This window comes from Platalea leucorodia, assembly GCF_965183815.1.
Source record: "Platalea leucorodia genome assembly, chromosome: W".
In the NCBI taxonomy this organism is placed as follows: Eukaryota; Metazoa; Chordata; class Aves; order Pelecaniformes; family Threskiornithidae; genus Platalea; species Platalea leucorodia.
In genome coordinates, this window is record NC_138859.1 from 4,142,544 (window position 1) to 4,385,923 (window position 243,380).

Sequence of the window (243,380 nt, forward strand, 5' to 3'; positions counted from 1 at the left end):
GTCAATTGAGGGTAGTGATGCCCTTAGGAAGGCCTTTCCCCGTTTTTATGCCAGAAGTGCTTTAGAAGTACCAAATAAACCATATGAGCGAGCCCTAGTTACTACTGCCAGGTAAGATGTAGGAGTTCTGTGTGTTTGTATTCAGAACGTGGATATGTGGGACAGATATTCCCCACCAGTGAAGATCACACTTTAGTATATTATTACATCTACATGGTAATGTTCCCGACTTGGGCACGGAACTGCGTTAGCCCCCCTGTTTTTGACAGAGAGTTAAAAATTCTGCTTAGAGGTATGCCATGTATGGATACCAGCTTGGCTTGGCATTACTTGGCTAATCTCCTTGTTCTCCCTTGCGTGCACTCGAGAGCATACCCGTTGCAGCTGGGTTTCTGCGTGACTGACCCGAGGGGTCAAAAATGGCCTATGGCTTTGGTGGGTCCCTTCTTCGACTGCCTAAATATGAATGAATCTCTGTTGGATTTTTGTCGGTGTCTGACTTGTGGCATCTTCCTTATATCTTCCTCATTACTTATTTTTCTAATATGGATACTATCACTGATATTATCGTCTCCTTGACCTCATGTTGGCACAAAAGTTTAGAGGATCTTTACAAAAGATAACATGTTAATAATAGTTAACTCTTAGTAGGACTCTGCACTTGCAAAGTTCAAAGGGTTTAATAAATCAAGTATCAGTTGCAATTTCTTCTGTGGGGAAACTGAGGCAGGGAGACTTTTTCTGGATTATATGACAAATGATGTAACTATATTAGCTGTTTTTATTGGCAGACAGCTGAGCTGGTCTGATCCTGTGATCTAAGCCAATATGCATAAATCTCAAAGGGTGGGATTAGGAATAACAACTCCTACAAGCGGAGTTCCCGCTTCCCTCTCTTGCTGTTTTCTCTTGTGAACTCCTGACTTGAAAAGGGCTGCCAGGCATAAAAAGCTCCTATTTTACAGAATTAGTCAACATAGTCCCATGGCTTGGCATTGCATAAATTACGCTAAACACTTTCATCCCTGGGTAAACTAACAGGAGAGGAAGAGCCAGGAGGTAACTTGAATCACAACTGTTAATGACAAAAGAAAACTTTTAGCCAGCTTTCCAGCGTATGTACGTTTAGTGCCATTAAAATTTTTTCAGTTAGGGTTTTCACCCCTTGACCACTGCTTGATCCATGAAATTGCAAAGCAAACCCTTTGTTTGCCATTTGGCGCAAGAGTTTCATCTGCTTTCTCCTTCTTCTTCATCCCTCCCCCTTCTTCCTCTCAGCCTGTCTTTCAAACTAATTAAAGGAATTCTAGATTTGCTCCAAGCTGTTCTTTCACTGGATTTTTCAGTCAACAAGAAAAAATTCTCATTATCTTAAAAACAAACAACAAGCAGCTGATAACATAGCGGAATAGGAGTTCAGAGATAATCCAAAAGGAAAGATACTGCATTTTCTTGAGAAGGGGACTCTGGACCCTTACTTACCGCTCTCATTTTGGCATATATTTTTTGTCCACTAGATGGCAACAGACAGCTACCTACCGAGCCCTCTCTTATCACAACTGGCAGTCTCTAGTTTGGGTTTCTCCCCTTTATCTTGGTTACTTTATTTAAAGGTATGGTATACAGTGACCTTTGCTGCCTTGAACTCTATGGAGAAATGTCTGAGACATGTACAATGTGCTTCCTTTGTTTAAATAGACACTGTCAAGGTGGTGTACGCTCTGTCATTCAAACCCTCCAGGGAAGCTCACCAGTAGAACAAATTTTCTTATAGGTATTTTATCCCCTTTGCACATGTAAAATTGTTTGGAAAGGGCTGTCATTTCATGTGTTGAGGGAAAGGATGCATTGCCAACTCACCAGCAATTTAAGATATGACCTTGGGGGGGTGTCTCTTTGCTCACCTGTCTCTTTGCCCAGCCTCAGTTTCCCACCTGTAAAATGGGGATGCTCATGACTCATTTTTGTGAAAAATCTGTAGAAAACCTGGACCATAATGTTGCTGTATGAGTAAGATGACTGAGCATATGCTGGGATTTTTGTTTGTTTGTTTGCTTGCTTGGTTTTTTAGAAGGTCGTATGTGAAGGGAGCTTAAAAACACAGCTTGCCAAAAGATACTGTGGAGTGGCAAAATACCATAGTGTATATTTGAGAATCAAAAGCATGAACAGTGTGAGAAATAGCTTTCCTGCAACTGCCCTGGAAGGAATATCTCTACTGAGGCACGTACATCTTCCAAGCTGTTCTGTCACGAGAGCCAAGAGGGTATTCCCAATTTTGTCTTCAGGTGGACTTCAGCCCTGTCCGCTAGGGAGCAAAAGCTGTCTGTGCGATACATCCTCTGTGTAGGCCTGAGGCCATTATCTCTTCTCCCTGATCTGCAGAAGTGCAGGCTAGAAATGGAAAATTCTGCCTACTTCCACAACTATTTGCAACTAGGATCATCTTGTGATTTTTCTTTATTTAGATTGAGCTATATGCTATCACTTTAAAAACAATAGACTCTTGGGTGGGGAGGGGGGATGTATAGCCTTCAATAATTAGACTAGAAAGTGCCAAGGGACATGACAAATGAATCTTCACTGAAAGACTGGCTGAATATTTAAACCGAATGCACACAGCTGGTGATCTTGTTCTTCACCACGAGGCCAAAACCTGCTCACCTTATTCAGAAAAGTCCTACCGACCGGCAGACGAGCAAGCTGTAGAGGGTTTGGCCCACATAGTGGTCCTAGCTGTATATCTGCTTATGTATGAATCATCTTGATATCAGAATGTCGGTTACTTGATTAAGTCTGTCCAGTTTGGGGGACTATAGCAGTCAGATTTTGTGAGGGAGTCTCAAGTCTTTTAGTATCAGTAGTTATACTCTAGCCAGAGACCATAGGCCAAGATTTTCAACAGTAACCCTTGATTATAGGTGCTGAATCCAAGACCCTTAAAAAGGCTTAATATCCAAAACAAGGAAAGAAGGCAGCCTTAAAATCAGGCAGATCCGTTTATGTCAGGCAACTGATGTATGAGGCACTGAGAATCTTTAGCTGTGTTTTCAATCTCAAATATAGCGTGCAGAGGTTGCTGTGCTTGTGTAGGAGATGCTTTGTGTAGGAGGGCTCAGTCCAGACCTATGAGGATGGCACGTCTGCTTCAGTGTTAATCTCTACAGAGCTCTTGCTGGAGATGTGGGAATGGATGGCCGTGGTTTCCTTGGCTTTTCTGCCTCAGATACAATGCTTTCGGAAAAAAAGAGAGTTCTGTTCACAGGCTGAGTAAGGAAAGATACCTCCTCTGTGCCTAAAGAAAAATACTGTGCCTTCAGGGCTCTTAACAGATGGCTTCCACCATTACAATTACGCTGTCCACGCAGTGTTTGTACATATGCTGAAATGAGGGGAGGTTCATGGTAACTATACACTCTGAAACTGTATCGTGACATTAACTTTATGAGTAAGCATGATCCTAACATAAATATACATGTCCTTTTGTTGGGGTTCTAGTAATATGTGTATTAGATATGAGATCAAGGGTATAATAGTATCTTGTTTTCTAATGTAGTTTATCTTCCAGTTATATGAACTAGTGATAATTGTTGAATAAGAAACCTAGCTGCCATGTAATTCCACAGTTTTTCACTGTGATGCTATTCACTATTAACCACTGTACCCCAACGTGTTCTGTGAAATCAATAAAATAAGATTTCTACATTTGAAGCCAGTTAGATTTCTTTACTATGTAAGCATCGACAGCGTGCTCCTGGGCAAATAGCAGAGCTAGGCAAATTATTTGCCAGGATGAATTCTTCCGCTCTACTAGTCTCCAAACTCTGCAGTGTGTTTACTTGTCAAAGTTTGAGGGTTGCTTTCTGTTTGGGTTTTTTTTTTTTTAAGAACAAATTTTGGTTCTCAGGTTCTTCTTGCTGCATTCAGTGTGTGTGTAATCTGTGCCCTCCATAAGTACCACAGGCATTATGCTCCAAGGGAGGAGCAACTCCTTTTGTGGTTGATGAGTGCGGTGATAGTACCAGTGCAGTACAAATGATGCAATATTGACCTCACAATCGAAGTGTTCTATTTCACTATTATGATGAAACTGCCCCCAGTGCAAAGAACTGCCCTGAGAGCTCCTCGTTAATTAAATTCCATTTCAGACACTGGATTATATGTGAAAGTTTGTTGTTTTTTTTTTTCTGTAAGTTATATTTTGTATCTAATATCTAACAAGCTAACCATCAAGCACAAGAATTTCTAAAAAAAAAATGTGAATATCATAAAAATACACAAAAATTGTGATAAGCTTTAGTTACTTTTTTTTCTTTTCCTCCAAATGCATACAATTCCATTGAAAAAAAGAAAAAAGGACATTTCCTCAGTCGGGCTTGATTTTTCTGTCCTATGAGTATGAGAATAAATTCTTGGTATTTTTGCAGGTTTTGGCTTTTGAGTCTAACGTGCTTTGATTTTTCGTTTTGCTTGTATTCTGGTCTGTTGCCTTCTGCTGCAACTGCCGTTGCACTGACTCTGAGAGCAAGTCAGCACAAATGAGCACAACCACGCACTCTGCTTTAGGGTAGTTCCAGGTGTTGTTGGTATTTTAAACAATTGTTGGAGAGACCTCAAAACTGAAGACAGGGCTTGGCAGAGGGGATGCATGTTCAAATCGCTTTTAAATAATTAAAAAGTACAAAGCAAGTGAGCAAAGGTATCCAAAGCAAACCCTTTCAATGTGGTGAACTCTCTGTAGCACTTGGTGTGAACGTGAGAACCTTAACTTGGCCCCCTGCACTGCCACACATATGGTCTCACACGTAATAATGTGACACGCTGCACACTGAGAAAATATTTTGTTGAAAATATGAGTAAAGCAGCATCTTTGCTTTTCCTGGATAATTAGTGGTGGAATATGCAGATGATTTGCTTTTCTTGGAGAGGTTTTGCGTAAAAACTACCTCCGTTTAATATAGCAAATACAGATGTAATCTGGTCCCTTGCTTAAAGCTTTCATTTGCTTTATCTTGTCCATGGAATTACCACATGCTTTGGGACATGGATTGTCTCTTCTTCATATTTAAACAGCTTGGTTACCTGACTAGTAGCTTTCCTTTATATTCACCACTAGGCTCTGTATTACCACTAGGCAGCAGCAAGCTTGCCTAGTGGTAATGCCTATTTCTAGGAAAAGAAAAAGAATAATCTAATAAAAACTAAGAAACATACAGTTGAATTCTGCAGTCCTTTCTTATGTTTGACATCATATTTTTTTCCTTTGTGCCTCAGATTCTTGCCTTGAAAAACTGGGATTATTTTCTTTTCCCTCCCCTTTTCAAGTTCTCTGGGATTTGCAGGTGAAGCGTCATAAGTTTATCTCTGACGATCTCAGATCCGAATGTTCCTTTCGAGAAGGAGGAAGACATCGACATCTGGCCTGGATACCTACTGCACTGTAAAGATATTTGGATTCTGAATTAAAAAATGTCAGGCCCTTGGAAATGTGCGTTAGAATCTGGCTTTTGCAGCTGGAGTCTGTGGAGTTTTTTTGGAATCATGGGAAAGGTCTGGATTGAATATTTGGTCTTGGTCTTTAACTGGTAGAGGTTAAGGATGGTGTTTTAAGGTTCAGTAGTTCAGGGAATGATTTAGTTGCTCAGTAGTGTAGCAGTGCAGTGTTCTGACAGCGTTTTCATTTTAATATCTGCTGATGCTAAAACGTGGCCGTGACTTGAGGCCTGAAACAGCGTTTTGGGGTAGCGAGCAGGAGAGAAACTTACAGGGGATAAGGTGTCTTCACCTATGCAGAGCACCTTCAGATACGGAAAGTAAACTCTGTCGATTGGGTCCAGATTTATCACCCACATGCTGTATTGTCTACATGCACAGAAGGGGATTTGTTAGCATTATCGTTTACCTAAGTAGCGCTGAGAAGTGTGATATTGTGGAACATATGGGCTGCAATATCATGGCAGAGTAGCCTGTGTGAAGGATGCAGCAGCTCAGAAAATATTCTTGTTTTTGTCAGTTTAAATACAGGCTGTTTAAAACTGAATTGAAGCAAAACATTTGGATTACTATGGCTTGAAGAAAAAGCTTTACAGTGCCTGTCTTGAATAGATTCCTCCCTCCTTCCTAACTCTTGTTACATTTCAGTGACTACAATTAAGAACAAAAAACCCAAGACAAACCCAGAAAAGTTTGTTACTCTAAAAAATGTTGTTCTAGTGCAAGAAAGTAACAATGGCGATGAAGGTCTTAGCAAAGTGAAGTCGATGAGAGTCTTCATTGCCTGGCATGACTGAACTCCGAAGAACAAACAGAGGGTCTGGTTCTGAAAGATGATGAGCCCTTTCTTTACTGTCAGTAACACCGACACAGCTGCAAGCATACCTTGCATCTAAGGGTAAATGCACTTTGCGTATTCTGTAATACTCATGTACAGGTTCTGATTCAAAACCTGTTTATTTGGAGAATATTCCTTTTATGTCAGTATGGGCTAGATTGTTGCTTTCCGAATAACTAGGAAGAAATTTTCTGATTTTAAAAGAAGATGTGTTTTCAACCGTTTAAGGGTCTGATCCTGTGTCATTGAAATCAGTGGGAAGCCTGTAGTTCCAGCACTATTCTGCCACTTGTTCTCCGTGCATTAGCAAAGCCACGATGAGGCTGAACCAAACTCTAGCTATTGTCACTTCTTTGGAGAATTTGTCTTCACATGCCTTTTGCATTATTGTAATCGACAAGTCTAAGACACTGTCTAATGTTAATTCTGCTCATTGCTGCCAATTATAATCAGAGCTAGTCAAAATAAACAAATTAAACAAATAAACATGTCAAAACATCTCAGCCATAGAGAAAATAAGCCAAGTCTGAACTCTATCAGTGCTGCAGTATAACCGATGTGCTGCATATTGTGAAATGTTCTATCACATTTTTCACCTTTTGTTGAGGAAAGGAAAGAAAAGGTGGGTCAGTTTAGAATTACAGTTTAGTTCTACCCTGCTAAGGAGTCTGCAACTGAAACCAAATGAAACCCAAATGTTCCTTTAGCTCCTTCACTCACCCTAATGATCATCTGCTGTATGTTTTAAATGTTTTTTTAGGGTTTGGGGTTTTTTTTTTTTTTTTTTGAGTTGATTCTTTGCTGTCAGAGTGCCAAGATGCTAAATCATTGTAGGATTTGGACAAGATGCAGGTGCAAATATACCAAACGCAGATATACACTTCAGTATAAAACATGCTGCTGCTGTGACATAACACCATCCAAAATGGTAAAATACTATGCAATTTAAATTAGAAAGTACCCCAGGTTTAAAAGAGAAATACATAAAACATGCTTTTACTACATGGAGGGGACATCATAGCCTGGATTTGCTAAGAATCAGTGGTAATGGGAGGAGGGGGCAAATTTTTTTTTTTTTTTTAGTGGTATGTTAACCTTAAAAATATGTTCTGAGGTTAAAGGAAAAAGCTGTCGCTTTAGACAGGTGGTTCTTGTAAAGAGGTGATCTTTTAAAGTGCAGTCTTACAATGTCAAAAACAACGTCTCGGCAGAGATAAAGCTATAATGCAGGTGATTGCTGGGACTCTTCTGTTGTCTGTCACATAGCTTTAAAATCTGTTTCAAAACTTGCATTTGGAAGTGGACTTGCTTTTTTAATATAAGACACATGCACCAAATACCTGTTTCAAATATTTAGCGAGTTAGAAATGGATCCTTGAAACGCAATGCATAGAAACTACTTGCTTTTACAAATCTTAGGATGTCCCTTGGTATTGTGCGTAATCGGAAGACTAGCTCCACGCTGGTAACTGCTGGTGGGATTGTGCCTGAATTTCTTGGGAATAAACGACTGTCTTGTAAATTGGTGTGGTCCCATTGAGATGAGGTACGCCAAGCTCTCAAAGGGCATGGGAGGCAGGAGGTGGAGAGAGAGACATCCTTAAGACAAAAATTAAGGGGAATGCCTCAAGATGAGGCATTTATTTTTCTTTATTTAGATTGAGCTGTAGATTGATGATGACCACAGAGGTTGGCAGAGCTGTTTAGCAAATGCTTGCTCATCCTAAAATAATGTTGGAAGAATGTAGCAGTATTTTGCTCAGCCCTGAAGGCAAATGCAAGCAACTTCCTTGAGGTGCGTTGGATTTTGCAAGGCAGTTTGAAGAGAGTGTGAATTCCCCACAAAAAATATACAGGACTCTTAACTGCTGAGGTTCTTCCTTCTCTCCCTCCCTTCCTTTTCTTCCCCCCACAATGTTTTTAATGTACATAGGGTCTGGGGAGAAAAGGAACACTGTGCCTTTGAAATGTTGTTTGCTGAAGACAGTATATAGAATCTTGGTTATTAACAGCCTCTCACAAGACAGTTATTTTTGGAGTGGCCTCTGAGGAGGCAACCTCTTGGAATCGAACTCATTTATTCTGCGTTTCACTGTCCTGCCATTTCCTGCAGAGAGAGGGGAAAAGTGAAACCACATGTTTTGAGGAGCGAGCGTAGGAAACCCCACTGAAGACAAATGACTGCTCCTCTCCCCTGGCAATTAGTCAAACCCGGGCTGCGTGCCAGCCCAGGTGTTCCCGACTGTGTATAAATTTGCCAAAGAACAATGAAAATAGCAGCTGATTGTGCTGACAGATTCTTCTGGTAATTTCCTGTTGTTTGGCATCTTCAGGTTACTTTCCCACAATTACGGATCCTGATGAAGTCCGGGGCCTTCAAATCCACTTTTTAACTGCAAACAAAGTAATTGTGTGCGTGTGTGTGTATGCACATGCGTAGCCCTGTTCTCCTCTCAAGCCCCTAGCCTTTTCCCCTAGTTCCCAGATGTTTTAATTTAATTCGTTTTGCAAAATACATATTTTAATGAGTCTGAATTTAAAAAACTATTTGCACCTGCATCATATAGAATTTCTTGGCAGTCCCACCATGGCTTTTGCCAGGATTCATGCTTATTCTATCACTGAAACCTACCACTTGGAAGGCTTTCCTCTCATGCCTTCCATTATCTTCTAAATCAGGGCTGCTCAAGAAACACTCGCTAATGGAACAGAGCCTTGAGCTGGCCATGGGAGGGGAAGAGAGTGATTTGACAGCTCGAGACGCTGACAACAAGGTGGTGTTAAAAGTGAGGGTTGTCTTCAGATACCAGGCATTGATTCTGGATCTGGGGGAGAAATGGCTGTCCCTGAAGAGTTACAAGTTTTATCGTCTAGAAGGAGAGAGGGAGAGAAAGGAGGGAAGGCAGACTTTACAATGATCTTAAAGCTTCATGCAATCCAGTCTGTCAGGAAGTTATAAATACTCGTTTGGGTTTCTTGAGCAACTCAAATTCTTTTTTTTTTTGAGTTGGAACAGAGCTGGATGGGCACCGAGGGACATTAGCCCCAGGTCCGTTGTCTCGTTTCTTCTCAGTGTGCATTCCAAACGGAGGGAGAACAGAGCACATGGGAGCGTGTGTTGCTGCAGTATGTATAAAAGGGAGGGGGAGAATTCTGTCCAGTCTTTCCTCTGTGCATTTCCTGCTAGTTTAGTTATTCCTAGAAGATCGATTCTAAGAGTAACTCCGAGTTTTGAAATATTTTGCAAACCTTCAGTGATTTTTTTTTTTTATTTTATTTTCTTTTCCAGTTTAAATGTGCATTCCAGAGAGCTCTGACTTTTGTGATTTAAAATGAATAAATGTCCTGCCTTGGCTAGATAATTTTCTACCTTTTTGTTGTCCTTAAAGAGAGAACATTTCTCGTTATTTGTGGGGCAGGTGAATTAGAACTAAGGCTGATCAAATCCACCCTGCTTTTTAACTCTTTTTCTCAGAAAATTGCATTTTTGACTAAGTGAAAATTTCTGCCAAATACCTGCCTTCCATTAAAAAAAGTCAAACTAAACGAAACAAAACCCCAACTAGAAATCTCAGGTAGATTCTCTTAGTCTTGTGCCTCTGGAGCAGGGGAAGGACACAGATTTCAGCAGGTTGAGGACCTTTTCTTTTTGCCTAAGGTTAAGGCAACAGCAACTCCCAGCTGCGCTGTGCTGGGCTACTCACAAATACGAAGGGAATTGTTGAGGTGCTAAGGTTGTGTTCAGTATCCCAAAGAGTCCCCTTCTTCGAGGCCACCATGTCAATCCACTCATGTAAACAGCTCTCCAAGTGTCTTCTGTCTCACTGTACCGACTAGCCCGCTAGATTCCTTTTAAACTCCCGGGTAGAGATCTCTATTTGTTCCAGAAGGTCTTTGGTTCAGATTCTGCTGACAGCCTTTGCAGGGACCGTCACGGTTCCCTCAGTGATAATGGCTGTTACCAGTGAGTGTCCCACGTGTATTTCACTGAGCAGGTTAGGAAAAGGAGGGAAATAATGTTGTGAAACTCCCCCCTCACCCTCTGGTTTTCATCAAAAAATTCTTTTCGGTGGAAATCTTCTCCCAGCTGGAGTGTCGCCTTCTGTTCAAATCCCTAAAATTAGACTGAGAATCTTCTCTCACTTAAACAAATCCATGCTGTCTGCTTTACGGTAATTATCCTTCTGTAGCAGTGGCAAAGACATGCAGGTTTGCAAAATTCTTTGAAGATGAAAAGCCCTGTGCGGCTCGTCTTGGTCCTCACGCAGATCGGTAAATAGGTAGAACACATGGGAAATGCAGGAGGGTTTGAAATGCTTCTCCCCACGAGCAGAAATGTACTACCCATGCTGTGAATCCACCTTGCAGTGACTATTTCAGGTTTTTGGCTCTGGGGAACTGCCAGCTATCTACCCACTCAGCCTGATTCAAAGCCTACCGAAGGCAATTAGAACCTTGTCGCTAATTACCAATGAGATCTAAAGTGTCTTGTGTTACCCAAGTCCTCCTGCCTGTAGGTCCCACCTTGGTGCGCATCTCTTCCATGTCTCCCATCCCCCTGTTCAGGAGTTGTGGTGACTCCATTGCACGGGGGGCTTCTTGTCCCTGGGAAGGCTGATCCCAATTAATGGTCTCTCCGCGTGCTTGTGTGAGATCAGGCAATAAATACTGCATGAATATGACAACTCTCTAATAGGACCTCGCTGTCTCCTAATCGATTTACAGTGAGTGAGTGACATGGAATCATCCAGCCTCCATAAATCAAGGCTTGTGTTCTAATTTCATACCGTTAATGGCATGTCAGGGGGCTTACTCCTGTCGGGCTAAGCATTGCTGGCATCATGATTTGCAGTCTCTTGATAGCCTTGTGGAGCGTTTGTAAGCTCCGCAACACGGCGGGCGTGGGAGGTCTGCCCTGTCGCTGGGGCAGCTGCACTGTTCGCACCATCCCTGGCGAGGGCTCTGTCATGGCTCTTGTTTAGAGGGGTTTTTGGTGGGTTTTTTTGAACTGTCTGTTGTTTCAGAGAGTTTTGTGGTTTTTTCTTTTTTGCTTTGTTTTCTTTCTTTTTTGACTCACCTTTAGTGAATCAGATGGGCCTCAGATTGGATTGCTTCCATTTTGATGAAGCAGTGGATAGAGGAGGTTCATTTCTGTTCCATATCTCCTGTTGACCAATGCTCCCCACCCCTTTATCTGCCTCTGTTTTCCCCTTTCCTCTCTGTTTGTTTGGAGCCTTGTTTTTCAGGACATGGACACTCTCTTCCAGAGCTTGTTCCGTTCTTAATGCAATGAGACCACCATTTCATCTGTGTATTTATGATATTCCAAAGACTTTAAACACTGCTGGATTCTGCCTGAGCTGGTGGAGGGAACTGGAATGTGGATCTGTCAGAATCTACTTCTGCTTCTTTTACAAGCTTCCCGTCAGACTACGGACAGGTCGTTGTGCAGCTCGCTGCCTCCATTTCCCTATCTATGACATAGAGACAGGACCTCTGTCCTACACGCTGCTTTAAAAGCTACAGAAGAAAGAGATTTTTGCCAGAGCTGAGCATTGTTTTGTTCAAATTAAATGAAAACATAAATGTTTAGGACCTGATCCTAGTCTGTCTTGTGGTTCAATCCTTTGACTATTAGCTTTAACCTTAAAAGACGAAACCTGATGAACGGGGGTGCATAATGAAGGCCCTGGGTCATAAATTTGCCCCTAGACTAACAAAGCTAACAATCAGGGAGTTCTTGTGGAAAGAAACCGCTCTAGCAGGTGGTTGGCAGAAGTTGAACCATAGACTTCAGCACCAACACAGACTTCTGTGAATCGTGTGCTGAAGGTGTCGTTTTGTTAACTGGCTGCGGAAGCGAGCTTTTAAAGACCATTTCAACCAACCACTGCAGCTGAGGAGGTGACATGTTCTTTACAAGTATTTTACTTTCACCGACTGGGATTTTAAGTCTCGTTATAATTCAGTGAAATTGTTGCTTGCAGTATGTCCCATGTTGCCCAAGGAATTTGATTGCCCAGTTCCTAATAAAATGAATGCAACTGGAAGTCTAAATCCTGGTGGTTGCAGTAAAAATTAGTATTGGTGTTTTGTTCTTTTTAGATAACAGCCCTGCTTAACTGGGAGATAGAGCTAAAGGAGCTAAGCGGGGCCCTTTGTACAAATAAACTTGCTGTTTTCTGAGAAGTTTTCTGGTTTTAAATCATGCTTGCCATGTAATTCTGGAAAACACACAGGACTTCCCCAACAAACAGCAGGCTGTGTAGCTTAAAGAGACAGTTTCTCTTCAGAAAAATATCTTAAAATAACCTTCATATTAAAAAAAAAAAAAAAGAAAAAAACCCTTTTTATTAGACTTCGTATGAAATGCATCGTTCTGGCAGATAGTTAACTTGTGCTTCTAGAAAGAAAAGGGAAAAATGCACATACTTTCTGTTATCTACATAGGACAATACATGAGATTATAAAACATACATCCTGTTTACGACTATGAAAAAAAGAGAGGATGATCTCTACTCTTTCTTTTCCATATACTATTATCTTTGGATCAAGCAAAGAATGTTGGAATACCTGGGAAAGCATTATCCTGGCAAAAGCAGGGTTGGCATAGGCAGGGGAAGGAAGATCAGTGGGGCACTGTGTAATGCCAGACATAAAATGATACTCCATAGGTTTATCGCTTCATCTGGCTGTTCAAGACTGTGGAAAAGCTGTCCAGCTTTTTTGTACGGGTACATCAGGCTATCGCCAGCCGTTGACCTCGCTTAAGTATCTGTCTTCCCTTGAATTACTGCCTTTGCTCTGCGAATGCATTGATGGGATTTGATTTTTCTTGCTGATGCTGAGCATTCTCACCATGGATTTTGTGAGTGGGAAAAGTGGGGATGGGATAACTAACTGGGAGGTTACATTCCTGTATAGAAATGCTGACTGCGATAAAATGCAAAATCTTAAATGATGTCTGGATTCCACTTTTTTGTAGGCATTTCCAAATAAGCTGCTGGACTCCTTGTAGTCTAATCCACTTCTGTGGACATTCCAAGTTTACGTTACAATCTCCTTTAAATGAGGACGTGGCGGCATGTTATTGATGTACTTTTCTCATACTTATCCTCTCCACACAAGAGTGAATTGAGAGGATTTTACTTAATTAAACTTTTCTGGTAGAAAGTTTTTACCACTGCAACTAGACAGGTGCAATTTCTTTGCATGTACACTCCTAGAAGATCCATAAAAGAGTCATACTGGAAGAACAGATTCCACGGGGAGATTTATATTAGTGTAATTATTAAGAGTCATCCATTGGCTTATGCTAGCATAGTCTTTCCATGTAAAAAAGTTACTAATGATTAGGCTTGTAAAATAGGTAGGAACGCTGATAAAGATTTTTAAAGTAGTGCCGATTTTGGTGTCATTTTGAAAACTGTAGTCCACTGAAAATCAGTGATGTTTAGGTCCCTAAGTGACCGCAATTTTGAAGCACAGATTTTCAAAACAAATGAACTTTTTAAGAAAAAAGGGAAATTTGTAAGGGAAACCGAGTTATTTAGTAGAAGGTAACCTCTCACAGTACCGGGACATCATGTGTGTCTAATACGAGGGGGTGCCATATGCTGCTACTGCTGTAGCCTAAAAGGCTCGGAGGTGCAGACCACACTGCAAGTTGATTGTGCTTAGGTGATGTGGTCCATTTTTGGTGGAAGTCTTCTGTTTAGAAGAAGCAGTTTTATCAAAATCTAAACTTCAGTTGCAAACAGGTCAGGTACCAAAAACTTTTTAAAGGAAGACTTCAGTGCAAAAAAACGCAGGTTCATTTTGGATTTGGTACTAGTTTATTAATGTCTTGCAACCTTAATAAGATAGACTGTTTTCTCTACTAAAAATAATACTTCCTTCAAAAATAATGAAAACAGTCATATTCCTGTCTCAAACTAGTAGGAATTTCCAATCCAGGTCTGCTTCTTTCAGCTGGAGAATTGGATGCATAATTTTCACTGGTGTCTTGGGGAATAAAAAAAAATCCAGTGCCCTGTGAATGAGGCGTACTCAAGGTGTCGTTGTCAGAGATCCTAGCTGAGGCTACAACTTCTGAAATTTTTGAAACCACTTTCATAGAGATCCATGTACAATATATTACTTACTGCTAAATTATCAGAGGAATCATTCTAGCTTTATATTGCTGTAAGAAAGATCAGAATCTTTCCCTCCCTGTCTGTGTGTGTTAATGTTCTTCCACTACCTTTCAACCTCAGGTTTATGACCTCTGAACACAAGCTCAAAAATTAATGATTTTTTTTTTTTTTTTTGCCAGTGCCTGCATTTCTTCAAGTCAGTTATCATGTGTTGCATGACAAACGAGCTTCTAGAGCACTGAAACTTCTAAGAATATTATTTTTCTTTTTCACTCTATTCTGTCTGAAAAACAAGTTGCTGCCTCCTAGTCTTGGACAGAAACCTCATGTACAGAAAATCCTTCAGGCCATAGCTCAGTAAATTTCTTTAACTGCGCAGTAGCTTTTAGGTGTGTTCTCCAGATTTTGTTGTTTGCCACCTCTGATATACGTATTTAGCTCCTGATTGAGAAGGTGAGTATTCCTGTAAGCCTGAATGAAAAAAAAATTGTTTAGGTTTGGTTTGATCTTGTTGCACTGCCTGCACCGATTTCCTCAGATATAGCCGTAGTCAGCCTTTCATTAGTGGGGCCGCTGTTAGTAGTGTTATATGTTGAAGGGATCGGTACAGGGGTAAAAGATGGCAGCTAAGCAGCAGTCGGAGTGTATGAGGTTTGTTTCAGTGCTCGTGTCTTACTGACAGAAGCTCTTGCAGAACACCGAAGTGTTGGTGTCCCAGTAGGGTTTACATAGTGTACCGTGTCAATCCATCTCTAGAAAGAGTATCTGTTGAACTGGTGCTGGCTACGCAAGTGTGGTTATGGGTGGGAGGCTTAGAGAGGCGTTACTTCAATCGAGGAAAGCATGAGCCATGTGGATATTGAAGAACTTATAAACCTTTTCATGGGTGTGGATACTGGCCCTGTCATGCTGGTGAAACTTTATGCTAGTTAACGGTATTCTACGTTCTTCGTTTTTCCCTGCGCTTCCACTTGGCTGAAATACTCCGATCTGCTAAATGGGCTGAGCAGCTGCTGCGTGTCACCCAGGTGGCAGCTGGACCTCACTTGAGCATCGGGGTTCCCTTGTGCACTGGTTCTGAAACACTTTGTGACTCCATTAGGGATAAAAAAGATTGATGTTATTTTAATGGAAAATCTGGGAGCTAAGATTTTTTTCAAAGTGAAAAATTTCACTAGGTGAATCTGTTCCAGGCAGTCCGGTTTGACATACCTTAAAGGGAATCAGTTATCAGTAAGGCAGGTGTTTTTCAGTGTATTTCAGTCTGGGTCCCTGAAAATCATTACTCATGACTGGAAATCTTGTTCCTGTGTTTTAAATTTTCCTTTTTCCTTTTTTTTTTTTTTTTTCCCTGCTTCTCAATTTTTGAAGCTAAGCAGCCAAATGTTGGGAATTACTAGTCTCTTGGAGACACAGAAGATTTTCAAATGGTTTTCATGGTTTTTGGAACAGTTTAAATTTGGCTGATCTCTTTTAGTAGGAATTCCTGGATTCCCCCCCCCCCCCCCCTTTCTCTTTGCAGTTATGAAAAACAGGTTTGGTGCCTTGGGGGAAGGGAGCGGGATGAGGAAAGCAAGGCTGGGAAGCAGAAGATGAATTTATTCTGACTTTATCTTTATTTCATTCTCCCAAGTTAAATTCTACACTGTTTCACTGAGGCCAGCTGGTTTTAATCATTTCAAGAGAACACTATTTATTAAGTGTCTGTTTCAGGCAGTGTCAAATCCTTCAGCTCCTTCTCTATTCTCCATTGTAAGCAAGAACATCAGTAGCCCAGGTGGGCTTTGAATAGCTTCAGAAAGTAGGTAGGTGAGAATCTATTTATTACTTACTGTAGATCTCAGTAGACAGAGACTCCAATTAAGGCAGGAAACTGACATACTTAGCCAACTCTTTCCAAGCAGAGGATGCAAAATGAGTGAATAAAAAATTAAACAAAATAACCCAAACTTCTCTGGATTTTCTTACACAGTCTGGAACCATAATTCCTCTGTGCTTTTCTTTTCCTTCTTTCTTTTCTGCACGTGTGAATGCAGAAAGCAGTGAGGAAGCTTGTTTTGTTAAGCTTCACCAAAGCACAGGTGATACTAAGTAGTGTAGAAGTCCACGAACCAGCGAATAACCTTAAAATTCATTTGCTATAGGACTTTGTCCCCCTTTGTCCTTGTGCCTGAAGTAAATGAATTTATACTACTGAAACTGCTACAGTTGACACCATTGTAACTTAAGATCAAAACCAGATTTACAGTATCTCAATTTTAGAACCTCGAATAACATTTTGTATTCTTATTTGATCAATATCTGTATTCAAATCCACAAAAGAAGCCTAAAATATTGAAAGACAGATCATTTATTGTAGTAACAAATGTGCAGATCGTAAATATACTGTATAGCATGAAGAAATTAAAAAAAAAGAAATTGCTGGTTGATTTTACGTGCCTCTCCTGACGTCTAATCCAGAGACAACAGAATCTGCTGCAGCTCTGATAACTCCTGTTTTCATTCTGTAGAACTCTAATTCGGTAATAGGAGTATCAGCCCAAGGTAGTTACTGTAATCTCATTTAAAACAACTTGATTGGTAGAAGTAAGCTTTTGTTAAAATATATTATTGTTTTGTGTAACAGCCGATACAATTGGAATTTCAACGTTTAGCATATCTGCTTTCATGCTAAGACTGGTTAAATATAGGAGAATTTTTTTTTTCATGCCCATTTCTATTGAAACTTTGGTTTTTCTACAGCGTTTCAACTTCTATTAAATTGCTTTGAAAACAAAGCAGAAAAAAAATCAGAGGGAAAAAACCCACCCATCATCAAAATTTCAAACTCTGGATGCTTTCCAGCAAACTGTTCTTGAATGAAAACAGTATTCTGTCTTCAGTTTAACATTGGCTCTAACGTAGATAAATCAGTGCATTCAGTTACACTGCAAAAATCTTTAACTGTAAGGGAGGGGAGGGAAAACAGAGAAAAGAATGATCATAATCATTAGCATTTATATAGCAGCTCAGTAGGAATTTGTGGTTGTTAAAGCACAAAATGCAGCTGCTGGCACCTGAGGAGGGGGCAAACTCTAAAGGTACTTTTTGATTCTCTTTTTCTGGAAAACTTGCAGGACTCTAAATTACTTGCATTGCAGCCCCAATCTTGGCCAACAGTGTAATGCAAGATGGTATATGTGTCTTCTTCCTACCTCCCTCCTGCTCCTCCAAAAAGCTATTTTCTTCAATTAAAAATAAATTTAAAGGTATTAAAAGATTTCTTGAAGTGCTTTTCCAGACCTACATTTTGGTGGTTTCTTTCTGCATGTGTTGTTCAAACATAAATTCTCTGTTTTGAAGATAAGTCCTTGACTCAGGATTTGAATGCTTTCCCAAGCTTTGAAATGCTTAAAATTCTGCTCCAAATTTTCTGCCATTAGCACTCTGCTTCAATCTGTGAAATAAATACATAAAAACAGAGAAAGCTGTAGAAAGAGCAGCATAAAATAAAAGTATAATTTTCAACAAATTCACAGACTATTTCAAGGACTGAGGAAAACAAATGTTGATTTTTTTGGAGGCATTTAAGTAACTTTTGATACTTCAAATTGGTGTTGATAATATTGGGGATAATTATCTTTAAAAACACATTGGAGACAATTTTTTAATTGGTGTAGAGGTAACTGCATTGAAGTCATTTGAATTTATACTCCGGCCGCTTTGCTTTCCAGCATCAGGTGTAATCTGATTTTCAGGAATTTAAAGTACTCCTAACTCCCAGCAACTTCTGTAAGAGTTGAAAATGAGCCCAACAATTCTCCCTGGAAAGTCTCCCTCTGACAGATTCCCCAGCTGGTATCCATTTGAGCATCATCTACAAGCTGAGAATCTCCTGGAGCCCCTGTATGAGGGCCTAACATTTTTATGCAACCTACTTTTGTTTGTTTGCTTGCTTTTTGTTGTTGTTGTTAAGGGAGAGCTGGTGTGGTCCAGAAACATGACAATATATAAATTATTGAAACACATCAGCACGTTAAGAGGACTTCATTGTTCATACACATCTCCTCCGCTTGACATTTCTGCAACCTTGTGTCATTCTGTAGCATATCCTCTTCATATTAATAGCAATTTATCATTAATCCATTTGAATAATATTTTTTTTCCAATGGAAAGAGACAGAAAACATCTGCATATTGAGTAATATTAGCTACAGTTTGTGTCTCAAGTGAGACTAACTGACAACCCTCATTTATTATGACTGTGTAGGCTTAATTGGGTTGACGTAGGATCTGGACTTCGTGAACGCAGAAGCAGTTTGAAGATCTTTTTAGAAAAAAAAAAGCCCTTTTAGAAAGGGAAAGAGTAGGGAGAGGAGCGGGGGAGGAGGGAATAAAAGAATAAATATGTAAATAATGATGCTGAGATGTTCTGTTAAGGCCCAAACATTTAGGAGGTGTTTTAGTAACGATGCTTAAATGAGAGATTAGTTATTAAGCCATATGGTTTGTATTACAGCTCTCATCTTTTGTTTCCTGCTTATGCTGTCAAGCATTAATGTGATTGTTTTGATTCCTAATGTCTTAATGCATCATTCCTCCCGATGCATTAGGCTAATAACTTTGGTCCTCTTAAGGGCAGTGTCGCCATTCATTACTCTTCCTGTTTTGGCTGACCATAGAAGTTGAAATGAGGGACTTAAAAAATATCTACATGTTCCAACATTTATGAAGCCAGCACACCGACATCACTGAGGAAATCTGAAGTGCATTAAAGGCTGCTGACTTCCACTATGCTGATGACATGCATGTAATGCCTAAGTTAGCTTTCCCCCAAGGCAGTTTACAAGCTCTTCTGTTATAAGCAAATATGATTTGAGTTTGTTGTCTTAACTCTGGACTAGGTTTCAGGTAGTTCTTTGTAAACCTTCAGGAAAATAGCATGTTAAATTAATTGTAATTTCTTACTGTTTGGGCAAGTGACTGCATCTGTGTATATGCAGTGCATGGGTTTGTATTAAAAGATGTGTTTTATACATCGATACAGGTCACCGTTTGGGTGAAGCGTAGCAGTAACAACCCAGCATTAGAAGATGATTCTGGTCTGCTTTTCCAGTGCTGCCATTGTTGAGAAGCTCTGAAGTCAATGTGCTCGATTAAGCTTGATTTTAAAGAGCATTTACAAAGCTTTGCTTTCAAGCGTTTTCCCCAGATGAGAGCGGGGATTTCCAGCAGAATGGTCATCTCTGAGGCTGGTAATAGCCCATATTGGTTACCCTTCACAGCGTAAGAATTTCAGTGTATCCGAGCAGAGTAAATTGGGGGCTTTGGTGGAGCCTGTTTCTTGAGGAAGAGTTTATTTTTTTGATATTCTAATAAATTAGAACAGTAGTGAAACAGGTGGCTTTGTTTTGCAGGGTCTGCTGTGAAGTCTTGACCTTGAAATGATAAAGCTTTGATAAATGATAAAAGTTTTGATTAAATTATTGTTTGAATGCCTGTGAATATGTGTATAGAGGCAGAGCATACAGACAAAACAGACACACACAAAATATTTTGGCTGTTTGTATATACATTTCATTATCTGCCTCTACCTCTTGACAGCTTAAATGCTTTGTCCTCCTTGTCTGATGCCCAGAGCATGATTTGCTTGAGCATGAATTATAAATTGTCCTTAGCAGTTGGGATTTTAAAAAATCCAATGCATTTTCTTCAGGGGTGTTTTGACTGGCATATTTTTTAAGGGGGTTATTCACATTCTTTCTTTCTGAAACCTATCCTGCAATTTCAAATGGTGATAGCTTCACCTAATAGGAGCATTGGTTCAGCCTATGTTCTGTCACAGAAATGATGCAGTGAATCATATGTGAAATCTGTAAATCACTTAGGAATCCAGTGGGATGAAAAGTGGTGCATCAATGTGAGATTATTGTCGTTCTATGGTCACCCCAATTTATACAGTAGAAATAGCAAATGCAGCAAGGTGGAAGGAGGATGAAAGGTGTGACGAGCTGTTCGCAACATTAAAATGACCAGTGTCCGCTAGGGAGTCTGTTATATATTCAACATGTCACTGAAACACTTGTGTGATGGGATTGCATTTGAGAAAGTGTCAATATGAAAGACAAGTAAATGATTTAAGTACAGGATATACCCAGTAGTATTGTCACACAGACTGAAATTTAAATACACGACAATTCACACGATAGGAAGAGCCAGGATAGAAGCTTTAGGGAGACGTAGCAAGGATATGGGAGAAATGTTTTGCCAGGGAAATTATCCAGGTGGTTGGTTGTTGGGTTTGGGTTTTTTGGGGGTGGGGCGTAGTTTTTTTGTTTGTTTGTTTTGGGGTTGTTTTGTTTTGTTTTGTTTTTTCTTTTTTTTTTCCTCCCCACAGAAAGTTTCTGGTGTATCCATAAACAAATTAGGTGTGTTAGATGCTGGAATGCAACAGACTTACAGAGAGACTGTAAGGAACTGAAGCTGAAGTATTCAACCTGTTGAAGAGAAGACGAACCTCAGATAATACAACGTGTTGTTGGGCCTGACAGTTGTGTGTGCTCCATTCACAGGAAAGCGTGTTCCTGTACTTTGGTTTTGTTGTATCAGTGTCGATATTTCCTGTTGCTTGGTAGAGCAGTACAGGGGCAGTGGAGGTGAAAATGCTTGTAAGATGGAGAAATACAGAACTCGGTGAGTACAATCAGCACCGCATCTCTCCCCTTGAGCCTGACTTACAACCCAGCATTCCTTCCCCAATGAATGATGTTTCTGTTGATCAGGCCCTAGGTGTAGTTATTCAAAATCTGTGATGCGTGAGGGGGAAAAAAAAGTTTCACCATAAGTGAAACTCCTTTCTATTTTTTTTCCTAAAGGAAATAATTCTGCAAATTCTAATGCAATACAAAAGTGTCCCCCCTGTTACATCCAAAGCAGAGAAAGGTAGATAGGAAGGTATCTATCAGGCAGGATTCACTTGAAATCTCTTCAGGCTGCTCAGTATTGCAGGAGAAGAAGGGGACGACCAGATTCGAGAGAGGAGAGGGTTAAGACAGCCCCAGAAGCCCAAGCTGAAGTGATAGTTTTCCAGTTGGGGATAAGGGCTTGATCTTCTCACCAGCCATCTTCACACAGTTCATCAGTTCTGCAGAGCGTGTCATTTCCCTAAAGCTCTGCACTCCTTTTCACCCACAAAATTGAATCTTGCACAGGTGTGGGCAGCATGTATAGGATTAAAGGCTTGCTTCCCCTAAAATCTAGACCTGTCTGTTTAAATGAGTGCCTTCATCCTGTGAGTCCTTGCTGTGTGTGAGAGTTGGAGAGAGTTTGCTCGAGACAATAGCATTAAGTCATCTCCCACACTGACTCTACATGGCCGAGACCCTGGAGAGAAATGCTTCAGACTCTAGTGGCTGACGAATTAAACAAGGAGGAATATATGCCAGCTCTTTCCATTTGCTTATTAATAGGTTCTGCGTCTCATGCTCCAAGGGGATTGTCCTTTCTTTTGAATTGCTAGAGGGAAAGCATTCAAGCATTCAGTCACTGTAAATGGAGAAAAATGGAGAAGGAAAGAAGAATGTGTTGGGAAAGATTGGAGCATGTCTTCAAAAATGTAAGACTAGGGACCTGACTTTGCAGAAATTCTGATGCTCTTGTTTCCAGTAACTTGGTTCAAGTCTTTGAAAATCAAGCACTGATCATCTGTAAATTCTGTAATTTCCTGATACCCCAGTACTGTAGCAATTGCTTGAGCTAGAAGACGATTCCAAATCCGTGTATTCATGGGACGCTACACTGTGAAATCCCTGCGATGTAATAGTGCTTGCTGAGGTGAGCAAGTTCAGTAGGACATATTATATGAAGACAGGACTGTAGAGCTCCTAAGTATTTTATCCTCTTCCTGAATTTTCAGTCATTTGTGAATATGGTGAATATTCTTTTGGCTGATACTTGTGGATACGCACATGAGTTTTGAGCTCCTTATTCACTTTAAATCCTCGGTTTTCAGGAAATCCTTTAGGTAGTTTTGAAAATCTGAGCTGTGTGGTGATTGTTCCTCCAAAATTCCTAGTGATTTAACAAACAATGGTATGTTCATGTTGAAATCACTCCAATCTCAGTGTTTAAAAAGCTTATTTCTGTCTATCGTAACCCTTTTCTTATAGAGTTATAGGATAATTTAGGTTGGAAAGGATGTCTGAAGGTCATCTGCTCCAATCCCCCACTTGAAGAAGCACCACTTTAAAGTTAGATCATATTGTTCACAGCCTATAAACAGTTTTATACCAAATGAAAATAAAGCAGGCACAATCCTAAATAAAGCACAGGATGAAAATTCGAGAGTGCTTATGTGTTCCTTTTTCAATAGAGATTTCAGAGATTAAATTCTATTGGCTCTCAATGTCTTTTTTTTACCCTGATTTTTAAAGGTGTCTAGACATCTAAATAACATTGTTAATGTGACCATTTTGGAATCCAAATCTTCGTTTTCTTTGGGAAATGGAGCACACGCTCACAGCTTACGCACAGACTTTAGCTCTATGTTAATGAGTTCATTTCCTTAAGTTAAATTGTTGAAATTCTTCACACGAGCATGGCCACAAGTCTCTAGATGATTGTTCTAAATTACTAGATAAATAGATAAACTTGCAGGTGATGTTAGTTTTAGGTGTAAAACAGTGGGTTTAAATCTTGAATTGGTAAGAGATGACGTGGCAAGTCCAGAGCTAGCTTCGTAGTTTTCCAATATGTTCTTGCACAAAAGCCTCTTGACAAAATGTGTATAAGAAACCCTATGCAGATGTAGCAGTAATTTCATTTACTCTGGTCTTGTGTAAATGACAGCATGGAATTGAGCTCAGAATATCGGAAGCGAAGTTTTTATGAATGGGTTGTGTGATTTGCGCTGGGCACTCAGACATCGGTGTAGCTTTACTGTACTCGCCGGTGTCTTTGTACCATTTGGTACCAGGGGATTGTTCACATCTACTTTTATTTGCTGTGTTGGGCATCCATGGGCTAAGTGAATACAAACTGGACAAACCGTGCATATTGTTCTTGATATTCCATTGGTAAAATAGTGACATCTAACAAAACAGGAAATCCAATGAGTTAATTAAGGAAGAATTGTCTGTGATTTCATCTTACCTTTTATTTCCACCCCCACCTCGTGAAAGTCTATGCAGTGGAGCTGCCTCTTGCCCCTTGTGCCAGAATGATTAATGGTGGGACCACAATGAGGTCAATTAGCTGGGGTCGGCTTGAAGCTGAAAGGTGGAGTGTGTTTCTTTATTGAACGCTGCATTCACACTCCAAACCGTGACCTGGACTACAGTGATTTATTACAGGGGCAGTGTTTTGATCACTTACCTTCAGTACCTTACCTTGGCTTCAGAAATCGGGTTTTCACTGTCAATTAAAATCCAGAAAGAGAGATCCATTCAAAATCCGAAATGTGAACCCCAAGAAAAGGGTGGGGAGCCTGATTATAGTTTTCAAAACTGTCTTTTAAGTAACAAAGAAATTAGATTACCTTCTGTCTCTGAGAGCAAAAATTTCATCCATAGCTGAACTTTTACAGCTTTTTTCCTAACTGAGTTGAAACAGAGGAACCAAATCTGTCTGAACAAATTTTGAAGAGGTACTAGGGAAAAAACTCTGCACCTAATATCTGTATGGTTGTGTGGTGGAAGAGGCAGGAAAACAACCTCCTGTTAGTTTTGAAGGGTTACAAAATTCTCATGTGTATATATAAGGTATTTATTGATGAATAATGTTTAGCAGTTATGAGGCATCTTTCAACAGAGGATGTTGAACTGTGATACATACATTAATGAAGCCTCTTGATGATGTAGTGGTGAAACAAATCACTGCTTGTGCTCGTTGTGGTGGTCTAACTAAGGCATAGAAAGACTACGTGGTGGGGTGGGGTGGGGTTTCTTGATCCTGAAAGTTGCTGAGCCCCCAGGTTGCCTTGAATAGAGGCTGTTTATGACTTAATCCAAGGACTTGCAGGACTAGTCCAGAAGTATGAATTGTTTGGCATTTGTTCATTGTAATAATGAATCATATCTTCCACCTGGTACTTTTAATCTTGTTGGCTGCAAAGCACTTCACAAAGGAGGTCAGGAATATTGCTTATTTGGAGAAAGGAGGAATTGAGGCACCAGGCATAGTGTTAGGTTTTTTGTTCGGGTTTTTTGGGGGGTTGGTTTGGGTTTTGGGTTGTGGGGTTTGGTTTTTGGGGTGTTTTTTTTTGTAGCTTCAGTTTCCACTTCTGTTTGCTTATGATTCTCCAAACACTTGTTCTCTTAAAGCTCAAATATATTGTCTTTCAAAATGTCCTTAATGCAAACACCGTAGGAATCACTAAGTAGCGAATTGTCAGAGAGGACCAGCACAGTTAGCTGTATCTGGGGGGAGGGATGCGGGGAGAGGGCATTTTGTTTGCCTGACAATGCTGCCTTTTGCACTGTTTTTTCTCCCCCTCCTTTCCCTTCAGTTTGAAGAACACGTCAGTCACATTAATTTCATCCCATCTATTAAAAATAACTGTGAACAAAAATCTACTGGCAGATGTTTTGAAAGAGCTTATTTGACATCATGACTACGGCTTAAATTATTTCTAAAATCAAGATTCTGTTATGTTAGCCCCTGTATGCAAAAGAAGACCCAAATGTCTTTCAGTCAGAGGATGGAATTTTCTGGTGTGTAGAAAGGAAATATCCAGTTATTTTTGCCTTTGAAAGCCCAAGGTTATATTGGCAGAGGCTGTGAAGGTAAAACCATGCAGTGAGGAAAATGTGACTAGCCTAAAATTTCCAAGTGACTGATAGCAGGCATGGGGGTTCGGTCAGGGTCCCCTTTGCTGGACCACAGAACTTCTCGGAATCATGGGCAGGCGGAAAGCACAGAATTTACTGCTGGTCTAGACAGAAACCTGCTTTGTAAAGATCATGAAAAGTCTTGTGTAATAGTACAGGAAAATGCTTTGATAGTATCTTCCAAAATGGTTCTGGTTTGTTGCTGTGTTCCTCTCATCCCCTCCTATCCCCTGCCAGAGCCTAATGATTAGAGATAGAAAATACCTGTGAGCTAATCAGGTCCGTCCCTCCCTCTGATGCAGCATTACTCCCAGCAGATTACTTTTCCAGCGCATCATCCAGCAAGTTTTTAAATTACTTTAGTGATAGACAACTAGCTGTCATGGGGTGTGTATTCCATATAACACTGCTGGCCATTTGCGTGGCAGGGCAGCTTCCTCACAATACACCATAGTTGTTTTGGTTTTTTTTTTTTAAACTCTTAGTAGAAAAGGATGTGGGTATCTGTTGCAGTGCATTAGTTTTATTTTATTGTCAATATCTGTGTTACCCTTATGGGAACAGAATACCTTCAGTGAAAACAAAGCAGGAGTTATCAATAGGTAGTGTCGCACGGTACCCAGGCATATATTTGATCTACATCTGTTCTAATATTCGCTGTCCTTTTGGGCAATTGTCACACCTTGTCTGCTTTAGGTTACGAAGGGGGTTCATATGAGACAGGCTGCACGGCTTTGCAGCGCGTTAATCTGTCCCATCTCATGGTGATGGGCTGGGGGTGTTTGTTTACCTAAATCTCTTTGCTGTTTGAAAAATTGTGGTAAGCAGCTGATTTGCCGTAGCGGACAGGCTGTCCGGCTGATCCAGGAGGCCTGCTGCCTCTGGCAATGTTCAATACCAAATCTTCCAGAGGAAGGTGAAATACCCAAAGTTCACCTGGAGGGCTGCGTAATACTGTGTGCTGTTACACAAGGCTGGACTTGGCGTTTGGAGCTTTTCATGTATCAATATACAACAGGTAACATTATTGACAAAGCAGCATAACTGCACATAGTGCTGTACAGGATATAGAAGACAGCATAGCAGTGTTTCTGTCTTCAAATAGCTTGGGCCTTGTTTCAGTGGGACTGCGGATAGACGCAATACTGGTTTTCAGACCGAGTTCTAAATATCAACTGTCCAGTGGTAATCAGGTTACGCCCTGAAATCCAAGGTTTAACTTTATTTTAGCTTGAAGAGATATAAGTATTGCTTGTTTATGAATCAGTTTAATTTATTCAGCTGATTCTGTTTTCTTGCAGAATTTAATCTCTGTCTATGGTCATCTGTAAACCAAATGACTGAGTCTTTGCTGTGTTTACCTTCACAACACCTCTGTAATATAGTGATAGGAATCGTGGCAGGGTGTGGCGTTGAGCTAAGGCTTCCTATCATCTCAGTAAGCATCTTAGCCGTTTGCCTCACGGTCTCATCCCTGACTTATGAAGCATTAGCTTTTTCTTGGGTCTGAGGTACCTATTGTTAAATGTGTGCAGAACCTCTCCTGTATCACAGAACAAAATAAACAAGATAACGCTAATAAAGGTGCCATTTCAGTGAATTTCCTCTAGGATTTCTCAAGAACAGTAGAACACCATTCACATGCATCTGAAATGTAACTCAGGAGTAAAACTGTACTAGCTATGGGCAAGTAATTTTTTTTTTCAAGGCAAGGACAATAGCGGTTTTTCCCCTGTATCTTCATGACATTTAATAGTAAATTATTTCCTCTTCTGGACATCTCTTAGGCTTTTATTTCTGTTGCTGAATTTAAAATATGAGCATTTAAAAAAAGAAAACATATTTAAAACATCACCTTTCCTTGTAGATTTTGGAGGAATTTCTATGGCACCCTGTTTTATTCCTATAGACTGCTACTGACTCAGTGCCTATTAATTTTTATAAGACTTTCTCCATGAGGCTTTGTAAGGGAGAGACATATATTTAGTCCCTGGCCTGGTAAATTTTAATGACAATTTTGCATGCTTGACTTAATTCCTATTTTTCATGTCCCAGTCGTGCCTATCCCTCACCTTGTCCTTTTAGGGCTTGATTCTTGTCTTTTGAGTCTGATCCAATAACACACATAAGCATCTAACTGCTCCCACAGATGTTAACAGAGAGGATTTTTCCAAGGCAAGTTAGTCCCCAAATCTCGCTGACTTCCAGTGGGAGCTGATTCCAAGCTGCCCTCTTTGCCTTCCATGTCAGTAGTATTCTGACACAATGACTAAAAGAGCTATAAAACTGAGGACAAGAAAGAGATCTCTTAGTGCTAGTTGAAACCTTCTGGAGTCCTGTATTAAATCCTACAGGACGGATATGAAATAGTGTAAAAGGAAATAATTTTCCACTACTTTCGGTACAGAAAAAATATAATGAAAAGAGAATATTTTTTTCACCTGCTCACTGAAAACGGTCCTACCTCACTGAGGTTACTGATGCTTAAATGCAGGTTGCTGTTCTGGAATGGGGCCACCATGCTCGGCATCTTTCAAGACCTCACTGTCAAGTGCGGTCTGATTGCCAAAGGGGTTTCAACTGTTTTGAAGAGGTGCGCCAGCTCAGTCTATCTCCTATCTATCCATTAATCGTACATAACAAAACATTTGTAGTGTGAGTATGTCTGAATTTATGGGAAAACCTCCCATATAGAGATGGTATCACTTCCAGCGCTGAATTAGAATTAGGTGAGCACAGCCATATATTTTAGCAGCGGAATTATTTTTCCTTTTGTCTGTGAGATGTTGTCTTTGTCTTAAAAAATACTATAGCACATGCGAAGAATGATTTTTCATGAGTTGCAATCTGTCTTTGAAAGAAAAACTTTTAATAAGCTGGTTTATTAGGCAGAAACTTCCCTTCTGGGGAGAATAAGTTGTGAAGGAAGTTAGTTATGCCACAACTGGCATTCAGATCTTCCCTTGTACAAACCAGTAGGTATGTGACCTGCAATGTCTAGTTCTTGATATGCATTTTAGTAACAGTTGAATATGCCTCATCAATGCCTTACGGCAATATGATTCAGCTCTTCCCGTAGAGTATGGCTGGTAAGTTTTATATTGATAATATGCTTCATATGCTTAATTTAGAACTTGGAGAAGTAGGATCTAGTCACAAATTGATCCAAAAGACAATGAAGGGGCCACTTCTGTTAAACTCACTCTTCTTACCTCAGAGGTGACATGGAACAGCTATAAAAGCTACATATATCTTCTAACAACCAAATGCCTTTGGCTGTACTGGTTTCCAGGCAGGATTGCCCTCCCGTTGGGAGCTGGAAATCCTGAGATAGCTTAGTTAATCCAGTCAGTAGACCACTTGGCTGAGAGCTGGGAATCTTGAATTCCAGGTTTGGTTCTACAACCAATTTCCTCATGAGTCTGGGAAAGTTATTTTCCCCCTCTGTATTTCATTCATCTTTATTTCTTTATTACTTTATTTCACGTGGCCTGACATGATGCTACCTAATCAGAGCCTCAGAATACTACTACAGTGGAAGAATTCATTCCTAGTAGGACGTTAGGGATAGAGTTGAAGTAAAGCCCAAGTTGTTTTCATCCCTCTAGTGTTATTTACCGCTTGAGTAGTAAAACACAGACCTGGGGCTCCAGATAGTCTCCTGTAATTGTTTTGCAAAAAGAATACTACCAGTCTCCATTTCCAAAGAGTGTTCAGTAGCTTGCAAGCCAAAATTTCAAATTATTAACCCATTGTTTTCCATTGTAGCAAAGACTAGCTTGATAGAATGCTACTGAAGCACCTGTATGCTCTTAGGACCTGACCCTACGTGTTTTCCTCATGTGAATATTTACTCGGAAATGGTACCGTAAATAGCAACAGTTTGTGTGGTTACATGTCATTACATCTTGTGATACTGGGAATTAAAACAGCATCCTGCTGTTGGAAATAAACAGAAAGAAGCCCAAATAATAAATAATACCATAATGAATTTTCCATTTTGTGACATTCCTATAGAATTTCATTGAAGATTGTATCCAAATCATTGAATTCCATAGGATAGCCTCCAAGCCCCGTGCTTGAAATAACCCACGGAAATGATCTAATTCAAATCTTGCAGGTTTTAGAGGTGTGTTTATATAGGTCCCTTTTGGGTTTCTCCCCAGTAATCACTATAAAACTTTCCCTAAAGGGGACATGAATATATGTAAACCTTAGTAGGAGCAGAAAAATAAAAATAGAGTTATGAACCAAATTTTCAGCAAATATAAACTGTTTTAACTGTCTTGAAGACAAATAAACCAGCTGAAGATCTGCTTCTCAGTTCATGAAAAAGGGGTTCTCCCTCTTGCCCGGATAAATGTTGCTTTTGCATTGCTGCAAATGAATTTTGGTTTTATTCCTTGTTTTCTGAACAGGCTCGGTGTGCCAGTGAACGTGCTTCTGCCTTTGTGTGGGCACAGAAGCATACTTATGATAGCTTCTAGCAATCTCTGCACATATATAGTGGTCTTGTTTTAATATTTAATCGCTAATTGGTGTGATGATCAAGGGACAGATGAGGGAGCACTCTGACATCTGATCTCTTGAACTGATTACACGCACTTTGCACTACATGTTGTTTATCACGGTCAGGCTAATTTCCTTCACTGAGTGCTGATTTCGTTCTGTGGAGAAATCTCAATTTGGGGCTTGTGAAGAGAGATATTTTCCATTTTTGGGAAAGGATTCCAGTGTGCATTGGGCTCCTGTTATTGACCAGACTTCCCAATAAAAGCAGGGCAAATTCTGTTGGATGAATGGAATCAAATATTATTCCATGCCTGCGCTCGCTCTCTCTGTGTTAAGGCTTCTTCTGTATTCACTTTCTCTGTGCTTTTATTCATTCCCTTTCTCCCTCTATTAGCTTTCTTCTTCTATTTTTCCGCAGAAATTTTAGATTTCAAAGCTCCTTTCAGTCTTAAAGAAAAAAATAATTCCACAACCAAATGCAAACTGCTAATCCTAACATGAAAAGAAGGTTTTCCTTCTTTCATTATAATGTTGATGATGATGACTATTATTATTATTTGGAAGAAGGTGGTGAAAAACAGAGAGTATTTGTCATTACTGTATAATTTAAAATTGCACAGCCTACAGCCCACAAAACAGAGCATGTAATTACACACTTACTAGAGGTAACAGCAGTGCTGATAATTATTCTTTACACAGGAGAATCTCGCTGATATCCCAGAGTCGGAAAGTGGGAACTACAATATCTTTAATACCATCCTTAGAGACCCTCATAAGCAGAGGAGAAGTATGAGGAGGCACACAGGGTCCAGAGCAATATCTTCATCGCGCCAGAATGTCAGGGGCTTTAGTACAGCAGAAATCAATAGATTCAAGTACATTTTTTTTTAAGGTACAATATTTTTTTTATGACCCTACCTAGAGAAAGTACAGCAAAGCCAGAGGAACAGCAATGGTATGAAACAAACATTTTGAATGGAAGCCATGTCGGTTTAGAAGAATAGTGAGCTACGATTTATTCATTTATTTATTTATTTTTAAGATGTTCTGCTGCAAGAATGTGTTAACCATTTCTGGGCTGTAACCCTAAAATTTCTTTGGCATTAAATACCCAATTATTTCTCTGCCTATTTTTTTGTTTATATTGCTCTCTCTAGCTGTTCTCTGTCAGCCTTTTTTTAGCATTCTTGTCCCCTTGATATAAATAATTACAATAATTCAGAGTTCATCTTACCTTTGGCATTTCTCTTGGTGAGTCTTCCTCTGAGCTAGAAAACAATCTGATGGAGAATTTCCCCATCCCTGATTTTTTTAGTAGTTCATTTAAATCAGATTTATGGGCCAAACATCGTTCCTTTTATTGACGCTAAGTGGTATTTTATTTTGCATGTAACGAATTTGTTTTTTAAGGAATAAAATGCTATTTGCTATGGAAGCAAACAGAGCAAAACTTTCCCATGTTTTACCATTTTACTTTGCCCAGATGGCGCAAAGTGATGGGACTTTACCTGTCAATGGCAATTGTTCATGGAGGAAGGTTTGAAATGAATGTGTTCTTATACAGGTGTACATTAGAAGATAGACAGAAAATCTGGTGGCACCTAATTTTCATGTGCTGTTGGGTCCAATCAGACTGTCTTATTGTGCGTGTTAAGAGTATCCTCTGGGCTGCTCTAACTTAAGCCATCAAGTTAGGTCTGGTGTGGCTGCCTGATGTGAATCAGGGAGTCTTATCTTGCTTCTTGATGGTCTCAGTTCTGCCTGATCAAATCGCTGTGTTGGTGAGAATCTGGGTCACGGTCACGGGGAGTCAACGTGAATAATAATGTACAAGAAGCAGTTGGGGAGGAGTCAGGGGACATAAAGTTAATTAAAAAAAAATCTGTTCTTAATATCCCTAATAACAAACTTAAATTGACATAAAGATCTCAGAAGTTGGTTTAAAAAGGAAATCAAACTGTTCATTCTCCACCTTCAGCGTAGACTGCTAGCTCTTATCACCCGAGTGTGTGAGAGCAGGGCTGATTTTTTGTAAGGAACTTTCTATTATCCTAGGTATTTCTCTTATAGTGTCTCTGTATAGGGAGGGGACAGAATTCAGGTGAAAAACCATGCACGCCACCCCAGTACAGTGTTGTTTCTGTTCCAGCTGTGTCCTCTGCTTTGGGATTCTGAGTGAGCAGCAGGAGGAGGTAGTGGAAAGGTCTCAGTTGCTGGCATTCAGGCATTCTCAGCTGGAGGCCTAGTTCCAGCTCAGGATGCTCATGGGCCAATGCGAAGTCACTTAACTGCTCTGTGTCTCAGTTTCTCCTGTGTGAAGGTCAGTAGTTTACACACTGTTCAGCATGAAGGGTTAGGTTTTTTCTTTTAAGAAAAGCAAAATATATCCGATGCAAAGTGTCTTGGACCAGATCTGAATTAGTAAATGACTTAAAAGAGCAAAACAACAGAGGAAGCCCAGCCTTGTAGCAATCAAGACACAAGTGACACTGATTTTTATTTGCTCCAAATCCTTGATGTGGACAGAAAGTAGTTGAAAATTCGGTAAAGTAGTTGAAAATTTTGAGTCTTTATGCTTAACAAAGTAGGATAAGTGGTCCTCTGGTAACTGTAAAAGAGCAACTAATGTCTTGCAAGTTTTTAGGACTCTTCTTGAGGTTTATTAATAGTGATAGATCTGAAATGAATCAAAGGTTCGGAAGTTGGAGCAATATATATATTTTATATATGAGTTAAAAACCCACTGGAGTCACTCAGAAATCTTATGTTTACTTGGTAGTTGCTTCTGTTCCTTCTTTTTGTGATTTGCAGGATAGGTCATAGATGAAAAGGTATTCAATATGAGTGGTCTGGATTCAGCCTGTGGTTTTGCTAGAGATTCCCAGAGTGACCTTGAGTAAATCACAAAACCTCTTTGTGCCTCAATTCTCCATTTTCAGAACTTAGTAATTATATTTGCTCTCATTTTTTCATTTATTTAAAATATTCTCTGGGCTGTGTACATGTTTAATTTAACCTATGTGTGTGTAGTGCCTAGCACAAAGGGAGAATAACTAGTAGCAGCTCACAGGTGATAATAATGGATTATTTCTCCCTCATCCTTCTATAGTCTTCTAAAAGCACCAGCTAAATCTTCATGCTTCTATTTGTTAGGCAGAGGCCGAATTATTATTAGGGAAATGAAGTATCATGGAATAACATGGGATTGGGTTATGCAGTGTGTAGGTCTGTGCAAGTGCCTTCTTTGCCATTTGCTTAAAATACAAATGCAACTTCTAGTAACTCTTGAATTGTTGTGGTTCGGTTTTGATTGGCAAAATACTTGAGAACCTTCTCGGGAGGAGGTTTGCATGGGAAAGAGTAGCAAGTATTTTTCTTTAAAATGTTCCTCAGAAGTCATCTTGGGAGTTTTGCAAAAAATTCAAGAGACGCTTGGATCAGGTTTCTGTTATGAAGATTAGAGCCACAGTCCTGCTCTCAACTTTCTGTTCAGCTGATAATACGGCGTCTGGTGGCATACGAGAAGGCTGACGTCCAGTTGTTTGACGGTATGCTCAGGATCAGGTTGTGGGCCCGTGCCTGTGAACAGGTTACGTGAAATGTATGTTCAGTCATGTGATGGGAAGCACCATTCTCATTACGACGGTGTGGAACTGCTACCTTGCGCCTAGTTTGCATCTCCTGGTGCTGGAGCAAGAGATAAAGGCCAAAAGGGTAAGTATCGTGCTGAGGGCGGGAGCTGTGACAGGTCTTTTGTCTTCACTGACTTCTTTGCATTTCAGAGTCAGATAAGCAGTTCCACTTTTGGTCTGTCCCTTGATATTTATACCCTCGTCATCTTGGACTATGTGAAACCCCCTGCAGTTCCATGGCTAAAGCTGATCCTTTTTTCTGAGACTTCCATTGAAGTCTGGTGCCAAAAGTAAGGTGCTATTAACATATTAATGCATGCATACATCAATTGTGATAGTTGATCTGATATCTCTCTTTGCTTTTTCAGCTGGATTATATCTTTGTGTTTTGTGATTCCCATGTTATATTCCTAATTATTATTATTTCACACTTCATAACATTTTGGTAACTAAAATGCTCTAGGGTTCAAAACTTGTCTATTACATTTTAGCCCAGAGGAAACTTTGCATCCAGTTGCAACTTCTATCCCCAAATATGAATTTATATTGGAAATTCTGATGGATCCTGCCTGGGATTGGTGCAGCTCTGATAGAATATTGTAAAACATTGACTTTGTTACACATTGAGATGGGGTATTTTCTCCTCCCCCCCTTCCTTTCTTTTGTGTAAATCTGTTTTCACCACAGGAACACATGCTGTCTCTTCTGGCTACAACACTACTTACTAATTCATCGATTCATCTTTAATGAGGCCCCCTGCCAATGTTTAAATAGCATTCGGAACAAAGAAAAAGGCAACATTTCCAAAACAGCTGCTTCTCTCCGATCTTGACATATCAACCTTCCAGAATTTTAAGTAAATTTTTTTCCCCCTAAAGTTGGTAATTTATAATTTAGGTGTAGCTTTATAATTAATTGTTTGCAGGATGGAGGAAAAATAGGAAGAGGTAGGAATGAAATAAAAAAAGAGTAAAGTTTCCCTCAGGCTGGTATGATACGTGAAACCAACACGGTTTCTGTGGCTCGCGCTAGCATTGCAGATATAACAGTGGGAGAATTCTCCTTTGCAGCCAAAATCATTTGTTGTACATTGCAAGTTGGTACAAGGACATGACAGAGCAAAGTTTCTCTGCCTCTGTTACATACAGCTTTACTATGTCGAATAGCTTAATCCTTGTCGTATTTGAGTTGGCTTCTTATCAGGAACGTGTGTTACCTTGGTCACTACTATTGTTATGCTGGTTTTATTTTCTCTGAGGACTGGCTGAAAACGCTGCGTAATTGTTTAAGATCAGGGGTCTGCTATCATGAGCACTTGTATCACGCTGAATTTTGAAATTCTGCTAAATTCATGTGCAAAGGCCCGTTTTTAGAATTAACTTGGAATTTCTGGGTGATACCCATAATAGGAGCACTTCTTACATTCAGGTGCCACACGTTCTTGGAAAATTACGTTGAGTGTGTACCCCACAGAGTTAACTTTAAATAGGTGGAAAGGTGAGGAGTAGAAGACAGGAGAGGTTTATTACTCATGTCGTACATGAGGTATATGGAGGATGAGTGTCCCAACCTTCACTAAGAGTCTCTTGCAGAGTTATCCCAATGCCTTGAGCCAGTTTGGTGTAATTACCACCAGAATACTGCCTTTCGCTACAACGGTCCCTGTTAAATATCACCTTTTTAAAGGCTTCTTATGGTTGTCATTTACTAGAGACTGAAGTACTGGCAAAAGAAGCCTGCGTAGTGGGTTCGGTCCCCTGAATCGATACGTGAACTCTCTGAAAATCACCACTGTGGCTATCGAGTGTACGTTGTGTTTTCTGTGCACCCAGTGGGATAAAAGCACCCTGGCCTGCCTGAAGCGACCCTGTAAGCAGTCATCACCTGGTGGCAGCTTCTTCTTTTACCTACTGGGCTGCATTCAGCTCTGTGACCTAGAGGTTAAGGGCTCTGTGTCTCCAACTTTAATTCTGCAGCCCCTTCAAACCAGTTTATTTTCCTGCACCTCAGTGGTAAATGAAAAGCTTTTATTCTTGTTTTCTCTCTCATGTTGAATAGCAGAGGAAAATTGAGCCAAAGCACTTGAATTATAGTTGTTTGTTATGACCTGGTCCTGGATGAAAGTTTTTGAATAAATAATCTTTTAGGGAGAAAGCGAAGGATGCCAATGGACTGGCTAAAATGCAAAACTAAAGAAAAAAAACCTCTTGACTTTGAGTGGAGGCTTCATTTTCTGAAAAGGCAAAAAAAGTGGCAATTTCTATTTTAAGCTATTTGGCTAAAATGAAATAGTTTTTGTTTTGCATTTTACATGTTTTAGAATTTAAACTGAAGTAAATATGGTAACAAAATATAATTTCAATATGAAAACTGAAAATGTATCCACTTCTAAGAAATATCTTAAAATATTTTGTCTGAAACAAAATTTTAAGAAATTTATGACAAGTTTTAGTCGAACCTGCCTTTTTCACATACAAAAAATTGTCAGTTATAGTAATAACTCTGGGTATGCAGTACAATATGCATATATTTCTCCCTCGTACAGAGTAAATCATGAGAGAACCAGCAGAGAATAGATGAGGCAGAATTTAAGGTGACCATACACAAGCAGTAGTGCTATGTGGTCTTCTGCTTATTCTGCAATGAACTCCTGCGGAGCAGAGTTGAAGATTTCCGTAGTCCCGTACTCTATTTTAGCTTGCTGTCCTGTAAACCCGGTATGTAAATCATGGCTCAGAGCTGGCAGCTTTGCATAGTGGTATTGATGGAGAGAAACCTGTATTGGATGGGTAAAGCTGATCGTTATCTCTGCAACAGTGTGACTTGATATGCTCTGCAGTCTTTTCTATGGACTTCTTTCCTCTTAAATTTCTCCTCAGGTGTAAGAGGACCTGCCTGGCTGTAAATCACTGTCAGTGTGCGTTATATTGCCTCTTCTGGGCTTGATTCAGTATGTGATGCTGATCTTTCCCAACTTCAAGCAGTAGGATCTGGCTTGGCAGCCCAGGCTGTAGACTGTCAAGTCTTCTGTTCCAGTCCAATCGCCAGCATTGACCAAGGCGGTGGAAAGCACATGCCATGTTAATGCGAGAGTTGAGAGTGAACTGCATAGCTGTAGCTTGACCTGCTGTGGTAGAGATTCCCCTTCTCCTTCATTGCAACAGAACTGTCTTCCCTTGACCACGACAGATGCAGATAAATCGGTGAATATTTTAATACCCACATGCCATCCCACTGCAAGACCAACGTTGGCAAAGAAGTCCCAGGCAGAAGAGGGGAAATCCTTTGAAAAAAGAGAAAATTTTACACTCGTACTAATGTTGCACCTAATTTAGTTTCCAAAAGGTTGTTTCTACATTAAATAGCAGCAAAAGTCCTACAGCCTCAGCATGCACATGCGCGCACAGACTTGCCTAGAAACAACAACAAAACAAAATGAAGGCAGTTTGGAGGCATTTCCTGGGAAAAAGATTCATGATTCTGTTTCCATGGAAGCGACAGCACATCCCAAGTGGCAGTGAGAGCTGACAGAGCGCAGCTAGGAGAGTTAAAGTGCCATCTACTTCTTCCTAGCAGAGTAGGGGGGCAGAGGTGGGGGGGAATTGCTTTTAAAAAGAATACAGAAAAATTTAAAAGGACAGATGGACATATGGTTAAATGGAAAGTCTGGAGATCTGGGTTGGTTCTCAGCTCTGCCGTAAACTTCCTGTGTCCCTTTGGGCAACTCACATAAGACATCTTCCAGCTCCTGCTGAAATCAATAATTGATTTCATTGGGCAGTAAATCAGAGCCTTAAGCATTCTGGACAGTGTTCAGACTGTCTCCTTTGGCACCCAAGCAATCTATGATGTTTCAAGTTCAAGTCCAGCTTAGTTTGCCTGTTGATCTTTTACTCTCTCCTTAGAAAAAAAAATACTCTCTTCATTTTGTATGGTTTCTGAGCTCCTCAAGACCAGGGTTTTTAATATACGCCTGGTGAGATCTTTATACAAAAAATGTTTGTTAAATCCAGTACTAGCAACTTCACAGAACTAAAGATATGGCGCCTTCAGGGAAGTCTTTCATTGTCTTTGGATCAGATACTTAAATTTGTCACTGCGTATTTTTTTAAGTTTAGATACGACATGATGAGTAGAAGTGTTAAAGAATGAGAGGGGGTGAGAAGGGATAAGGATTTGGGGAAGAAAATCACTCTGGAGTGTGTGCAAATACTAGTGATGGCATTGAAAATTCCTTCTCGGTACCTGTGACAAGGCACATCCAGGGACAGGAGAACAAACTGAATGGAGGGCTGTTCTCATGTGATAGGATCCAAGATTAATTGACTTTAGAAATGAAAGCACAGTGTAAAAGGACAGGAGAATATCAAACTGCAGCTTATTACAAATATCATATATGTTTTTGTTGTGATCTCCCATGTTCTGCTTTCTAATTCTGCACTTTGTTCAACCTGAAGAAGTATAGTTGGCTCAGAAAAGCTTTTCTGTGTAATGTTTTAGGGGCATAGAGAGCAGATTGCAACAAAATTCTTGCTTTTACAAAATTATTTTGTTATCATTTTGGCTGAAGCTTACTTTGTCTGCTGTTTACACTTAGCCTTTGACCACTGGGACAAACTGTATGATGGAATCTCCATCTTTCCTCTTCTCCATAGTTTGACTGAGTGCCTTTTTGGAAGATGTACTTTAACGAAGCAAGAGTAGGTGAGCTCAGCGCAAGGGCAGTTGGTGAAATCCTCTAGCCTGTGCTATGCAGGAGATCGGGCTAAATGATCTGATGGTGCTTGCTGACCTTAAAATCCAAGAAATAATTCTACAGGCTCCTGGGCCCATGCAAGGACTTTCGCCGGTCCCTACTAATAACAGTGGGCTTGCACGATGTCTGGCTACAAGGACTTGAGTAATAAGACTCAAACCCAGTCTGTTGGCAGTGCACGTACTCACTATTCAATCCATTAATTAATATGACTGTTGAATTTCAATCCTCTTTCAAAGAGCTTTAACTACTGCTACATAGATATAACTGGAGTGCAGGGCCATATGCAGCAGGCAGGGCAAATATTTGTAGTGCTCTGGGTTCCTGGTTGTTTCGTTGTTTTTTGGGGTTTTTTTTTGTTTTTTTGTTTTTTATTTTTAAATGGTTTCTGGCAATGCAGTACACTGAGGTAAGCGCTTTGTTTCTCCCTCAAGTGGCACTCAGCTCCCTAGGGTTTCCTTGTGAATGCTTGAGGAGAACGTCCACTCGGGTTTATTTTTGTTATGTATGTACTATACAAGCTTTCGGCTGTCTTTGCCAAAGGAAAAGACAGGTTACTGCTACTTAAAAGAAATATTTTTAATTGCATAGTATTGATTTTCTTTTTTCTTGGTGGAGTGTATGTTCTGTTGTTGACGGATGTAGTAGAATACGGGGCTGGTTTATGTGGATAGATTAGCACTGCAATAACAATACAATTGAATGGGTTTTAAACCCATTCAGTTATTTTGGTGCGAGTCTGTCTGTCTGTCAGCCACCTAGAATTTGGCTTTCCTTTTGATTGATTCAATGAAATACACAAAACTGAGCATTTTGCTCTTTCTCTACCATACTTTCTGCATTAATATAACACCACAGCAATATAACAAAGCCATCGGTATCTGTGAACTGATACGGTGTCTACGTTTGCGGCTACTGTAGTTTACGTGTTAGATTCCTCCTCCTGTTGTGCTCTGTGACTTTGGAAGGAGGGCAAGGCTAGGGAAGACGGTCCTGGATTTTTACATTGCTACGCCTTGCAAAATAAAACAAGCTGTAGAGCCCTCAGCATCCCCATATACACCTCAAGGGGAAAAAAAGTAATTTTGCAAATGCTTGGATATAAACAGGTTAACATAGAACTGTGGAGTATAACCCTTTCCTTTATCATTGCTCTTATGTGTTAGGATAACGTTTAGTTCAGAGCTGCTAAAAGACATATGCATGTTGATACAGGACCAGGGAGTTCTAAAATTGTTTTCACATTTATATGTAAAGCAATTACTGATTATTTTTTTTTCTCTGCCTCATAACCTGAGAAGTGGAGCAGACATACAGGAAGTCTTACTTTTTATTTCACTCTGGTAGACTTGTAAAGCATGCAGCTCTGGTGTACGGTGCAACAAGAGTCAAATGAAACTTGAAATTTTTTTTTTATTGCGTTACTTGTAGCCCAATAATGCAGGCAGATACCTTTAGAGTAGGGAAGGGGGTAAGCGAAAGAACAGCACATTCTGACAGCTGACTGTACAATCATTTCAAATAGATGTGCATTCATGATGATCAGTGTATCAGTCCTAAAACACGTATGTTTCTCTCTACGCTGGGTTCTAATCTGTCATATTTAGGGCACGGGGGAATGCAATTTATTTTTTTTTTACCAATTGTTACTTTGGAAACTGCTCAGTAAGACACTCCTCCAAGCCTACATGTTCTTTCATGGAGTCTAATTAATTCATTTGCAGAGTGTGTGTTTCTCTCCATGCTCATTCTGCAAAGGTGCTAAGTCTTGTAATCAGGGGGAAAGAACAGATTTGTTTTCACATTCTACATTTCAAAGCTGATTGAATGAGACCCAGCAGCTCTGCGCTGGAAAAAGAAAGAGATGTTCTTGTAGACTCACAACAGTGCTTAGGTCAGAACTATACAGAGCCAAGCCCTCCTCGTGCCTCGCTTTTCTACCCAGCCCCTGCAACGTGCTCTATACTGTCAGCGTAGGTAGGCAGTACTTGACAAGCAAAATCTGGATCCGTTTGTGCTCAGCTTTGTCTGCAGCAAAAGGCAGGCCGTGCCACAGCCACTTGGTTTGCTCAAGGAAAGCGTGCAGTTTTCCACCCAGAAGTGGAAACCGAGGGAAAGCCACTGAGTACCTCTATCTGATCTGAATCTGAATTCTCTCAGTGCCAGGAGGCACACAAGGCGCGAACATCGTTCTTCTACTTCGATCGGTCCGCGGCTGCGTGCTCTGGAGTCAAGGGCCACAGCGCAGTCTTCCGTCGGTTTCTCCCTCAGGACATGACCGATCCAGCTCTATCTCCTCCTCCTCACTTCGTTACCGATTTTCTCCATCCCCGCCATTTCTGATGCTCGTCGTTTCTGCAACTTTTTATTTTTTTTCCGGGAGGAGGTAGTTGGCCTCCTGCCCAACCCCCATGACTTGGAGGGCCAGTGGTTTTTCTGTCAGGGTGGCCTTCCCTTAGGCTGCGTTGGTTCGTGGCACCTTCTTCAGTTTTATCCGGTGCTCCCTCCGGAGAGGGATCCCCTATCCACCACCCAGGGGACGCGCCTTCTAGCCGTGCAGCCCCAGCCGAAGGGAGTACCTCTATCACCAGTAATTAATAATCCACTACCCGATGCTGGTGTGGCTCATATTTGTGCACAGGCATTTGGCAAATGAATGTGATAGTTTATAGCCTCCATAAAGGGAGGGGACAGAGGTGAAGGTGAGCAGTGAGGTCTGACTGCATCTCCCATCTATCTTTGGGCTTTATACTTAGGGTTCTACAGCCTGTCATCGCAATTTTGCATGAAAAAAACAGGAGGAATGAGAATCCTAGATGGCTGTATGGAGTCTCTGGAGCATCTGCTTTTATTGGATCTGAACTCTGTTTCTGTAAGGGTGGCTGCCCAAAGATGTTCAGGGCTTGGATGGGACTGAGGATGGGTTGCTGTTGTTTGACCATCATTTTTAAGGGCTAGGAGGACTCTATGAAGAGTTCATCTTCTGGAAGATAATGGTTTGACATGGTATCTATGAGACGTAGTTTCATAGCTGGATCCACATCCTTTAGCATTCTTTCATTTGGGGACAGCAGTTATTTTTGAGATTTTAAAGTCATAAATGCTGCTATACTGAAGGCATAAAGCTACTGGTGAGGAGCTTATTGTAGGGTCAAGGCCTAAGGTATTTGTTTATTTTGTGCAGAAGCTGAATGTGCTGTACCAAAAGCACTTTGTTAGTCTCTGTAAGCTGTATGGTACCCTAAATAAATGTATTTAAATGTGCTGAAAGACACCTAACCAAACAAATTAGATGAGTATTTCAACTTTTCAGGCACCTTCTGATACATGGATGTGACTAGTTCAAATTTGACTGTATATGCTTATTTTACTCTAATACATATAAAGGCATTGTTACAAAAGTACATAACCTAGGGTGCCTTCCTGGGGGAAGAGGAAGCAGGGGGAGGAAATGGCGGGGAAGCGTGAGGCTGTACAGCAGCTCTCGAAAGAGAGTCCGCATTTCCAGCGTTACGGTTTTTAGAGATCTTCTTGACCAAGCAATTTTTAATTTTTACAGCTAAAAGCTTTAAAAAAAATAAGGGAACAGGCTGTTATTAACAATAATTTCTTGTGGAAAAATATTTACATAGATAAAGACATTTCACTCTGCATGTTAGGACCAGGAATAAAACCCATCTCTTGTCCTGTAGCTCTCATATATTATTCATGCTTGCTGTTTGGCTCTTTTCATGTAGAGATCTCAAAGCATTTTGCAAATGAAGATGTAAATTGTTATCCTTATTTTATACGGCAATGGCTTAGAAAGAGAACTGACTGCACTGTAGGACCACTAGAGACCTGGAACTAAAGCCTGGGTCCCTACTGTCCCAGTCCAGTGCTTTATCGACGGGATTCTGTAGATGCCATTTTTGTTAAGGGTGAAAAACATGATAGGATTAATTAGCTCAGAGGAAAAAGCAAGGTGGAGAGGTTACTGGCAGGGAAAGAAAAGAGAAACGCAATACCAAACTTGGAGGGGATTTAGAAGCGATGCAGAAAGCAGATTGTGGGTAAGGAGTAAGTGAGGAGATTTTTCTCTGTGGTTAGAGTGGACTAAAATGATAGAAGCTGACAGTAACAGGAATATGAGATACATGTGCTCTGACTCTCAAAACTGTCAGGTAGCGTTCAGGGAGCTAGGCAGAACTTCCAGAAGCAACTGTGTCCATTGCTTTTTCAAAAACGTTGTAGGCATTTAACCTGCAGCCCTTTAATATGCCGAGGAGCGGAGGCACCTAACCTGCTTTTGTACTTTTGTAATTAACAACAAATACCTAACTAACTTTGCAAATGGGAGAAATCACACTTCAATGCCTTATGAGTCTGCTGTTAAACTATGACCCCTTGTCCTTGTGCTCATTTGCAAATCCCCTGACATACACCCCGTGTACAAATGATGCTAATGGTTCTGCTTCTGAGTGTTCATAATATACCCATCCAGGTGACAACATATCTTAAGTTTCTGAGAGTAAAAATGTCACTCCGGGCCTGGAAGAATGTTTGATTTCATTCCAGGCATAAAGTAACAAATTGCCTTTAATGGCAGCATCACCAGAAATAGGCCTCCATCGCTTTTTCATGTCACTTTCAAGTGCCTCGTTGATATTTTTATGGATTTTTATTATACAGCTTGTTATGCAGCAAGAGCAACCATGCCAGGTTCTTGGGGATCAGCATGCAGGGGGGGCTAAGCTATAATAAGAACTCGTACGCTTGTGGTTTTAATATCTTTTACTTCAAAGCAAGGAGTTGATGTGATCTTTCATCGTCTCAGCTGTTGTTTACCAGCTTCCTACAGATGCTGTTTGAACTAACAAACCCCACATTTCCTGGTTGGAGTGAGTAATTCCCTCGGTAGTTGCAATCCGTTCACTTGGAGGCTTAGTAGTCCTGATTGAATGATGCCACTAACAAGAAGGGGATAAACCATTTAAACGTTCAGTATCACCTTTCAGTCAAATAATAACTGGCCAAATTAGTTTGGCTTAGCTTCTCAGCCCTGCTCCTTATTTACTGCTTCGAGGGAAAACGACCAACAAGTCCAGGGCTGTATTTGGGGTCAATTTACTCCACGTATCAGAAACAGACAGACGTGTTCCTGATACAAGGGCTTCTCTTTGGCACTGATCTATGAACAGTGTTTTGTTTCCTAGACGTCTTTTAAGTCAGCTGAAATCCAGAAATTACAGATGAGGAAAGAGCTGCGAGGTCATCTGTTCTGAGAAGATCAGAGCAAGTTCTTTAGCGCCTGTGATTATAGTGTGTGAGTATCTGTAATGACAAACAAGCAGCAGTCGCAGACAGGTCCCCTTTTTTTCCCTCTGCCTCTTTCTTCTCTTTTTTTTTTCCCCTTTTCCTCAGCCCATCAGCAGAGTGGTCCTGCTACTGAAGTTGATGAAACTTTCAAATACACTGAAATAAGTATATTGTAATAAAAATGGGCTGAGGCATTCGTGTGCCAGATTGGCTCTTCAAACAGACGCTGCTTTTCCTTTCAGTGAACAGGATTAGTAGCCAGCCAGGACTTCTTTCCCTGTTATTTATGTCTGAAAGCCCATTCCAATCTCTTTGTGTGCTTGTATGTATGTTTACAGTAACGATATATTATTGAGCTGCGGAGACACCAGAATGTGCAGCCTGTGTACCTCTCACGTACAGTGTCCCTGTCCCAAGTAGCTGATGGTCTGAGCAAGGAAGTGTTGGGAAGAAAAGCGGACTTGGGAAGTGACTTGCTCAAGGTTATTTAGCAAGTCAGTGGCAGCGATGGGAAACAGAACGTGATTCCACGGGCCACTTTTTCTTCTACTGTTCTCTAACACGTGCTGTTTGAGGGAGTTTTATTGGTGAAGAACTGCTCTTTAAAGTTGAGATTTGTGATAGACCTAGAGAGTATGCTGCAGGAATCAGTGCTGCATTGAAAATTGTCTGCTTCTATAAAGGATGATCTCGTCGTAATGAGTTTCACAGTGCTAAAGAGTAGTGGCAGACAGTAATCATCATCTTAGAATTACAGGCAATTTTTTAAATATATATATGTGTGTCTGTGTATATATCTGAGTTTAGATAATACGAATCCCATGAAGATGTGAGCCAAGAACTATGTGATAGTCTATGGAGCATAACTGTGCTGAAGGGCCGTAATTCCCTTTGTTCTGAGCATACTTCTGGAGCCTCTGCAGGCTCCCCTCCTCCCTGTCCAAGCATTTATGTGGAAAATTGTAGGCTCAGAAACCACTTAGGCACAGCCAGCTGAAAATGCCCCTTTTTGGGTGCTAGCAGGTTACAATCAATACCTCATGTTCTTAGACTCTTGTCTCCAGTGCAATTTTGCTGAACAAAAGTTTAATTGACCTGAAAGAGAAACTTAACTGGTTTTCAAAGTCATCAGTGCACCTAGCAAAAGAAACATTCTGTAGGGCAACTTCCATGTTATTTCTATGTTGACTATCTCTTTTTTTTTCCCTGCCCGACAGCCACCTCTTAGAGCAAAAGGCAAAACCACCGTGTTGGAGTCTACACTGCTTTTAATATTTCCTCATAAAACAGCATTCTAAAATGAAAAGGAATTTTTCTAAGAAGTGTGTGTGGGAAAATGATGGAGAGTCTTGTTTCATACAGATCCAAGAATAATTTTTCCACTGTTCAAGATGCTTGGCTATTTAGTCTGCACCAGAGGCATGGGACCTTTATCAATCAAAGAGCCACTTTGTCATTAAATGGAATCTGTGAGTCGCAGTGAGATTAAACTCCATGTAGAATCTGTGAAATAAGGGTCTGATTCTCAGTTACACTAAGGCTCCTTTGTGCACCTACGGTGGCATAAGGCCCCCAAGACTTTATTTTGTATCAGATCTTTCATAAAATCTATTCACCCGAAGTGCTTTAGGGTTAAAATTAATTCAGTTAATGAGTTAAATAACTGCCAAGGGAGAGAGAAATTAAGAGTCATGGGCAAGGGGGAAAAGAGATGCTTCCAGCTGAGTTTAGAAGGGAGTGTGAATGAGTTGAAGGGGAAAAGAGATGCAAAGAAGATGCACTGATGGGCAAGAGCTGCAGAGGAGAAAGCTCTTATGCCCTGGGGGTCAAATTATATGAAGGAAGGAGGAAGGGCCCTCTTTCTGCACGAGAATTGCTACCAATGGCAGTCGATTTAACACACATTACAGAAGGAGCAATATAAGCTAAGGTTTTCACTTACTGTAGCTAGTTGCTATAAAGTCTGCACAGGCTGTACAAACATTCAGCTTTTATTGTTTGTTTATAATGCAATGGAATTTACTCATGGAGTAGATTCCTATTGCATCAGGCATTTTACGGGAAAAAAAAAGACAGTCTCTAACTAGGTCTTTTGACTCCCGGGATCGTTTGGGCCAGATAGAACTGTAGCTGTCCCAGCTCCAGCAAAGAGAGTATCCTATCGTTAAGTTCTCCCCTGATCTCATCAAAGCAAGGCCTGTTGTAGGGCTGCGTGGATAATCTGCCTCCGGCATGCTCTTGCAAACAGCTAAGGAGAGGCTCTTTCCTGAACCCCCCGATTACTCGCCTCCCACCTTGAGGATGGGATAGAGCTGTAGTCTCTCTCCAGCTATGATCTGCAAGTATTCTTCCCTGTTCAGCTGGATCTACAGACAGGGGTGAGGACCATTGTGCTAAAAGGTGCTTCCCTTTATCGGTAGCAATGTACAGCTTGAGACTATGCTTATAAAACAGATTCTGTAGCCAATCTAAACCAACTGGTAACCAGAGTTTGTGTTCTCTCCACATCCACAGACTGGCTCACACCTGTAAAATCTGGAAGAGCATAGGGTAGTGCACTTTCAGAGCTTCATATCTTGTATTACTTTACGTAAGTGCAGATGTTTATTTTCTTCCATTTAAATGTTCTTTTTCTCCTCTTTTTTATCTTCTGACAGTGGTTTCTGTAGATAAAATACTTCCTGCAAACTAAAAAGAATCAAATTGAGCATGTGTAAATTTTCCATTCCTTAATTTTTTCAGAAAGAATATTTCACAATCCCCACTGTAGCAATACCTTTATTTATAGTTCCTATTAACCAGAACCAGAAGAAGAAAGCTTAGTTGGGCACAGAAATATGCGGACAGGCACCTAGAAGAAGCTACAAAATATTTTAGTCATGCTGAGCACCACATCTTGAAACTCTACTGGCGACGGTGGAGTTTATGTATCTCTTTCATCTTACTGCTTCATTGAAATCTTGGAAGTAACTGCTAGGGAGTGTGGCACTGGAAGCACTGTACCAATGGCAACCCAGAACTTGGAATCGACTTATTTAGCTTTTTTCAGAAAGGTGGGTAAATGAACTTCTCCTGCATCTCCATTCCTCTCTGTCTTTAGCAAGCCTTTAATTAATATTTGTTGGACTCCTCTGGATCTGAATCTATCAATGGTCTAGACGACAAAGAATATTTGAACAGATGTTTTTCAAGTGAGCCATTCTTTCCCGATTTTAATAGAATGTCTAACTTCACGCGAGGCAGGACTTTATCTTAAGTGGCTCTGAACCTAAAAGAAACTGTGCTAAATCAAGCTTTAAACAACTCACAGTTCCTAGCATGCTTAGACTGATGACGTTCCTTACACTTTAAGAAGCCTCTGAGGCTCACAAACAGAAGTTTTACATTTAATAGTTTGGATACTAACAGCCTTGATTCATTTCCCTCAGTTTTATATCATTGCTCTATCACGGTGTGATTATAGTGCAAGAAGGTGCCTTGGAAGCTTGGAGAATAGTAAATGCAGACCTGGCTTTGCTCAGCAGAACTTGTTCAGGGCTTTATAAGAAATTTTCAGACAAACTCATCTGACAAAAGTTGGTTTAAAAAAAACCCCACAAAAACCCAAAAGCCCAAGTGCCTTATTTGAGGAATGTAAATAAAACACGTCCTGGATATTCTCTTAACTGGGATATAGTCAGCCTTTGGGTGATGTAAGAGGGAATTTGCCCTCACTTAATGTTCACTCTGTGTGAAGTTTGCTGTTATGTCCCAAGTTATTGGGAGCTCTTTAAATCCAGGCAGCGAGAATGGATAGTGAGAGAGTGAACTGTGAGCTTTAGTGATTGTATCTACACAGCATGGGGCTGAAAAATACCTCCCTTTACATGTGGGTGGGTTCAGCGTAAAACACAAGGAGGATTCTCCTGAGACACATTTCTTCCAGAGTCCCACTTAGAAATGTGGGGGAAGGATTCCCAGGACATTGTGTCTTGCAGGTTCTGCTTGAGAAGGTCCTATAAAACAGCTCCGGGTAAGACAGACATCCACAAGGGTTTTCCTGCAGGCCCTAGAGCTTGAAAAGGCTCATATTTCCATAAATCCTTTTGTGAACCCAGAGGCAAGATTTGGATTTAACATGTTGAGTTCGTGCCAATTTGCCAGGTCTAAAAGTAGAACTGGGTGCCCGTTTTGAGGGAAAAGAACAATTAAGATAATTTTTCTGGACTTTATATATTCAGTGCTGATGCACTCGTCTGTCCCATGTGCTCTTGTTTCTTCTCATGTATGCAAGTCTGGTCTCTGTAGCATGGGGATGAAAATATAAAAGTCTTTAAAACAGGGTCTGCCTCCGGTCTGTTGTTTTTGGATTCTTGTGCATCCCTCTGTTTGATTTGGACATACCTAGAATCACAAAATATAAGTCTAAGTGAGTTTCTCTGCAAGCCTCATTTTCTTCTCATCTGTGAAACAGGATAGATAATTTCTGCCTTACAGGCATGTAAATTTTAATAGTTTAGCCCCCAGTTCAGCAAAGCGCTTGAGCACCTTCTGTGGGAGTAAATGGGATTTTAATTCTGTGATTACATTGTTTGGTGAACTAGGGCCACAATAAAATACTTCGAGGTCATTGGAATTAGAGGTGTTACAGCACTGTTAAGATGTCATTATCAGTATTTTACAGTAAAATAAACCATGGTGGTATTTTTTCCTTACTTCCAACAAGTAGTAGATGGAGTTTGAGTCATCTTAAACATATATTTTAGATTTGACAAATAGCCTGAGATGCTAGGGAATAATGGTTTGGCTGCCCATTTTTGGTTTGTTTGGTTTTTTTAAATGCAATAACTTGATGGCCTAATGTGCTTTTCTGGATTTTGGGAATGCAGTTTCAGTTCCTTTCTCTAAGTGGTGGAATCCACAGTTCTTAGATATGCGTGTCTGTCAGAGAATGGTTGTTAGTTTAGGATTAGGAGTTCTCAATCTAGCCTGGTACTGATTCCGTATTTTGTATAAATAATGTTATAATATCAATAATGTCTGTAAATGGCCAAGCCCTAAGCTTGGAGAATTACACTAGTCTACCTCTTTGTCTCAGTGGCTGAAGTATTTTCTCTGTTCTGCAACTGTAACGGCCACAGCTGGCTTGTTTCTAACACCGGAGCCACCAGACGCAGAGAAGGCGAGTTGCAGAGAAGAGCGCCCGCAGAGGAAGAATACAAGAGATCCCCCGAAAAGGAAGGAGGAGGCTGAAAAGGAAAACGCGGTGGCAAGGCAGCTTGTTCCTATCGCCTCAGAGAGCTGATTGCATGCTTATCGCACACAGCACAAAGCTCAGTTGTCTGGACAATTGTCTAATTGTCTTCACTCAGTAAGTAGCAGCCCTGGTGACATTCCAGACCTTGACCTCTGCCCTGTCCAGCGCCAAAAAAGTGCCGTTAGGAATCATGTAACACTGGGTATTAAAGATTGCTGGAAAAGGCCATGGGGTCAACCTACTGCGGAGTTTTAGCAACAATGCTGAATATAGCCGGCTCTCTCTCCTTCCTCCCTGCCTCTTGAGACCTGGGCTTATTGTATGAGAGTGTGAGTATGATTCCTGTGCTTAAACTAAGAGATGAGGCTGTGCTAGAACCGCTGGGGGCTGTGCTGGGAAGGAAGAATGTACAAAGTCTAAGACTGCTGAGGCATACCATCCTGCTTTTTATAAAGAGCTTGGGCAACCCTTGGTCAAGAAACGTGCTTCTGAATATTCTAGTTGGACACTGTGGCTCGGGATGTCAGAGAATAAGTCTGCAAAGAGACCGCTAGCTAGAGCAACGGGGTTGTATGTGTTACAGCACTATAAACAACAACAATGGCTGCGGTTCAGGGATTTAGGAGACGGGAATCCGAGTGCCAGCCGCTGCTGAAAATCTGTACAAAGCTGCTGAGGGGATGGTGAGGGAAAAGGCGAAAAAAGTTTGCGATTGCACTAGGAAATATCTGAGCTTTCCGAAAATTTTCTGTATTCAAATCCCCTGTCTCCAAAAGGGACCCTGTGTGTAACCTATCCTATATGAGAATCCTCGTGGCTATTGCTGTTCTGCACACCCTCGTCCACGTAGCTTCCATTGGAAATGCCGTTTCTTGGCACGTTGGAATATGAGGCCCTGAGCTTATAAACTGAGGGCCCAGTTCAGGGAGATAATTAAGCATATTGATAATTTCAACTAGACCTCACATCAGAGATGTCCTGAAATACCTTCTCAAGCTAGACTGAAAATCTGTTGTTTAATAACAGCTATTCTTATCTCAGGAGCTTGATTTTGCTATGAAGTACTCAAGTCTTTTCTTTTAAATAACGAGAAGTGAGTTTGGGCTTTTGAACGAAGTAAATGTATAGAAATTCTTAGTGACCTCTCCAACTAGTGTAAACAGAGGTAACTACTAAAATCAGTGGAGCTATGCCAGTTTACATCAGTTAAAGACCTGACTTTCTATTCCCAGGCATGTTAAAGGTGTTACTGCGCAAATGACTGCAAAAATTATTGCTGCAAGGTTTTAGGCTCAAAGGCAGATCAGGTATCTGGTCCGGGGAGGGCACAGCCATTGCTGCAGAAGGAAATAAAGGAGAGAAAATGGTGAAGTGGTAACTGATATTTTTAGAAGCTTTATAATGACAGGTCACATTCCCAAGGACTATAAAGTGGCAAATCTAACACCAATTATTCAAGAGGGGCAAAAAGATACAGCAAGCAATTACGCTTTAACACCAGTTGTGGGAAAAATATTAGAAAGCATTTTATGGGGTTTGGGGAGTGAACAGCTTGAAAAGTGTAATTTGATTAGAGATGGCCAACGTGGGTTTTTGATGTGGGTTTTAACTAACTTAGGATTCTTCAAAGGTATTGCTGCCATGGGAGGTAATGGATCTTGATTGGATGGCGTGTACTTGCGTTACGTTTTTGAAGTGGCAAACTGGGATGCAACTGCCGAGCTCCTCTTAGTTTCATTGAGCTGTGCTGCTGAACCTATTTGAAATGTGTTTAAATGAGGGGAATGATGAATCCTCTTAGCCAGGCAGGGGGGTGAAAGCCAGATTTTGTTTGGAGAAGCGAAATGCAGTGCATTACTTTTTGCCTTCTGCTTCCTGAAAGTCTGAAAGACCATCACACGGGGGGAAAAAATGGAAATTGGACCAGCGGGATTCCCACGCCAAGCCCTGTCACCTCGGGGAAGCTGCTCCGGGGAAGGTGCTCTCAGATGGGCTTTTCTAGGTCTGACTGCAATTCGGATGCTTTCTTGAGGTCATACATAGATCAGAGCAGTATAACTGTATCAGTGGGGCTTTGCCTAGGCACACAAATCCTCTGCTTGTGTGAATCCGTCTGAGAATAAAATGCTGATGTTCTTTGTGTTGCCTTTTTAAATTGCAGGCTGCAGTTCTGGGAATGTCTCTTGTGGATTCCGCTCTTGCCTTGGCCACTGAGCCTGTGAATCTGGCCAGGTCTCCTTCCTCTGCGCTCTTGTTCCCTCTCAAACCTTCTCCGCAATAACGCGGGGGTTGGAGCAGCCTCCTGCCGCGCGACGTACGGGAGCTAGCACAAGGTGTCCCTGGTCTCAAAGTCCCCAAGGCTTGATGCTACTGGATAAAACCCTTAATATTAATAATAGTAAAATAGCTTTAAACAAAGAAACAGCGATAGGATTATACTCCTGAACTACCAAAAAGCAAATTAGGATCTGGTACAAGATTTATTTGCCCTTTTTTTCTTTTTTTTTTTTAAATATATTTTGGAAGAGATTTGCTGATAATTTCAGGGACAAGGGCAGGAGTTAGGTTACTAAACTGTGTTTTAGGCTAAATAATTAACTGGGATTTTTTTTTTTTTCCTAAAGTATCAAGCATCACGACTACTATTTGTTTAGCACTTCTGAATTCAGGCTTTTTGGGCATGATGCTTCAAAAGTATTTGCGTGCTTTAGGACTTTTAGTTATGTAGATGCTCTTGAGAATTTCTCTTTCCAGTATTGTATTGTGTATGTATGGGAACTGTATATATTTTAGCTTATTCTTTCTGAAAGCAGAGGATGTACTGAGCAAGGAGGTAGCAGTGCCACCCCCTTTAGAAGGGCTTGAGTCTCTTTGAGGCCAGTAAATGGAAAATATACTTTTAATGCCGACAAATACAAAATGATAAGTCTTGAGGGCAATGCACCAAATGTGAGAGTACACATTAAATGGAAGAGCCATGCAGCATACTGATCAGGGAGGGGATTTAGGGGCCGCGGCAGAACAGTCCTTCAAGCCATCATGCCATCATATCGCTGCAGATGAAAAAGAAGTAGCATAGGGTAAAGCATCAGTAGAAAGGGGAAAAAACAAATTAAATGGATGATCATTTCATTGTTCCATTTCTTTGGTGAGGCTTCAAAAACACACTTGCTTCCTCCTAGGGAGCAAAGCATTTGCTTGATTTGGGGGACTCAGACACAGAGCAGAGTGCTGATTCCTTGGCTTTTCCTGGTGTTTGTAACCGAGGACAGTCTGGTGCAGGTGAAATGAGTTCCCCTCAGGAAACAGAGGCCAGAGGCCTTCTGTAGACAAATGGAAGTGTTCAGAATGACTAAAGGGCCTGAAATGGTGGAAGTAATAAGAAAAGTGGAATTGGACGCTTGAGGGTCGGGCCTCAGCTGGAGTCGGCTGGCACGGTGCCACTGACCGAGAGCCGGGACCCGAACCCGACAGGCAGAAATGGCCCTTGGTCCTTTGCTCTCAGCCCCCGTACCGCAGCGACACCTTGGTGTGCGGAGACTTGCAACGGCTGTGGGATGGGTTATGGACAAAGCAACACGGCTCCTGTGTCTACTAGGCAGTAATTAACATACTGTTAATATCTCTTAACATGCAATTCTGCAATTTCAGATTTCCCACTGAAATGTAATGAACGTATTGCCTGCAACGCCAGGCAGCGCCCTGCCTGTTGTGTGTGGCACACACCTGATCGGCGTCCTAGGAAAGGGGTGGCACCGGGGTGTAATGAGAGTCTGTAGGACTTGTCCCACTTAATGAGGTTATTCCAAGATAAAGGTCTTTAAATTTCAAGTGATGAAAGATGAATCCTAATTCCTGAAAACAAAAGAGCTAACACAAAATGGAGGGAAAGCTGGAGAAGGCAATGGGGAATCAATACAACTGCTATGGACTTGATCGCTTCTGTGGGTCAAGTCAGTTAACCTCATTTTTTTTCTTTATGCTGCTATCTGTTCACAAGGAATAATAAGTAGTCATCTTTTTACAAAAATGCCTTGTGGTGCTTCAGCAATAGATGCCACGTTAGGTGTAGGACTATTAATGAGGTTCAGCACAAATAGGGAAACTGAATTAAGCCTTGGCTCTCCGCTCTGTGCCTGTGCGTGCAAACTGATTTTTGCCTCCACAGTTAATCAGCCTGCCCTTAAGTACCTCCAATGATAGGCGGTGCTTTTGATTTCAAAACTTGAATTCTGATATTTGCAATGTATTTATTATTTTAAACATATGTTAACGTTGCCATGGTAGATTCCAATGTAAGATTTGTTGCTTGCGTATATATATTCCACTCTCCTTAAGGTAAGGTCTTTGCCTGGACACGATTTGGCCAATCTCTACACCAAGGAATGTGTAATATAACAGAGGGGACAAAGGGAAACGGAGGTACCTAGAGCAGGGAGCGTTATTAACCTATCACATGGAACAGGTCTCTTGGCGGGGGCCTGCAAACAGCCTTTGGATCAAAAATGTAATTCTCTGTTATGCAGAGCTACCCATTTGGGGAGGGAATAATTGGAACGTTGGAACCGGAATCCACAGATTGCGTCTTCTAACTCAAGGTGCTTCTTCAGCTCAGTTGTAAACTCTTTGGGGCCGGTGATTGCCTTCTGGTTTTTGTGATTATAAACACCTTAACGCAATGGAGTCACGGTCCATGACTGGCTTCCCTAGGTGCTGCTTCAGTACAAATAATAATAACTACACTAAATTGCCGTGTCCTGCAAGGAAATGGTTGGGAAATGTTGAGTGACCATGTGCTTATGTTATTGTAAAACCAGAAATGTTTACTCATTATATTTAAACAGGTTTGGATCATTGCGGATGAAAGTGAAACAAGATATAAGCCTGCAATGACATGCATAAATACATAATTAAGTATATTTCCTTCCCATATGGAGTGGATTAGCTTCCTTGCCTCAGCAGGGAGTTGCTTTATTTGGTGTCTGCTTTGGTGTCCCTTTCTTTTTGACAGCCTACAGAGGTACACTGAAAGGGAATTGCACTCACTGGCTAATGAATGTTGGAATAAGGACTTTGAGGGCATGTGGAAAAGAATAAGTGATTCCCTCAGAAAACAGAAGTTTAGGGACCTTAAGGGCTGTCCTATTATCCTGACTTCTCTTTTTGACCTTAAGTGGGCCCTATGGGATGATATTGCCCACCTTACCAAGACTTATTGCTTAGTCATAAATCGAGACAGAGGGAGAGAGATGTGTCGAGTAAATGCTGAAGTGTCAGCAAAAGCTCCTTAACTCAGGTTTCATAACTTGAGAAATATTTTATCACCCTTGTGAGCCAAACCTCTGAAAAATCAATAGGACTTGAGAGTTGCCTGTATTGATCTGAAAGGCTGAGTTGTATTGAAATATTCATGGCAGTATGTGTGTGTGGTTGTAGATGTGTGGTTCAGGGACTAAGATGTAGGTAGCTTTCAGAGAGTGCAACATTCTCATTTTTCATTTAAACTAGATTAAGACCATTAGGTGACTTGCAAAGCATATACTTAAAAGAGAACAAATTTGTTTGTCTTACAACAAGGCTTCTGACAGTTAGAGAGAAATGCATTCTCGTTATTATTATTTTTCTTAAATGACAAACTGTTGGGAGGAAGAAGTCAAGGAGATCTGATAAAATTAGCACCACGTTCTCTTGGGGCTCTCCGGGCTTGCTTTGTTTGCAAAGCCAATTTGGACACTGCGTCTTTGATCTTCACTTTCAGTATTTGAGCAGGCATGTTTAGTATCACTCATTTCACAGGAGATTTGGGATTCAAGTTTCTTCAACAATCTAAAAAGCAGTACATTAGAAGGGGAATTGTCTGCCAGTCGTCTTAGAATCTCAATACCCTTGATACTAATTTGATGTGATGCATTTCACCAGATGTGTCTACCTGAACGATGTTTTATGCCCAAGAGGTTTGTGCTACTGTAGAGTATTAAACTTGGCTCTTCCCCCCCTTCCTCCCCTCCCTTTTTCTTCCAAGAGTGATTGAATGAAAAGCATCCATAATTTTAATCTGCATATAGGTGTGACACGTTACAAGTATTTGGAAGGCAGAGAGCGTGTCAGGCAGGATTCATGCAAAGAGTAGAAGGGAACCATGAAGAACAGCACTGCCAATAATGCTTCAAAAATATTTTAAGAAACTGATACTTATATATAGGCTAATAGATTAATATATTCGCTCGAACTCTAAGAACTGCCGTTTTACGCTTTTCCTACGGTACCTTTGTCACTTCTAGGGCGTACATTCAAGGCTCTGCTGATCCCACAGACTTCTACTGGGCTTTGGGCAAGTCACTCAGGGGCACGGTACTTCCAGGCATTCAGGCGGTCAAGTGTCATCGATTTTCGTGTGTATCTTAGTGCATCAGAGCCATTTCTGTAAAACCACAGCAAGCAAATACCACAGCGCTGCCCTGCCTTGCTGAACCTGGACGCTTGTGGGGGTTCAACAGCTGTGAGAGATTCGGTGGCTCTGGTCGTGTAAGGTCTTCAGACAGATCCGTGATTATGGATGTAAAGGGAAAGGCTGAGTGGAGGAAGGAGAAATGGAGAAAAGAAAAGGTAACAGTCATTCTTTAAGAAAAAAATATTGGCCATATCAGCTGCCAGTGGGCTGAAAATATTATTGTGGGAATAGGCACCTCCATAATCTTTACGACAAAAGCCACGTAATGCGGGCTATCAAGGGTTTGTGCTGTGTGGTTATGGAGTCCGGATCTTAAACGAGAGGGAAAATAAGGGCAATTAGAACTGATTTCACTCTCAACTCTCCATCATGTGTAAATTTACCCATGGTTAAACATAGTTATATGAAATAAAAACAACCGCCCTTGAGAGGCATTACTTCAGCCAGTGGCTCAAACTAAGCAGAAAACCAGGCTTTGTGCATCTGAGCTTTGCTAGTATTGCTAAAGAGAAAGGGAGCAGCTCATTCCCTCAGTCCATGCAAGCTGCATGTCCCTGGGGAATGAGCTGTGAAGCTACCTGGTGTTGGTTTAAGATCTATATTATCAGCATTTGCTTTCCTCACCCCCTTTAAAAAATACTAATAATTAAAAAAATAATCAGAAATATTGCTGCTGAATGGAGCTTACTAGAAAAGGGAACCTCTAAACTCTGCGGTTCAAATATCTTGGAGGCAACGACTGCAAAACGTGGCGTATGGTCACAAATTGTGCGGCGCCTTGTGCGCTAGGTGCACGTAAATACCACCTGCTGTCCGAACCATGCTCAGCGAGGCTGCGCGCAGGCGGGCAGGCTGCCGCCCCCGAGATGCCCGAGAGCTGGCACGCGTGACACAAGCTTTCGTTTAGTTGGTCTGGGAGGGCATCGTTTTGTTGCACGACCCTCATTTTTACCCATGTTACTTTTATAAAGCTTTCCTGTAGTAAGTGAAATGAAAGGAGGGAAAATAACCCATACATGTTATTCTTTATTTATTTGCATTCCTCAATGGCAAAGTAAACTGAATGTTTAAGCAACTGACATCAAAGATTTGATTTCTCTGAAGCTAAAAAGCCTATTAATCACGATTTTAAAGTGTTCTTTAATTACCCTGTAATAAAATGACACGCGCAGAGCGGGAGGAAAAATTGCATACTTTTAGAGTTCCTCATGCTTGTTTGTGTTTCAAGTCTCCCCGGAAATCCTCGTCGATCCCGCTCGCTTCTGCTGCTTAATTCTGTTCTACCACAGCTATTGCTGAGCATTTTGCTATGTTCACCATACACGGTGCAATTCTGAGGCAGGGCAAAAGCGTGTAGGGAGAACAGGCCTGGTGGGTGAGCCGGTTTCTGGAGGCTATAACAGCAATGGCAACCTCATCTTCCGAGAGGATGAGGAGGCTATGGAGCGCAGAGCTTATTTGGGGGTTGAAGGCAGTGGTGGTGCTGAACCCTCGGCGCAGCCAGCGTGGTATTTAGGCTACGGGGACCATTCCCGTTCTGTAAGTTTGATGTGCGCCTTGGTGCATCAGAACGTTGAGTCCGTGCTGTGTCCTGGGAGAAGAGGACCTTGAATCCCTCTCTAAAGAGCAAACTGGGAGAGAGAGAACCAGTAGATGGTGCTCAAGATTGCACAGCACCGGCCGGAGGCAGGTAGGACCAACACAGCTCCTTCCAGTCTTCACATGTCTGGGTCTCACCCTTGAAAATGGCCTCTTGATGTAAGCATTGAAACGAGGAGATAAGCACGAGACACAAAAGTGGGTTTGGTTAACACTTTAAGGGATGTGAGCTGTCAAAACAAACTAGCCATCAGGAAAAAGACAAGGTAAATCTTTGTTAAAAACCTCTTTGTAAAACTATAAATTTTGTAAAGGAAGGAGAATGAAAAATAAAGTCAGGGTGGACACCCAGCTCCTCCTTTGACGTTATGAGATAGGTGTTTGGGGTCATGGTGGTAGAGAAAAGCTTGGAATTATGAAGCAAATCCAAAGGACAACAAAATCATAGGCCTGACCAAAAATAAAATTCCCACAATGTTTAATAAAACTTTCCAGGTCCTCGAAACCCTCTGCAACTGTTTAATCCTTGAGATTATTCATCAAACTGGGAACATCAATCGCCGGCACGGAAGCAGGCTACGCAGATGTGAACCCGGTCTCTTTGAGCGGTGTGAATGACGCCGCCTCGTACGGGAAGGGGCAGCGCCTGGTCGCTGTGGGCGGAGGACGCCACAAGCCCAGCGCCTGCGCGCAGCCGACCTAGGCCGCGGCGTCTGGGGTTTGAATTCGCTGCTCTCGCGGAACTCAGCCAAGTGGGTAACGTTCCGAGTTGATCTGTTTTCAGACCCAGACAGTTGTTAATGAAACAGTTGCTGTTTTGTTGACAGAACATTAATTACTTGATCTTAGGACTTGGTAATTGCACGGGCCCCCTCTGTATACATCACTAATTACATTAGCAATTATATGGCATTTTAAAGACAAAGAAATGACTACAGCAATTGCAGTGTCATAGGGACCCCGCTGGCAAATTTCAATCAAGTTCCTGCAGCCTCGGTGAGGTGTTGAGATGAGTCCTTCTCCACCCGAATCCTCCCGAAGTACCAGCCTGCTACGGTGCCTTGCTGCGGCCGCTCAAACCAAGCAGTCTGGAGAAAAGTCGAGCTGCTTGAATTTCTCATCGAGGTTAGTTACAGTCTCAAAATTGATTTGAAGTGTTCTCAAAAGCCTACTTGCTATTGGAAAGATTTCTTTTTACTGTCAGCTCTATTAATCCTAGAGATAATTGAGAGTCGTATCTTAGAAAATCATGACTTCGATTAAAAAATAATCACAATTGTGAACGTACTCGTCAACGCCTTTCTGAAAAGCTGCACTGTATTTTTAAGGATCTTCTTTTGCAAAGTAATAGGCCACAAAGTTACTTAAGAAGCTAAAATTCCTGTGCCTCCAGAAGTTGGAGATTTGCAAAAGACCTTCAAAATCAGAGTAACCGTAAGCATGAGAACTGGTGGTACAGCGTATTTGTAAAGTCACCCTTGTTTTGAAATATGACAGAATGTATAGAGGCTCCTTTATTCTGACCAAGAGCTGTAAAACCCCTTCATTTAAATCAGAAGCACCCTTACGGTATGCAAAGAACGTACAGAAAGACATACTTCAGTTACTGCTGCCGTTGCCTTTTTCTTCCCCACCTCCCCGTGCTTACGGTCTTCTGATACAACTAGAGCAACAACGGAAATACAGCTAATACTTGTAACACAACTTGGCAAATGATTGTAACTTGTTTGGGTCAGGAGGCGTTTCCATTACTTGGCTGTACGTTGCCCTCCACGGTGGGCACGGATTTTGAAGCCCTCACAGGCCATTGCGGTGGAAGTAAGTAAAGCGATCTGCGCACGCTCGGGTGCTGTGCTAGGATGAACGTGAACACAAAAGAAACCCAATGCTTTTATTTATAAGCTGTGCTTCTGGTTTGCAGGCCAGAGGGGAAAGTAATTATATGGCCAGATCTATAGATGGCATAAATTGGTCCAGCTCCACTGACTCAGGTGTACGATAGCTGAGGATCCGGCCCATGTCTTGTCAAGTTTAGAGCTTGTAAACAGGGAGAGATGGTATTATTACCAACAGACAATCTCTCTGGCTTGTGCTAGCTATTTATTCCCCCGTTCCACTCTCCCCTCCCTTCTCACTCTTCCTCAAGTGCTATTGCTATATGCAATTTCTGACCAGTTCTACCCAGAATCACGTTCATTAAAACCTTGACCCAGTATTAAGGGAGGTTTGAAGCTGATTTTAATGGTGGCAAGATTGCAGCTAACACCTTCTCACTGCAGAGAGTTACTAACTTGTATTCAAAAGCGGGTAGCGACGGCCTCTATGTCCACACTGGGTTGAGCTTGAGAATACAGACAAAAATGAACCAGGATGAGTTCCCCAAGCACACAGGCTGTAAACCTTGCAGAAGACCAACAAGCAAATAGCGTGCTCCCCCCCCCCCCAAAAAGGAACTGGCAACGGACAGGCTTGTGTTTTGTCATTCCCGTGTCTTTTTCTGTTATCGTTGCAACCGCACAAACAAGCACAGAGCAGGCAGGACAGCAGATCCGATATCCCCCGCCCCGCTCCCCGTTGCGGTGCTTCCCCCAGCCGTCCCGTACTGCCTCCACGGGACGCTGGTTTGGTGCCTTCCACTTCGGGAGGGGGAAGCGTTGGGTTCCCTCCTTCCCCTTATCTACACCGACGTTTGCTCCACGCTGTCTCTGTCACGGCTGCTCCGTCTGCACCCTCTGCTATGGCCACCAGCTGTCTGTTTAATCCAGTCCTGCAAGCGGAGTTAATGAGACATTCCTACTTAAATAACCTGGTGCGATTAAAGCTTCAGATCTTTGCACCTCAACAGCTGTGTGTTGTCACTGAGATAAATATTTTAACTGGTCTGGCAATTCCCTAGCTGCCCTGTGTAAGTGGTTGAATGAGTGGCTATTGTTTCACCGTTTATTAAAGTGAAATTCAAGTTCTTGCAAAACAGCCATCTAGAAAAGACCTGTCCAGGAAAAAAGGAGGGTGGGAGAGAATCTGCTTTTCTAGGCGGCCTTTCCGAACCAGGGCAGCGTGCGGATGGCAACGGGGCCGTGCCCGACTGTAATCGTCCGCTCCCCAGGCGAAGACAACTGGGCTTTCGCTGACCGCTTACCGGGGAGGTTCCCTTTGTGACTACTGTTAAGAGAAATGTTCCTTCGGCGTTCCTGATGCTGTACAAGTGAACGGCTGTCCAAATACCTTGCCTTTGGAAAAGGACCTCTTTCTATGTTTGACGTGGCAAATGCCATTTAATTCTTTGCAGAGCGTGGCAGCCATCTTACAAAGGAAGGCTGAACGATTTCGTCTTCGTGTAAAACTTGGCAAATTAAGGATTTAAGAAGGTTGCAGATCTCTAGCCTTTATTGGTCTTAACACGGGCCAAGAAAAATCTTTTCAGGCTGGTTTTTAAGAATTGGGCAAGACTGGTAATGAAATCGGTTCAGCGTGACAATGGAACAGATCCTAGAGATTTTTTTGTCTTTTAATAGAGATTCCCTTTCGGTACAGATAGTCGTTGACTGCTTGGGGCTGGAGGGAGTTGTTTGTATGCTTTTTTGAATCTAGGAGCTAATATTTTTTCTGAAACTCTCTTGCTGGGGTACTTCATGCATCTCCTTCCCTCACTCAGCATTTTCTTTGGGATTTGCTCAGCCTGCAGGACAGCTCTGAAGGGGAGGGCAGTGAGGTATCACAGGCACACGCCGTGTTCGTACATCATCAAGTCCTTAAAAGAGGTAACAAATGAGTAGCGGAGCACGGTAGTTCTCCAGGCTTTCATCTGCATAATAAAATCCCTCACCCGAATATAACAGTAGGTCGCTGTTAAAGACTAAGGATCTCTTTCAAAGTAACGGTTAGTTTTATCACTAAAATCATCACTTAATACGCTGCTGGGATTTCTTGGGGAGGGAGGGGGGGAGCTGAATCGGATTTTAAGTAGAACGGGCCTCTGTTCAAGATGAGACGAAGGATATTTCACTAGGACGGTGGACAACTTAGGTTTCACTGTTGGGAAGAAGGTCATCTACTAATTGCACGTTATCCCTGAATGAGTAATTGAAGCAGATTACCAAAACCCCCTGTTTTCTTCCCAGCTTTTGGTTGATAGTGCCTAATGTTTTCGGATGCTTTCACTGACATCTGGCAGTAGTTTAAACACTGACTCATATTCGGTCTTCTGTTTGTCAAAAAACGTCAGTCGAAGTGGCTTGCGTCATCAAAGAAAATTTTCATTTGTTTGAACGTTTCCGGTGATTTTCACACAAGAAAATGGAATATTCCTGGTTTAGATAGTCAATTACCATTTTCCAAGACACGTCTCAGCATGCTGGGTTTTTTTTTTTTTGATAAAATAAAGCTAATTTACCTTTTTGGTCAACGCTCTTACAGGGAGAACAGGAATTCCCCATGTTACAAGTGCCTGACCCGGGCCCTGGCAGCCAGTGTCGCTTACTCCTTCTGAAGAACAGCTAGAATGGAGTGCGAGTGGAGCAAGGCCTCTCCCGCTTGGACTCCTTTACTGGTCAGAGCACTGGAGCCACGAAGCAGCATATTTATGCATCCCAGTGAGTAAAACGTGCGCTCTGCTGCAAGAGGGAGTCGATATACTTCAGAGTTTTTTCCTTAGGAGCCAAGGGGACTCAGCTCTGCAGCCTAGGCTTCGGCGTTGGCTCAGGGTTGTGCTCAAAGGCAGTGCCCAAGCCAGGACTAAGGAACGACCCCAAATTTAGTTCAGCAGTCAGAGTCCAAGGAAAGGCCAGTATCCCACCTTTTTTCCTCCCCCAAAAGGACAAAATTCTCACAAAGGTGTTGTCCACTTTGTTAATCAGCTGTGATAAAGGCATGGCCAGAAGAGACCGTTACTATCTTCCGTGACCGGCACAATCTCAGTCTCGCTCTACCAAATTGTGGATGGGTGTCCTACAAACAAGCACGAAGGCTTGATTTGAAAAACTCTCACGTAGCATAGAATTACCCTTTTTTTAAAGTGCTGTTGCTGGAACAGTACCTTGAGTGACCCATAAAGATGATAAAGAATAAAGCATATTGAATACTCTGAAATTAAGATAATTCCCCCCCTTGTTTACAGTACAAAAATTTTATTTTTTTGTTAGGATAATTTAAAGTTTAAAACTGAAGTAGACATATTCATTTTACAAACAAGATATTCTTCCATAAGTAGGACCATTAAAAACAGTAAACAAAAAAAGCTATCTTTACAAAAGCTCTGTGCATAGCAACTTCATACTGTATATAACTGACAAAGCAAAAAACCAAAAAAACGACCAGCCAACCCCAAACAAACCCCAAAACTATACAGTAGGGAGAAATGAGGCCTTAATTTACAGAAGGGAAAAAACGGTCTTTAAAAACCATGCATATTGGAAGTGTGCAAAGAAATAGGGAGAGTAAGATGCTATACCAAGATAAATAATGAAATAAAACATACTCTTTCAAAGTTATGATAAAATTTGTAGTTACCTATCGCAACACTTTCATCTTTCTAGTGGCAAAAAGGAAAGCTGTTAGGGAATATTAAACAGCGATAACTAAAAGAGGACAGATTTGCTTATTACATTGAAAAAATCCTTACACATAAATTTTTACATGACTTTTCCTTTTTGCTGGGTGCTTTGCCACTGCCAAAGTCCTTCTTTCATGTTCAAGGATTTCTGATTGTATTTATTTACACACATTTTTCTTTGTAAAGCTACCAGTAAGTTCTACGCTCCTCTTGAGTACGATGTTTTCCATGCATGAGCAAAATCCATGTTCTAAATCATTCCTATGTGTAATTTGTTTCATCTGTTTGGCTCAAAGCAAACCAGAAAGAATAATTTTCCGTGTTTACATCAACATAGGCAGCTACGTTTGTTTCTCTTCCTACAAGTACTTGGAGTAGCTTGCTAGGGAGGTTTTCTTTTTCGTTTGGACTCATGGCTCTCCCACTTCAGCAACTGGACGGAGCTAATAAAAATACCTGAAGTGTGAAAGGAAGGCCGAGCATTTCAGAACCTTTTCTTTTTGTAGCCAGTCATTTTTTTTTTCCTCAATCTTCCTGAGACTTCAGTGATCTTTTTTTATGTGCCTGTGCTGACTAAGCAATAATAAAAAAAGGGCGGACAATGAACAGAATAGCTTTTTTTTTTCCACAAAATGTCTCACTTTTTTGAACTGGAAACCTTTCTGACTGAGATTTTGTAATGAAAATCTTACTTGTTGAAAAATGTGAGAGGCATGAAGGTAGCAAGCTGCTGCTCTTCAGCACGCGGTCTAGAAGCTCCTATCTATCTGGAATATTTGCTGGGCATAGAATTTTGAGGCTAAGCAGAGATGATAAAATGTAAAAAGTGGCCTGTACAGAGAAGGGCAGGGGGGAAAATCCACCATCTTTATGCGTTGGAGCTGTTTGGCTATTTTTTAGTAGTTCAAAATGGGGGGAGGGAGATAATATATCAGAAATGAGCCTGGTCCATCGAGATTTTTTTTTTTAAATCTAGGACTCAATGTAGTATTCACTGAAATTTATGGAAGTCTTAATCCCAACTCTAATAACCCTGAATCTGTTTTTTTTTTCCTGTATGCATGCAGAATTCCAAACGTGAATTTGTACCTCGCACTCGTACCCTTGCTGGGAGATCGGCACCTATGAACGTAGGAAATACTTTTTTGTTGGTTTTTTGTTCTGAATAACAATGATCAGGTTAGACAGTGCGCCCCGTAGCGTTATCAAAGGTGAACGTCCAGCAGCGCACAGTTACAACTCCGGACTCGGTAACACCTGTGATCCTTTCCTATTTCAGGGATCACTTGGCTTCAAGGTTGGCTGCCTCGCCGACCTCCAGTGATTGCTCCTTCCTTGATGGCACGAAGGGCATGCAAAGCACCTGCAGTGTCAATGAACTTGCAACCATAATTAATGGTGAGTTATTTTATTTCGTCTTTTCTGGAATGTAGACACTTGCAGTAGCCTGACCGTAAGACCCTGACTAACTACATTCAAGCTTCTTAAAAACACATTATTCCCGCAAAATCTCTCTTTAAAGTTGCTTCTAATTGCCATTGTTTGCTGATAGGATAAATTGGGCCTTGAGTTTTAGAAGACAGTAAACCCCCTCCACCTTTTAAAAACTGAATTCGCTACCATTGCAAAGGCGCCTAATGAAGCCCCTACCGAAACCTCACAGCATAGTCAGGAGCAGTACAAAGCTGCTTCCCACCAAGTGTATCACCTGTAGGATTGATACGAGTAGCCCAGGTTTTTGTCTTTCCACTCCCTTGGTTTCTCTGCTGTGCTGCGTTCTGGTTAACAAACACATCCTGTAAATCTTCATGTATATTAAATACATTTCTCTCATAAGCTGAACTGTACACTACGCTATGAAAACGGAGCTTCAAGGAGGACCTACTCTCATGCAGTCCGCACCAGAAGTGGACTCACAGGCAGTCGGCTTCCCTGCACTGGGTTATTTAAAGGAACGATTTTCCATGTTGGCAAAATGCAGTCCTGTGCCAAAAGCCTGTCCGTTAGGCGAGGGTCTATCAAGTCATATACCACACACAACCACCGCGCCTCTTGGTCACTCATCATTGCAGCTGGATTTGAACCACGGATCTAGATAGAGGCTTTCTAGGCTATTACTCATCCAAATCAGCTCCAAATGAGCTCCAAATGACCACAGCCATGCAAGTTGCCACAGTTGTTCACCATCCCGAGTCCAGTACTGAACATCTTCTACCATATATAAGGATCACCAAGAACACTATTTTACTTACCCATCGATAAAACTACTGGGCAAATGGACAAGTACAGTTTCAGGGGCCATATATTAAGGGTTTATTTATTAACATAAAGATGTTACCATAGGAACAACTATTCATGCAGGTATGAATCGTGTGTATTGTACTGGGGTGTAAGTTGTGCAGCTGATTTTTTTTCCCCTCCCCTCTAAAAATGGCTTTCCAACAGTCCCATTCTTTTGAGTGATCTCTGGTTTAGTCAGATAACTAGTGATTTTTTTTTTATCAGACTTGTTCTCACCATCCAATTTCAGGAGAGGAGATGCAAAGGCGAACTAAACTTTTTTATGCTAAAATGCAGAAAAATTCAAAGCAATTGATTACTTCTATGGACTTCAATATATAAATGGAAAATACTTACCATTTTTAATGACTCAGGATAAAAGTGCATAAATTATTCCAATACATATTTACCCTTTATAAATGCACCCTTAATATGAAGTATAACTGAACTTAAGGTGTTCTAACTACATGGAAAAACAGTATGTTAGAGAAGCCTTTCCCTCCTAATTCATACATTGAATCTATAAAATAAACTCAGTACCTCAGGAAAAATCTGATTCGTTCAAATCCCTAAGTGCCACTCATTCGCGAGTAGGGTCTTTGAAACTTAGCAGTTAATCTTAGTACCTGAATATTTTAATTGAAACAAAAAATGGAAGGGGGAAAGATGAGGAGGATGAAAATCCGTACGTGAATTAGTGACCTGTATACCACAATGCATGTAGAAGTTTCTGATGATTTTGTTAATCAGAAAGAATCCTATACATCCTTGCACATGAATTCAGTAAGAGGGAAGAAGTGAGGAGCAATTGCAGCAGTAATAATATATCTCAAACTTATCACTACATTTTTGCATCATTTTTCTTCATTGTACAACTGGAGGAAAAAATCCAAAAAAGGGTTTAATTTCTACCTCTACATACAATAAGTTACAAGTTTATTTATTTAAATAATTGTAAAACATCTTACATTTTTTAAAGAGGTTAAACTATAAGCAAATACACACATACACCAAAGTTCCATCATTCATGTCAGTTTGTCCTAGAAATTCTTTCATGCTGGTACCCTGTTTTGTTGAATTTTTTTCTGCATAAACTAAATCGATATCTGAAAGGCTCCATAGAAAATAGAAACTTCAACTTTTTTCCCCTACAAAGTAAAACAAATTGTATCCAAAATATCAAGCTTGAATCATTTTGCCAATTTCTTTCTCCTTTTAATATTTTACAAATCTTAGGAAGGTTTCACGTCTTTCAAGAAAGACTTTGCATTTCTGATTCCGTTCTGCCAACTGTTGTTCATCCTGGCTCCTGGCTGATTCTTCATTCACAATGTTTTAGGAGTTGACGTGGTTGTGTCAGAAATATGAAACAGGTAAAAGATGCAGACTTCTCTCTTGTCCAATCCATAAAAAATGTTCGCTTTTTTTCCTGGGCCTGGCTTTCCCCCAAAAAAGAGCTTGTAGTGCTATTTTTTTCTTTTTAGTGGTCCATCACAATAAGTAGTTTTGTGCTGTAAAAGAAAAATGAAAAAAAAGAGGAAAAAAGGGAAGAGGGAGAGGAGCAAAGCTGCCTCTTCCTTACATCGGGGGAACGACAAGACCAGTCATGGCTGAAAAAGAAAATTGACAAAGATGAAATTCTGGCAGATTTTTATGGAACAAAATATTTTTGAGCCCTTCACCCTTCTGTGTGTAGTCATCTATTGCAGCAATGGCCTTACTGGCAGGTTAACCTACACCTTCCGTTTCTTTGAATGTTTTTATGCTTTAGTGAGAACTAACACTGTGCCGCTGACAATGACCACAGCCAAGGGACAATCTGCCATTTCACAGTAAATTCACCAAAAGCCAAGGCCCATCGTGGTTCTTAAACGGGTAAAAGAGACAGACGATTACTTCTAGTCTTAGTACCTGAATTTTCAGAAACGCCTAATGATTTTTGGGTGCTTATCTCCCGAGAGATGTCCTGGGAGATGGAGACTGCTCAGAACTGTCCCCAGAAATTCAGACTTCTCACGCTTTCTCAAGTTGAACACTCAAAATCATTCCTGAAAACCAGAATCGAGCAGGGTCTTCCGCTTCCCGCTCCGCCTGCTTGCAGAAGGGTTATGTTGTGAGGGAGGAAAGATGGGAAAGCAAATGGGAATTTGCCCTGGGAATTTGCCCGTGCACTGCTTACGGGACCTAGCCAGAGAATTACCAGTCCCGCCTCACTGGACAATGACCAGAGCTAGGGTTTGCTAATTTAGTTTCAGTGGAAATAATGGACCAGCCTCTCTTTCTCGCTTGGTTTACCCCATATGTCTGAATCACTGTAGTCTTACCTGGCACATTCCCAGAACACTGGGCTTATGTAAATTATTTATTAGTCACTCTCACTGCCTTTAATTGCAGCTATATTCTTCATAACTGACAACAGCAACATTTGAAGCTGCCTGGAACCGGTGCTGTTCCCAAAGGTTTTGAGGGGTAAGTTAAGTTTATACGTATTTATATAACAAATGAGTGAGTCATATTTTCAAAGGGGCCTCAGTGCAGCGCAAGGTCCTAATCCTGCAAAGATTTATGTTCACTGAAATTTGTGGGATTATTCATGTGTTTAAAGCCCTGTCCTCTGAGAATTAATTTCACCCTTATGTTCATAGTGTTTAAAAAAATGCTTAGGGCAAGATCCTCAGCTAACATGACTCTTTTATTGGAGCTGTGTTGATTTTAAAGAACTGTGGATATGGCCTATGATTTAATACAATTGGAAAATAAATATTTTTGTATTTTGTAACTGACTAGGGCTAGAAGTCCCTGCCAATTTTGGCAGATAGCTGAAAGAGAAAGCGAAACCGGACAGTCTTAAGTCAAATATCTACTTTTTTTTTTAATTGCTTAGGAATCTGCTATTATTTTCCAATCAGATTTTCAAACACGCAGTGTACATAACCCTAAATAAAGTAGGTAAATATTTGCATGCCTGTTTTGGGGAGGGGGCAGGGTACATTAGAAGAGGAGGGATTTTCTGTTAACACTACTGAGGCTGCTCCTTTCCTTCTCCTCACCCCCAAAACCGAAAAAATGATCCTAACGAACGGTAGTGTCCCAGCCTGACACTGGAGAGCCTTCTCCCTGTGTATTAACCACATGCCTACCTTTCTGTCCTCTAGAGAAGAAAACTTAAGTCTTGGATTGATGCCCTCCTCTAGATTCTGCTGGGCTGGCAGAAGAGGTGAGCGTGTGCCCTCAGCTGCTCACCGCCGCCCCGCAGGTATCCCAACGGAGCAGGCTGTGCCAGCACTTCCTAACCTGCTTCAGGCAAAATCATCCAGGTTAGCTCAAAGAATTTAAAACTGTTTGTCTAAGGTGACCTGGCCTGAAGCAAGTAAGGGAGCACTTACGCAGACGGGGCCCAGCCACTCCGTATCGGTGGTAATCTTTTCTCCTGGCATAGCCAGAGTCAGACTCTCGCTGTGGCTGTTTAGCTTGCCTGTGCGGAGGCAGCAGACCCTGGTATAGCTAGAGTGGTTTAATTTGAGACATGCAGGGTCTGTCACCAGTGTAGTTTAAACTCTGCTCCCAAGGGGGACAGGCCATGTTGCCATAAATGCTTTTTTCTGATACTATTGCTATCAATCAACGTTATTTTCATTTTTTTAATCAAGGAAAACTTCTTCCAGCAGATCAAAGCAAAGACCAAGCCTGAGTTTCTGCCATGTCTCTTCAAAAATATTTTACGAATACTTGTAGATGCAGCATTTTGGAAAGTTCCTTAAATTGAAGGGAAAGTAAGTTTTTACTATATAATTAAAGATCTCATGTTATCCAGCAGTCCTGGACTCAAACTAGCGGTAGGAACAGCAAAGCTGCCATCTGCAACAAGGAGTATGTCGGTACCCCTGGGGCTCTGGTGATCCCTCTTTTGCCTCCTTTCCTTTCCTTCTGAGCAAGGAGCAAGTCCCTGCTTTCCTCTCCTTACTTTTGCCCTCCCCAGCCCACATCTGTTTTGTCATTCCAGGTTGTAAGCACGTTCTCCGGAGCAGAGATACTCCTCAGAAGTTGTGAGGGTGGAACCCGCCAGTGGACAAATTCAGGTCAGAGTATAATATAACATGGAGAGGAGAAGCAAAGCCTAATTGTTTCACTGGCATTTCATCCTAATGTTGCAACTTCACCTCCTTCTGCAACAAAGAACAAGTAGGTTGAGGAATATTGGCTGGCATTCTCACCTGTTTTTCCACAGCTCATCTAAATGGCTTTGCTCTGTGGTTCTCTCTCTTTTTACATACCCTCATCTGTCCATTTCCACCCCACCTCCACTCCCCTTTGGGGCTGCACTGTCAAAAGCCTATTCCCAGCCTGTATCGCTTTTTATTGAATGTTTGTGAGGTTTGGATTAAGGTCTTACACTGCTAGCAAAGCTGTAATTATTTTTGCCTGTATTACTATATATTGAATCGATGTAACTTTTCAATAAAGGTGGTTCAATGCAGGACACTCCCTGATGAGTTGGGAATATAGAAACCACAGTCATTATCCCAGAGGGTCTTTTTTTTTTCTTGGAGGGAAATGGAAAAAGAATTAGAGATGAGCCTTATTGTATTAACCTTGACAGCTTGCAATTATCAACTGAAACACTTGATTAAAATTGTCACAAGGTTGGAGAATTTTTTTATAAATAAATAATCAAACATGGATAGTACCCAGATGCTATGGTGATAGGCACCTTTAATGGGTGTAATTAATAATGATCATAAGCCTAGTATATACAAGTGGCCCCTGAAAACGCTGTCTTGCTTTGCAGTGGAAAAGGACTCTCGGCAGTTCAAACAGCCATTTGGTAAGAACTGGAAAGGGGCTTAGTGCTGTATAAATGTACACACGCGGGCTCACGCACTGATCTAGTTCTTCAGATCTCACAGGTGCTTTGTTGGTGTCTAAATGATGACCTGCTTTAAAAACTATGCTTTCTAGAGAAGATGGGTGTTGAGCAATTTCAATCATTGTACTGTAAAATGTCTTGCTCTCTCATTTCGTTTTCTTCTTTTGCCACTAAGTTTCCAGCAGACTCCAATCTTATGGTTCTACAGCTCTTGGAAGAGGCAGACGAAGTGCTCCAGTGGTGCTACTCTGAGCATCTTCAATGAAGGTTCCTACCCGGCAATGCCAGAAACATCTCTAGGCATGAGCTGTCCTGTACATAAAGGTAGGTCTGCACATTGCAAGCCACCCAGCTGTTGGTAGCAGAGCCAGCTTCTGTGTCATTTGGCCTAATAAAATGTGTAACTTCTACCTGCAGGCTTCACCTTATTGACATCTCTGACTCCCATCATGGCTACCACTAGAAAATGTGCAGGTTTACCTTCAATATTAAGACCACAGAGACATTTGTAAAACAACGCGCCCATTTATTATCTATCTTTTATTATTATGTAACTAATCAACTGAAAATGATAGAGAAAAGAAAAGATTTTTGAAAGGAAAACACAGCTGGCTTTCATTTAGCAGGAACCATCAGTGGCTTGGATGAAGGGCACCATCATCCTTTATACTAGAATGTAGGTAAGTGAACTAAATTACAGCTTCGATGAAGGATCGTTCCAACTAAGACACTAAAAAGCAGCCAAAAGCTTCATGTTTTTCCTAAAGAATTTCTTTTTATTTTTTCCTCCATAGGAAATTAACACTTTTTGTTTGCAGGTATCCTTCTGTATTTGGATGGAAGATTTTAATTAATTAATCCATTCATGATCGTCTCACCACAGACAGGTGAGATCTTTGTAAATAAGCAGTGGTTTTGTCTCTTTTAGATGATAAGCAGGTTAAACCTTATTTTATGTAACATATTTTTAAAAAATCTAGACAAAACCATTGATAGCTAAGAGACGAAGTTAATTTGACCTCATCTATTGAGTTGTGTTGACGTAGTTACTATCTCGCCATGGCACTAAGCTGTATAGGCACAAAAGGCTGCCAGAACAGTTATTTTGATTTAGTTCAAGTTAATTAGGAACACCCTTAAAGTCAAAATATGTGTTTTCAGAGTCATATATGCATTAGTTTAATTATTAAAGAGCACAGGAATGTATAGCCACTCTGCAGTTACATATTTCTCCAGTTCTACTAGAAAGTGGCTAAGTTTTCACCTGCAAAGGAGAAGTCAATATCGAATCTTGCCAAATATCTTTTTGTGTGTGTGTGACACCTAACAGTCTTGAATATTTTCTTCCATTAGAAAAGGCAGATTTTTGTCTTCTCCCATTAAAAATGGAGCTCTTGTCGAGCCTGAATAAGTCTGCGACATATGATGAGCTACTAAAATTAACATCCCATCAAATGAAAGATAAGTAATTAATAGTAACAGGAGATATTTTTGTTTAGTTAAGTGTTAGCAAGAAGTTTTAAATCTCTCTTAAGGTTTTCGTTACTTTGAAGCGGTCTGTGCCACTTACATCTCTGCCAATAAACTGGGCAGAAAAATGTACTTGATCCTTCCAAGGTATCAAATTTAATCAGATGACAGATACATATTTTTCATATGTATTGACATCATGTATGTATCATTTGCAGCCTTTGCCATACTTAAATCACTGTCTAGACTCTGGAATCATTCTGATTCAGGCAGAAGCATATTGCTGAACATTCCTAGCATGGAAATGGCCCAGTTATTTTTACCTGGTTAGAATCTATGTTAAGAGTTATTGTAAAATGCTGTGTCTTAAGTGTTGACTGGAGTTAGGCTTCGACATGGAACAGCAGGTCAGGCACTGGACCGGTAACAATCAGGAACCATGGCTTTGTAACTGGAGCCAGCCATTTCATCTGAATCCCACCCCTTACAAACTTTCCAGAGCAACTGTTTCTCTCATTACCTGTTTGCAGAGCCTTTTAATGCAAGGGGACTGGAATCCCCAGTGCTGTTGACATCCCTAACTTTGTCAAGACAAGATACTAATAATTAGGGTCTTCAACTCAAGTACCTGTATTTCTTTAGGGAATAGTGCAGATGTCCCCTTTGCTAAATTGAGGCTGTTCCTAAGGGTATCAGACTTCAATACCTTTTAGATTGGCTAGGATCCTGATGGTTAATGGAACATCTGACCTTCTGGGGCTTGCCTGCTATTCCTTGTAACTGAGCTTGCATTTTTACGTTGAGATGTGCTGAGCTGGCCAAAGGTAATCTGGGCAGTCAGCGGTCCATGCTGTTCCAGCAGTTTCCAATTTGCTTGCTTTTCCCATTAGCTGCCTTCCATCTGAGATGAGTTGATTAGGCATTTGTGTACTTATCATGCCGTGTTGCGTCACGTCACATTATATCTTTCCAGTGCCTTTTTTAAACTGCCTTGACATATGACATGAATGGAGCACACAATTGTTCTGATCAGGATCACCTGCTCTCAATTTGGAGAGCATATAGAAGTGAGTGGTGTCCAGTATGGATTGCTGCTCGTTCTCTACCTATCATGTCCTGTTACAATGTAAGAATGTATAGCAGATGGCAGGTGAAAGAGGTAAGCAAGAACACATGGCACAGGGGGTTATCTGAGGGTATTCCACGTCTTGGCTGCGTTGTGCAGCCCAAAGCTGAAAGCCAGTAGAGATGCAAGTTTCATGCTTAGCTCATACTTTTGAGTTACAATATATTTTCTACCAGCTGTCTCCAGCAGCTTTTAAGCATCACCAAGACTTTCCTCCCAAAATAAATTTTTGCAAAAAAATTTCCAGCGGTACTGTAAACTGCCCGGAACAATGGGAATGCTAATCTGATGACGAAGCTTGTACAGCTCCTTCTGTTTAGACTAGTTTTAATCCAGGCTTAAACACTGCTGTGGTTAACATACGTGGAAGCTATGTTTCTAAGTAGAGTGGCATGCCCTGAGCTGCCGGTAGTATTTCTAATATTCTCATTGCAACAGGATGCAGTAAGTAGGATGGAGACTGTATCGCCAGGAAACTTTTGCCTTTGAACAAAAGATGTAGCCATAATACATTGCAAACATTATATTAAAGCTCAAAAAATCCCCACGGGGGAGATGTTTTCCCCATATTATGGGTGGGGAAATTGCGAGGTAATGTCGAAACACTTGCCTGATGTGCTTTGGGAAGGAGCCTGCATATACTTACTGCTTGCTCTGTGCTTTTGCTATTCAATCGTCTCCATCGGTATTTACTGATGCCCAAGTTTGATAAATAAGTAAATAAATAAAAAACTGCACTACCAGCACGTCTATTCTTAGTTTATAGTACAGGGCGATGGCATAGCAGAGGAGATTAACAATCTCCCATTGCTGCAGCACGGTAAGTCCATTCAAGCAGCCTCTTTGGGACCCTCCTGTTGCCTTTCTGGCCACATCTGTCTGTCAGCACTGTGGGAACGTTAATTTGGATATCAGGCTGTGTGGATCTGGATCCTTTCCAAAGCATGTGCTCCCCAGCTTGCATCAATTTAAATATTTCAGTTGGAAAGAAGAATTTGCATCTATGGCTGAAATAGTTAAATAGTTACAAAGACCTGGCGTAACAAACCTTGGGCAGACGTGTTCGACTCTGCGAAGCAACTACTGCCTTTGCTGTGAGTCACATCTGTTGTTGCTTGTTGTTGCAGTCTGACTGACAAGTCCCATTGTACTAGTACCGTATCTGCTGAAAATTTATTTAAATAACAGTTGTAGCGTATTACTAAATTTAGGTATCAGGGTGTTGATGTACAAGGAGCTATCCCACAAAGAAAGGGATATGGTTAATAATTTCTGTATCGGTTTATCCATGCGCAAGTGTCTGCATCTCTATACGCATAAGCTATTTCAGTAAGTAATGATAACCTTAATGGATAGATTAATCCTGAACACCTCAGGAGTGGATTTTTGTCAGTAGAAATGCATGGATGTGAGGACTGGGGGGTTTTTTAGCTTTGAGATTTTATGTTATACTTAATATTAAAGTTCCATTTTTAGAATCTCTTATTGATTACTAACTTACAGATTGGATAAAATATGTTGTAAACACTAAATGGCATGAATGGCAGCAAATGGTCTCTAGCACTTTACGTGTTTACAAAAGGGTTAGAAACTCTTGCTAAGCAGAGTCTTGAACAGACGGGGCAGACACGGTAGGTTAAGGAAAATTATTAACTTAAATAAAAAGTCAGTGTTTTTTACGCTGTCCTTTTTCTGTCTCCCAGAAAAAATCTGAGTGATTTTCTCGCTGAACTGATTTGTGGTTAGCACTACCTTAGGTAACTTATTAGGCCTTCTCAACATAGCAGTTAGACAAGTTTAACTTTAAAGCAGACTAAAATCTATTCTGAACGCACTGATTTGTCTTTAGGTTACAGCACTGTCCAACTGGCTTAAGCTAAACAAGCAAACTGTTCTGAAGTAAGTTGATAGGCCTTCCTAGTTAAATGTTTAACTGAATCAGTTTAAAATTACATTACCTTGGAACAGCTCCTTAGAACAGCTAAACCCTCTCATTTTTTATAAAAATGCAGTGAAATCAATACATCCCTTCATTAGCTGATACAAAGAACACACCCTCCCCCCCGCCAAAAAAAAAAAAAAAAAAAAAAAATAGAAGGGAAAAAGTTAACTGCAGACCAGGTAGTGAGGATAACTCTTCAGGCACCATGACCACACAAAACATTAACGAAGATAAACCCATTTCTAAACAGTTTAGATAAATGGCTACAACTTTTGGGCCAACAGAACTTCCTCTACCTGTAGTTTAAAAAATTGCTTCAAATCCTTCTTTTCATCGTCTTTAAAGAGAGAGAAAAGAAATATTCCCTGTCAACATGATACCTGTGCAGTGACATGGGTAGATCAATGTCTGTCGTTAATGGGGAGAAGACGATCTTAGAGAAGCACGGAGTTTCATGTAATTGGGGCAGGGGAAGAAGCTGTTTCAGATATATAGCAGAATTCTGCAAGTTAGCTTTTAAAAATATAATTGTTTTTGTTCAACACACTTAGAATTTCCTTATTATATAAAATAATCGCAGTGTATGTAAGTCCCTGTGGCCTAGCTAAGGATTTACAGTGCACCCAAATCAACAGGTGCAGTTTGTAGGGCTCATTTTAGAATTACCACTGGCTCTTGGCATGGCTGAATTCCCAGAGTTGTGTTTTCTATGGTATCTCTAAGTGAAGTCTGAAGGAGCCAGATGACTTCTCAGGCCCTATAAAGGCTTTTTTTATGGAGACTTGGAGCGTATTTATGTGCCGCATGCCCCCCCACAGCCTATTAAAAGAAAGAATTTAGTACAGGTTTCCATTCTTATCTTAATACTCACATTTGTTTTGCAGATCACCTTTAAAAAGGCTGTAAATGTACTATAGGGCTCAATTCCCGGTATGAGCCTAAACCCTGCAGCAGGTTTCAAGACATTGGCTGTTACGTACAGAGCTGTGTATTAACTCTGCAGGGCAGACGTTTGTTTTACAAGTCCCTGAAGCCTAAGGAGAAGTCATTCCTCACAAAAGAGCTGGTATTGAAATGCAGTGTGGGTCAAATCCTTCTCGGTATAAATGAGTGTCTGTCCCCTGTTGTTTTAAAACCAAATAGACAAAGCTTGGAGCACTGCTTTAATCCGGTTGGATTGGGCCAGATTTTCACTGCTGAGTCCTGTCATATCAGCGTAACGGTATTCAGATGATTACTGTATTTACCTAGACTAACACAGCATGCTTTACATGTGCAGGCTGAATATTAATTGTACATTTCTTACCTCTAAACCCATTTCCATTGCCACTAGAGCAGGCAGGAGAAGGAGACCCTTGGGGTCTGATGACAGGAGCAAAGGCACTCTTCTGTTTGACAGCAGGAAAGACGGAAGAGGAGAATGGAAGGATGGAAGAAGTGCTGGAGGAGCCAACTGTTGGACTTGAAGACATTACTGCAAAAGAAAAAAGTGAATCCTCATCAGAAATGCAATTATAGAAGTTTGGTAAAACTGTTTAAAATGTCTGCCTCCTGATTACTCACCATCTTAAAAAAGATCTCATTCTCACATTGACTTGGCTGTTTACAGTAAGTCTAAAGTAGAGAGGTAGTTATATTGAAGAGTTCAGAAAAGAGAGTGCTTAATTCTTTTAAAATGAAGGGTGAGGATATCAGAAAATGGTAAGTCATCAAGGGGGAGGAGAGAGTCAATATGAACAAACAGTAGACAGTAATGGCCTGTCCACTTACAGTCTGTGCTTTGGAAAGTGGGAAGGCCGGTAACTCCTGTGCCCCTCCCAGCTTTTTAAAAATGAAGATTTCCTTGGTTGGAGTTGAGAGGGGATGTTTTAAGCTGTTCCTTAGATTTGAATCTAAACTGGCTTCTTTTTTAAAGAAGTCTCTTGCAAGAAAAAGTCCCGTTATATGTCCAATAGCTTGTTAAGCAACTGTTTGCTTTCTTTGCAGAAAAATATCAGCTATTTCTCAGCAAAACAAGGAACAAATAACCATATTTCATGGGGGTTCAAGGGAACCCCCAAGTCTCATGGAAGTATTAGTTTGAAATCAGAATAGCAATATGCTGCAGACCCGGTCCTTTCCTTATTGAAGTCAATGGCAAAGCTCCAGAATAGGGGAAGTATCAAAAGTACCCAAACATCCTTTGAGTTGCACCTTAGCCTTAAATTACAGCTCAAACTGTGAGGATATTGTTTAGCAGGTTTCAGACCAGCAAGGAGCCTTCATCATCACTGCAAAGTGGGTCAGTCCTTATGCAGATGACGTGAATGTAAATAAAATCAAATAATATTTTGCAGGATACCAGGTGTTTTCTGGAAAGGCATGATTCTGACATTATTGGGAGCTATACGCTCCGTAAACTACCGTGTAGGTAAATAATCAAATAATTAGTCAATAAGTAAATAGCTGTTTAACTCTTCATCCTCTCAGATATATATTACACACACACTCTTGCCAGAGGGAAATCTAGGCATGAAAGGAAGAGTGACTTGCTCATAGTAATTATTAATGCAGGTCATACACATAAAAATTATTTTACAGTGCCTTTTAGGTAGGATTCGGAGTAGTCTCTATGCTAAAAGTGATGGCTACTTGCTTAATCATCTAAAGTTGTAAATTGTACCTAATTTCTCATTGTGGCCTTTGCCACTTAGGAATCTGTACAAGGATAAAAAATGAAGGAAGCACAAGTAGGATTCAATATTCCTCTGTTCTTCCTGAAAAATGGGAACATTTTCTAGTTCATACTAAAAAATACCAGAACACGAATCAGAACCTTTTACAAAAATCTCTACTAAATCTTGAGAACTTCTCTTGAAAGACATCACTGGTTGCATTTTTTTGATGTGGTAAATTAAATTAAGCAGGAGCAAGAATCAAATATAAAAGAAGCAAAGCACATACATCCATAGGGGGATCCTGTTGGAGAGCCGTTGATGAATCCAGGTGAGCCTGGAACGCCCAGGTTTGACATGGGGACGTTGCTGTAGCCATTCATACTATTGCTGGAAGTGCTGTAATTGGACTGTTGAGGGGTGGAACTGGATGAGTAACCTCGGGGTGAGATGCTGCTTGTATTACGAATGTAACCTAAAAAAAACACATTTCAAAGCATGTCAATGGTTTTGGCTTAAAACTTTCTCCTGTATATTCCCTGCTTAAATAAATTACTTATTTAAATCCAGATTAATTAAAACATTTAAACAAGTACCATTAAATTCAGTGGGGTTTATGCACGTGCTTTCAAGTTAAGGAATATTAAGTTTTAAAACAATGTGGGAAAATAACTGTTTGAAGTGAACTGATGTATATTTTTCTAATCAGATTTGATTTGATAAAAGTTGAAATTTGTTCTAAGACCTGGAAAAAAGGTATGTGCTCATCTTTTTCTGAGGTAGAATTTATAATACATGTGGGATTTTCTACATTTTTAGGGGGGAGGTTATACTTTTCAAATTATTGATGAATTACAAGTAAAGCAAGTGTATTACTAAGGGGAAATTATAACCCATATACAGTTTGCAGCTTGACTTTGAAGATACTCTACTTGGGGCGAAGAATAAACTGGATAAGTAAAAATCATATTTTGTCTTAAAAAAAAAATCACAAATGTTTGAGAACCAAAATTTAGCCTCTTTTTTCTCCAAAAAGAGACCTGAAGAACACTATAGCTATCAACATTAAAGTACAAGGCTATTATTACAGCTGCAAAAGGATTTTCCACGGAAAAGCTTTCATTAGAAAGATGTGATCCAATAGCTACTTTAAAAGTGGTTACCATTTAGCTATCAAGTCAGGTTATTTCTGCCCATTTATATTATGAAGTGCTAATTCAGGGCTGGTAAGACCTTATTAAAAAAAACTAGGAAAAATTACCTACATGATGACTTTTGACATGGCATATGTAATATTAACTTCATATGACACGGTTTTACTGCCTTAGAGTGTTAAACACAGCTATTCATGCAGTCAACCACAGACTGTACGTTACTGGAATCGAGTGCTAAAAATCAAAATATTCAAGAGTCAGAAAATGCCCAAAGTTGATGTTGCTCCCATGATGTATTACCGTTAATAAGTCATTTTATGGCATGTTTTTGTGAGAATCAATAATATATCTAGAGTAAATGTAATACATACAACATGTGCAAGTTGGTAAAATTAACACTGAAGAAGAAGCCTTAAAAAAAAAAAAAAAAAGAAGAAGAAAATGCCCCACCTCTTTAACTGTGAGAGGTTTTTTTCAGTTGCTATCCTTGTCTTTTATGAAAACAGAAATATAACCAGAAAAAAAAAAAAAAAAAGAGATTGAGGGGAGCAGGGAGAGAATTCAGGGTTAAGTTGGTATCAAAAAATACTCAAAAATTATTTCAGCCATAGCTAATCTGGTGACTGGAACCTGGTGCAGACATAGTATCACCCAAAATGGCAGCACACATCCATTTCTAATGCTGACAGTTTCAAGCCATTTTTCTATTCATAAGCTGAGCAGGTAGAGAAGTTGAGAAACTACTATGGGAGCAACCGTGATTCAATTTTTCATTGTTTAAATTAACACTAGACTACTTGCACTGCTTACCTTGGTTGTTTCCCTGTGTTGACTCTGAAATGCTGACTCCTAACTGGCTACCATAGGAGTTAATTCCCATCATACTGCTGTGAGCAGGAGAGCTAGACAGTGCAGGGATCTGTGCGGGATTCCTTGGTACACTGTAGAGAGCTTCTGCGATGTCTGCAGCTCGTTTCAGAATGATGTCCTGCAGAATGAAAGGGACAAGTTCAGAAATGTGCGTGAAGACGTTTTCTAGTGTTTATTACTAAACCTGAATGTATACCACTCCCCTGTTGAGAGTAGTCATTCTGACCTGGTTGTTATGTGGCGTTCCATACAGTGCTTCAACTAGGTCAGCAGCTCGTTTCAACAGCATTTCCTGGAGGATGAGCACATGCATAAAATTGACTTTTTAACAGAAAAGGATTTGGGTGCAAATAAAACCATGGGCTAGCATTTTCTGAAGTGACTAGTGTTTGTGTGTGGTCATTCTGAAAACGGGGTCCCTTAAAGAGCTGTTATTTGCCACTTATCTGAAAAAATGCACCACTTACAGAAGCTCAAAATAGACGTGCAAAATCATCAGTCACTTTGGAAAGCGTTGGCGTGCGTGCGATAGAAACGTCAGCCGGCACGGGCTGCGTTGGGTGCCCAGTGCTCCATCTTTATCTTGGAGCTCTCCATAGTCCTGAAGCTGCTTCAGGCACACCGGCTTCCCAAATCCAGGCCATTTTCAGACATACCCAGTTTACCCAGGAACTCCGTTCCCTACTGCATTTCAATATATTCTTTTGCATAGACACATAAAAATCTGATTAATCTCCGTGTCCATTTATTTTTTCTCAATAACAGTAACCAAACCAATAAAACACTTTAGCTATCTTATGTTACCTCTGGTTACAGAAAAAAAATGACACGGTATACTGTCTGAATACAATAGTCTCTCACCATGCAAACGTGCGAATAGGTCCTTTTGGTACTGCACTAAAATCTAGGAACACAGTCATTAATGCCACTCTCATTGTGCCAGGTGCCACGTCAACATAGTATGCAGTATTACAGACACATAAAATCCTGAGTTGTTTCAACACATGCATACTGCAGTTGTTGCTACAGAAAAAGTTGAGCTTTAAGTGTTTTTTACTAAAAGACTCCCTTAAGATTGGACCTCTGCAATAAACCTTTTATGTCTATCATGTATCATTTAGGCTCAGAGATTTGCCAACATGGATAAATGCAAAGGACCATGAATATGAACTGGGAAGATATCTGCACTGGACTCTCATTTTAGCAGCAAAAGAAAGACATTCACAGTGTTTGAGCTCTAACAGATAAAAATTAGTGGTATCTGTGGGTTCTACATGATCAAATTCTTATTTGGACCTACAACTAATCAGTGAACTTACGTTCAGATGTAATTGTTATTTAAGATACAACTTTTGTCTCTTTTGTGAGTTAGAATTGAAAGAACATATTTAGCAGGCTCAGTGAATGCTTAAAAATATTTTACCTTAGCTAGTCTTTCAGGGTCACCAGGATGTCTTGGGATGACCTTTTGCAGTCTTTGGAAACCATAATCTATGGTAGGTTCATTTAAAGCTGAAAAGAAAACAGAAAAAAAACCCCACGTTATATGAGTATGTATCTTTGTATGACTCTTTCTTTTTTTAAGTTCATTATCTAAAAAAGATGGATTTCACAGCTTTGCCATAGAAAACCTCTCTTTGCCTGGGTTCCTAGAAGGTGCACATTGCCTTCTGCTCAGGCGAGCCCTGATCACTGTGCGTAAGACAGGCGGAGTAGTAAGCTAAGCTTTACAAGATCTTCTGCATGAGGATCCCTAATCTCTTTTCAAAGGTAACACTTACTCTACTGCTAAGAAAGCTGGGACACACAAGCTGTTAATGTTGGACCGTGTTATACAGACCAGGTCCCCAGACTCCCGGTACCCCAGCTCCACCCATTTAATTGTACAGATGTTTCTGCCATTATCTGTATAATGAACTGCGTGGTGCTCCTGGACAATCCCTCAGTGTGTCTGTAATTTGTTAAATAAAGAATTAGTGATATCTTTCTGCTTACAGCTAAGCCTTGAAAGAATCCTGTGCATTCACGCGTGCGCACACACCCTACACCTGCTCATTCTGGTGGGCACAGCTGAACTGAATGGACATCCTCGTTTTATGCCAGTACTCCACAAAATGCATTCAGAGGCAGATATGTTGAAGCGAATGACAAAATTTATGTGAATGCTGCATGCTATTTGCAAAACTTCTGACTTAAAGAAGTATTCCAAAGGGTTACACTAGTGAGTTTGGCTTGCTCAATAAGGGAACAAAAATCCCATGACTTCTGCACTTAAAACTGCTCTGGTTTCCAAGGCTGACTTCTCACCATCTATCAAAGGCTGAGTGAATAATTTGAAAGATACAGCGGGGAAGCACTGTCACAAAATACTCCTTTAAGGATGAATGTATTTACTCTGGACAAAACTGACAATGGCGGCAATATAGCAAGTTATGGTACGATCGCGAATTAGAACAGGTCTGCTACTATGTTCATTACACAGTCAGAAATCAAGAGTACCGTATTTGCTCATCTAATAAACACATTACATGCGCCCCCCAACACTTTGCCATCACAAACTAGGGCACAGCTATTCATTAGACACGTTAACTTCTTCAGTTGTGTATGGCTATTATGCATACATAGCCACTTCACTGTAATGATGTTAATCTCTAGTGGATAAACTAAGATATTTTGACCCAGATCCTCATTTAGTAATAGCTGGTAGAGCCCTACTGGCAACGCTGATGAATTCATAAAACTTCAGACACTTTAATACTCTCTACTATGAAATCGTGGCAATAATAATCTGATTTCTGATTATTCAAAATTAAACTCCAAATTAATACAGAAACCAAAAGTCAGTTCTGTAGCATTCTGCATACTCGTAGGCTTTGACTGCCTCTAATACATTAGGATTACTGGTGTTTACTAACACAGTTACAGGTATGGTTTTTTAGAAGTTCCTTGTACTTCAGAATGTGCATTATCATTCAAACGACACATTCACGCTGAGAACCTTGCTAAGAATTCCATGATGCATTTAATAAGTAACATATGTAAGGCCTTTAGCACTATCCTCATTCAGTGCTAGCTTCTTCTATCCTCTTGTACCATTTGTGGTTCTTTTTAAAACAAAAATTTTTTTTAAATAACTGGTGACATCAGCACAGCTGAAACCCCCTGATTGCAAGAGACGCTGATGGCACGCACTGAATCTTCCAAAATATACTCAGCACCTTACAGGATAACCGTCTCAGACACCAGAAGAATGAAACTATCAAGTGAGACAGACTATTATACTGATCCAGATTCTCTGTTTATCTGTGTCCATCTTTGGTATAACAACATGAAGGTAAAAGGTCATATTCCCCACTGAGATACATTTTATATTTACTTTTTATTAAATAATTATGGCATGGCATGAAGTTTAAATATTGCAGGAGATAATCAAGTGGGAATTGAGTAGAGGAAACCCAGACCTGAGAATTTAGTCTTGGCTATACTTAGAATGTCTTTGCTCTCCACTGGGAGCCATTCTGGTTTGCTTAAGGAGTTTAATAATACACATTTCAACTGCCACAGAATCTACATCCCATTTGGGAAGAGGTTTTTTTTGGGGGGGTGGGGTTTTTTGCCAATAATCCTGAGAATTATAGGCCAGTTCTCTCAAGAGCCTGTACATCATTATGTGCCATTTCTCTTCTTGATTACAAGTCTAATCAGTTACGTTATATATATTAAGCTAAGCAAAAGCAATGTAAAATATATAGGAATTTAAACATGTATGTATACATAGTTCACTAAAAATAGCTAATGGGAATATAGAAAATGCTAATTCAGGAAGAAGAAACTGGCTATTATTCAACAAACATTTTTCCAATGGATTGACATGGACATTTTCATTCTGATAGATAAATAGCAGCAAATAATTTCTCAACAATGTTGAATTGTTCTAAGAACTCAGCCATTTTGAATCAATGTATACATTATGTCTTTCAGCACAAAAGGTTTTCTGTACAGCTGGCAACAAAATTGCCTACTACTAGTTTTACTCATTAGTGAAACAAAAATATCTCTGTCACGAAATCCTGTTAAAAACCAACATCCAACATTCGTAGAAGTAAATGGTACCTTTCCCACTGAAGGGCAAGATGTAGAACCCACCAGCAAGTTTAAACAGCTTCACCCCAACACCACTTCCACTGAGAAAAGAGCTACTGGATCAGTAGTGATTTATCTATGTGTTACATAGAAATATGTCAAAATTCTATCCAAATGCTTTTGGGTTCACGGGTTCAGAGACCAAAAAGGGGTCTGACACAGAAGCAGGCTGCTCATTATTCCCTACAAATCAGATCTCTGAAATGAAACCCCCAAGAAAACTGATTCAGGTACAGCAAAATCCCTTTGGTAACTCTCAAATCCAGTGTTTGAGGCACAAGGTGCCTCTCGAATTTCCCAGAGCATAGTTTAAAAAAATCATGCATGGCATAACATATACAAAAAAAGAGCAACCATCTAGTGAATAAACTGAATTGTCGGTTAGTCTATAAACTTCACTCTAGCGTAACTGTTTTAACAACAGAATTGTTACAGTCAGCAGTAGGGAGAGGTCTAAATGCCCCACAGCCTACCTGACTTTATTTATGACAAGGCTCAAATAGAGTACGGTGCAGTGCTGTTTCTTTTATATATTGTTCCTTACCCTCCAAAATCCATGCTTTCATTTTAAATACAAGTCTCCAGCTATTATAACTCACTGGAACAGAAGAAAAAAAAAATGCTCACCCTTGAGCAACTGATGCCACGACATCTGTCTGCATTTGCAAAACCTGAAACAACAGCTCAGTCCAATTCACCTCAATGGGGACTAACTCAGATACCGAATGATAACAGTGCTGACATTTAAAGTATTAATTATTTCACCGCACATCAAAGCACATAAGACTGTTGAAGGAAGATGATGTTATGAAGATCTGCACAATTTACCATGAGTGACAGCTCATTCTGATATTGCCAGCGTACGCCCTGGGAGATGCGCACTCTTCCTCTCCGACAATCACAAAAGGGATTCAAGGACCTTAGCAAAGTTTTGCCGCTCATCTTTGCTTTACTCCATGAAGCAGACCGAAGGGCAGCAAGTCCTCTGTTTGCAAAGTATGGATGAGAAGAAACGAAGTATGCATACCTCTGGAAATATCCTGAACCCAGAAAACAGCCAGAGGTACTGTAGTATTTGCAGTGTGGTGCCTCACCTTCTTGAAGATGTTAACATAGAGAAAAAGGCACCAGGGGCCTTGAAGGCTTGAGTTCCAACTCTGCATAGTGTCTACCTTCACTCAAGCCGACAGTAAAGAGAGGCTTGGTATTCACCCTACAGAACAAAACATTTCCATGTTGCTGGCCACAGAAGCTCACTTGCTGTAATCATGCTAATCCTGGGCTTGGGAGGTACATACGTACTGGTCAGCATACTCTGAGGGGTACACCGTGGTCTGGAGTTGGGAGGATGCTGCTAGAAGTGTACTGCCAGCGCTCCTGTCTTGTATTTGCTGTGTTGGTAACAGCTGTTCCAAACACCCTGCTCCCAACACAGCGTTGCCTCCTATTGCATGTGTCTTTCATAGGCTAAAGCAGGGGTAGGAGCTGTTCTCTGCAAACGCTTTCTGTCACATCAGTTGTGTTCGGGCCAAGTGAACTCGCTCTTCCAATTTGTAGAGCTCACTGCATCCTTGTAAGTGTTGTTTCCCAGAAGCAGATAACAAGCCGTTCTCAAATCTACTTACAAGCTTTAGCAAACCAGTACCCTCCTATCCTTGGTACCTGGCATAGAGACTGATACAGTACAACCTGGGAGTCCAACATATCCTACAGATTATTTTATATTGCATTGCTCTGACAAGTTAACCCCTGGAGGATTTCTTCTCAGCAAGGAAAATTATGTTCAAAATCTCCCTGATATACACATTTCCAGGTTAGCATCTCTATGACAAAGTAAATGCAGAGCTGTGATCAAACTTAAGATATGAAAGCCTACAAGACATATCCTCAGCTGGCGTAAACTGATGTAAGCGTGATTAAAGTCAAGGGAACTATAATGGAACTACTTACAGAGGCAGAGAATTTGAATTTGTGTTGTATTAAAAGCAGAATATGAGGCTACTGCTAGATTAGCAGCAGAGAACAAATGTCGTCTTATTCTAGGAACAGCTGACGAAAGAAAGGTAATTCAGAACATGGAGATGTATGTGTAACCTGTATTCTCACCAGATTAAGGTTCACACAGAGACTCAATGTTTAGTTGCGGTGATTTAAAAACAGACTTTTTATCTCTCGCTTTAAGTATATACTTAACTACTGAAGTATGTAAGTTGGTTCAGCAACTGCCATTAACATATAACAAGCCATTTCTCTAGACTTTTGCTACACTCTGCAGTGCACCGTTAGATGTCCATAGAATCCTGTTGGCTTCGCTCTTATAAAAGTTTTCCATCTGGGAACCTTATGGAAAAGTCCACACATCACATTTCGGCGATGAGAGGAATTTGAGGGCTGAGTTGCAGCACCCTGAATGATAGCACTTAAGACTGGAAATGCTGACAGAACCATAACTACAGCAATGCTAGCACAGCACACTTTGCAAGGAGCCTATTATAAATACACATTACAGGACGCATATGAGCTCCCGTAACAGCTCCACTGTGGCATTTAGATTTACCCTTGAAATTTATATCTAATTTTTATATTCATCTTTTCAACAGTTTATCATTTTCTTCTTCAAACAACCTGTCTTATTGTGACTCTTTAAAAAAAAAAGAAAAAATCTCAAGTATAATCAGGTCAAACATTAATATTTGATTGTATATTAAATATTGAGGGCATAGGCAGATAGAGGCAATACTAACTAAGATCATTGTTTTTCTGTTTCCGTGTTTTAGAAGAGTATTGGTGTTCTGGTGACTCAAGGATATGACCAGAACCCGAGAGATCTATTTCCCTGCCTATCTTCAGCTTTCCTGTATAACCAGAGGCAAGTGGTTAATGTTTCTTCATCCTTCCGTGGCAATGTCTCGTGTATAAAACGGAAGCACGTGTCTCTCTGTAACTGGTTGCCCATGTCTGATGCAGTGAGGCCCTGATGAACCCTCTGAGGTCTGGTTTTATATGAATAATTATTCTTGTTATACCTGTGAAGTACCTATAGCCAGCTACTCAGTATTTTTCAGATGACTTGACCCTTCGTGCTTTTCATCTGAGGTTATATCTCAGCACTTAATAATTATGAAGGACTTAATACAACATGACCTTGATAGTACCGGGGCTGCTAGTTGTTGCTGCTGTTACTAGTTCTGACAGAACTACATCTTCCCATGCCTTTAGTTTGCAGGATTTCACACTTTTCAGTCTCCTGGGCTTGATGTTAATGTCTCTGCATTTCTTAGGATTTTGCCAAGCGCAAGCTGAATGTAGAGGGAAGGTATTTAGAGGAGAAATTCTCATTTATAGAGGCAACTACAATTCAGGAGGGAAGTGGTCTTATTTGTGTCTCCAAGCCTACTGCATTCTCTGATATGTTATCTACAAACTGTGACATTTCGGAGGAATATATTGCAATATAAAGTACTAAAAGTATCAAGAAAATAATAAACGTCAATAATCATGAAAAAAACCCCAGATTTTCGTTATGATGCAGAGGACTACCTTAGCAAGAATTATAAAATCTATTGAACTTCCCTTTTCAGTATTTTATATGGTGTTTGTCTTCTACACTCTACCCAACAAATAGCTACACTTCTGTGCGTCTACTGAATCTATTTTAGAGTCCTATGGATACAGACACGCATTCTGTGGGCAGTGGCACTTAAACAACCTGGTTTCCTGAGGCTGTTTTCTGGTAGCTTCTCTGCTGTCTAATAACGTGGTTGAGCTCTTCACCCTTTCTTTCAGTGGAGGATTAATTCAGATCTCTTTTACCATTTTCCATTTTCACAAAAACGTGCTGGAGCTGTGCATCTTTGATGCTCCTATCTAAATCTGATAGAAATTGGCCAAGAGGTTCAAAAGTCGTCGTGGAAGTTCTGAAGACGACTTTCAGTCTGAAGAAGGACCTTGACTGCCTGAAAATGGCTTGCCTAGGTTAAAAATCAATGCATTTGTTCACAGCAGGATCACAGCAGTTTTCTGATATCACAGCCGTGGAAAGAAAAAAAAATGCCACCATGTTATTTTCATAGCTTAGAAGTTGTTTTTACTGCTATTAGCAGCAACAACCTGGGGGAATTGATTACACAGGTGAGCCTCTACCTAATAGCTGTGTTTATCATTTTGCCTGCCATGGTGGGAGAACTGCGGGTTCTTGAATAGACAGATTGAAAAGTTGTCTGTTCTACCCTCGCTCTAACAGCTCCGCATCTTCTGTGAAATGCTGTTTTGTAACATATGGCAGTAAGCACCCACTCCTCAGAGAATGCTAACAGATATCCCTATGCCAATAACAGCAGTAAACCAGGGATAGTATATTTAACTTTCCTCTCTTCTGCTGGCTCCTACATACATCTTCATGTCCTTTTTTGTGGAAGTACTCTAATTAACATGTCAAAGAACTGCACTGCAGTCTGACTCAAGTCCCCTCTAGATGGTACAAGTAAGTCTTGCACTTAAAACAGCTTTACAATAACAGTAATACTTTTTTTTTTCATAGAGGAATGCACATTTCTATTACACATCTCTGTATCACTGCATTCCCAAACCTCTTTCAGCACAGGTACCAAGAGCACACAGATGGTGGCCCTCAGTAATGCTTGTGTTGAAGACGCTATGAGAGCAAGGCCGCAAGACGCACAAAATGGCATAGAAGAACTCACATTTAAATCTGTAATAATAACTAAAGAAGTAACAGTCTCTCTTTCTCTGAAGATAAACGCATCAGGCCTAATGCAGCCCCTACAAGCCCTGTACCGCACAGGAATCAATGACACTGTTCCTTTGCTTAAGGAGTGCCAGACTCCGGTAAGTTAACCTGTCCCATCTCTTTAGAAACATGATTGTATTTGCATGCAGATTTGAATCGTTAACCTGTTTGATGGCTCTGCCAGTTCTCTCTCAGCAAAAGGAGATCGGTTTAACCTGCTCAGACATCAGATTCGTCCTTTCCCAGAGACCAGTGAATCAATGCACTGCCTTAGAAGAAAACGTATTCCAAAAGCTTTTGGCCAGATCCTGATCTCACAAGCCCAGGAATAATTCCAGAATGACTTTGCACTGCACTGGGGTTATGTTGGTGCAAAATTAGAAGAAAGTCCTAATCTCTTTGAGCTTGATTCAAAGTCAGTTTCAGTCAATGGATATCATTTCAGTATCTCCAATTAACTGTGGATCAGACCTCTATCATAACAAAAATAATCCTTTGTCAGTTAAGCTTATATTTCATTAGAGTACCTAGTATAATTGAAGACTTAATTCTTGCTGCAGGTTTCTAGGTTTGGCAGTTGTATGAATAAGTATCTTTCCACATACATAACTAAACACTAATTTAGCATGTGTACTAATAAAGGGTATATAAAACAGCATAAGACAGTAACAGGATCTTCACAAATCACTGGTTCTTTCTAAAGTTCTGAAGTGTCAGATTTTCATTCTAATTTTTCCACTTTTGGAAAAACTAATTCACTCAACAGGTGGTTAAGTTTTTACCTTAAAATTTTTAATAAAAAATTTCCTGGACCTTCATTATTACTTTTGAGTTAAATTATAATTTAAAATTTGACAATTATAATACACAAAGATTATTTCCAGAGGATTGTTGGTAGTAAGAGGCTTTAAAAATTAATTAAATCCTTCCATTTTGAGAAATCTGAGTGTGATTTGGTGGGAGCAAGTCATTCAACTTAAATAGAAATCTACCCGTTAGAACTCTGCACACCATTATTCTCCAGCCGTGCTTAATAGGTTTCAGAAACTTTAGCGTATACATCGTATGCCGTCATTGTTACTACCGGTACTGACAGTTCAATGAGGTGGTCATCTGGTCCCATCTGATTTTTTTTCTTTCAGATCTGTAATGTTCTCCTGCTAGCAGAGGTGAATATAGAACACTAAATAAGTTGATAATCCATTTAAGAATGAAAAAACCCCAACAGATTTATTTTCCACTCAGCTCATTGGCTTCTCTCGATACAGGATTCTCTCCTTGTCCTCTGGGATTATCTTGAAAATGAAAGGTTACCCCCAGCAAGAGGGAAATGTAAAATAAATACTGTTATAAATAAAACATCTTCCACTATGTAGAACAATGCTATCATGTTCCTGTACACTCAATATATCTATAGGCAGACCCATATAACAACAGCATGAGCTCTAATCTGGAAAAAATATTAACACGTGTAGTAACAGTGCCTTAACATCTCTGCACAACAATGAAGCTATCTCCTTACATGTCCAAATGTCACAACTAGCAGAGTGGCCTTCAAACAGCAAGAGGCTAAATAAATAAAGCAAGCACGCAAGCAGAGAGTTGTCAATACTGATTACCAAAACAAAGAGGCTCTGAGCTCGAGCTCTTCTAGCGTAAATCGCAATCACCTACCTGTGTAAATAAACCTGCCTGGCGCGCCTTTGCAAAACTGTTTGGATTTGTATGATAATGTCACTTCAACCACTCCAGGAATGTGACGTGGAGGTGTCTGAACTCGAATGGCATGAGGCGTGATAAGCTAGGAAATAACAAAAGGAGAAGCATGATTATGACGCGGCTGTGTTATTCCCCCACGCTTTCACTTTTCACCCTCCAAACATGCGTTATGAGTAAATGCATTGCTTATTCCTATATAGGAGGCACTATAGATCAGGCGAGTGGTATGTCCGGTCTAGTTTCTTGGCTCCAGGAGAGGAAGACACATTTTAGGATAAACTGTCATCAGGAAAATTGTACTGCTTATGCCCATTGGTTAATTCCTGGCTTACTTCTGGACCCAGAGGGAATTCCTTCTCTTTCCCAAATGCCGACCCTTTCTTTCTTTCTTTACCTTCACCTGTCTCCAGACACCTAGACTTGTTCCATTCCATTCTGGATATTACTGAGCAGTTGGCCTCAATAATATCACATAGCAAGGAGTTCCACAGAGAAAACATGCTCCATGAATTTCCTTCACACAGGTTTATATGGCCCGCCTCACACACCACCATTTTTATACCATTAATGGAACAGGAATTAACACTTCCCCTTCTACTTTCCTCAGGACTGTTTCTTCCATTTAGCAATAGGGAGGCACCTCTACCTACCTCACTCCATACAAGCATGGTGCCAAATACAACTTGCAGCCCATCAAAGAAGTTGTCTCCAATAATGATCACCATTGCTCCTCCTGTAGTCCAGCCTTCACTTGGGCTGATTGCTTTGATGCATGGTGTGGCTAAACAGAGCAAAAAGGACATCAGAGCATCAGGTTATGTTCCCCCCCCCCCCAGCTTTGAGACTATTTGCAATACGGGGTGTAAACCCTTGCAGCAGATGGGTGCGAGCAACTTCTGTGCACATTAAGCAGTACTAAGTCATATCGATGCAAACTGTCGCTTAGAGCAGCTTCACCTGTCCACTCCTGGGAGTTTCTGCAGCTTCACGACTGGCATGAATTCCCTAGCGCTGACAAAGGCCTAGGACAAGTCCCCTCCAGCCATTCACCCATGAAGGCTGCTTTACCATTCCACAAAGCCCAGTAAATAAATAAATAAATAAATAAATAAATAAATAAATAAATAAAAGCATGTTTTCTGCCTTGCTAGTGTTAATTACTTGCCTATTCATTACTGGCACTTAACATCGTGTCATTAAAGCCTAATAGGCCAACTGTAGTGGGTGTAAAAATGAAACGCTTAAATGATTGTGCAGAGGCTGTTTAAAAAAAACAAAAACCCTGCTCATTAACATATGATCACACAAAAGCTGAACCCTGTGGAAAGAGAGGTACATCAAGATTTATTAAGTTTATCAATGGGCAAAAAAGATATGGGAATATCAAATGTTTCCTCCAATTCCTATCAGGAGACAATTTCTAATAATTTTCTTGATTTTATAGAGTAAATTTTTTTTCTCCTCTCTTCCATATGTTCAAGGCCTCTGGACTATACATCCCATCAGGAACCCAATATGGTTTCCAGGCCATAACCAAAGTCAATCCATCACTCCATTCCCAATGTTGACAGGGTCAGAGGTGGAGGGGAACTTTGGCAGTGCTCCAAAAACATGAGACTCCTTTGAACAGCCAGTCAATCACATCCAATCAGTCAAGGAAAAACTGGATGGCTTCCTAGGCTAGGAATCCTGGGATTTTCCTTCTACCATTTCACTGCCCGCTGGGGGAGAATTAACACCACTCTGAATTCTTTACTGATTCAATCATTTTCTTCCAGTTCATTAATTCTTCTTTTAGGTTGATATAGGGCACAGTTAAGAAGTGGGGCAGCAAAACATTATAATGAAATAATATCCTTGCTTGTCTTTTCTACTAACATCACCAGCTCTTCTCACTTTCACTAGCTGCAGGGAAGGGAAAAGTAGACACAGATAGCATTTTCTAGTAATTTTGAGTACTGTCTGCGTGAGAGAGGCAGAATGCATTGGTAATGAATGTATGGGAAGAGGGAGAGGAGGGGCCAACATTTTGAGGCTTAACAGATACAAGTATTTGTAATTGCTTTAATATAGTCCAAAACCCATCCTGTAGACGGCCATGAGTCTTGCTTAGCCAAACAAACTAAAATCAATTAGTGTCAGGTTCCTTCTGTGCATTGTTATGCTTTGCGCACAGTTTGTTTAAGGGAACTAGTGACACTTTTTCATACACATCTTGTGCTGTAACAGTTCTGTTTAACTAAGATGTCATTCTGCCTAATTTGCCTGAAATCAAATCTATCCCAGCTGAATGAGAAGGCTGAAATTTAGATAATACTTAGTTTTTCTATGTTTTCATCTTTGCAGTACAAACTAATTAATAAATTGGCGGGGGGGGGGGGGGGGGGGGGCGAGCCAGTCTCTTAGATGTAAAGAGGATCATATTTTGCATGCAGTAGACACTGTTTTCCTGCCTCTTCCTTCTCTAAACCCCCTGAGGTTCTGTAGTTCCCCCTTAGCTCTCCTTCCCTCCTGAAAACAAACAGAAATTGAAGAATGGGTAATATGCTTTTGCATTCATTTGCATACTGTTCTTCATACAAATACCCTACCTTCTGAGGGGTCAAGTCTCCTTGCTCTCCGTCCATGCTTGGAGTTGTTGTGAACAAACATGTTGTCAGACACTGCCAGCACGTGCCCATCAACATTCACTGTTGTTGATAGCACAACCTAGATATTTAGAAAGGGAAGAAAAAGGAGGCAGGTAAACAATTTACTTTGAAATTCAACTTGTTAAGTATTAATTATTCAGTTTAGTTAAAACCCTGTTCTGTTTGCAAAATGGCATCATGTCCTGCAGGGTTTACTCCCCAACAAGAAGGGAAGAAAATATTTTCAGCCTTCATTCTATGCATTAATTCCATTTAACATAGCATCCTAAGGGCCGTATAAAGTCCTTACTGTATAATGAACCAGATACTGCAGATGGCCCTAAATCTAGTTTCCTATGATGCACTGTAGCATAGCTGATGGCAAAGAGGTCTATATATACCAACCAGGAGGGCAAACTGCAGAGCACCACAGCAATTTGCCCTCCGATACACACATGCAGATTCAGAGCCATCTGCTGTACTGCGCACACATGCAAATGTATCTGCATCTGCTCCGAAAATACAGGTCTCCATTGACTGAGCAAAATGGAAACTCCTACTACGTGAAAGCAGTACCTAATGTCACGTCTGCTTTTTGACCTACGCTTGCTTAGTGCTTCTTGAAAAACATCTGAGCCTGAGGACCTTGAATCAAGCAGCAGTTTTTAAACCTTAGCCTCCACGACTTATGTTGCTGCGCTCCAACAGCATATGAATTCTTCGAGGAAGTAACTGTAGATGTTAATTAATCCCACTTAGTTTTCCCTTTGCTATACAATATCCAAAGCTTTAAGTCCTATAAATCCAGAAATATATGTGCCTTTAAACCACAAACTTTTAGGAAAAAAAGAACAAACTGTGTTTTAACTACTGAAAGAAGATGCATCTTATTGAAACTTTCAGGTTTCGAGCATCAGTTGGTGTAAATCAGCTTAACTCCATTCAGCTGCCACACAGCTATATTAATTCACAGCTATTGAGAATCTGCCCCTGGATGTGTTCACGAATTTTCACAGATACAGCTCCCATAGTCTACGTAAGAGAACGTCAAGCTCTAACTGTTGATAAAATTATATTCAGCATATAGCAGGAGTAACCTTGCCCTCTTACAGGATTATGCTAGCTTAAAGAATACTTTCTTTCTTGAGACAAGTTTAATTCATTCCAAAAGGCTCTTGTCATACTGTACTCTTATATTCCTCAAGAATTCTTGTCACAAAATGTGTTGCTTTTGTGTGCCAACTGATTTCATCATTGCACATTTGGGTGGAGTGAGACTCCTATCCAAAGTGAACGTTTCCCGCATGACATAGCTGAACCCACTCAGATGCACTTCATTATTTTCCGTTAAACAATGGAAATAAATTTTAATCTCTCACTGGCCAGCACAGAGCACACTATGGTAACAGGGGAATAGACCTGAATTATTCCAGTGTCTGAAATATTTACGACAAGTGTTTAAATTGTAACCAAATGTAAATAAAAAGTATATCATATATATACAGTTACACTATATAATATATACATATCTGACCTCACATACACAAGGTACCTATGTGATAAACACACACCCACATGCTCTCAGTATGAGATCTTTATAATATACGCAGACTTCAAGTATACACACATTCCCCGTTTGAATAACGATTTGGGTGTAAATGTTGTGCGCGACACAAGAGCCACATTTCAGTAAGAGCTGTAGAGATCCCTGTAGCATGAGTAACCGCAAGAAACAGTCCTCTGTTTAGAAGATAAGTGCTGAGCATCTTCTCTCCCCTGAGCCAGCAGGAAGGGAAGATGCACTTTTAGACCTCTCTCCACGAGTGGTTCCATTTTTAGTCACCTCTCCCATTCATCACAGGAGGGTCAGAGCCACTTGGCATTTCACAGGCTGGGACCTAGGGTAAATAAATACAGCATTCTCAGGGACAGGACAAAATGCAAAGTTCAGATCTGGACCAGTACCTTCTCAAAGTTTTGGACCTTATTTGCAGTAATCTCTAGGGTACTGTTGAAATTCAGCAGAGACCTTTGTTGTCTTTGCTAGAACACTGCTAGCCAGCTCATGATCAATGATGTGGAGTAAGAACACGTGAGATTATGGACATAAAAATTACTGAACTTCTTCACTTTTCTCCAGTCATTCCCTCTTGCCTGATGAAGATGCCAATCCAATTGTTTTATACCGAAGATTAAAAACCAATGTTTTATGGATAAAAGGAAGAGGAATGTGCATTCCACTATGGTCTCTAACTCCCAGGGCCTTCCCTTTCACAAGCCAACTGCTTTCCCCCAGTGAGTATTTCCTGGGTCATGAAGGGTGACCCTTTCCATCTGGAATCAATCAGTCAACTCCTGACAACTTCCTGAAACACCTCACTCCATTTCCTGTTCTCTCCCCCTTCTCTCTTTCCCCCTGGTTTGCTTCACTCTTCAAAACTGCAGGCCACAGCAGCTTAATGTTAGAGGGTCAGACACAGTTAGACTCCAAAACACTACACAAGAACACCTTTGACCTTCAAAAATCTTTACATCTTAGCTAAACAAATCAAGGTCAACGTTTCTTACCATTACCTTGTTAACCATTTCTATGCATTTTGGCCCTTCTGAACACATATTTATCAATAACACTTGTTCTCCTAACATCGTAAAACATTCCAGGCCTTTTTTTTTTTTTAAACCTGTACTTAGTGCCGATGAAAGGTGATGTGCAAACTTCCCTGGAGATTTAAATTCTCAGATTTGTCCATAGCACTGGCAAATTACTGGCAAATGGTTTTGGTGTGTTTTTCTTTTCCTGGTCTGATGGCACTACTGGTGTATGATAATTTGGCTTCTATGCCTATTCAGTTGATGGTCTTTTACCTAAAATCAGTAGTTAACGCAAAATGTAATCCTAAGGGAATGATCTGAGAACATCAAAACATGTCAGGTAGGCCGTGGATTCTCGTAATTGTAGCTGAGGACCAAATTTGACACAGACAGCATAAAGACTAAAGATTTTGTGCCGCCCAACAGCTGGATCAACCCGTCACATCTGCTGGGAGTTTCAGAGGACAACCGATCAAGCAAGAAATAGACACAGCAATGTGTTACTCCTTCATCCATCCAAACGTAGGTTCCATCTCTAGGAACAGCAAGGGAGTTACAGGCTTCTAAGCAGTGTTTTTGGCAATCTTTAAGATTCTCTCTGCAAATCTGCAAGGGTCTTGTTATTACCTATGAAGCCACAGACATAAAACAATGATTCCCCAGCAGTACTGAAGAAATGCATGTGCTGTATCTTCACATTATTTTTGTTTCCCAGGTGAATTTCTGTAATGTAATCCCTGCTCAAAAATCACAAAGAGGGTTCACCTACCATGACATTCAGTCAAACTGTCTTTAGCACGTTAAACTCGGGCTCTCTGAGCTGCAGTACCCCTCTTTCTCTTCTGTGCACAGTTCAAAGTGGTGTATTTCTTTACAAACCTTTACCTGGGTACTACAATCTTTCCTCCTCCGTCTATACGTTATATTAGTATTTCTATATTCTAAAGTATGCTCCTCTTCAAATCACATATATGCAAGTAAATACACATCATCTTATACATAAAAGCTGTATCACTCACAGACACCTATTTAGACATATGGTACAAACATTCCAGGCATACAGGCATTTACTTACATGTAACATATCTCATCACTGTGTAAATGATCTCTCAAAAAATTCCTGTTACCATTCCAAGTGTGGAAAAAATTCTTTATGACATTGTACATCTGGAAACAATATTACATTCCTGATGCACTTTCCCTTATAACTCTCTAGTCACCGCACCATGTTATTTTAACTTTTCAAAAGAATAACTACTATGAGGATTTAAAAAATTATCATCATTATTACTATTTTCCAGCTGGGTGGAAGAAAAGATGTCAGGCCTCATCCTGCTGTCTTCACTTGGACAGGGCTTCCATTGATGTCAATAGGCGTTTTGGTTGAGCGAGTAATACAGGAGTAGATGCTAGAATATAATGTGTTTGCTTCACAGTTGGATTAGGAATAAGACAAACAATGTGAAAAATGCCAGCAGCCTCTCTCTGCTCAAAACTTCCATTCAGTTCTTTGGGAAATCCTCCCTGAGACCCTGAGCCTGCTGCAAACTCTAGGCTAACAGAAAAAAACTAAGCACATGGCCTTCATTTCAGGAATGGGGCCTCCTAAGATTATAGGGGCACAGGGGTAGGAGATAACGCCTGGGTCACTGACATCTAGTCTCCTGCTATTACAGACAACCAAACCATGTAGTTACTTTTGGAAAATTGTCTTCAACCTTTTCAAGCTTTTGCCTTTGGTACTCCTCTTGTTTCAAAGCCTACCTGTCCTGGTGGTTAGGGAATTTATGGTTTACAGCCCAAATTTATGCCTAATCAGTTTATACTTAACACTAGCTTTAGAATTGTTATTTCCCATTCTGATCTACCTTAGGATATTTTTAGACAGCAGTTATGTCCCTTCTCAGTGCATGTCACTGAAGTCTTCAAGCCAAGCTCTTGTCTGCTCCCCAGTCACCTTAATGACCCATTCCTGCACCTGCTCCAATTTCATTTTCATTCTCTTTTGAAGATGGTTAAACCAGTATATTGTATTCCAAACAAGAAATCAGTAGGGTACAATTGTACAAATGCATCCTTCTTTCTACCGGCAAAGCTTACCTGAGACAGAGTAGAATCTCATCTGTGGTTTGTTTTTAATAGACGATACACAACTCTGGCAACTCAACTGTCACAATGGCTATTTGGTTTTCAGATCTGAGCACATTAAGCTCCTTGAGTGTTTTTTGCTTTTGCAGTTGCAGTCAGTCCCTCCCTTACTCACACAGAATCTAAAATAACATCACTTTTTGTTGGGTCAGTCACTATCTGATGAAGAAATCTGCCACCCAATAATAGCTCTGGACTCTGCTGATACCAGTTGCATTTGTTGCGCAATTTATACCTGGGAAATTAGTCTCCCATAATGACATTAGTCCATGTAGTATTCATCTCTCTAACAACAGTTCAGAGATCTCTATCCATATCCAAATCTGACCGTGGGGATCTCTGGCACATTCTTTCACCATCAGTCTGAAAAGGATTTTGATTTAGCCCTGTTTTTTTTTTTCTTGCTATCCCTTTTTCTTTCTTTACAGTCTACAACATTCCGAACTCACAATATTATCCCACCACTCTTACCCATTTTTCTTTTTCCTGAATGACACAGATCCTTCAGTGCTTCGTATTAAGAAGCTAGCTGGGTGAATTCTCAAACACAGCCAGCTTTGCTCACGTGCCTGATGATTAACTGATCCAACCACTCCGAGGTCAGGAAGGAAATCTCCCCAGGGATACACCTTGTTATTTTTCCTTTCTCTTTCTCCCTAGAGCACCTAGAGGGGGATACCTGCCAGGAAACATTCCATGTCATGATTTCTGCTGAAAACAGAGGGCAATTGCTGACCTTTCTTTTTTTGTTTCTAAAAAAGCATGTTGGTTCAAAGATGACCATTGTTAGTACTGATGTTCTGTTGCCTTGTACCATTTTCTCGACCGTGGCACTGTAGGATCTGTTTAATCAGTATTAGTGGATGAAGCAGAATTCCCAATCAACAGGAGTCTAATGCGTTAGCGCCAGGTCTCAGCTGAAGCATTTTAGCTGAAGTGCCTCATCTTAATTCCACAGAATTATTGTCCCCCATTACACACTGGTCGTTACCATTAAGTATCATTGGGCTTCAATCAAGTTCTCTAGGAGAAGTCCTCGTTAAATGGAGGGCATCAGATTTTCTTTTTTAATTCTCTTCCTGGGAGAATCACTCACTGAGAATACAGCAATGACAATACCTATGTAAACTCAGATTTGCAGATAAGCTGAACTCAAACAGCCGGCGCTGTGGTTTGAATAGGTGATTTTAGCATGCCTTTTGTTTCAGTTTTCCACTGAAAATCTTTATTCAGAAATATTTTAATTGATAAATAATCAATATTTGCTTCAGTTAAATTCACAAGGATGTATTACTCGATCTGCATACGTATTTGGGCAGCCACCAAGTAACCATGAAAATATCCATTAGTTCTAGAAAGATTCCCTTTCCCTGCTTTAGCCACTGACAGACATTGTAGTAGTGAGTGATTCACAATAAAACTATGTTACTACTGGGGGGGGGGGGGGGGAACACTAAAATAAGGATCACACATCCTTTAACTTCTGAGGTATAAACAGTAGAAAACCTTTGTATTTGATTAAAAAAAAAAGGAAGTTAAGAGATTTTCATTGTATCTTTGAAGCTTTACTTAATATCAAAGCAAATTTCAAATAGTTAATGTGATCACAAAGCAGCTGGTGTTGCTCTCCAAACTAAAGAATTATACTAAAAAAAAAAAACCCTCTTCAGGCATCTGGAGCTGTATTGAATTTACAATGCAGTGTTAATGTAACCTTTCCACCCCTTTTTCTCCCCACCCCCTTTTTTTAAAATGAGAGTGATATAACTGAAATCTAACATTTAATTTAGTTTAATATATCGCAACTATACTATAAAATATCTACATCTTATATCTAGAAGTGAGGCTGAGGCCAGGCTCAGAGACTGGATCCCAACGCCCTGAACTTTGGTTATCAGCCAAACCAAGCCCAAACTGTGTAGCTTCACACCCATCTCTAATCAGAAGCATTAACTTGACACTTTTCCAGACATGAGTAACCATTCTTCCCTGCTGGAAGAACTCAATAAGATGCATTGTACAGCACTATTTCCATGTCTCTTATTTATATTTGTGTCTCGACAACAAAGCCTGAGTTTTGGGCTTGCATTCAATTTCCATTAAAAAGCAAAAATGTTTTTTGATGAGACCCTTTCAGTGCCAGGTTTCAGTAGCAATTTAAATGAGAACTTTGATATAGGCATTCTCTCTTCTGTTTGGTTTCTTTTTATAACCATAAAAAAAGAGTATCTTAAATGTCTCCTGGAAATCTGACAAGCACTACTCTGCTGAAAATGAGTATATTTGGTTCTGCAGAAAAACATAAGTACAAATTAAAAGATAGTCAACGAAGCACCGCTGCAGAAGTTTGTTTGCATAAGGAAAGTTAAACGCATGGAAAAGTTTGAAAGAGGAGGACCTTAATAACAACAGCTGTACCAATAATTTATTAGGAAAAACCAATAAAGGTTTTAGATGTGGCCCAAGAATAAAACATAATGAATTAAATCATAAAATGAATAAAGTATCCTACTGCACTGTGCTTTTTGACCCTGCTTTTACTCTGCTCACATGTTCCTGTACTGGTAGGACAAACAACTGCCCCTTCAAACCTAAAAAACAATTCCGCACATTAATTAATTTGCCTGATGTAAATCTTAATAATTAAAATGAAAATGAAGATGTTCACAGTGTGCAACCACACCACTAATATTTGAAGTTATCTTTTTTCCCCACTTCTGACTTGAAGGGTAGCTGACAGATTATGCTCAACAAGCAGCAGGCAAAGAAGTGTTTGCCCAAATTTAAAAACAAAAACCATAACAAAACACAACAAACCCCAAAAAATCAACCAAAAAAAAGGAGGATCCGGAAGACGGAGAGAGAGGAGCATTCAAGAACACTCTTAACTTTCGTTACATTCAGGGAAGTCATGCTTCTATCCTTAGAAACAACGAGGCAGACAGAAAACAAGCTGTCTTTGCTTATTGTCTTTACAGTTCATCATGGCTAATTTCCTTTGGAACACAGAGCTTTTTTACCTCCGGTGTGTAAAATTTTAGCAATTGAACTACTTTTTGTACCCTTTTTTAATACATACTGACCTCTGTTGCCCAGAACAAAGCTCATCAACTGATGCGTCCAGTTTTGAACAAGCCTGAATGAAGCTCCTGCTTTCACTCAAAACCTCGAGCATTTTGCAATTTGTCTCAAAGGGTTCATTTTTGTAACTCTGAAACAAAGTCTTGTCAACATCTTTGGTTTTCACATAAAGTAAGCTAAACCTAGTGATCTTGAACTTAAATCTCACAATGAAACTCAAAGGGTACGAACTCACATGGACCGAAAGTGCACAAGGAGTTTAAGTAAGCCCTGCAAAACAAAACCAGAGAGTTTCACTTGGCTCTATTATTCCAGCTTGGCATGTTGTAAGGCAGAAAACCCAGATGAAGAGTCTATCCTAGCTCATTTTCTTCTCCAATAAACTGCTGATTTTGGTACAGAGATCAATAGCAAGGCCATACTTTCTCATGTCCAAGAGGCATGCCAGGTGGATGGGCTGACGGAACGAAGGCATTCCATCAGTGACCATGCGGGTGCTGTAAGACTCATTTCAGTGTCCCTGGTCAATGTTTCACTGGGAATTTGAAGCTGTTTAGGCTCTGTAACTTCACCATTTTGGGTGTGGAGATACAGAGGTGAAACAAAGAGTAAGGCTGGTAGTAGAGAGAGATTTCTGCCGAAAAAAATTAATCCAAAATCCTCCTGCAGTTCAGCACCTGATTGAAATCTAGGATTTTAGTTTCACTCGCCATAGCAAGGGGGCAGCTAGCAAGAGACTGAAATCAGATCTGAATTTCTTCAGTGTTCAGGTGTGTTTGGATCCAGAGTTTATATTTTGGCTGTTACAACCGATGTTATTTGTAATATGGCAGTGCCTAGAATCCCTGGGTGCTAATCAGGATACCCTCGTGCAAGATTTTTTACAAACTCATAACAAAACACAAAAAAGAGAGTCTGTATTTATGTTTTATTACATTCCACAATCAGCTATTCTAGCTGGCTCTAAGAGCTAACAAGATCTGTTTACATGCTATAAATTGAGTTTTCCTTTACTCAGATTTTTTTTGCATTCTTGGCAGATGATATATAATTGGTGTTTCTTCTTTATGGAAATTGCCACTTGAAAAAAAAATATCAGTATAAACTTCCTAACAATGAGCCCCTCTTTTTTCCTCATGTCTTATCATCTCTAAAAACACAGAATGAAGAAGCCACTGCAGTCTCTTTAAACCACTAGTGAAAAAAAAATCAAGTTGGTCCTGAATTTTTCTTTAAATTTATTTCTGCTCAAAACAAAAAATTAATAACTTGTAATTTTGCCTACATTTCTTTAAAATTTTCAAGCTTTCAGAAGCTTTTGTTTTGCAGTATTTCTCTTAAAAGTTGAACTTTTTGGTTTTTAATAAAAATATACCTCCTGTGAATTTTTCATTGCTAGTAAAAGTTAAAAAAAAAAAAAAAAATCACTTGTCTGTGAAAACACGTTTTGGTGGAAAGTTTTAAACAACTCTGTAAACTCCTGTGGAGTTTTAACTTCATTTATAAATGAGGAAACTGATGCAAGTGCCCAAGCAATGGAACATGAATTGCCCAACCTAAGGCTGTCACCTTCCCACTACAAGTCTTGCGGGTCTACAAGGAAATCACACATCCCCCAGTAAGCTAAAATCCTCTTTGTATCACGGACGTGACACAGTGAAGGTACAATAATAAGGGCAACAAGCAGTAACAGCATTTGCAAGTACAGCCCTTTTCATCAGTGAATTTCAGAGGCTCTGGCTAGCAAAGCATGCATGCACTTTCTCAAAGGCTCTCCTGAGTCAAGACCACAAAGTTTTACCAAGGTGAGCAACCCCATTTGGAGAGGTAGAAATACATACTAAGAGAAACGAAAAAAGGCTCACCAGAGGTCACCCAGCAAATTAGTGGGACAGTCCAACCATCCGACTTGTCATCTCGTATCCCTTCCGCTAGGCCATGCTGCCTCACTCTCAATTGCACCAGAGTTAGTTCTAGCACCACTTTTCTACAGCGTTCTCTGCCGTGCCACTTTTCACACCGCACAGAGACGTGACAGTGCAGCCAGGATGTAAAAGGCCTGAGCACGCCGTTTACGCTTTTGTGAGGGCTAAGTTACAGGTAAAATACTTATTTATTAAACATAGTTCCTTGAAAGGTTAAGGTACGAAAGATGGGGGACTGCGTCTGCCTTCCTCTTCACCAGTGACACACTTCACCTCCTTCTGTGTTTTTATTAGCTGGTATTCACAATACATCAGCGACAGCTATGATGAAACCAGTGGCAGATTTCACTGCAAAGCAGCTGGGTCATCCTCCCATGGGTCTTGTTGCTTTGCTGCGTGAGATCTTAAAGTGACCATCACTATTTTGGCTGCTTTTTTAAAGAGCTGAAAGGGAGGGCATGAGAGAGTTAAAAGGCAAAAGAGATGGAAAGAGATAGAGAGTGGAGGGAAATGAGGAGACTGCTTGTGTACCATGTACAGAGCTACTTTGAAAAATTCTGAGGCATCTAAGTATCACAAACATGATCCCTGCTGTGGGCAGCTGTATGTGTGAGTGCTTTGCCCGAGGGTGTCAAATCAAATATCCACTGCTGGTTGGTACAGTACATCACTTCCCCTTGGGGATTCAGAGTGGAAAAAGAGGAAAAAAGGGGAAAAAAAGGTTTAAACATAGCAAATGGAGAAAAACTTTAACAAGATCTGATATGGCTTATCATATACGGTTATCATATTTATTATGAACAATGTAGGAGAGAGAAGAGAGGAGAGAGAAAAGGAAAAGAAGAAAAAAAGCAGACAGGTTAATGCTGAGCCTTGCAAGACTTACCTGGAACCGTCTCATATCTCTTGGGTTTCCTGCTGTTTTCAAACAATTCTGATTGCACTTGAGAAAAAATTTTAAGAAGAATCTGGAAAGATAAAGAACCACGTCACTTCTATTAACCATTACAAAACACATGTTGTTACATTCTGTTTTAAAGTATACATCGTGGTGATTTACATGATGGTGTATCAGTAGACCAGGACTGTAAGAACTTACCAAAACAGAAACAAAACAAACATAACCAAACCGTAACAAACAGAAGTTAAAAAAAAAAAAAAATCAGGTAAAGTACCACCAATGTGACTGTAATCCACCCAGAGCTGGGCTGCTAGCTGGTATAAGTCAATGGATCTACTCTGATTTATGCCAGTTTCCTCAGAGCATGTTTGACCACACGATTTTAGTCTCTTTCTTTATCTCCCCCTTGCATATGAGGTCTTTCTTTCACTGTCTGAAGGGATTTTCCGTGAAACAATACAGAAGGATGATGTTACTGTAAAAACTACAAAAACCAACAGGGCAACTCTGAGGCAGATAAGCCTTGAAACTACTTAGAATGTATGCAAAAACATAGAAACAAATACAGCTCCCAGAAGAAGCTGATGAGATTTCATCATAACGATGGTTTTAGTTATTAAGATTTCAGTAACTAAGGCAGAGAAGCAGAACTGCCAAGAGTCCAGATTATAATCTTACATAGATTTTGAGAGAGGATAACAAAAACACAACCTGAAGTAATACACGGCAGCTCGTGCTGTCCAAGCAGATAAACCTATTAACATTGTACAAAGTTCTTGTGCCAATTATTTTTGCCCTGTCACATATGCCTATCTTTATGTGTTATTATTCTGTAGAGTTTAGCTTGTCATGTACACAAGTTGAATCTTCAGCATGCTCGATTGGCTTACCCAACACTATGCACTGGAGCATATAGATTTTACAGTTTAGAAATACTAAGCAGGCGTTTTTCCATAAGCTTTTCCACAAAATTTTGTGTCAAATCCAGGGAGGAGAGGAGTCATCCCTTTTTTATTTGATTCATCTGTTTCAGTTTGTGATTTTCAGAGGTAAAGAAACTATATGAAAAATTATAGTTGTTGGAATAAAAAGAAAACAAGCATGTATTCAAAATTCAGACCTAAAAGGCAAGAAATTTTTTTGGCATCCCCTATCACAAGTGAAAATATTTTCTGTGATTCTTTTCATTTTTGTTTGTCGGACAAAATGGGTTTAACTGCAATAATGAAAATAAAAAAATAATCAGAGACTTTAAGATAGATTTAGAAGGAAAAAGCCTTGCCTATAAGAAAAAATAAATAGTTGAAGAATTGATTTAGAATACAAAGAACAATTTATTTATTTATTTCTCTTGCTGAGTGCTTTCCTTAAAAAAAAAAAATCCGCTTTTGCAGTAAGTTAAAGTCCCAGGTGAGCCAGGCCTATTTCCCTTTCTGTTACTATGACAACGATTTTTTACCGCAGTCCCTAAGTCCCTTCAGAACTCACACATTCATGCCTTGAATTAGAACTTTAAAGGAGAAAGATGTGTATTTCCTAGGGTTTACCAACAACAACAACCAAAATAGTCCTAACACAAGACAATAAAGCAGAAATCCACTCTCCCTTGTTATTGCTACTTTCTTTGCACCACTTACATCGCGGTATTTCTCTTCCATCTGCCCCAAACATACAAAGAAATATCGAAGGATCTGATCCATTTATGTGTTGCTTGAACAAACAAAACCCTTCGAAAACCTCACGACAATTGAACCCACAAAAAAGACCCAGCTAATGTCACATAAAATGACTGGCACAAAATACATCCTTCCAGTGAGCTTTTTAAATGAAAATACTCCTTTTTTCCTTAAGTCTCTCACAAATGTTTTAAAAAATATCTAAAATATTTATTTTCTGTGTGTGTGCATTTTGCAGACTCTTATTTCTATCTCCATCGTTCCTTCTCATTTACGACTTAAAGAACCCGCCGGTCCTTCCTGCGGCACAGATTAGGGTGAAAGTACGGCGTCCTGCTGCCGTCTCTCTTCACGTTGGCATTCAGGTCCAGCGGGAGAGATGGGTCGGTGCTGGCTGTCAGAGGGCAACTTCTGTGAACAGAGCCCTGGTCACCACCTCCTATTCTCAACTAAAAATCCTGCAGAACTTCACAACTCAGGAGCAGCACTGAGTGAATATATTCTATCAAATAAGTCTTATTGACTCCTCGTGCTAAAAGCTGTGACCTCTTTTATTTGAATGATTCGGTAAGCAAGATTTTTATCTGTAAGAATGTTTTCAGAAGGAAAAATGCTACGCATGCCGGCACACTCAAAGATTCACAGGAGAATTTGAGTCAGAAATGTTACTCACAAACACTCGTTTTTATCCTGCCCTCTTCTTATAGATATAAAAAAATATTTGCAGATACATAAACTGCTGATGTTACTGAGATCCATCTATGGAAGGAAAAACTGCAGAACGTAACCAAACTATACAATGAAACCAAGGCAAGTAACTTTTACATGAAAATCAATGAGCCGGTGGCTAACTGATTGTTTTGGAAGATAACTGCAAACAAAAATCCACAAGAAGTTGTTACTTTTAAGGAAAAATAAAAGATCATATTTATCAGGAAAACGTCCAGTTTCCTTTTTGATTTTTTTAAATGCTTGCATCCCTGTTCATCTGGATGAGAAAAAGGCTCAACACGAACTACAGAACGAGGAAAATCAGAGCAAAGAAAGGTGTCTGTAAGAGAACTCGCTGTGTCAGCTGAGCTGACTTTGGGAAGAGCTAAGGCACTACGGTAAGGCACGTTACACAAACCCCAAAAAGGCAGATACAAAAAGGTAAAAATTCTAAATGTATGTTTAAGGGTATCCGTGACTGAACTCGGCAACGTTGCATGGCAATGAACTAAATTTATATTTTCTGCTAAACGTCTCCAGAAAATTAGGGTTCCGATCCTCCGCAAACATAAATCAGCAGCATATGTGAAAATTAACTTGGATTTCAATTAGATCTGTGCTGATTCATACCAACAGATGTATTGTCCATTAAAAATACACAGAAAACAAAACTCTCCTTTCTCTCCGAGCCGTCTGCCTCCTACAAGACGCAGAGCATTCTCATCCCTCACCGATTGCTTTGCAATAAACAGCATTCAGCATGCAAACGCACTGAGCTTTAGGGTATTAAGCCAGCATATTTAACTAACAGCAATTTTGGGAGTCCCACTTGAGACAACTTAAAGGTGCCTGACTTTCTGGAACTGCTGAGCACCAGAGCTGCTGAAAATAGTGCACCTTTAAGATATCACAGATTGGGCATCAGTAATGCCTCATCCCACTTTTGAAAGTGCTGGCCTTGGGTTTTAGTACTTAAGCATTGTGGCAGTATTCATATGTATTGCCTGTGCTAAGATGTTTGTAGTTTCTTTGGAGCTCAGTGGATATGCTGCACTAAGACAGTTTTCCTTCCCGTCACCCCAGATTTACATTTAGTTTTATTTAGATGCATGTACAAGAATTTTTATCTTTCCTCTAGTTGAACCACATCTCTCTCTTTCTCTTTTCAGAGTTTCTCCAGTCAAATTTTAGCTGCAACTGGGCATCTGCATGAAGTATTTGGTAGGTCATTACATATACACACATATATATAGTGGTTGCATCTGGGAAAGGCATTAATATTTATTGCAGTATTAGAATAAAAATGACTTGGGGGGAGCAAAGAGGAGGGAAGGTTTAGCACTAAATGAAGCTGATTTAGGGGTAACAGGAGAATTGCAGAAGAGCTTTATTCATTTTTTTAAATGAGAACCTTTATCCAGTTTTTGGTCTTAACCTATACATACATCAAAAAATAAAAAACAGAATTTTTAAAAATTTTGATGTTCCTTAGCTGGCCTTTGTTCCTTCCTAAGGATGGCATTAGCTATGAGTTTAGCAGATAACTCTGATTCCAGCCAAGCAGAGAGAGCATGGCCCAGTCATCTCATAGATCAACATCTAAGGGCGCTGGGGGAAAACCTAAATACTTTTGAAGGACTGCCACTAAAAATTCTGGCGTTGCTATAGAAAACCTGACTAACTTAATGCAGAGACATAAAATTAATTAAGATATAACTATAGACTTATCCTTTTTTTTTCCTATTGTCTCTCTCATATAGTTGAGCTTTCCATCTACAGACTGATATGCTTGCAGAGGTCTCTAACATGCCACCTTAAACAGAACTCGCTCTTTCAGGATTTAGAGGGAGCTATTTTCAAAGTTACTGCTCCTCCTACTGGGAATTACCATCATGCCGAGGAGTTAGGCTGATGAATCATTTAAGTACCCCTTTTTCACTTCAGTACAAAGACAGCTGTGTTATCTCAACTATTTTTCAGCAATACTACGAGCAATCCTATCCGACTTTGTGGGAAAGCAGACTGGGAGCACTCACACAATCCATAATACAGTTGAGAGATGGCAGAACAAATTCCCCTGCAGAGGGCTGTCAATGGACAGTGAGAAAGGGTAAGGGCAAAGCAGGTAAGGTCTTGCATCTCTCAAGCTCTTTCTAAAGCAATTGCTGATCCACACTCCCACCTTGTCTATGTATGCCTATATTATCGGGTTCCATACCTACCTGAGGCAACTTAAAAACATGGCTAGAACTAGAAAGCATGTTCCACACCTTTGAGAATGTTTATCCTCCATCTCAGATGATTGAGAAAAACCTTAATCAAATCCTGCTGGAGTCAGAAAAAAAAAAAAAACAACCTTTCTCGTGACTTCAACAGGACTAGACAGAAGCCCTAAAGAGCAGTCCCACATGCAACAGAAGGTGTAGTTTAAAAAAAAAAAAAGAAAAAAAAAAAAATCCATTAATGTTTTTTTAAAACCCTGCCACAAGACCTGGGACTGATTAGTCTCACTACATGGAACCACAGAAATAGATAATATGCTTTGCGCTTTTATAGCGCCATTCTGTGGGACTTAAACTTCAATTAATTCTGCCTCACAAAACCCCTCTGCAGCAGGTGGTGTAACTCACCACTTTACAGGCAAAGATGCCAGGGCCTAGAAACTGGGAGGGAATTGCTCCCCATCACATCGCACGTCTGCCGCAGAGCTGGGACTAGGACTCGGATCTCCTGACTCCTGGTTCTACATCTTAACTAACCTTCCTATCCACTTTTTGTGCTTTCTTAAAATACAGATATAGAATCAAGAGATCTAACTTTTTTTTTTTTTTTTTTAATCTTGTGAGCAGCCTCTGGATGCACTTCAAAACTACCCCTTGTAAAGCAAATACTGAGATAATCCTGTCTTGTTTGGGTTACTGTAGAATTTGGATTCATAGCCTCAGTCAATTTTTGGCATGAGAACATGCCTACCATCTAGTATGATTATGTTTATCAGCAAATCCTATGATGCTACAACCTAATGAGAATATAAAGATATGGTGGCATTCTGCTTAAATAAAGCGCTTCCAAAAAGTCACAAAGTGAACAAAAAAAACCCTAGAAGCTGTCATTATGAATATCTTTGCTCCAGTTAAACAATATTAAGATTAAATATACTATGAACTGGAAAACTATCATTACAGTGAAGGCCTGACTCTAGCTCCATCAAAGCTAGGAAATTCTGAGATCAGGGTCTCCCATCCTCCCCTCGGCTCACCCATGTGTGTCTTGGCATTGCAAACTCTGAGATAAGTGTGACAAGTAACCCTACCCAACGCCACAACACGACAAAGTAGAAGGCTTTACTTGATATTTCTTCCTTTCAAAGGGACGAGGTCAGATTTTGCAGATATATTTGAAGGTCAGTATTAAAATCAATTAATTGCATTTATTTGATATCATCATCTTGATTTTAATGAGTATCACAGTAGAAGACTTCTTTATAATCTGAGTATTTATCTCTGGAGTAATTTTGTTCTATTATGTCAGTGTGTATTATTAGGGAGCTGATGAGAAAAATTCCTACTCTTTTCCAGCAGTTATAGTCAATGTGGGATCAGGCATTGCACAAAGGCATTCTAAATGAACATACACTTTATACTGTGTGAGAAATGAGTGAGGTTATTACAATAATCCAGAGTATTTATATGATACTCCACAAACAGCAGCTAATTAATCTTCACAAAACTCCTGTGCATAAAGTGTGAACCCAGTTTAACAAATGTGAAAACCAACATATGTAGGTCAAAAGATTTTTCTGAGTTTGTCAGAGATTTACTGTGAGAGAAGGGAGCAGGAGTCAGATGAAACGAGGTCCCAAGCCTAGGCCAGGAGGAGTTGGCTGTTCATTTTTCACTTGTTTTTTAATAGAAAGACTCCAGTTGCACCAAAAACCACACATGAACATTATACCTGCTACTCCCATCCCTAGCGACGCCCTCCTTTCCTGATGGGAAAAATGAGAAACACTTCTCTACCCTCTTGCCTTAATTCAAAGTAATGTCTTCAGTTATGGGGCCACCAATCTGGTTAGACTGTTCTCCAGCTCCACACTTCTGCGTGCAGAGGACAACCAGACTATGCAAGACAATTCCTCAGCCTTGCGTGAGAGATGAGATAGGTGTCCGCAGACCTAAGGGAGATGGATTACGTGATCCTTTGGGGTCCCTTCCTCATAAATTTCTGTGAGTCTTATTTTTACGCTTCCATCTATACTTTCTGCCACATACAGCCCCTTACATTGCCATTACGTCTTTCTCCTCACCTCACCTCTCTGATTGTCTCTCAGCTTCTAGGCACTGATCCCGATCCCTTTCTACAAAAACTTTTTCCTGCGCTCTACATTTCTTTTCCACCTTTGAAATAAATGCCTGCCAAGGTAAAGTCCGCTTCTGCAGAGGTCTAAAGAGTACGGTTCAGGAGTAGCTGCACTGATGTGAGCAGAATTGTAATGGCAAAAGTGAAGCTGGCTTCAAGATGTGAGGCTTTTGTGTATTTGTACTTGTATTATTAAATCAAGGTGGTTTGGACCAAAATCTACAGGACACAAAGATCCTTTGCACGGAGGAAAGTCTAGATCAGAAGTTTTCTGTTTAGGCCCATCTTTATTATTAAATTAATATTTAATCAATCAATAACAGCATGCTTATTCCAAGATGCTCGCAATGCAAAGCATATGAAGACATGCAGATCAGATAAGTGTAATAGAGAACAGGTGGAATTAGTGCTTTTATTTTAAAAAAGGAGAAAAGCTCAAAAAGGACTTTAAAATGCCACAAGGCATTGTATCCCTCAAATAAATTGGAAACATCAGATAATTTCAAGTAACAAAACAATTCAGTTTTCCAAGGCTAACAGTCCAAAGTAATTGACCAACGTCTACTGTTTAACATCCTGCTTGCTTTCTCCCACGCTTAGTCAATCACTCCAATTTAGATTTTAAATTTAAAGTTTAGGTTTTCATGTTTTTGACCATTATTTAGGGTCTCTTTTTCTGTGCCTAGTATTCAGACCTGAAAAGCCACCTGGAAACACCATGAGAAGGCAGAAGACCAGCAAGTATCTGATTTGTACAGTCTCTGGCCCCTTGCAACACTGAGCTCAGAAAAGCTAACACTAGAGATGGACGCAAAAATGGGACAAAACCAAGTTAGCGATTCAGCTACGGCAGGCCAACAGATCAGACTACCGTAAAAGTCAACCTTAAAATTACGGGATGGCCGTACCCATCTTAAAACTGCTTCTAATTATGACTTGTTTGTCATGCCAAGAGGTCCTAATCACACTTGGGTAAGTAACACTCTACGCAATGTATTAAAGAAGATGCAGGATGAAAGTGCTGGTGTCCTGTACTTCAGATGGATCAAGAAAGAACATTGCACCTTGAGTCCACAGCAACGGCTGGACTTGAATTCATGTCCGACTCCCGGCCTCATGCCTTAACCAAAGAACAACTCCTCCTCAAATATCCTGTCTCTCTGCAACCTAGAACATCGTATTTCTCTCTGCCCTATACCTAGGAGCTTTTTTTTTTTTAAGAGCTTAGTTTCTAAACTAATAGTAACTGAATGTAAACCTGCAACATGTCATCCAAACCCAAACCATGTCAGTAAACTTGATACTTATATACTGTAAATCTTCTACCTTCTGCACAACTTTCATCTCTAAAGTAGATTGTGTTCCACTCTTTCTGAGTGGCAGCAGGCACACACATCCACAACTGCAATTCACACTCATTTGGTAAATGCTTATTCTGTCTTGCAAAGTGATCCCATTTTCAAGAAACAAGGGCTGGGGGAGAGTGCGCTGCCGGTTATACAGACAGTCATTTCTCGGTGCTGAATGTAGTTATTTGGCATGGCCACATTTGCTAGGAAAAAAAATCTCCAAGGAAAACCTCCTTGTTTGTGCACTCTGATGAAAACCTGACACCATTAATGAAAATAATAATTGAACTCTATGGGTTTGAATTGAAAATGAAACACAACACTAACAGCGTGTTTGTAATTGCAATTGTTCTCCAAAAAGTCTTTGGAGGACTCTTTGCAATCTGAGCAGTTTCCCTTTTCCTTTGGGTTTTCCTCCTTCCTCCCACACCAAAACTTTCCAGTAACTTACAAGACAATGGCTAAAAGCTTATTTATACTGTAAGATCCATATTATTCATGCCATTTGGCACACGACCAAATGCCATAGCATAATCAAAAGTGAATAGGCAGGGAGGTAATAGAGTAGAGGATTGGGCTGATGGGCTGTTGAAAGGGACGTTCAGATAATATTCCCTGGTTTATTACAGTATCTATGGGCTCCAACTGTGCAAAGCACTGCACAGTCACGTTGTGAAATTGTTATTGGAGAAAAGATACACAAAGGAGAGGAGGAAAGAAAGGCTTTTATACTCATTTCACTGATGGGGAAGTCAAGGCACCTAGAAATTAAGTGACTTTCCCCATAGCATAGATCAAGTTGCTCTTCAAGCCAAGAACCACATACCATTCCTGCAAGTCCATGTTTCTGATTTTACTGGTTGTTTTTAACAGTGACCAAAATTTCATAAAGCTCATTGCCTCAGAACAGACACCCGTCAGGATTTTGAAAACACGGCCAAATTCTTCATTGCACTTATGTCAGCCTCAGCAGTACACACATGGTTTGGTGCTGGAGTGTATCACACAAACAGAGGCCTGATGATGCTCTGCAATACTGGTTATATCTATTCGTTCTTTGGCCTCACTTTGTCCTTACAGCTCTACACAGGTGCAAATTTAACTCAAGTTGTACTTTGCAAACCCTGCGGACCCCAGAAAAGGCTTACACAAGTGGTAGATGAGCACAGAATCTGATCCCCGCTCATTTTTTTCCATAGCCAGAGAAACCTATGATTCCTTTATCTTTTGACTCTTCTATCCTCTTACCCCATTGCTCTCAACAAACGTCTGTCTATTGAGCCATGCTAGGCTGAACAGTGATCACCAATTACACCGATAGCCTTTTTGCTGCTGCTGGGTCTGCTGGTTTTTACTATTTCTGCCAGATGGCAGAGGCCAGCACATAAAAACTCTCTACCCTGCAGTTAATCCAGAACTTGGTAATAACTTTCCGGTGACTCCAAGAGATCAGAAAGTTGCGTTGATGCAAATGTCAGAGACGGAACCAAGGTTAGGCACCTATTTTACACCTGCCAGAGTGGATATCACTCAGCTGAAAGCTCTCACTCCTTTATGAAGGCAAGAGTATTGCCTGTTCCTAAACTGTTTTTGTATAGAATAAACACGCCTTAATTTGCTAAAGAGGCAAATTTACATCCCAGCGACTTGGGTCCATACACATTTCGCCTCCTCCCTTTTCTGAGGTCTATTCAGTTGGTAGATTTGCACCTATTGTACGTCTGGGTCTAGTCAGAGATGACCTTGAATCTGAACATTGGTGTAACGTGATATTCCTATGACAGATTTATAGATTGGCAGATAGGGGTGCATTCAGTGCATTCCTTCCCTAAGACAGGACAGCATCCAATGTTTGTTAGCATCATTAAACTAAAACTGACTTTTCACCTGCTCCCATACCATATGCAGCTGCAAATTTTTAAATTAAACTATGAAGCCATGCATAAATTTACATATATTACAGACTAGCCTCTCCATTTAACATGCAAATGTACTCCAATGTTTCAGAACACCTTCTGTCGCTAATTAATTTGCTGAATTATAATTAGACTAATCCTGCATAATTAATAAGCACAGATTTTTTTTTTAATTTCTAAGCAGCTTGATGAGATCATTCACTTCCTTCTATAAACTGCTAAGTAACTGTTAAAAAAAATCTGGAAAGAACATATGTGAAAAGGTATGTTTGATGTCGCATACAAATTTAAACTAGCGGGCAAGCTTCAAGAAAGTCAAGATTAATATAGGTATACGGTTGAAGCAAAGAGACCGTCGCCGCCTTATTTTCAGGGGCAAGGACCAAGATTTTCTGTGTCTATTTTATTCCTTTTGCTTTTACCCATCGGACCTTCCAAGATCATAGACCGAGACAGAAAAGGATTACAGAACCGTATGTAGTATTAGGAGATGTTATGATATTAACACACCGTTGTATATCAAAACACTCTCCCTGTACATGCTGAGTGTGGATAAGCTCCTTTGATGGTATTTGGAATTGTTTTCATTTCAGCTGCCAAAATCAACGGAGATCATTCTAGTGAAACAATTAAGTGCTATTAGCACTGGATTCATTCTCCAATGATTAAAATGAAGGGTCTTGCTTTAATGTTGAAGAGCTTGGAATCGGAGAAATATGCATGCCAATACGTTTTTTAAATTGTGCAGTGTTACAGGCCATAGACTAGGGAGTCTACTCCTGATGCACAAAGCAACCCTTGTGCATAAAAACAGCCATGTCCTAAGATCTTATCCAGCAATTTAATCGTGCAGAGAAAGAAGGAAAGAGCATCCAAAACATCATAGGATATTTTGCAAACAAGAATCCAAACAATAATATGAGTGTATTATGTTTATAAACATATACACATATTGTCTGTCATCTCATTTGCTAATTACTGTACTTATATACTTTTTGATGTGTATTTCAGCTCTATTGCTAACATCCTTGTTTAGTCTTCACTTCAATCTTTCTCAAACGCAGCACTCGCCAAGATCACCGGGCGTTTGCTTCAATTGTGAGCAAGCAAAATCTGAAACGAGACCTCAGGATTCAACCCAAACAAAGGAAGCAAGAAGAATGAAATGAATTCCTATACTAGGAGATTGCAGAACCACTTAAAGCCTTCAAGTGTGGCTTGTCTACTACAAACGATATACATAAAATACTTATCAGACACTTATGCCTGAAATCTCTGTTGGTTTTCTATTAATTTGCACAAGTGCCCTTCTTCAGATAAATATATCTTTTAAATTGACTTGGGTTCTACATATCCATGCATAAATAGAAAATGTAAAAGGAATTGAGCTCACACAGGACGAGTTCTTAGCACTGTCTACCAACCAAGCTACTTTCTGCTATCTCCTACTGGACAGTCAATGGGAAATATTTTTTTTTAAAAGCAAAACCAACAACTTTTTTGCCCAAGGAAGATTAGAAATTATCCTGCTGTGCTTTAACTCATTGTAGACCTCCTCAGAAAAGATAGGTGCTTGTGAATGGCATGCGTTTAACAAAGACCTCTCTTCAGGAGAAGAAAAACCATCCTGAAATTAAAAATACAGAAGAATTGCACATGTGGAATCCCAACCACTCACGAAGCATAGCAATACCATGAGACCTATTCATTGTGGCAGACAACCATGGGACTAAAGGACTCCAAACATGGAATAGTGTCTCTAACAATTCTGTGTTACATATTTACAGACAGCCCCAATATACCTCGTTTCCCTAATAGTCACTGAACACATCACCAGATGACAAGGGAAGCTAAAGAGGAATGAAATAAGTAACATAAACAGGAAACATCTTTCTGTCTTGTACATCTCCATTTCTTATCTTCCCATACCCCAGCTCAGCAGACAGAGAAGATGTAATGAGTTTAAAAAAAAAAAAAACCAACAGGATTGGGGCTGTATTTTTCACTCCTCATTTCTGCCTGCACCTCATTTTAAACCATGGATGAATTGGCCCAAAGATATATAGGTCACATGGCTGAGGCAGAAATAGAATCCGTATCTCCAGAGCCACAGCGCCGGGTACACGAGCAAGTCACTGAAATTCTTTGAAGCTATTCTTGTTTTGTCAGAATAAGATATTTTGCAGCCACAGCATATGGCAAACCCAAATGTCAGCATCCACATCTTTCAGAAGATTTCTGATGTCCAGGGCTTCCTACCATTTCCCAATTCTTTGACCATGGAATTTGCCACAGCCTATATGCTTTTGCAGTTTGTTATTTTTTCAACTCCTGAAAAAAGATTGTGTGTGTGTGTGCACATATGCCTATATAGAAAGAGATAATTTTGCTTTAAAGAGAAAAATTCTGAACTCTGAAACCCACCTTTTTCTATGTTTTAGCACATATCCTCAGAAATCAACTCTTTTTCCAGAGGAAAAGAGTTAATATTTTAGGCATATATGCACCGTATTGTACTTATGAGAATATGAAAATTTTTACTGTGCAGTAAATAAATTAATACATTTAAAGTGATTCCACCTTTCACTGCAAACATTTCATTCATCTCTGCTTACTAGCCTCCAAATTTAATTAACCTTTTCAGTACCCTTTGATGTAGCACATATGTGCCACAGGCCAAAAAAGCAGCAGCATTTTGGGGTAGGAACTCATCAGATGAGAGAGTATCAGTGGGAACTCTGTTAACTGGCAATGGGCGAGCATCGAACAAGACAGCAGTTTAATCTGAAGAAACACCCCACAGTTGATATGCCTTTTCAAGACCTTAATATGAGGCTGCAGTGAAAGGGCAGGGGTGGGCAGTGGGCAGAACAAGGGCAAATCTCCTTCCCTTCACGTGAGTATCTGTGCTGGGGTTGACACTCAAGGGGACTTGACTTTGCCTGTTTTGACTCCTCAGTTATTTCAGGGCAACTATCTTACCCGAAGAAGTTCTGAAGATACACAGCAAGATAAGGTATGTTTTCAGTGGGCTCAGTATGAGGCCCTTTGGAAATAACACTGTACTAAGTCACATTCCCAGAAGATGCCCATCTCCAGAATTCAATGGGTCCAAACACCGGCATGCAATTTCTCCGGCCTCACGAGTCAAAACCGTGACTAGACATCCACACCCCACAAGCTCAAAGCACAGGCTTCGTGCAAGAGGAGCCACTTAGCGCAACTACACACAGCACCAAACCTCAGAGTTCAAAAGCAGCCTAGATTTTCATGAAATACATCAAGAAAGCCATGCTCCTTTAAAGTGTCTTAGATTGGGCACCCAGAAATCAAGACGAGGTAAAATTCAAACACTTGGGCAATCAGTTTGCTATAAACTCATGGCTGCAGCAAGTTATTTTGCCTCTGGCAAATACTTTATGCTACAGGAGAAATTGCTTCTCTTCACTCCATCCCTCCCTCTCTCACACGCGCACACACACACGCACCCCAAGTTGACTGTGCAGTGATGTTAACAGGAGAGGAAAATTGCTTCCTGACCTTTCCAGTGATCAATTTACACCCTGAAGCATGAGATTGGTTTCATTTTAGTGTGTATACGTAATACCTATTCCCACATCGCTTTAGACAATGCAAAATTTGCCATTCACTTGAATGGGTGCACATGTTCAGATCTGTTTTTAACAGTGGCCTCCTTCAAGACAGCTATCTGGTAAGCGAGCTACTCCTTTAGCACAGCGATCGGTGCCCATGCTTTTGTGGCGAAGGCCTTATTTTTTATTTCCCCCTTGATCACTACAGCATATCTACGTGTATATTCATAAAGTTGTTATAAAGCTTTGTGTTCAGCTACAGAGCCTTACCCTCTGGCTAGAGCAAAACACATCCCTGGGGCTTCTGTGAGAGATCCTAAGTTAACACCTTGCAATTTCAGCTCCTGACCTTCCACCTACGGAAAGCAAACAAGGCCTGCACAATGTACCAAATGCTAAAAGCAAATATCCGATTACTGGACCTCTTTACATGGCAGATAGAGACCTGGCTTTGGACTACATGCCCTCGAGGGGAATTGCAGAGGGCTGCAGAATGTGGACAGTCTGGGAACAGGTCTTGATTGACCAAACTTTCTATCCCCCGCACCCCAGCTTCTGATCACACAACTGAAGCCAATGATTAATACCCTGTGCGACCAATAGCTTCCTATGCCCGACTGGAGTGGTCATTCACACACGGGGTTGTTTGTACTTGTTTTTAATCTCATTAAGGTAAGACTTCTGCAATGCTCTGCTTTACGACTAGACTAATGAGCCTCTGTGAGGGCTCCAGATGTTTCAAAATGCAGCAACTATGATCTCTATTCTTCATTCACTTCAAATTCTAATATTCTTCCCTGATTTGTGGAGATCGTAGGGACAGATTCAACTTGATGCTTAAGTAGATATTGCAAAAGACAGAGATGAGGCTCCTTCCAGAGTCTGGCAGTCTTAAAGCTGGATACAAACCCCATACTTAACTGACTTCGAAAGACTTCTCAGGGAGAAAAACCAATCCACTTTATCTCTTGGAGATGTACGACATATTTTTATGCATACATATTACATGTTTTATATACTCCAACTGCAGCCAAACACACATTCAATGCAGAGCACAGATTTTAAGCCGACAGTTGGCTTATTGATTGGAAAATATTCATGTTTTGATGCTTTAAATAACAAGGTATCGTTCCAGATGCATCATCATCATGTGCTCTCTACTGAAAAAGGTCTCTTGGCAGTTCCCAACTTCAGGACTTCCTGCCCATGTCCCTGGTGCGCCGAGGCTGAGGCGTGCAGCGAATTTTGAATTTTTTCCTTCTCAAGTTCTACTGCAGTCATAATTTTTGGAGAAAAGTTTTAGAGTGTATGCAGCATTTGCTGAATATTTTCTTCATTTATTTAATCCAGATGTTTGCATTTTAAATAATTGAAAAGCTGCTATGGTAAATAGACATCAAGGAAGGCTAATGGGAGTAGCGCTGTCATTAGAAAGAACGTGTATGATGAGACATTAGACTAAGGAGTCGGTCCCTACAATGTCAGGACAGGTTATAGGAATGAAGGCACGTAGCTTGTTGAAAAACATTACACATCGATGCAAAACCATCCATGACACTTAAAAGACACTTAAAAGAGACTGCTGAGCAAGTTTTAACACAAATTGCACAGACCTCATAATGAAAAGTATATTGTGAGCTTTTCCATTATAAAAGCTTGTATTTCTTCATATGCTTTGATTTAGTTGCAGACAAAAATAAAAAAAAAATTAAAAAAGAGATTATTTCAATTTCTCTACTTTGTAGGCCCATTCATTAAGCTCATTTAACAGCAAGGGTGGTTTCTCAAAGTTAAGTTAGGGCTGTTTTGATCTAAGATTTTGAGACTGACAGTGCAATTTTCGGTCTGAGGGTACCTGGGCTCTACTCAAAGCACTGTGAATTTGCAGCTTGACTCTTCATTTTTATCTCCATTGTTAAACTCTTGTTCCATTTTAATTTGAACCTCCTAAAAATCAACCTTAACCTCACTGAAGTCGTCAGCTTAAGTAGAAGTAAGATTATATGCAGGTTTGCAGTAGCTTGTTAACTTGGTTTTTAAAAATCAGTTCTTAAGTTACACTGCTGTAACTAAGGATGGTGACCAGCCTTGTGATAGCTAAACTTTCTAGGATTTCTTACAGTTATTTTCCCTGACATTTTTTAAATACTTGCAGCCATATCTTAGCTATGTAAACTTACCCAGAAGTTGTTACAGTTATAATGATTTGAACCAGGTAAAGACTTGCTCCATGGAAGTCAGCTGCTGTATATTCCTTCCCCCTCTCCATGGCACAACTGTTTTCCCCCCAATATGCAAAAAGATCTTAATGGCTCCACATCATGATGTAATCCCTTGTAAAGGCTCCTTTGGAGTTGTTAAGAACTATCTACTGAAATATCTATGGAACAGCTATTTTACAGGAGTTATGGTCCACTGGGCCCAAAATCCATCTTTTATAAGAACCCAGCAGGAGAGAAGAAAGTGCTCCATAAAAGACAAGAAGATTTCCAAAGATATTTTTCTCTACCAAGAAAATTAACTCTGCAAAGTTTCTTCATGCATAAATGTATAGTTACATCTCTGATGAATACTGTGAAGTTGAATAGCACCAGCATGGTTTATCGGACTTGGGTTTCCACTGTGACTGCCAGCGTATGCTTTTTAAAGGGCCTCTATATGAAACTGCACATCGTGTCAATAAGACAATTACAGTAACATTTGCTGTGTGAATTCTTACAGCCAAAAATTAAGTTTCATACAGAAGTTTGAGGTTAAGTGGCCTTACATAGTTCACAGACACTAATTTCAGCAAAATGTGTTTTCCTGGTGACGCAGAAGAAAAATGTTGCATCTCTTTCTAGAAGATCAGCAGTTACTACAGAGATCAGCTAGAAGACTTGCACATCTTAATATACATGCTAAAAAGATGTGCCATAGCTTTGAAGCTCTTGGGGTTTAAATCTACTAATCACACTCATAAGGAATCATCAAACCAATGAATATCAAGGCAGAAACTCTGATCTCTGCCAGGACACTTAGAGATTTTCAGAAGAGTAATCAGTTGCTCTAATAACAGATCCCTCCCTTCTCTATTCCCCCTTTCCCTCTCCACCTTCCAAAAAAAAAAAAAAAAGAAAAAAAAATATTAGTCAACAGTTTCAGTCTAAATTCTGGGTTTGCAATATTTCAGTGAATGCCAAATGAATTTTTTGTTGCTTAATTAGACTACCAATTTGGAGGACAGCTTAGGAAAACATTTGCTATAATTCTCGAAGTGAGGCATTAGAAACCATTTAATCTGCCCCATGTAATTACTTTGTACTTATCTATTAGCAAGTAAAATATTAGGGGGAAAGTGTCGTTTACACACAACAGAGGGTTTCTTTAAGGAAAAAAGCCTGCTCATTTTTTTTACTTGTTGAGTAAGCTCATATTCCTGAGCACCTGAGCAAAAATAATAGTGCAGCTATTATGTTTGGCAATGTTTTTACTTTAGCTTAGAAAATGACAAAACTTTGAAAAAAGTGAAATTGTTTTTCTAAAGGGCTTTTCCTCTACCATTCACTGCCACGGTTTGGTTTGGCTCACCGTGACTATGAATACCATTGTGAGAGGCTAGACTGGCAAGCTGAGCTGGCTAACAGTTGGGGACTTGTGAACATCTTTCCCTCATAATGACAGAAATTATTTTCACTAAGAGACTATCCAAAACCTTTAAAGAGAGATCAGGGCCTCACTGTCCCAGCAGTTATAAAAGAGCAGGAGACAGAACAGTCCCTTTCCTGAGCCTCTAAGGATCTAACAATGTGGGGAAACTGGTTCCAATACCTTGCTTAGATCCAACAAAAGTTTTTGTTTTACAAATAAATGTTTCCATCTCGGAGTGTTTGCAGCTCAGTCATTACAGCCTTCAGCTGAAATCAGAAGTAGAAAGTGAAGCTGACTATAAGTCGTTATTCAAAAACATAACTCTCCTGTTTAATAAATTCTCGTGGTTTCGTAGAACCAATCCTCTCACCGTAAGCATTTTGTTCCTTTTTGGGGTGGGAGGGTGGTTTTCGTTTTCCTACAGCATCCTGTAGGGAACTCCCTGTTTCGTCTAAACTTTGGGCTAAACGTTGCAAACTCTGTCTGTCGCAGCCTTAATGTGAATCTACCCATTTAATTAGCATCCCCAGTGGCAGTTAATATTGTTTTCGTAATAGCTGTTTACAAGAACAAATCCAACTCTGACAAACACTACCACTCTGGCTTAATTTCAAGCAGACTTACTTAAAGTTGGTAGGAATTCTTTGATGATTAAAGACTTAATATTCTACCGTAGCTAGGGTTGCGTGAGTTCTTACACCTGCGAGCTCCAGTCCATACGCCCTGCAAACATAACAACCACCCCAAACTTTGCTCTGCATTAAGTTATCCCCTATTAATCACAGGAAAATAACAGATCTGACCATAACACAGTAGCACTCAGAAGAAAACAGAACGGCGTTTACAATTCAGAGATTTTGTAAGAGGAATTTTTTTGATAATGCTGGAGATGAAGGATTTGTAAACATCCTAAAAATCATCACAGCACGGTTCAACACCATGTGCGCTCCCCAGACTTAGACGGTCCGGCAATCCTCAGTACTTCCTTGGGGACAGTCACGAGTACGTCCAGTCATTTATCCTTTCATATGCATTCTTATGGTCAAACAGCTACTACCCACTAATATGCACCAAGCCTTGCCCTCTTTGGCCTCGTTAAACTTCTCGACAGACAGAAAATGATCATACAATGGGGGAAGGCTGAGACAAAACTCAGGCAAAAGGTACCTGAAAAGAGACAAGTAACAACAATCGCATTCACTAGAGACCGGGAATTGCTACCTAAAGGGTGAAATGTTCCAGTCTGCAGAATACTCTGGATTATATAAACACCAATACATGCATGTGAGGGTGTATTTTTTTTAGGTCGTATGACAGAAGACTATATACGTATGTGAGCGAGAAAGTGGTGATTGCTCATTCAAGCACTGAACGATGCTCCACTTGTAACTGTTTATCATGAGTGTAATGAGCTCATGACTTCCCTTTAACTTACAGTTCAAGCTCAAGACCTGAGGAAGTTAGGCTTCCAGGAGAGCTCAGCATACCTGAAATCTCAAAACTAAGTAATGGTAAGAACTTCTTCCAAAAAGTACTCCCACTGCCATTAACACACACACACACACACCAGGAAAAAAAAAAAAGAAAAAAAAAGCTGCTGTAGTACTTGACATCCATCAACATTTCACGTGTACCTCAGAGCTAAGCTCTGGCTAGCCAAGGTCTGCAGAAGTGCCCAGTTATTCTGTATCGAGTGCCCAGTGTGAGACATCTTCAGATGCGCCTAATTTTTTCCAAGCGCTCATCACCAGCCTCTTCAGTCTCTTAAATTTAAGATCCAACATTTCCAGACGCTTTTACCCCATATTTTTGTGGCTGTTACCAGAAGAGTTCATTTTATCATTCAAAGACACTGAATTTGTGTGTGTGTGTGCCTGCACGTGTGCGTGTATGCAAAGAGATAGGCTTAGAGGGGTAAGAGGCATAAATCACTTCAAATTGCTACTGTAATAAATGTGGACAAAAGAATAAAATTTGTCACCAACCTAATATTACCATCAATGTTTTGTCTAGCTACATTCCTTCCAATTTAAAAACAGTTCAATACCCCTTTTACCTTCAAGTAGCAGCACTTAATAAACAGTGATGGATGCTTTTTATTCCCTTTCCCCTCTTCCTCCTATTCCAGGCTTTCCTATGTCTGTTACAAGGGGATTGTTTAGCTTGGGGGAAATGTAGATCCTCCATCTTTCTTGCATTGACATGCATCCCTCAAGGAATGACGACCATATTTAATTCATAACCCCCGTTGGCTACACAAACATACAACTTCCCATCAATTAAGCAACACAGAGACGCTGTTAAAAATCAATGAGCTTATTATTAAATATATTTTCTTTTCATGTAACAATAATAGTTATTGCTGCTCCATTGTTATAGCTGTAATATCAGCTGGTTAAGCAGCTCTAAAAAAAGGGGGCTGATTGCTTTTTGATCAGCCGGTGTAATATCAGAGAGTATCAGTACAACATTGTCCTTGCTGTACTGCTTGACACAGATGCTGAAGGATAAAGGTGATAAAAAGTGACCAAATGGATGCTTCTTGAATAAAATCATCTAGTGTGACTGGAACACAGCAGTTACTGAGTATTTACCTGATTTTCACAGCCATACACAGAGATTCATAGAAGTACAAGGCACTGAACATCCATCACACACCAGACCCATCAAAACACAGATAGGCTCGTATTTGTGTTTTCACTGTGGTGTGTTTATTAGAAATTATTTGGATATTTTGACACATGCCACTACTGAGGGAGCTCCCTGCCTACAACAGAGATGTAAAGCCTGTGCCAGCTCATGCAAAGGTTAAAAAAAATTCCACACACACACACACAAACCCACAGTGCACAGATTTTGGCAAGTACATCATATGCTGTCTGGCCACAGCTGATCTGAAGCGAGTCCCCTGTAATTATGGGAGAAGGTGGAACAGGTTTCCTGCTAATTGGAAAATTCTGCAAATGGCACCACTGAAGTAAATTGACAGTCTTTAGAATATTAGCAAAATGAGGGAACTGATTAGGAAAAAGCTCAGATGTGGACTTTTTTTTTTTTTTTTTTAAATAGTGCCTGAATCTACCAACAAATTGATAATAAAAGCTGAACTTAATAATAACAGCTGTTATTTGACCTGGATGCAAATATATTTGTGCACATATGCATACATACACACACAGATACTATATACATGTTCCCACACACATGCGTATAAATGTATTAAGTGCATAAACACATCCATACGCATATTATTCCTGTCACTCTTCTCACATTAAGACAAATACACAGAATGTTTGCTAGCTTTTTAGAAAATATATATTTTCCCAAAACATACACACACTAGGGGAGAAGAGCTGCATTTAAGAACACCGTCAAGAGGCATGTTCTAATGAAATTGTACTTACTTTATGCTTCAAACAAATCTTGCAAGATATTCGTTTACCTCCTTAAATCTTTAAGTGATTTGTTCCTAGGGGAAGCTAGATTTCTATTGTAAATTTGTTCTTGATTGACTGCTGTTGAGAATTCTAGTAGCAACTTCTCTTTATGTTTTAGTTTAAAGTGTACAGGAAGCACAAAGTGGGATTTGGCCGCGACTTTGGCCATCCATCAACACTTCGGTATTTGTATTCGTTGTTTTTCAGCTACTAGGAGCAAGGGAAAAGCAGACGTGAGGGGAAAAATAAGATATTCTAATTAGAGACACTCCTACAAATACCATCAAATCCACCTCTCCGTAACTTCATTAGGAGTCTCTCATTTTTTTTCCTACTATTCTCTGTTTAGTCTCAAAATAATCTCTGAGGGCCTGATCCTACCGCATCGACTTTATTGGGGGCTCTACCTCTTATAACGCTAACAACTTGTTTTGACACAGAATGATCCCGCGCTGGTCGCTGAGGCCTCTCGTTTCCTATCAGCTTCACTGGTACAAAAAGATGCTCAGTTGGCCAAGGGGCCGGGGAATGTTGCTTGATTATTTTTTTTTTGCTTTTAAACAAGCTTGGATATTTACTCCCTTTCTCAGAGAGAAGTCCTGAAGACGCTAATATAATTTAGCCACAGATTCCTAAAAGAAATTCCTCCAAAATCCTGTAAAATTTATTAAAAAATGAGATGCTATCAGTAGATTAGTGATATTTTTTTAAACAATCCAATGGAATTACAGAATAAATATACAATTGACTATGAAATCCCATAGACAGTCCAATAAAACTTCAAGTTATCGCTTCAATAAGACCTTTCCTCTTAACAGCTACCACAGAAATTTTTATTACGTCTAAACCAATGCAGACTACGCATACTTGCTATGAATTTGAGATTACTTTATTCATCCTAGTGATACCATAAACCTAATAAAAACTCTAGCTTGGATGCTTATATCACACTAAGAACCAAAATAACTACACAGTATTCTCCATGCCTAACACAGGCTAACTCCGAATTGATTTTAAGTATAACGTTTTCAGACTTAAGAGATTTCTCTGTAACGTGGCACTTGTTCCTCTTACTTATACATTCATAACATTTTATTTCCTTCTCTATAATTTTTATTGTAGGTTTGGTGTCTCTTTTATTGTACTTCACTATTTGGGGGCTGTTCTTAGACCTATATCTTATCCAATAACCGAAATATTTATACTTAACATATAATTTTACTTAAAAGAATAAAGAACACAGACAGAACTTTAATAAAGAATGAGGGCTTATAGGCCAGATCCTTAGTTAATTTAAATAAGCACGTGTTTGTGGGCATGGAATAACCTCAGCTGTACTTCCAGCCTCAGATACGATGGCTTTATAGAGCAATTTCAACAGAATAATATTAGCTTATATCCTGTTAAAATTCTACAGGACTTTTGTAGCATGATTTTTTTGTGTATATTTTGGTTGATCTGATTAGCAGACAGCCGACTGTTTGCATTTCAAGTATCCACGTTTATTTTCACATATTTATTTAAACAAATCAGAGAGTCAAAATAATGCCAGATCTAGTCTCTTCATAGTGGTCCCTAGATGACAAGAATACACAGCAATTCCCAGTCCTCATGCTATTTTGGCCACTTCAGCATCTAATATCCTGCCCCAAAGCCAATTCAAATCAATGGACTGATTCTCATCAGCTGCTATGGATTTTGGATCAGGTCTTTTGGTGCCAAAATTCAGCTAAATATTTTCTACAGGAGCAGATCTGGGTGCTCACGGAGGTAGCTTGAAAACCCACACTGAGCAGCATGCAGAATGGAAGCAGATAGCATTCCTTTTTAAAAAATACTAAGAGAGAAAGGACATGAATAAAAAGGCATTATGGTTCCGTATGTTATTTTCCTTCCTATTGCTGTAGATGCTGAATGTGCTGTCCCCGTTTTCAGCCCCCTCAGAAGGAATTATCCCCTAGGTTCAAGAGATACAAAGATCTTCAAGACATTTGCTATCAGTCCTAAGAGTAAGCAGGCTTTAACAGCTTTTATAGGAGTAACTAGACTCCACTACACGCAAACCAGGTTTTTCTCTCCCACCTTTTCCGTGTTGTTTCAAGTTTTTGCTTCATTTTCCATTTTTGGTGTGCTCCATTTCCTAGTTTTCATTCATCCTGACAATTCCTCATCATGAAAACAAAAGAAGGGAGGAGGGGGAGAAAGGAAGGGGAGGAGGAGAAATCCTACCCAAAATATTAAAAAAAAAAAAAAGTCCAACCCAGACAGTTTGTGCCAAATACAGTTAAGGGTGGTTGGGGAGAGGGGGAGGGAGGGGAAAAAAAAAAATATCAAGTCACTTTCAATCAAGTGTCACACCTTTAAATAGTGGTTAAATCTTTGCATTATGCAGCTCATCCCTTTTACAACATGGGGTTCCCGTAGAGAATTCCCTGTTTACACTGGGAATTCCTCCAGGAGAGCATCAATAAAGCTGAACAGATGTCAGGGTGGAATGCCAGCGGCAGTGGCTGTTGTCAGGGGTGGTGGGGAGAGAGTCAGGAAACAATAAGAGGCGGCATCTGCTGCACAAAGCCCTTGCGTGTGGGTCAGGTTTTGCCAGTGTGTTGAGATTCCACCCTCTCCTTTGTCTGGGCACATTGCCTCTCTTGTTCCTGGATGACAGGGGTTGACACATGTCACCCAACCCTATCAGAAAGGCTATTTGTTTGGCTCTTGCATATGCACCAGTGTTTTTAACCTCCTCTGCTTGGAATACATTGAACAACCTTGGAAGGGGGAGGCAGGGGAACGGGGGGGGGGGGGGGGGCAGAAAACACAACAAAAAACCCAACCTCACAGGTCCTCCCTGCTACACCATTTCATTACGCACTTTGTGTCCAAAGGGTGGATGGAGATACCCTTCTTTTAATTAAAAGCGTGATTGATGAAACTTAACTAACAGGAAAATCCAGGACTTGAAATACTTCTTAAAGAGAAGTCCACACAGATACTTGAAACAAATTTTGTTTTATAATGAATGTATAAAAAAATGAAAGTTATCAGCCTGTAAAGGAAAAAAAAAAAAATCAAGCTAAGCTTCAGGAGCAAGTGACAATATTCAGCTGAAGGACTTGAGCTCCAGTTTGACTGCAAATTTCATCACACCCTTCACTAAAGGCTTGCAATAATACAGACTTTTGGAAGTCCATGCCAAAGCTTATACAGGATTTGAACCTCAGCATGACTTTGTATTCAGACCTTCTGATGGCTTAGATGATAAAAAAAATTAGAGAATTAAACAATAGTGTAAAAGCAAAAAATGTTAGGTAAATAAGGAGAGCTCATACTAGTGCTAAAGAAGAAAAGAGGAGATTGTTGTACGGTAGACAAGCCGTTTGCATACTGGGGTCCCTTCCCCCAAAACTGGTTAATTGTGTCTATTTGAAGATCCATAATGGAATTCTGACAAAGTCTATGTACTTACTCTTCAGAAATAATAACAAGAAAATAAGGACGATTTGGTGAACTTTTTCCCATTATGAAGAACTTCTTGTTATTGTACTGTCCTCCCCCCCAATTAATATTTAAAAGACTTATTTTAAAATAACCTCTACTAAAAATTAAAAGCTGCCCAAGCCCACGTTTACTGCTTTGATTGCCTTTAAAACTCCAATTTTCCTCAAAATAATAAAATCTAATTCATAAGTAAAAAATGACTAGTTTTAAAAAGTGCAGTAAGTCTTCACTGAAAAGTAACCCCTAAGTAGTAATACTCGGTTTTAATTTTAAATTGTCAGGTTAAGAGCTGCAAACAAAGCCCGAAGGCCAGCTTCTCAGCTGTCAGAATCCGCTCCATTACTGCTATGAAGATCTGCCACTTCTGGTCCAAACGGGAACGCTGCAGGCCGCCAAACCAGTGGCAGTAAGGTACAGCACAATAGTGAACGTCGGAGAGTCAAAGTTTTTCGCTAAAATGAAACGGGTTTGAGCTGAGATTTTCACATCACCTTTTGTCTCCTACTAATAGCCTAGCTGTGAAAGAAAGACTTTTTTTTTTTAGAAAACAGAATCTCGAGTTACAGGGAAGGAAAGCCTGATCTTTCATCCGAAGGGATTTAGAGATACGTTACAGGCTGGCACTCTGCAACTGTGCAGAGGCAAATGTTTGAACTTTCTTCTCTCCAAATTTCTTCATTACTTTCAGAAGTCCGAAAAAGAAATGCACACGTGCAGAGTTTAGAATTTCTCGCTGATTAAATGCTTGCAAAACGAAAAAGAAATCCCACTTTTTTATCTTTATATGTTTCAGAGGTTCAGTGTTTGGGGTGGGTTTTTTTTCCTCATTTGACAATTAGAAATTATTTTTGGCTGCTATGTAGCTAGCAAAGGTTAATTGGTCTTGCTGCTGTAAAATACTCAATTCTGATCACTTGATTAATGAGGTGTCAGAAGCCACAAGTAACCAACACTTTTTTGAAGGAAAAACACTGAAAGAAAATGTACTTTTACAGATTTAATGTTTCTCCCACTCCTCTTCCCACCATAGAAAAGGCAGCTGTTTCAAAGGCAGTTTTAGTTTTCAGCATGGTCAGAAAAAAATAAAATAAAAAAATCACGACTCCAAATCAATTAAGCTTAGAGAGAGAACCCACATAAAATTTTTGTTGGGTGTAACCCCTTTAATCTCTGAGAACGTGAAATTAGAAATTCTTGGGGCGAGGTCTCTGGCTGGCACAAAAGAGTAAAGCAATGCAGGCTTACATGAGCTGGGGGTCGGGCCAATCAAGTCGGCAGTGCACCCTTCCTAAATTCCCTACCTGCCTCCTTCACTTCTACTTCTATCATCAATAACAACATAGAATACATACATTGGGATGAATCCTCAGCTTAAAAAAAAAAAAAAAAAAAAAAAAATAATCTTTCTTTGGGGAATTTAAATAGACTCCATGCAATTTTAAGGAACATAAGTTTCATGTATATTTGTCTTACGTCTGCAATGAAAAAAAAAATGCGGTAAATAGTATTACACTCCCATTTGACTCCACTCAAGAGCAAACTGATCTTTCTCTATTTGTGGTAGAGATGCACTTTGTCACAATAAACCACTGTATATTATGTTTATATATGTCCTTCAGGCATGTCACAACAGTTTGGCATTCTGAGTTGCTCTACCACTGTGTACATTAAATAGTCATGTAGTTACATTAAACAGTGGGGAGTTCACACTTCACAACCACTCAGTGTTTTAAAACAGATGTGGGCTGTCTGCTGTCAGACTGTAATAGAAAGACTTAGGAGGATCTTGGTGGGAATTTAATCTCCAGATGATTGAACGCTCCCCAGTCTCTTTCCACTAGAGCTCCCCTCCTCCTGGAACCCCAATTTTGAAGGAGGCAGCTGTAAAGAAATAAATAGCTGGGACCTGCAACTTTGGTACCACCGAGAGCAGAGCCGGGAAGGGAGGGGGGAGAGGGGGCGATTCAGAATTCGGAGTACTTTGTGGCTCAGAATATTTTTGAGTGGGGTGGGCTAGAAAGAGTACCCAGGGATTTACTGACAGGAGAATTTTTGACAGTTGATGGACAGATGAATTCCGTCATGGAAGCGTTAGTCGAAAGCGGCAAGGCCAGATGGAAACTCACAGCTTGTCTTTAATATTAATTTTCTCCCCCCCTCCTCTTTTTTTTTTTCTTTTGCAGGAGATCAGAATTCCCTAATTCCCTAAAATGTTTCAATGCATCTTGAGGTATTATTTTTCCAATGCCTTTACCCACCTACTCTTAATAAGAAGTGCTCCTTTGTGTTAATGTTATTTTTTTCTCTTTCCTCTCTGCTTATTCCCCTGCCCCTCCAAGAGTCAAAAGAAATCAAGGAGAAAGAAAAAAAAAAATAAATCAGTATAGCTACACAGCTGTTAAAAAGTCTGCCTGGGTTAAAATACACATAGAAGAGTAATATCTTAACCTTGTACGATATTTTAACGATACAGATGAATCTGGTATACTTAGTGAGTTTTACCTGAAAAGAAAGAGAACCAAACAAATACCTGAAAGAAAGCAACAATCAGGAAGGAAGTCCTAATGACATCATCTATTTTTTAAGAGAGGAAAAAGCCACAGAAGTGGGAGTGCAACTGTACGTCGCCTTCCAGAGAAGATTTTTCAGCAGTCGCGCCGAGAGGTCTCTTTTGATTAAAACAATTTGATACGACAGAGAATCAAATATCAGCCAACAAAAAAAGTCGCACATATCTAGATTTTTCTTCCATATTTGTTCACAAGCTTGACTGTCAGAACATCTCTCAAAATCAAAATCGACTCCCAACATCCCACAGTGGCCCTTCAAAAAAAAAAGAAAAAAGAAAAAAGAAAAAAGAAAAAAGAATCTTGTAACAGCTTCATTTCCCTAATAAATACTTGTGAAACTGATTTAAATAGACAATGATGGTTATACTGAAAAAATTTATGCCACCATCCTCCTTTTCAAAAGTCCTATATTCAGTTGGGAATAAACCATATGGTTCTATCATAATTTAGCATGTAGGATCCTATGGATATTTACTCAGTAGAATTCCAAGAGGGAAGCAATAAATATTTTTTCCAGCTACTCCAGTGAATTAAATCACATAGATACAAAATTAAAAGATATGTATACAGAAGTGTCAAAATACTTGTAGAAAGGCTCTCCTTCTCCAGAAAACTCACTGGAGTAATCTTAAATGTTCCTAACAAAAGGACGCTCGTTCTAGCTTTGCAATCTCAGTGAGCAATTTCAGAGATATTCTCTGGTAACAGTGTTGCTCCAATCTAGCTGCATATTAACAAGCTTGAAGATTATTATTTCACATTGAAATTAGAACATATGCACATCTTGTGTATTTGTTTTCTTCTCAATCTTGGTTATGTGCAAACATTTGCAATGTAAGATGATTGATGTGCAGTATGATGCCCTTTTGTAATTGCAGTAAACAAACATTTGGCCAAACTGCTAAAATCAGGGGTATGTGATGGAACTGTAGTTTGGGAGAAGAACAAAATACCACTTCAGGGCTGCAGGCACACTCATTTCCAGAGATCTGTTTGAAGCACTATTTGAACAGAAGTAATTGTTTGCACAGAACTTCAGCTTCAGCAGAGGTTCCCTGTACCCGGAATTGCAATTTGCACATTACAATCCAAAATTTGGGAAATGTGCAAGGATCACGCATAGATGATGCAAGAAACAATTATTCAAATTCAATGTAAGCACCATGCCTACTTAAAGCATTCTTGCACATATGACCTATGGTTGTTTCATCATGGATGCAATATCTCCGTATTTTTTGCTAGAGTGAGACCCCTCCTCGTCAGACCAGTAACATTTACTTGCTGTTTCACTCCAATATGATTCTGCCCTCACTGAAAACAGATTCCAAATCCAAGAGTTTTGCAAACCTTCATGAACTTACACTGCGAATTGGAGTTTAAGGGAACAAAACAAGCTGGAGAAGAAAACACAACAATCTAAACTGGATCTGAACCAAGGAGCAGCTCAGACTGTAATATCACATCCCAACGCCCATGACTGTGAATCTGGAAACGAATCCAAACCTTGTGGCTCAGACACATCCTTATTCACAGCTGCAATTTTCACATAGTTTCGACACAAAAACAGCAACATTAGCCACCCACGCAGGTCAGGAAGTCCTCTCAACCTTATTAGCAAATCTGGTCCTATTTTTGAGTCTGGAAATGTACCATCTTCCTCCTCCACTCATCACCCTATCAATCTCCCCGATTTATATAAACTTAAAGATTAAGATTTAAAGATATTTGCATGTACCTTAATGCAAAGGTGGTGAATTATGACCTTCCTCCATTGTTAATAGAATACGATTACCAAGAACCTTAACTAGAGAAGAGTCCCACTGTGTTACAACACTTACCCTGCGGGCAACAATCTCACAGATATATTTAAATCAGTAAACTGGGATATCCCCAGAAACAAGATACCCACCAAACCAATGAATGATCCATAGTTAAATGGGAATCAATCACATACTGCCTTTCAACAAGAGACATCTCAGATTGATAACTGCCCAAAATACTTGTAGGAAATGTCAAAATCAGTTCATTTTAAGCATGCATGCAAAGATCTGCAATTTTAAAACTGAGACCAATTTTGTCACAGGCAGAATTGCACGTCTTGGAAAACGGAGCAAGGATCTCAGCTGTGGAAACATTTCTGAATCCGGTCAATGATATAACCTTTCAGTCGCTGATCTAGATACCATTCGGCATTAACAGATCATCCTAAATTAAGAGACTGCTTCTTGACAAAGCACTGCTTCTTTGTCAGCAAAGGATTTTTTAATCATAAAATGGGTGATTAAGAAAAGGTGCCTGACCCATCTTCGGCAAGGGATACAGTCTGCGAAAAAGAGAATGAATCAAGAATTATTCCCCTAGAGCATGGCTATTAGACAGGTAACATAACCAAACCTTCACCACCCCTGGTGCAGTGGGCATAATGAGGCAGAACAGAATCGTCAAGCACTGGGAGGTGGCCGAGGAGCGGATTCCCAGAAGAGGCACAGCAAAGAATCTTCCCCTAAATAGGCCATCTGATCACATAAGGATCAGCAACCAAGTCAGCACTTTGTTCAGATTTCAGCTTAAACAGCTGGGTAAGTCACACAGACATAGACAGTTTCATGGAGTCTGTATGTAGCTAAACCTCTCATCTTGTGAATCACAGCGATAACTCTGCACAGCAAAGGCAAATTAAGCAGAGCACAATCAGTGTCCGCAGGGCTCCGAGGCAAAACCCTCACAGTTGCACAAGTTTTCATGGACAGTAGGCACATATCATCTCTTATTTTAGGGGAAGGGACTCAGCCCTGTTATGCTGCCATTTTGAGTTCTTTCTGTGGGTGCAAAGGACAGCGTATCAAATCGCTGTGCTTCATCACAGAGATGGCTGCTGTTCAGTACTGCTATACGTACAGGAATTGAAAGATGACTTTGCAATTAAGAGGCGTTATATGCAGCAACATACATCATTAGTGTACATCTCTTCCCTTTAAGGATCCCAAATTGTTTTTAAACTTCAGTGATTTGAAGTTTAAATCAACCCTCTGCAGGAAAAGGTACCAAAATAATTTATTTGCATGGAAGAAAAAGAAAAATCGCTATGATCTTTTTCAGCGACAACACCTACGCTGAACTTTCAGGTCTTAGGCTTTAAGGACCAGTGAAAGAATCTGGACAGAGCTAGTAACAGACAGAAGGAGAACAGACAAAAAAAACAAACCGTTAATTCTCATCCTCGCATTATGTAAATTCCAAAGCAACACGTCCAAACAAGTACAACTCTTCTGCATTCAAGCCCTCAAGAGCACAAGGTGTGCAGCTGCACAGACCTGGGCCCTGATTCCATCACTGGTCATAGCCAGAGGGCAGTGGCTACACCCTTGCTGAGCCTCTCTCCCTCCCAGGCATGTACCTGAGCTTAGCCCCAGGCTAGTCATTGCCTTCCTACTCCCAAGAGCTTCCCGTGGGCAACTGCAAGACAGTCAGAACCATCCAAACAGCAAAACACAGCCAGCACCAACAAGGACCAAGGAACAGCCCAGTCCTACTCTCGCACCAGTGGCTCCTCTCACCTTTCTCCATCATCACAGCTCAGTTCCCACAGCTTCCTCAACTGCTGCCCACCCTCTGAAGTTATCCCTTCGCACGCTGCAGCGTGAATCAGAAGGTAAATTTTTTCCAAGCCTATTCCATTTCCAAAGACTATTTCTATTTCCTTTGAATTTTATTTTTAAATAAATTGCTGCTTCTCTTTATTCTCAGTCCCCTTTCTTTGACCTCTATTCATGCACTCTATACAGGGTGTGGACGTTGCAAGCAGAGATTGAAAGGCAGTTTTCTGTCTGCCCAGCATTAACATTGGTATTCATCAGGTGATTTTTTGGTGGAGGTGGGAAGGGTTTGGTGCTCTCCTGAGGACTTATTTTTGCCCTCACATTAACACCATGTGACAGCTCTTGCCTGCCTGATTGCTGTCCTCCACCCTAGAGCTGGCTGCATTTCAACAGGCTTGTGTCTCTCTTGCAAAACACTTTTGGGATGACATGTGCCAAATACTATAAGCTATACATTATTATTAGATGTGGTTACATATTATTAGGAACAGGAATGTATCTTCAGATGCAGACTTTCAAAGCATTTGATAAACAGCCACTAAATATCAACCCTCTACACCTCTGCAAGGTAAACTGTTGTGGTTGTTAGTGGAAGGTAGAATTGAGGCACCGATTTTCTTCTCCGTTTTGTTGGTTACCTTAGAGAAAACCAGGTCTCTCAAGTCCTTCTCTCTGACTGTCACCACCTCTGTAGTAAGGAAGAGGTCCTGTGAAGCAGTAAGAGCTCAAAGCTCCTTCAGGAGCTCCTTGACTTCTGAAGTCAAGGTCACTGTTCACTGCTGCACTGAGCAAGCAGAAAAAAAGAAAAACAAAATATCAGTGTAGTAAGTTCAGGCACAAGCTGAAGCAAGCAAACACAAGGTGATTGACCGTCACCAAATTACTGACAGAAGCATCATTAGAAACAGATATTTACTTGGGGAAGGAGGGAGTAAGAACAATGAGAAAGCAATTGACTTTGGGTCACAAAAAACTCTCTGAATTGTGCTGTAACATACTCTGCTTTTGGTTTCAGGCCCTGTAGCATTATTTTACTTTTCTTTTTTCCCCAATAACCATGAAGTGGTATTTGAATGTATCTACCTGCAAAACCTTGATGAGAATGTGCTCTTTATAATGGTAGTATTTACAGTGCTCTCGCTGGCGATGCAGTCAGTCAGCTATTCTATTCAAAGCTTCAGTTTGCCCACTAAATCCTGCCCTAGTCAAGAGCAGATCGGCAACCATTGTTTACAGACTTCTCATCAGCTAACTTGTCTTTTTTTTTAACTCTGCAAATCAAAAAATCTAGTCCTATTTTCCACCTGTTTATGTTCTGCTTTGTTGGGCTTTTTTTTTTTTAAATGATGTTTTCTATACTGCAAGACCATCTCATCAACCCCAGCCTCAGGGTTTGAGGGGGTTTAAGCGTTTATTTTACGTCTTCTGACGTCTCTGCCTTGCATTTACACAGGGTTTGTAATTCAGAATCCTCTACGACTGCTTTCTCCTATGTTACTTTTGTCTGGTCCAAAGCTTTAATCCAGGACATCGGACCAGACCCGTTCTCTAGCAACACCTTAAACCCTCAGGCCTGGGTCGTTGATAAATACTAGTCGGCCACAATGGCATTTCCAACTCCTGAGACAGGACCATTTTGGACACCCAAAGACTGAACATAAGGTAGCGGGAGAAGATCCTGATTCCCATGTTACTAGTGCAGAAAACGATGTTTAGAAAGGCACTGACCAAGTTAGTCTTGTTGAAGTGCTGTAACAAGAACTTCTCCCTTTTTGATCTCACTTCCAACTTCACACAAGCCAGCAATCAATCTCTTTGATGTCAATGCCCCCAGATATTTAGGAGAGTGCAGATCAAAATCTCAATGTTTCTTTTTTATTTTTTTTTTTTTTAAACTGAAGTAAATAAACAATGTCAAATAATTGTATAAACATTCCTTAGCTATACTAAGGAGGTTGTGGGGAAGGGGGGGGAGGGAGGTGTAAAGAAGAGAAACTTGAGAGTTCAAATGAGAAAGGAGCAATAAGAGGCTAGCTTCAAAATTAGAAGTCCTATGCCAAATGCATTACAAAGAATCCACAGATGCAGGCATTACAGAAAGCTGAAATCCAGAGCACGATAAGCCAGACGTCTGGGCATGCAGTAAGTGGTAAGGAACTAACATTACCCACAGTTACGGCCAGCCATCTGCAATTCCTAAGTACATAAAAGATGCTTACTGTTAAATATCAACAGGTTGTACTTCCCAGCCTGTGACAGAAGATTTCACATACAAACCTCTGATCTAACTGTCAGAAATTCCCCACTCCCACCTCCTGCTGCAATACTCTCTGCTCCCAGTGCGGACAGGGCAGCAAAGTTTCACAAAACCCCTTTGCTAGAGAAGCACATCTTATTTGTCTCCACGTAAACAGCTCATGGATAAGACACAATAGGATGATCTTCAAAAATATCTAGCATACTGCTTGCTTTTTGCAATATTTGTTGCTGCGCATCCCATAGGTTTCATAAAGCCACTGTGCTGCCATGAGGCATTCCCAGTCCTGCCATGCAGGCTGACAACCTCCAAGATGCACGATGCCAGCAGAACTCCCACTGTAACGGGCTGCTCATTGAGGACCCCTGGCTCGAGATGTATGTTACACCTTTTTAAAGAAGGGAGACGAGATTTACACCACTGCCACTTCCCCCAGTGGTGATAGGACACCTGTGTAAGGCAACAAATAATGGAGAAAGGCAAGTTAAAGGATTTGGTGAAAGGACTGTGAAAGCCCCGTGTTTGTGAAACCAAGTCTGCATCCTCAGTGTGATGAAGGATGAGTTGGAAGGAATGTCAGAATGTGACCCAGTTTGCCATCTTGTACCACCACAGTACTTTTAAGTTTCCCTGTTATTCTCTTTAAAGAAAAGAAAACAAATCCAAACTCAAAATAAAGAAGACTATACTCCCTTCCCAGACTACCTAGTCAAAGGCTTCAGCATTACCTTTCCTGCTGTAGCAAAAGGAGCTAAACATTGGTGCAGAGGTCTCCTGTATACTGCCATCTCGGTAAGGGAAGAAGATGAAGAGTCCAGGCCTCCAATGTGGTGATAGCACTGTCCATATGCATATCTCACCACTGTGCATCTGTTCGGCATTTACAGGGGGTTTGCACTGGTAGTTTTACAGCTGTTTAGGCATGTAAGTAGCATCTATACTTAAAAGACTCCATAAAGGGAAGGGTGGGGGGAGAGGGGAAGAGATATGAAGCAGAAATGGAGAAACAGAAAAAGGAAGGTGGCCAGATGCTGCTTTAAAAGCAGGGATAACAAGCCTTTTAATGACCAGGATTTGTGTCCCTTAAAAATGCATTTGATTTTGCAGGTTTATTTCCTTATAATCTAGGAACTGACATAGGAAAAAGGCAAGCATTCTCAGCTAATATTTAGGCCACTTAACAATGATTTCACAAAGGAGTTTAACAGAGTTCAGCTGTGAAATCCTTAGCACTGACATCCACTTTTGCTTGTCTTTGTGCAGCACCTTTCTCAGTTGGCCAGGTTTGCTGACTAGCTCTTCAAAGCTGCTCAAGTCCCAGTGATGGGTGTTCAGCTCCCACAAGAATCAGGCATGACCTGTGCATCTCAGCCTTTTAGGAAATCCTTTAAAATCTGAGAGTAAGGGCAGAGAATACACAGTATTTCACAGGACTGGCTGTATGCAAATGAATCTAATTAATATAATTTCTTATTCTAAATTCAGGGAATTTAGAGTGTAATATTTTGCAGGATACAGCCTTTAGTTAAAATTATTACATACAAGAACCTGTAGAAGAGATCTTTGAATCTGCTAGCACTAAGAAGTTTGTTTTAGATGATCAGAGACTGATCCTACAAACTTAACTTAGGCAGCGCTTCCAAGGAGGGCAGTCGGAATAACGGCTGAAGTATTGGATCTGTCCATCTAGATCCTGGAGATGTGCCAAGGGCCTTCAAATTTGCACAGGAGTTAGGCATACAACAGTTGCTGGGTACCCCCGTGGTGAATTCCATAGCAGCCATTAACTGAATATCAAGGCGATCTATCTAAATGTTAAGGGTTGAGAAGGGGTGGTTACTGCAGGATGGAGAAGCCTTCCCCACCTGCCAGTTCTTAGTTTGAGAGCTCTCTAGGGTTTGAGAAGGATGGTTCTGGCAGAGCAGAGTGGCAAAATTCATAATAGATAATAATGTAAGACAAATATTTTGATTAATTTTTTTAATACCATGAAATATAAAGGAAATGTTGTGCAACAACCACTCATAGTTAAGAGCAAAACAACAGCTGTAGAAAAGCACTACAAATTCCTTCTACAGCTCAAAGGACAATAAAGACTTTCTGGAGTCAAGACGTTTTATACTTGAGCAAAATATTAAATGATGCTTAGACACCAAAATATCCCTTTTTTCTGTCTTAATGGAAAAAAATCCAGAGTCAGATAGCCAAGTCCTAAACCGCAGCAATTAGAAATAAAATAGCAAACAAACCTACAATGATTTAGTTAACAGCTAATATTTCATTTCTTGTAAGTAGTACAAAGGTTTGATTTATTATTGTTGCTTTAGATCACTTAAGGTCTTACTTCCTTTAAAAACAGCCTGCTTAATTGCCATGATTACATGAGATCTAAGCTCTCTTGAAGTCTCAGCTAAAAATATCTATTAGAATAGTTTGCACAAACTGGTATCACGAAGCATAAAGGTCTAGTAAAGAGCTCAGAGACAATCAAATTGTCCATACTTTGGCTTCAGTTCGCCTGATCCAAGCTTTTGAGGCTAACAGCAGCTGCCACAGTTTTCATTAGTATCATTGGTACAGTCTAGCCACAGATATTTAGCTGTCCAAAAAACTCTAGGAAGGCTGGATTGATTTCGCTGAATACCAACAAAATACCAGATATACCCATTTTTTTTTTTTAATCAGAAAATTGTCTAGTGGTTACGTAAAAACACAGATAACCAGAAAGTACAAGGATTGGCACACCAAATCAAATCTTACGTTGGTCCATATTCTAAAACGGTCGGTTCCAAGTGCCTCCAGAAGAAAGTATAAAGACAGACAACTATTGCAAAATCTGCTCAAAGAGAATTTCTGCCTATTCTGAAGACTATTAGCAGTCAGTCTAGAATCATAGAATCGTTAAGGTTGGGAAAGACCCTTAAGATCATCGAGTCCAACCGTTAACCCAGCACTGCCAAGCCCACCGCTAAACCATGTCCTCGAGCACCACGTCTACCCTTCTTTTAAATACCTCCAGGGATGGAGACTCAACCACTTCCCTGGGCAGCCTGTGCCAGGGCCTGACAGCCCTTTTGGTGAAGAGGTATTTCCTAATATCCAACCTAAACTTCCCCTGGTGCAGCTTGGGCACTAAAGCACATGGATTTCTTTCTCTTTAAAAACTGTATGTCTAACATTGCACTGACTAGCCCCACCATCCACATCAGTGACGCAGTGCCATAGTAGAAAGTTGCCAGCTTTTATGGTAGCATTGGCCCATTTAACCTAGTACCTGGTCTCTGACCTGAGTCAGCATCAGCCACCATTACAGCCAGATGCAAGAAAGTTAGCAGCAGTTAGGCACAAGATAGCACATTGTAAAGCCATAGAGAAGTTGGCTTTAGCCCTGAAATGGGAGCTTTAATGTCTCTTCATAGCTTTTCTTTTAATAATCAGCATAGCTTTGATGAATTGCATCTTGAAGGTTGTTGGTGGAAGAGCTGGGGGGAGGGAATAGATTTAAATCCATATAAGTGGCGCTCTTAGTAAATCCCTGTTTTATCACTAAACTGACTGTCACCTCTGCCAAGACGGTTGTTCAACCTCTCCGTGTCTTGTTTTCCTCATCTGTGTTGCAAGTGTCACAATAATACATGAAGTTCTGTTTGTGAGCTTTAAACTGAACTTAAAAGTCAAATAACAAGTCCTTTGTAGGCAAAAAGGGTTACCTACCATTACAGGCGTGAAAACCTAATCTATCAGTGAGTATGGTTTCTTTGCAACTGCCTTGGGTAAGGTCCCAGTTTAGCAAAACAATTTTCCTGGACAGGCTCTTAAAAATGTCAACAGAGCACAGTACAGATTAAGTTACAAGATGAGAGCCTAACACCATGAATCCATAGACCACGGTATAATTTGGTCAAGCACAACTCAAAGACTGCCATTCAATTTTGCTGCTGTTTTCAGAGCGCTGCGGGTCTTGCGCAGCACTGCACTTCATTTATTAATATCAACTGAAAAGTAGACACAAAATGCTTACTTTCCTACTTAGTAAATGACACACAGGACAGAGGTCAATAGAAAACTGGGCCCTTCAGAAACCTACCATGACGTCTCTAACATACGTATTTAAATACGTAACTTGATGACACAAGATGTCAATTAAAAAATACTTAAGTCTGTAGGACCTCTAGGGTGAATGCAGTTACACTGCTAGGATGACACTACTTAATCCCTGGCCTGTTTATTCCCTAAGCTACAGCTCTATAAGCACAATATTGAAGGAGCATGGTTCAATAGTTGAAGTCCTAGCCTAGATTCAGAAGGCCCAGATACTACTCTGAGCTCTGCTACAGGCTACGTGATTATTTGGCAAGTCACTGAGACCATATTTCTTATTTTATGTGCTCAAATCAATAGGAGACAAATGGCTAAATGCCTTGAAAGCTCACAGTGTTTGCGTTTACCAAGTGTCCAGCAGTATAACAGGAGTGACAGGACTTCCCTCTGTCACTGGGGCAATCTGAAGCCAGATATATGAAGAAGTACTCGGAAGCAACTGTAACGTGGGCCATAAAAGGACTTTAGGGAAAGAATACAACACCATTACTCATCAGATGAACTGCAGAAACGGAAACAAAACTGTAATTAGCCTGCCCAACTGCAGGGAAAAATGGGTTCATATTCACAACAGTTTAAACAAATAAGCCTACTTTGTAATTAGGAAGAACATACCCACTGTCAGTTGCCACAATGTGGGCTTATTTAAATAATACATGATAAATTTTGATTGTGCAACCATATGCCTAGACTTAGGCATAAATACTCCACTGTAGAGAGGTAGAAAGGAACAAAAACAATTGAGAAAATGATAATAACAAGAAAAACCTGTAAACAAGACTTTTACGTCCTAGTCTGTTTATAAGGAGTCCAGAAGCATAAACCCTGTAGTCCCTGAAATGACATCACCTCCTCTTCCTGAAGAGATACCGTCAGATGATAAATGAGCAAATCCCTAACCCCACCTCACACCTAGATGTTGAATACTGCATGATCCAAAAGTACGTCGGGCCGAAACACATGAGGGGCAGGAACAAGTTATATGTAAAAAATATGTTCCCTGTAGAATGCAACAATCTGAACTAAGCCTAGACCTGTCATTCTCTACAGACTCACAGAGAAAAATTGTTTGAAAAAAAAACATTAAACATGAATGCACCTACTTTCAGCATTATTTCCCCTCAATTTTTTTTCTTTTCTTTATTCCTCTCTCCCCCTGTCAGCCCCCCCCTTCCACTTTCTACATCTGTACTTTATTCAATGAACACATCTGCATTCTTTCTTTCTGTTTTTGGCCAGAAACTCTATCCAACCTTTATCACTGACACCTCTCTGCAGTTTCAAATTCCAACCTTGTGCCAAATCCCCATTTCCTGCTGCTTAATTTCCATTCATTTACTCTTGTTTTTGCTTCTTCTGCCATTCCCAGCATGGACCAGCTCCAACCCAGCTTCTTCTAATTTTTTAAGGAAGGCTCCCTATTGAGTGCTATTGGAACTTGATCCTCTGCTCCAAGCCAATGGCTGGCTATTGTTTATACTACCTAACAACAGTTGCCAATATTACTGCTTTTTTCCTTTTCTTTATTTCACTCTTTAAGTGTATATCCTAAGACCCAAGAGAACTCCTCTCCACATATGGTGACCCATTAGGTCTGGTTTTATTATTACTTCTGCAGAATCTGAAGTAGCCTCTTTATATATATAAAAAAAGTTTAAAAAAAAAAAATCAAGAAGAAAGTCTGTGGTGTCTTGTTTACACAGGTCTGTTTATCTGGCTCTGTTCCTACCTGTGGAATAAACTGGTATTAGGATTGTGGTCTTTAAAGAAAAATCATCCTCTTAGTGGTTCAATAAAAGATATGTTTCATGCAGGTGAAACCCAAAAGCTGAGCTGCAGTAGAACTTAAGTCCTCACTATAACTGTCAAAAGTGCAGGAACTTTCCAAGTTTTAAATTACACAGAACTATTCTGGTGGGTTTGCAAAATGTCTCTCCCCTTTTCACACATAAAGGAAATACTTTTAATAAACGGGAACCAGAGTCTCAGTGCTCTCATTCACCCTAAGCAGATGTCATCTACCAATAGATAATCAGAGGATCAAGTAAAGGACTAAGATACTAAGGCAAAAGTAGCCCTAAACAAACCCTAGGGTTACATGTGAAATGGTGTTTCCCTCAAGTTGCAAACTGAAAGGGCTGCATCTCTCCTTCATGACTGCTGGGTTTGGTGCCTTTCTTCCCTGCCCATTGGCTCTTCTTCTCGATCAACTTCTCCTTAAGACTTCCTTCCTCTAGGTCAGCTTATTCCAGTAATCCCTACACATTTTCTTGGACTCCCACTTCAAAGTAGCCTGTCTCATCTGCTGGAAAAAGCTCACAAACTTCTCCAGCTCTCCCTAAGCATTCTTTTCCACTCCTGTAGGAGCTGACCACTCCATTTTTATTCAAGGACTTTTTAAACTTAAATAAATATTCCCGGCATCACTGTTTGTAGCACCCATGCCCTCTTCCCTTCTCCAAAGTAAGTCCTGCAAACAATAAGTAATAGTAGCACTAAGGCCTTCCTCTCTTTCCCCTCTGGTGTAATTCACAGCTTCAACTTCTCTCTTCTTACAGCTTTCAGCACCTTCACCCTTCTTAGATTTGGGCCTTTATCCTTTAACTTAAGGACTGTAGATCTGAAATTTGGAGTCAGCTAACCCTTATTACTCAAATACTTCTGCTTCATTTCAGACGCTAGAGGACCTAATTCTGAGGACGCTCAGGGGGAATACCATGTATTGCACTTTGGTGGGAGCTGACTGTGTTTTGCAGCTGGCAAAACTAGGTCCCACTGTCTCCCTCAAGCTTCTCACTTGACCTCACTGTGAGAGAATAAGACAGAACTCAAGCAAATCTTATGTTAGAAACACGTCCACACACAGATGAAAATTGCAGGCCCACAGAGTGCAAGAGGAGCTGAAATGTGCTCCAACACATTCTCCTGTCCCTGGCTGGTGTAGCTCTGGTGTTGTATCTCAGACTTTCAAAGGGAGTTTGCCTCCTTGTAAGGTTTTACGACACAGATGTGTTGCACACTTTGCTGAGCTACATGCTCTTTTTATTTATTTGTTCTATTCAAAGTAACAATAGTAAGTTTTAAAAGCAACATGCTTCTTCACAGTTTTGGTCCTGTTTCCACATTTGCTAGCAGCGTGGTGGGCTACCATACTGCATCTCACAGCTCTTTCACATGCTCTACCCAAAGGCAATAATCGTCTGTCCAAGCCCACCTGCCAGAGTCAAGATCTAATTATGAGGAAAACAAAGTGAAGTTTCAACTTCTAGACAGGGAGTAACACAGCCTAGCAGGTAAGGGGTAAGGTTAAAATTTGGGAAAACTGTTTTCTAGATGTAGCTCTGAACAAGACAGTCAAATAAGACATCAAGGGCAACGTGTGATGAACTCAGAGTAACGCTACAGGACTGTTTTCAGTTCTTCTGTTGATCTATCCTGTAATCCTGCCACTTTCTCTTCCAGGTCAATAGGTGTTTGTCTCTATTTGGACTAGGAGCTCATCACAGGGAGTACTGTCTTCTCCTAAGTTCCTAAAAAATGGGATTATTTATCCTTATTAGTGTGTCAAAGACACTACAACTTTGTGCTTCAAACTCTACATTCCAGACAAACTCAGCCCAGATCAGTGAAAGGCTTCCGCTGACATCAGTGGCCTTTGGACTGCATCTTTCAAAACAGATGTGAAGTGGCATACTTAGGAATCAAATACTACAGGGTCACAATAAACCAATGCTAAGCGGTCAACAAAGTGGAAATGATACCTCAAGATTTCATCGTCTTTCAGCCCTGACCATCTGAAGAATGTCACATTAGAAAAAGAAAAATTGCCCACTCAAAATGCCAAGGCACTAATGGAGCATGCTCTGATGTCCCAGCTTTTGATGGGCTCAGATTAAACCATTCCTTCTCCTGAACACAATGGGAGTTTAGCTTTCTTTTTGGGAGAAGTAACAAAACCAGCTAAGTGCATTCTTACCCCATGTTAATTAAGACATGGATAGCTATCAAAAGTAAAGATCCTAGCAAAGACAATGCCGTTTTGCTATGAATGAGTTTTAGCAAGTCTAAATAGAGCTCTGTCTTCTCTAATGTTATCCTGACCTGCTAACACGTGTGAACATTAAAAACAAGCTTTCTCTTCACTCAGAATTTATCCTGCCACTTGAAATTCATGCATCTGTCTCCCATTTATTTTTATGAAGATATTCTTCTCAGTTTAGAACATTCCACTAACATGAGGGATTTTCTCTAAATCCATGCTTAATATTTCTTTACGCATGCTTCATTTGTTACACAGTATGCCCTGATTCTGACCGAACCCCACCCCAGAAGCAGGTTCATTTCCCTGGTGCGGAGCACGCACGCTCTTTGGAGATGCAGGGTGCAAACACAAACAGTCTTTTATTGCCTTCTTTCACTGACTGCCAACATGTTAATAGCACAGAAAGCAGGTAGAGCTAATGACTGCCGTCAAACTACAACAGCAGCAAGACAGTGATAACAGAAGTGTGTACACACATCCACATAACTGAAGCTAAAACAATCTACTGGTGATCAAGATCATATGTAAATTGGTGTCTACTACAAAAAACAGCAACCTTAAAAAAAAAAAAAGTTATTAGCCATCTTCCTCATCAGCGAATTCTACCTGACCCAGAAGTAGGGATCACAGAGGTGATACATATTTATTCTCAAATATTTTGTAGTTCTAACCTTCGTTATGGTCCAAATGGCTTAGGAAAAAAAAATGCCATCATAATGATTAATAGCATTTTAACAAATACGGAAACATATATGAAGCTTTAACGTGAAAAACAAAAGAAAAAGCAAAAATGTAGGTAGGCTACAGATATTTACAATTTGTTACATTTTTCTTAGTGGGCAGAGGTATCAAAAGTACAAAAATATTTTATTATAACTTCTTTTTAAAAGAAGGGCTTAGACTTTAAAACAAATTTCAGTTTTGAAACTCAAAACTAGTCTAAATCAACTTGAAATTTCCTATTTTTAGTATTCCATTCTGTTGAATATTTTTCATTATGGATCTCTCAAATATTTTCACCAATAAACTGAAAAGTCAATTAAACAACATAGCTCTATTCAAAACACTTAAGTTCTGCTTAATGTAGCACCCGTACACCAAAATCAGAAGACTTTGCTGTCAGATAGGAAACAGACTGAGAAGGACGAGACTTGCACAAGAGAATCTGTAGCAGATTTAACAAATGACTCAGATCTTCCACACCCTTTAGTTGAGAACCTTTACCCACAAAACCAGCCATTCCCTGTAAACCTTGTACAGGGTGACATATGAAGACCAAAACAGCAGGTATCAAGATTCTGGCAAAGATTCTGCAAGTTTAATGCTAGCCAGTTCTAGAAACCGTCATTGTTGGCTATGAAGCTTTGCAATTACAAATGTAAGATTATTCACTTGGAGACAGATAGCTGATACATCCTGAAGTTAACACTGAACCCAAATACAAGCTGAGGGACTGGTTTTTGTCCTCAACACAGAGCTGCTTCGAAAAAGCCAGCTGACTACTTCATACCTCAGTTTCCTCACTTAAAAAAAAAAAAAAAAAAAAAGAAAAAAAAATTAAAAAATCCATGGAGTAATGCTATCATAACCGAGACTGGGATTTAGGGAATATGGTCTAATCCTAGCTCTGCCACTACCCCGCTGTGAAATCCTAAGGAAGTTGTTTCACATGCCTATGTGGTTTCTGTGCTCAACACCCTGTGTTTATACAATCTGTTTTGAATGCAAGTTCTCTTTGGCAGGAACTGTCTTCTGATGCTGGGGAACAGTACCTAACACAGACAGACCTGATCCCAGCTTAGCCTCTCAGCACAATTGTAACAGAAACAACAGAAGTTTTGTAAATGGTGATGGAAAATTTGTAAATTACTGTGGATCATAAGCGGGGGGAGGAGAAGGTACCATCCAAATACTAAGGGTAAAAACAGTAATAAACCCAGACAAATAGATGTCACATATTTTGTTGATGACTTGTGTGTCAGTACAAATTCCATTTTGTAAGAACCCTCTAACTTATGACATCATTTAAAAAGTATTTTTGTGTTTCTTTCCCCTCCCAGATCCTACGGCAGGCCTGCTACTCTCTTGGTAGCTTTGCACCCCTGGTGGCCCGTAAATCTTGCTAAGGATAAAAAATAGGGGTATCAGTACGAGGCACGTATTCCCCCCTGTGCCTTTAAGCCCTTCTTAAACCTCCGAAAGGAAACAGCTTTCAGCTCACTACAGCACACAACTGCAACACAGGATATTTTTCCAGCTCACTGATATTTCATAAATACCATTTGTTGTCATGTGGTTAAATTAAAAACTCAGGATATCAAACATCAAACAGTATGTTAATGTCAAGTATGCTTGAATAAATACTAAAGAGTTCAACTGACTGAAATATGTGGACTACTAGCTAATTAAGAAAGAAGCAGGTGTGAAAAAAACCTAATTTAAGCAATTTTTTTTTTATAATTAATAATGTTTACTTGTAGTTCCCCTTATAATAAGGCTCCAGTTTAACCTCTAGAGAATTCATAGCTGTAATCCAGCATTTTAAAAATAATAATTGAACACGGCACTTTTAAAAGGAGATCAGTTTTCGAACCTGGATAATCTGCCTGGCATATATTCAGAGAGAATTTTTATTTTAAATAATGTTGAAGTTTTGTATCAATTGGATCAGTTACCAAATTATTCCAGCAAATGTAAAAAACAACCCAGTCCAGTGCCCATCATGCTAATACCTGTAGGGATTACAGAAGTAACAAGGAGAAAAATGTTTGGTCTGATTGCTGCAAAAGCCATCCACTTAACAAAACAAACAAAAGAAGGCAGGTAATTGGGAGACTGAGTTTTCTGGTGGGTCTGAAACTTCTCAGAGGAACAGTGTCTCTATGACATTATAGTCTAGTTTTACATAGGCAAAAAGATAAAAAACAACATTAAGATTTTTATTTGAACTGTTTTGGCAGCATACACACAGCCAATCAACTAATCCAAGACTGTATTTAATGTAGAATTTCTTTCCAAGAAGGCAAATGGAAGTAAAGGAGGAGAAAATGGCTACAGATGTAAAAACAGACCTGGAATATTTCATTGACATGACATATCTACTGTATTTAATTAAAAGAAGAATGTATGGGAACAATGCATCCTACTCAATCCGGGTCGGGGGAACAAAATAGGACTGGATTAGATAGGACAACTCTAATCCCCAGAGAGATTCCCATATTTAATGGGAGCGCCACATGTTTGATATGTAGGGAAGCAAGTGGGTGTTCCTGGACTTGATCCACTATTCATCATAATACCACAGCCTTGTTCATTCCCAGTGAGGAGGCTTAAAACCATGAAACCATATGCAGAATATTAAAAATCATTTAAAGTTAAAACGAACATTATGAAACCATGCACTCCGGTTGAGGCTTCAGTCCAACAGCCCTCCGAGCGCTCACTGTTCCTGTTGATATTGGTTAAGGGAGCAAACGATATCACACACGCACACACATACGCGCGTGCACACACACACCCACCCCTTCGTAGCTGCAATGTTTCACTGCCGATGAAGGTTCCTTACTAATACTGTAGCGAGCTCATTATCAATAATTGATGCGACTTTAATACCTACAGCACCAATGCTTTAATTTATAATTAAAGATCAGAAACTCCAGTTCTATTTTTCCACTCCTGCTATCTGGTGTTTAAACTTTTTTTCTTTTTTTCTGACATTAAATTGTTTCTCAGACACAGTCAATAACTTTGCTATATTCTCATTGCCATTGAATTAATCATAGCTCTGCCCTAACCACATGGAATTTAATTTCCCATAAGAGAAATGTTTACTTTGGTTTACTTTGTTGGAACTCAACGTACTTATACAGTCTATAAAGATTTACTGTAACATATTTTGTTAAGCAACATTAAAGCCTGTGCTGACAGATCTTGTCTTACATTACTTCACTTACGTTCAGATCCTTTTGCTATACACCATTGCACCAATAAGGCATCAGGACTAGCTTCGATATGCATGTTTCAAAAGTACATGAAATGCAAGAATCTTGGGGCCGTATTCTGTCTCAGGTTTATTCATAGCCAACTGCTCCTTACTTTGCATGAATTTTTATTACAGTCATTATAGCCATCGGGATGAATGAACAGAAGACAAGAACTTTGCTATTTAATTCCTTGTTACATGTTAATTTGATCTAAATTGATTGCATCTGAGAAGCTAAAGGAAGTTTAAACTAAAGACAAGACAACGCCAGACAAAATAGTCCAAGGACAGCACTTGGAAGGGTTGAGGATTGTAGCCTAATGGTGTGGCGAGTCGGTTCACTCCTCCAAGCATCTCTTTCCCTGTTCTCCCCTTTTATCGATTTGGCCCGTTTATACTAAAGCATCTCCGTGTGCAGCTCTTGCACTGTGCATGTGTGGATGGCCTCAGCACGAGTTTTACCACGGAGCTGACAGCGCTACCACCAGCACCAAGAAGAGCCAGCATTGTGGCTAATAGCACACGAGCGTGGCCTAATGCAGAGCATAAATCCCTGCCCTCTAATGCCCAAGTTAAGCAGTCAGAGGTTCTGTGTTATCAGTGCCACTGAAGTCCATGGGAATCGTGATAGATCAGTGCCAATGAAAATTGAATTTGAGATCTCGGAAGCAGAAAATTCCCATAAATATCCAAGCAGTGGAAAGCAGAGCTACACATACACATTAGGCAATCCCATTACACAGACTGCATTCAAACATGATGCTTTTGAATGTTAAGCAACAAGAACTAAAATATTTACTGTAGTACTGAGCAAATGTGGTTAGGGAATTCTATTTGGGACCGACGGGCTTTGTCAAAAGCTTCAGCACACTATCTGGTGGTAACTGTGACCTGGGCATTCTGATCTTGCCTTTCTCAGCTGATGGACTGTCTCTACAGTATATATTTAGTTCACATTCTCACTGCGAGATGGACTTTTACCCCAGGATCAAAAAGGACATAGGCAGTGGGAGAAGGAAAAAAAAAAAGGAACTAGTTAAAAAAAAAAACTCATGATTGTATTAAGTTCTGGTGAAATCAGACCTATCATTGACTGCGGATGTGAATTCAGTTCACATGCATGCATGTGCACACGCACATTATGGGGGCGGGAGTTGGCAGCTGGGCGGAGGAGAAAGGAAAAAGTGATTTTTAAATATATTTATTAAATCACTGCTGAGAACAGAGGGGAAAAGAGGAGCCTGGGAATCTGCAGCTGAGGCTCAGCTGGTGAGAAGACAAAAGAGAGACCACAGTGTATGCGCTACAGGAAAGTCATTTAAAAAAAAGAAAAAGAAAGAAATCCCCCCAAATTTTCACCCACCCCCAAGAAATAGCAACATTTGCCTTAAAGAGACAGTATAGGAATCAGTTATACAATTTAATATTAGGACACTGTCTCGCAAATATTTTGCACAAAGCCAGCATTTGGTATGTCCCCACCAGTTTTAAATGGAACTACTCATGTTAATAAGCTTTTATAGTAATTAAATGTTTATTGTAGGGCATGCTAATGCAACCACTTGCTACAGATAAGGGGACTTCATCAAAGTCAGTGCAGCTGCTCCCTGGGCACTGCTATGGCAGATGACCAACCCCCTTGCTTAAGGGTCTGTGCCCAGCGTGCTTGAACCATGCCTCCAAGTAGGTCCCAAACGAGTTTCTCCTCACCTGCAGGTCCTCTGGGAAACCAGGCGGCTCTAATCCTTTTCCTGACACAACCTTTTTCCTTCCTGGTGTCAACCAAGACCCTGGGGAGTGAAACCAAAACTTTATTCCTCATCCCACCCAACTACCTACACAAACGAGGAATGGGAAGAGCAGACCAACAGCAGCCCTTTCCTCGAGCCCTCACATAGCACTTCAGCTGAAAAAGCACGTTTTCCTGATGGTCACCTGGATGCCAACGATTAGGATCACATCAGTGCAATACCTCAGCATCGCACCAGGTGGCTTCAATAATCTGCTCCACATACTCACTAGACCCGATCAAACGCTGTTTCGTGCCTTCTTTCAGTTTTCGCTTCTATCTGAAGAGTGTGCAAATGCTCATAAACCAGGAGAGGAGTGGTTCTCGCTACCTGGAGCGCTTGCAAGACACGTACAGCGAGGGGAAGCAGAGTGTCAAACCCTCTGCCTCTTCGGCTGGCTTGTACGTAAAGTTGAACAGGAACAAGAATTCTACAGAAAACCCTGTTTAATCAAAACTGCAGTGTTTCACAGACAACGATTAATTTTAAGGGCACTATTTCAACATTCCAGTTTTCTCATTTAATTTCATTCATTGGTCATTATATTAATTTTATTACAGATGTAATGTAAACATAACATATAATCATACGTAGTATACAATTTACTTGTTATTCAGTGCTTAGTATGTTGCAACACGACAGTGAAATTCGGCCAGAAGATTGGGCTGTAAAAGGAATAACTTCTTGTAAAATCAGAGCTGATGAAATTTTTTTTTAAACTACTTGCTTAGATAAAGAATACCTGTGATGAAACTTTTCATTAAGAGTGCTTTCTCTCCCAAATTTTTCCCATGTTTGGGCAAGAGTGAGAAAGACAGTATTTTGTTCTTTTTTTTATTCCTTGTCCCCTCTTCTTCCCTAACCTCAATTTTCTAAATAAAAATTCCAGAATAGGAAAAATAGGAAGCAAAAAGAATTAAGGACTATTTTAAAAAGCTGTAAATAACCAAATTATAAACACTATCATTTTGAAAATCTCTAAAGTTTTTTTGAAGAAAAAATTATTTTTTTAAGCATATGCAGAACTTGCTGCTATTTGGGAATTTTCCCCCATTGAAAGTCACCTAAATTCCATTTTTCTTTCCACCATGCATACATTTGAGTCCAAACATACAAGCCCAAGACTCACGAGCCTGGATGAAAAAAAAAAAGAAAGAAAAAAAAAAAAAAAAAACCTAACAAATTGCCATTTGACTCTCCTCTCATTTCCCCCCCATCTGCCCCAGCCTTCTGGGAACAGGAGCCTCTCAAAGCACCACAGAAGCAGGTGTAGGCGTATTTTAAGTAACAGAAAATCAGTTTAATTAAGCTCTCCTCAGGCTTGCAAACTGGGAGAGTTGCTTTTCTTTCCTTAATAAAATAGCCCACAACAAACAGAACTGCTCATGGGTCAGTTCTCCCACAGTTTCACACCTCTGGTAGAAAGGACGCAGTGCTTAAATAAGGAGTGCTTTTGAAGCACTTCTATTCTTGGTAAAGGTTGTGGGGGGAATGTTTTTGGCCCATCAGAGTTTGTGGCATGAAAATTCCCAAGACCCCTCATCACAGGCCAGGATCCCAATGTGCCATGCATCCTGCAAACTCAGGAGAAAACGGTCCCCACTGACACAACCCTTCCAACCAGAATGGAGCATTGTTAGTGCTGCAGTGGAAAGAATACCATTAATCCTTTCAAAAACAAAAATAATTTGCCAATGGACAAATTCAGTACTTACTCTTATTATTATACTTATATAATTATACTCTTCAGTATTTAACTGCAGCAAACTTTTGAGTTTCTCCACTGTAAGTAGAGAAGTGCTATTACTCTTACCCATATGTGGGAAACTGAGGTGCAGAAAGGCAAAGGCTTGGCTTTTCTAACCCAGCTTATTTAGTTGTTTTTAAAAAACTTTCGAGACTCTACATGCATTCTTAGATATCGCAGATATCCACGGTTACAAAAATAGCCTATGACAAAACGCAGTTGAACCCCGAACTGTTTCCTTATCTCACGTTGTCCTAATGGCTGGCCTTCCCTTTCTTAATTCAGAGAGCTGCTAACGGTTGCACTAGCCATATAATTAGGCATTCTGCTTCACCAGCACATACTGGCCCTCAGCAGCAAGACCAAGCTCTAGTGGTATAAAAAAAAGCTGCTCCATGCCCCAAACTGATTCAACTTAGAGCACCTCTGAGGGCTAAGGATCTCTGCAGCTTGAACAATATTTGTTGAAAGCTGATAGGAAGCTCTCCTCAAATACTTCAGCTAAACAGTACTTGTAATGTTGATCTATAAAGGTTTAGAACCAGTGACTTATCGGTTGCATCCACTTGGGGTGTTTGTAAGGCAGGAAGGGAATGGGCAAAAAAAAAAAATCTCACTCACGTACACAAAATGAATGGGTTCCCAACAGAAAAGGTCTAGGAACATCCAGGGGTAAGATGCAAGCAACACACTAGCGGTTCTGGGTATTGATTTATGAACCCTGAATGATATTGTAGGAAAGTCCAGAAGGAGTAGTTTACAAGAAAAATTATTGCAGGCAAATGGTACTTGGCATTTTAAATCACTCACTAAAATTGATAAGTTAATGTATGTCACACTTGCTGAAGGTTCATGAACCAAAAAACCCCTCATCTTCTATTTGTTACTACCTCTAAGCCAACAGATACACACGCTTCATGCTGGTGAAGTCTGCTGTAATATTTACAGTTTTCTGAGTCACTGACTTTAATTATACACCTGGATTTTAGAATTATATTTGCAAAGTCATAAACGGAGACAAGTAATTTTCCTTCCCCAACCTCCCCTTTTTCTCTTGGGGAGTAGTGGTAAAAATTCAGCATTTTTCAACTTCCCTTTGTTTCAAGAAACTGAAAAATAACTTCGGTCTTCAATATTGTTTGAGCCAAGTCTTTTTTTTTCGATTTTTCATAACATTTATGCCTCAACAAAACCTCAAAAAAAGTTAAATAAAGAAAAACGTTTTTGAATAAGGTTAAGCGTCTGGCTTAAGCTGACAAAACCCAGGAAATTGAAAGTTAAGGCTGATACTAACAAATTCTGGCTCTTATGAAAAATAAAAGGCAAAGACAAAACGGTATGAGCTATAAATAATGCCTGCCAGAACTTTTCATCTTTAGGATCAAGCCCACTTGTACACAGATGGAAGTGCAAGTACACACACATAACCCTACTTACATTATTTAAATGTTGGTTTGTGTACTTAATTCTTACCAGCTTCATAAAACACATAATTTACGCCAGGGACCAACGCTGTATCTAGGGTAAGCATGTTAACTAAGCAGTTCTGTAAAGGGTTCATTATTTACCTAGAAGGCCAGAAAACCACCGATGGAGATGTTTGGTCTCTCAGGTAAATAAGGATTTAGTCTGCAGGAATGAAGAATTCACATACCTTTTTTAAGACTCCTTTGATAAAATACTGAATATATATGATGTTATTTTTATAATGGAGCATGGTAAGCCCGATTTTTCTTTATGTTAGGGCCTCATTACACTGTTTTGACGATACTGAAGTGGCTGAAAAATGGAAGGACTTGTAATTTAAACTTTCAGAATGGTCTAAAGTGACTACAGCAGAGAGAGAAGCCTCTCGCCTTTCCCATGTACCTTAAAGGTGTTACTCCTTTGGCATCCTTCTAGTACTTTTCTTTTCAAGTAGCAGACTTCACATAGCAAGAATTGTTCCTGTTTCAAGAGTAAAAGAACAGGATCTTGTGTATACAGTACATATATATTTTTTTTACTATATTAATTATGTCTGTCAGTTTCTTCAGTTAATTAAGATTTTTTTTGTCATGTCTCAATGATTACACCTCATTAAGAATAGCAGCTTAGAAAAAACAAAACAAGCTATCATCCACTTCAAAATCATTCCAACTAAAAAACTACTGTACCTCCTCTATAAGATGCTCTGAGATCCACTAATGAAATCACATCAAGAACTAGGGAATGTTAATAATAGTCCAGCAAATAACAGTACAATGAGTAGACTGTGCTGCTATCTCAGCATCTATGCTAAGATAAAGTCGTTCTTTGCAACAGCAAATCAGTTGGGCTCCTTAAAAATCCAGCCTCAGTTCCTCTTAAAAGTCTGGATTTTTTCCTTCAAGATACAGCAACCAAAGCATATGCAACAAAAAAAATAATTTATTCAAGCCAGCCTAAGATGAACTTTTATTCTCCTAAGTCCGTACACAGAATTACACATCACGTTTGAAAACAGGAGAGGATACATGTGCAGTGCACTACGAGAAAGTGCAGGTGTGTTGAGAGTATGAATGGCTATTAGAGAGGAGGGAAAAAAAAACCAAACAAAACCAAAACCCCTGAAGAGGCACACTGCATAAACTTTAAATCGAATACACCCTTCTGTCCTCAAAAGAGGAGGAAAAAAAAATAAATCTTGGCTCACTAACTGAAATCTTAAACTGTTGACTAAACTTTCTGCAAGTTGTATGCTCACCATACACATTTCTGGATATTGGCAAAAAATCTGGAAATGCTTATAAATCCTAAATTGCAACATCAGTCACAAACAGCTAGTCTGCAATCAGATTTGTTATTATACAGTCTCAGGCTGTGCTCTACTACACTGAACAATACTTGGGAATTCAGAGAAGCAAGTGTATGATCCATAACCTTATATGTGTCCAAATGAAAAAACTGTTGCCAAGGAAACACCCAAGTATCAAAATTGAAATATAGCTTGGCCCTTAATGAGTCCAAAAGGAGCTGTAGGAAGTTTACTCAAGTTCAGCAGAGATTTTGGCTAAATGTGGGGAAGACATTATTAAAAGAGATCCCAGCTCCATGGTGGAGGCAGAAGAAGAAACAGAATACAATTTTGCAATGTAACTGTGTTTAAAATTCTCTATTACATTTTTCTTCTCTTGGGACAATTGCAAACACCCTAAACACAATAAGAATGTGAACATTACTGAAGGGGGGGGGGAGGGAAAGGAAAACATGCATTTGGGGACAAAACAAAACAAAAAGAAGGAAAACTTGTAATGTTAGCACAACGATGCAACCTTAAAAAAAAAAAGGTACAGTTTTCCAAGAACTGCATTTTTCTGACATCTTGCACATATTGAGGTCCATGGAGACTTCACATTTTCCACACTCAGCACTTTGAGGGTCAGAGAGGTCAAGGTACCAGTATTCCCAATGGATCGCTGATAGTTCATCCAGAACAATCAAGCTACTGGCTGTGCCTCCCCCCTCGTTACCAAGCTGACACTGGGGTAGAGAAATAGCCACTGCCACTAGGAACGAGGAATCCAGAGGCAAAAGATTAATTTGAGATAGTCTGTTTCTTTTAGATTTTAGTGGTTTAATTCTTTTAAGTCGTAGCCCACATCTACCCAAAAAAATACAAATAAAAGTTTCTACCAGTCTCCAGCTGCAAGTAACTCCATCCCAAACCTCTCCTTGGCACCTATGAAAGCTGAGTATGGGAAGAATTTCTAAATTTCTTATAGCCTTATATCATGTCAAATTAGAAACTCTTGTAAGTACTTTGGGACAGGAACTGCCCTTTTTTCTGGACCATTCAGAAAGCACCTAGAACAAAGAAGCTAATGTTTTGAAAAGTCAGCAATAGCTAAATTAGTCTATGATTCTATGAAAAATACATACCACCAAAACCAACATTATTATTCGTGTTGAGTCTCTTATTTCCAGCTAAAAACTAACAGTGTTTGCTTGATAAATTAGGCAGGAAAATTATTTGCTCCAAAGAAATAAAGATTTAAGCAAATAGGTAGAAGAGCAATCTTTCCTCCTTTTTTTCACAAGGAATTGTTTGCATACCTTAACTAAGAATCCATATTAGAATCACTGTTTCCATTCTCTAACACATGTATTTGTGTGTTCCTTCAATATGTTCTGACTAATTAAATAGTACATTTTAAATATGCCATCCAACCCATCTCTGTCTGAAAGAACTTTAAACCTTTTATGCAAAATAACTGAGAAGAGGCACCCAACGCACGTGCATGTTTTTATATTTACCTAATAGTAATTTTCAGAATATGTTGCTAGTTTTGTTCCAAAATAATTTCCAAAAGAATTAAAAAGAACCCCAAGCATTTGCCAACTACCTTACATCAATGTTATTTTTCAAAATAAAAAATTAGGCACAATACAAAAAGATACGTATATTTTAATAATACCAGCAAGCCATGGATTTGTATTTAAATAATAATGGTTTCGCATAAATTTTTTTTCAGAGTTTACATAGCTACCAATGAAAAGTAAAAATTTAAATCCAAAAAATGAATTGATGCTGCTGGCTTAAATCTTTACAAGATTCTTAAATAATATTTAAACCAATATCCAATTAAAAAACAGACAACCATGCACACATATATAAATAATAAGTATTATGAGTCAGTTCTGACTTGTTCTTTCTGATTCTAATGAATAAACTCCTCAAGATAAATGACATTGCAGCATGTGTTTCATAAAAATAAATTAATTTTTTTAAATAGGATGTGGTTAAAAATTGTTAAATCATTATTGAATATAGTTCTTAAAAACCACATGCAGTTTTTTCCATGTTATTTCCCCACTTCAGAATCAAAATCAGAATAATTTAGCCAATTTGGCAATCTCCCATCATAGACTGCTATTAAACACTATTCAAGTGCTAAGCTTTCTGATTTCCATAAAGGTTTGTAGGCCCCAATAGATGCTGAATGGCTATTTGACATCTTTAGAAGCACTCATAATATTCTGGGCAAGAGACTTAGGAAAATGACATAAAGTGGGAGTTAGCTGCAAAAATATGCAGTCTGCTTCAGATGAACATGGCTATTATTTGGGTATGATTCCCCACATTTTCTTGCATGTATTAGTTATTGTTATATAGTTTCCAGTGCTTGAAATTTCCAGGCTTTGTATATTTAAAAAAAAAAGAGGGGAAAAAAAAATGAAAAAAAAGAGACAAGTTTACGGGAGGTGGGGGGGGGGAATTCACCTTCGAGGTGTCTTTGCTAAAAATGTAAAGCCTGATTTTATTCGTATAATTCTACAGTAATAAGAATCATGGCTCTAAGAAGAGAGAATAAAAAGGAACAAAAAAACCAAAAATGGTTGTTGCATTCTCTGCAGCTACTGTAAATATTTTATGAATGGATACCTCAGAGCAAAGTATCAAGATAAAAATTCTCTATAATTATTTGTCTAACATACTGAGTAAGGATTTGGACTTTGCCATAAGTCCTTAATGCAAAGAACTTGTCAGCATCAGCTTGTTGAAACATTAAGAGGATTTCTTTGGGTGCCACCTTTTAAACTCCAGTATTAAGCCACAGCTTCTAGTAAATTTACCCTGTGGTAAGCAATTCCAGATGAGTTCTAGTGACAGGCTTCAGTCTCAAGGTACTTATTCATTGCACATTAAAATCTCATGTTCCCAGGACTGGGTTGTTTTCTGACTGATATCCAATTAGGGAATAGAGAAAAGAGGCATTTCCAAAGCTGGAGTTGAACAAAATAACCCAGAGCAGTAACTCACTGATAACCACCATCAGCAGTTGGTACTTTCCGTTTACTAACAGTAAGGTAAGCTGGGAAGAGATTAGATCGAAACCAGTAATAGCTCCTCAGAAATACTTGCCCAATAGAGCAGGATCAGCATTTCAGCCATATAACCATCTTCAAAACAAACTACAGAAAATATTTGTACATACTAAACAATCCACTTTCAGTCCATTTAAGATCTTTCTTGCCAATCCATACATGAAACACTATCAGCACTGAATCTCAGCAACCCAGACATTTACTAGTTGTAAGAAAAGTACCGTAATAACCATTTCATAGACAGGAAAACTAAGGCTTGTGGAAGTGCACTGAGTAACCCCAAGTCACTGAGGAAGCTTATGACAAAGTACAAAATTGAAAGCAGGCCACTTAAGCATTACATTTTAACTTCAGATGATCACTCTTGTTTTCCATACCAAATAAAATTGTCGGTCCCACTAGAACAAGCATTGGCCTCTGACAAACGCTAGATTCCAACGCCTTTCTACCATGAATTAATACAATACATAGATACTGGTATAACAGTATGCAGGAGGTGCTTTCCTGTCTTCCCACCAGCAGTTTTAACAACAAAGAGCTTATCAACTTAAGCAGATAGAGTAGGTTGTTATTCATATAGAACAAAAGGCTGTAGATGCTACACAAATCCTGTGTCAATGGCTAGGGAATCAGGGGCAGGTGTCTGGCTTTGCTGCGGTAACACACACATCGTGCCTCCTTGCCACTAAATCAAATGGCAGCTATAGCTGGGTAGCAAGGAGCAGAGCTTGGCATCAAAACCGTGAAGATTAGCTGTCTTGCTGCTGAATTTGATGAGTACTTTGCTATCAGCTTTGTTAAGAATACGAAGGGTCTCCTAAGTGCCAGGATAGGAGTGGGAAATTTTAGTTCACATCTTGCTTTGGAAACGGAATGTCATATCCATTTGGGAGCTGTCAAGGACCTAGCCTCTGTGAGCATCTCTGCCTGAGCAACACTTGCGGCACTTTACCCCCATGAGCTCATGAATCGGTTAAGGAGAAAGCAATACTGATATAATGACCAGAAGAGAAGAACTAGGAGTTAATCTGCCTCTCTCCTCTCATCCCCATTTACATGTTCTTTTCCTAGTCACTTCGGAAAAATGACTTTGACCCATCGTCACTTTGAAGTAGCAGGTAAAGCACCACAAACCCCATCCAGCAGAAGAGTCCGTCGTCACAGGCTAGCGGGCAGGTCAGCCTCAGCCCCAGAGTCATCCGAAGTGTCTGTCACTGAACTCTTGTCACACCGTGGAAACCAGAGTGAATGGTTACACGTGCACAAATCCTATCTCTCTCTCTATGAAGGGAACATTCGACAGAGAGACAGACAGACACGCCAGAAAAAAACTGAGACACGTTTGCCTGAAGCTAAACAAGAGTCAGGTCTGCAGGCCTGCTGCAGGAGCATTGAAATAAAACGTACAAAGCAGCAATCCTTTCAAGCAGCAGCAGCAGGCAGCCTTTCCTTTTACGACTGCTAAATGCCTGACTTTTTCCCTAAGCAATTTACAGTGCGGCCGCATGTCAAGATGGCTGGTGGGAACCAAGATGCTCCAAGTTACTCAAAATAGATCAGGGATTCTACTGACAGATGCCTGTGGTATTTGCCTGGCTAATTTGCTTTTATTATGGTGAACAAGGCTTCTGTTAAATGTTTGCTGTCTACTTCATGTTTATTATGATGGGGAGGTTTATATAGGTGTTTGTGGAACCGTGTCTACTTTTGTAATGGTGTGGCTTTTATCAATGTTTATATTAGCTACTTTCATCATGACGGGAATGTATGTTTTTAATAGCCTACTTTAATTATATTGGGTGCTTTATTTAAGAGGTCCTAACAGCCTCCTTTTAACACATTTGTGTGAAGGCTTTTATATTCAGCTGTTTTTATTAGGTAGGAAAGTTGTTGTCCCTATCTTTGCTAATACTAAAAGCTTTCTACATCCATAGACTGTTCCCAACAAGATTTCAATGTAAAGCAACCCTTTGCAAATATTTGCAAAGCACTGGTAGAAATTTAAGCATGCTTGGCAATAAACTGCACAAACACCGGTTGTCCGTAGGGTTTACTATGCAAACTTATAAGCTGACATACTAAAGAAGAAAGAAGGAAGACGAAGTCAACCAATACAGTATCAAGATCGCAAGGTGGCGCATAGCAAAAGTTACCGTGTTAAAGGTTATTTTGATAGAAAAGACTGGGAAATCTTTTCTAAGTTCCCAAAGGTGTTTAACAAGCTGGGAATGGGAAACAAGGAAAAAAACTCATGAAGACTGCTGGAATGGACAACAGTGAAGAGGGAAGAAATAGGTCTTGGTGCAGCAAAAGGGCATGATGAAATGGAAAAGGAACTGCCCAAGGGTCATACAAAACCAGGAACAGTTTTCAAACCCAGAGGGATGCAGAGTACAGTTCTAATGATGGGAATGGTTTTTACTTGATTGGGGAGGGCAGGAAGTTGTAGTAACCCATGTACGAAATGACCAAGTCTCAAACTGGAGAAGGAGGTCTGCTTTAAAGAGGGATCTACAAAGACAGTGAGACAGTAGCAGGAAAAGGCCGAACAAAAATAAAGAGAAACAAAAGGAGGAAAGCTGAAGCTGCTATCAAGGGCATGGACACAAATTACCAGGTGAAGGATGCTGCCCAGAGTTACCAAGAAACAAGAAATTAAGATTGAACTTGAGCCTGTGATTCTTTAAGGTAATGGAGCACTAAAACTTCTTGGAAAAGAATCTGACATCGGCATCAGAATAAAAGTCAGACGGGCAAATTTACCTTGCAAGGCTATTGCTCTAGGCGTACAAAGCTACGGCAGTAAGTGTTGACCATGCAGGGAAACCATGAGCATATGTAAGAGAGAGGACAAAGGAGGAGTATTTGAGGACTGGGTAAGAGAAGGCAAATGTTGGAACAAAGTCAAATTCTGGAAAACCAGTCTGAGAAAGCAAACTAAAAAAAAAGTTTGATTGACTTTGCAAAAAGCAATGAGGATAAAGATTATACAGAAAGGAGCTGCTGGAGAACATAGCATCTAACAAGCTTGATAATATAGCACCTAACAGGTGGAATCCAAAAGCATCTAATCTAATCCATTAGGTTTTACACCCTGACAGGAGGCAGAGAAAGTATCTTAATCCACTGAACACATGGGAAAATGTAAGACAAAGATCCAGACCTCTTCCCACCGCCCCCTCCCCAAGTCACAAACAGAGCATACCTCATCTATTCCCTGATGTCCTTTTCTTCTTCTCACTACTAGACAACACACATCCCTCAGAGCAATGCAGAATACCAAGAGTCCTGGTTTCCAGTGTCCTGGTCTACCAGTTCAGCAGTAAGACGTCAAAACTACAGGCACTGGCTTACTTCCCAGGACTACTCATGAAAGCAAAGTTAAGCATGTGTTTTAAGCATCTCCACGATCAAGGCTAAGTTAGTAATTGCCTCTGTTTTCACAAATATTGTTTTACAAGTCAATCAATAGGAAAAGCACAACGCAATACAGATGTTAGATTTATTACTTCTTCCATCCAAAGTAAAAAGCCCTTAAAAGTCTCAAAATCCCAATCCCCTACTGGCATTTGGAGTTATCTGACTCATCATAGCAATGGCTGCATCACCTTGCTCTGAAAAGGAGGCTCAACTCATACTACGCAAAGCTTTTGACAGAGGGCTTTGCAACATCATTTTACATCATCTTAGAGGCTTCACGGCTCAGAGAGAGCAAGTCTTATTCTCATTAAAGGAGGAAGCAAGTGGATAAGGTTTCTGGGGACAGATCCAGATGAGAACATTCAAACAGGACTTTAAAGCAAGCACAAAACCCTACCTAAAGGTAGGAAGAGGCAGAACATGAGCGAAAGCAGAACACTAAATCCAAATGACCAGCCAACTATATCAGTAGCCCTGTCCAAGGAGGTAGGTGAGGGTTTATTTTTTCTTTTTATTTGATCTAACATTTGAATTCTGCCATGAAGAGAAGAATTTTGTTCTGTGTAATACAAAGTGCTTAGCCCCAGTAAAACCACATAGCAATGAGCTTCACAGGTTAACTCTGTTGTTCAGCTAAGTGAACAGGTCTACCTACCAACGTGCTGCATCCAAAAAGCATCACACAAACTACCCTGACACCCTCCCCTCAGAACATGCAGGGAGCAGGGGAAAACATTACTTACAGAGCACAAACTGCCCTCAGAGCTGAAAAAAACTGACTTCTGAATGCAGAGCAAACCCAGGCCTTATAGCCCAAGCTCAAATGACTGAAGGAGGATGTGACAGAGGCATAGCATGTCTGGTGTTCATGCAGCCTGACACGGAGAGCAAAGGAGATGCTGGTGTGTCTGCAGGAGGTTAGTAAAACTTGGGCCTGGCCCTGTATCTTGCATTGCCATATATCATGGGTACTTATTTTCACAGTAGTAAAAGGAGTGCATCAATATTTGGCCTGAAGGTTATAGTCCAAAGCCCACTGACTTCACCTAACCACAGGACACCCTGTGGCTATATTATTACTGTTTGTAATGCATAAGCAGCAGGAGGTCCCAGTCAAAGCCAGGAAGCTTACTGGACTGGGCACTTAACCACAGACACTCTGAAAATCTGAATAGGTGAGAGAGAGATGAAAGGGTGAAAGGTGCCCTGGCCAGTCAGTCTAGCAGGCTGGTCACAGAGTCGGGAATACAACATTTATTTCATCAGCTCCCTGCCTCAACAAGAATATGCCACCTATGAAAAATCATATCAAACCATCTCTCCGATACACATGCTTTTCATCATGTCTTCTCTTCTAAAAATCAAAGCTATTCTTCCCCCCAAAAATCACCATCTGAGCACCTGTATTACCATTTCCCTTCTTGCACCAGATCTAACCCTGGCTTTTCTTACTGATGAAAGCTTGGGTACATTTGCCCTGTTTGACCCTTGACTGATGTTCTCTTACAAAAATTAAATATCACTGGTTCCTCTTTATTACAAGATGGACCATATATCACCCAAAGCAAAGGAAAACTATAATTAAATCCAAAACCAAAACCACCAGAAAAGGGCACACAATCAGATTTACTTATGCAAAGCTTTGTTTAAATTATGTTTAAAAAAAAAGAAACACACCAAAAAGAACCACAAAAAAAAAACCTCAGAACACCCTCTGTGATGAAAACTGTGGTTGAAGTCACACTGGTGAACATTTCACCTGCAAAAGGAAGGCAGGGGTGTACAGTTGTTTGTGTGTACAATGAGAAGAAGAAAAATTACAACTATGAGTAATGTGCGCTCATACACGCTAAGTAAAAGCAACCCCCTCCTTTCCTCCTCTGCACTGAAATACAGTCAGACACTCCCAGTCCCAGGAGTGCCACCCCCATGGACCACCAAAATAACGCAGAACAAAGGAGCCTCATTCAGACCATATTCAAGGAAAATATCTTGTTTACTGATCATCTTGATTTTTGGAGGACAGCAGCTGAAAAATCTGTGCATTACTGAGAAGTTGTGGAGTGGGAGATGTTTGTTTCTGTTTTCTTGCTTTGCAGGCAAGAATGGGGCAAGGGAGGAGAAGGAAAATTCAGACAACTTTATCCTAGCAAATGCAATCAGCGCGGCTGTTCATAACATTACTAAAAAGAAAAAAATATTAACATTTCACAAGTTCCCCTTGTGGCATCCTTTGCTCCTCCTCCCCCATCAAAAATTCATAAAGGGAATCAGCATTCTTTACCGAATGGGTCCCTGAGGTGCCATAGACCTTGTTGGAGAGAAAGGCTATAAATATCGAATTATACACCTCATGGGAAGAAAGGGTTGAAGATTCAGCTTCAAACCCACTGCACCATCCCCAGGGGAACTCACTCCAGACTCAAGGTCCAGCGTGGCAAGGAAATGGGTCAAGTGTGTCAATTTTGAGATCGCCGACCTTTGACACCTGTAATGATGCCCGGAGTCCACCTCCTTGACGGCCTGCTGCCCCCTGCGCACCACAAACTTTCCAAAGTCTCTTCAAGTAAGAAATAAATAACTGAGCCAAGCAGCATTGAGCAGCTGTGCTAAGGGCTACTTCACAGGCATTTCTGGCCCATTAAGGTAAGTATAGTGCTCAGATTTTCAGGCCGCCTTCGCTTAACTCTATACCATTGCAATACAGTGGAATTAAGAGCAACCATGCTTTTATTGTCAAGTCCTCTGTGTAGGTTTTGTTCTAGGTAAAATGTAAACTCCACATTATCAGACTGTACAAGACTCAAAAACAAGCAGCTCATCTTTCTTTCTTTCTTTTAAAACTATTTCCAATTTGAGTTGCAATAAAAGATAACAGGTGTTAAACAGTTAAGAAGCTAAACAAGCACCTTAAAAAAAAAAAAAAAAAAAAAAAATGCTGTCTGTAGGCACAAGCCAGCAAATGTTTACTGTTGAGATGCAGGAGGTCAGAAGAGCTGCCTACAGCTCAGCAATATGCATCTCCAGGATCTGGCCTCTCCCCACATTTTTCTAATCTTTGGCTTTGGCTGGTGGTAGCAGAAGCCACCCATGTCCAACAGCAGAAAACAGAAAGAAAAAAAACATACTCCTCTACAGAAGCCAACCTCCATGCATAATAGCTTGCAGTATATTTCATCTTCAAAGAAAATATGAGTGAAGAAGTATCTTCAAGTAGGTGCAAGCAGAAGTAGGAGTTACTTGCCTCCCATAGAAATGCATATGGGGTGGAACGTATTCAAACCCAGTTAGGTCATAGCACAGAGGACAGCTGTTATTCAGTAACCTCATAAGGAATCATAGGTAGGAAAATGCAATGACCCACTTCCTAAACTGGGATCTGGCTAGGACATCAGGGCCAACAATTCCTCTTCCAAAACAAACCATCACGATATTGTAATACCGCAATAAATTTTCAGCATAAAATAAAAATAAAATAGGGCTTAACACACTGTGGTTCCCTGGAAACATATGAAAAAAAACCAATCTACTTGAAACCTGTCTTCCACCAAGCCAGACACCACCACCCCATTAGACACTGGGGTGCGAGCTGGTGGTTTGGTTTTTTCCTTTTGCAGTACAAATTCACCAGGCAAGTGATGCATGCAAACCCTGGAAATGTCTCAGGCATAATTGTTTCTGATCTCTGATCCTAGAATTTACTGAAGAAAAGATGCAAGATTCAGCTTCTAGGGCTGTGTACAGACACTGCTAATAATTTAGCTCACAGTTCACCAGAAACACAGTTCTACTGTAGGAAATAGGCTTAGACAACATCATTTTAATTTACAGCTGCTATCATTAGGATGAATTACAAGGGAAAAGATGCTACAGTGAGATGGTTAAGACAAAATATTACAACTCAGAAATGCTGGGTTCCGTTCTCAGCTCTGCTACAGAGTCCTAGCATGGCCAAGCGAATCAAACCCATAACTCTGCTTCAGATCCTCAGAAGCCTAATCCTAATCACAGCTGGCTTTCTCAATGCTAATGTAACACAAGTAATCAAGACCAACAAGCAACAACATGTTGTTGTTGTAATATATAAATATATGCGTATGTATTTTTTAAAAATGAATGGAACTCTGTGCTTGCTTTTCTTTAACATCTTCGGCAGTCCAGATCTCCTCATGTGAATCGGTTTGTTCCTTACCAAGAAAATTTCTAAGCCCCCAACCAAAGTACTTCTGTACTGCAGGAAGGAAACTCGTCTTTAGATTGGGGTTATGCTGCATTCCAGGAGGACTGACTTGACTCCCCAGGAAAGACAAATTACAATTGTAAAGGTAAAAATAATTTTATTTAAGAAATATACTGAGCTAGAAAGGGTTTCTTCCTCGCATGGCCCTCCATCCCCAACTTGGACAGACTCTCTCATTATATTCCATTGAAAACTCCCTGCCAGGCCAGCTCATATAAAAGTATGAATCCCACTTATCCACCATCTCAGGGGAAACCAGGTTCCTTTGGATAATCAGGGTTAGAGATGATGGGAACTGTGAGCCTCCCAGCACAGAAAAGGCCATGGTCCAGGTCCCCACCCCTGAGGCACAACGAAGAGAAGACCAAAAGACTTTGCTGACTGGCCAGATATTTAAGGGATCATGCTCCAAACAAGCAAAAAATTTAGTGTGCGTACATATACACACACTCACTCTGCAATCCCATGGATACAGAGCTAAATGTCTGTTAACCCTCTTGCTCCCAACCTTAGTGAAGCGAACGTAATGCTGAAGAAAATTGGATGATCATTGGTTCTTGTTTATTCCCAAGTCGGGTACAAGAGAGGCCGCAGCCAGACAAATACACTGTCTCACATCAAGGCTACCTCTGTTGACCTCTTGTCATACTGAGACTACCAGCAATATGTTACTTAGTTCTAATGCAACCGTTACTGCATTTATGCATACCAATTAATGCTTTAGATGTAGTTTCTGTGGTCTCTTGCAGTTCTTCTTCGCAGGGTAGCAGGGGAGAGAAGAAGGGGAATGTGTGCAGTTGCAAGCATCAAATTATTAGCACATCTGAGAAGGAATTGTTCTCTCAACACCAGAGGGGAAATGCCCTCCAAACTCATCACCATCATTTCTCCTGCCATCTTGCAGTCTAAAAGTACTGAAATTTTTAGCCCACATCCAACATTGACATCCAAGTCCCATGTAACACTACACCTTTGCACACAACCTTCCACCCAAACAGAGAAGAGCACTTTATCGCAGCTGTCAATGTTCACAGGCCAAAAGCAGCCCCCTTGCGTTCACCTGCATTGGAGCGGCTACGCATGCAGATGTAATCCAAACCAGATGTGTCCCACATGCATCAGCCTGCACATCGCATACACAGGGAGGAAGGTGCATTTTGGATGCCTTGACTCACTCTGCTTGCAACATGAAACCACGCACCCCATGCCTGCTTATTCCAAACTGCTAGACATCTTTGCAGAAACGCAGAAAACTGGTATAGTTACTGCCAGATGCAGGGGAGTAGACAGCCATGCTTTAAAATGTATAAAGATTTCGCTGTCACCTAAAAAGGAGATAATTTTCTGCCCGTAGGTTGGTGAAAGAACACAAACAGAGAAAGGGAAGTAGACTCACCAGTTGTCAACAATGCAGAGTAGTTGTGGATACAGCAAGGTCTCCTGCCTCTACACCTTCTAATCCTTACAAGATTACGATGTGATGCATGCCATATGGAGGAGAAAATTTATCTGCAGATAAGTTCTTTTCAATGTTTATCTAGGTAACATTTGTCTAAAGATTATATTTAAAGAAATGTTTTAACATCCCAGATCAGAACTCTAATGAGATACTTTGGCACAAAGCCCCAGCTTCCTCCCTTCTCCTCTGTGACTTCCAGCCACCACAAATCCATAGCCCCTGTGTCCGGTCAGAACCGCAGTTCTTGGTTCTTGGCTATATCCCCGTCTGCTTCAAACCTTCTTCTCTCTCACAGGTAACGTGCACTTAGGTCACACATTGCTAGGTTAAGGATACACAACCACATCACATTTTTATTAAAAACAACAAGAAACACACAATGTGAGTTTTGTCTAAGAAATTCAAGGCCCGTGGCAAATTATTTGACTGCATGCTGGTTTGGTTATACATGTACAGTGAGCTGGAAAACAAAGAATACAATATATAATTAACAAAGATTTATCAGTTCTCAGAAGAAAAAGGAAAGCAGGTTGACAGGACACAAGCTATTTATGAAAAGTATCAGGAATAAATCTAGTCAGCCATTCTCAGTAAAAATTTAGCAAATCTTGCTTTACAGAACTGAGCTAAACAAAATCAGTCCCCCAAATAAGTGTTTCCTATCTTTATATCTTCTAATTGTGACAAGATGTGATTTGGGCCTCTAAACAGTCTTCTCAGCTTCTGAGTTCTTCCCATACGTAATGGAAAGGTGCCACCTAAATTAGCACTTCTCACAAGACATCTACCATAGAGAGAAGCAGAAATGGAGCAATGAGACAGGTATCAACCAGAATTCTGAGTCTATCTAGAACAAAAAAGAACATTATAGCCCTACCTGAGGCCTTAAGCCCTCCTTTTAATTATAGCCCCAAACGGTTCACGCCTGGATAGAAATGAAGTACACAGAAAGGATCCTTTACAAATCAGTTGATTAATCATAAATATTTGCAGTTGCCTGCATTCACCAATAAATCAGCTCACAGATAATTCATTTAACATTCTCAACAACAGAACAGGTTTACCAAATATAGGCCTCATTATACACATGAGCAAATGGAGGTACACAAAGTTAGATATGAAACTCTGCACATCTATAGTTGGAGAACTTAAGAAGCTTGTCTGCTAGTTAGGATTAGTATGGGAGACCACATTCAAGACCCCAAAGTCCTCCCTTTCATTTGTTTGAAGGCCATACATGAGAATTCGCTAGGGTGACCCAGTGGGGAAATTAGAAGCAATTAACAACAATTCCCCACTCGCTTTCTCTGGGTCATTCATAATTTCATATACCTCTACTCAATCCTTCAACAGCTTTGTAATTTCCAAGTTAGAGTCTTTATTTAGTCTCTCCTCATATGAATGCTGTATCATACTCTGATCAAGTAAGCAAAGGCTGTATAATAAATACCTCAAACTGTGTGGGATATTTCTACTTGCAATAGAAATATTTTTTCTGATATTCTTTCATCTATAATTCTTAATCCCCCCGCCCCCCCCCCCCCCCCAATGCTAAAAGCAGGGGTTGCCAAAATGCTGTGTGTAACAGGCAGCTTCGGAACCAAAGCATCACCCTTGGAAAACAGAAGCTGGCTGTATCGAACCAAAGGTGCAGGTAGCAGAGAGAAATAAATATTCTTAATAGAAAACAGACCAAAATTTCAAGTCTCTCATGTCAATGCTGTTTCCCTCATGCCAATGTTATTTGCAGAACACCGAGTGATTTTGTTGAAAATTTTACTACATGCTTTGACTTGGCAAAATTGAAGGCAATTTAGAGCATTGGAAGCATGTTATTTGCCCACAATTTAACAAGAAAAGCTCTCCACTTTGATCAGAGATGCATTTTAAGAACACTATCATTTATGTAAACTCATCTTTCCATGGACAATTCGTAACTGCCCTGTTTTCTTCTCTTTTGCTTATAACACTTCCCACGTTGCGTTTCAGAGTGTCATTAAATGCCCTTTTATTGCTCCCTCGTTCTAAGTACCTGAGTATTAACCAGGGCTTCAAGATTTACAGCCTATTTTAAACTCAGATAATGACGTTTAATTTGTTATTGGCTGTGTAAAGGTTAACAAAGAAATAACTCAAACTATTAGCAAAGGAATAACGCATTACAACAGGGCAATTAAGAGCTATATCTGGCACTGCACGAAAAGATTGATCTCATTTCAAAAGGAGCTCGATGATCCGCATTCACAACCCACGAAGCGCAGGGGTAGCTCGCAAGTTCATCCTTTACATACTTTGTTGAGCTGGTTTTCATCAAGAAACTTGCACGAGTAACATGCTGACAGACAACCTCTCACAAATCTACCTGTGAGGTTTGAAAGAAGTTTCTGCCCTTAGCAGTTCATACTGCTCCTTTTCTGGGGGTTACCTCTCTCAGAGCAGAGTTGGCAGAATGCAATCAGCAGCATTTACCTGGGGCTGCCTGCCTGTAAAAGCCAGCTAAACTTAGCTTAAACACACCTTCAGTGGCACGTTGAGCTACATCTTTGTCCATAACTTGAATAAGATGCAGGCACACTTCACTCCACCAGCTCTGCAGTGAAAAAGAGGCACCATCTGAAACTAATGTACTGTAAATAAACACAAATCAAAGCCCTAAGTGAGAAGATTTCAAACTAATTTTATAGTACTGCTGCAACCGTACCCCAAGGCCTTGCTTTTAAACTTCATTGCTGTGGACTCCACTAATCACAGGTTTTGCTGGGGGTGGGGGATTGGGGGCAGGCAGGGGAGCTTATTTTATTCAAATTCGTTGCACTGTTACAATTGTTCTCATGCAGATAAGTCCCTTTTTTCTCATCCTTATTCAGGCTGTTGGGCAATTGCCGGAAACACTTTTTGGAAGAGTTGGGGAGAGGTTATTGGACGTAGGCCCAATGGCTTTTGGAAAAACAGAGTAGAAAATATGCAGAATTCATGGAAGAAAGACAAGCAGATGCTGCTTGAAAAGATGGTTATATTCTTATGTCAACAAATTAGTACATGAGCAGCCAAAAAGCCCACACAGAGGTAACACAAGCAAATGTGTCCTTAAGACATTCAAGGGAAAACACAAACTCTCCCTGTAGGATCTACACTAGCAAGCATACCACTAAGACCCTACTTAGCAACACACTCGAGACCAATTCACAGAGACTTTGGATCAAGGCAGTGGAAAGGCTGGGTACAAAGTAAACCCAGGCCTGAAACTTCTGCAGCTGAGCTATATTTTTGAACAAATCCTTGTATTTAGAAACAATTCCAAACATCTTCCATGGGGCTGAAAAATATGGATGGGATTGAAAAAGCATGGATTCTGCAACTTTGGCTCAAACAACATCCATTTTATTTCCTTAAACACTTACCCTACCTTGCAGCCAAGTGCTAGTTCAATCAGTCACCCCAGCCGCTGTTTGGGAGAGACCTCCAGCTGGTATAAAACGCAATGTGACTTCAACAACTTTAAGACTATTTCCATCAAGCCCAGGGTCTAACTCTGTATGCTTTTTAACACTCCTTTCTTCATTTTTTTTCTACCTGCAAGCCCTACCTCCATATCTTTCCTGACACCTCCACCCAAATTTTACATTTCTTGGCTCTAAACTTGCAAAAACATCAGGGGCGGGGAGTGGAGGGGAGTATACTTTCCCTGTAGGATTTTAGCATAAATTCTAAGCAGTCTTATTAAATTCTGTGGAACCTTCCCATCCTACCCATCCCCCACCCTTTCTTGCTTTTTTTCCCTCCTCCTAACTCTTACCACATGTTGTAAAGGCCAGACATGAGTCAGACCAAGCTCCTTAAGCAGTAGGGAGGGGGAGGGAGGAGGTAAGCAGAGCGGAGGGTTCCTTTATCAGCTAAGAGAGGGGCTATTTCCCAGACCGCCCATTCCACACTCCAGTGCTACCTCGCACAGCACCAGAGGCTGGCAGAAACACAGATACACCCGTGAAAAACAGTCCTGCCAAGAGGCTGAAAATTGAAGACTAACAAGAAATTCATAAAAGCAGTATGAAAATTGTGGAATTCATTCTTTTATTGGCCAGTAAATTTCCAGTGGGCCAGCATGTCCCAGATGACAATCAGCTGACAGGGTTAGGTGCATAGGTTCCTGGCTGCTCTCAGATCAGTGCCATAAATGGAGACTGAGGATGAAATAAACCTTACGAACTACATCACACTTCCATATTGAAACAAGGTGAAATCTATGGCTCACAGCTATGTATTGGCTTATCTATTCTCTCCCATTGCATTTGTGTTTTATTTGCTCAACTTGGTCTTGCAATCTGTTGCTAAGAGGACTTTTTCAGCAGCTCCGCCAAACACACAGGCTTTGATCATGGATGTTGCCACATCGGACACAACATGTGGCCCTTCAAATCATATGATGAGCCCCTCTACAAAATCCTGCAATTCATGATTACAGAGTTATTGATTAGTATCAGAACTCGCCAAACAGTTAGCTACATCCTTCCTAAAATAAAATTCTCTATTCTCAATATCACATCCATACAGAATATTTATAAGCCTTGATAATAATGAATTCTGTAATATTGACTGGGAACAAATGCCAGAGGCCAACTATACCTGAAAATAATACTATTTCTTTCTTTGTCTGTGGTCTTTCCATTTCATTCAATAGTCTCTTTGCTTAATGTGCAATAAACTATGTCCCTGTTCTATGCCATGTACTATTTTATATTCCTTCATGTTACCTTTTTATCCCTTTCCACTTTCACAGCGTTCCTCTAGGATGAAACGCGCAGCTCATTGTGCCGTAGGAGTCTCATCAGAAGTTTCGGGCTAGACACAATTTTTATCCCACACTCTTCTATTTCGCCCTATCTCAAACTGTTCCAGCTTCCAAAAACATTTTTCAGTTACATTTGATTTTTGTTGTTGTTGCTTCTAAGTCATCAGTCTTCAATTTAAACAAATTTCTAACCCATTCCCATCAGTCCGACTGAGGCAAATGGGCAGCTTAAAGGTCCATGGATAAGTGCAAGTGATGATTTTTGGATTATAAAGTGCAATTCAGTTGGCATTAGGTATTGCAGTGGTAGGAAAATCCACAGGAAACAGAACCATCCAGATGGATTTCCTGCAGAGCCAGCTCAAATATCTCTGCATCATATTTGCAAGTGCTTCTGGATCTGGGAGGACTTACTAACCTAGGCGCTTACTGCACAGAAGACACAGAACAGGCTTAGGCCTGAAAGCTGGACTGTCATGTCCACGCAGCCCTGCGTCCAAGGCAGTGTGTCCTTCCAAATCTAGAAGTGCTGGAAAGTATGATGCACAAGTACAAGTGGCTCTGCCTGGAACCCGTGTAGACATATATGCAATGTATTTAATACTGCTTCCAGATCAGCACAGTCCTTGGCCCAGCAGGATTTCCGAGCTCTGTGCTAATGGAATAGCTTACCAACAATCCAGATAATCTCACTCACAGATATAAGAACGAACTACAGACAGTGCTATGTTAAAAGACAAACTGCCAATTTCTTGATTAAAGGAGAACAGGGTTTCAGTACCCAGCAGCAGAAGCTCTGTTACCGGCTGCCTTTCTCCCTAAGGCTACAGGAGAGATCTCGAGTGCATAGGAATAGCGCACAAGATTTTTGCTGCTTCTAGGATATTGGTGTTAAAAAAAAAAAAAAAAAAATATTGATGAACTACTTTGTCATTGTTAACAGCATTGCTGACAAACTCACAGCAGGCCCACTGAGAGGAAGACAGCAGCGTGTCTACTGAATGCCTGTTGTAGCTGAGACATGTGCTCTGAATTAGGCAAGGTGTGTAAATTATGACAGCCAGAGCTCTTTAGAGAATGCCCAGGTCTGAAAGATTCTGGTGCACTTTTGTTGTTGCTGCTGCATTTCCCTGTAGTTCTTCTCTCAAAAGAAACCTTACTCCTTGGAGAGAGCATTAACAGGCTCCAGCTCCTGAAGTGTCATTTGACAGAAATAAAATTGAAATGCTAAAAAGAAACTCCAGTTTCCTTTCCTTATTGCATTCATTATTTTATTCTCTCTAACTGTAGCTTAACCTCAGAGGAGAAACCACCACCACACCAGGCTGGGGGAGATGGGGGAGGAGAAAGGATGAGACAGACAACCAAAAAACATGGTTTCCTTTAAAGAAAATCATGCATGAAACGAGCACCCTGGTAGCATCTGGGAAGACCTTGCCTGTAACAGAAACTGCCAGATGGATCCCAGAAAGCTGAATTTCCAGGAATGCCCCTACTAGGGCAGTAACACTCAACGCTGCATCGCCACTGTTGTTATTTGAAGGAAATTAGGCTACACTGCACTTGGTCATTAAAAAAATAACACTGAAAGAGACCTGGAAATGTCATCAGTTCATTCTCCCGCCTTCAGGCCTATGCTCAGAGAATGATAACATTTGAGAAGATGTACTAGTCCATGCAGAACAGAAGCAACAGCAAAGGGAGCAAGATACCAAACTCATAGGCTGGCTAACATCTGTGTAAAACAAAATCTAGAGCAAGAACTACAGCTTTCTGCTGACAATGCAGAACAGACAAATGGAGCGAGCAAATAAGCAGTCTAATTGTTATACGAAATGTAGATTTTTCTCTGAGTGAACCTGCAGGCATTTGCTTTGTTGACCTGTTTCAGTCCCTTGGCTACACACATTTTCTGTCAAGATGAAGAGATGAGCAGTCTAGAAAAGCAACACAAACTGTAACACAGCCGTGAAGAACCAGGGTTAAACCCAAACTTCCTATCATAAAGAATTGTGTAAGCCTTTCAAGATTAGATTAGTGACCTTTCCTTGAATGTCAGCTTTAGCATATGGTCTCGTATTCTACAGACATACATTCCAAACACACAGATCAAAGTCCTAATCACAGATTAATTTTGACACTGTGAAGCTGGCCATTTTACACTTTCAAAAGCAAAATCCATTAACCCAATTCAAAAGTTGTAAAAAAAAAGTGGTTCTTAATTAAGAAAGATGTCCTGAAATTAGCACACAACCATCAAAATCGTAAGCTGGTAATGAAAAAATTAACTGAAAAGTATTTTTAATACTACAAAAGATACTAATTAAATTCATTGGAGAAATACTGCTAATCAATCCTACTTCTTCATGTTCTGCAAATTTATCTTTGTTTTTGTCTCCGGATCCCCAAACCCTTTTCAAATTTTTTACCCAAAAAAAAAAAAAAATCTGAAACAATCATAATACAGTTATCTCCATTACTAGTTATGCTCCTTCCAGGGAGGATTTTGACCTCAAGAAGTATTGCAATGCAATTGCTCATCTTCTTCTAGGCATTTATTGGCAGGAAAAAACGTTGGTTTTTTTCCTTCCAATAATTGAAAATACACTTCCAAATTTCAAGAGCTTCTTGCTAAGAGAGGAAAACTGCATAAAAAGTCTGAAAATTAATAGTTACAAACGCAAAGTACCAGCCAGCTTCCAACCATTTCCAATTACCCCCATTACCATGCATTTGAGTGGAAGTCTCCTTATCTCAGCCTAAGTATAGAGATGCTAAGCTGTTTACTGAAAACAAAAAGATTCAATGAAAGATTTAACCATCAAGAAACACCCCTTCCTCTTTCTGTTGAACTGGCCTTCATACTTCGGCTCTGAAAACATCGTGCCTCTGTTCTGTTCGGTGTGGCAGCATGTGGCAGGACTGGGGGGTTTTGCACTAAGTGCAATCACGGTCATTTCAATCCCATTCTGCTGCAATGCTCAGAAATGTTCTCATTTTGATATAATTAGTGTTTTATTGCAGGGAAAATTAACCAAATGAAACTTTATCAGCTGTTTAATTAATACTCAGTTTGCCAGTGCTTTTTGCCAGATATCACTGTGTTGGACTTGTTCATTCAACTGCTGCTACAGGGAATGAGCTCAAAATGCCAACTCGCCACTGGTGCCTCCACTGAAGTACACACTAACTCACATTTTTGCCAGTTAGCCAAGATGCCCCTCATGGAAGAGCAAAGGAGGACACAAAACTGAGGAGCTATCGCGATAGGTGAATGACGTGAATGAGTTCTGGTGTCAGTTCTACAGTGTTCCAGGAGTCACAGCTACAGCATCGGATACAAACCCACTTCCCTTTAGGACCTAAGCAAGAGCAAGTAAGGAGACACAGGGACAGCAAGGGAAGCCGTATCTTCTGTTTGGTAAGGAATAGCCACCACTACCTTATTCTCCTGACCGACTTGACATTGCATTAAAAATTTTTTTTAAACTTATTTACAGTTATGTTACTCTCGTAAAAGAAATTTAGACATCAGTTGTCCTTAAGTCCTATTTGGAATATTTCCTGTATAGAGGAAATACAAGTTTTACGCTGAGATCCAAAGCTGGGAGAGTACTCTGATCAAGAAAAATTAAAACTCATATTAGCTCAGTTCAGGGGTTTTCTCCATGCAGGATTTTCCTCCATGCTCAAAAGGGACAAAGGCACCACAGAATTTCCAACACTATAGCCTTCTATCTAAACAGATATTTACCTCTAGTTCCCTCCCCCAGATCTCTTTAATACTTCTGTATCTAAACATCTTCCAGTCAAGAATATGTATAGTTAGTAAGCTAGGTGAGTATAACTGTCCTCCATTTCACCAGTGAGACACAAACCACCTAAAACAGAAAGAAAGGGGACAGGCATCCTGTGCTGCAGGCAGCAGAGACGGACAGGCTTCTGGGAGAGGTGATGCAGCAGCCCGGAGCTAACTAAAATAGCTGCATTGACTCACCCGCTGAAAGATTCTTACCTACCACCGGTCAGCCTGTTTGAACACCACCGTAGTGACAGGGACCTGAATGAGGTCTCCCCAAGCTCCAGACTTGTGACTCACCCACAGGACACTCCTTCCTACGGGACCCTGTTATTTCCAACTTTCCTCTCTCTATTCCAGGCCTACACACATGAGGTGTCACGATCTGGGAACAATGGGCAGATTGAGTCATTTCTCCTTTGGAATGGAACTACAGAGCACCAAGGTCTGACAGCAGACACCGCTGAAGTACGTGGTCTGAACCAGCCCTGATGTACATCCCCTGCTTCCCAGCCACAGCCTAGTATTGGGTGATGACATTTTACAGTGGGAGGTCACAGTGCATTCACATCCTTCCTTCTAAAATCATATCCTGCCTTCTCTGTCACAACAGATGGGCTACAGCAATCCTACCTGCTCACCACAGTAGCTTGCAAGTCCAAAATACCATCAAACAACACATTTCCACAGACTTTCTTTACTGCTTGCTCCAACTTTAAGCCCTGATATTACTGTTCTAGTTTAACAATCTGAAAAATCATATGATAACAAGACAGGCTAAGAAGGGTCTATTTATTAGTACCTAAATCAGGCTGAAAATCTGCAAGTCAAATTTTCCATAAATTAAAGTTGTAATTGAAAAAGATGAACTTCTGCATTATTTTTCTTTCACGGTTTTCTTCCACAATTTTCTTCCTCTTAGTTAGTTATGGAATCTAACTGAAGGCTTCCAACTGAAAATAGTCAAAACTGACTACTGAAATTGAAGCAAAGACGTTAAATGACTTGGTTGTGGCCAGAAAGGGAAATTGTATCGGATATTAAGATTACAACTCCAGAATTCCTGGCTTATGCTCCTCCGGTTATTCTGTCTTCTGCGCTGGAGTTAGCAGGACTGTCTCATCTCTTCAGAAAACATGGCCACATCCTACAGAATGGATTTTACTAATGGCCAGAGTGATAGTTTAGTGTTTCTGCATAATGATTCCTATAAAATACCTCTGTGCTTGCAGCCACCTTAGCGCTAAGAGCAAAAGACAGAAGCTGACACTCGAAGCATTTTAAAGCAGAACAACTGGTCAAGTAAACTTGTGCAAAAAGAGGCCAAACAGCAGCTTCACAGGGGGAACTAAAAAAGAGCTCAGCTCAGCAGTTCTTACTGGCACTGTTTCATGAATCACAAGAAGGCTGCTGGGAACCAACACGGTATGTTACTGGCACTACACAACTAGGTGGGAGTGGGGTGTAGAGAAAGGTTCAGAAGGAGAAATGCAAATGAGACAACCCGTTCAACGTAGTCAGTTATCGGTGCAAAGGGGAAGAAGAAAAAAAGTCAGACAGGACTTCCTTATGAGCGAGCGTTCAAAATAGAAGGCCAAGCCCAGACTCTGAGAAGACACAAAGAATCTGGCAATACTACGCAAACTCCCTATAAGATAAGAGAGAGCACCATGGGGAAAAGGGGGGGCACAGCATGCAGGAATAATAACCAAATGGGAAAGCTAGTCTCTGTGAAAAAAAACCATGTACCATCCAACTCACCAGGCCATTACAACAGGTAAAGGGAGATGTAATATTATTATTGTCTAGCCATAGCTCTATAAATACAGTCCGACTTGACAAATTCTTAAAGGAAAAAAAAGTGAGTGTCTGCTGTTATTGGTCTAATGAGCTAACTCTGAAATATGAGCTAAAGACAGCTCCCTAGCGGCTGCTGACTACTCCACGAACGGAGAGGAAACCTCTTTCAGAGTCCATCAGTGCAAACCGTTGCTGACAGCTTGGGACTACACAACACACAGATTTATTTCACAGACAGCCACAGACAGGAATTTAGCACCCCAAGCTGGCCTCCTGCTTAGCAGAGAAGGTGTTAAAATGCAACCACGCAGAGCCTGGCCCCCCTCCCCACGCACATTTTCTTCCCTGACCCCTCCTTGAACAGAACACAGTAGCAACTAATCAATTTGGTCACCTGCTCCAGGCAGCAAAACACTCACCAGGTTCCTCCTTTTCCATCCCAGTCCCCCCCACCCCAAAAAATTATACAGCAGCCACCGAGTGGAGGAAATCCAACGAGCCAAACAGCTGCTCCCAGTGCCAACCAAGTTCAGCTTCAGTGCCTCCAAAATTCCCAAATATTTTGCATGACCTTTCATCTTACAAATTAATTTATTTCCAAACAGCAGCCAACTCCTTTTTACGTGACAGCTTGCAATCACTGAACGCATCCAAAAAGATTTAAAGGAGGAGAAATTGAGAACTCTGCTGAGAACCCTTGATTGAGAACCCTGATAAATTGAGAACCCTGCTGATATTACCTAACCTGAAGGATTTCTGTCTTGTTTTTTTTAAACTTTGGTTTCAGCTTTTAAAATGTAAGCCTTTATTTTTTCTCCCCCAAATTTGCTTTTAAAGATTAAAAAAAGATTTGCAGAGTTTCACATGATTTCAATTTAATGTGTTGATAAATTGGGGGTTGAAAAAACAGGTCAAACTGATCACTGCAGGTTCTCACACACACAAATATTTATACATATATACAGAGAAACTTCCTATTAGCACAACTGCAAAAGCTCGGAGAGACCCCTCAAAACTAGAAGAAATTTGATACAGTTGGCAGTGTTGCTAGTACTGATTAGATATACAAATCTTGCCTGCTCACACATCATGCTCCTATTTTTAGATTTTTAGGAAACAAAGAGCCCTTATTAATGGCTATCTTCTTGTTTGGGAAAAAGGGAGGGGAATAATTTTGTTTATATTTCTCAATCAGCCTGCTGGCTTTCACACAAAGCACTAAAGCAATTACACTGGCTAGTGCACTAGATGAGAGATTTAGCAAACATCATTAATATTATTATTCATTTACTTAATTCATTTCTTTCTTCTTCTTCCATTCCTACAGACAGCACACCAAGGATCTAATACGTCCCTCTGCTAGTGAATGTAACTCCCATTAATGTTGGACACCTGCCTTCGGGGAAGCAACGCACCAAGTTACAGCAGGGGAATATATTAATAAAATACAGCAAGAGCTTCCTTAGCAGGGCCACACTAGGGAGAGGACTGGATGACCTAATCGAGATGGAAAAGACCTAACTTTTGTAAGTCTGATTCCATTGACAAAGCAGCCCCAAAACTAAGGATTCAAAGAGAAATACACCGTAAGCACATTCTAAACGCTATAGGTTAAATTTTCTCTTTGGACACTGACAAAAGATTCTTCAGACTGACTTCATTCTCTCTCCTGAAAAGAGGTCACTAGTATTATGTACCGTTAGATAAAGGATGACGATTTAGAGCAGATTTCTCTAAATTCAAAAGCAACAGGCTAGAAATGGCTTCATTTTCAAAAGTTCTTAAGAGTCAGCAATTTCCGTAAGATCAACTGCTGTCCTTAGGCAAATTTTTCCAAGACCACTATTAGATTTGGATTATAATTTCCATTATAAACTCTTAGGCAACACAGAAGATCTCAGTCTCAGTAGTGACAGGGAGCTAAAGCTTAACTTTTTAACATTCAAGACCTTGATCCATAAGCAGAGAAAGTTTTCATGTGCTGGTTAAGAAACAGTGTGCAACCCGCAACAGTAAGATTCAGCCCTTCGCAACGCTGTCACACACATACAGATCAAAACCTTTCCTGATGTCACTATAAACAGCTTGAGATGATCTCCTTGCCATTCAATTAGAAGCTGCTAGCCTTTTAGCACTCTAAGTGATTTCTGATGCATGTTAAGAAACTCTCTTCCCGGCCCGGAGTAACCAGGCACTATATTAACCAGATTGACAAAGTGTATTTGCATTCCAAGGTGAAATCTGTTAAGCGGAAAAGATGAAGTGTGATATTTCAGTGCAGACAAGGTGATCAGATAATGACATTATCCTACACAATACAGGATATGGTTACCATTTTGAACTGAACTATTTGTTTACTCTCTCCCCCACCCACCTACCAAGTACATGAGACTCCAGATTTTAACACGAGATACAGGGGTGAACATCAGGGGTAAAGCTTCACACTGCTCAGGGTTTAGCTTAGATAAGCATCCAGCTGAAGCCTGTGAGTTTGAAAAATCGGACAGGAAATCTCCTTGATATAGACTCTTCCCCCTTTTTAATCGGGCTTATACAAATTGTCCTTTCACGTTTCTCTAAGCACATTAACAGCCATTAGGTATAGCACTTAATTTAGGAAGAGGCTTATTCTCATTGAGGGAGCTCAGCTGAAGAACCAGGTTACTGGCCAAGACAAAAGCTTGAAAATAAGACACACCATAGTTCCTGCCACCACAGGTGAGCATTTGCTTTGCCTGCTCACGGCAGAAGGCAGCCAAGTCTGCTGGGCAGAGCACTTCACCAAGGCAGCCTCTGTGGATTCTGTTCTTCTCCCCAAGTTGAGTTTTGACCCTCACAAAACTCTGTTCCTTCTCTTTTCTACTCTCCTCCTTTGTAGCTCTAGTATTTTTAGGAGGTAAATTCTACGAGTACAGCCTCATACCATGTTCAGAGCAATAAAAGGGAATGCTTTGCGACCTTGATTTTTAGATCAGGTTCTGCTCTCAGATATGGACTGAGAAGAGCAATGAACTGAGGCAATTAGCAGGGGCTGGTTCCGTTGCAGCGGGAGTGAATTACAGTATCTCGGTGTTCTGCTTTGCCTTCTTTAAACCTAACCCTTTCCTCCCACTCCATCACACAACCTCCAGAGATTTCCCCCCTTCCCTCCACCCCGCAGCAAATCCTAACACAGACAAACCTGGAAATGTAACTGAAGCCCCACACAGGCTTCGGAAAAGGGGAAAGGTTCACAAGCCAGCGGTTCAGCTTTCCCCTTTCCTGTTGTCTCGTGTCACCGAAATGACAAAAAGCACCACTGCTTTTTGAGTCCTGCACGGTTTAGATCTCTACCCAGTCCTTTCCCCAGAGTCAGGATACTCCAGTCTGAGAGCCTTTATTTGATTGGTATATTTACTCGTTCCACCTGTACTTCAGGCCTTTCCTTCTTATCTATGGTTTAAGACAGAATTTCGAAAGGGAATTCCTTAGTGCAATTATTCCAACTCCTTATTGACTCCTTCAGCCTCATTTTCCCACCTTCTGTTTCAGAAACACCAGGAAGCCACCACAGTAAAAACTAAAGGCTGAAAGTCTTGGTTTTTCAGCCCAAATCAAATATTACCAGATTTTAAAATTTCTAGTACGGGGGTTTGATTTAATTGTGTATTTTGCACATGCACATGTGCACAACATCCAAAGAAAGCAGACACTCTTAATTCTTTGGGGATGAGAGGGATTAAAAAAAAATGGCACTTCCACAGAATTTTGGGGGTTTTTTGCAGCCCTATGGAAACCCTCTTAGAGACTTCGGAATTTAATTTCTTACTGATCGGTCATGGAAACTCATTCCTAAGCATGTGATATCATGAAAAGCCGCAAGAGATATAACTTTAAAGATTAGTTGGAGAAAACAGCTAAGACTGAGATCCCACACACAAAAATGAGATTTTACATTCAAAACTCTTGCTTGTCTGATCACTGGTCTTGTTTTCTTATTCTGGATCTGATCATTCCTATTAATCAACCTTATGTCCCCAGGTTTCTTTTCCATCCCCAGCCTCCTTTCCCATGCCTTGTTGCCTCAATTTCCCAAGACATTTCCACCCTATATTTTTCTAAGCCTGTTCAGGTACCCCCACATAAAGCAATTGGAGACTAAAAAAAAACAAAAAAAACAAAACCAAACACAATGGGGAGAGATGAAGCTCATTACAATATATAATACTAAACTGAGCAAGGGTAAATCTATTGTATACTTGAAAACATTAGAACTGCTTGTAGCTCTGCCTGAACCAATACAGCACATGAGATCTGTGCTTCTCTCCAGCTTTTCCAGGCTGGGGAATTCGAGTGGGCTGATTCCTCCTTTGGGCTCCCAGTATCCGTCCCCACCAAGGTCTAGAGAGCATCATTAAGATATATTGCAGAAAGGCTCAGAATAACAACCAGATTCAGGAGCAATACACCAGACATGAAGTGTAGGGGTTTGTTTTTTGGTTTTTGTTTTTTTCATCCACCTCTTCACTTTACCCAGCAAGATGTGATCGTCCTACAATCGTGTACTTTTCCTTACTGCAGTCTCGCCAAGGGCAATATTGCCTCTTGATAATACAGTCTTTGTATGCACCTACAGAATTAGGAGAGATGCAGGGGAACTGGGGGGTTGGAGGGAGATAATTTCAAACCAAAGGCAAGAAAGAGGTACCATGCAGAGCCAAGTGGTGCGAGATCAGAAAAAACTTCTCCCCTCCAATCCATACTATGGATCTCACCTCCTAGTGTCCCACTTCCCCTACATACACATAAGCCTCCCTTATGTCAGCGCTGTATATTGATGGGGGAAAAAAAATATATCTATTAAAAAAAATAAAAATCAACAGTATCAGCAAGAGGCCATCTCTTTTACTATTGGCAGTACAGTAGGATTAGGAAGGTCCACTGTGCTAGACGCTCTGTATACATTGGCTGCAAGACAACTTTTGACTCGGAGACCCTACAATCCAAACCAATCACAGCTGAACAGCAAGACCTTCCTTCTGTGAAATTTAAATTAAAAGGTGTTAAGAATAGTCATTTCACTCCCATAGTCTTTACCAATTAAGCTAAGTGTTCAATATGGTCAGGTTGCCCTCTAATTTTGATTTGTCCCCCACCCACATGTTAACTCCAAAAATTTATTTTACAAATTAAAATCATTGTTGCAATTTGCTCAGCTTAATATAAAGCAAGAGCATAATGTCCCCTCATGAATGCTACTGCAAGTGGCTACATAGCCTGACCCTTACTTATAATCCCCTGTAAATTCACCCCAAAAGTCATGAACTACATAATATTAGTTCTTACAGACTGACATATTTTCCTGATCTTTCATGAGCCACATGGGGAAACAGTTTTCGCCTGATCTGAATGAAGAAGAAAAACAGTGATCCTAATCAACCGTTTACCCTTAGTGGCTTCCCTAAACAAATCTGGGAAAGAGCTTAAAGGCTTGGGAATATCCTCGACCCTGCTTGATGCACTGTAATAACCCTACCTAATTATACTGATATAAAAACTAATTGGAAAGATAGCAAATGTCAGGGTAAGATGCAAATTGTAGGGTGTTAATTGCTGAACAGGTGCTGGAATAGAATTAAATGAGCATCTTGATTAGGAGAGTGGAAAAAACAAATGTGGACCCCGAAATCAAGTTGGCCACGTGAATTATTTAGCAGCCTCCTTGTACCAGCAAAAGGTCATGTTGAGGTGACCTCTGCTTTGTGATGGGTGGGCTGACAAAACAATAGTAAACTCCAGGAGAAAACACGGCTTAGGAGAGAGATGAGACTATACAACATACAAAATTTTCAACGGGATAAGGGAGGAGCTTTTTTAATTGCTGGACTTCTAGGTGGACAATATGCTAGTAGAAAGTTTTCCATGCGGATCGTTGCAGTAATACAGAGCCACTAGTCCTAAAGCGAGGGGAGTCCCTGACTGCAGGAGACCATACAGGTATACCACCTGGTCCTCTTCTGACCTTGAGAGCACGGAAACAAGTTTACTGCCATTTACAGCAAATATTGTGGGATACGAACCTTGGTCCAAACAAAAATGGACTAAAAGCCAGTTTTTGTATTTGCACAGAACTTAACAGGATTTTCATCCACAACCAGTAGTTCTTCAGTGACGCTGTGACGGTAGTAAATTATTTTTCACCCAGGCCCTCAGAAAGCCGTCTCATGTTTCATTTGCCACTGAATGACCAGCAAACAGATTAGATCAAATAACATCAATTAGAACCTGCAGTCTAGAAATAAGAGACCCTATCACTAGCAGTTATTATTTGGGGCATACGAGTAGAATAATTTTCCTGAAGGATTTAATGCAGCTTCAGTTATCCCTAATTTTGAATCTGAGACTACTTTTTCTTGGTGAAAAATCAGAATTTTGCACGAGCATGCTGGGGGTAGAACTAGGTTTTATAAAGAAAACCTTTTCATTTTTAAAGACAGTTTCAGCAAGTGAAAGAACATACCGAAATGTTTTGCCAATTAGGAGAAAAGTTATGAAGAATTCTGGAAACCCACGTTTAAAAGAATTACTGAAAAGATTTAAATGGTTATTCAGTTAGTTCTATGAATTACTTTATCATATATCACATTGGTTCAAACAACTGTGGCATGGGGAGAAAGGAGACCTTTTCCATTAAGTTCACTTAATAAACAAACACATCTCAATGGATGGTAGCAATCTCTATTAGGTGCTAGCTGAAATGATCGCATTAGTTTTAGGAGCGGCTAGAGACTCGGTCTAGAGCAGGACTCCAATCATTAGGCACTGTACAAAGTCATAGTACAAAAACCCCTGCATTGCAGAGCTTCCAATCTAAACAGAAAGGATAGAGAAGGAATGACTGAAACACAAGAAAACAGGTCAGTTGTCCTGGACAGGCTTAACATATCAGGAGCCTAAAAGAGATCTTAAAATTAACATAAGCAAGAGCCCAATTTAAGGCTTTTAATACTGCCAATGAACTGCAAAGGACTCGCAACATAAGAGCTGGATCTTAATTTTTTGCCACATACTAACTACGCTCTCTCTCCTTTTAAGTAGTGCATTCCCAAATGTTCCTGCAACGCAGCACACTGCAGTTGTCTCTAGACTAATTCTCCATTAAATAAGTTTCTACACATTGGGCCCTTTTTGCAGAAGGCAGAATTAAGCGCAGAGTTCACACAGACAAGATGACATTGTTTCCAGTATCATTCTGGCACCAGGTAATGGATGGTGTCAAGGCAGCGGTGAGAATATGACCACCTGTGCTTTTGAAAATTCCTCAAGAGGAAAACTAACTTGCACAAGACGACAGCCTAAGTCAGTGACAAAAAGAGACACTGAGCATAAGAGAGCCAGCTCCCTTTTCCCCACCGAAATGCTAGAAAATTCAATAAAGATATCTGCAACAGTGCCAAGTCATAAGAAAGGCATGTTTCTGCTCTAAGAAATGCAAGAAAGGGACAATGCTCACAGTGCTCTACGGTGGGTCTGCACACAGATGAAGGACGTGCTGCTAACACACTGCAGTCGGAAAGGAACCAATACCACCATTTCAGAGGAAGATAAAACATTTTACACCGATCTTTGGGGGCAAGGGGAGAAGCATGCTTAAGACTGAAAACTTAAGATTTATGACACTAAGACCTGAAGTTCCCTTTGTATCTAGGGGATATGATACACCACGGGTGACAGGAGAATAGAGTGGGTACTGCATTGCAATGCTCAGTCTCCTGGGATAAAGACACCAATTCATTATCTGCACACCATCCTTCTTGGGGCCTCCACTGCTAGAAGAGGTAGCTGCCAATCATGTTCCATTCTGCAGACTTATATTTAGTGCTTGCAGTGTGGGCTAGAAGCAGCTGCAGGGAGAAACAGACTGAGTTAATTTTTCAAGTTCAGATCTATGTCTTAGAGGGGAAGGGCTGCAACTCAAATCAAGTTGTCTCTCCAATGACTTCAGCTTTAACTTTGCTGTTCAGGGCCGCTACAGATATGCAGGGTGTACCTGAGATGATGTATCGGGGGGGGAGGAGAAGACGACAACAGAGAGCCTCAATTCGTGTAGGGTTAAGCTGAGCAAAGTCTTGGTAGTCTGTTAAAATCCTGTAGGTATTGTACATGGGTATGATCACGGCTGTGCTGCAGGCTATTTTATACAGCTGTGTAGAACTAGTATGTTAACAACTATCCTGTACTGCTCTTCGCCACTACTGACGCTGTCCCAGAACAGCTCATGAAACACCTCTAGATTTCTTATACATACAAAAATAATGTACATGAAAGATACAGGGGATTTTTTTTTTTTATTAAACACTCATATTAAAGCTTGCAGAAAAAACTTCACCCACACCTGCAGCTTACAGTAATGTTAATGGGAAGTCTTTCACATGCCAAAGATCTGAAGTACAGGAATATTACTGAGCTCAGAAAAACTCATTCAGAAGCTAGAAAACGCTAGAATTAAGATTAAAGAAATAACTCTACTTTAAATCCTTTTTGACATATATAGTACAATCCTTAATTATAATTCCTCCCCAACGTGGCAGCATGTACCTTGCCCCATCCCCATTTTTACCTGCTCATTCAAGCTGCTTCTTGCCTTTTCCCCAGCCTCCAGCTGAGCCTGACCTATTATCAGGTCCTAATCTTCCCATCAAGACTCCTAGTCCAGTACAGAATTCCTCACCAAACCTTAAAGCCTAGTTCTCTTGACCAGAAGTACCATTTCCCCACATTGCAGGTAAACCATCAAGAGGATGCTCCCAATCTATGCCCAATATATATCCACAAGTGTTACAGGCAAGCCTTAGCTGACGTAAACTCTCTTAGCTGCACGACAATTCACGTTAGGCCAAGGAATCAGAATCCATGCTGCTCTAAAATCAGCTTTGATCTGTGCAAATAGAGAGCATTTATATGTTGTCTGCTTTTCTCTTGCTAAAGCAGTGGTCTCAAGCGGAGCGAAACAGCCATCCAATGTACGAGTGCACAAAAAGACAGAACTTCACGTATCTTCATATATAACACAATGATAAATTTTGCCTGTAAAAAAACCCCGAAGCTACAGAAGAAAATAAAGGGGAACACAGTCACGTTACCCATCACAGAAACGGTTAAGGTCACTACATCTGAAGGGCAACTATATTTCAGGCAAGTTATCAGGCAGGGCTACTATCCGGCTTGTGTTGTTTGGCTAAATATAAAGAAACTGACAGTGATACTTTTTGAAGGCACCGAAGTAAAGCTAGAAAATGAGAGAACCAGATGTCCCTGAAGGAATGCTGGGAAATGCTTGAGATAAAGGGGAAGGAAAAGAAAAAAAAAACAAAAACAAAAACCAGAAAACCAACCCCTTTAACCAAAACGTCCCAGAGGATATTTTTTTGAGGTTCTATGTCAACAAGTGACACTGACACAACACTGTATACTTTTTCTCCCCTCTTTAGCAGAGGAATTTTGACTGACCAGATATTTTGTCAACATCAAGTAGATGATTTATACTGGCATGGATTCAACCTTAAAAGTCATCATTATTTTTCTTCAAGGTACTGAGCACTCATGTTCCTAATGAGAGTAGAGATTTGGAAAAACATCACTATTCAAGTATTCACTCATACTCCAAATTAGTACCTAGCACAATCTGGGTTGAAGACCCAGTGAAATTTCTAGTAGCTCTAAATTCAAGAATCATCTAAAGCTGTCCAGAATAAAAACTTAAGATAGATCTATAAGATAAACAGTATGTATGAAGGAGGCAGACCTCTTCAGCTTTACTGCTCGTCCAAACCAGCACTTTTTGTTTTAGATTCATGTGAATGTGAGAATCCTAAGTTTCACCTTTTCAAAAAAGGAAATTTCAAGAACTGTAGTTTCTTACGGAAAGTTTGCAGATGTGAAACAAACCAGAAGCCCACGTGGGAATCTTAGCCGTTTCATTTTTCTTTTTAGGACTTAGTTTCAACAAGGTATTTATGTACATGCTTCTTGATGTTGATGCTAAATAATATCAAGTGCTAATTGCTTTGCTGAATCGGGACCCATTTGCTGAAATAGCTTTTTATCAATGTTGCATAAGAAAACCTAACCGCATCTCTTCAAAAATAATTAAATCCAATTTGTATTGGCATCAACACTCTCAGCTTCAAGTCTAATTTCTTTATGCCATCAGCTAATTTCATCTGTTCGCTGCGTACTGGCTTTCAACTGCTTTAAACGCCTCTGTAATTACCCTCCCTATGCCACCTCTTTTCAAACACTCAATGATCTCCCTCTAAGGTTTGGCATTTTGAAAAAGAACGCGTGTGTATCTGGCTAATGCAAACGTACCTTGTGCGGTCGTGCTTTTGCAACATAGCTCTTGGGTACAGAGCCATAAGAGCAAGGCAATTATTTCTTTCCTTTCTGATACAAGCCTCCTGCACAGAGCTGCAAAGATCAAGACAAGGACCCAGCGGGAAAATATGGTAGTGGAAAACTTTTCCCCTGGAGCAAAGGAACAGACCTAACTAGAGCAACTGAACACCTACAATAATCAGGCAAAAAAAAAAAAAAACAACCAGCTTGGTGGTGCAGTCAGCAGCAACAATGGAAAGCCCAAGAAGCATGCAGAACTGATGGCACATCCTGTGGAGAAAGTTGACTAGTTCTTTGAGGGAAGCACCGGGAATAAAACGGAAAGACTACCAGAGGAGCAAATTCCTATCAGGCTACAGAGCCTGGATCCTGAAAGGATTTGTGGTAATTGATGATATCATTTTAGTTTGCTTGGGATTCACATTTCCAATGAGAAGTTACTCTACTCTTTTTTTCTTTAGAGGGATGAAAAATCCATGGAGCAGAATTTTCTGCCTTCATGCCAAAAACTGAGCAGAGGCAAACTGAGGACACTACACAGGCTGCAGAGCTGGAGTCACTTTGCTCACTTAATCGCCCCAGGGCACGTGGGTATGAAGTTACGACACTTTGAGCTGCAAAGCTTCTATAACCCAGACTCTTCCAGCTCAATCACCGGGCTACTTCTTCAAAAATAAATTAATTTAAAACAATAAAAAATAAATTAATTTTCATTAATAAATTAACTGTGTGTATTAAACTGACATCACAGCGTCTAAACATGTGAGCAAGAATGTTCTTTTCAGAAAGAGGTCAGCCTGTGTGGACTGACTCTGCTCCGCCTCAACTAGCTGTCAGCATACTCAAAACATCTTCCATTGCTGACAGACACCATCAATATTACTTAAATTGCCATCACGATTAGTACTACAGAATCACCTAGCGCTCCTAGCCAAGATGAAACTCTCCTCCTCCCGTATCCCATATTGCTTGCCAAACAGTCCCCATTTCAAAGGTCTTGCAATTTAACGAGGAACATCAAGGTAGGTTAAGGCAGAAGTGACTTGTCCAAGTTCCTCTGCAGGCCACAGGAAGGGGAAGGCTGGAAATGGACTTCAAACATCCTAATTTCCATCCCTTCCACTAGAGTATACTTTGTTAATACAAAGTGCTGGGTTTATAACAGCTGTATGCCTCTGAGGTAGGACCACAGAAGGCCAGCTCCCCAATCTGATCCGTGAACACTGAATTTATAAAGCTGTAGCCTTCAGCTGTTGCCCCAAATTTACTCTTTCCTCTACATGACCTCTTTTTGAATTGATGCAGGCTTAGGGGAAGAGATGAAATGGAGGAGTTGTATGTGCTGATTTCACTAATCTTCTGACTTCACTGGACTTCCTCTAACTCAGTCTTTTCGTTTCCTCTTGCTTCAGTGGGAAATCTAGGATAGGCATGGGTTAGGACAATTCCTAGAGTTTGCTAAAGGATCTTCAATAAACAGAGCAAAAAAAAAAGGCTTAAAAAACACAGGCCAAAAAGAGGACATTGGACTACTGATTTTCTAAAGTCAGTTAAAATTTCTCATCCTATTCTATTTCTCTTCTCCTTGGAGAAATATTCATCTTACCAAAAACCTTACCTTGGAGTTCTGCTTACTGATTGGTAAGACGCTATGCCCTATATAAAACTCTCTCCAAACTGCCTTAATTTCCCTGAGAACAACTGCTCATGGACAGTGGAACGACTTTCATACATGATTGCAACAGAGCCTAAGCTGATGGGCACATTTGTATGGTCACCAACAGCTTTACTCCTCTTCCCAGCTGCAGGCTACCCTGTGTTGGTACCTTGGGTGCAGTGCAACAGTGGAAGGAGAATCTGTGTAAACTACTGCACTGCTATTTCCTACAGCCCACAGAAAGCTTCCCGCTGGAACAAATAAGAAAAACAGGGTGTCTGTCAGGCTGATGCTGGACTGACAGTCTTAGATGGTGTTTCTACCCCACACATCTGAACGGTACTAAGAAAAAACACAACACTGTTGGACAACACTTGGTTCAAAAACAGTACACTGGTTAAATGTGGGACAAAGCTCAGTTTTAAATACTCAAGGAATAAAAGTGCATGTGTACTTGGAGAATTATCAAGTTGCCTTAGACTCCCAATTTAATATAATAATATATCTTGATCTTCTGAGAGCAAGGGTAAGGGCTGCAAAAAAAAAAAAACCTGGTAGAAAAATGTAAAGTTTTCTTTCCTAAATTGCAAGTCTTTTCTGGAAAAGTAGACTGTTTTACAGTCCTTGTTTTCTGGTTTGTTGGTCGTGCCCCCCCCCCCCCCATACATTTTAACTGCAGATTAAAAATCTGATTTTCATTTTTTTAATTATCCCAATGAAAATGTTTTTACTACATGTAGTGCCATCTGGAAATGGAACCTTTTGAAAATAGCTCATAGTTGGACCTCAGAAAAAATTTGGAGGCACTCAAAATTGTTAGTTGCTTTTAAGTTTTTTTCTGCTGAAATATATATAACCACTTCCAGAATACTTGAGTACAACCTTGCTCCTGCTTCCACTGAAATTAAAGGAAGTTTTGATGTGGATTTGCACAAGACAAATCCCCAAACCCGTAACATACCATACAAATAGGAGGCCTGGTGGTTGTTCGCTGCTGGAATAAATAAAAAAATCCCTTCAGCATGAGAAATGCCATCATCTGGTGAAATCAGCTTTATGCCATCTCCTGTCAGGTGTGACAGCGCTTGGGAGTTCATGAGAGGGGCAAGTGATTAAAAGCCACCACAGGGCAATCGGTTGCCACTTCATTTTATTTTATTTTCTTGAAATAGCCTTTGTAGGAAAGATACAAACCGACGTAGGAAAGAGCAACTCGTTTTGCCTAATGGGCTCACAGTCACCGAGACTCAAATAAGCTGACTGCTTAAAAACAACTCGGGAGCCACAGTAAAAGATAGAAAATTATTGCTTCCTGTCATGACCAAATATTAAACACAGCACACACCTAATGGCTCTATCACTCCCCAGGGAAGAAGCTTTATGAACAATAAAATCCCAGCAGACTTGCACTGTTTGGACTTAGAGGCCTCATTATAGGCTCACTGATCCAATACAATTTACAAGCTCAATGGACTCCACTTGAAGGAAAAGCCACCAAACATGGAGTTATAAATGGAATGCCCATGGAGAAATAAGCATTTATTTGTGAAGGAAATTAGCAGAGAAGAGGAGATGGAGAGGAAAGGAAAAAAAAGGAAGGGGAAAAAAAAAAAGATAGGTTGGATGACAGCAGCGCATGAGTGATCCAAATCAGAGAGAAAGATGGGAATATGAATTACGCTTGCAGAAAGGAAATGCTGTTCCAGGACACGCTTACATGATCCAGCCTGGGACACGTAAGACTTGGATACCACTCCTCACTGTGTCACAAGCCATGTCTCCTATGTGATCCTGAGCGAGTCATGTAAGCTCTTAATATCTTTAAAATTATGAGCCCATCTTCATCTGACTTAAGCAAGTTTCAGATATACATTATATACTTCCGATCTCAACCTTGTCTTCCTTTTACAAGGACTTTGGGTGATGTTCTGAGTGGGACAAATTATTTCATACCCTATCTGAAAGCAGGAAACGCTACACGTGAATTGGGAGGCCTTCTTCAGATGTGAAGCACTCGTTTCAGAGAGGCTGAAATCCTGGGATGTTTACGGGGTAGAAAATATATGAGATCCCACCAGAAACACATGGTGAAAGAAACACACAAGGAAGGGACGGACAGAAATAAAAGGTTCAAAAGGAAAGCAAGAGGCCATAACAGAAAAGGTTAGGGCAGATGAAGTGACAAGTCCATAAAACCAGGTCTAGACAGAGGCCGAGAGGAGTGCAAAAGTGGTAAGGAAGAGTATTTTAGGTCATAAATACACAGGGGATGCTTTCATTAGGATGCAAATACTCTGAAATATTGGCATTTTCAATGATGAGTGCAGATAGATCCAGGAAAATGCAGACCCATTTTCAAAAAGTTGAGTTGTGGAGATCCCATGTCACACACTATTGCTCTACATGCCTGCAATTTCTTTTGTGCTGTTTGCATAGTGAATTTATCCTCAGCTTCTATTCCCAGAGGTGCTTTAGTTCATGGGAAACTTTTATTCCATTCCCCTGTCCACTACTACCAAACTCATTGATTCTAATGGCTCCTTACACTGCTATCTCATCTGTCCTTCTGAGACCCCTTGTTATCAGCTGGCTGTGCAGCCATTTAACCTCCTCACTTGCCGTTTACGAGAACATAACACAAACTGGATCAAATTCTCCTTATTGCAGGGACAAAGCTTCAATTTAAAAGGGGACACGGATTTTTCCACACTATGCTTGAACTTTGCTCAAAACTTTGCATTGCTCAGTCAGGATTCAGCCAGCCAGCACCATCAATGTTTTTTATCTCAGCTAAAGCACAACTAATCTAACAAGATCGGAATTCATCCATGCTTGCTGTCCAAACTGCACTAAAGCATCATGGAAGCTTATCTGATTTATGCAGAATTGCTAAAATCCTTTGGGTCTTGTCTTCATTGGACTTAGTTTCTTAAGGCTTCCAGGCAGTAGTAGCAATACTCCGATTTTATTTCTTTAGATTATATAATATGTCCTTGCTCAGACTTAACCATGCTCCCCTTGCAGTTCTGAAATGAGAACATGTGCTACCTATTCCAGGTACAGGCTTAGTGGAACTAAAGTAATCAATACTGGTTAACACTCCCACCCATTACATTTTCCCCCTCTAACATATCCAAAAAGGCAAGCGCTCCATTCAGAGGGCTCAGGTGAGGTGCTCAGGACAAAATGGCTGCAGTTGCACAGTGACAGCACGTGGCTAGGAGCACACATGTACAAAAAGCTAGTGGAAATGAGGTTCCAGTTCTGTTAGCTTCCTAATAAATCTGTGCTTGAAATCAGCAGCGATTTACACTCATTTATTTTTTTTTGCTTAGTTTCAGAAGCAGTAACACCTTCAGCCCAGGCAACAGCAACTAACAGTCTGGGGGGAGAATAACTTTTTAAAATCACTCCAAAACAATCTCCACCTTAATGGCAACAGTTTTCCACATCACCATAGTATTTCCACACATCAATTTTCAGCATATGTATCTTTGTGTTATCAGTGAAAGCTAGAAAAGCACACACTTCTCCTTGGTTTACTGTTAAACAGAGACTATATGAATGGCTAGAGAAATACAGGGAGTCTGCAATGGAGAGAAAGGAGCAGAACCCAGGACTTCAACAATTCAAACTAGCTCCTTAACCACAAGTCCATTCTTCATTTTTCTAGCACACTCAAAAAGATCTTTAAGCTTCGTTTGACTCAGTAGCTTGCTGGAAAATCTGGTGTCTGTCAACATTAAAAAAAAAAAAAAAATTAAGTGACACAAATTAGTCTCTAGTTTACTCCATTTACAAGCTTTAAGTGATTGTACGAATCAAAGATTTCAAGATGCTTTGGACAGCAAACTAGTAAAGAAATTTTCTTTTTACCTAAAAGAGGGGGCAAAAAAAGAAACAAACAAACAAATTACACATGAAGAGAACCACTTGTCAAATGGCTAGGATAGTGCACTTTAAGTTACTGACTCCCCACAAACATCCAGTCTACTAAAAAATTCATAAAGAGACAGATGGCACAACAGCAGCTCTTTGCAGGAGAGCAGGGTTTAGCAGTGAACAAAGGACTTTGACTCCCTAGGACAAGAGAAGAGATCATTGTGGGTTTTGGAGGCTTGGAAGGGGGGATTGGAGCATGAGGGGAGCAGAGGAGGGCTGCGTCTATCTGTGGCTCCTAGTTTCACCCCACAGACGCAATAGATTTGAGATATTTATTCTACCTTGGCAGGCTTACAAGGAGCATGGAGAATAGAGTAGAAGAAGAACAATCCAACTCTGCCATGTAGATGAAATCCTCCTTGCAGTAGAAATATGAAAAATAAAACCAAAAACTCTTCAAGGATCTGAAACCTCTTTCCACAGCTAGGTAATTGCTAACACTTTGTGTTAAGGGAGAAACTGAGGCATGGAGTTATGTGACTTGTTTAAAGTGACAGGGTAACTCAGTGTCAGTAGGAATTTGATCCAGGCCTCTGCATTCATTCTGTTCTGCCTCTAAGCATTAGGAAATATCCTTGTGTTACCCAATGGTTTTGGGGATCACCCTGAAAGGGAGATGGGAGGGATAAAGTCATTTTTAGATGGCTGAGATTAAAAGAAGGGAGAAAAAACAAAACAAAACAAAAAACCACAGGATACCCAGAAGTCTGCACTTATTTCAAGCCAGATGCTTCAAAATGAAAGATAATCTATATGCCCTTTTGCCTTTTTTAGGGAGAGGGAATTGGGGGGGGGGGGGGGGGGGGGGGCGACACACAAGAAGACATAAAGCCCAGTCCTATTAATGTGGACATCTCACACAGAGCACTTTAAGACACAGCATGGACACTATAGGGGCATAGTCAGAATGTTTAAGCTTGGCAACAGCTCTTTCCTAAAGCAAGTTTTAGTGCTTGCAAAATGTGCCAGCCAGCCAGCCTGGGAGAGTTCAGTCCTGTTTATCTATACAGCAGGTAGGGCATGAGTATCAGCAGGGAAGAAAATCTCTATCCGTGCCGCCCCATTTCCACATTGAAGGGATGGACCCCTATGGCACAAGAATGTAATCCAGTCTCTTCTGCTTCTTTATAGAGATGCTAACAAGTGTGCCAGCTGTGTCCATGCTTTGGGGTTTTTCTCTAAAAATAATAATAATAAAAGCCTAAATGTTTTCAGCTAACCAATACCGTAGTTCACCATCTACTGAAACCACTGTGCCAAGTGCTCAGCTGGTGCAAGTCAATGTAGCACTGCTGACCCAGCTGCAGATCTGGCCCCATGCCTCCACCCACTGGTTAGTGCATGTCTCGACCCAAGGTAATACTCCACACAACCCAGCAGTTCACTCAAATCCCATTCATCACTACAGCCGCTGCCCCAGTAACAATCGCAATAAATAAAAGGTGGTAACAAAACACATTAGATTCTTTACAGGACAATTAGGAAGAGTTTAGGTTAACAGTAGGAGGACTTGAACCCAGGATCTCAGATTCTCAAAGCATCTGAGCTAAATGACCTCATTCCATCAGCTCAAAGACAGCCGAGGACTCAAGAGCCTCCACACAGTAAAACCATAAGGACAGCCAGCTACACACAACGCAGAGCTTATGCTCACATTTTGCAGTGGCGTTCCAAGAAATTTCCCCTGTAGTAATGAAAAAGTCTGTCCCATCCCAGTTGCATCACATTCTTTAATTGAATTAAGATGTTTCATTTGAATTACACAGAAATTTCTTTTGACTATTTATCTCTTATTAGAAGAAGAAAAAAAAAATAATAAGCAAATAAACTGTTCAACCAAAAAAGTCACCCGGTTCTCTGCAGTACCCTGAAGACTTCAATTAGATCACAGCTTTAGTAAACTAGGTAAAGCACTAAGAGTAACACATGCACAAAATAACCTGCTCTAAAGAGCTTAAATCTTCAAGAAACACAAATTAAAAATATCATTCACACTTGATGAATGAGGAATTTATATCCACAACTATACAACTCACCTAAAATGAGAGAGAAAATCTGCAGTAAAATGAGGAATTAAATTCATCTGCGGTATCCACGACCTCTTAACCATAAGACCAAGTTTCTTTTTATTTGCGTAACTGGGGTGGGAAAGGTAGCAAACTAAGTAATTATAATATAGCTTTCACTTCATTAAAATACAGCTTTCATTTGGGAAGTATCATCTTCAAAAGAGTAAAGCTTCCACCCTTCTTCCTGAAAGCCACCCCAACCCATCCACTTCATATCCCTGCCTTCAACGAAGAAGGAAACGTTAGTATGCAAAGTTCACCCTCTGATTTCCAGGAACTACAAGGAACATTAAGAACCACCACTTCAGCCATGAGAAAAAGAAACAAAAACATTTACATGTACATTTCTGAAGCCTCATAAACCTACCAATTCCACAGGTACTAACTTCAAAACCTAAGCAGAAAGACAGGATAAATAGAAATGAAGACCACTGGGAATCCACCAGTGCTGTGATCCACCACAGGAACACACTAGAACCAATTTAGCTCTGATGAATTTTGATCCTGTAGGCAAAGTTAAAGCTTGCTCTAACATTTTGAGAAGTGACCATGGCCTGTGTTGTCTAAAAAACTTGGAGTGCATATTTTGCAAATGCTTCTGGACTAAACATTTACCATGTAATCTCCCATATGTTCAGGTGGTCCTTTCAGTCCTGGGCTCCAGTGGAGTTATGTCTGTTTCTGCTTTTTGACGCCTGGAATAGCAGCATTGCAGGATTTGAGCTGTATCATTGCTGTTAAAACAGAGGCAGCATTCTGAAGTCAGATTCTGATCCAAGTTACACTGGAATTCTGACTCAGAACGTTGCAGGAACCTAAATATTCTAATGTATCCTACAGATCTTTATCAGTGGGAGAGGGCACACAGTAAATTTCAGTGAAGCAGCTCCCTTTCGTATAAAAAAGTGCTGGTTTCCAAGAGTGAACGGAAAAATATCTGCAAGGTCCTTAGGATCTAAATCTAGTCCCCAGAGCAAAGGTCACAGCAGAAATGTTTTATTCAGCGTAAGAACTTTTGGAATTCATTCAAGGAGAAGAAAAAAAAAAAACCAACAACAACAACATGGCTGGCATTTTTTTCCCACTGAACTATTTCTTCCTTTTTAAACAGGGATACAAGTTTCCATGATTTGGCAAACACCAGTGAATTGTGCCTCCCTACAGCAATAAACAGGTAAACCAACACAACAGTCTAAGCATCAGTCTCTGGAAGTGTAAAGAGCAAGGAAGCGTGGAGAGAAACAAATAAAGGGGAAAACACTGTACTGCTAATGGAGTTATGTTCTTTTGCAGCAACTTATAACATAGTCCCTAAACTCAGCTAAATTTGGTGTACACTTAGTTCAGTGCAACACTGGATGGCAGGTTATGACCTCAACAGATTTGAATGCTTCATTAGTCTCGTGAGGTTTGTAGGATGCATCTATAGCGTGGTCAGAAGTGTGCAATCATAGCACAGACAGGCACACCAGATGCAGCCACTTAGCTGGCTCAGGCAAAAAAGAAAAACAATAGAGTTGCAGTAGCACAGACATCGGTGTATATCTCTACCCAGTAGAAATGCCTCTCCTTGCTTCTTCACCACCCTCAGAGGTACCCAAAGTAGCTATTTTAACTTGTGCCCACTCATGACAGGAGTATACCTCTGAGTACCATACAGAGCTTGCTTCATCTGGGACTCTGAACCCCTCTACCTTGCAGCTCCTTTGCTGTTGAGGGAACCTGCTTGCCACTCACGGGCTGCTTGTACAGTAAGGCAGCTTAGAGATTAGTAATGTGGTGCCCTCCCAAATCCTTTATATTTGAGTAGGCCACTGCCTTTGCGGGAGTTGCAAATCAAACACAGAACTTGCTAGACCTAAGCTACACACAGCTCAACCTAAAACTGGTTCCATCTCTGCTCTCACACCTTGCGATAGTCACCTACTACAGCTTTGAAGATGCTGGTCTTTTCTATCCTGTACAATCAAACCACGTTTTCACCATGTAGGTCCCCACTCACAGCTGGAATTGCAATGCAGATGGCGACTCCCGAGTGCCAGCCCCAATTTTCTCACACACTCTTGCAGCAGGAGCAATGCATATGAATTAACCTAGGCTCAAAGGGAGAACCTAGCACCTTCAGACAAAGTTCTTCTCTGGCCTCCCTTTTCCTTCTATTCTAAATGGAAAGCTCTAGTCCTGTTTCACTTTGCACGCACTGTTTAGACATGACTCTGCGTAACACAAACGTATTTTTGTAATCCCTTCTCTCTCAGTTTTACTTTTTTTTCCCCCTACTTCTCTAGAGACATGCTAGAATGTAACAGCTGCATTGTTACATGCAAATTTTTACATTTACTTTTCATTTCAAACAATGACAAAACAGCTTCATTCCAATTATTTTCTATTTTTAAAGAAACCCTGTAGTTCATTTTAAACTAAGAAAAAACCCACCATGAAGCCAACACTGAACTGAATATCTTACCATATTTATTAGCCTGCATGATTGCAGACGGTTGCAAGCTGCATTTCAGAAATTACATTCCACTTGCTACCAAGTTCTTAAGCATAGATGTTTTCTTCTAAAGAAGCCGTATAAAGACCCCCTAAATAAATAAGAACACCGCCGCCCAGGTTCTCAAGCTAGTTCAGAACACACATGACTCTCCAGGAGAGTTTTCTCCTTGTTTGAAAGACAGGGAGATTAGCCCCATTGAATGTAGCTTGGGAGAGCAGACTGTTTAGTTAAACTCCTAAGCAGTTGTACTTACTGCTGTGGAAATGTCTGAGGATGACAGACTAGACGATGAATTCCTCTGTGCACAGATACATACAGCATAACTCTGTTATTATATTTGCATTACATGTGTTGATTAAGATGTACTACACAAGATTATCCCTCCCTCCTCAAACCTTGTTTAACTGGGTAAAATGGTGGAATAGAAATAACTGTACAGAAGAGGGAGTCATCTGCTAGATGCTGCGCTACTGATTGGCGGTAGAACAAGAAAAAAGATCTAGCTTCAAGTTTAGCTTCTATTCACCACACTGCTCACTAAACCATGCCACCTCCAGACAGCAGTGCAGATTTGTAATTGTTTCTTTCCTCTGTGGCCTAAACCTGATTTAGTGACTGCCTTTAAAACCAAGTGAAAACAGCTTTATCGGGCTGTACCCCTTATTTCTCTCACGTACCTTATTATTATCCCTACCGAACTCCAGATTTCACTTGCAATTTTGAGACACGCACACGCAGAGATGAAAGGGAAGAACTGACACTCAACAAAAAACTGCCAGACTGAACCTAGAGGATGCTTCCACGCGAACAGAATGCCTATAGGCAGAAAGCCTATTGCTGTTAGCAGGGGAGTTATGAATAGAAGTTCTAGGCTTAGAGCAAGTTAGGAAAGCTTAGGACTCATCGACCACACACATGACTTGTGACGCACATTTTACACAAAGTTGTTAAAAAGAATAGTCCTTTTCTTTCTAATAGTTTCACCTCCATTGCATTTTACATCAACAGATCTGAAATCCCCACAGAAAGCATCAGAATCTTCATTTTGCATGAAAATGGACAGCTTGCTCAAGATGGCAAATACAGTTAGTGGTAAGAACTACCCCCTTCACGGTCTTAACTCATAGCCTTACATCATGCTGCCTCTCCAGCAGTCAGACAAGTTTCAGAAAATTCAGATTTCAGACTGGAAAGTCCCCAAATGCAGATTCATACCAAACATCAACACAGCAAAAAATAAGCTAGAAATTTCATAGAAAAGGTCAAGATGGCATATCTAGGACTTCTGCTTCTAGTCAGGAAACTGTCCCTCACACCCACACAAACAGCCCAGTTTGCTGGAATTTCCAACTTTGCTCCCAACCACAACTTGTCAGTACAAAGTTAAAAGGAAAAATCATGGGGTAAAGGGAGTGGAAGAACCCCATCACATCATCAAAGTTCCAAAATTATTTACATTGACTCTGTGATGAAAAAAAGGAAGGAAATAATTGTAGATTGTTATTCAAACCAGCTTGACCATTCTGAATGCCAAAACAAAATTCACAAGAAATACAATGTCAAATAACGCTTATTAGAATGTAGATGGAATGTGCCAGACACATACAGACATAAAAACTGAACCCACAATCAATCCACTTCGGCATCAGCTCTCCACCAGCCCCTTGTACCAGCTGCTTCAGGGAAAGAAACTCTTTTAAAGAGTTACAGTAGAGCAATCTGGGGGGCAAAGGTTTCTTCCTGACTTTTCCTTATTTGCTGTTCTCCTTCTGGAGATCTTGGTTGCGTACTTCTTTTTGAGACAGCTCTGTCTTCTTATTTTTCCTTTTTGAATCTTGCTGAACTCCAGACCTCAAACAACACTTTGAGTCAGTGAGTTCCACAGGCTAGTTTTCTAAGCCTCCAAAAATACTCACAATTTTAAACGTGCCACTTCATGATTTAACAAACTGCTGCTCTCCCCATTTATGTTATTTACCCAGAAACTGGCAAGCAGAACCTAGACCTGGATCTGGAACTGACTCATATATGAAGCTGCTGCCCTACATAAAATTGCTCACAATCCCCAAACCATCAGTTTTAATCCTGCCTAATCCTGCCAATTTTAATCCAACACCTAATATGTTGCACTTCAGCCTTTACCTCTTCCTTCCCCCCCACATTTCTACAAAAATATTGTTATTTTGTTCAAGAATATTATTGAAGCTGCCAGGTTGCTCAAAGCTTTATCCGTCCCAGTAATCCAGCTGGATCACATCCCTGGTGAACAGAAAATATTCCAGATACATACATGGAATATTTGCTCACAATGAAAATGATACACAGAGAACTTAATTTAAAAAATAAACATCAACAATTTTGTCAAGGTAAGCCCAGATGGACTAAAGCTAACCAACTCTTAGGCTGGCATTTTTCTAAACAATCACAAAGCACAGACATCATCGAATGCAGACACTGACAGATAACCATCAAGAAACATCCTCAGCCACCTCAAAGCACACACAATTTAGCGTTGCTTTTGTGAGAAAATGAGGATTTGTTTCCTACCTGTCAATGATCACGGGGTCAGACGGAGTCTCATTTCTGTTGCCGCAACTTTTCTTCTCACAGCACCGACTAGAGAAAGAAAACCAAAATTAAAGAATTACTGGGACAGTTGATAGCAAAGCAACCAGCTAAAAACCTTGTCTGCAAACCTTCAGGACTCAATATATGCCTGGAAGAGTGACTGAGAAAATTCTGGCTACGGTTTCCAGAAGGGAGAAGAACTAAGGGAATTGGGTGCCCAAATCCTGGTTAATTCCAGCTGGAGTTTGGCACTTGGCTCCCCATAGTCTTTTTTTTTAAATTCCCAGCCAAAAATGAACAGCAATATGGTCACACTTTAGACTAAGGCACTATTTGTAAGGGCTTAAGAAGTGATGAACATATGTCATAACGACATTACAGGCATGAGTATCATGTGTTATGTATGGTTAAAAGTCCATCAAAAGAAGGTGTTAGAACTGACTATAAGCAACCTACTGATTTGTTATATTCTAATAACTGATTGTTGATTATTAAATATCTAGTGACCCCTAAGTTTCATACACCCACAGAAAACTTCAACACTATAGTAGCACCAATGAAAAAAACAGAAATTGAACACACTTAGATCCTACTAAGGATCTGAAGAGATATTTTTTCAGGCTGGCATTTCATCTGTAAGTCCCTTTGCAATTGTTTCAGTGATGATAAGCCCTTAAGATTAAGCATGTATTTATACACATTTTATACTGTGTAGCCACCAACATGATTGTACAGAAATTAGAACTCTCTCTGATGAGCTCACAACATAAAATACATATATTTATCTGACTTGGTAAGAAAATGCAAGATAATGCTGTTGCCCTCAGGAGCCTGCTGTAAGGTTCATATTGCAGAATGATAGCCGTGTTATGCCCACACCTATGCGTGTGTGCATGCACACATAGGCAAAGAGAACTCTGTGTGTGTGTGTATATATATGTGTGTGTGTGTGTGCGTGCAAATGCACGGATATGTACATACATACACAGATATATCAGGAGATGGTACGGAAGAATACAACCTCCGCTTAGGAGCTATTTGATGTTCTTCACTCCCAGTGAATTAAACTTTCTTCAGGAAAGAACAGAACCACTGCATTTCCTTTTCCCATTTTTAATAATAATAAAAAATTTTTAAAAAGGGAAAAAAAAAAAAAAAAAGAAGAGGCGGGTCGTTATCTGATTTTCACTGATATACTCATTGACATGGTTGATGCTCCTTGCATATACAACACCTGAGTACTAAAAGTTTAATAGACTTTAAAACCAGTCCTTGCTCTGAAATTCTCAATTTTAAAAATTTGTAGCAACACAGAAGTCTGTTAGAAGATTTAAGCTGTCTTAATGCTCAGATAGCTTGTTCCAACCAAAGCTAACGGGAGAGGGAGGATGGAGGCATCCAAAACTTTAAGTAGACTATATCAGAAGTCCCATGTGCCTCAGAAGTCACCAGATCAGATTCTGCCTTGAGTTACACAAATACCTTTCCAAATTACGTTTTTCACATTCTGATGAGGTTGTTCAAATTTACACGCATGGAATCAAAAAATTGTTTAGGTTTTTGTACGGTGGTATAATAGGTGCTGAACACATTTGCAAATTCTCAAGTCGGTCTGAATCCCACAGTTTTCCAACTGAGGAGCAATTCCAAGCAGAGGAATTAAAAATAAATAAATAAATAAATAAATTAAATGCTTGAATTCACTGAAGGCTGTACAAAACATGAGAGTCGTTTTTTTCTTGAAATGCCTAATATTCAATTATAAATACCTAAAAAAAGCATTTACACAAAAAAACTCTTTCAGATATGAAAAATTTCAAATGCATACACTTTCTCCTGAAGTTACAGTGTCTGCCAGGAACTTCCCGTTTGCAAGTTGAAATTGCCCTGCAAGATGAGATACAACTAGAAGATCTATTTGAATAGCAGCTCTAACTGTTTCAACATTTCTACATTCCCTTTGCCTCAAACCTGCACTTATTCATCGATGCTAGTCCTTTTAAAATAAAAGGATACACTAAATATTTAAAAATCCCTGGGGCAGACCCTCTAGCTGCTGTAAATTGTCATAGCTCCATCGACTTCAGTGAAGCTATGGTAATTCACACTAGCTAAGAATATCCCCACTCCCTCCTTCTCCCAACTTTGTTTTAAGTGCATCTTTTATGCATTTCACTGCCTAATGATTGTTTATAAAGAATTGCATATTTTTGTACTAAAAGCCAAGATGTGAGATATTTTCTGAAGAAAAAAAAAAATTAACCCCAAAAAGGCAGAAAACCCTCGCTCAGAAGAATATAAATTTGGCATGTACTTCTGACATGTCCAATACAATGACGTATTGGAAATAACACCAGGAATAAATGCCTTGCTGGTTTACATGCCGCTATAATAAAACAACAAAAGGAACCCAATTCTTAAAATAGTTTTGTAGTGTTTTGTCGTTGAGGTTTTTTTACATCTAGCTGAAACAGCAGTCATTTCCTCGCTTTGCAATAATACTAAATGAGATCTCCTTTAGTCATGTAACTTATGCAGATGGTCATAAAAAAATATTTCTGCTTGCACTACATCACAGTAAGGTTCAAGCAGAATACACTAGCAGTACCTCCACCACATCACATCAGCTCATACACTCTTCCCAGAGAGGTTGCCATTTCTTGGCACAGTAAGCGTTTTAGAATGAATTATGCGAGACTGGAGTACAACATGGCTGGGTTCCGAAATAAGTGCGTCTTGTTTTATTTTAGTTTTCACAATTGCCACAGTTAGGAACTTTATGTTTGTAATACTTAAAAATTTTCCTTCTAAAACTGTGGCTTACAGCTAGAGTTCTCCAAATGTTTTACAAATGTCTACATTCTTATCACACTCGGCCAACAGATTTTTTTGTTAGAGTGCTAGAGTTTCCCCTTGACTGTAATACTTTTTGAGCCCGAACATATGAAAAAATATCTTGATCAGGGAAAACAGTCACTTCCAGTGAATGACTAGTTCACACATAAATCAGAGTGCTTTTAAAGACTGAGGATGTTTCAGCCCAGCATTTTAGCGCAAGTACCTCTCAAATCTTTAAATCCCTGTTTCCAAGTATTTCCAAGTATCCAAGCAGTAACATTTCCAATGAGCTTGTTTTACAAATGCTGTCTGTAACAGAATTGACTTGTTCCAATTTAAGTCAATGGCAAAAATCCCCAAATCTGGTCGTCCAGGATCAAGCCTACAATATTCTCTTTAAGCAAATTACTGGCATGACTTCACCAATATTTACACTTCTGCTACAATGTCTTGCTAGGAACATCCCTTTAGAGATGCTCATTTACTGAAAACAAGAATATCAAGGCCCCTAAGTCTTGATATTCCTTTCATATGACTTTCCCTACATGGGAAAAATAATGGTTTAAATTATGAACAGTCCTGAAAAAAACCTCATAACAAACACAGAAACCAAAAAGCTACCACAGACAACACCAGATCTACAAACTGAATACTCCAGAAGGCTCACGTCAAAGGCAAACTTGCATCCTTTCCCTCCTCACACTTGACTAAAATGGTTTTAAAATTCAGCCCTCAACTTCCCTCCCCTCACCCCCCCTCAAAAAAAAAAAAAAAAAAAAAAAAAATCTGTCTCTAATTTCAAACTCAAATAAGCTCACAGCATGGTGGCCTTTGTTTTGTTTTCTTCTCCCCAACTCCTCCCTGCAATTGCATAACAAAAGTGTCTAAATTCACACCATCTGGCCGATAAAGACACAGGCCCCAGTGGCCGCCTGGCCCAGCTGATTAGAGCTCCTGTCTAGTCTGAGCCTTGTGGCGAAAGTCACAGCTGTGGGGCTTGCTTGCACTCAATACAACTCTGTTATTAGCCAGCTGTAGGCCCTGAGACTACTTCTGTTCAAATTATACCACCTTTTAACCCTCTGAGCATTGAGGGCATAGGGGGTTGCTGGCAGCAGCATAACAACTAGTTTCCTCTTAGTCGATAATTGGAAGAAAAAGAAGAAGAGAAAAAAGTTATGCCAGGAGAGGAGACTGTTTACCTTGATTTCCAGCCGTTGGGGGGAAAAGACTGTGTATTTATGACAGACCCACCTAACAGGAACAGTTCCCATTAGGCCGTAATAACCCAAATGAAAAATTTCAAATCTGCAAATAAATAAATAGAGCCTCTCACTGAAAGCACTAATTATTGAGAGTTGAGAGTTTAACTTTCAATTGGTATGACAGATTGTTGTAGCCGTATCAATATTTAGACAACTTTCCTGCTAAGCATGCATCTGTCACTGTCTGAGTGGAAGATGGGGAGTTTCGGATGCACTTGTCTCTATACAGCAAGAATATCTGCGAGTGTGATTACATACAAAAAAAGTACAAAAAAAAAAAAGCCTACATTCAACTAGCGGGGATTGGAAGAAGAGGAGCAGAAAGACAGGCAGACCCTTCTTTTTAAAAACAGTAGGCATCAATTTGGACAGCAGAGTGGGTACAGTGCATTAAATTTTTATATACTGTTACTAATGCAAACTAAACTAGCGGCTTTAAAAATTGATGCTGCCACTTAAGCAGCACACAATGAGGAAGATTTGATTATTGTACTTAAAAGAAATAAAATAAAATGTCAAGTTTAACTAGAGTTGGATCCATTCCCTTGGCATTATTCAAAGTGATATGTGTAATGCCTCTTCAGAATACACAGCATCCTGTTCAGAGATACTTTAGAAAAACACGACATTTAAAAATCAAATGTCTTGATTAGGTTACAGAGCGCTTTTGACTTCATTCACTAATCTGTGTTTTACATGGAAAGGACGTCCCCGAGTTTTAATTCTTCCTTGGCTAATCTGTCAAGCAGGAGAGTTCAGTATAATCAGAATAATGGTTTACATTTGTAGAACACTACCTTAAATCAAGCACGGAATATGTTTATAGGCATCAGTGGAGGCGAGGTATATAAAAGCTGAGCAGAGCGTTTGATACTATAAAGGCACGGAGAGGAAGCAGGGGAAAAAGCCAAATTAATTTTATTTTAAAGAAGTACATTTGGATGGGAAGGTGCTGGTGTTTGCTGCTGAAATATTTTAACTTCTAAAATAGAACTGCACTCTATACAGGAAGAGTGGAGGAAGATGAAGTATGCTAACTGTCGTTTTGTTACCACAAACCAGAACCCAACTGCACAGCAATTCAAAGATTTCCCTTCTCTAACATTCACCTAGTTATAGTGAAGACTTTCAACAACGCGGATAGCGTATATATTTAAATATGTATACAAGTTCTAGATGTGCCAGAAAGTAACATATATACCTTTCATCTTTGCTACTACATCTACAGGTCCTCATAAAGCACACCGTATGCATCTCTCATACATGATATACGCTGTGTTTGTGCATACATACGTGAATGCTGGTCAAAAGTAACAACGCTCATTTTCTTAATTAATGAGAGAAAAGCACAACAGATAAACGCTATACATTTGATTCTTATTATATTTAAAAAGTAATGGAACAGTTGACATAATTGTTAAGCACCGAAACTGAGACCTCCCCTTGACAAGAAGTCTGTCCAAATAAGCTGCTCTTACTACTATATTAACTTAAAAGGCTACTTTAAAAACAAAAAATCGAGTAGCAAACTGCAACATTAAAAGAAGCAATGTTCAGTCCAACAGCTTAACCCCCTCCCACTAATACAATAAATCACAAACTGTGTTTAATAAAGGTCAAGATTGGTTGTGCCTTTCATTTTATGAAAGGACATTCTATGCACAATTTAACACATTTTAATATAAGAACATTGACTGTTTGCATTGTTATATGTATTGAAAAAAATTTAATTACATGAGAACAGGAAAAGTAATAAGTTACCATGGAAGCACCATGTACATACGTAAGGTACATGTAACTTCAGACTTATACAAATGTTATTAAAAGCATTCTCAACTCATTTTACCCTCTAATTTATAACTTTGCATGCTAAAAATAGTGTCTTTCTTAATTAAAAGGTGGAAGTCCCCTAAATATTGCTTACATGGTATAGAAAAGGATTTGTGTTTTGGTTTGAGGGGTTTCTTTTTTGGTTGGGGTAGAACTAACCAAAATTAAAGAACATAAATGATGATTATTTAATTAAGAAAATGAAAATATTTCACCAGAGAAAATTACATGGAGAATGGTATTTAGTTTCCAGGTAAAAATCTATAAGTTAAACTGCTCATTCTCAAAAGGTGAGCAGGAATTTTGTAAGAAATAAGCATATGAAACGCCTCGATTTAAACAACACATACAAAGGCCTAGTTTAAACAAAAATAGTGCAGCTCAGACTGTGGACCTGGAGTTGCTAAATCTCTTGCAGTAAAAAAACCAACCAAACAAAAAAACAACCCCAAAAAAACCCACACCCAAATATCTGTATTGAACCCAAATCAAATATTATCCACATGTAAAAAGAAAGTCTTCCTACACAAAGAATCTTTCTGACTCAAAAACAAACAAACAAACAAAACAAATCAAACTCTTCCTACCTACAACTTCATCGGAAAGGCCATTTTGGCATCTATGGAAACAAACTTAACAAATGATATGCCATTAATAAAGTCATCTTACCTGCACATGACTTCATGGGTAAGCAAAACTCTGCACATTTCAGGATTCTTGTTCTGGCCTTCATAAGTTATGGGCTGCAAAAATTAAGAAAAGGGGTAAGCCAGTAATGTCAGGGGGTTACTTATTTGTCATAATATTCAGATCTGAGGTGAAGGCTTTTTACCATTGCTCACCATCACTTGCAAATAAATACCTTCCCCCAAAGCCTTTATGAGCAGGGAAAGCAGCTTATACATAAATACTGATAAAAAGTGGACAAGAACCTACAATCCGTAGAGGAAAAAAAAAAAAGAGACTTAAGAGCATTACTTTTCAATTGCCCTCAAAAATAAGGTCTGCAATACAGATGAACAAGAGACAAAAATGAACCAGAGAAGAAGAAACATGCAGGGCAACGTTAAGAAAAAAGGAAGGTTGAGGTGGGACAGGATAGCACGGCACATATTAGCTACGCTCACCTGCTTAGTGACTGAATCGATGAGTCTAACATACAGATCCTGTTCAGTCCTGACACCTAGAGCGAGAGAGAAGAGTAATAAATAATGCTGTTACAGGCATCTTTCCCTAAACATCAGAACAAAACCATTTCGTTTCATCTAGTGCCTTATTAAACATACTCAGAAAGACCATTCAGTTTTGTTTCCTCTAGTGTGTTTTCCCAAGCCCATCCACACCAGGTAAACTTCAGAGCTCATCCCTACACCGAAGAGGCATCACGCAAGGGAATTTCTGTGTATTTTAGAAATCATAGTGACAGCACCTACAAACCTTGCCTCACTGTACAACCTACAGAAGGTGACTGGAAAGGGGACTCACCATTGCTATAAAGGAGTTGGAGTTTGTAATGCGTGCCATTGTTCGTCTTTTCATTGCCTTGCTCCTGAAAGAGAGAATTAAAAAAAATTTCTTCCAGAACTTACACTTGGCACATTTAAAATGCAAAAGCTGATAATCATGATGGAAGTGACAACAAAGTTCATTAAAATTCTGAGAGGTGAATCCACTGATTGGGATATATTAACCTTCCGAATGACCCAGGACCAACTACAAAATACTGCTGACATCTTTTCCTGGAGGAGTTCAAGAACTTCTTTTCCTCTCTTATTTGCTATTATGCTCTCAACTTTTTCAAGTTCGTCACTGAGACGAATTTGCACATTTCAAATCAGTTAATATAAAGCAGATTGATAGTGGGAAAGCTCAGTGGGTTTTGGTTTTAATGTGTTCGTTACTTTGCACTAGTGTTATTTTGAGTCATCATTGATATTTATTTCCTGAAGGTCGTGTTACAGGGATCTTTCTTGCGTGTTTTTTTACTGTAATTTCCTAGAAGATAATTATTTATGAGCATCCTTCATAATTAAAAAAATCTTGCTCATGACTAAGAAAATAATTGTAAAAACAAAGTCAAGTGGTCAACACATGGATTTAAAATCGAAAAGCAAATGCTTTTCAGGTCCTGCCATTGACTTTGGAAAGAAATACGTATAATCAAGCTCAACAGATAATATGACAGATTACTGGTTGGATTCCACTTCTGCTAGGGTACTAATAAAACTTGGCAGATCTGGTAGGTAGCCCCCCCCCCAAAAAAACCACACAAAAAAACCCCGCATTTGTCCCCCATGAAATTTTTTATTCTTAGTGGGTGTATGAAATTCCCATTATATTCCCGATACGATACAGCAGAGGCTTGCAAGCCTTTTTAACTACAGCAGCACACAGAGGGCAACAGCTCTACCAAAGCACCTGAACCCTTAACCAAGAGCTGGTTGTATTTTGTTAGGGACAACAGGTATTAAAAGTTAGCAGCTCAACGGGGGAGAAGAAAAGATCAAATTTGGAGGGGAAAAGAAGAAGAAGAAAGATAACAAGCCTTACTTTATCATTTTCTACAAAGTCCACAAAAGCTGTCCTTTCTATTTCCACGGGCTGCCCCTGTCTGTCGTAGAGAGCCAGAACAAAGTGAAAGAAATTGGATTTCCTCAAGTTGGAGGGTGGCTGCTTTTCAAAGTGAGCTCTGGACAAAGCTACTCCGCTGTGGAGGAAACATACGGGATAGGGTGTGGGGGGGAGAGACAAAGACATTACCAGGTTGTGCGGCAGTAACACAGCAAAACAACAACAGAAAAGGCAGAACACGTTCAGAGAAAAGCCGGGGAGTCGTCCACCTCGTGCGAGTGCCACCCGAGGTTAGGAGCAGCCGCTTGCCACCCCCGCCGCCGAGCCTGGCGCTTCCCCGCCGCCCGGGCGCGCTCGGCGGCTCCGCTCCGGCGGCGGGACGGCCGGGAGGGCCGGCGGCGGCCGAAGGGGCGATGCCCAAGTTTGAAGCTGTCATCGTAACGCTGCTTTCAGCTTGGCCCCGGCATCTTTATAGTTGTGCTCTGAGGACAAGAGTCACTTACAGACCCCGAATGTGAAGAGGTGGGTTACTGCTAAATGCAGCAAGCGTTTTACCTCCTCCTCTACCTAGTTCCTTCGCGCCTGTCGGGCTCGTTTCTGGAATGCAACACGCAGGGTGGGAAGTAGATGTTAACGTATGGAAGTGCTATCTGTACATCCCAGCACCGCTCGCTTTTCCGGTAGGAGAAGACAAGCGACCTAAAAGCATTTCCTACAAGCGGGCTGTCAACTTGAGGGCACCTACGTTTTAGGTAAAAGACGACTAGTTTCAAGCAGAGCATCCACCTTCCTCAGCTGCGAAGTTTGTCATGTAGTCTTTAGTCACTGACCTATTTGAACCGATGCCTGCATCTTCAATTTCTCATTTAAATTGAAAGAATTTAGACTCGGGTTAATTAGCCCTTGCCCAAATCTTGTCTCTGGCTGCAGAAAATGCAGTGACGTTTCCCACACGTTTCCCGGCTTGGAATCATTCAAACGCTTTTGCGTATCCACAAAACGGCAGCTACATTTCTTAGGGAAATCAGTGGTAGCTCCCTCTCCCTAATGCCGATTTCTACCTACTGCAGAGAAAATAGGTGCACATGAGCACCTCCATATTACTTAGTAGGCAGATTAAGACTATCTGCCAGACAAGTTAGGAGTCAGAACTGCTTCGGTTTTCAGTCCCCAAAATAGCTCCACTGCGTTGGCCAAAGTATTTGACTCTTTCGGAGAACTACAGATGTTTCCCTGCGTTTTCCATTGCCAAATAGGTACAGCGTGAACTCACCGCATCCGCCACAACTGCACCTAGTCTGGGGCTTCCTCTCACTCTGCCTGCAAGAACTCGGGTTTCTCGGTTTGTTACGGATCTCTGAAAAAACCCTGGCGATGCCAGCCTCTAGCACAATGCGACTGCATCTCCACCGCTCCCGCGAATTAAAGGCTTCTTAGGAGCAGTTTCCTTTTACTTTCAGTTTCCCCAGGAATAAATTTCTTCTCTCCCCCCCCATCGTATTTATTAAACGGTCTATCGACATTCATAAAACTCTGATAACTCCTCCCATAGTGCTTGGAAAACCTTGCTCACGGATCAGGCCGTGGGTGGGGGCACGGATGTACTTATACAACGTCCCTGTTTCATTTGAAGTCCCATCTGCTGGTACATGCCCTTCACCTTGTCGCTATATTAAATAAAACCCAACTTATTCCAGGGACCGATCTAGCATTCCCCTTCCCTGACGGTACTACTTTTTTGTTGTTGGCTTTTTTTAAAAGGTATCCAGAGAGCGAGGAGGAAAAAAAAGTAATTTACTTAAAAGGGGTTTTCATCGTCTTACCCCTAACGGGAAGAGACTGGAATAACGGTCCTGTGCCGACTTGGCTGGGATGAGAAATAGAAGGGGGGTGTGGGGGGAGCTAACCCGCCCAAACAAGTACAAACCAAAGAGCCAAGCCCCCGGCTCGGTGTGTTTGCTGGCCTTTCAGAGCAGCAGAGACCCCCCGCCCCGGCGGGCAGGTGCCAGCCGCCAGGCAGGGCCGGGCGGGGGGGCCGCGCCGGGAGGCTGCGGGCTGCGGCCGCCCCGCCGCCGGCCCTGGCCGCAGCCTCCCCCGCCGCCTCGAAACCGTGCTTTGCTCTCCGCTTCCCTGCTCGCAGCCTTGAATCCACGGGTTAAGATTTCGCCAATGCCTACGGTAGCTACAGAGCCACTTGAATTAAGTAAAACAAGATGGGCCGGGGGGGGGGAGCGGGAGATCTACATTGAAGTTAATTCTAACTTGGTCCACTCCTGTTCGGCTGCCTGGCCCAGAGAGCGGGAAGGAGTAGGCTGTATCGCTAGGTACAACCGATCCACCCCCACACCCCTCCCGTGTGCAGGAAAAGAATGATCCGCGCTCGCTGTCATCTGATCCCCGCACTGGATTTTAGGACTCTTGATGCTCTCCGATTTTGGAGTGCTTCTGCCTTGCCCTAGCTGTACTACCTTGAATTTTCACTGACTAGAGGAGACCGGGAGGTGGGAGGGGGACAGAAAGGGAGAAAATAAATTTAATATCAAATGCAAAAAACAACAGGGAGTAAAGAAAAGGCTTGCCTAAAAAAAAAAAGAAAAAAAGAAAAAAAGAAAAAAAGAAAAAAAAAAAGCGGGGGAAGAGTGGGGGAGAAATAGTCACGGTTACCTTTGTGCTGCTACGTTTGCATCCACAACCCCAACGTTTCTGACCCAGGACCTGACGGAATCCATTTCAGAACCTAGAGATTTATCTTTCAGAATTGGTCCTCTTCCTAAAGTATCTTGAATCCCAAACATTTAAAAAGTCTATTCCAACTAGCAACAGTTTCCTTTTGGGGGATAAGGGAGGAGAAAAGAAAAAAAAGGAAAAAAAAAAAAAAAGACGCAGCCTTTGAAATGGACACACACAAATCCCAGGAAAGTGGAGAAGTTCAGCTTTAAAACCAACTTCTTCTGCTTTTAAATGCTACGTGTTTTTAGTGCCTTCAAACAGGGAAGAAAAGTTTTTCCTCTTGCAAAGCAAAAGTTACGCTGATTCAGTCTTGCCTGGTATCATCATCCTTCAACCGCAGGAGAGGAAACTGCATCCAGAAACTGAGCGCTGTTAACAAGGATCACCTGTTTCTCAACAGAGACAGGGAGAAGGATTGATTGCTGCCTAATCCAGAGGAAAAAAAAAAAAAAAAATAGAAGAAGCGGGATATAATGTAAAAGCAGGGAAGAAGTGGAGCTAAGGAGAGCCTGAGGACACGCTACGCCGGGAAGAGGCGATCCTTCCCGAACCGGTCACCATGAATGGGTTACAGCAACGGGAGCGAACATAGCGGCGAGGGGGAGGAGCCCGTGCCCAAATAAGGGCGGACATTTGCATAACCTCACCCGATTGGAGGGCTGCGGGCAACCCCGCGCCGCCGTGCCCTCGCCTCGGCTCCGGGCTCGGCGCGCTCAGCCCGGGGCGGGGGCGGCCGGGCCGGCGGTGGCCCGCTGCTGGCGGCGAGCAGGTAGGGGCCGGCCGCTCGCCCCGCGGCGGCAGCAGCCCGGGCGGGCTAACTTCTACTGTAGCGCCACAGCCTGCCAGCCCCACGCCAAACGCTCCTGCCCCATAACAATTAAACTGCGCTGAGAGCGGCGATCTCTAGAACCGCGTTCCGCGCTGCGGTAATAAAGCCAGGGCACAGGTAGTTGGCTGGTGGGCTTCCAGGCGCCGTTATTTAAAAGAAAAAAAAAGTGCTCGGAGGGAACGAAGTGGGTGGCGGTCGCGATGCTGTGGGTGCAGAGGCCGCCTGCGGGAGCAGGGGCGAGCGAGAGGGGCTGCAGCGCAGCCAGAAGACCCCGAAGTTCTCGCTGCGGGCGAGCTGTCAGGTCTAGCCTTAAAACTTTTTGTAACGCCCTATGCAGGCAAAATTTGCCATTAAAAGGGAGTTGGAGCTCTCCCCAGCCCGCTGTGAGCCAGGACGATACCTGCCTCTGCGTTTATTTTAAATTTTTTAAAGCCACTCTGCCTTGGTGATATTTTCCTCCTGGCCCTTTTGTATTCTGATCTGTGTATAGATCTGCCTCTGAAATCTATATAACACCAACGCGAAAACAGATTTCAAGACAATGAATGCAAATCTGTGCTCAGAGACCATCTGCCAGATGAGGGAATCAGATGTTCGGTAGTTAAAGGGACAGCGCAAGGATTTCCTTGACTCATTATGTGCAGCTCCTCTCTTTAACCTGCTTTATTTTTTTTTTTTTTTTAACGGGATAGAAATATAGTTTCCATTTCAGAATAAATCCTAACTCCTTCCGTCCACGTTCAGATACATTTCACAAAGCCACGTTTCTATTAAATGCTAGATTATTTTCATGGAGTTTCACACAGTCCTCTCAAAAAAAAAAAAAATCGCAAATTAAAATCTTCACATAAAACTTTCATAAAAATGTATCCTTAATTCAGGCACGATCGAGGGCAAAGCCGGGACTCCGAATTATTCTGTCTACATAAGTGACAGACATGGTATTAGATGAACTAATACATCTCACACAATCTTTGTTCAAGGAAATTTATCATGCTAGCCCACCTCCCCAAATTGATAAATATGCAGTAAGTGATTTTGTCAGGTTCGCGAAAGGCGAGGCTAGCGTTATTTTAACGTTAAAGAAAAGCAACAGCAGTTTGATGGCGTTACAGAGTGGAGGCCAGCCTTTCAAGATAAGATCTTCGCATCTTTGAGATGCAATTTCTCAATCTAAAAAAAGCCCGATCCAATCAAACAGGGTAAAATATTCAAATGAAAAAAAAAAAAAAAAGTGAGAAAACAAGAACATACGATGTAAATGTACAGGCGATGGTAAGGCATATTATGGTGATTTTTTTTTTTTTTTGACCATTTCGCAAGAGGCGTGGGTACATTTTCTCGAATAAAAGCCCTCTCTTTGCACTAAGATCATTTTTGGCAATGCCAGTCTGACCGTTTCTGCATTTATTCTTCAACCTGGGGCAGGGACGGAAGGGGAGGGGGCGGAATTCCCACTCGGTCTAACCTTGGCCGATGCATTCGTAAGGAGAAAACGTTTCCTAATAACCGAAGTCCCTCGCTCCTAGTGATAAAGCCGAGTCTGTCCCCGTAACGCGTTCAAGGGAGCCCGGTCGGATCCAACCCAGATGCTTATTCAGTTCCAGCCCAGTCAAGCGCTTAAGAAACCCCGGTGCCGGGCCGGGCGCGCCCGGCGGGACCGTGCCAGCGTTAGGAACAATGGGGACTCGTGTGCCGTGGCCCCCGGGGAGCCTCGCTTTTAGGGATTCATAGCGGGTCAGAGGGCAGCGGCGCAGGTCAGAGGAGATGCACTCTCCTCGCCCCGAACAGCTGCCACCAGAATTTGGCACTTCGGGGACAAATGAACGGAGCCTTCCCGCCTTGCCCCGGCGGGGGCTGCTCGCCGCGGGGCGCCCTCCCCACGCCGCGCCTGCCCCGCTCCCCGGCCCCGCGGAGGGGAAGCGCTGCCGGGGGAGAATTTTCTCCCCCCAACGAAGTTTCTCTCCTTTGCAGTGTGCCTTAAAAGGACAGGAGTTCTTAAAGACTTCTGAAATCATAAACTCCTGATCTAGATCCCCCATTTCGAGCACTTGGTTTGGGAAAAGCCCATCTCTCAGACTCTGCTGATGTAAATTCACTGAGTAAATCGGCATTTACACTAGCGCGACCGCCGCGTAATTTGGATTTGCACTTTAGAGGTTTCTGCGGTTCGGCTAAGAGAGCCGGTTCCACCGGCAGGTAAATGGCACCACGCAACTCCGGGAGAGAGGAGCGCGTTGGCTTGGGAAGGAGCCCTGCAAGACCTGACGAGGACACCTCGGCAAAGAGAAGGAAGCCTCCAGCAGCGCGTCTTCCACACCGTACTCGCTCCCAGTTCTAATTCCCATTTAGAGGCATAACTAAGAGCACGCCAAAGGCTCGGGGAAAGGGGTTCTCGGAGCCGAGCGGCGCTGAGAGTGAAAACGACTCTCAACCAGCAGCGGGGAACGGTGGCGGGGCGGCCGCCGCGCAGGAGCCGAGCGCGGCGCGGAGCCGCCCCGGGGCGGGGAAGGGCGCCGGGCCCCGCACCCCCCGCACCGCACCCGCCGGGCCGGGGCCGGGGCTCGGGGCGCCCGCCCGCACCAGCGCCGCTCTGCGCCCCCGCAACTTTCACAGGCGCCGCGATGCGCGGCTTTCATTCTCCTGAATCGCCTGAAGCGATTTTCTTCCTCGTACTAAAAAGAAGAAAAAAAAAGCAACTGGTTCGGTGAGCGCTGATCATTTCCTCCTGGAGGAAGAGCTATTCCCCTCAAGACTGCCACGCTCGTTTCCACATGCCGGGGTCAAAATGACAGGTGAGGCAGTTTTGACGTGGTAAGGAGAGATGCTCGTCTTTGTTAGAAGGTTTTTAACAACGTCGTTTTATACACCAGAGTCAACTTTCACGACTCGACACGTCTTAGAAACTCCCTGCAGGAAGAACCACATCTCTTGAAGATAATACTTAAGTCCTTTAAAAGCCTAACCTTAAAACTACTATTGTTTCCTCTCACGTTTAAGGAGAAAATGCCAATGAGAAAGTTAAACTACGCCTAAAGACGACATTTAGAAGGAAGCATTTCATTCTTGTTCCTATTAATTTGTGAGAATTCACCATCCTTCAGGTTTCTCAAGGGAACGAGTCGCAGGTTAAAATTATCAATGTCAGAAAGGAGAAGGATAACCAATCTTTCCCTCTTTAGCCAACAACCTCACCGGGAGGTTCGTTTTTCTGGTACAGGTGTACCAGAAAAATAAATGTGCCTGTTGTAAGTGTTCCTTTAAGCTGTTAACAGCTTGAAGTTTTAAGTCATTCGCAAGGCAAGTGACTCGCGTTCAACCACATCAATCACATTTTTTGGCAACATAACGGTATTTGACAAACAAAGAAGTCCCCGAAAATAACTTTCAAGAGCCTAACATAAGCATAAACAAAATATTTACTTGCACGGGATACCCTGCAACAGAAACGTGGCTACAAGAAGCAGGAACAGGCTGTGTCCTGAACTCCTGTCATGAGCAGGGTATGGAGGGTAGTCAGAGCACTACACACTGAGCTGGGCTAGAAGTCTACTCCGACTGATGCAAGACTACTCTTGATTTACAAGACCCTCGATTTAACTGAAAGAAGAGCGTACCTGGCTTAAGGAAAAAAAGCGTCTTAAAACGTTTTTAATACGCGAGGTTTAAAACAGTTCAGGTGCATGCAACTAAATCATGAAAGCAAATCAAGCTCTTAACTATGAATAGAAAATGCAAACCAAGGACTTAAGCACTGAAGTGCTTTTGGTTGTATTTATTGTCAGTCCGGTTTTATATAATCGACATACAGGTTCTCTCAGAAGAGAACTCCCCCATTTGACTGCTGGAAAAAGTTTAACCCCCAAGTATAAAATAATTGATCCTCTCCACGCACACCCCCCGCCTCTCCCATGCCATTAGCAAATAACCAGAAACAGGGATTTATAGCTGTAAAATCATGAGCTATACCTGGTCTCTCCCTCTTTCTCTCCCCCTTCCCTCCTGCATCATAAAGGCACTATTTACTGGAGGCAACTCTCCACACTGATCAGCGCTTACAAAATGTGCAAGTTTCAGAGATTCCACTGATCACATTTATAAGCGGTGAACAAAGGAATGCTTTCAAACTTACAAATGCATAAGTAAACATTTAATAACCTCTTCTCCACCTCATCTTTCCCAAATGAGAGAAAATATTGTATCCATCAGATCCTCTTTTGAGTCTCCCGTTCATTCCAGTAAGTAGGTGCTTTTTTTTCACTAGAACAGAAAAACACATCTGCTAGGTTTTATATCCAACTTTTTTTTTTTTTTTTTTTAAAGATACTTTTACTGCCTTTTGCCTAGCATGGTTTTTGGAACACGTTAGCAAATAATATTTTACCATCGGGAGTGTATGTTCCATTTTATTTTATAATGCAGATTTGAGAAGTCTTAGTGCTGAAGTTTGTTTTTCTAACCACATGGAGGTTTGAAGCAACAAGCACATTCAGGAAAAATACTTTAAGTGGGTGTATATTTGTGCTGGGATCCTCTCTCTCATTTTGCAGTTTATGGAAAGCAATCAAGGTCAGCTTTTCAATATGTCTTTGTATATAAACTATCTAAAATATTCACCAGGAAGAAGAGAAGTTTAGGTTATCATAGCCTTTCTAGTTCCAGGTACATACTTAGGACCCAACTCCAGCTGTCAAACAGAGTCTCCACAAGCAACTGGATAAATGCAGACATACTAGAGAGCAGAATTAAATTCATTCATTAACATACGAACCAAATAAAAAGTGGTCCCCAGTATTACAAACATTCTTATACTGGCTCTTAACCTATATTAGCCACTCGAGTGGTCTTACAAGAATTACTTGACAATATACACATGCTTAACCTCATGCTTAAACATCTGTACAGTGAGGGCCTAATTTTTATTTCTTGACTCAACTCAATGCAGCTCTGTCTTAAACAGGTGTCTAACTTTAATTACATGAATAGTCACTCTGAAGTGATGCCACAGGGACACTTTGTCTGCTTAAAAGTCAGCAAACCTTAAGCATCTTGCTAGATAAAAATGGATTTTTGAAGTGTTTAAAAATAGAAGAACTGTGAATACCTGTAAGTTTCTTTAGTTCTTTCATGCAGCACAACCTAACATTTAAATATGGACACTCTCGAGTTACAGTAATACAAAACTGACGCAAACTATTATTGTAGCAGGAATATGCAAATTGCATTTAATTCCAAATTTGCCAGTTTTGCCTCTGATTAACAGAAGGGGGGGGCACATATCCAATGTGTATCTTGTTGCACTGTTTTGATTGGCTGAAAGAACAGCCTCCAGCTAGGGCTAGCTACCTAAAAAAGCTTCAGCTTCCAAAGTTCTGTCATTTTCCAGGCATATACGTACATATATATGCATATATACACACACACACACACCAGAGTCTTCTCAAAGAAATATTTGTTTTCAATAAAGAAAGTATACTGATTTTCATCCTCATGTAACTCAGGTGAGTGAGTTAGACCCACCTCAGACTTTCCACTACCCTTTCACTATCAGGATAAATCCAGAACTTCACCACATACAAAAATACAGAAAGTTACAGGGTTTGGTTCAAAGCCTAGTACGTTGTTGGAAACATTGGGACTTCAGTAGGGTTTGGATCAGACCAATTTTATGTTATTGTGGGATCATTCTAAGCTCGATTACAGCATTTGGTTTTCTTATTTTAAGACTTTTTTCCTAGCTAAATTTCAGTGTTCATAAAGCTTTCAAGGTACTTGCAGAGACAAACTCACCTAATCCATGCAGTATTATTGATAGGCTGAGAAGCTGAGGCATCAAAAAAGCCACAGTACACAAGAATAAGGGTCCAAAACGCTCATCACCTACAAGACCATCTTTCCCTTACGGGACCATTTTTCCAATACACAGGAGTCCATAACAACTAGAAGAGAACCCGGGTCATGTAACACACATGCACTAAGAACCTTGGTTAGTGTGGGCTCAGGGAAGACTATGGAGGCAGCCTACTTTATGCTGCTCAAGGACGTGGATATATTGCTGATGCAGGCTATTTTCAACCTAGAGTTACATAAATTAGTGCAAACCAATTCTGAAAGTGGCATTGAGCTCTGTGGTTCAAAAATAAAAACAGGCTATATTATTAGGGGCTGCAATTGCAGGCTTCTTCAAGGAGGAACTAGCTTTAACCATTTTGTGTAACATAGCTCACTTATCAAGATTCTGAATCCCTGACTGGAGTTTATTGGTGCCACCATAATACAAATTATTAGGATTAGGAAAACATCTCTTGGGGATGGTCAATAATCAAAACATCTGCCTCCTGCAAAGTTTCCTGTGCCTTCTTTTAAAGCATCTGGTACTGTAAGCTAAGATATAATACACAAGAAGCCTAATCTAATCTGACTACTCCTATGTTCTTTCCAAAGCCAAGAAAGAGATAGTTAAAAGCTCAGTATATCATAATTAGAGCTTTACAACCTTGAAGAGATAGTTCTGGTCTTCTCTAAAGTATATTAAATAACCTGACGAAGGGGTTTTTTTGTGTGTGTGGTTTTTTGTTGTTTTTTTTTTTTTTTTTTTTTTAAATTTGGTGGAACAGAACAATTAACACACCTAATTTCATAAAGCCAACTGGACTTCTACCTCTGTAAATGGCATTTCAAAAGCTGCCAAATTACACAACCAGATCCCGATCCTGCAAACATTTGCGCTTGTATTACAAGCAGTGAAGCTGATGGTATGCAACACCAACTGCTCTCAACAGATCTTTCCAAGGTTAGGGTTCCATAAGTAGTAAAATTCTGAGCTTTTGGTTTTGAGAGTTTAAGTCATTAGGATCTAGTTTAGTCTAAACATTATCTTCTAGGAGGTGAGAAATCTACCCAGAGTTTTATACCTTCGGTGCTATGTAATTATAGCTTACCATTTGAACTGTTTCTTTCATCACTGATTTTAAGTATTCATAGGCAGGCTAAACATCAATGCTTTGAAATTTACACACACCTAAATGGTTCTGCTACTTAAAAGGATTTGATCACCCTGGTTGTACGGCATCACATTTCCATCAGCAGTATCAGTTAGGTAGGGAAAAGTAATACATTTTACTAAATAACCTGATACTATTAAAGTATTTCAAGGGCACTGCTACTATTTTTTTTTAATAAAAAAGTTGTACCATGTGCCCCCAATCCTGCTAAGCTACTACAATAGAGAGAGAAAGAAAAAAAACAGTTTTCTAGCTGTGTGCCTCTGACAGACATAGTGTAAATTTGTATATTTAGTAGGTTTTACAGTAAATATGTATATAAAAATCTTAGATGTGGCTCCTCAAGCATGTTTTCCATAACCAGAAATAAGAAGCAGCCAAGCTGGAACCTGAGGATGGAGAAAGAGACCTGTACACACCTGTAGAAGATGATGGGCCCAAGACTGACTGGCAGTATTATGCCTGGGCAAGCAGTTAAGTCTCTTCCAATAGTGTTCAGGAGAAAAATCCAAACTCCATTAATATGCAGCACAAGAAGTAGATCTCTTTCTACAAGCTTAGGATTCAAGTCAGTTTAATATAAGAAATCAAGCTAGGGCATCAAATTAGAATTAGCTGATAACAGACAAGTACAGAAGTCAGGTTAGACTTACCCAGGTGAAGAACTGTTTAACACAACACAAAAAGGCACCTTTATGATGCCCAGCCAGAGCCAGGCTGTGCAGTGGGTTAGATATGCCCAATGTAAACTTCATTAAAAACCATGAGATATTTTAAATCATAGCGAGAGCAACAGTAAACCATTGCATCAGCTCAGATATGTTTCTCTTTACTTTGTGTTTCCCCTGTAGATGGAAGAATTGCCACATTAGCTGTGGTTCATCAGAAGATGCCTCTATTGAGGATGGTCCTTTCATGACAGGCAGCACTAGCTTTATAGGTTCATTGTGTACCAGTTGCCTAATACGGGGTGGGGGGTGAAGGGGAGTGGAAGAAAAACAGTTTCCCATGTGCACCCTCCCATTTAGCTACTCCCTAAAGACAAAAAATAAGCCTTTGCTGATTCTGAGTGCACAGGACATCAATGACAACAAAACAGATGAGCAGGTTCAGAGGGTTTCAGAACACCACTCTGAGCAGACACAGCTTTGTGGTCCACATGCATTCTTTGGCTTTAGGGAAGGAAAACACCCTCTGTTGTTTTCAAGAGCATGTGTTCAGAGCATCTGAAGACCAGAATATGTTGAAGCATATGGCATATGATTTCCTTTCTTCCATTCATAATCTGCAGCAAGATGAGTTCTAGTAAGAACAAGCTCCAGCTATCTTTTGAAAATATTTCCATAGCCACGTACTTCTAGCAAGCCTATTCAGGGATCATCTTGATGCAAGTGAATATCAGAAAAGTAGTAAGTTACCATTGCTATAAGCAATTTGCTTACAGCAAGTACACGCCATATATCTTTAAGACTTTCCATCTGCTTGCTACCTCCACTGATATCTCGTGTTGGAAGTACAAACACCATATGATGGTGCTATCAACTTACTTTGTGCTTGTACACCATCCTAGTAACTAGGGTCTAATCCAGATGAAATAAAGCTACCACACTGCTCACGATCCAAACATTAGAAGAAACAATGAGGGGAAAGAGGATAAAGCAGAGGCACAGATAGGGAAGCCAGGAGGAGAAAATGTAATTTCAGCTCAGAACACCTAAGACCACACAGTGTAACTATTAAGTAACTGAAGGACAGCCACTTGCTTTCAGACTTGCTATTTACTTTCCCCTTCACTACAGTCCCTATTTGGTCAAAGCATTCTCCAAGTACCCATAGGACAGAGGGAAAGAGAAGAGCATCAACCTACAGGAGTGACAACATCCTCAAATATGGACCCTGCCTTACACTTAGCCAAGAACGTAGAAAGCACCTGATGCCCTACAGGCTTGTGCCCCAACAGCTACAAGATTTGAGACTCTCTTGAATCTCTGACATATGGTGGTCTGGGTTGTCACTTAAGATAAAATCTTCCAGTGGGGACCTAACACTAGCTTTTGCCCCAAGCTCTGTGCAGGCACCCTTACACCCAGGATTTGCTAGGCTGACCTTGACTTGACTGCGCCGAGGGTGCTGGGCAGGGGCCGGGTAACTAGAACACGCACTCTGTGGAAGGCCAAACTGCAAAGCAGCACAGCATGTACAGCCTCCAGAGGGGAAACCCATTTTACAAGATGGTTTATGGCATCTTATTTTTCCCCACGTAGAATATGAATAATGTTAATGGTGACAGAGCCTACAGGCAATAAAAGGCCTTTGCAGGTATCAAACAGCTTCAAACTTTGCTTTGGCTCTCTGCCAGCTGCTACAGTCAGCCAGCACTTCCTACTTAAGGCTAGGACCAGCGTCCATTAAGTAATTACACTGCCTTACTGGTTTCCAGTGAGAAAACACATAGAAAACCTGTTATATTTTGATTTTTAAAAATCACGTGAAAACCAGAAAGGAAGAAATTTGTGTTTCATGCACACCTGCCACTGTTCTAAATATGTATTTCTAATGGATAAGGAAATTCCTATTATTCTCATATTCAGCTGCCGAGGCTCAAAAGAAGAACACAGGTTGGGAAGCCAGACAATGAAAAATCTCTACTTTTATTATCATCCCTTGTTCAAACAGCATGTGAAGGCTCAAACCAAGAGTCCAGGGCTCCCCTGTGCTAAGCTGTTCATAGCAATTTGTAAAGGAGTTCCAAAGAGAGCTTGAGTGTGGCAAGAAATAAGACTACAAGATGAAATAAGAAAGAAACAAGAATTTTTTTGGCATTATTAGACTTGCATAGCATGCAGCTTAAGCAGATTTGGCCAAGTGGTAAGGACCTACATTTCAAAGCAAAAAAACCACATTCCACTCTTTCCACTGCTCTTCATATTTTTTATCAGGCAGGGTAATCAGCATACGACACCACCGATTAGGCAAAGTACTTTGCATAAACTAATAAGTCATCTTAATAAACGCTTCTCATTTCATATCTCCAAATCATAAAAGGAAGAATCAAATTTTCTTCAGCGATTAGTCCAGTTTGGAAATGTGCTTTTTGAAGAACTGACGCAGTTAATTTCTTCACATTTTCACTTAAGTTTTCATTTCTTGATTGTTTTCCTGTTTTTGTTGACTACTGCGAGCTAGTTTCCATAAAACTACAATTCAGTAATAGTCAAATGGGTTGTCTCTTCATTATTCATACACAAGTTGACAAAACCCATTTCAGTGAATACCCAAGCATAACACGCGCTTATCCAACAACCCCACAAGTTTTTCTTACAGTCAGGTGAGCATGCATGTTGAATGCCTTCACTCAGAAAGCATCAAGCAGCCCTACAAAGTGGGTTGTTTGATGTGCTTTTCGTTGTTTTCCCCCTTTTTAATACAAGCACCAAGGCAAGTTTCTCAGCACCTGCATTAGGTAAATGCTGTTGTATCATTCCTATTCAGTAAAAGGGGAATGGGAGCACACGGAAGTCAAAGTTGCAGCAGGTCAGCTGCAGAGATGGGGTTGGATCTCAGGAGCTCCTGGATTCTGGGACAATACTATCCATGAATATGTGAAAATATTTCCCTAAGGTTCATTTATTGGCACATTTGCCACATACCCCGCAAAATAATAACACTTAAGAAGCAAGCCAAGACACAAACATCTGTTTTAAGCAACATGCTGTGGGCTGGGAACAAGACAACCTTTGCCTTTCCACCAAGTATTGGTTAAATGAGCCAAGTACATTCACTTGTATTTACAGTATTATCTAAAAACTTGTATACATGTATACAGTATGCATGAACATATGTACATTTATAACACATAAAGTTATATGCATTTAGCTTGCCACTAGAGGTAAAATTTCAGATATTGATAAAATGTTAGAGCTCTACTCAACAGTTGGAAAATTTCCACTTCCACGCTTTTTGTAAAATGGGGAATATAGTTTACAAGTCTTAATAGCTAACAGAACTGCTGTTTTACAGCTGGCCTTATTATTTTGTAAGACAGGAACTAAATATTTGATCATCTGACATGTGTTAACACCTGCACTGATTTCCTGTCCCCCAGTATCTTAGGTACACTTGTTGCTCATAAGTACAACAGATAGAGAATTAGGGAACTGGATGAGCTGTGAAAGTTTTGCCATCAGTTTTAGCAATAGCGAAGCCGCACTTGGACATCTGATCACTGACTTCACAACGCACACCAGCCTTATACTTTGTCATACTAGAATCGCAAACATAAGACCAAATTTCTCTTGTGCTGTGCAGTCAGGTCCAGAAAGAAAGTCCATGTATCCCAGAGTTCAGAACCTGTGTGCAAGTCAAGAAATACAGGTTAGAGGAAATACAAAGGCATGTGCCTGTAGGTTAAATGTAAAAGCAGCAGCTAGTAGAAAAGCAGAAGTCCTTACCGACCATTCAGTTGACAGATGCCAAACATAAAAGATTTTAAATCACAATTCCATTATTACTCCATATAACACTGTTTAAAGCTCTTCAAAACAAAGCAGATGAATTCTGACCGGCATTCCACCCCCCCACCACCCTCCTATGAAGCTCAACTTCTGATCAAGAGAATTCCTAGAAAAGGAAAGGGAAAAGATTACCAAACTTGTTTTAAACTTTCCAAAGGCTGAAGAGTTTGGCAGGCAACTTTCTCCTCAGACACTGATAGATGATCTAGAAGGAAGGGTATGTGCAGGGAGGGGGAGAGTTGAACTAAGCCTACACCACTGTCGGGGTAAAGGTGATAGTTAACAGGCTGATAAGACAGCAGTTCTGATAGCACTAGAGAAAGGCCCTTAAAGAGACCATGGTAAGATCTTGGAAAAGGACGACCAATGAAGGAACAGCAGAAGGAGGCAGTGTAGTTGAACCGATGACCTAAATTGATCCCGCTATTAGCACTTCCAACAAGCTGGGAGGAAGCCTGGGGAGGACGGCAGCTGTCAGCATGCCCACAGAGGCGGGAGATCCCAGTCCTAGAGCAGATGCCTTGATAGTTCAGGTAGAAAGACAACCAGATCTTTAAAATACTACTAAGGTGGGAGTACGGAGGCTCATTCATGGTTCAAGTCCACAGGTCAAGGAATAGCGCTCAGCACCATCTCAATATGGACTGCCCACTGGTGCACATCTCCACTGAGCCCCTGTCACTCAACTCATTTGTACAAGTTTATTGACAACAATTAAATGAAAGCTGTTTTGGTGCTGTACCTCTTAATTTTGCAAAGACTGCAAGAGTACTTTAAATGTTCAAGAAGAGACAGGATGCTAGTGAGTTAGGCACTATATGCACATGCCATGCCTGAAGAGGCTGCACAGAGGAGAACAGAAGGTGGGATGGTACAATCCCAATTTATGCAGCAGAAACAGAGGTCCACGGAAGTTAAGCCACTTGCCTGAAATCACACAGGAAGCCAGGAACTCAACCCTACTCTCCCCGTTTCCAGAGCTGTTTTCCAGAGCACAACTGCATCCAGTCCTTTTGTAGGACAGGTAAATGTTATTCAAATTGCTTAATAACCAGGGCTGAGGGAAGCAGGAGAGGAAACGTGTTCTAAAAGAGGAAATAAAAGTCCCTCCCATCAAGAAGTGTATTTTACACTCCTGATTAATTATGCAACAGATTAAAATATTAAACATGTTATTTCGTTTCCCAAAACAAAGCTAGCACAAAAGACAAACCTGCAGCTCAAATGAAAAAAAAAAAACCCCAAAACTTAAAATCGCAGTATTGCACATACCGTTTACCTGGGCAATGCCACCACCTTGTGGTCTGTAGAGCCACGCCACCACTAGAATCTTGATGTCTTCAACAGTAAATAAACCTAATGCTGTCTTGCTGTTCTCTTTTGAGAGACCTTTGTTTAGACTTCACTCATGAACCACCTTAATAGCTGTCTCGTATGCACTGATGGAATTCAATGATGTACAATTATTTAGTCGTTGTTATTACAAAGCTGATACCCGTTCTCAACACAGAGAAAGTTACACTCGCTGAATGAACATAACATCTCCTACTTATGTAACCCTGAAAAAAGGCCTTCCTAGTACTCTTATTCTGGCATAGATGTCTTTTCTGTCTTCTGAACCATACTGTACTCCAACAGGCTTTCCCATCTAAACTTTTCTTTTTCCTTACAGCATCTTAAGGTGATAAACTGATTCCTATAAAGTCTTGCCACTCCCCACTTTTTAGTAGGTAAATATACACTTTGCTTCCCAAGTAACACTTCATAGAAATATTTGCTCAATCTTTATGTTCAGAGCAGAGACTCGGTATTCTGCCACTATTTTCTTGCCTGGCATTACTGATGAACAGTGCTGTCTGCTATCCAAGAGGGCAGAACGTTTCTTGCCATGTAGCGTGGACACACACAGGAGAGCATCTCCACGCATGTAGACCGTGGAATTACTTTAGCACTAGTGGCAGAGTCCAATAAATAGCACCAGAAAAGTTAATCCTCCACAAACTGAAAATATTGCAGCTTCCAGGCTGTTTCCTACCTGTCACAGAACACTGGTGCCACCACCTGTTAGTCAGTCACTACCTGCAGATAGGAAGCACTTGGTTAGCTGCTGGCCTTGGGGGAAAAACAAAACAAAACACCACAAACCAACAAAAACCACACACAAATTACTGTCTGTCTTGGGAGTTCTAGTGGCAACTTCTCTGATGAATTTAAGGCACATCTTTTGGCTCTAAGATTATGGACATAATGGACATGCAAATATGAGATTATCTACAAGAAGCAGTTTCTCTAAGACAGCACCATGCTCCGTATAACATGCATGTAAATTCAGCAGGTTGGATGGACTGCTTTTATCACAGCACCAGTGCTGTATGTCAGTGGGGGCAACTCTGCCAGGCACTAGAGCAGGAGCCCAATTTTACAGCCCTACTCAGGAAAATTTGTTTGAGACATAATGACCTCAATCAAAACCAAGTTCCATAGAGTCTGGTGCATAAGAAGCCCTCCTCCACACCAAGGCTCTTTGCCCCTTCAAGCGCAAATGGCAGTGTAGACTTGAAGTTATGCTATGTACAGAAGCAAGAGAAAGTACTATCTCCTGCCACCCCAGAGCAGTTCTGCATAAAGTGGAATTACCTTCTGGATTCGACCCAGCTTTCAGTGCCTACACAGACCACATCAATAACAAATTGAAGCAAAAAATGAAGGATCAACAATCCCAGGCTTTGCTAATGAGGCATTCCACAACCTGAAGCATGTCCATTTCCTTTCCCCTGCCTTTTAAATCAGTGTATCATGCCTTTGCAGTGTGACTAAAGATCCTCAGGTGACAGACAAAAAAAAAAAAAAAAAAAAAGCAGATATCAAAGTTATCATGTTTGGCCACATAACTATTTATTGCAAAATTCAGTTCTGCTCTAACTAGAAAAAGCATATCTGAAACTGCCATAAAGACAAAAAAATACTTTGGATATCTGCTACTGATATAATCAAGACATCCTGTATGATGTAAACCTAGGCTGCTTTCCAGGATACTAGCGCACACAAGCATTTACAGCAATTTTTCCTGCAGTGACCAACACAGAACTGATTCAAGGTAACATCAGAGCCAAGAACACAGCTTCCAAGAAACGGACATCGACAGCCTGCAGTATCCTCCTCAGAGGCAGAATTATATCCTCCATGTGGACTACAACTCTTTGATGCAACACATGCCACCTTGCTGGTTTTATACTTGTTTTACCAGTTAATTTTGCACTACTCAGTCTAGCTTACAGTTGCCAAATAGTCATGGACCTCAGAGTTTTACATCGTGGTCAAATTCATTCAAAAAATATCAAAAGCTACTACCTTTCCTCTTCTTTTACCTTGCCGCTTCTTTCAGGTCTATGTGCAGCAGCTTGAGGACTCCACTAGTGAAATAACAGAGGCTACACTCTATGGGGAAGGATGACTGTAAGGTTTTATTACGGCATCAGCCATTTTACAACAACTGTTCTCATTTGCTCCAAAGCAGATCGAGACAAACCAGGATTTCTGGACTGGAAACCTCTGCCTTGGGAGTGATTAAGAACAGTTATGGAGTCATTCCTGTCACTTTTCTCACTCAAATAAGCTCTAGGGTCCAATTTCTATAGGCATTTGAGCACCCTATTCCCTTGAGTTCCTTTTGAAAGTTTTAGCCCATAAAGTCTTTCCCCCAAAGCCCAGTAGCTTTGCTACATTAACACACTATATTTAAATCTCTTAATCTAAATTACAAACACTACAGCTTCTTTATAGCATTCATAGTACACTTAACACAATAGGATCCTCATCCCCAACATGCATTTGTGCAGTTATTAGCATAAAACACATTTACAGGGGAAAAAAAAAAATTAACCTTATGGTATAGGGCTTGAATTTCATTTGCAAACATTGTAAATATCTGACAGAACAAGTAGACAGAAGGAAATGTTTTATCAAACGCAACACAGATAACAGTATGTCTGACTTTTGCTATGTGCTTACATTTTTAATATTTCTAGATGTATTCAAAACTCTCAGGGGAAAAAAAAAAAAAAAAGACCACATCTTGGATTATGTGTTTGAGGACTTGGTGGTAATAATAATAAAAAAGCCCAAATCTCTAGTAGTCTGGAATTCACCAAAGAGGTGTCCAATTCATGCAAAACTAAGAGAACAGAAGCACTGGCCTCAGACCCCATTAGATGCAAAACCAGTGCGTGAATTCAGATGACAGCCTATGAAAAGTCCTGCTCTACTACTTCACCACACACTGCAGCTAAACAAAGTGTACAATCCTTGGGCTGAAAAGACATTGACTTGCTAGTGTGTCTTCACACTCACTAACTACTTGACTTGCTACATGATAATCCACGAGATGGATCAAGACTTTTTGGTGAAATAATTCCTGTTGCAATCAGCCAGGCTTCATTCCCAGTGTTACTGTGGACCATTACAGACACATCACTTGTCCCAGAGGAAGATCATGAACTACCCCACCAAGGCTTTCAGACTGGTGCTTCTATTTTGTTGGGGAGAGAAGCAGTGGTCTCCCTAGAGATCCACGGCATATGACTTGCTTGTCTCGGACCTGCCCGTGAACCAGAGTTAAAAGTGAAGACACTCGAGAGAATATGTTGGTTTTAAGTCTTGCCAGCACCCCAGGCATCAGGTCAGAAGCAGATGCTCTGGGGATCAGTGCAGAATTCTGTGACAAGCAGTAGGATCATAAATTTTGCACACTACAGAATTAAGTCCAGGCCTCAGCATGCAGCTGTATGCAATTTATGGTCAATGAGATGCGCTCAGCCCATGGTCCAAGTCTATTGCTTACGTTCAATGTAGAGTGGCACATGCCACTGCTTCTTACTGAGGTAAAAAAACAGACCCTGTAATCAGAGGGCACCACTCAGTGTTCAAAACTTTCAGACCCATAATACCTCCTCTCCAGAAATACACCTTGCTCCATTCCAAAGAGAAAGATATACATCCCATTCAAAGCCAAAAGAGCCTTAGCCAGCCTCCAACGCCTGCACAGCACAGACCTCCCCCTGACACTAGACAGGCTGCCCAACAACACTTGGAAATATCACACTCATGCAGTCCTTGCAGCAAGCATGAAATAAACATTTTCTTACCTCAACAATAAGGCTAAGACTCATCAAGGTAGGAAGACACCAATGCTCATTGCACCCTTGCTTTCAGGGAGCTTCAGAGAAGGGCTGACACCTGCACTCATCTTCAAGTGTGCTAGTCAGAACCTAAGAGCTTAATGCAGAAGAAAGTTTCTGTAATTCACAGCAGCCCCAAATTACATCAATATAACGGCTCATTCTGATTTTTTCAAATCTAGAATCATTACACCATAGTGCCAGGAACTGGAAACCTCTTGTGCTTGGTGCTGTACACACATAACACAGGGAAACATTGCCAGCAACAAACAACTATTACCACTTTGTTACTTTTTATTCGGACACTTATTGCATTCAGCTTGATGCTACACTGAAAACGGCTCAGCAGGGCCCCGAATCTTGTTTGAGAGTCTCAGATTATGCATTAATATAGGGTAGCTTAGATCATTATGTTGTTAACCAGAAACTACTCAGTCTGCATAAGCCTTTAATGCCTTCCAATGAAAGGCTAAGAAAAAGAGTAATCGCTTTGCAAACCAACTTGCTATGCCTTATTATAAGGAGGATACATCAATTATTGTAACATTTCTGTATAACATATTGGATTTTTAGATATTTGCCTCAATAAACAACTTGCTTAAAATACTTCAATGGGCGGAAGTGAAATATATGGGACAAATACCCTCCTTGAAATACAGTTAAGAATCAGACATAATTAAGTCACAGCCATACTACAGCATATTCAGTTCAGTCTCTATAGTTTTCATCCTGCATTTTTTAAGTGTCTACAAAGATTGGAAGTACCTCAGTCTCTTCCCCCACCCCAAGGGATAGAGAGAGGAAAAGAAAGAAGTTTGAAAAGATTTGTGCAAGTCATCTAATAAGAGCAAGAATACAAACCAAGCATTGCAAGCCCAAACTTATCTGAAGCAACTGAGTGCCAGATTTTAAGCTGACACAAAAGCCCATGATGGTGATTGCTGAACCTTGTCTTACAAGCACCACCTGAGTATTTGAACCTTGGCTCCTTGCTACTAGGCAGTGCAAATGCAATGCCCTCATTTACACCAGATTGGACTTTTCTGTGCTCCTCTTCACATTGCCTCCTGTGCTTAAAGTAACAGCACTCACAGATGAGCCAAACAGCTGCCAAAGCACAAGCTGTTGAGTATCTAACTCAGGAAACATGAAATAGTTTGCAGGATTAAGGCCCCAATAAATATTCCTCCTACAAGAGGGTCTCCAAGAGGTATCATTACATAGGCAAAGTAATCATTTTATACGTCCATTTTCTTCTCGCCCCCCCCCCCCATCACCTATGCATACTCAGATGGGAAGGCAAGAACTGGAATGTTATTGCTCACAAAAAAAAAAAAAAAACAAAACCAAAAAACCACAAACCTAGAAATCCCTCCCTGAGGAAACACAGGTAGACTGGATTTGCTTTGAAAAAGTGAGAACTGGGTTAAAACAAAACACAGAACTTCACACTCTGGAGTCCACGTGTCTACTACGTCTCCACAGAGCAGCTGAACTCCTGTACCTACCGTCAGAGAAAACCATACTACAACTGTGCTGCCTTTATGCTTTAACTCTCTGTTTAATAACACCCTTCTTTCTGTTTGGCATGGACAGAGCAAGAGACGTGACCCACCCATGCTAGTCTACTGTAGCACGACATCCTTTCTAGCACTATCCCATTAGCTAGAAACAACGGGGGAAAAAAACCAAGAAAAATTTGTAGAAGTGATGGTTTATGCACAATGTAATATTAGTTTGTCTTCAGATAGATAAGAATACAACGTACAGTGGCTACAGCCCTACATGTAGACACTTTTTCTGTAATAAAAGCAGCTTATATTTGTCATATTTACTGAGAAAATGTCAAGGTAAACCAGAGAAACAGAAGACTTGTGAATATTTATGAATAAACTCCTCTTTTTCTGCAGGCCTTTGGTGCCTTACCTCAAGATATCTATACCAACACTCTGAAGAAGCTTTCTCTACTGATTATTTCACCATTATACTGATTACAGCAAATCCAACTGAATTGGCAATCCTACTATGCAGAATACCACAAAAAGGGCAAAAGAGCTATTATTACAAAAAAGAAGTGGCAGCCCAGCCCCTAGCACAGCCCTTCCTGAACCATTACAAAAGCCAACAGAAAACACCACCATTTAGGCAGGATCACAGGCTGCAAACCAGCAAGGGTCAGCCACAGCCAGGGGAAAAAAAACAAACAAACAAAAAATCCAAGCACCACAAAAGGAGAACACCATCCCACTACCCTGCCCCAGCAAACTTAATAGTCTCCTACCTGGAAAATGTCTGCACATGGCTGTTTTTTTGACAAAACAGGGCTGCGGTCCAGGCGGGGAGGACACTTGCCCTCAGCAGCCAGGGGCTGCCCTGCCCGGTTCTGGAAGGTTCCGCAGCCCCTCAGGGCCCCCTCAGCCATCTGCAGCTCACTGGAGGCACCTGAAGCAACTCGCACCTGAGGTAACTTTTCCCTTCCTCCTCTCACAGCCTTTAAAGCTCCTTTTTTTCCCCCTACACAACACAAAGAGAGTAACATGAATATATTACTTACTTTTTCCTCAAAATTCTCTGTTCCAAGGCCATATACACTGCTGGGGGGGGGGGGGGGGGGGGGTTGGGGGGCAAGCTGTTCTTTCCTCTGAGGAAAAGGCACTTGCAGGCATAGCCCTACCTCAGGTCTTTGGGGTTGGTTCCCACTGCACTCCCCTCAACACAGAAAGGCACATTTTCAGCATGTTTCTTGCACATTTTCAGCATCTTGTCTTGCGCATTGCAGGTCCCAGGGTGGGAAATGGGCAGTAATGTCAAAACGTGCTTTTCGACTGCAGAGCCTGCAGCGACGGCCTAGCACATCACCCGTACTCCTCACTCCTAAAATGTGGCCTCTTCCCATACCTAATAAGCAACGTCCCTGTCAGGTTTCTACTTTGCCACGCAAAATGGCACCAAGTTAGAGGGCAAGGCCCCATCGCAGTCTACAGTGCCATGTGAACTGCCCCATCACGTACATACAAAGCAAATGTATTAAATACGTGCAGCAAGTCTGGTATATCCCTGACGAAGGAATTTTTCCTGACACCTTCCTCAGCTGTGTCAGGAAAGATGGGGGCTGGAAGTGCTGCCCAGCTCTTTCTTATGTTTTTACAGCACTTAGCATAATGGGGCAGTGATATTTTACATTGGGGCCTTGAGGTGCCACTGTCAAGCAAAAATATTGTCTTAAGGACCAATTTCCGGAACCAATTTCAATTTCAAAACTAATTTATTTGGAAGGAAGAGAATTTGAGCCACCTCATGTCTAGATTAACAAAGATGCAGTAAAAAATACAGTGTTTTATCAGCAGATCAGAGGTGCATGTTCAAATCCTGTTTTCACAGCTGCAAATGTATTAGCCAGATTGCAAAGGTCAGGTCTGTGAAATTTTCCATAGGTGGCAGCATTACTGCAGAGTTTCAGTGAGAAATACAGATGAGCAGTATGGTCGCTTCAGCATCAATAGAAACCTCCCTTATGGGAAAAACCTTCTAGGAATTAATTACTTTTCTACATTGCTGTCACCCAGTACAGGCAGCCATACAAACCTAGAGGATGAATTAAAAAAAAAATCCAGTAGAAAGGCTGTAATTGTGTCCGAACGAGGCTTAATAATGAACTGGATACGTGTATTGCTAATTTATGGCTTTTAACAGGCCTGTTATTACCAATAAAGCCAGCCTTTACTTTCAGAGATTTATTAAGATTAAGAGTTATTATGAGAGTGAAAGGCATATTTTTGCCATAAGCGTCATCTTTGCCTTTGGAAGAATTCAATTCTTTTAAAGGATAGCTATGTTATATGAAACATGCTGTATGAAATGGCGCACAGGTTGGAAAGAATTTGGTAATTCTCACATCCCTTCATTATATGCCTGTGTTGTATTCTATGGGCTGTTTAACAACTGGTGTAATCCCTGTGAGAAGCTATTAGCAACCACCACCAAATTAGGGTTCATGTAAAGCACTGGCTTAACCACAGCCTGAAGCTCCCTGCTTATATCCACGGTGCATGTAACAACAGAGCAAGCTTCCTCAGATAGCACTGCTAGCACATCCCACACCATGCTCTAAGGAAAAGATAGTATCTTCTGTATGCTTGGGAATCACTTATTCACAGATATTGGGGGAAAAGAAGAGATCAACACAGCCACTTTTTTTTTTTTTTTTAACAGAACTGTTTCACATGTAAATAAGCCTTGCCTGAACCAAAAAGATCGACATTTCACAACGGTACACCAATACTCTCAAAATATTGGTCCAACAACGAGTAGGTATTCTTAGAGCCAAAAAAACCTGTATAATGGGTTGGATTTGACTTACGAGCAGCCCTTTTTGGGGGTCATCACCCAGAAAAGATTTCCAGGGCTCATTCTTTAGCTTTTCTGATGTCCCCATGAATAAAGGGATATATATGGGACAGACAGAGGTGATGAGGAAGGGAAGGAGTATATCATTTCAATCATCATCTTTCAGCTGCTTGGAAAATAAACAATCAGTGGATATATTTCACTGCATGTCTAATACGAGAGTATAATGTAACATTATCATTTTTATGGGTCAGAGGATCTCTCGGGACAAAGGAGAAGCCGAGTAATGTGTTTTTTCTCAGTTGAAAATGTGACACAGCACAATTATATAAAACATTTCCCACCCAAAATTGAAGGGGTAGTAATAAAACAGCAATGATTCATGAATCTAGCTTTGATTTAGAAGTTAAACCAACAATTTTGTTGAAGACTTCTGTAAAAACGAGGAAAAATGATAAAATGCTTTTTCTACTCTTCAGCTCACCTTTTCCAGCCAACTTCATTTCCCATTATATACGATAACACAGAAACCTACCTGAAATATAAGAATTTCTGAAGTCAATCTTTTCACAGCACTGGAGAAGAGTACTGAAAGGTGCAAACCTCACTTGAATCAAGACCTGTATTTGCAGTATTTTTAAACCAGTTAAATAGTAATTTTAAGTTTCAGCATTCCAAGCAGCTGCTACATGCCCTTAACATCCACAGAATAGGCATTATATTGCTCTGAATTTTATCATCGCTGCACAGTTTCACTGGTAAGCATTAAACAGGAGTCGCCTATATTTAAAAACTGAGTAGCAGCTTTCGAAATGCATACTCTGTCTTCTTCAAAAACCTTGCAAATATGTACCTTTTTCAAGTTAGTGAGTAAATTAGGGAGAGGTTCTGGGGTTATAAAGCTGACTCAGAAAACATCCTGCCAATAATGAATTCTGGCCCCTCCAAGGGTAGGGCTGTGTTACCTGTATAGCTGCTCTCACCAGGCACCCTTAATCAAACTTCTCTGCTTTTTGGCATGGTGTTTTCTCATTCACCGCTCATTAGGTGAGCAAAAGCTCCAATAGCAATGCAATTAAAGTATCATGAAACACGCTTTAAGCTGGTAAAATTTAGCTTTCATTGTGAGACTTGAATGGGTTGTACTGGCATTGACACATCTTCAGTGCTATGGCTGACTATAGATGGAGAGGAGAACTAAGGGGGTTACCCCCCAACAGAGGCACACTTACAACATAACTTTTAACTGTAGACAAAGCCAGTGTCCCACTGCAATCCACACAGCAGTAACAGAAGACTCTACAAGCTGATTTTCCTCAGCTACCCAGGCCTCTGCTTAATCAGCTTCACGTGTGCATGTGATTCAGAATTCCTGCTTACCCTTTCACATCTTGTTTTTAGGATACTGTTAAAAAATGTCCCAAAGGAAGCTGCCTATTATCTCACTGCTGCTGTTTCACATCTGCCTCATCTGGTTATGCTTCTGCTTCCCTCTCCTGGCTGATTTCATCCTAAAAAATAAGGAGAAAATTGTGAAGCAGAAACCAATACTTTTAGAAAAAGCTAAAGAGAAGACATTCCGTGTTCTACAAGCCATGTCGGCACATCATTTGACAACTGAGACTTGGAATAGAAATTATCCAGAACTTGTAAACTCCCATCTCAAACTTCCTTGCCATCCTCATATAGCTAACACTCGGTCCACACACCAAATGTTAACCTTAGGTACATCAAGGACAAATACCCTGAGTTGCTCTGAAGAACTTGGAAGTATTCCTGGATGATAGTATTAACTGAAATGCCACATACCTTTGCGAACATATAAATGGGAGAGACCTGACCAAGCCTGTCTAGGATTTATTTTTGGGGGGGACCCAAAACAAATTTCAACAAAGGGGAAAGAGTGGTGTTTTTTTCCACTTAAGTTTTCATTTGAAACGTTTTGAGAATTTTGTCAAACCCCTACCTCAAAAAAATCACAACTTAACAAAAATTTAACATTAACTGGAAACCTTACATAAATTCTCATTTTGACAATGAATATTTTCTATTTTTACTATACATGTCTGAAAGTTAGTTATAACCTCTCTAGGCTTCCCTCCTGTTTCACAGCATTGTAACAAACAGCCCACATTCCCACTAAAAATAAGGGGACATTTGCATTTTTCCTTTAGATATTCCTAAAAATTAAAATTTTTTGTTTGTTTGTTTTGTTTTCATGATTCTCCAACATCTTCCTTCCACTCAAACACTTCTCCCTAGTCTCCTCCCCACTTCAACTATTACACTGAAATTCCTTCTTTTAAAAGCTGACCTGAAACAAATTGCCATTCCTATTTTAGTACATTTTCCCAGTCTTTTCTAATACTCTCCCCTAAAGCACGGGAATCTCTTCTACCGTGACCCATTAATACTATAAAGGGCAGCTAGTATCTGTCACATTGATTAGATCAGTGGTCTGTGAGGTAAGCAAAATTCGGGGAATGATGATGAATTGATTTTTGTTTTCTTAAAACAAATTGAAAAATGCAATGAGCCCACAATTAATTGTTCTATCTAGTCCACACACTGAACTTAATTAACTATTTAATTAAACAATGAATTAACGCTGTTAGCAAAACATGATATGGGTCATGCCATCCAGTCTTCCTCTTCTTTTCCTCCCCTCCTCCATGTACCCACTCAAGTTTTATCTCCACAACAAAACAGAAGCCTCTCTTTGTTACAGCTGCAACACTAGCGTCATTGATTGAAGTACTCATGTCCAAAAATAACCAAGCAAGTGTCCATTCTGTTTGGAGCCATGTAGCATTATGTCCTCCCGCTTGGCACATCCCTCGAAATTCTACACCTTCTCAGATAGGAACTAAAAAACAAGATCCTGGCTACTTATATACATTTAAAGGGACAATGACTTTGTTTCCCTTCACATGTTAAGTATTTCTAAAGAGCTTATGATACCTGCATATCTTAGCAACAATTGTTCAGAGTTATTTTCTTTGGTCTTGGCCAAATTCCACCAAGGGTAATTACCCCCTACCTTGAATTTCCCAAACAGTTTTATCTGATGTTTCCATTTTGTTTTCTTTTACAATTTCTCTGATATCACATAAAATCTTATCCAGCATAAATTTGACACACAGATCCAAAAAAATTTCAGGTCTTACTTAGTAAACAGCAATTATAGCGTCATTAATGTAGCAAAAAGAAGTCAGGTTAATGCTGACTTAACGTTAGGTGCAGTAAGATAACCCAAATGCATGAACCTCGCTAAAGAAGCCATTATTGTTCCTGCTTTTAGAAAAAAGGAAGGAAGAAATTAGATTATTTGCTTAGCTCACGCAAATGTGAAACAGAACAGAGAACAAAATCCAGATCCCTTAAGTTCCTTGTCAGTCTTCTAATTAAGAACTTACCCTTTATTTTTATAAAGAAAAACTACACGATCAGTCCCTTTTTCATCTGTGCTGTAATCTTTTTCACTAAACAGATTTCAACATCTACCCCAGAAATAGCTGCCTTTCAGTGCTACATGAAGCAGATCCTATAATTGATACAACTTGTAAAGCAAAAAAGGCAGTTTCAGCTTAAAAAGCATTATATGATCATTGGGATTGCAGATCACCAGGGCATAAAGCTTGTTTCCAAGATCAGTTAACTTTTTTTACCTTCACATTCAACTCTGGAATGATTTTTGAGAAGATGCAAGTGGAAACATTAGCCTGGATTATTTTGTTCTGTTGATATGTATCAGAACAAAATGAGGGACAACAACAATATTTAACAGTGCATGTAGCTGTACTCTCTTTAGGAGTCCTAGAAACATCAGACGCTGGGAAAACAAAGGTTTGATGGTTTATTACTGCTGTCAACAGAAGTCCTAGGCAGGCTGGAATGCTCCTCATGGAGATCTTGGTTTGAGTTGTCTCATGGCCAAAACCACATTTCTAAATGCAGGGAGTAACACTGGATAAACACCATTCTAGTTCATGCAAACTTATGGCTGTCAGGTGGGCCCTGTGGATGGTATTTTCCAATCCACTGTTTATTGCTTCCCCAGCCTCCCCCTCAAGAGCAACATCACACCAGTTGCAGAGGAATTTGGTGATGCATCCAGAATTAATACATTTCAGAATTCACTCATGGCGACAGGGCTTTTCTGGTAAATAAAAACACCCATCGCAGTCTCAACAAAAGCAAGGTACATATTCCACAGGGGTCCCATTTTACTGAGAGCACTCTGCATCACGTAATCCATGCTGTGGGGATGGCAAACGTGACACTGAAATCAGTGGCTTCCTGCAACTTGGGAGGGAAGGAGCAGCCAGGCTCCGTGGAACTGCAAATCTGGCTACATCAGAGGAAACTAGTACTACGCCCAGGCTCCTTGCAACAGTTACGCTGATGCTGGCACTACACAGAGAAGTCAGAAGAAGAAACAGCAAGCAGAGACAGAATCTATTTCAAGCTGCTGCAGAAAACACCTCTGCAAATTAACACTGCAGCTTCATTTTCTGTGATGGCTGTTCTAATTTTTTGTGGTAGAGCCAAAGTCCAGTTGTCTCATACTCATTACTGTTCTAAAAGAACAATAGAGAAATAGTGCTTTAAGCAAACAATTGCCTCCTTATGCAATGTTCCATCTAATACAAGGAGAGGAATACTGAGCAAAAACATGGCCACAAAATGAGAAAAAAAGGAAAATTAAAGTGAGTAAATAGATGACTTAAGAAATAAAAAGATCTTTCTGAGCAAGAGAGCAGAGAGACAAGGGCGCAAAGGAAAGGGGAAAGCAATACACAATTTGTGATCTTTTCTTGCCTCTTCCATAAATTACCAAAGGGATTTGAGTGACCACAGATAGATTTTCAAGTGCTCAAAACCTGCAACTGAAGTCAGATCAAAGATAGATTTCACAAAATACACAGCACATTGTAGCTCAGCTGACCTCAGTCTGAGCTCCTGGCTATTAACCCACCCGGAATATCTGCAAAACTCCATCTCCTGCTCTGTAGGTAGGACCACCAGATGGGGAGCTCAGAAGACTTCACTTTCTAGGACTGTCACTGATCTGCTAAATGACCTTTGCGGAGCCATGAGTGGTGTTTCTGCTTCAGCCTCATGCATGGCCTGCGGCGGTAGTCCTGTTACCGACCCCGGGGTGCGCTATCTTGTGGGGCAGGCAACCATTAACTGTAGGGGAGCGAGTCACCTGCTCACTCCTTTCAAGGGGTCCTGGGCACCCGTGTCAATCAGAATGACCAATGTGGCAGAACAGGGAAGCGTAACATCACGTGCACACTGCCTATAAAAACTGCAAATTCCAGGTGAGGCTGTGTTTGGAGTTGTAGGTGGGTGGTAGGGCTGTGATCATTCACTGTTGGCTGCTTCCTCTGAGGCTAGAGTGAGTTTCTATGTGTACTTTGAACCGGAGTTAATATGTTAAAATACCCTGGTATGTAGATAGTCTTGGATGCTAGCTTTTTAAAATAACCCGATCTGTAGAGGGTCCAGGTAAAACAAACTTTGATGGTAACAATAATTTTGTTGTGTCATCATTCTGCTGAGGATCCCTGAAGAATCTGCCTGTCTCCATAGTGTTGGGTGATAGTAGGCAGGGAAGATTTGAGTTTTACATTTTATTCTTATGCTGCGGGGAAAGGAAAGTTTCCCAGGCTTTGAAATGTACTTTTTTACAGTGTAGTGAAAAACTAAGGCCTTTCAAAACCTTTTTGTTGTTGTCTGGCAAAGTACAGAGGAAAAAAAGAAAGAGAGAGAGACAGCCTTTGCTGATGATGGCCAGTAACAAGTTTAATTAGGGGACTGGTTTGCAGTGTGACAGACCAAGTTCAAGATCTTGGACAGAATCAAGCAGAACAAGAACTTAAATTGACTCTCTTGTAGGAAGCATTTACTGGGGAAAAAATCAAAACATTGTACCTTATCTTCTTGTCTTAGATAATTTCATGGAGATTACATCCCTTTTTAAAATAAAATGTTATAATTAGCTTTGTCTCTAGGTATGGTACAATACAATTGCCATCAATGAGTTTGAATAAACTCACTCTTGTGTTCACAATATTGATAAGAACGGCTCAAACATACTCTGAGAAACCAAACACTATTTTGCTGAGAGACAAATGTTCCATTTGAAGCATTGCAGGCTGCAGCTCCATAAAGTTTCACGCTTTGCCTGTAACTGATTTGTTGTTTCTGCACCCTTCCTTCTTGTGTGCCCATGTAACTACAGAACTGTTTTGTGAACCAGAGCACTGAACTTTGCTACTGTCAGAAACATCCATGCCATCACAGCCTCCCTTCTGCTGAATCTGGACTGCCCAGGACTGGTCAGAAGAACCAGAGTTGTGTTTCTGCAGGGTCTGTGGAGGAAGAAGTGTCTTGAACCCTTTGAACGGAAGTCAGTACCTTCCTTAGTTTGATTTAGAGGCAGGGATCAAAAAGGCTTATGGTGTTTAACAGCAAGATAGTTATCCTGGCAGTCTTGCGGGAAGTCAAAATATAACGGGAACCCCCTGTAGTTGCTCAGTGAATTGATGTTCTTGGTAATTTCCTGCCTGCTATTGGAAACATGACTGATAAGCTTGTTGATTTTGCAGAGCCCCTGCAGAGCCCAGGGAGCTTCCAGTTTGTGGGAAATATTTCTAGTTGCTGTCCAATTTGAACTGTAACCAAGTTTTGGACAGATGAAGTTTCTCTCAAACCAGAAAACTCTTTTCTTTTTGGTTGGAGAGTAATTTTCCAGCACTGATTATTTGTGTGCACTCTTGTAGCTCAGGTTTGCCTGGAGAACAGCTCTGTATTTTCAAAGAGTTCTCTCTCATTTGCCTTCCACTTTCTTAAAGCTTTCTGCAATTATGATAAAACATGGAATGTGACAAACTGACTGACTCTAGCTTTGTGGTTCGCTGCCTCAGGGCTATTCAGCCTTGGATACAACGTCACCTCGGATTCAATGTCACCTCCTCTACTTGCCTCACAGAGGAGGCTCTACACACAGCAAAAGGAGAAACAAGCAGCTTTGTAAGCAGGAGAACCTGGAAAGTCTGGTCTCCAAGGCATATATGGCTCATAGTTGGGTTCTCCGCTCTCTAGTAGGATGCAAACTTTAAGGCGTTTCCCATAGATGAAACATTTTAACACTACTTTTCCAGTGTGGATTCTCTGGAGTTTAATAAGGCCCAAACTCACTGTGCAGCCTCTGTCAGAGCAGGCAAAAATTCAAGCTCTATCACATTTTCTTGAAGTTGTAAGCAGTTGAATATCCTTGAAGCATCCGATACTTCAAAACCTAATTGGAATTGGTCATTAAGTCAAAAGCTACTGTGGGGAAGTGGACAGACATAGAGCATGAATATGTAAGCTTCATTTTGGTTTAGGGAATGGGGATGGGAGAAGATTACTTTCTACTTCAGTTACCATAAAGGAAAAACAATGAAATTGCAGAAACGTAGCTTTACCCCGTAGCCTGGCTTAATGCTAGGAATAATACTTGTAGCTCCATGCAACCTCTCAATCTACTGTTAAGCAAAGTAAAAGGACTCAACTCGAACTAGTTTTTAATAATTAAACCTTGCACTAGTGGCTCAGATGAACTCATTTCACTTTGCATGCAACACACTAGGCAAATGTTATGTGACTAATTATGGCGCCTCAGTGCAGTGACTTGTTAGACGTATCAGCTGGATCTTGTGTCCTCGTGTGACCATGCTCTAAATTCCACACAGTTTATACAGATGGCTCTCTTCAAAGATACCTGGATGCTTTTTGGATCTATCTGTCCCTGTTTACTATGCTTCTCATTGTTACATAGATATGCCATGCAAGTATTAAAACCTCTATAGTTCTTACTTGAAATAAATGGCAATACCTACACCTATATATATATATATATATATATGAATCATGACCAAGATTTCCCTCTTTGTACTTCAGCAAAACATCCTGCTCACCTGTCAACACCTGATTTTAAAGTTGTCTGCAGGGTCTGTACCTAAAGCTTAATCTAAATGTCACTGAAATTAATGAAGATCTGTCTATATTGACTTCTGTAAGAGTGGGCAAAAGGCAAAACATACTCAAATCATTATTACTTTTTGTGCTAGGTTAGCAATAACATTTCTAGTTCTGAAATTGAATTTATTGCATATTCACATTTAAATGAACACTGCAGCAGTGATTATATCAAGAAAATTTCAGGTTTGTGCGCCCAGTCTTTGCTTGTGTCAGAGAAGGCACCAACTCCACCCTCCAAGGACTCTGAAATCAGTGTTTGATGATAGACTGATGAGAAGGTGGGAGTCTAATTATAGATCGTAAATGGCTGAGGTGCTCCAATGCCAAAAGGTCTTGGGATTGTGCATGTTCAGTCTCTGCGACTTGACCTCCAGGAGGGAATGGAGCACGTCTCTCGTGTTTGTGCAGCTGGAGTAACAAACAGCTGAACAAGGAGTAGTGAAACACAAGCAAAGAGATTTTGATGGAGCTAGAGAAAATACCAGTGCCTTATGGGAGGGGGGTAGAAATCTACATTTCCACTTTTTTCTCCTGCTTACTATTTAAGCTGCTTGCATGCCAGGGAAGATCAGCTTTAAGTCTAAACCTGAGTGTTAGAACTGATGTGTTTTTTGCAAGGGTTAGCTATTAGCCAAAACTACGAGCATTTCTACAGCATGTTTAATATACCCTTTTGAGAGCATATTGGTTTTAATCAAACAACAGAGAACAGAAATAGAATAACAATAATAAAAATGGACAATTTAATCTAATGATTTAGAAACAGGAAGTTCTAGTATTCTTCTGCATACTTGTGTTTGCCCAAGAACAGGATTCATGTAGTTTAAATGAATTGATAATCAAGTATCAGTAAAGGAGTTGTTTACTTTTCTATTACTCCATCCCTCTTGGAATCTTTTACAGAGTAACTACTGGTTTAAAAAATAAATGCTTTTTTTTTTTTTCCTGGGATAGAAGTACCCAGATCTCTCTGTTTACTGGCAGAGAAAGTAAGACACAGGGTCATGTCAAAAACAGTATGTACAGGGAACCTCAAAGGAAAATTTGTTCTATTCCAGGTGGTGAAGTAAGTGCAAAGAAGATAAAGGCACTGAAAGGGAAAGGGAGGAAGGTCAATAAGCAGAGTGATTCAGGGCTTACTGTTGTCTAGGATTTTTAAATAGTCTCTAGGGTAGGCCAATTAAGTATCACTGTTAAACAACTTGCCCTTTTCCTATTTCTCAGGGGTTCTATCTATGCAGCTACTTTAAGCCGTATCTTCTACTGCAGACCTTGAATGCATTGCAGTTCTGGGGTCTTTGAAGAAAGTGATACATTTTCCTCCTGGATGGCAGCAGTTGTCTGTGGCAGTAATACTGAGACATATTGGCAGGCTTAATTCCAAATAAACTGTCTCTTTCATTGGTATCTTGTAATTAGCTTCCCATTTGCCAAGCTGAGAATGTCTTTGTCTAAAGCATGAGCATGTAATTTAGCGATCAGAGTTCTGATCTTGAAAACCACATGAGAGTTACTCGGTCATCTGCATGCACTGGCACTTCCATGCAGAGTAGCTTGAACAGTGGAGATAAATGAAAATGGCTGGACCTGCTGCAACTTTTTTTCTGGTTTTACTTCTCTGAGGATCAAAGAGAAGGTTTGGATTTTGAAGGGGAAGGGGAGAGATGAAGGAAAAAGTGGGAGGAAGGGGAAGAAGTGAAGTCAGGGAATATGTGGAAAATACATAAAAAGGAACGGAGAAGCATGGGAAAAACAGATCCTGCAAACATTGGAAGATGTCTTTGGACTAACTAGGGAGATTCCCACTGGTCAAGTGGATTCTTATAACTAAGCAATAGAGGAGAATAGAATTCTACACACGTAAAACTTCATGGCTAAATTCAGGATAGCGTACCAAGCTCAGGACAAATGATATGCAAACCAGGACCAAGTTTCTTTAGGTTCTCAAAGTGAGATGTCTTTCAAACTAAGCCTAGTTTACAAAGCTTTTCAGGGCAAGGATTAAATGGGTTTTTAAATAAAAGTAGTTACAAATAACAATCCTGAGAAAGTTATTCTGTAAATTTCAGCAACAGTTATCAGCAGTTTTGACAACTCAAAATGCTTGCAGCTAAGTGAAAAAGCCAACAAGGTTTGGTAAGTAACAGACAACCGTTGAATGACTTTTCCTTCTCTAATTATGAGACGAAAGAAAATTGTCTCTCAGTTCTAGAAACATTTCCACGGTCTCCTCTGGACTAGCATGAGTTGTGTGTGCTCAGTAACTCTGAAACTCTAGCTGTAAGCACTAGTTACAGAAAAAGTGAGAAACCTGAGGTGAAGGCGTGCTTTTTAGGAGTCTGGACTTTCGCCTTTCCATGCTGCTGTTAGCAGACCATGTTACTGCAGGTTCTCCCGGATTAAATTAGGATGATAAGATTGTAAGTCTGATTCATCACTTACACGGTCATTTACATTGATACAGAGAATCCGCACTAAAAAAATCAGAATCTCTGCCCTGACTCCACACAGGGCTGTCACACCTCAAGTCTCTGTGCTTCTTCCCAGCCCAACACCATCATTTGCTGGTTCTAGGACCCTTCACATCAGACACAGCTGAACGGCTTGCCAGACAGCTGCATCTGGTACGTGGGGTTTCAGGGCACAAGAGACTGCCACACTGCTCAACAACCAGAGCGTGTGGCTTCTAATCAGGGCCTGACACACAGAAGAGTCCTCCTAAAGAACATACTCTCCTCAGCCCTAACCTCTTCTCACGCATCTTCACTCCCAGGTGTGCTCCCTGCAACCCAAGGGAAAAAGGTTAAGAAACCTGTTTACAACAGGGCTAAATGCAGCCACAGTGTGTACTAAGGATGGCAGAGCAGACTGCCTGACCACAAATCACACCAGACAATGGCTATTGGTTGTGAGGCTACATTTCCTTATGTCCCTGGTAAAGCATCTGCTTTGCATTGTGA

At 40.5% G+C, this 243,380-nt stretch overlaps 1 protein-coding gene across 1 annotated transcript; it reads right to left on the reverse strand.

Moving 5' to 3' along the window:
• Positions 1-66,080: 66,080 nt before the first annotated feature.
• On the reverse strand, positions 66,081-210,588 carry LOC309601575 (transcription factor COE2). The gene is made up of 16 exons (XM_082334663.1): positions 210,450-210,588; positions 207,765-207,921; positions 206,700-206,763; positions 206,342-206,397; positions 205,884-205,957; positions 199,261-199,329; positions 102,543-102,624; positions 91,872-91,989; positions 89,931-90,061; positions 89,236-89,362; positions 80,092-80,180; positions 78,895-78,960; positions 78,609-78,786; positions 76,934-77,119; positions 75,297-75,464; positions 66,081-66,195 (listed from the first exon to the last, which is right to left on the reverse strand). Exons 1-16 carry the CDS (start codon positions 210,578-210,580, stop codon positions 66,164-66,166), a joined length of 1,728 nt encoding a protein of 575 aa, XP_082190789.1. The 5' UTR covers positions 210,581-210,588; the 3' UTR covers positions 66,081-66,163.
• Positions 210,589-243,380: the final 32,792 nt, after the last annotated feature.

Bases quoted from the DNA above. Each gene is read 5' to 3' on its own strand.
- LOC309601575 (XM_082334663.1), bottom strand. From the start codon at position 210,580: ATGTTTGGGATTCAAGATACTTTAGGAAGAGGACCAATTCTGAAAGAT. The intron at 206,764-207,764 runs GTAAGGCTTGTT...TCTCTCTTTCAG, and splicing joins ACTTTGTAGAAAATGATAAA to GAGCAAGGCAATGAAAAGAC. The intron at 205,958-206,341 runs GTGAGCGTAGCT...TAATTTTTGCAG, and splicing joins TCGATTCAGTCACTAAGCAG to CCCATAACTTATGAAGGCCA.